Consider the following 243793-nt stretch of genomic DNA (forward strand, 5'->3'; position numbering starts at 1 on the left):
AGTGATTGAAGAATTCTGTACATTTCTCAGTTCTCATCAAGATTAGTGTACTCTATACCCTTTATTTCTCCTATCCCCCCACCCACTTCCTCTCTGCAACCACCAGTTTGTTCTCCGTATTTATTTATTTATTTATTTTAATTTTGTTTGTCTCTTCTTTTTTTGTCTTAGATTCCACATATGAGTGAAATTGTATCCTATTTGTCTTTCTCTGCCTGACTTATTTCACTTATTTCACTTTTATTAGTAAAAATAATACCAAGTTCATCTGTATTGCTACAAATGCAAGATTTCATTTTTTAAGACTAATATTCCATCACATACATATATAATAATATAATAAATATAATAATATAATAATACATAGTATATATTCCATTTCACACACAATATTCCATTTCACACACACATATATATGTGTATATATATCACCTCTTCTTCATCCACTCATCTATCAGTAAACACTCGGGTTGTTTGTGTATCTTTGCTATTGTAAATAATGCTGCAGTAAACATAGGGGTACATATTATCTTTTCAAATTAGTGTTTTCATTTTCTTTGGTAAAGGCCCAGTAGTAGAATTACTAGATCATTCCATAATAATGTTTTCATTTTTTGAGGAGCCTTTTTTCTACAATGGCTGCACCAGTTTGCATTCCCACAAACAGCATACAAGTGTTTATTTTTCTCCCCATCTTTGCTACCGCTTGTTATTCTGTGTATGTGTGTGTGTGTGTGTGTGTGTGTGTGTGTGTCTGTGTGTTTTACTTTAGCCATTCTGACAGGTGTAAAGTGATGTTTTAATTTACATTTGCCTGATGATTAGTGATAGCATCTTTTTTTTTAAAGATTTTTTATTTATTTATTTGACAGAGATCACAAGTAGGCAGAGAGGCAGGCAGAGAGAGAGGAGGAAACAGACTCCTTGCCAAGCAGAGAGCCCAATGCAGAACTTGATCCCACGACCCTGAGATCATGACCTGAGCTGAAGGCAGAGGCTTAACTCACTGAGCCACGCAGGCACCCAGTGAGCATCTTTTGATGGCCATCTGTGTGTCATCTTTGGAAAAATGTCTATTAAAGTCTTAATGCCCATTTTTAATTGGTTTATTTGGTTTTTTGGTGTTGGGTTATATAAGTTACTTATGTATTTTGGATATTAACTCCTTATCAGATACATTATTTGCCAACATCTCCCATTCAGTAGGCTGCATTTTTGTTTTGTTGATGGTTTTCTTTGTGGTACAATAACTTTTTATTTTGGTGTAGTCCCAGTAGTTTAATTTTGCTTTTGTTTCCCTTGCCAGAGGAGACCTATCTAGAAAAATGTTTCTGTGGCTGATGTCAAAGAGATTACTGCTTAATATTTTCTTCTAAGAATTTTATGTCTCACATTTAGGTCTTTAATCCACTTTGAGTTTATGTTTGTGTATGGTGTAAGAAAATGGTTCGGTTTAATTCTTTTCATGTAGCTGTCCGGTTTTCCCAACACCATTTGTTGAAGAAACTGTCTTTTTTCTCTTGAATATTCTTTTTTTCAAGATTTTATTTATATATTTGTCGGAGAGAGAGAGAGTGAGCATAAGCAGAGGGAGTGACAGAGGGAGAAGCAGCCTCCCTGCTAAGCAAGGAGCCCACTATGGGACTCGATCCCAGGACCCTGGGATCATGACCTGAGCAGAAGGCAGATGCTTAACTGACAGCCACCAGGCATCCCTATTGTATATTCTTACCTCCTTTGTTGTAGATTAATTGACCATAAAACATTGGTTTATTTCTGGATTCTCTGTTTTGTTCCATTAATCTATGTGTCTGTTTTTGTGCCAGTACCATACTATTTTGATTACTGTAGCTTTAAAGTAAACTGTGAAATCTGGGATTGTGATACCTCCAGCTTTGTTCTTCTTCTTCAAGACGGCTTTGGCTATTTGGGGTCTTTTGGCTATTTGTCTTTTGTTTTTTCATATACATTTTAGGATTATTTATTCTAGTTCTGTGAAAAATGTTGGTTTTGATAGGGATTACATCAAGTCTGTGGATTACTTTAAGTAGTATGGACATTTTAACAATATTAGTTCTTCCAATCCATGAATATGGAATATTGTTCCATTTGTTGTGTCATCTTCAATATCTTTCATCAGTGTTCTGAATTTATCTGTTAGGTCCATCTGGTCTTAATGTGTCATTCAAAGCCCTTTTTTCCTTATTGATTTTCTGTCTGGATGGTCTATCTCTTGATGTAAATGAAACGTTAAGGTCCCTACTATTACTGTATTACTATTAACTTCTTCCTTTATTATCTGTTGATAGTTGCTTTATGTGCTTGGGTTCTCACATGTTGCATGCATAAATATTTACAATTATTATAGCCTTTTGTTGGATTGTTCTTATTTTTTTGTAGTGTCCTTCTTTGGCTCATTACAGTCTTTGTTTTAAAGTCCATTTTGTCCAATATGAATTCCTACCCCAGCTTTCTTTTCACTTCCATCTGCATGGTAAATGTTTTCCTGTCCCTTCATTTTCATTCTGCATGTGTCTTTAAATCTGAAGTGAGCCTCTCTAGGCAGCACATAGATGGGCAGAGACCTTTGTTTTGGAAAGTGGGCAGAATATGGTTAAGAGGAAGCACTGCAGTGATATGAAAAAAAAAAACAAAAAACAAAAAAACAAGCAGATGGAAATAAGAGTTCCACAAGTAGACCGTTAACAGACTTACTTTAATATATTAAAATTCTTCACTGACAAATAACTCTCTTAAGTGATTATGAGTGAACCGGTTAGGCCAAGCTGTGCCTGATCTGGTGTGAGTGAACAGACCCACCCTTCTTTAAGACCCTTGACACAAATTGTTTATCAATCACCTGCTTTCCTTCCAAACACTTTTCAGCTTAGTATTCAAGGTATTAGCTACCAACTGGTCAACATCCCTCAGTTGGCCATTTTTCACTTCACCACTGATTTGGAATGTTACTCAAACTATCTAAAATCATAAATCTTAAAAAAAAGGGGGGGGGCACCTGAGTGGCTCAGTCCATTAAGTGTCCAACTCTTGATCTCTGTTCAGGTCTTGCTCTCAGGGTAATGAGTTCATGCCCCTCATCAAGCCCCATGCTGGGCATGGAGTGTATTTAAAAATATATATTACTCTATATATTACATTATTCCTTCTTAAAATCATGAAAGGTAGACTGGAAGAAAACTAAAGGGTCATTCAGAGAGGTGCTCTAACTGTAATAAAGCTGGAACTAGATCTCAGATCTCTTGAGTGAAGTCTAGTGTTTTCCTGTAGATTGATGAAATGGACCAGATGAATTCTTCCTTCCTAGTACAATGTAATTATATAAACTTTTAGTGATTTTTTTTTTAAAGCTAATTGTTATAAATATAATGCAGGGTAATGGTAAAAGAAAATCAAAAGTTAGAACAAGTGTAATGTAGAAGTATTTATCTCAGGCCTTTGCTCTATTACACCCATTATCTCTGTGTACTTTCCAAAGTTCCAACTTTTACTTCCCGGGAGAAACTGCTTTAAAGTTCATATACATACGTAGAAATGTATTTTACATAGACTGCATCTCTGTATGTCAGTCTTTGTCTCTCTGTCTTCGCATGGATAAAATTTATATAAATTCTCTCTCAAGTTGCTTTTTTTTAACCTAAAAATATATCTTGCAGACTTTCATTAGCCCATATACACCTATTTTATTTTTCTTTAGCTGAGTGGTATGTGATCATTTTCATATATCCTCCCTTTGATGGAAGTTAAGGGTATTTCCATTTGTTATTTTTACAGTGTCACCGTGAACATCCTTGCCTTGAGTATATCTCTGGATATTTGTGAGTAAGCCTGTCAGATAAACTATAGAAGGGGAATTGTTGAGCCAAAAGCTGTATAGTTATTGATAGTTATTCCCAAATAGCCCTTCTATAAATATTTTCCTAGAAATCATTGGTATAGAAAATGCCTATTTTCCCCAACATCTTCAATTGCTAGCATTATAAAATTTCTAACTATGACCATGTGGAAGGTGGAAATCTTAAAAATATTTTAATTTATGTATGTTCAGTTTGAGTGAGGTTAAGCATAGAATTTGTTTAACTATCCACTGTTTACAGTGTACTGCCTATTCATTTTCATGCTCAAACTTAATTATGTTTATTTTTTAAATTTTTAAAAATAATTAATTAATTAATTTGACAGAGACATAGCAAGAGAGGGAACACAAGCAAGGGGAGTGGGAGAGGGAGAAGCAGGCCCTCTGCTGAACAGGGAGCCCAATGTGGGGCTGGATCCCAGGACCCTGGGATCATGACCAGAGCCAAAGGCAGACAGATGCCCAACGACTGAGCCACCCAGGTGGCTCAATTATGTTTACTTTTGAAAAAGAAATTTTGGAAAGCCCTGAAGTGGATATAATTTTCTCCTTGTTCATCTTTTCTTCTAAAACATCAAAATTACCTTTGATGCATTTCTCCATTTTTAGGATTTTAATGTTTTCCTTCCACATTGATCAGCCCCTTATGCCCCTTCACCCAAAGGAGAAAAATAATAACCTTCTTTTTCCTTTTATCTTCCTTCAATTGGGATGGTTCCAGCATTGATCACATTAAAACAGTAGTTTCGGGGATGCCTGGGTAGCTCACTCGGTTAAGTGTCTGCCTTTGGCTCAGGTCCTGATCCCAGGGTCCTGGGATTGAGCCCCACATTAGGCTCCCTGCTCAGCGGGAAGCCTGCTTCTCATTCTCTTTGTCTCTCTCTGTCTCTCTGACAAATAAAATCTTAGAAGAAAATGAAGCAGTTGTTTCAACCTTTGTCAAGGATGCATTGTGTAACAATAGAGATCATATTTTGAAGTCAAAAAGAGATGGTGATTTTGACTAACATCCGGTAGCTATTAAACATTACCCAAATTAGGAAATACCTCCCAGCTTTGATTTTCTGAGAGGGGGTAGGGGCTTACATATTAAATAAAGGGCAAACATAGCTCATAAGAATATAAATATAAATATATATAATATAAATATATATAGAATATATATATATAGAATATAAATATAAACCTTCAAAAATAGTATCTATTGTCATTACTGCAAAGAACTTTGTAGGATGTAATATATTTTGTATAATTTACGTAGTTCAAAATAAGAAGCAATATATTCAGAGTGTTTTTCCAGGTATAAGTGTTTGGTTGCCGTTGGGGTGAGGAGGACTAATATTACTGCTCAAAGTCTTTGATTGTCTTGTTTCAGAGATGATTTTTGTTGTAAGGTTGCTTAGCATATTGTACTCCCTCATCTTGTTGCCACCTAGTCTGGTTTCTTAGTATTCATCTTCTGTCTCAGTGGTTTCCACTGTAGATGAAATCATGTGTTTAGGGATAGCAGAATGTCTTGTTCCCTGTTTTGAGGATACCTTTATATACTCTTAGGCCAAAATGAACAAACAAACAAACTTGGCTGATTTGTTTAGAATGAAGCCTATTGGAAATTTTACCTCCTATTTACCTGAGGGCTATTATTCCGGAACAAATCTCTTGTGAAGACTCTTTCATTAAACTTTTGAATAGGGAATTTATCCACATGGGTGAGATGGTTTATGTCACCCTCGTCCATATCTTTGAGTTTCCCTCATACTATTCCTACCATTGTGGAGTTAGAAATACATCAGAGAGGTAGATAATTCTAAAAAGTATGATGGCACACTCAAGGTCTTTTCATGATATCAGTGATTCTTAGTGGAGTTGTAGGGTTCTGGGAGGGAGGGCATTTCAGAATCCTAACTGAGAATCTTAGGCCATGAAATTTTAATATTTATCAAAGGAAGACTTAAAAAGACTTAAAAATATAAAAGGAATAAACTGCCATAAATGGAATAAAATGGTTCTGGGGGTTATTTCTTGGAATCTCTATTGCAGTAATCATCCGTGTGTGTGGCAACCTCCTAGAGGTTACTTACATCAAAGTGTATCCTGAAGTAGTTTATTTGGTACCTTGTCCACTTCTTACCAAAATGCATGGGTGAAAACTAACAGTAATACTTTCATCTGTACTGAATCTGGTAGAAATGACCCTTTTCCAGATTGTAACATACTGTCTAAAATGATAATGTATTGTCATACGTTGTATACTGTTACACAATATCGTTGTGCAATGTATATTATATGTTGCAACATACCAAGCCCTATGAGTAAAACTTATTTGCATGTCTGCATTCTTACGAACATTATGGAAATGAATAAGATCGTTTCTTAGTAACAAGTCTTCATAAACACTTAAATATGTGTATCTAACTTTTCTCATCAGCAATTTAAGAAGTTTTCCCTTAAACAAAGCAATCTGTCTTTTTATTTTTCATGAAATTGTTTCTCTATTTTAGCGCACATTCCTTTTTCATTTTAAAGTCTGTAATCTTCATTATATAACCTGCAGGCTATATGAATGACGTAATCCACTCTCCCCTCTTGGAAGGGGGGATGTTTTCCTGTGCCACCATGTAATTTGCTTTGCAACAATCATTGCTATTTGTAACCAGATATAGTGATCACAGGACACATGCAGCTAGATTTAGAATCTTGAAAACAGGGAAGGCAGTATGACTATTTCTAAATGTCATTGACTTCATAATTTTAACTCATAAAAATTTTTAAAGTTCAAATGCATCAATCCAAATCATTCATTTCTGAAATGTACTTTAGATAAATCCCTCAGTGTTCTGATGTTGCAAATGGCTGTCTTATTTTATTTCCCAAATCCCTGCAGTTTCCTAACCTCACTTCCAGAAAGATCATTTATCAGATGACTTATGTCTAGATCCTATTTTTAAAACTATAGAAGCCAAATGTCATGTATTCCAGGCGGTTTAGGGAGTTATAAGTAATGCATATGGTGTCATGTAATCCTTTCCAGGCTTTTGATTAAGAAATCGTCAATGTATATGTAAGTGGTGTCTTTTACCAGTTGCAGATGAATTTTACAAATGTTTCTTTGGCCTTTTTTTTTTCTTTTTCCTTTTGGCCTGTTTTTCCTTTAAGTGCTGAAAGAATCAACTGTGAATCAGATTAAAGAGGAAGCATTTATTTTTGTTTAAGCTTTCTTAGGTATAGGTTTTGAGTCATATGTACTGACAATGTATAGTCTCTATATTGCTTAAAATGTCATTAAATTTGTATCTCAAATAATTTTAAGTTATAAGATAAAAGCTAAAGGAAGTAAAGCAACATAGAACATATTTTATTCATCTTGGCATGTTATTTTTAAGTTTTCCTAAGAAGGGCTAAAGCAGGGTATTAGTACCAGTTTTAGCAGATTAATGTTCCTGTGATAAATGACAGTAATCAATTTTCTGACTGTCCCATTCTACCTCCCCTAGTAACTCAAGTCCACATTTGGAAAAGTCACATTGTGTAAATTTATGATGAGAAAACAGGGAAAGGATAGAAGCCTTTGCAGCTGTCTTAAATTCTTTTTTTAGAAACAAGTGGGATAGAAATAAATGTATCTCATCCTGAGTTGTTTTTGTGACTTAATCATACTGCTGAGAGTGAAGGAAATTGCTCAGTGGGTCAAGTCCTCTAGGTCCCAGGTTCCAAAAGAAAAAGAAGCCTACAAATTCCCCCGGTTTGGAAGCAATGATTTCTAATGCCTACCTCCTTCCTTGGTCCACACTATGTTCATCTGGAAAACATTTAGTCATTTCTGAAGAGATTCCAAAATGAGGCAGCCCCTGGTCTATTGTCTGCCTCTCATAAAAGGTCAAAAATATGACTAAGGCATAACATGTCTGAGCCATAGGAAAGGAAGAACGGACTCTGTGGAACCCTGGTCACTTTTATAAGAATAACTTATCTCTTAAAGATGTATTCTGTCATCAAGCCCAATGTTTACCCAATGCTTAGAACTTGTCAAAAGCTACAGAAAAATATTAAGATTTTTGACATGGATTTTGATTTTCTTAATGGTTTTGCTAAGTTTATTTGCTACAATTTGGCTTTAAATGGTCATATGTATTAAGTGGAGTTGAGTTAATGAAAGTAAATGTTAAGGTTTAAATAATAGTTCATTCCTAAATAAATATCTAAGCTAAAAATATTAAAGGATGTAGCATTTAAATCAGTAATTACTCAATAGAAAAATTTCTCCTTGCTGATTAGCTTTTAAGATTTAAAGTAACAAGATAGCAAGATCTTTCAACGAAACCATTCATTTAAATCTATTATTAAATAAACTGTCATAGCATTTTATGGTGAGAGATTCTTAGCCAAAATAGTTGGTTTATTTTCCTGGGTAGTATTTCAAACCCTTGTGAAAAATGAATAGTCTCTTTAAAACAGAGGCTAATTAAGTCACGATGTCATTTGTGGTGTTGAAAAAAATTTTTTTCGTATGTGAAAGCCACTATATTTCAGTCCAGATCTTAAAAAAAAAAAAAAAAGATTAGGAAATGCTACAGAACATAGTGGTCTCTTTCTGACATTTTGTGTTATGTAAAGAAGAAACAGCATGCTAATGACAAATTTGATCTTTACAGTCAAGATGAATGTATTACAGTGTAAATTGTTCATAATCTACACCTCTGGTCTTACAGCCATCTCAAACCCTATGCTCTAGGTCAAATGGGGTCATAAAGAACCTAAGTGTCTTACCTCAAACCAACATCCCAATTAAAAAGTAACTTAAAGCATATGCTTTATTATTACTCTAGATTTAGCATCATCTTTTTAAGAAGGATAACCTGTGGTGTCAGATTATTAATTTTCTTTCAGCAACAGATCAGAATCAAATTCTACGTGAATTATATAAGGGAGGAAACCAAATTGTAGTTTCACCAAATAGAACCTACAGAATTTGGTTGTTCATAATCATGGATTTCTTTGAAGCCTTAGACCAGTTAAATATTAAACAGCTCTGACCCAGACATCCTTAGAGATTATGCTAAAATGCTTCAGATTGAAATTTCAAAGGATAGGGACATTATTTGTATGTATCTCTAGCCCAGGACTTGACACAAAATGTTTATTGAGTATTAATACATATTAAATGAATACCTTAAAAGACAACCTCAGAATTCTACGAATTTAGTGAACTAGTTTATCACTCAAACCATTTAACTCACCCTATGAAGAGATGCTTTTAGAGTTGTTTTAATTTTGCCTTTTTCAGATGAGGAAAAAAGATCATTTGGAGAATATCTATAAAATTACTACTAAAGACAAACATTTTGTAGTTTGTCATCCTTCACATTAGATTCTGTGTGATACTGCTTTTAGAATTTAATATTAGAGCAAAGTTTGATTATCATAAAGACTTTAAGGCTATGAAAATTATATGGCCTATTGTCCCTTTTCCTAGGTTCCCTGGACACCTGGAGTTAAATTTAATATCTACTTGTATTTCCTATTGAGTGCTTTTGTAGTTGTTATATCCTTTTTGATATGTTTCCCTTTTTGTTTTGTAGTCTAAATCTTTTTAGAAATAAGTGTGATGTATGTTTGTAATGTCAGTGTTTTATCCTTTAAAAAAAAAAAAAAAGGAATTGTCTGAGAGAGAGAGCTCACAGGGCTCCATCACACAACCCAGAGATCAAGACCTGAGCAGAAACCAAGAGTGGGGCGCTCAACTGACCAAGCCACCCAGGGGCCCCTCAATATTTTATCCTTAGTCCTTATCTTCACTTGTTCATTGAACTTTGAACACTCTTTGAGACTCTTCTGGCTTGCCTTTCATGTTACTCTCTCAGTGAGTAAATATTTGAGTGCTTACTAAGTGTCAGGCATCGTTGGGGTCCTTCTCCTGACTCAGTCATTCTCCCACTGCTATTGCATAGTGCCCAGTTCCCTTGTGTCATTAGTTACATGGTTTTCTTACTTTGTATGCTTTCTTACTTTGTATGCTGTCCTTTGATTTAGGAACAGTCCCTTACCTGAAACTCTTGGGGCCAGATGTGCTTCAGAATTCAGAATTTGGGGATTTTAGAAAAAGTCATAGGATGCATCTGCCATAGATGTTATGTAACACCCTCCTCAGAGGGCAGCACCCTCTAATCAAACACACTAGTATTTCTGCAGTGAAGCTTATGAGTATTTATAGTAAGTGAGATAAAGACTACAAGGAGCTTCATTACAATTCTTGCTGGTTTTGTTGCCAAATGAGTTTTGTCCCAAATTTAGGGAAAAGCTGTTGGGTTTCAAACCATTTTAGATTTTGAAATTGCAAATAAGGGATGAGATGATCTCTTAAACTCTACTTTAAATATTTTAGGCAGGTTGTCTCTTAAATCTGTCTGATCCTACATTTCCAAATACCTTCTGGACATCTTCACTGAATGGGCCTATCAGCTACCTAAATTTTTATTGAAGTGAACTTTTTGCTTCTTTGCCAGCTGACCTTATTCTTGCCTCTTACTCTGTTCAGTTCATAACTTCGTCACTGAGTCCTGGAATCCATTATAATATATTCTGAACCTCTTGCCTCTTGTTCTTTGTCACCACCTATTACGATTTAGGTTTTCATTAGCTCTCTCCTTGGCCTCCTTGCTTCTCAAACCAGGCTGGATGGACTAATTTATTCATATGCTGCGTCAGGCATTGAGAGATACCAGTAAGGTGGGTTTTTAGCTACAGGTTTTTCACTATAAACACCTCTCCTTAGTGGGGAAGACTAGTTAAAGGACTGGTTAAGTAAGCAGTTGGCACAATGGGTATTTTGCAACCATTAAAAAGGAAGAGAGTTCTATATGTCAATTGCCAAGACATATTAAAGGAGAAATGCATGTTGCAGAATAGTATAGTTGAGGTCCTGTAGATATTTATATAGTCAAAGTTCTAGAAAGTTACCTACAAATCCATAGCAGTGTCTTTGGAGAGACACTGAAGCTCTACTTTTTGATTTTTGAAGTGTTTAACTATATATGCAGTAGTCGCCCCTTATCTGCTTCGTTTTCTAGTTTCAGTCACCATGGTCCAGAAGCAGATGATTCTCCTTTTCATATATCCTCAGGTCAATAGTAGCTCAAGGCTGTATCACAATGCCTACGTTATTCACCTCCTTTCATCTCACCACATAGGCATTTTATCATCTCAACTCATCACAAGAAGGGTGAGTACAGTACAGTAAGATATTTTGAGGGAGACCACATTCATGTAACTTTCATTACAGTGTATTGTTATAATTGTTCTAATTTATTATTAGTTATTGCTAAACTCTTACCAAGCCTACTTTATAAATTAAACTTCATCATAGGTAGGTGTGTATGTATGTATAGGAAAAAACAGTATACTTAGGGTTTGGTACTATCTGAGGCATCTCCACTGGAGGTCTTGGAACATAGTCCCCATGGATAAAAGTGGGGGGAGCTACTGTATATGTGTGTGTGTGTGTATACATATAAAATATGTATTTATACTATATAAACATATTAATATCATCAAATATAATTTATATATTTATATAAACAATATTTGGAAATTTAAAAGGTTATGAGCAAGTTAAGTGTGATAAGAGGTATAAAGAAAGGAATATAACATAAAGTAACTAATTCTGCTTGCCTGTTTGGGAAGCTTAGAGAATATTTTCCTTTCCGGACATTCCAGTCAGAGCAAAAGCAAGTTCAGTGGCACCCAGATCTTAGAGGGTCTAATGTGTTCCAGTAACAGCAGATCAGTACTGGATGGATAATAGTTTCAAGGGGGAAAGTAGGATTTGGTCTGAGGTGAGATGTGGTCAGACTGTGAAGGGTAACTACTAACTGGAAATGTGGACCTCATGTAGTCAGTGGGGAACCTGAGGAGGTTCATTTTTTTTAATACCTTTATTATTGTGGAGAAATTTTAGATTTACAGAAAAGTTGTGAGATGGTAGAGTTCTTTTGTATCTCCTCCCCCAGAGTGTGTGTCCCTTTATGGTCCCTTACATTATCATGGTACGTTTGTCAAAACTAAGAAACCAACCCTGGTATATTACTGTTAACGCTAGCCTTTACTCAGATTTAATCCATTTTTCCTTTGTCTTTTTCTGTTCCAGGACCCAATCCAGGCTTAGTCTTCTCTGCTCTGTGAGTTTCTCTTTTCTTGTTTTTCATGACATTGACAGTTTAGAGGAGTGTCAGTTTTTAGAATGTTCTTCAATTTGGGTCTGGTATTTTCTCATGATTAGCTGGTGGTCAGTGTTTTTGAAAAAATACCAGAGTGGTGAAGTACCTTTCTTATCATATTAGAGGGCAAATGATCTCTGCCTGTTGCCACTGCTGACGTTAACCTTGATCGCTTCTTTAAGGTAGCATTGGCCAGGTTTCCCCACTGTCACCTTCCCGGGAAGTTTTCCACTTCCCAAACTTATCTTTTTTGTTAAGTTTATAGTGTGATGGTTAAAACTGATGTTAAATGCAGCTGTATTGGCTAGGAAACCCAGGAGCGTAGAAACTGGAAGGCCATTTACAGTTAAGACTGTTGTAATAGTTCGAGAGATGACAACTGTCTGAACTTGCAGGGGCAGTGAAACGAAAAGGACTGGAGATACTCAAGCTTTTCTGGGCAATGGGATGGCTTATGGTAGCTTTAAAAGGAAAAGACCAAATCAGAACCACAATGAGGTACCACTTCACACCCAGTGAAATGGCATAATCCAAAAGTCATATTATAATAAGTGTTGGTGAGGATGTGGAGAAATTAGAATCCTTAAACACTGTTGCTAGGAATGTAAGATGGTACAGCCACTTAGAAAACGTTTGGCAGTGCCTCACTCAAAAACTTAAGCATATTTACCATTTGGTGTAGCAGTTCCACTTACAGGTATATATCCAAGAGAAATAAAAAATATGTACACACAAAAACTTACACATGAATGCTCATAATAGCATAATTCATTGTATCCAAATGGTGGAAACCACCCAAATTTCCAAATGATGAATGAATAAAAAATGATATATCCATACAGTGGAATATTTGGCCATAAAAATGTTGATGAAGCACTGATTTTTGCTATAAATAGAGGAACCTTGAAAACATGCTAAGCGAAAGAAGTCAGTCACAAAAGATCACACATAATTTTATTTCTCCAAAATGTCCAGAATAGGCAAATCTGTTGACAGAAGGTAAGCAGTTTCTTGTGGTTAGGGGGTGGTTGTGGCGGTAGAGGGATTAGGCCATGATAGGTAAAAAGTACAGGGTTTCTTTTCGGGGTGATGAATATGTTCTAAAATCGATTATAGAGATGGTATACAACTCTGAATATACCTAAAAGCCACTGAATTGTACAGTTGAAATACGTGAATCATATACGTGAATTTATCCTGATTAAATTATTACCAAATCAGGGAACACATGAGAGTTTGCACACATTCAAGCTATACTTGCTGAAAGTAAAGTGCTGGTGGGATATCCAGGAGCAGATGTTGAGCAGCTCAGAAGTGAGGCTGGGACTGGAGATATGGCACCATAAATAATTAGTAGAAATGACTCACTTGATGGAAAGCAAGATATCCTATTCATTTAGTCCAATTTATTAAACACAGTAGTTCAAGGGAAGGTTTTAAGCAGGACACCTTAAACATTTTCATAGCACAGAGTTGTCAGAGGTTAACACAAGTGAGGACGGACTGTTTCTCTGGCATTCAAGACAACAGTTATTGAGACTGGCTGCTATTCCTCCTAAACCTAAATTTCAGCTTTAATGGTCTTTACTTCCCATGTTTTACTTTAAGTGGCTATGGTAATGTTCCTTAAGTAATTTGGAGACTATTTTGGGATAAAAGTTGAAATTGAAGATACTATCAATTTCAAATTTTGTACACCCGACATGGGGCTTGAACTTACAGCCCCAAGAGCAAGAGTTGCATGCTTTAGCAACTGAGCCAGCCAGGTGTCCATAAAATAAATATCTTCGGTAAGATTTATAATCTGAATTTAGAATTAGTTCATTTCCTAACTGAAGAAATTAAATCAAGCCATAAAACTTGACTGGCCATATAAGTTACCAGTTATTCTGCTTTACTCTCTATTTTATAATTGCCACATCCCAACCTGGCCCATCCCCAGCGTTACTTAGTGGTATGAAGTACAAATAAACAGGAATTTCATGCTAAGAATGACAGTTGAAAGGAAGAAAAAAGATCAAATGATTTCATCAACTGTTCTAATGATTAGATATCCCTTATTTGGCATTAGTAGATGTGGTTTCAAAATCCTGAGAAAGAGGTACTGTGATAATTTTATATGTCAGCTTAGCTAAGGGAAACCCAGATAGCCAGTAAAACATTATTTCTTGGTGTGTCTGTGAGGGCATTTCCAGAAGAGATTAGTGTCTGAATCAGTAGGCCCTTACCAAATAGGTGGGTATCATACAATATGTTCATAGCCCAAATAGAACAAAAAGGTGGAGGAAGAGCAAATTTGCTCTACCAGATCTGGGATATCCACCTCCTCCAGTCCTCAGACATTGGAGCTCCTGGTTCTTGGGTCTTCAGACTCTGGGATTTACACCAGTGGCCTCCCACGCTTCAGGTTTTCAACCTTGGACTTCAAGTTACATGAGCTCCCCTGATTCTCAGACCTTCCGACTCCTTCGCTTCCATAACCACATAAGTCAATTCCTGTAACAATCTCATATATATAGTTCTGATATATATGGTTCTTTTGGTTCTGATTCTCTGGAGAATTCTATGTAGGTTCTCACAAATTATAAAAGATAAAGGATTCTGTTTGCTCTTTTAATAAATTAAAATCACTTTTTTTCAGTGTCAAGGAAGTAATTAACATAATGTAGTTTATGAGGTAGCAAGTAAATTCTTTACACATGTGGCCCAGTATTTCATTTGGTAGGTTTAAGTTCTGACCTTACACTATGAAAATTCCAAGTTTGTGTTTGAATACAGACTAAAAGAATAAGAATGAAATGATCAACAGTATGTCTGTTTCAGTTTTTATTAATAAAACACAAAACTAAAGGCAACTGCTTTGTTCTTACATCTGGTCTGACCGTACACTGGAGAAGTGATTCTTTATGAGGAATTAACTTGCAGTATACAGACAGGTTCCATCAAAAGTGGGATACTGCAATATCTAATAAGGTTAGGTAAATGAAATTAAAAGGAGAACAAATTAAATATTAAAAATCACAGAAATCTTCCCCTCAACTATCAGGGGCTTCCTGTAACAGTCTTCAATGTGTTTATCAAGATCAATCATATTGCACCACACCCAAAGGAAAAAACTGAGGGAACTCATGAGTAATTTTCACAGCTTCATTGTAAAGTCCAAGATCTGAAAAAAACAAACAAACAAAAAAAACCACAACATTTTGTCAAACATTTAATCTACAATGGAAAGATGTAGCATCATTTATTATGTAAAAGCTTTCTACCTCTTTCTCTTTTATAGAGATCAACTTATTTTCACAATCTGTCTTCTAAAATAGATAGGGATCATCACAGCTATTTACCTGTGGCTCTAAAAAATAAAAGACATGGGCAATAGGCAACTATTCATTTTAATATCCATTGTACAGGCAGTTCTTGGCTGGTTTTAGGTGTTATGCATTATTTGATGCTTTTGATACATATGATAAAAAGAACTATTAACATTATTTTTGTTTGCCATGTTTTAAGTTTCTCTTCCCACAAATACTAATCTTTAATTAGTTTCCTGCATATACAAGCATTACTTAAAAGGGGGCCAAAATGTTCTCTCATTTTCCTTTGGGATCAGAAAATTCTATAGTAACTGAAAGATGGCAGGACTGAGACTCAAGACCAAGACATCTCAAGTTAAGAAAACTGTTTTCCTCCTAATTACATGAAAGTATTTAATACAGAATGCTTTATTTACCAAAAGGATGGTTATCTTCTTTAAACTGGACATATGATGCACACATAATGGTTGCCTTGGCTGTTACTCTTCCAACTACTTCCACAATTCCAGAGATTTCTTCATCAAGCTAACACAAAGGACAAATTGTCAAATTGGTGTTGTCATATTTCTAGTTGGTAACTTGGAAAATTGTTACAGTTTACTAATCTTTCATTTCATGTAACAAAATCAGCTTAAAATTTACCAATGCAAAAACTGAACTGTAAGTTGTTAAAAATGTTTGAGTACTTAATGTCAGTCAGCATGTCAAGTTCTATTACCTTTAGCAGTACCTTCAGGTCCAAAGATCCAGTTAAATGTTTAAGTTGAAGACAAAATCACTTAAGGATAATGAGAATGTCTAGGATTTCTACAAGGAGTAATTTGTTTAAAAAGACCCATTGAAAGGAACTTTCTATTTTCTTATCTTGTGCAGTGTATTCTGTATATATTAACCAAACAACACATGGATTTATCTTCATTAAAAAAAATTTTTTGGAGTACAATAAATGTAAAATGTAAAAACAAGTGATAACTAAAAGTACACTTAAACAAAAACAGAAAATAGAATTTTAAAAATGTTAAGCTCTTGAAAGAAAAAAATGATTTAAAAGGTTTTTTTTTTTTAATGTGATTTTTTTGGTCTTTTATAGGAATAGGAAATGTCACCCAGTTAAGGGATGTATTAAAAAATCATGGAGCCCAAGGGGCGCCTGGGTGGCTTAGTCATTAAGCGGCTGTCTTCAGCTCAGGTCATGACCCCAGAGCCCTGGGATCAAGTCCCACATCAGGCTTCCTGCTCTGCGGGAAGCCTGCTTCTCCCTCTCCCACTTTCCCTGCTTGTATTCCCCCTCTCACTGTGTCTCTCTCTGTCAAATAAATAAATAAAGTCTTAAAAAAAAAAAATCAGCCCAAAAAATCATTGGTTAGAAATGTAAAGGGATATATAATGTAAGAAGAGGACAAAAATTTAATTTTTAGAGCAGGTAAGTTTTATGAGGTGGTCCTTTATATCCACTCCAAGAATCAGAAACATCAGCAAGATGAATTAACTACAAGAGTCTTAGAATTAATACTTGGGGGCGCCTGGGTGGCTCAGTGGGTTAGGCCACTGCCTTCGGCTCAGGTCATGATCTCAGGGTCCTGGGATCGAGCCCCGCATCGGACTCTCTGCTCAGCAGGGAGCCTGCTTCCTCCTCTCTCTCTGCCTGCCTCTCTGCCTGCTTGTGATCTCTCTCTGTCAAATAAATAAATAAAATATTAAAAAAAAAAAAAAAAGAATTAATACTTGAACATACGGGCTCCATCAACTCAATAGTTCCATTTTTTCCTTCTCCATCTGAAAGAATAAACATTTTTCCAGTGGGATGAATCTAAAAAAGAAGCACGGGATTAAAAAAAACAAAAACATAAACAAAACAAACTTTAAAATCTCATTAAAATAAAAATATAAGTTTGAAAATGAGATTGATCCAAACTTACTTAGTCAATGCACACAAAGCAATTTGTTTTTGAACAATTTGGTTCAGATTATAATCTTGTGTTAACCGCAGCTGGTCAAACAACACCTAGTTAAACTTGAATTTCAGATAAACAGTACTTTTTAGTACAAATATGTCCTGTATTTTTATTTAGTAATCTGGCAGCCCTGCCCTAACAACAAATTAAAGGGGGTTCATAATGTCTAAAAGTGAGATCTACTAGCACTCATGATTTAAATAGTAGGTATTCCACCAGAGAGTCTGTTTTAAAAATTAAGTTTGATGGGGACACACCTGTTTGGCTCAGTGCTGGAGCGTACCACTCCTGACCTCGGGATTGTGAGTTTGAGCCCTACCTTGGGGGTAAAGAGGTTTTTTTAAAAAAAAAAAATAATAATAAATAATAAGCATGATGAAGTTAACAGAACTGGTTGCCAGAAGATTTGGGCTCTACTACTGAGCTGTAAAGACTGCATTCAGGTCTGGATGAAAGTCAGCTTTGCTACTTGCTGTGGCCTTGAGCAGTTAACCATACACCACTCCTACCCAATTTGCCTACTCTGAAGTCAAGTAACACCTATTCAACGAAGAGGACGAGTGGCTGAAATGAACTACTAAGGCTTTATAATAGTTTTTTTGTTTTTTTCCCCCTCAGCTTTCCCGGTTCACTGACTCCGAAACTTTGGGGCTGCTTCTCATCAGTAGGGTGCAGACGCTGCACTCTATAACACGAGGATGAGAACACAGACTGCTATGGAATCTGGAAGGGACAACTGAAGAATGTTTATGACGAAGTGACTAAAGAGAAAGCGAAGTTTGAGAAAAGAAAATTGCATTAGAAAGAAACTAGAAAAACAGAATAGTTGCCAAGTCTGGCTAAGCTAAAAAATCAGGAGGTAAATGTGTGAGTCAGGTCTACAATTTTCTTTTTGTAAATACAAAAAGGGACGCTAGAATTTAGAACCTAGCGTATTCGAAAACGTCACGATTCCGCGCCATAAAAGTGGCGCCAAAATGGGCTGCAGTGGCTAAAAAGTGCGCAGAACGTCCGCTCGTGTAAAACGAAGCAACTGGGAGCGCAGTGTTGCTCTAAGGCCTGTTCCTCCTCCACCCCACCTTTCCACCCTGAGGCTGCGGCCCTGGCGGTCACGGGGTCCCTCCACCCGGCTACAAAGCAGGGGGCCCAGAGCAGCCACGGCGCGCACCTTTTCCAACCTTCCTACGAAGCAAACCGGCCGGTCGATGAACTGAGCTAGCATGCTGGCGTTGACGCGCGACCTGGGCAACTCCATGACATCCACCATGGTCGCGGTGCGAGACCTGCGGCCGGCAGGAAACAGACGACTGAAATTCTGCGCCCCACGGCGTCTATGGGGCAGAAGATGCCGGCACCAATCAGCGGAGCCCCGCTCTCTCACTCCACCAATCAAAAGCTCGGAAATCTCGATCGAAATCGCGCAGTCCCCAGAAATGGACGAAGCAGGGAGGGCTGTTTCCGGAAGTGGGGATCGGCTGCTTAGTGACGCATGGCGTCCCGGAAGTTGCCCACGTCCTCCGTGGAGCGGGCAGTGGAGGCGGGGCTTTGATGGGGCGGGGCAGTGGCTGCCTCCCGCGATCTCCGGGCCTCCCCGCCCGACTGGATCCCGGAAGCAGGGTATTGGGCTCCTGTGCGGTAGCAGCGAGGACTGCGGCGCGAGCCTCAGGTACCCCTTCTCGCGGGAGGCGCCGCAACCTTACTGTTTCCTTTTCTCCCCATCGACGGATGCGGAAGAAAGAGGCGGGACTCGGTTCTTGCCCTGTCGCGGCATTTCGGTGCTGCGCACCCGCTTTTCGAGTTTCCCCACCAACCGGCTTCCCGGTTCTGCGTGGGAAGCGCGGGATTTGTGTTGCAGTCGAGGTGTCGGGTGTTTTTGACACCCGCCGTCCTGGAGACGGGAAGTGGGGTCGCCAATGATCTTTCATTGCCCTTGTCAGGCTCCTGCCGCTCGGTGACAGAGGGTCGGTGATTTAACCGCTCAACCTGCGTCACTTACTGTTCTGTTTTCACACCTGTTAGAAGGGTTGATCTGATTATCTCTACGACCCTTTCTAGCCCTCACAACCTGGCCAAGCTAAGGAGGTGGGAGTTTTCTCACCTCCTCCGTGTTAGCGACGAATTGAAGCTTTTGGGAATGGGTAGGGGGAAGGATCACTGAGCTAGGTGAGGAGACGAATTTAAGTAGCTGTTAGATCCTGAGCAGGAGCGCTTTTCCCTGAGACATACTTTGCCTACCAAAAAACGAGGGGGTTCGATGACATGAATGTTTTGTAAGATCCCAGCAAAGTTTTGCCCATGTGATTCACGGACTCGTCTTAACTTCCCAGAACTTACCCTTATTGCTCCCCACGCCCCGGGATAAGGGAGGCATGGAAGATCACCTGTTTCAAGGAGATTTAGGCGGGGGGCGTGGATTCTTGAATCGGTCGCTGGCTCATGTGGTTGTGCATTTGGGGACTTCATCTGCTGGGATTGGTACTGACTTGCCAGAGATATTATGGAATGAGCGGTTAGAAAAATTCCTGCCAACTGCTGCGGAAATTGGAAAAACAACTTTTTATTTGGAAACTGCATCCGTGAATATGCCTAAAGCCCCCGAGTTGTCACCATTCAAATTCGGGTTTTAGCTCGAGTGTCCCAGTTTTATTTCATAGTTGCTTTAAGCAAAGATTCTTTTTGACACTTCAGGCTGCAATTTAAGATAGAAATCTGATGTTCCATAATTAAATGATAGCCTCCCTCAGTGTTTATTTAACTGAATATATTTGTCTTTTAATATCGCTGTCACAAAAACAAATTTAGAGGATTTCATTAGCAGATGTAGAGTGCATGTCGTTTGTTGTATACAAGAATGGTTGTACTGTTGCAAGTCAATAAAGTCTATATTTTTGCGCAAAGCGTTGGCGTTTTTTGCACTTCAGGGTTGCTTTGGAAGACAAGTTGATGTGCATTCTAAAGGGTAGGGTGCATGAATATCTTTAACATCGGCCTTTAAAGTATCAGGTATCAGATGCTAATGTCATTATTTTATTATACTTTAAAGACCACTTTTACATACCAGTTGCCATTAAAAAAAAAACATAAAGATGAACAAGATAGTTTAAAACAGAGTTTTGGATATTTTTTGTGTCATTTAAAATGTATTATGTAATACATTGTCAAGAGAGAAGAGTATACATAGCTAATATGTATTATTTCCAGAGAAATTAAATGAACTCACAAGGGCCTCACATTCAGTTTAAGAAATGGAATTTAGCCAGTTAGTAGTTTGCACTAACTCAGTTAATCTTCCTCTCTGGAGGAGCCACAAATAAACACTATCTTGACATTTTCGTTAAGCACCCTAAGCTTTTCTATATAGTCTAATCACACATGGAGGCATTCTTAAATGGTATGTTTAATTGTGCTGGTTTGGCCTTTTTATAAATGGAATCATACCATATATATCCTCTGACTTGGGTCTTTTGCTTTTGAGATTAATCCATGTTGGCATATGTGGGTGGAGTTCATTCTTTTCACTCTGCTGTTTTGCTGTGTTATTGACTGACATTTTGATTGTTTACTGTTCTTTTCTACTGCATACACGGATGCTGTGAATGTTCTTGTACCTGTTAGTTGGCGCAGTTGTGCAAAGGGATATCAGTAGAATTGCTAGAACATAGGTTGTGCCTCTTCTGCTTTACTAGTAAAACCAAATACGGTTGATCTTTGAACAACATAGGTTTAAACTTCATGGGTCCACTACTGTGCAGATTTTTTCAAAAAATATAGCACAGTACTGTAAATGTATTTTCTCATGACTTTCTTAATATTTTCTTTTTTTCTGGCTTATGTATTGTACAAATATAACATATAATATGTAAAACATACAAAATACATGTTTATCAGTTGTTGATGTCTTCTGGGATGGCTTGCTGTTAATAGTAGGTTAGTAGTAGTTAAGTTTTTTGGGAAGTGGAGAATTATATTTGGATTTTCAACCATGGTGGGTGGGCAGTGTGCACACCCCAAGCCCCACATTTTTCAAAGGTCAACAGTACTGTACTCAAAGTAGTTGTACTGACTTACTCCTTTATCAGAGGTATAGGAGAATTTCAGTTGATCCACATTTTTCGCAACTCTTATTAAAGTTTTTTTACCCCCTGATGGATGTAAAAAGGTTTCATGTTGTGGTCTTAATTTGCTTTCCCTGATTACTGAAAGATTGAACAACTTTTCAAATATTTACTGGCCAGTTGTGTTTGTCATGGGTTTTTTTTTTCCCCCTGTCTTTTTTTCCTTTTTTTCATTGGAAGGAGCTCTTTTAATATGGTTAAAATGTTTTTCCCTTTTGTGTAATATAGTTGAAAAGGTCAATTTAAAAATCTGCTATACGAATCTTTTCTTAAAACAAGCTCTTAAAGACATTATATGTTTAAAATAATAGTTTTGCCTTTCATATTTAAAAATACTCCATCATTTAGAATTGAATTTATATGCACGTTGTCAGGTAGGTATCCAATTTCTTTTGTTTTATTTTCACTGTACTTGTCCCAGAATCATTTACTGACTACATCACCATTTGCAACCAACCTTCGGCGTCACCTAGGTTTTCATATATGTGTGAGTCTGTTCCCGGGCTCCAGGTCTGTTCCATTGATCTGTCTGTTCCTGCACCAGGACCACTCTCTTCAGTACTGTGGCCTTATGATAATTTTTGACTTCTGGGGTACAAGTTTCTCTCTCTCTTGCTATGTTCTTCAGGAATAACTTTCTGATTCTTGTGACTGTGTATAAATTTAGGTTGGTAAGTTCCTTAGAAAACCTTGTTGAGATTTTATCACAATTGAATCGAATCTTTGGATTGATTTCAGCAGTAACATCTTAACAATTACTCTTACTCTTCTTGGCCTGTTTTGGTCTTAACATCCTTCCAAAAAGTTTCATGATTTTCTATACAAAAGTTTCGACTTTTAGATTAGATTTATTCCTAGCTACCTTGTTGTTGTTGCTAGTATAAACGGTATCTTTTTTTTTTTTTAGATTTTTTTTTTTTTAATTTATTTGACAGATCACAAATAGGCAGAGAGGCAGGCAGAGAGAGACAGGAGGAGGAGGCAGGCTCCCTGCTGAGCAGAGAGCCCAATGCAGGACTCGATCCCAGGACCCTGAGATCATGACCTGAGCCAAAGGCAGAGGCTTTAACCACTGAGCCACCCAGGCGCCCCTTAAGTTAAAGATTTTTAACTGATTCTTGCTTGTACACAGAGTGCATTTGACCTTTTTTTCTGGCCATCCTGCTAAACTTATTTCTAGTAATTTTCTATAGGATTCTTTTAGGTTTTCTAGTCATATGTGAATAATTACAGATTTGTTTCTTAGCCATTCTTACATATTATTATTAGTATTATTATTTTGACTTTTTGCCCAGTTTAGAGCTTCTAGTACCATTTGAATAAAAATAGTATATCAGTTAAGATGGCGTTTGACTGCATAAGTAAAAGTATCTTAAATACACAGTCTTAGTTTCACATGTTAAAAAAGTACAGAGGCATGCAGCTCAGCATGCAGCTGTGTGTAGTGTCTCTTAAGTCATCAGGGACCCAGGTTCTTTCTGTCCTTCTCTTCTCTGATTCTAAGTATCTGGCACCATCCTTAAGGTCACCTCATAGGCCAGGATAGGTGCTGAGCACCAGCCATTTAGTCTCCATTCCAGGCAGCAGAGAAGTGGGCAGGCAAAAGAGACTTACCTCCCTTTAAGGAGCCTTCCTGGAAGACCCTCACAACTTGTTCTACTTATTAGGTTAAAGACTTTACCTTGTGTTCCTACTTTGATAATAGTTTTGATTGAGTGGTTATGGATATTTGATCAAAGACATTTTTTTGGTCTTAATTGAGATGATTAAAATAAATATGTTTTCCAGTCTTAAAAGTTTTTTTTTTTTTAAAGATTTTATTTATTTACTTATTTGAGAGAGAGGCAGTGAGAGAGAGCATGAGCGAGGAGAAGGTCAGAGGGAGAAGCAGACTCCCCATGGAGCTGGGAGCCTGATGCGGGACTCGATCCGAGGACTCCGGAATCATGACCTGAGCCGAAAGCAGTTGTCCAACCATCTGAGCCATCCAGGCGTCCCATATATTTTCCAGTCTTGACCCACACTTGCATTCCTCGAGGAAACACAAGTTGGTTATGTTATCTTTTATTACATATTCCTGGATTTGGCTTGCTATTATTTTGTTTAGGATTTTTGCAGTCATGTTCATGAGTGAGATTTACTTGTAGTTTTTCTTTCTTATGTAGTCCTTGTCTGATTCTGGTATTATTAGAGATATAGTGGTCTCATGAAATGAGTTATAGAGTTTCCTTTATTCTCCAGGGTTTTCTGTTAAGCTGGAATTACCTGTTTATTGACCGAATTCATGTGTAAAACATTCTGGGTCTGTACCTATTGCTTTAGGCATCTCCCACAAGTTTTTTTTTTTTTTTTTTAAGATTTTATTTATTTATTTGACAGACAGAGATCACAAGTAGGCAGAGAGGCAGGCAGAGAGAGAGGAAGGGAAGCAGGCTCCCCACGGAGCAGAGAGCCCGACATGGGGCTCAATCCCAAGAACCTGGGACCATGACCGAGCCGAAGGCAGAGGCTTTAACCCACTGAGCCACCCAGGCGCCCCCCGATTTTTTTTTAAAGATGTTATTTATTTATCTGACAGAGATAGAGAGAGTACAAGCAGGGGAAGCAGCAGGGAGAGGAAGCAGGCTTCCCACTGAGCAGAGAGCCCAGATGTGGGGCTCGATCCCAGGACCCAAGGATCATAACCTAAGTCGGAGGCAGATGTTTAACCTAGTGAGCCACCCAGGCGACCCATCTTTTCCCCAATATTTAAAAAAACATTTATTTGTTTATTTTGAGAGAGAGAGCAGGGGGAGGGGCAGAGGGAGATGGAGAGAGAAACCCAAGCAGCCTCTGTGCTGAGCCCACGTGGAACCCCTGTTGGGCCTCGACTTCACAACCCGGAGATCATGACCTGAGCTGAAATCAAGAGTTGGACGCTTTAAGGGACCTGAGCCACCCAGACACCCCTCCTATCTTTATGCTGCTGTCTAGAGTTTTTGTTCTATCTTGATTTCTTGTAACTCCACAAATTTGGAATTATCATTGCTTTATGCAGTTACTATTTGCTCGGAATTATTCACATGTTTATCACTCTCATGTAATTTATTTTTACATTTCATCATTTTTTCTGGTATTATTTTTCCTCTTTTTGAGTTTTTTTTTAGAGAGAATCTTTGGTAACAAACCCCATTGTTTTGTGTTTTTCTGAATTCTTTGTTTATTTCATTCTTGATCTCAAAAGATAGCTTTACCCTCTGTGGAATAGAGTGCTAAATGGACAGTTATTTTCCTCCAAAACTACTTTGATATTATTTTACTCTTTTACTTTGATATTTTACTGTTTTCCTTAAAACTGTGATTATGTTGTAAGCTGTCATGTCTCTTCATCTGCTTGATCCTCAGTTTGTCTTTGGTGTCCTACAGTTTTCCTGTGTACTGTATCCTGATGTGGCTTTCTCTCATTTAGTTTGTTGGCTGATATGTTGTGCTTTATGAATCTGATAATTGTGTCTCTTGGCACTGGGACATTTTCAACCATCATTCCTTTGAACACTGCCTCTCCTATAATCTAGCTCCTTCTGGAACTCAAAAGTAAAAAGGATGTTCTCATGTGCTGTTGACCTCTGTTTTGTAATTCATTGGTTTTGATTCTCTGTGTTGAATTCTGGACAATTTCTTTCATATCTTCCAGTTAACTAATTCTTTATGCAGTAGTGACTCATTTGCTCTATCTAATTTCAATACTGTTTTTTATTTGTTTGTTTCTAGATCTCTTGTTTGGTTCTTTTTACAAATCTTAGTAGTTGTCATTGATATTCTTTTGTCAAAGTTTTAGGTTTACCTTTATTTTTTCAAATAATACAGAATATAAAGTAAATTTGTTTATAATCTAGTTTTGATACCCACAGTCTTTATGGGTCTCATTCTGTATGTTTGGTTTTTTTTTTTTTTATTCTGTTGACTTTTCTTTGCTGTGACTTGTTTCTTCATTTGTATTATAATTTTTGATTATGAATTCACGTATCTTGGAAGATTTTGGTGATTTCTTTGAGATTTAGTTTGAGGATGTGTTTCTTCACAGATTTGTGTTTCCTACTTCCCTAGGTGTTTGAGCCCCAGACTTTGTCCTTCTCCCTGTGGAGCATGCATGGATCATTAAAGCCCAGACTTGTAGTCATTAGGAATTAGCGATGGCCACAGGGAAAGCATTCGCTTTAGTACTTGCATATACGCCTATGGATTTGTTGATTCCTGTCCTTCCTGGCTTGTATAGGATTTCTTTATTCTTTCGTTGGCTTGGGCATACATTAAAAAAAAAAGGTGTATTTATATTTAAGACATTACCACAAATACTCTTCTTCATCCTTCCACACAATCAAAAGCAAATTTAAGCTGGGTTAAAGTGGGCATTCACTGGATAGAATTTCAAAAGATATAAAATGTGGCAAGGAGCATAGTAATGAATTCTGGGTCAGTTGTACTTCTTGGTCATTCCCCTTTGTGTAATTTATGGAAATTTGAGTCAGACTTTGACATATGGTTGACAGAGTTATTGCGTTTTTGTCTTATGTTTCTTTACGTGCATCTTGATGACAAATTGGGAAGGAAGTAAAACAGCCAGCTTTCTTGTTTCATCAGACATCTGAATCAAGTCTTCAGACAGATAGCAATACTGCTTGACTAGACTTAGTAAATTGTTAGCCACTTGCCAATGGTAGTGCTGGTTTTACGCAGGACTCAGCACCATGCTTTGTACCCGCTGGCATGGGAGAGCTGGTAGAGAAGGAGGCTGAGAGGCAGCAACGAGACTGGGTACTTCCTTGAATTTGGAGAAAGTGCCTTGTCTCATTTTGTTTGTCTAGGGCCCAGCAGTGTGCCTGGCCAGTATGTGGCCTTCACAGCATCATGGCGGAATGAATTAAAAAGTCGGCAATTGGGGCCCCTGGGTGGCTCAGTGGGTTAAAGCCTCTTCCTTTGGCTCAGGCCCTGATCCCAGGGTGCTGGGATCGAGCCCCGTATCGGGCTCTCTGCTCAGCTGGGAGCCTGCTTCCTCCTCTCTCTCTGCCTGCCTCTCTGCCTACTTGTGATCCCTGTCGGTCAAATAAATAAAATCTTAAAAAAAAAAAAAAAGTCAGCAATTGAACAAATGACTGATTTTTAGCAGGTTATTTATTTATTTAGTTTAGTTGTGTTTTTTTTTTTTTTTAATAGGCTCCAGGCCCATCATGGGGCTTGAACTCATGACCCTGAGATCAAGAGTCACATGCAGTACAAACTGAGCCAGCCAGGCACTCCATAGCAATTTGCTTTTTGTTTAGAGAGGAAGTAAAGACTTATGATGATACAATTAAGTTGTTCTGAAAGTCAAAAGACCCCTTCCTTTTTGTAAGGAGGTAGGGAGAGAATAGCCCTGTATGTACCAGGCGCTGAGTTCTCACCAGATGGTGAATCTGCTGGCACCTTGATCACAAACTTGCCAGCCTCTAGAATTATGAAATGTAAATCTGTTGTTTTTAAGTTTAAAAAAAAAAGAAAGAAAGTCAAATGATACATACTTTTATAGGCACATTTGGGAGTGATTCCTATTGGAAGTTGAATGTGTGGCTCCTATTATGTGTTAAATATATTTAAGTGAGCAGATAGAGCAATTTGAAGACCTGCACTGAATGTAGTAGTAGTAGTAGTAGTAGTAGTAGTAGTAGTAGTAGTAGTAGTAGTAGTAGTAGTTGTTGTAGTTGTCGTAGTAGTTGTTGTTGTTGTAGTAGTGGTTGTTGTTCATTCTAGCTTTCCCTGTGCTGTAGAGAGTGGTAAAGAGCTGTGACCTTATACCATTCTCTCTTACACAGCATTCTCCCACAGAGCATTATTTAAATATGCCCCAAGATTTTTGTTATGTGAAGAGATGCTTTTTGATAGAATTGTCTGGAGTCTTTTTCAGGATGTTTCTTCGTTTCAGAGGAGCAACATTGAATGCAGTGGGCAGAAATTAGTATTGTATTAGTAGGAACCTATTATTTAAAGCAAAACTTCTATGGTTTGGGGGCACCTGGCTGGCTTAGTTGGTAGATAGAGCATGTGACTCTGGATCTTGGGGTGTGAGTTCGAGCCCCACATTAGGGGTAGAGTTTACTTCAAAAAATCGTTTAAAAAAAACCCTGAAATGGTTGTTGGCAGCAGTTATGTAGAGTTATGTTTGTAGCTTTTCTCAGACATAAAAATATATCATTGGACTTTAGAAGAGTCAGGGTGACACTGAAACTTGACTCTGAATTATGTGCTTGGGCAATGAATGAGATCCAAATGATATAAATTATAAGTGAAATGTGTTTGCAGGCTCTCAAAAGGCAGTAGCTTTATTCTTCTAAATTTCTGTATCTCCCCACACTATTTAGCATCTTTTTTAGGGGAAAAAGAAAATCTATGGTTTTCATGTGTTACTGCATTTAAAAAAAAAAAAAGGGAATTAAGAAAAAACAAAACCTCTTGAAATTGAGATGTCTGCTGACTGGAATGTATCACGTATTAGGGGATTACACCCATCCATAGAGGACCAGGTTATGATGAAGAATTATCCAGCCCCAGGGGCGCCTGGGTGGCTCAGTGGGTTAAGCTTGTGCCTTTGGCTCAGGTCATGATCTCAGGGTCCTGGGATCAAGCCCTGCATCCGGCTCTCTGCTCAGCTGGGAGCCTGCTTCCCCCCCTCCCTCTGCCTGCCTCTCTGCTTACTTGTGATCTCTCTCTCTGTCAAATAAATAAATAAAATCTTTAAAAAAAAAAAAAAAGAATTATCCAGCCCCAAATGTTGAGTAAAAAGCTTGAGAAACCCTGGTTTAATATAAGGGAAGATTTTACCTTCCTTTTTTTTTTTTCTTCACTTTTTTTATCGATTCTAGTTAGTTAACATACAATGCAATACTGGTTTCAGGAGCAGAATTCAGTGGTTCATCTCTTAACATATAGTACCCTGTGCTCATCATCACATGTGCTCTCCTTGTTATAATGAGCATTAGCCAACCCACAGTGATGCCCATCACCCATCTCGCCCATTCTCCACCCACCTCCCTCCATCAACCTTCAGTTTCTTGTCTATTCTTAAGAGTCTCTTACTGTTTCCCTTATGTTCATATATTCATCTGTTTTGTTTCTTAAATTCCACATATGAGTGAAATCATATGGTATTTGTTTTTTTCCGACTAACTTATTTTGCTAGCATAATATACTCTAGCTCTACCCATGCCATTACAAATGGCAAGATTTTATTCTTTTTGATGGGTGAATAATATTCCTTTGTATATCTATACCACATTTTCTTTATCCGTTCATCAGGCAATGGACATTTGGGTTCTTTCCATAGTTTGCTATTGCTATGAACATCAAAGTGCATGTGTCCCTTTGAATCAGTATTTTTGTATTCTTTGGGTAAATACCTAGTAGTGCAGTTGCTGTATCATATGGTAATTCTCTTTTTAACTTTGGAGGAACCTTCTTACTGCTCTCCAGAGTGGCTATAGCACTTTTCACTCCCACCAACAATGCAAGAGGGTTCCCCTTTCTCCACATCCTCGCCAACATCTCTTGTTTCTTGTGTTGTTAATTTTAGCCATCCTGACAGGTATGAGATGGTATCTCATTGTGGTTTCGATATGTATTTCCGTGATGCTGAGTGATGTTGAGTATAGTTTCATGTGTCTTTTAGGTATCTGGATGTCGTTTTTAGAAAAGTGTCTATTCATGTTTTCTGCCTATTTCTTTTTTTTTTTTTTTAAAGATTTTATTTATTTATTTGACAGAGAGAGATCACAAGTAGACAGAGAGGCTTTCTGCCTATTTCTTAACTGGATTATTTGTTTTTAGGGTTTGAGTTTAATAAGTTCTTCGTAGATTTTTGGATACTTTATCAGATATGTCTTTTGCACATATCTTCTCCCATTCCATAGTCTGCCTTTTAGTTTTTTTGATTGTTTCCTTCCCTGTGCAGAAGCCTTTTATCTTGGTGAAGTCCCAATAGTTCATTTTTGCTTCTGTTTCCCCTGCCTCTGGCGACATGTCTAGTAAGAAGTTGCTGTCGCTGAGGTCAAAGAGGTTTCTGTCCATGCCCTTCTCTAGGATTTTGGTGGTTTCTGTCTCACATTTAAGTCTTTCATCCATTTTGAATTTATTTTTGTGTATGGTGTAAGAAAGTGGTCCAGTTTCTTTCTTTTGCATGTTGCTGTCCAGTTTTCCCAGTACCATTTTTTTTTTAAAGATTTTATTTGTTTATTTGACAGAGAGAGAGAGAGAGATCACAAGTAGGCAGAGAGGCAGGCAGAGGGAGTGGGGGAAGTAGGCTCCCCTCTGAGCAGAGAGCCCGATGCGGGGCCTGATCCCAAGACTCTGAGATCATGACCTGAGCCAAAGGCAGAGGCTTAACCCACTGAGCCGCCCAGGCACCACCATCCCAGTACCACTTTTTGAAGAGACTGTCTTTTTTCCCATGGAATATTCTTTCCTGCTTTGTTGAAAATTAGTTGACCATATAGTTGTGGGTCCATTTCTAGGTTTTCTATTCTGTTCCATTGATCTATATGTCTATTTTTTTACATACTTTTTTTTTTTAAAGTACTTTCTTATGCAGATTTCTTTCTTGCTTGCTTTTTTTTTTTTTTTTAAAGATTTTATTTATTTGACAGAGAGAGAGAGAGATCACAAGTAGGCAGAGAGGCAGGCAGAGAGATAGAGGGAAGCAGGCTCCCGGCTGAGCAGAGAGCCGGATGCGGGGCTCGATCCCAGGACCCTGAGATCATGACCCGAGCCGAAGGCAGAGGCTTTAACCCACTGAGCCACCCAGGCGCCCCTTACATACTTTTTTAACAGGTTTTATTTATTTCTGTATTTGATAGAGTGAGTGAGAGCGCACAAGAAGGGGGAGCGGCCTCCCCACTGAGCAGAGAGCCCGATGTGGGGCTCGATCCCAGGACCCTGGGATCATGACCTGAGCTAAAGGCAGATGTTTAATCAACCGAGCCACCCAGGCGCCCCATCTATGCACCTCTTTTTTGTGCCAGTACCATAATGTCTTGTCTTGATGGGGGCGCCTTGGTGGCTCAGTGGGCCTTCGGCTCAGGTCATGATCCCACGGTCCTGGGGTCAAGCCCCGCATCGGGCTCTCTTCTCAGCGGGGAGCCTTCTCCCCCGCCCCCCGCCCCCGTTTGCCTCTCTGCCTACTTCTGATCTCTGTCAAATAAATAAATAAAATCTTTAAAAAAAAATAATGTCTTGATGACTACAGCTTTGCAATACAGTTTAAAGTCCAGAGTCATGATACATCCAGCTTTGTTTTTCTTTTTCAGGGTTGCTTTGGCTATTCAGGATCTTTTATGGTTCCTTATAAATTTTAGGATTTGTTCTAACTCTGACAAAAATGCTGTTGTAGAGATTGCAATAAATATTAAAATGCTTTGGGTAGTATAGACATTTTAACATTTGTTCCTCTAATCCATGAGCGTGGAACATTTTTCCATTTCTATGTGTCCTCTTCAATTTCTTTCTTAAGTGTTCTATAGTTTTCAGCATACAGATCTTTTACCCATTTCATTAGGTTTATTCCTAGGTATCTTGTGGGTTTTGGTGCAATTGTAAATGGGATCAGTACCTTGATTTAATTTTCTGTTGCTTCATTATTGATGTATAGAAATGCAACAAATTTCTGTATGTTGATTTTATATCCTGGAACTTTGCTGAATTCATGTATTAGTTCCAGCAATTTTTTGGTGGAGTCATTGGGTTTTCTGCATAGAGCATCATGTCTGCAAATAGTGGAAATTTGACGTCTTCCTTGCCAATTTGGATTCCTTTTATTTCTTTTTATTGTCTGATTGCTGAGACTAAGACATCTAGTAATGTGTTAAATAGTAATTGTGAGAGTGGATATCCATGTCTTGTTCCCAACTCTAGAAGAAAAGCTCTCAGGTTTTTTTCCGTTGAGAATAATCTTAGCTGTGGGTCTTTTGTATATGGCCTTTATGAAGTAGAGGTATGTTCCCTCTATGCCTACTTCGTTGAGGGTTTTTATCAAGAAATGCTGTTTTGTCAGATGCTTTTTCTGCATCATGAGAGGATCATATGGTTCTTATCCTTTCTTTTATTAATGTGGTGTATCACATTGATTGATTTGTGAATATTGAACCACCCTTCCAGCCCAGGAATACTTCCTACTGAATAATTCTTTTAATATACTGTTGGATTCAATTTGTTAGTATCTTGTTGAGAATTTCTACGTCCATGTTCATCAGAGATATTGCCCTATAATTCTCCTTTTCAGTGGTGTCTTTGTCTGGTTTTGGTATCAAGGTAATGCTGGCCTTGTAGAAAGAGTTTGGAGTTTTCCATTTCTATTTTTTGGAACAATTTGAAAAGAATATGTATTAACTCTTCTTTAAATGTCTGGTAGAATTCCCCTAGGAACCCATCTGGCCTTAAACTTTTGTTTATTGGGAAATTTTTGATTACTAATTCAGTTTCTTTGCTAGTTATGAGTCTGTTTAAAATTTCTTATTTCTTCCTGTTTCAGCTTTGGTGGTTTATATGTCCCTAGGAATTTGTCCATTTCTTCCAAATTGCCCAGTTTATTGGCATGTAATTTTTCATAGTATTCTTTTATAATTGTTTGTATTTCTGTAGTGCTTGTTGTTATCTCTCCTCTTTCATTTGTGACTTTATTTGTTTGAGTCCTTTCTCTTTTTTTGTTAAGTCTGGTTGGGAGTTTATCAAGTTTATTGATTCTTTTGAAGAACCAGCTTTTAGTTTCATTGATCTGTTCTACTGGGGTTTTTGTTTGTTTCTTTTTTTTTTTTTTTAAGATTTTGTTTATTTATTTGACAGACAGAGATCACAAGTAGGCAGAGAGGCAGGCAGAGAGAGAGAGGGGAAGCAGGCTCCCTACCTAGCAGAAAGCCCGCTGCAGGGCTCGATCCAAGGACCCAGATCATGACCTGAGCCGAAGGCAGAGACTTAACCCACTGAGCCCACAAGTGCCCCTGTTTGTTTGTTTCTGTATCATTTATTTCTGCTCTAATCTTATTTCCCTTCTTCTGCTGGCTTTAGGTTTTATTTGTGGATACGTTTCTAGCTCTGTTAGGTGAAAGGCTAGGTTGTGTATTGAGACTTTTCTTGCATTTTGAGGGAGGCCTGTATTGCGGTATACTTCCATCTTAGGATTGTCTTTACTGCATCCCAAAGGTTTTAGACTGTCACGTTTTCATTTTCATTTGATTCCATGTACTTTTAAATTTCTTCTTTAATTTCTTGGTTAACCTGTTCATTCTTTGGTAGGATATTCTTTAACTCCCATGTATTTGTGGTCTTCGCAAATTATTTCTTCTGGCTGACCTCGTTTCATAGTGGCGTGGCCTGGAAATATGCATGTATGATCTCAGTCTTTCTGTACCTCTTGAGGGCTGATTTGTGACCAAGTGTGTGATCTGTTCTGAAGAGTGTTCCATGTACAGTCAAAAAGAATGTGTATTCTGCTGCTTTAGGATGAAATGTTCTGAATGTATCTGTCAAGTCCATCTGGTCCGGTGTATTATTCCAAGCCATGTTTCCTTGTTGATTTTCTGCTTAGATGATCTGTCATGGCTGGAAGTGGGGTGTTAAAGTCCCTACTATTATTGTTTTATTATCAATGAGTTTTCTTATGTTTGTTATTAATTGTTTCATATATTTGGGTGTTCCCAAGTTGGGGGCATAAATACCTATAATTGTTGCATCTTTTGGATGATACAATGCCCTCCTTCATCTCTTGTTGCAGTCTTTGGTCTGAAATCTAGTTAGTCTGGGGCCATCTGGGTGGTTCGGTTGATTAAGGATCTGAAACTTGATTTTGGCTCAGATTATGATCTCAGGGTTGTGAGACCCAGCCACACATCAGGCTCTGCTCTCAATGCAGAGTCTGCTTAAGATTCTCCCCCTCTTGTTTGTCCCTCCTACTCCCCATTATGTGTATGTGTGTATGTGTGTGTGTCTCTCTCTCAGAAAATAAATAAATAAGTAAATAAGTAAAATCTAGTTTGTCTGATATAAGTACGGCTACTCTGGCTTTCTTTTAATGTCCATTAACATGATAGATGGTTTTCCATCACTTCGCTTTCAATCTGGAGGTGTCTTTAGGTTCGAAAATGAGTCTTTCATAGACAGCATATAAATTTTTTAAAAAAATTCATTCTGATACCCTATGTCTTGTGATTGCAGCATTTAGTCCATTTACATTCAGAGTGATTATTGAAAGATATGAATTTAATGCTGTTGTATTACCTATAAGGTTTTTGGTTTTGTTTTTGTTTTTGTTTTTGTTTTTTTCCTGCTGGTGTTCTCTGTTCCTTGCTAGTCTTTGTTGCTTTTGGTCTTCTTTTCTCCACTCAAAGAGTCTCCTTTAATATTTCTTGCAGGGCTGGTTTAGTGGTCATGAATGCCTTTAGTTTTTGATTTGTCCTTCTGTCGTGAATGACAGCCTTGCTAGATAAAGTGTTCTTGGCTAGGTATTTTTCCCATTTAGCACGTTGAGTATATCCTGCCACTGTCTTTTGGTCCGTCAAATTTCTATGGACAGATATGCTGTGAACCTGATCTGTCTTTACCTTGTATCTTGTAATACTTTAAGGGTTCTTTTTCCTTGCTGCTTTCAGGATTCTTTGTCTATTATTTTTTTAATTTGACTGTAATATTTCTTGTTGATTGCCAGCTTTTGTTGAATTTAATGGGAGTTCTCTTTGCTTCTTAGATTTCAATGTCTGTTCCCTTCCCTAGATTAGAGAAGTTTTCAGGTAGTCAAACCTTCTGCTTCTTTTTCTTCATCTTCTGGGACTCCTATGATATGAATGCTATTATGCTTTAAGGAGTCACTGAGTTCCCTAAGTCTGCATTCATGATCCAATACTTTTCTTTCCATCTTCTTTTCAGCTTCATTATTTTCCATATTTTAATCTTCTGTATCAGTAATTCTTTCTTCTGCTTCATCCATCTCCATTGTCATGGTATCTGTTCATGTTTGCATCTGGGTTATAGCATTTTTAATTTTGGCCTGACTAGATTTTAGTTATTTTAATCTCCACAATAAGGGATTCTCTAGTGTCTTCTGTGCTTTTTTCATGCCCAGCTAGTGTCCTTATTATTGTTGTTTTAAATTCTAGTTCAGACATCTTACTTATATCTGTATTGATTAAACCCCTCTCTGTGACTTTTTTCCTGTTCTTTCTTTTGGGGTGAGTTCCTCCCATCTTATCATTTTGTCCAGGAAAAAAAAAAAAAAAGGAATCTAGATCCTAGGTATGTTTTGATCTGCTTGTTAAAAGAAGCTAGATCCAAAAAATATCTTTGAAATTTTTAAATAAATTTTAAAAAATTAAAAAGTAAAAAACACATTAAATAATAAAATTTAAAACTTTTAATTAAAAATAATAATAAATAATAAAAATAAAAAGGAAGGTAAATCCTATTTACCCTAGAGCTGATGCTTTGCTGCACTCTGAGCTGTAGACTAGGTACCTACAAGGGGTTTTTGCTTGTTACCTGAAGGAGGGGACCCTTGCTCTGATTCTCAGGTGGACTTGCAGGTAGAGATGCCCCTGCAAGGCACCAGGGCGGGTGGGACTTGGTGTAAGTAGCTTTGGTCTCCACTAGGTGGTGCTGTTTTGCTCCCTGAAGTTTTTCAGCACTGATGGGCGGGGGTGGAAATGGCTCTCTCCTCCAGGGATGGGGAGCTAGCACCTGCCCCCCTTCAGGAAACTCTCACAGAAGAGCTCACAGTCTCCTCTCCTGTGTTCCAGGCCTCTTTGACATCCCTGTTTTCACCTGCCTCTGAGGTGTCTGTCTGCCAGCTGTAATGGCACTCCTGTGTTTTATCTCAGGCACAGGCTGGGTTCCAAAACTCCAAAGTTTAGAGATCCCTGTGGGCAATATCCATGCTGATCCCCTGGGGGAGGGCCTGGCTGAGCTGCAACTGCCTGAAGGTTTGTCCCGGAAATCAGAGGTGCAACCACACAGTGGTTTGGAGTTTATGGCAAGGCACAGCAAGAACCCTACCGAGACTCGCTGCCTTCAGCCCGTGCCTGTTTCTGTGCTAGCCAATGGGGCAGCTCAGTGGTGTCCTCTGGGTCCCTTGGCCCAGAGAGGTCACAGCACCCCATCTCCCAAATGTACTCCAAGCAGGGAAACTGCCTCTCCACATGCAACCCAGGGCTTCCTCAGACCTCGCTGCCCACTCCTGGCTCTCTGCCCTCCTTCCTCACTGGAGCACTGCTAAGACCCAGGCATGACCCCGGTGATGTTGCCCCCCTCTGAAACCTCACACTCTGTGCTTCCCCGTTTATAAAAACTTGCGATGGTCCACTCCTCTCCTTTTCCCGGTCATTGTTTTAGGGAAGAGTTCTTCTTGTGCAATTCTTTGTGCGCCCATTTCCACTCTTTCTCAGTCCTCTCTCTGCAATCAGGGCTCCCTAGCAGCACCCACATCTCTTCTTGTCCTCCAAATCAGCTCTCTGCATTGCCTACTTTTCACGATGTGGTGTTTTTCTTTGTTGTTTTTCAGCTCTAAGTTGTGCATTTTTACTCTCTCAGTCCTCTAATTGATTGCTTGGGTGTCCAGAATGATTTGGTATTTATATAGCTGTGTTCCAGCTGTGTTCTAGGGTCTCCCTACTCCTCTGCAATCTTAACTCCTCTGAGATTTTGCCTTCCTAAATTAGTAGAATCAGGGGGGAACATTATTATTATGGTGTTCTTTTTTATTTTTATGAATAAGGGACAGGACTGGGAAAAGCAGCCAGTTCTTATCACTGCCAGGATACCAGTCTTGATTCTGAAAACAATAGGGTAGCTAGCTAATTAAGAGGAAAACAGACCAACAAAAATCCCCAAATCCAGCAACAACAATAACAGTAAAACTACGTGAAACCTCCCTGATAATTCTAACAGAGATTTTGGGGGTCATATTTATTTCCAAAGTAATGGAGGAGAGTAAAATTGCATGAGGTCCATTTTACTCTTGGTGAGATGTCTGTATGCAATGATGTAAAAATGATACGAGAAGAAGGAAGGTTCTGTTCTAAAACTTTCTTGGACCAGCTTGTGACTTTTCAAGACATTTTTGTCATATGCTTGGAAAGCAGCTCTGCTGGAGAAAATTCCAGAAAATTAGTAATTTCAGATTATGTAATGCTTCCAAGATAGCAGGATTTTATTATTATAGCAACAGCTAATGATTGCAAACAGCTCCTGGTGGTATGCCTCTTACACGCTAATGAGTAGCTGGCAGTTGAGATTATCAGATGAAGCCTTTGTGCTGCTCCCCATGGCAAGTAAAGCCAACTGTTAAAAGTCACCAAGTTGGGGTGACAAACTAGAAACACCCCCCAACCCAGACTAATAAAAAGCCTACAAAATGAAGAAAAGAATTCCAACTTGGCCCCGGCGTGAAATCTTCCCTGTGAAATTCTCTGGAGCGCCTTTACACTCTTCCAGAATCCTGTCTTGCCTGGTGCTTTATAATTATGAATTTGTAGCTCAAGATCTTCCACCTTTCTAAGTATTTTAGATACTCTGTTTAGGCTAAAAATCGTACCTGTTTAACAATTTGCTAAAAGCAGCTATATTCGTCATGTTAGGGAAGTGAGTTTTCTTAAATCATATCACTTCAATTTTTAATAGCTGATATATATGCGCATGATGTCACTTTCCAGTTAGGTGACAAGTGAAAAGGTTAAAAGTATTACATTAAAGGACGGAATGTCTTCAAAGTGAGGTTGCCATCACCACTTTGTACGCATCTGGCTATGTTGTAAAAACTGTGCTGGTGTGTTCTGAGGACATCTCTGAGCTGCTACAGACCAGGGGAAATGGAATGGAAATACCAGTTCAGGGAGAAAAAAGAGCAATGTAAAATTTCCTACTGTTAGAAAGAACTTGTTCATGTGTTTTAAAAATCGTTGATGGTGGATATTAAAATGCTCTGGTGTTTAGATTCCATTGGGGAGGTTTAAAATAATGTTATAACAGTTTTATTTCCACATTTGTATATTTATGATATGCTAGAAACTACATCCTTTATAATCTTCAGTGGATTAGTTCTAGATGTTACCTTAAAAAGTGCAAAGGGGTGCATAATGTCTCACATTCCTTTTAGGAGTTATGTGAGCAGTGCTGTAAGATTAGTGGCTTTGAAACTTTTGCCTGCAACCCAAACTAAGAGATACGTTTCATATCATGTCCTAACACCCAAAGCAAAAGTTTATAAACCATTATTTACCATACGTGATACTCTCTGATATCTTTTTGCTTCTTTTCCCTTTCTTCTTCTTTTTTTGTTTCTTATTTCATTCTATTTAAAAATGGGGTCATGACCCACTAAATTGAGTTTGCTTCTGCTAAAGGATTGGGACCTGCAGTTTGAAAAACAGCTATAGGGGCGCCTGGGTGGCTCAGTGGTTTAAGCCTCTGCCTTCGGCTCAGGTCATGATCTCGGGGTTCTGGGATCAAGTCCCGCATTGGGCTCTCTGCTCAGCAGGGAGCCTGCTTCCCTCTCTCTCTCTCTCTGCCTGCCTCTCTGCCTACTTGTGATCTCTCTCTGTCAAGTAAATAAATTCTTTAAAAAAAAAAAAGAAAGAAAAACAGCTGTAGATCCAAGATTCAGTTCTTTGTTTTTGTTTGTTTGTATGTTTGTTTCTGGAATGTTTTGGGGGAGAGGGGCCAGTCTGAACATAAAATCAGAGAGGTGGAAATAAAATTTGTGTTAATGCTTCCATTCAATTAATTTGCTTTCAGACTTCCTGGGAGCTTATCTGTGACATCAGTTTAAAGGTCCTTTCCTTGCTCCCCACTTGCTTATCCTCTCAGATACCCATACCTTTCCCCTATTACACCAGTATCACAAACCTTTAAAAATAAAAAAGCTAAATAGGATGGCAAAACAGAGGGAAAACCTTTGGGTAATCCTATTTGGTAGTCCAAAAGTAATGGATAAATTTTAAAAGGGGTTAAATTAATCTCTTTCATACAAATATAAAAAAGACTACTGAACTCATTAAGGAGGGAACTTGTAAGATATTATAACTTGTTCAAAAGAGAACTCAAAGTATCACCACACATTTCTAGTCAAAGAAGGGAATGCTGAATTTACAAATGGATGCAAAACTGGTCACTATCATACAGAGCAGTAATGAATGCATTCTACCTGATACATTTCTGTGGAGAGGAATTACTGGCATGACTATCATTTTCTACAAGTTACCTCCTATAGCGTGGTGATATAACCTAGTCAAAGATAAACAAAAGTTACCATAATCCAGATGGATAAGCTAGCCAGAAGATCTGCTAAATTCCAAAGCTTTTCACAATTTTTCTTTATGCTGATGAGATTTAAGCTATAATGCACATTCCTGGCCTAGGTTTAACATGCACCTGAAGGCCACATCCAGTTTGTGGAAGGTTTATTCAGTCTCTGGAGCATTTAAAAAATATTTTTAGTTTGTTGCTATCACCTAAAAACTAGATTTTTTTCCAAAATAATTCGATTTCCACTTTGTCTTGAAAAATCAGAGTTGGTGACACTAAGCCCACGTTCCTTCAGGAAACTATCACTGGAAGTGCCTTCTGGTTTTTTTGTTTTGTTTTGTTTTTTTAGACAGAAAATAGAAAAATGTGAATACTACAAGAGAACTGTACAGTGAATATAAACTGGTCATGTATCCTGGTAATGACAGCTATTAGGTTCACGTATAGTTTTCCATATTTTTGTTTTCTAAGTATAAACATGCTTATCCCCTCAACCCCTTCACACACAAAAATAGAAATTACTTTTATAATTAGAAGGCCTGCTAGTTTTTTTTTAAGAAACCAGTAAATTAGGAAAACTACAGAAAGAATAAAATAGTATAAAACAAATACAGTCAAAAGACATACTGTAAAGAATATATGGAAAAGATGTTATGGGCGCCTGGGTGGCTCAGTAGGTTTAGCGACTGCCTTCTGCTCAGCTCATGATCCCAGGATTCTGGGATCGAGTCCCGCATCAGGCTCCCTGCTCAGTGGGCAGTCTGCTTCTCCCTCTGCCTCTGCCGCTCCCCCAGCTTGTGCTCTCTCTGCTTTCTCTCTCTGTCATATAAAAAAATAAAATCTTTAAGAAAAAAAAGATGTTAAAGCAAATGATTAAAGAAGTATAAGTAGATCATATCAGCTAAAATGATCTATTAAAAAATGTTTGAGGAAAAATAAATCACTTTAGCTGGAAGATTCTCTAAGAGGACTGAGAGAGCAGGAGCAGCAGTAGGGGGCCCCAGGCTCCTAGTCCGGCTCACAGGCCTTAAAATGGGCCCTTCTGACGGAGGCAGCTTTAGACGTTCAGGCCGCCTTCCACCGAGCTTTCTAGATGCTTTGGAATCATCTTCGTGGGGGAGAGGTGAGCTAAAGGTAGCTTCAGCCTGGTCCCATGTGTGTTTGTTGTTGTTACTGTTCTTATTGTTGTTTTTAGCTTGGCCGTAACAGAGTGTGCAAATCTGAGTCCAGGTTTCCTTAGCTCAAAACCGTCAAAAGCTGCCTTTCACTGGTTCCTGAATCAAGCCCTTACAAGCCTTGTTTTGGTGAAGGGCTCCTCCTCGCGGCTCCCTGCATATCTGTCTCCCTCCCTCCCTCTCTGGAGGTGCCCGTGGGAGACTGGCCTGCACTCCTTGTCACTCCCTGTCTCACAGGAGGCTGGCTTCACGCATTCTTAGCTGATTGGCATTTGAATTTACCACCCCTGGGTTATGCTGAAGAGGTCAGTTGCTTCTGCAGTTTTGAAACGTGAAACAATATAGTCGAGTTAATATTTAAGTCCTGATAAGACCGCCAAGTATGTTTTTGAAAATACTGAAGAAAAGGGAGTGTACACATCACTTTGGTGGGAATTAAGATCTCTGAGATCTTAGAGATCGTGACCTCAAGCCCTGAACTTACACATTTTCCGTTTGAAATACCACTGGTGTTCCTGATTTTGGCTACCACTTATGTGCTAACAGCTCCCTTTCTCTGGGGCACTAGGTCTTATTTTTCTAACTGCGTTTTACATATTTATATTTGGGCAAGTCCTGTTTCCCTTACATTTAGCTTGTTTGAAATGGAATTCATTATATTTCCTCTCTCAAAATGAACTTCCCTTTCCTTCTTTTCTAATTCATAATATCACTTTCTTCAGTCCCTCAGGCTTAAACTCTCAGTCGCCTTGTGGTAATTCCTTCCCATCTGCATTTTTGTAGAGCAGAGAGTTACTAGCCTGCTCCATATTTCTGTGCATCGCTTCCTTTTATTCAAACGTCGCCCATCTAATCCAATCCCTTTATGCTGCAGCTCTCTAACTTCTTGACTCCGTGCTCTCAGTCAGCCTCTTCAGCATGTCGTGTTAAACTTAATCTTTCTGAAACACGACTTTCCTCAAGATCCTAGACCTACAGTAACACTAAACAGAGCCTGGTCTGCAACTGTGGCTATTCTAACATGTTCTTGACTCTTCAGCCCTTTCAATAATTTGTCTCCACCTTGCTCTTGACCTTGCTCTTGCAGTGTTAATTTCTGCTGCTTATGTGCATGCCTCTGTTGAAGTTAATCCCCCCCGCCTTTTTAAAGATTTTATTTATTTATTTATTTATTTATTTATTTATTTATTTATTTGACCAGAGAGAGGGAATACAAGCAGGGGGAGAGGGAAAGAGAGAAGCAGGCTTCCTGTGGAGCAGAGAGCCTGATGCAGGGCTGGATCCCAGGAACCTGGGATCATAATCTGAGCCGAAGGCAGACGCTTAACGACTGAGCCACCCAAGTTAATAATCCCTTTGCTGTCCTCCAAATGCACTATACTGTTTGTTCTTAGTGACCCTTCTTACAGCAGAGGCCCTCCTTCTCCTTGCTTTGTGTCTGTACGCTACCCAGCAGATGACGTTGAACTCAAGGCTACCTATTTGTGAAGTCCCAACAGGGCTCTTCTAATTCTCACTGACCCTTCTGGATTCCTTCGGGAGCAAATATGAAGGCGGGAAAAAAAAAAAAAAAAAAGCCATGCATGGTGTATGCATAGAGGTATCCCCTGCTTTTTGAAAGTTCACATTATACTGCTTTGCTCTTACGAAAGACTTAACCTTAGTACCTGTTGTCGCTGACTGAAACAAGTCTGAGGAGGATTTTCCACTTTTATGAAAAAAAGGTGGGAAGTAAAAAGAGGGTCAGTGTTGGTTTGCAGCAAGCTATTACAGAGGCAGTGTGCGACCCCGCCAAGCTCCTTTCCTTGGCATTTCAGCATCAAGCCGCTATAGCTCTCCACTCTGCCCTGGCTTTATTTGCATTTATTTTGTGTATCCCGTAGCAAGATGTGTCCTAAGGTACCTGAAAAGCTGAAGAGAAATTATCTTGGGAGTCTGGGCATGTTTAAAAATTTTTCCTTATAAATTAATGCTAACTACTTTTTCATTTTATGCCATTTTGGCTTACAAAATGCTTTTCTAGAAACTCTCTACATTTGGATAGCAGGGGAAACTTGTATGTTATTACTGTTAAGTGGCTGCTGTTGATCAAGCACAGATGGGAGTTGTGGTGTATTTGCATTTTACATTTTCTAGTGTATTGAAATTAAAAGAAGATAATCAAATTGAGAAAACCAGGTTGCCTTCATCCTTTTGTCATGGATAATATTATTTAATAGGTAAGCCTTAGAATAATAGGGAAAAATAAATATATTACTTGCCCTACTCTCTGGCCTTTCAGAGCAAAAAGAGCTGCGCTGCCTAGCGATCAAGCTAATAACCCTTTTATATGCAGTTTCTGTATACTATTAAAAGTGAAGACACTGTCCTTTTATTTTTCTGTTTTGTGTGACTACACAGAAAAGAGAAGCATTTTGTCTTTTATACAAAGACTATATCTGTAACACGCACACAGGGGTTTAAGAGATTGGAGGCAATTTTCTGAATCATCGTGAACTAAACATTTTTATGACATCTAGGTTATTGTGCTAATAGCGAATTTTTAAAATAGTTTTATTGAGTTCTTACAGCATACAAAAAATTTCACATATTGAAAGTGTATCGTTTGATGAGTTTTGAGATGCATTTATGCCCCTGAAACCATCCCCACAATCACTATAATGAACATATTCATCAGCCCTAAAGTTTCCTTGTGCTTCTTTGTAATCCCTCCTTCCTCCACCCGCCCCCTGCTTCCCCATTCCCCAGACAACCACTGATCTGCTTTCTGTCACTATACATTAGTTTGCATTTTCTGGAAGTTCTTATAAATGGAATCGTACAATATGAACTCTTTTTTTGTCTGGCTTCTTTCACTCAGCTTAATTCTGTTGAGATTCATGCATTTGCAGCATATTTTAGGACTTCATTCCATTTTACTGCTGAACAGTGTTATGGATATGCCACACTGTATCCATTTATCTGGTTTTGGACATTTGGGTTGTTTCCATTTTGGGGCTCTTACTCAAAAAGCTGGCTGACATTTGTGTACAAGTGTGACATACGCTCTCAGTTCTCTTAGGTAAATATCTGAGAGAAGGTCTGGGTCATATGGTAGATGTATGTTTATATTTTCAGGAAGCTGCCAAATTCTTACTCATAGTGGTTGTACTGTGTTACACACCTACTGCAGTATACAAGGCTTCCAGTTGTTCCACGTTTTTGCCAGCACTCAGCATAGCAGGCCTTCTAAATTTTAAATATTTTAATTGGTATATGGTGGTATCTTGCTGAGATTTTAATTTGCCTTTGCCTGTTGGTTAAAGATGTTGAATATTTTTGCATGTGATTGTTTGGCATCCACATATCTTCTTTGGTGAAGTGTCTGTCATAACTTTTGCCCCAGTTTTTATTGTCTTCTCATTAATGAGTTTTAAGAGTTCTTTATAGGGGCACCTGGGTGGCTCAGTGGGTTGAGCCTCTGCCTTCAGCTCAGGTCGTGATCTCAGGGTCCTGGGATCGAGCCCCGCATTGGGCTCTCTGCTCGGTGGGGAGCCTGCTTGCCCCCCTCTCTTTGCCTGCCTCTCTTCCTACTGGTGATCTCTCTATCAAATAAATAAATAAATAAATTTTTAAAAGAGTTCTTTATATTTTCTAGATATGTGTTCTTTTTTTTTTTTAAGATTTTATTTATTTTTGAGAGAGAGAGAGCACAAGCAGGGGTGAGGGGCAGAGGGAGAGAGAGAAGCAGACTGTGTGCTGAGCAGGGAACCCAATGCGAGGTTCCATCCCAGTACCTTGCCATCATGACCTGAGCTGAAGGTAAACGCTTACCCAGCTGAGCCACCCAGATGCCTTTTGGTATGCATTCTTTAACAGATATGTGACTTGCAAGTATTTTCTCCCAGCCTGTGGCTGGGCCAGGTGAATTCTTCATCCCCCATCCATACTGAGGTAGCTTGAGGATTCCCATGTTTGAGAATTAGGAGACATTCATTCTGTGTTGGGTCTCAGCTCAGCCAAGCAAGAACGTTGCTACTGGCTAATAATGAATTTTTAAGAGTAAATGTTGGCATTTTTCTTGTTTATAAGTATAAAATTTACTTATTGTAGACAATTTTTAAAATATTGAAAATTGTAAATAAGGAAATGAGACTGGAATATGCTTAAGAACTCCAAGCAGAAGGCCAGCTGTCAAGACCGTGTACGTGAGAAGCATGAGTGCTTGGGGCTTCCCATATACTACGCTTGGGGCAGCAGGACTATTAGCAGCTTCCTCCACTTTGGGGATGGGGCTCTTAAATCACTCTTATTGTTGCTAAGGATTGTCTCAGAACTATGGTGGGCTGAGGCTGCACTTGTATTTTCTGGATATAAGTTGGGTGCTGCATTGGCAATGCTTGGTCAGTATCTGGCCTAAGCACTTAATAAATGTTTATAAAATAGAAATACAAAGTAAATGAAGTTCTTGAACGTAGATGCTGTAGAATTAGTAAATATCTTCAGAACCTAGAGTTGAGCAAGACTTGGGAAAGAGGGGATTGATAAAGACAGAATTGGAGTGAATCAAATGTATGTGACTGATACTGTGCACGTGACTGAGAGTGATAGGACATTAAAGTCTAACACAAGTGTGCCACCTGCCAAGGACTCCTTGTCTTGGTGCTTTGTTGATGAAAAGCTTTCAGTTTGGTTGCAAAAGAACTTGGTTTAAAACTCTAGCTCGGCTGTTGAGTAGCCACATAAACTTGGACCAATACTTAATCTCCTTTACTTTGATTCTTTCACTTACACATTGTGAATCCTTAGACATACCTGGAGCGCTGGCTGTGAGGTTGTAGGAGATAGAGTACATAAAGCAATTTGGTATAATGACCGACACTCTAGGAGGCCAACACATGTTGGGGGGTTGTAGTCACTCACCTCTCCTTCCTTGTTTCTAGTCTCGGGCAGGACAGCTCAGTCTAGCTGCTGGGGATGTGACCTACCCACACAGCTCTCTGACTGTGGGCGTAGTTCATAGAGGGGAGAGCTTACAGTGTTATTGCCAGCCTCACCAGGGTACATTTCTACACCACTCTGTGTGTTTTTCAGTGATAGGAAAAAATCTCCTGAGAGAAAGAGAATTGCATTATGTATCCTAGTGTCCAGGACATAGTCTTTTCTTGCGTGGAGTGATTTCTGTAAATCTGTGTGAGTGCACTGACTTTCTTGGTGCCTTGTGGAATGACTCATTAGTGTCAGCAGCAGTATTGGCTATTCAAGGGAATCCCAAGACCTGTAAAGTTGGAAACTTGTTCTCACGGAGAAACATCTTGAATAAGTAGTTAGGGTGGAGGCCAGATTGGTGGAGTGATGGGTGCGAGGGTGACTGGTATTTTTGTAACAATTTTAGAGTTCTTTCAGATGGATATTTGTAGTGAGCTATTCTTTGCTGCCATTCTGAGTTCTTTCATTCTGTCTTGACTTCTTTTCTCTTACTCCTAATCTATTTCTTCCATGTCTGGAAATTGCTTGACTCATGGAACCCAAGTTGTCCCTCCTTTTCTAGTGTTTATAATGTTCTAAAGGACGGGACTGTAATATTATTCATTGCCAATCAGTCATACTAGCAACAAACTGATGGAGCCTGTGTATAGTTTAAATTTGATGTTTTAGGTCATGGAAAGCTTAAATCCTTCACTTAATTAAGTTATAAATTCTGTACAAAACACTTGAATTAAAAAGAGAAACCAAGAGTCAGACGTTTAACTGATTGAGCCATCCGGGTGCCTCTTGGGCTGGCTTTTATAACAACAGATTTCAATTTGGGGGGCTTGAGACTGACTTATCAGAGCCCTTTTTATAATTTCCATGTTCGTTCCATTTCTGTTTTGTGGCCAGACATGAAAAAGTATTGGAGGGGCGCCTGCATAGCTCAGTCGGTTAAATATCTACCTTTAACTCAGGTCGTGATCCCACGGTCCTGGAATCGAGCCCCGCACTGGGCTCCCTGCTCAGCAGAGAGCCTGCTTCTCCCTCTGCCTGCTGTTCACCCTGGAACTCTCTCTCTCTCTCTCTCTCTGTCAAATAGATAAATAAACCTTAAAAAAAAGTATTGGAAATTTGAATCCTTCTATTAGAAGGCTTTTCTTTACATGCTAGAACAGGAACCAGTTTTGAAAGGGCTTCTCTTTCTCTGTGTTTCACAAAGCTCCTGTGTAGCACCCTGATGGCACATGACACAGTGAACTGAGCAAGCCACATGGCTGCATCTGCCTCCAAGGAGGAAAGAACACTGCAGTCCTGTGTCCCCCTAAGCCAGAGAGCCAGTGAACAACCCTAATGATCTCGTGGTTCTCCTTTGTGGTCATCACATACAGTTCTCCTCATTGTAGGCAAAATAACTCACCCCTCCCCAAGCGCAGTCATCTAAACTGCTCCATTCAGCCACGGCATCACACTCAAAGTCCAGTGTCTCTCCATCAGGCCCAGGTGTGCCATCTCTTGGTGTGGAGGCTTCGTGAATTAAAATGACCCACGCCCCGGCCCCTCCCACGCTGGTGGAAGTGGGAAACGCACTGCCCGGACCTCTCTCACTCAGAAAGGGAAGGAATGGGAGATACACGATAGTCATGGAATGGTAGCAATTCTGAAATAGAACTGAGCGATCAGGCTTTTGGGCGGGCCCCCACCTTGGGTTGGAGGATGCTTATTAATTATGCCCAGATTCTGTTTCCTGGGAGAGGACCCCAGTCCTTGTTCTCCATGCCCATTGGCTCCAGCCTCTTGGAGTTTCCTCCTTTTCTAGTAACTTCCTTGGCCACTAGAGAATGGGCCCTCACTGGGGTCTGAGCAGTTTTCCCTGGCAACTTTCTGTCTCTAGGGCTGTTCTAAATATCCACTAGTCATAGTCCTCCTTTAACACATATACACATATACATATTTATTTCAGAACAGAGGGAGAGGGAAAGAGAGAGAGAATCTGTGAGATTCTCTAGTGAGAGCCCAGTGGAGGGCTCGATCCCATGACCCTGAGATCATGACCTGAGCCAGCTGCTTAACCGACCAAGCCACCCAGCTGCTCTGGTCTTGTTTTAAAGCCAGACCTACAATTTTGGCTAGACATGTCTCAGATTTGCTACATCCCTCACTGCATTCACCCTGCAGGTGCTTCTTCCCTCCTTCTTTATTTGAGGGTAGCTTTTCTCTGCTAGGCTTCAGCTGAAGACCTACCCTCTTCGTCCATTCCTGAACCATTTTATCCCAAGTAAAGGAATTGACTATGTGCCACATGGATCCATGCTGAGGTTTTAATATCAGGTGTAATGGTTGTATACTTGATTTGATGCTTAATCAATTCTTGTTCCTTCAGTGGCTTTCTTCCTCTTATTTTCATCTGCTTGAGGTTGAGAAGTTGGTTGCCTTTTCCAGTCTTTCAAGTCTTTAAATCTGAGCTCTGTTTTTATAAATTCCTGCCTGTAAGCCAACCAGTTCTCTTCTAATACCATTTCACTCTCCCACAGGCTTCTCTTCATCTTACTCAATTATTCTTCGCATCTCACTCTCTGTCTTTTCATCTTTTGCACTTGCTTTTGCATCTAATCTCATTTTTCACCAGGTCCTTATGGGCCGTGTCTCCTTGTCCTCTATGGAGGATGCCAAACTATTTCCAGACCTTTCTTCTGGACCCATCACTGTATCTTAAAGTGTTTTCTTTGAGGATTTCAGAGGCTGTTCCTTTTCCTTTACTGAACAATTTTCTTGATCACATGCCTTGTGTTATTCTTCTCCAGTTGTTATTCCTTTAAAAGTAAAATCGGCCAAGTATGTTTATCAACATATAAGCTCCATCACTGTCCATTCAGGTCCACGGCTCAGGGCAGGTCAACCTCTGCAAACCTCAGTACAGTTCTCCATTTCCAGAAGGCTTTGTTCAGATAAAATCTTTATTTACCCTCCCTACTTGGTTTTCTGGTGTGGGTGGAATATATGAAATTAAAATGCGGAGCACTTGCTGCCACCAAGACTTACATTGCTTTGCTTATAGGGACTGTGCTCAGAATGTGACGTATGCTCTCAGGTTCCCCCCAACTCCCTTCCCAGTTGTTTTCTAGGAGTTGTTGTCCTCCTTGAATGTACGAAGATGGGAGGAGAAAGAGAAATGTGGTGTGTGGGTGTGTGTTGGGGGACAAAAGCTTACCAACACCAAGATCTGCATTGATGGGGATTTGAAGTTGCAATGGATACAGTCAGCCCGCGAGTGTCTGAATCAGGTAACCGACTATGGAGTATGTTAGAAGTACCTTCCTTTCTTTTTTTCAGGTGGCCTCAGTTTCATGATGCTTAAACTGATGGTGGCATGACAAGAAACCTGGACAAGTTTTTGTTTTATTTTGTTTTTCCTTTCCTCAGTCCGGTGTCTGTGTTATAGCTAGCGAGATCTTTCCAGATTCTGGTGTTATCTGTTGATTTTAGTTTCATGTGTATAATTTCTTGTTTTATTTCCTGCCTGTTCAGAAATTGATAGAGGTTGTATGGTTCAAAAGGCACACATGCTTGTGAACTGGAAGTCTTTGCCCCTTAATTTCTGGGTTTGTCTTCTGACACCTGGAGGGGGCTTATGTTCTTAAGTCTGGTAATAGAATTCCTAAAAGTAATTATGGTGTTATCTCTGTGTTTGGCTTTTTACTAAAAAGGGTAAGACTTTTTTATATTTTCCTCTGAACTTGACATTATATAGTGTTTCTGTTTCAGATAGCTGCAATGTTTCCCTTCTTCAGAAAATCTCCAGAATCTAAAAAGCCTTCCACACCAGAGACAGAAGCAGATGGATTTGTCCTTTTAGGTGAGTCTTTTTAAGAAATAATAATAATTGGCTGAAGAATTTTTCCTTTAAAAGATTACTTGGAAATTATGTGATCGATTTTTTAAATTAGTTCCTTCTAATTCTAGAATTCACTTATGTATATGAAATCTATAAAAATAAAGGTCATCAATCACTTAGAATATTGTCATCAAGTCATACACTTCTTATATATTACTTTGGCTGTATCCTTCAAATTAAATGTGAAAATCATTCCTTTTTTTTCTACATGATAGTCTGGTCAACCTTTTTAATTGTGAAAAACCAGAAGTCTTGAAGGATCCTTGGTAGATTCAAGTTCTATTTTATAAATAGCACCAAACCTTGCTTCTTAAATTAGCATCTGAAATTAAATTAGACATCCAATAAATAATTTACTGGATAAAGTATACTTTTTAAATATGTTAAATTGTGTCTCCTATGTGTTTGTTAAGACTGGTTTATTTTCTGTTATAAAACTGATACCTGCACTTATTATGATTTTGGTGGCTTAAAAAAAAAAAAAAAAAAAAAAAAAGTTCTTTCAAACAAATACTATGCTCTTTCCAAAGGGAATTCTGAAAAAAGCATTTCCTTCATGTCACTGTGTCTTTCCCCCTGAGGAGGAGATTTGCAGTCTTTGTATAGTTCTTCCCAGAAATTCTCTCCCCAGAGGGTGGTGAGCCAAAACCCAATGTTCCCACGTAGCAGGCATCCTCTTCCACTCTGGACTTCCTCCTGCCAAATTCAGCTCCTTCCTCGAGAAGTTGTGCATGAATTCATAGGGTATTTGCTCCCTGGGATGTTTCTCAGGTGTCTCCCTTTCCAGATTCTAGTTTCCTAGCTCTTAACAGTCTTTATCTTGGCCCTGTCAGACCAGAGTCCCTTTGCTTTGGCTAATGCTCTATATGTCTTTGAGAAGTGGAGGATGGCTCCTTGGATTTAAGGGTCATCCTGAATTTTCAGTTTAGGCCCTCTCAGAGCCAGGGTTCCTGCTGTGCCTCTTTCCCCATACTTTTAGAAGTGTAGGTGGGTGGGTCTCTGCCTCTTCAGCCCTTCTCTTTAGGATCTGGTCTCTCACAGAAATGACACAAGGTTTTGCCCATCTGGCCCTCTTCCATTGCTAGGCCTTAATCTCTGGGAGACCAGATTAGAGTTTTTCTTGTGGCTAAATATTACCTTAGACTATCCCATCTTTACCACAGTCGAGTTCTGGCAGGCCAGAATACACAGGGAATACAAAGGGAATACACTTTCCCTTCTGGCACTTTCTCTGAATCTGCCTCATATTGTCCTGGGACGGGGCAATAGCCCTGGTGGTCAGAGTACTTTTCTCTCTGCCCAGATCTCCTCCACCTGAGGCAAAATAGTGAGGCATTGTTTGACCGGGGTCAGTGGTTTTTCCGGGGAACTTTCTGATAGATATAAACTGGGGTGCCATGCACACGCCTATTTATCTGGCCCTTCTTACCACGTCGGGAGTTTATGCCGTGGCTTCCTGGTCAGAACTGGCTCCGTCAGTCCCAACTTCTGTTCCTTGAAATCTGCCAGCATTGCTTCCCTCTTACCTCCTGAATTAGCTTCACTACTGAACCTCAAGGATGCCTCTGGTCTCTTCTTTAGGCCTTTCACAAGAAATGTATCTCTCAAAATTTGCTTCAACAAAGCCTGATGTTCCTAACTCAGTTCTTTGTTTTTCTGTAGTCTGAACACATATGTGGAGAACGTCGCTACTTTCTGTTGTTTCATGATTTGAAATCAACATTATTATTTTTGTAACCAAATAGCCATTTAAAGCCTGTGAGAGACGTGCACAGACATCTTGGCGAGCACATGAAGCTTCTAATGCTGGGCCTCGGCAACTCTTTCTGCCTCTTCTCCGCTCTCTGGCTCTCCGGCCAGCGCTGGGCAGCACTTTAGGGCTAAGTTTTAACCACAGGCAAAAACACTCCAGCTGCTGCTCCTTCTGAAGTCTCCAGTGTCTGGTGGCTTGAAACATGTAGATGCTTCACTTTAGCCAGCTAGACCCAATAGGGCACAGTTTCCAGGCGATTCTACCTCAGTGGGTGAAGCTTATTTGCTGTGGACCCTTCCTCTTCTAGAAAAGACTCTGGTTTAAGACGCTGTCTTTAGCTGAGCCTCAGAAGATACAGAAACTTGCAGATTTGCTAATTCACGAGGAAACTTCTAGCACTTCATGACTCTGATCTGCTCTCATGTTCCAGCTGTGCCATCTGATATACCTAAGCTCTAAGGGTACATTTTCCTGAAAGCCAACATGCTGTACTTTAAGGGCATTTTCCCAGGACCATCTCGGATGGAGTCGGGTAGGTTCTGTCCCTGCACGGTACTTCCCCCGCAGCAACCATGGTGACATTTCTGTCGTCGTTCTACCACAGTGATATAATTTGAAATGCAGCTGGTGGTACTCCCTCTTTCAGATGACCCAAGCCACACAAGTCCCATAGATGTCTGCTGAGACTTTCTCGTCCTTCTGCATCCATGAGTGTTGATGCTTGTCCCTGTTTAGCCCTATTTCCCTCCAGGTACAAAGCTTTACCCCTTCACCACTTTCCATGAAAAATCTTTGCATCTACCTACTGTTCTGTGAGCTTAGTTACTCTCCTGAAGTTGTGGTGGTATCAGCCAGCATCAGCTCTCTCTTCCTGTGTCTTCTTTCTCTTCTCATCGATCACACCACCTCCCTTCTTTCTCAGGAACACCTCAGAGGCACTGCGGGGAAGCGCAGATAAGAATCCTGACTCGAGCCAGACCTGTTGGCTCAGTACTCTGGCTCTCCAACTTGCCAGAGTCTCTGTTTTAAGGGAGGCAGAACTTCTCACTCCTCCTAAGGTCTCTGCCTGGGCCTAGGAAATACATACACATAGGACGCAATGACAGGAGGGAAGCATGCAGATTTTTCCATGTACATGGGAGCTCCCCCCCCCCCAGGAAAATGAAGACCAAAGAAGTGGCAAACCTATGTGCTTATTTATATACCAGGTTGAACAAAGAGGCCCTTATGGAAAAGTAAAGAATGTGGGGAGACTAAAGGAAGATAAGAGTTATTTTAACAGGGTCTGTTTGTACAGAGTTCTCTTGGCCTCAGTTCTCCACCTCTGCTGATAGGAGTATTTCTTTCCTCCTGGCATCTTCTCTAGGGGACTTTATCTCCTGCATTTAGGAATGAAAGGGAAGGCCAGAAAGCCCTTCTTACACCTGCTGTTTTTCAAGAGCCTTCGGCTCAGAACAATCCTTATGCCAGAGTGGCATATTTTGGAATAGTGTATATGCCACCCCTCACCGTTTGGGGCAAGTTACATAACCTCCGGGGGTGGGAGGGCATTTAGAAAATGAGCACAAAAATAATACCAACCCCATAGGGTTATAGAGAGGATTAAGTGGGTTACCATGTGTAAAGTGCTTAGAACAGCCCTGTCAATGAAATGGTAGTATTATGTCCAAGTACAGGTGAGAACTTAACTTCTCTGAGTTCCTCCAGCTAATGTGTAGCCAATGTGGAAGGAGTCCAGGCAATCTGATTTTGGAGCCTAATCCTCTTAACCACTAAGCTACCCATTTTTTTTTTTTAATGTCATAATATCATTTTAAATTTTAAGACATCAGTGACATTTTAAGCTCTTCAAAAAAATTTTTACATTGTGTTCCTTACTATTTCAAAGAGAAAGTGTTGTGTTTCTTTGGTTTCATTTTTAAATAAAAGTGTTGGTTGTTCATAAAGTTGGGCTATGATTTTGGCTACCTTAACCTTTCGGTATGTAATATGTAATGTATAATAGTCTAAATATTTTTAACTATGTCAGACAACAGTAATCTTAATGAGGTTGAGGTTGGAAGATAGTATACATTATTTAGTTAGTAAAAAAATGCACCAACAGTTAGGGACTTAATTGATTTGCCTTGTAAAAGTCAGGACAGATTATTAGGCATATAATAAGCTGTCTTTAAAAATGGTTTTTAAAGTGGTAACCTCTTTTTTTAAAGCTGACTTGTTCTGCTAAGTTGTTCTTTTTTATCATGTGATAACATACTGACAAATGTTAATACCCACTTTAGTCTCAGTGCATACTGTGTAAAATATTTGGGAAAATGCCAAATAGGTCAAATGGTAGATATGAAATGCTCTTATTAACATGCCCCATACTTGCACACATATATTTTGGTCATCATATATCCACATAACTTTCTTTGTCCTCATGTGCAATAGATACATTGCAGGAAAATAAATGTATATAATGGGTTTTGTTGTGTTTTGGAAGTGATACAACTAAATAAAGACTTAGAAACACAATTATATTTATGGTAACAACTTCTTCTTGATATGGATTCTACAGAATTTGTGAGATTATCATTGTATGTTTCTAAAATGGTCAGTAAATTATGTTGTGAAAGGTATGAATTATCTCTTTTTTCCCACTCTAGAGTACCTTTTACTCTAGGCAATCCTTCCTGCTTATTTTAACACAAAGAGGTTTTAGGTCCCAAAGATTAGATGGCATTGTTGAGTTGCTGAAGTCAACATCCCGCGACTTGAAACTCAGGGTTCAGGCACAGCCTAGGTACTTTGATGATAATAGGAATAGCTGGGATGTTGGTATACAATTAGCTCACTTTTGGACAGAAGGCTTTTTCCCTGTTAAGGTTTCCAAAGCTTTCAGCCTTTGTGAAATGTCGAGCGTGCTGAATAAGTATGGCGGGGGGCGGGGGAGCCTTGTAGAAAAACATCCTTTCCCTTCTAACCAGTTCCCATTCACATAAGAAGGTAATAGCTATTCCTTCATTCAGTAATGAAGTTGAAGTAATCCTCCAGGGTACTCGTTTTTACACAAAAACAAATTGCAGTTTTCATTTGCATCACTGGGTGGCGATTTTTCTTAGTTTTATACTAGTGTTTAAAACCCCAGTGAGCGTGGTACTATTTGTAATTACCAGGGTTTTCTTGTGTTATGACATGTTTAATTGTACTTTTAAGACATTATCTTTAAGTTGATTACAAATTTACTACTGTAGTGTGCAACCTCGTAGTTATTTTAAATTAAGGAAAAGGGTATCTGTTGCATAGATGTTGGCATATAATTCCTTCCAAAACTAAGATAAAGGCATGAATTAGCTTATTATGTTATGGCAAGAAGAAGGAAAAATAAAAGCAACAAGAAAACCCCACAGAATGTAAGATGAAAAGGATTAATTTAGATTACTCTTGTTATGTTCGCTGACATGGTTGACCAGATATTGAATAGGACTTTGGACCCGGCGGAATGAAATAGGGCAAGGACTGCCCTGAAGATGGAAGGGCTTAGGTTACGGTACAGGCAATGTTCATCGCAGCTTTCAGAATTTGCAGGTGCTTCTTAAAGTAGGGCACGGGGACCCATAGTTCCCAATAAGCTAATTCTTTCGTAAAACTGAATCAAGAATCAGAGTTTAGTAATTCAGTGGCTTGGATTTCACCATATTTGAAGTATTAATACTGAAATATGTAACTCAGTCTCACCTTCTGTTTTCCAGTTGAAATGATCAGATTTTGAAACGTAATGGCTTATTTTTTAAGATTCTTATCCTCAGAATCATTCAAACCGTCTGTACACACTCCAGTTAAAATACTCCATTTTTATATGGAAATTTTTGGTAATCTCTTTGTCTCTGTGCTCCTTTCTTTATTTAAAAGTGGAAATTTGGCTGTGTACAAGACAAATTTACATTCTAGGAGAGGAGGGACATTAAGTCACTGAGTCTCTCTAGGACCGAAGGCTTTAATTAAACAACAAAGATAAAAACTAAGCAGATTTTTAGTGTGTACTTTCTATTTTTACTCCCTTTTCTTAGAACAGAAGTATACCAAATCTTTTTAAAAAACAGAGTGTTGATGGATTAAAAAAGCAACTGACCCTATTCGTATCTCTTTACCCATGTATTGTGATATCCAGAAAAACTCAAATTGCAATTACTTTACTTGGCAATCTTTGTATTTTTACTCTGACCTTTCAATTCTAAAGCAAGTGTGCCAGGATTTTTCAACTAACTTCATCATGCACTTGTTTATTTTCCCACTATGAATAGAATTAACAGGACTTTCACATTCATTGGCTCCTAATTCTGGTTTACCCATTCATCTAGCGACACTTTGGAGTTGGAAGTGTTGAGGCAAGTCTGTGTCGTGTGGGGCGTACCCCCTGTCTTTTCTCCTTGACTGAGCAGTTTAGAAGGAACATCATGGGGCAAAGGAGAGGTGTGGACCATACTGAGAAGCAGAACTGAGCCTACTGTTTCATACACTTAATTGTGAGCAAGTCAGTCATTCATCCTGGGGCTCAGTGATGTCAGTCGGATGATCTGTCTCTTTGCCTCCCTGGTTCTAACCCTCCTGTGCATTAGAGAGCACTCTGAAAAGACACTGGTGCTGGGACCTCCAGAATCCATATATTCTGGTTAGAGAGGCCTGGGGTTTGACACAGACAGGAATTTTTTTTTCTTTTTTTTTTTTTTTTTTTCAGTGTTCTCCAGACAGTTCTAGTGTGCATGCAGAGCCCAGCACCACGGCTATTCTGTTTTCTGTGATTTAGTGCTCATACACCAGCAAACACTTTGGAAAGGACCTCATAAAAATATAGACTTACGGTTTCTCTTCTACTGTAGTTGAGCCATAAACAAATAAACAACAAGCAAACAAAACCACAACATTTCTAGGTTAAACACACATCCTTTCAAACACCAGGTAAAAAGCAGAAAGCTTTAAGTTTCTTAACATATTTGGAAACTTAAACTTTTTTTTTTTTTAATCAGTGGAGCGGTTGAGAAACTTTTTATTAACCTAATTATACAAATGTGAATTTCAAGTGGCCTATATAACCCTTTTCATCTTTAGCCATAGTACATCTGTGTGACAGATTAACACCTGTAAGCTCTTCAGAAGAGCTTTATCTTTGAATTAAAACCTTCGGGCAGCCATATTTTTCCTGTAGCTATTTGAGGTGGGGGGCGGGGGGGGGGGCGGTCAGTGACTGGTTTACTCTGCTGCTGTTTCCCAGAGGGCACTTACTTAGGCAATATCGGTAGGGAAGCAATTTAAGTACGAGACAACGTATTCCATAAACGAGTTTCCTGGAGTATTTTGTTGGAGGCTTTCATGATGCTGTATCTTCCACATTTGAGACTATTTAACTGAAACATTGTGATGAGTAGTTTTTATATTTGAGCTTAAAATTTTATATTTTCTTTCGTTCTATTGAGGAAATAAAAATGAGGATGACAAAATAAAATGTACACTATAATCTTGGTACTTTGTACTGGCAATTCAGGAAGAGTTGGAAGACCTAAGTGTTGGCTTTCTGGTAATCTGAATAATATGACTGTATTCTTTCATATTTTAGCAGTTGTCTTACTCAGCATCTATTTTTTCCCTTTGAATGCAACCAAAGCATGTTATGAAAGGAAGGATTCTTAGTAAGGGTAGCACATTAATCTTCATAAATGTGAATTTCTGAAAAACGTATCTTCTTCCTTTAGTCTGTCATCATAGAATTAGGGTGTCACCTCAGAATAGCATTATCTAATAAAGCCAACCACAAGAAAAACATCTAAAATTTGTGTGATGGAGTTTTTTCTTATTGTAGTGATCACTAATTGAACACTTCTGAGCACCCGCTCTGTCACAGGTGCTCTGCTCCTTGTTGAAAATGCTGCAGATTCCAGGGCCTGACCCCTGCTTAGTGAAACAGAATCTTTGGAGCTCTAGCCTGAGAATCAGCATTTTTTAAAAAGCAACACATAGGACTTTTCTGTGACAAAAGAGACAAGAATATACAATGGGGGAAAGAAAATCTCTTCAACAAATGGTGCTGGGGAAACTGGATGGCTACATGCAAAAGAACAAAAGAGGACCACTTTTGAACACCCTACAAAAAAATAAACTCAAAGTGTATTAAAGACCTGGGGCGCCTGGCTGGCTCAGTGGGTTAAAGCCTCTGCCTTCAGCTCAGGTCGTGATCTCAGATCTCAGGGTCCTGGGATCCAGCCCTGCATCCGGCTGTCTGCTCAATGGGGAGCCTTCTTCCCCCTTTCTCTCTCTCTGCCTGCCTCTCTGCCTACTTGTGATCTCTGTCCGTCAAATAAATAAATAAAATCTTTTTTTTAAAAAGGTAGTTTAAGACCTAAATAGAGACCTAAAACTATAAAACTCCTAGAAAAGAACATAGGAAGTAATTTCTCTGACATCAGCTGTAGTGACTTCTTTCTAGATATCTTCCTCAGTCAAGGGAAACAAAAGCAAAAATAAACTGTTAGGACCATGCCACAATAAAAAGATTTTGGACAGCAAAGGAAACCAAAACAAGACAACCTACTGAATGGCAGAAGATGTTTCCAAGTGGTATATCTGATAAGGGGTTACTATTCAAAATATGCAAAGAACTTATATAACCCAAAACCAAAAAATCAAATAATCCAATTAAAAAATGGGCAGAGGTCCTGAATAGACATTTTTTTCAAAGAAGACATACAGATGGCCAACAGACACATGAAATGATGCTCCTACTAATAAGGGAAATGCAAATCAAATCCACAATGAGGTATCACTTTACATCTGTCAGAATGGCTAAGATCAAAAAGACAAGAAATAACAAGTGTTGGCGAGAATGTGGAGGAAAAGGGAGCAATTGTGCACTGCTGGCGGGAAGGCAAACAGGGACAGCCACTGCGAAACGGTATGGAGATTCCTCAAAAAATTAAAAATAGAACATATGATCCAGTAATTCCACTACTGGGTGTTTATCTAAAGAATAGAAAAACACTAATTCAAAGGGATATATGCACCCCTATGTTTATTGCAGCATTATTTACAATAGCCAAATTATGGAAGCAGCCTATGTCCATTGATAAAGATGTGGGGTACACACACACATACACACTGGAATATTACTCAGCCATAAATATGAAATCTTGCAATTTACAACACATGGGTGGATCGAGAGGGTATAAAGCCAAGTGAAATAAGTCAGAGAAAGACAAATACCGTATGATCTCACTTGTGTGAAATTAAGAAACAAAGCAAACGAACAAAGCAAAAAGAAACAAACCAAAAATCAGACTCTTAACTCTATAGAGAACAAACTGATGGTTACCAGAGGGGAGGTGGGTCAGGGGATGGGTGAGGTAGTTGACAGGGATTAAGAGTACACTTACCTCAGGGCACCTGGGTGGCTCAGTGGGTTAAGCCTCTGCCTTCGGCTCAGGTCATGGTCTCAGGGTCCTGGGATTGAGCCCCGCATTGGGCTCTGCTTAGCAGAGTGCTGCTTCCCCCCTCTGTCTCTACCTGCCTCTCTGCCAACTTGTTTACTCTCTCTCTGTCAAATAAATAAAAGTCAAAAAAAAAAAAACAAGAGTACACTTACCTTGATGAGCACTGAGTGATATATGGAACTATTAACTTGCTATACTGCACACCTGAAACTAATACAACACTGTATATCAACTATACTGAATTCTAAAAAAAGAATTTCTGCTACACCGCGGTTATTAGTTAAATTATAAACATCCTACAATTGGTATTTTCATTAAAAAGTCATACTTTTATGATTATATGTACATACATATTTTATGTATACATATATACAGAGATATACATTAGTCATGTTTTTAATGAGAATTATATATACTAAAACCTCACATTATGGTATAAATGACTTAAAGGAGCCATCGTTCTGAAATTTTTCAATATTCTAAGTCAAATAGCTCAGTTCTAAACTTAGGGATGATTTATTTTTATTTCTGGCATCGATTATTTCCTGATGTACAAGGTGAAAGTATGCTTGGCAGCACCGAAGGAAAACGAACCCTTAAAATAGTTTGTTGATGGATTGGTTGAAAGAGTTTAGTAACTGTGATAACCAGCCATTGTCCCTGTTGGTCTCCCTCTGTCAGAGGTTCTTAGCCATGATGCCTGGGGAGCTGAGTGGAGTGGTCTATAAACCTCCTGAGATTATAGACAAAATTTTGTATTTGCATTTTTCTGAGGAGAAGGTTCCTTGCATTTCCTCAAATTCTCAAAGGTCTGTGACCCTAAAGAGGTTAAAGAATCACATTTCTAGATGTTGCTATGTATCCAGATGTTAACTAGCCCCTGGGCTGTGTGATCTTAGGGTATTTTTATTTTAACGTCAGAGGTAGCACAGTCATTGTCAGAGGTGTGTCACATCTCATTGGCCACTTGAACTAGCTTGGCTTCAGAAAACAGAATGACTTTTGAGCAGCTAAAAGAAAATTAAGGAATAATTACTATAACGTGAGATACATAGCCAAGGCGGTAACTATAAGGAGGTTAAGTGTCTCTAAGTGTCTAGACCTACAAAACTAAAAATTAAGATAAAAATAAAAATTAAATAACATCTCAAAACAATACTATTGAACATCCGGTGTTCGATAGAATGACTTGTACCGTTCGGGACAGCTCATTCACATGTTGGCGTTTCTCTGTCTTGTCAATGTGGTATGAGCATACGTGCATATTTTTCCAGTGGTGCATTCGGGACATGATACTGCAATTAGTTTTGCTGTTAGAAAAACTAAAAGCATGCAGATGATAATAGAGATGTACAGATCCCAAACCGTGACTGGAGAACTCTTTTACTTGTTATATTAAATATGTAATTAGCAATGATAGTTTACTCTTGGTTTGCTTATATATGGACCTGTCACTGTTCTTGCAGTAGTTCCTCTATCATTCTTCCGTAATGTTATTTAAACTTTTATTTTTATGTTTTACCACTTGGATTGTAACCTCCTTCTAGACATCTTGTCCGCGTGTGTCTTACCTAATAGCAGAGTCAGTTCCATAAAGCACATCCTCAATCTACATGTTGGCGACGGTTTTTGAAATGACTTCTGGATCATTTAGTACTTGGTTAGAAAACTTGGTAATGTCTCCTATTAAGGCGTTTTTCCAGTGGAAATGGATCTTTGTTGAACTTACGTCACCTATCACCTGGACTTAAATTATACTAATTTTAGTTAATTATAGTAACACAAAACAAGCAGGGATGCCTCTTCCAGATTCATTCCCTCTTCTTCCACACTTCTGAGTAAGTATTCATTTGATCTCCGTGACCATGTGTTTCAGGAGAGACTGGCTTTATTCCCGGCCCTGGGAGCTCAGTTCTAGTTTGTCTTAGCCAGTCAGGGCGGCCCAATCTACCTTGCTGGCACTTAGTTTCGGAATGGGCACCCCTGGCAATTCTGCCTGATTGGAGGTGAAGGAAGTTCGGCTGAGGGGCTCAGAGGCAGATAATGGAGAGAGAGCTGCCTCTTCCCCTGGCAGCTGTTTTCTCTGGATGAAATGCCTGATGAGGTTGCGTACAATGCGTACAACTTTGCGGAGGGGAGGTGGCTGAAGACAGAGATAACGTGTTGAAGATGGCAGAGTAAAATGAGAAAGCAGTTTGGTCCATGATGACACTGTTGAACTGATAGATTTACGAGCCTGGCATCTGTCAACCTCTGGACTCCTTCCAAGGTGAGATAGTAAATTCCCTCATTAAAATTTAAGCCATTTTTAGATAGGCTTCTGTTCCTTGTGGCTGAAAATGTCTGGACCGATGTTTGACAGGTTAGCTTGTAACGTCCAGACTTCGTGGGATATATATATATTTCTTCACTTGATATGTGTTATAGGAAAAGTTTATATTTATGTCCTTCCAAAACTTAATTTTAAACAAAACAATATATGGAAATAGTCTTGAGTTATGTTGCAAATGAAATGACTAGGTTGTCAGAGTCCCATGTAAACATTTTGAAAGATATAGCTCCTGGCATCAGAAAGGAAGCATCCTGGATGTTGCTGGCGTCTGGGAGGCTCTAACACTGCTACAAAGCAACCGATCGGTAAACAATCATATTAACTGTTTGGAGATCAGGAAACATGTTTAACATACAAGCATTATAGTTTACTACTTATATGCAGGCATTTTGCTGTATTTTAGTTCGATTTTAAGAAATTGGTAGTTTGATGTGCAACACGTTATAATTTTTCTCATCCAAACTGAAGGGAAATAGGATGGTCCCTGATACGTTTTCTTATAAGTCTGGTTTTCAGAATGGATTACTGATGTGAAGTAGGAGACTCCTTTGATAATCTGGACCAGCTATTTTTTAAAGTCAGCAATCCTGTTAATGATAACAGTCTTAAACTTAATATAGTTTTAAAGCAAGTCACCTATATGACTCACATATCTTTAGGTGTTATATATTTAGAAACGTGCCATTTCCAAAATTGCCCAAGGCAATAAATGAAATCGTAATTCTTTTTTTTAAACATGGAAATTTGGGAGGAAAATTGAAATGTGTATGTTTCTTTTTATCGTCCCAAATTTATAGTTCTAAAGCCACTATTTAAGTTTAAAACCAATTGCATATTTTGTTTTTACTTGATTGCATGTCAGTCATGTTCAGTGTGTCAAATTTTAAAGAAGAGTTTTTAAGGGCAATGATAAAAAGTTCATTAATCTTTTTTATTATAAAATCAAGCTACAGTTTTTTACATTCCGCCTTTAAAGGTGGGAATGCTGCAACATGTAATCACTAGGTGTTGAAGGAGATTTTAGGGATAATTCTAAACAGTCTCATATGTAAATATTTCTGATTTAGAGTAATGTATTTAAAATACTTTATATAAATTCTTTTGTTTGCTAAGGAGAGAAAGGAGGGCAAGTATAGTATAGAAGCTACTTCATATAGAATATCGCATTACCATATGAACCAATTATAGTAAAAGCATTCCCTTCCCTGTGAGATATAAATGCCTTTCTAGCCTGTGGGCATCATTTTATTGCCAAAGGTGGTTTAAATTTATCAGCACAAAAATTCAGTTATCATTTCTACCTGTTATGAAAATATGCTAATGAATCCAAATGTATTTTAATATTCCCAGTTCAGATATGCTTAAATGTTTTCCCTTCCCCAAAAGAATGCATTTTCTTTCAGCTCCTGTAGGTCTCCAAGGTTACAGGAACTTGAAGCGTGTAGAGCTCAGTGTGGTACAAACCTATATTTCTTGGGTTGAGTTCCGTGCGCACCTTCCTGGAACAGGGCAGAGGTGTTACACTGACAAAATTGAATAATAGTAGTCTTTCCATAGGAAAAAACAAGCTGATGGAATTGCATGTTTTTGTTCTGAAATTTTCCTTAAGTTCTAGAGAAAGCCACCATTAAATTTATAAGCAGGTATTAGGCAGACAACATGAATATGAATATGAATAAAGGAATAACTTGCAAATACACAATCATATTGACTTCTTTGGCTGCTTTGTTCTTTGAATGTTTGCAGTCCAAGTCACGGTTTTATATTTTATTTGATAACCTACAAAATAAAATAAATTGCACATTAACAGCAATTTAAACAGAATAACTAAACATAAAATTTTGTCTGAACTTAGAGTGGGTATGATAAAGTTTAAAATATCAATATCAATATTTCATAATGTTCTGGAAAGAGCATTTTGACTTTTTCAGACACTAGGTGACCTTCAGTGTGGGAAGAGATTACATCTCGAAGAAGATGGGAGCTCTGCTGCTTTATTTCTTTTCTCATCTTACACAGTTCAGATCACTTTACTGGGACACAGATTCTTCATCTGGTGAATGAGAAAGGAAATTAGATTTTTATCTCTGAAGTTTTTATTTGTTTTTAATAGCTTAACATTTCAGTAATACCTTTTTTTTTGTGCTATGTATTTAAAGAGACTGACAAATCCCTCAATTTATTCTAATCTGTGTTGGAATAAATTGGTGGTACTAAAGTATGTTCTGATACATTGAGCTCTTTTTCAAGAGGCCAAGAAATCAGTGCGCCGGCCATGAAACAAATTCAGTATGAAGCTTTTCTTTTTTTGTTAAAATTTTATCTAGCGTGTAGACTCAATTTATCCATGGTGAATCTTCTATTAAAATACTTATGAAAATAGGGGAAAATTTTATAATAATTACCAAAACCTAAGGTTGACAGGCAGCTAAATGGCAGAATCTGGGATGCAGTCAGACTAGGAAAGAACCAGCTGATCTGCACATGGTAGAGTATGTTGGGACCTACATTTTCAACATCTAGAACTTGGTGGCTGTCCCTGTCTATCTTTGGGGTTCAGTTCTGTGAGGGAAGCAGAATACTCTGTTCCCTATTCCTATACTGCCAGCATACACGTCACTGTCTTTCTTTGTTCTGGAAGACAGCTGGTCTGCAGGTAAAGGAGGGATAGAGGGCAAATAGGGAGGCAGAATTTCCGCCAGTCAAACAACGTAGGCAGCCATAGAGATAACATTGGTGTTGGTAGCAGTGTTATTGAAAATTGACATTTTTTCAGTGTCATCCTAACGTGATAGCGATAGGAACAAAAAGACAGCCCAAGAGAGAAGAGTTACATTCACTGGGTGACAGCGTAAGAGAAACATGCAAATGAATTGAGCCCTGTGTGTACCAGCCTGCCTCCGGCTGGTGGGAATTTATATTTACACAATCTTTCTGGAAAAATTGGTAGCCTGTATCAGAAGCTTTAAAGAAGTAGATCCTTCACTTTAGAAATTCTACTTTTAGTAATTTATCATGAGAACATAAACAGATGCAGCTTAAAGGATGGTATGTTTAGCATGAACCTTTAAATTTTTATTTATTCCAGTGTAGTTAGCATAGAGTATATATTAATTTTAGGCATACAATATAGTGATTTAATAATTCTGTGCATTGCTCAGTGCTCATTCTGTCAAGTGTACTCTTCATCCCTATCACCTATGTCACCCATCTCCCTCCCCCTCCAACTGCCGATAACTATCAGTTTGTCCTCTAGAGTTAAGAGTCAGTGTCTTGGTTTGCCTCTCTCTTTTCTTCCTTTGTTCATTTCTTTGGTTTCTAAAATTCCACATATGAGTGAAATCATATGGTATTTGTCTTTCTCTGGCTGACTTATTTTGTATAACATAATATCCTCCAGCTCCTTCCATGTCCTTGCCAATGGCAAGACTTCATTCTTTGTTTATGACTGAATAATATTTCATTGTATAACATGAACCTTTTTCTTATATATATTTTATGTGACTAAAAATTTCTGGAAGAATGTTAGTTTACCTGGACTTTATGAATCGAGATGATTTAATTTTTCTCCTTTTTATTACTTATATTTACCCGGTTTGATTATATTTACTGTAATGAACATGTAGTACTTACATAAACCCAAAGTCAAAGGAGCCTGAAAAAGATGTCTCTGAATCCCAGTTCTCTCACAGTATATGTGATAGTTCTCCCAAAAGCAGAAATTCACTTTATTTTGCTACTAAAATTGCATTGTGTTTCCTGTTTCCATGATGTAATTCAGTTCATTGAATGTTTATTGAGTAACTATAAATGCTGTTACCTTCTCTTAAAATATTTCTTTAAATATATATATATATTATTTTGGTAGATTTAAGACCAGGATATAATAATATAAGAGAAGCTTATCCTAAACTTCTCACTCATTTTGCAGTAACTTAATAATTTACAACATTTTAAGAGGAAAATATATCTTGGAAAAAGAAATTAATCAGTTTTTGTATTTGATTTTCTCTCTCATGTTTTCCTGGATGTTGACTTTTATTCCCTAAATACCATCCTTTTATTCCCTAAAATCCTTCAGGTATATCAGGAACTTCTAGAAGGCATCTTTTAAACATTAAGGTCAATTTTAAGGTGAAATTTCATTGCATTTAAAAAATTGCTAATATTAATTGTATTATTTTTAATGGATTGCATAAACTTTACCCTATCTATTTTATTATAGTCTACTCAGGAACTTTAGTAACATGAATGTGGAGTTTTGTGTTCCTCTTCTTCAGTTATGTTTCAATTTCAGTTATGATTGTTTCTCTAGAATTTTAAGTTTAAACTTTTTTTTTTTTTAATATTTTATTTATTTATTCGACACAGATATCACAAGTAGGCAGAGAGGCAGGCAGAGAGAGAAAGGGGGAAGCAGGCTCCCCGGTGAGCAGAGAGCCCGATGTGGGGCTCGATCCCAGGAACCTGGGATCATGACCTGAGCCGAAGGCAGAGGCTTAACCCACTGAGCCACCCAGGCGCCCCTAAGTTTAAACTTTTAAACACTACTCATACTGTGAAGATGTATAGTAATTTTTCATCTGCATTTGTTTTTTGTATTGATTTAGCTAATAAAGTTAAAGTCATGTGTTATTTTTACATGTCAGATATTTATTTATTTATTTATTTGAGAGAGTACAAGCAGGGGAAGGGCAGAGGGAGAGGGAGAAGCAGACTCCCGCTGAGTGGGGAACCTGATGCAGGGCTCAATCCCAGGACTCTGAGATGATGAGCTGAGCTCAAGGCAGAAGTTTGACTGACTGAGCCACCCAGGCGCCCCATGTGTCAGTTATTAAAAAAAAAAAGTCTCTCTCAGGAAGAAGATAAGATCTCTTTTTTTATTGCCCTTATTGCCAGTTGATCTAGAATGTCTGTTGATGATGTGTTGGCTAAAGGCTGAATTTTTTCTCAACTGAGTCATTAAGCACTTGTAGCAAATACATTAGAAATTTTTATTTTATTTATTTTAGAGAGAAAGAGGGAAGAGGGGGAGGGGCAGAGGGCAAGGGTCTCCAACTCCCTGCTGAGTATGGAGGCTGACAGGGGGCTGGATCCCTCAATCCTGAGATCATGACCTGAGTGGAAACCAAGAGTTGGAGCTTAACCGACTGAGGCACCCAGGGGTCCAGAAACTTTAATTTTAAAAGAAACCAAACCTTTAGTTTTTTCCCACACATACAGAAGAGCGCTCTTAAGTAGTTGGAAGTTCATCTCTGAGTGACATGTGAACCTTCTGAAGAAGGAATTGAGCATTTTCCAGGTAGAAGAAAGCACCATTGCTCCTGAGCAGGTAAACATACAGCAGTTTGTTTATTTGTCATCAACCTTTCCCCAACCACAGTCTATCTTGGACAGAATTTTCAAGCCCAGCCAACTTTAGGATTGATTTATAGCAAAGAGTGGTTATGTTCTGATAGTTAAGAAAGGATATGGAGAGAGAAGAATCTGTTAACTTTGTCCTTCTATCTTTTTCTAGACCTAATAAATTTATTTTTATTCTGATTCTGTCCATTTAATTTTTCTTACATGCTTCTCAACCATGCTCTTTCCTTGTTACTTTTAGGCATAGAACTTCCTAAATATTTAGCCTCAGCAGGAACACTCAGGCTTTTCATGTTCTTTTCATGTATTAGCAGCTATAACACATTGACTTTCTGGCAGTGGAATTCTACAGACAGACTCTGACCCCTTGCACCGAGTCCCTGAGTAAAGAAGCCTTGCTTCTGAGCATGTGCATCTTGACAAGGACACTCAACTCTTGTTCTTAATAGACCCAGCATCTTTTGTATCTATGTGTGTTGGGAATTATCAGTCAGGCATCATCTGTAGGTTCTTTGTTTTCCACATCTGTCTTCTCACATGATCATAAATGTTGATTATAAATTAAGCAGCATTAATCATGTTACATTTTATGGACTCATAGCTGGATTTAATAAGGCAAGGGAGTGGAAGAGAGATGAATTGTCAACCTTTCTTTATATGACGTTCTTTTAACCTATTGTATCTCCATGTATTCCTGATAAAACTGTTGTCTGTGTGATTTATTTTCTGCTCAAGCTCATATGAAACTCTTTTAGGGGCGCCTGGGTGGCTCAGTGGGTTAAACCTCTGCCTTCGGCTCGGGTCATGGTGCCAGAGTCCTGGGATCGAGCCCCGCAATGGGCTCTCTGCTCAGCAGGGAGCCTGCTTCCCTTCCTCTCTGCCTGCCTCTCTGCCTACTTGTGATCTCTGTCTGTCAAATAAATAAATAAAATCTTTAAAAAAAAAAGTCTTTTAGAGTTGAAATTGATAAGAGTAATTAGCTTAAAACCAAAGAACCAAATATCTGATTTGTGAATTATCACGATAAAAATAATTTGGAAAAATTACATGGTAAATTGTTATATGTGTCTTAGTATGAAAATTGTAATTTCCTAGAAAAATATACTTTTTAGAAGACCTGAAGTCAGCCATGGCATTGGTCATGAGTTCAGATTTGAGAATAGAATAATATGTGGTATGAATTTGATCATGAAGAAGCATATTTTTCCCCAGCTATTAACCCATGTCAACTGCCTGAAATTTATCGATTTGAAGGCTCTTCCTCATTTGTTGCCAGTAACTCTCCCTCCTACAGAACAAATGACTCACAAGCTCAAGCTAAATAAAGTAGTCTGTAAAGATTTTCTGCCTCTAGGACTGCTCAAAGTCAGCTTTGATTAGTGGGCACTGATCTTGCCAACTTGTTCACCCTTAATAACTCCAGGGGTAAGGCCTGTCAGACCCGACTCAGATGTAGACTCTCCTGTTTTTTTGTTTTGTTTTGTTTTGTGGACTGCCCTTTTCAGACATTCCATCTGCAGTCTGTTAAGAACAGCGTAAGACCGGTCACAGATTTATTGATTTTTCCTGGGCATTTGACTGTGGGAAGTGGAACCAGCAATGACCTAAACTTAGCATGCTCAGTAAACACCCTTTCCTTGCTCCAAGGTCTATAAGAACTTCAGTCTTATAGAAGCATGTGTTCCAGGCCGACTCTAGGAATGTTCTTGTGGTAGATCACGTAATTTTTGGCAAGGGTAAGTCAGCTTGTTTTGCACTTCTTTTTATTTTTAAAAATTCTTATTTTTTTCACTATTAAAATCTGGACGAGCACCTGCCTTTTCCAACCAATTCTTACCTGACCCTTTGCCGGACTGAAGGGAGAGATTAAAATCGTCTACAAAATTGCTGATTGTATAGATTTTTTTTTTTTTTTTTGATGGGTCCCTCACTCTCTACTACTTCCGCTGCCTAGTTTTTATCTGAAAGAACCGCTTACTATTTATTGCTGTAACATCAGCAGCATCATGTTTGCCAGACAAGGTGCAGTATTCAATTTGCTTATCTCTAAAAGGCCTATGAATCAGATAACTTATCTATTTCATCTTGAAGGGTTTCCTTAAAGTTGCCTGCTTAAAATAGATATCTTTTGCGTATCCTTCAGAGACTTTTAAAAATGGCTAATATAAAATCCAATTTGAGCAATTATTGTGGCCTCTCTGTGGCAGGTCTGCTTGAACTTTTCTTCCAAAGTAGCCCAGTGATGAAGGAGCATGAATGTGCACTCCCTAAAGGCTTGGAGGGGCACTTGACATCAAGGATTCCCACCCCCAGTCCCAGAGCTGGGGATACCTTAAACTCATGTGAATTTTGCACTTAGTGCTCAATATAGCTGTGATTGCTTTAACATAAAATGCCTTAAATTGTGTAACATCACACAGTAAAATAGATGCTAAAAGATTTGCTGTGTTTGTCCTTTGTCATTGTGTATCTTCTCACGTGCTGCATATACCTCCTGGGGGTATTTGTCCACCAGTTTGAGAAGTGAAAATCAGAGTTCATTGGTTGTTCCAATGACTCTGTGTAATGAGATCAGGAGTGTTTTGTAGGAAAGTTTTGGTATTCCTTCAGCCCACTTTGTAAGTGCTGTTAAATGGCCTTTTCTCTTGGGTGGTTGCTGTTGCTTGGAGTGTATTCCTTATAACTCTTGCCCTCTGCTCGTTTGACTGTCAGAGCATAGAGTTCTGCTTTTAATTAGAAATAGAGAATTTCTGTGCTGCAGGTTCTTTCCAGAAAATGTGTTATCTGGATCTTTTGGTTGTCAAGTTCTTATCAAAATCTCAGTAACAAGCAATATTAATAGTGGGCTGCTTGAAAGATAAATAATTCATCCATTACTCAAAATAAGCTATATCCTTTTTTGGATATGGGCTGTGTGAAGATCTGTTGAAAAAATGCCCATGTATCCATAAGCCCAATATTTCACCTACAAGTTCAGGAGACTCAGAATCCTTGTAAACCATTCATGAATTTCCAGTAAGTTGATCATTTATTCAATAAATATTTATTGAGTACCTACTCAAATACTTATTGAGTGCTCATGGGCTAGACACCAGGCTGGTGAAGGGATTTTTATTTATTGTGAATTGCTATAAGCTTCACCATATCTTTTTTTTTCTTTTTGATGAAATTAACGAAGTAAAAAATATAGATAGGTCAAATTTCTATGAGAAGGTTGCAATATATAACAATTCTTTTTTTTTTTTTTAAGATTTTATTTATTTATTTGACAGACCGAGATCACAAGTAGGCAGAGAGGCAGGCAGAGAAAGAGGAGGAAGCAGGCTCCCCGCCAGGACTCCGGGATCACGACCTGAGCTGAAGGCAGAGGCTTAACCCACTGAGCCACCCAGGCGCCCCCCCCCCTTTTTTTTAAGATTTTATTTATTTATTTGAGAGAGAGAGACAGTGATAGAGGAACACAAGGAGTGGGAATGGGAGAGGGAGAAGCAGGCTTCCCACCAAGCAGGGAGCCCGACCTAGGGCTCAATGCCAGGACCTTGGGAGCATGACCTGAGCCGAAGGCAGACGCTTAATGACTGAGCCACCCAGGCGCCCCATAACAATTCTTACTTTTAAAGTAACTATGGAGACTTATTTCTTTAGTGGTTTTTATAAATACCTGTGACTGCGTTTCTGCCTCCCTCTCTGCCATCAGTTTCAACCAGATTGGTAGAAATTTTAAACAAGAAGGATTTGTTAAGATGACTTTCATTGTTTCAGAACTCAACCTTTTCCTTAGAAGTCACTTCTTGAACCGGATCCACATGACTTCACATGGTGTTTGAGATTGAATCATTGCGGACTTTAACCTGTCTGCATATTTTTCCTTTTTGTGGTAGATCATATAACTGGAGATCCTGTTTGGGCAGTTTGGTCCAAGCTTTGCAACTATCAGGTAGCCAGGTTTTACCAGTAGGTGCTACAGCTTTAGCTTCTCAGGTTCTGTTGGTAGTGACCTCTTCCCCTCCCCCCTTCTCCGGCCCTCGTCATTATTAACCACCTCTGTTCCTGAGCAGCTGTTTAACGGTGAGGTGAAAGAGAATCTTGTCTTAAACTGAACACCTCTCAAAGTGATATGCATTCCCAAAAGTAGACCCTGAATTTTTCTGCAGCATGTAAGTGATGAGTTTTGTGGATGTTGGTTTCCTCCAACTCAGTGGGGCACTGACTTCACTGATCATGGAAATGCCAGACCTTTCTGAGGGCATAGTTTTATGCTTTTCCTTCTTTATTGGTATAATTTTTTTAAGGGATAGAATGAGTTTTTAGGTCTCTTAGATTCTTTTTCTGTTTATTTGAAAGTTAAATTATGTTTATGCTTCCACCAACCATTCATAAAGTTGGGCCTCAAGTGAAGATTTTAATTTCCCTAGAATTATATGAGAATTTATGAATTCATAATACAGATTTGTTTTATTTTTACATTAAAATGGGAAAATCTTGAACTGTTTAAAAATAGTGGCACCAGACTGGCCGAAACAGGAGCACTGGAAATTTTCACTTTGGAAACACTTGGAATCCCTAGGGGTGGTCTGTGGATGTGATGTTCCAATCTGGAAGGTCATCTTGGAAATAGATTTAGTTCTAAGTTTAGGATAGAAAGACTACTTCCTTCCTCCAGGCTTTTCACATTTCGCCCTAAAGCTGCGTTGAGGGAGGGCAGATATATTTTTTCTGTTCCACCACTTTTGTGAGGCTCTCCAATATTAGTGCTCATATAATGCCTTACAGATATAAGGCATTCAGTAAATATTGGAGTTGAGTGAGAGAGTGTGGATAAATTTGTACCATAAAACCTCTAAACTAGGCCCGGGGTAATAAATAGTACTATTTACGTAAGTGGAAATAAATCTTCTGCTTACTTCTAGTCAGATTATATCCAAAAAACTGTGGTTAAAGATAGGGAAAGTTCTGAAGTAAAATGAAAGTAAAAATGAAGAATTTTTTTCTCATGAAGGGTGGTGATATTTTAGCCACTTATTTATAAGGCTTTCAAGTATTTAGAGACGCTCACTGATGTGAGTAATTCCTTGAGGTGGGGGGGACTTCCAAACCCCAAAACTTATAGTAAGAAAAAAATCATATAATTCACACTTGGATCTCTGCGGAGATTTGGTTAATATTTCACTTGTGTGTCAGGCATTTACTTAGCATGTTCTGTTCCTTGTGGAGAAAACTGTGTGAGGTAGAATGGAGCCTCTTTTACCTTTTAAATACATAATAGAGCATTAAAGGAATGAACAGTATAGTTTTCTCTCTCACTATAGAGCTTAGGGCCCTGAAAATTCTCAGAAGGATGAAGTTACAGCCAATAACTTAAAACCTTGAGGGGAGACTAAGGTTGGGAGCCTGAAGTTGGTGCTGTGCTGGGACAGTTTTTGCATTTGCTGAACAAAAGCAGTGAAGCACACTAAAGAAAATCTACATGATATTTTAAACATCTTCAGGAAGTGCTACTGGAAGCTGCCCTCCTCCATCCCATTTACTATGCCTTGTTTGTTAGGGAATTTCCCAGAGTTCTGTCTCCCATGCTTATAAGTTTATGTTGCTTTGTTGAGGATAAAGGATTTAGTGAATTATTTTATCTTTAAAGTTTTATTTAAAATCAAGTAATTAACATATAGTGTATTATTCATTTCAGAGGTAGAGTTTAGTCATTCATCAGTTGCATATAACACCCAGTGCTCATTACATCATGGCCTCCCTTGATGCCCATCACCCAGCTACCCCATTCCACTATCCGCCTCCCCTCCAGCAACCCTCAGTTGGTTGTCTAGAGTTGGGAGTCTCTCTGGTTTGTCTCCCTCTCTGACTTAATCGTATTTTATTTTTCCCTCCCTTCCCCTATGGTCATCTGTTTTGTTTCTTAAATTTCACATGAGTGAAATCATAGATTTGTCTTTCTCTGGCTGACTTATGAGGATAAAGTAATTATAAAGTTGCATTTTTGGGGAGGCCCCTCCCCTCCTTCATTTAAATGTTATGTGTCCTTCTGCTTTTCTGATTCGGAGTGGACCTTAGTCTCCTGCCTTGCAGGTCCTCCCTGATCCTGGCCTTAGAGAAGTGTGATTAGGACCTGACTAGAACATGGTTAGGCACTCCCCTCCCTACCTGTGATCAGCTTTGCTTGGCCCGCCTATCCATGGGTTTGCAGCTACGGGTCTCACTGTGCTTCCTTCATGATAGATGCTCTCTTGCCTGTGTCTCGGATCCCTTACCTTCCGAGCATGTCAGGCCATGTTTACTTTCTGCCATTTCTCTTTCTCTTTTCTGAGATTTCACTGTGATCATTTTTGCTGTTTCTTTGCTCTGGGCTCTACTTCCCTTTTCTATCTCTGACCTCTCTTCCTTTACGAATTTTCACAAGAGGAGGTCGTGAGTTGTGAAGCTGAAATTTGTTTTGAAATTCAGGCAGAAAAGGTATATGGAAATACATTCACATGCAGTTGAATTTGAGGCAAGGGATCCCAAGGTAGAGGAGCGATCCCTGTATAGATGTCTCATCATCATGTTTTTCTATTCTTTACATTACTGTGACTGAGAGCTAGATTTTATGGGATAAATTTTTCATAGCTTGGCTTTAAAAAGACAGCATTTGATAATACCGGTGCAGAAATGACAGGCCATTTCACATTTTAAAACCCTGAATCTCCATTAACTCACTCTTTCAAGTTGGTAATATAATCGATATTCTTGTTCAGGGCCTGGTGGTCCTGTGCTTCCCAAACTGACTTCCAAGGAAAAATAGAAATAGTTTTAGTATAGTATTAATGTTACATATTTCATTAGGTCTTATTTTTTACATATGGTATTTTGTGAAGTAAGATCAAATTCTGGGCTGGGAGGCAGGAAAGCTGGGTTTCATTCACACTCAAGTGGCTCTTAAATAAAACTCAGTTATCTTTTTCCTCTAATACTCAAAACAACTACTTCCATTTAAATTCTTATTCCTTGCATTTTTTTCTTGGTGCCTTTTAAACTTTCCTTAAAATTTCCAAACAAACAGCCCTTGAGGATGAAGACGAAAGGCATGTATTTCTTAATGTTTTAGTCAAATATTTTAAAATAGTTTTTGAAGTGATTTTCTTTAAATTGAATCTTCTCTTTCCACTGACCTCTATTATAATCCCTGAAATGTGTTCCCGTGAGTAAAATTTGATCCCAGTTCAAGCTGCTCGACTGTCCTCCCTACCTGACCATGAATACCTCGTTTTCTTTCCTGTAAAACATGCTGACAGACAAGCCGAATAGTTTGTGTTGATGAACAGTTGCTGTATCCACCTGTACAATGTTCCTGTCCTAGCTGCAGGGGAAAAGCACTCAGTCTTTATTTCTGTTCCTTCTTTGGTCCCATTGAATATAAATTTATTATGTGTTCTTTGAAGCTGTAAGACCAGCCACAGCAGACTTTCAGGAGAATGCCATCAGCTGGCCTTCTGGTAGCGTTACTTTGAATTTACTGCCTGCTTTTAAAATTCTTCCTTGCCAAACTTTTAGTGAATAACTCTTCATGTAATTGGGCACAGCTGTAGTTTATTTTATTTGCCAAAAATAATCACTGTCGCCCACTAAAATGGCGATTAATGTCCACTTGGTGTTTGTGACTCTTTCGCTAAGGTGTTGAAAATGTGCCTGAAGTGAGACTTCTCCAGAAAGAGTCATGTCAGTTCCTTGAATTAGTGATTTACAAATCCCTGTTCTTGTGAAAGGTTGCTGTTTAAAGCAGTCTTCTATCACAATTTGGAATGAAGAATCAATTATCATTCCAATTCGTTTCACCTATAGAATTTTTAACTTTTTAATGTGAAGTACCAACTTATTAGGACTCTAATTTTTCCTTTATTAGGTAAAAAGAAACTGTGTGTTGTATGGATGTAACCATACACATGGCAAAAATATAGCCCATTAATTTTAAAAACATGTTTTCTAACATTCTATTGAATTCCAGAGGTCCTCACTCAGGTCTTAAACCGTCTGCAAATATTGGTGCTTACAGTGCAGATGATGCCAAAAATTTGTCTTAACCAATGCAGAGGCTGAAGGTGAGCCCCTGAGAGGTGTTTTTTTGTTTTGATTTGGTTTGTTTTACTTATTTCTTATTTGGCCAGTGAGATTTTTTCTTTTTAAGATTTTATTTATTTATTTGACAGAGGTCACAAGTGGTGGCGGGGGGGGTGGGGAAGCAGGCTCCCTGCTGAGCAGAGAGCCCCATGTGGGGCTCGATTCCAGGACCCTGAGGTCATGACCTGAGCCGAAAGCAGAGGCTTAACCCACTGAGCCATCCAGCCGCCCAAGATGTTTTAATATTATTACACAAACCTCCTTAGAATGGTAGCTCTCAAAGAGATACCTTCATGGGGTCCAGGAAGTCTTTCTTCTTGCAGGTGTTTATCTGTGTGACCCTGGGTTTTAATATACTCCAGCCAAACAGTGGTAACAGTGGATCACAACACCCTGAATGCAGAAGTAGATAGGAGAACCCAGCTACCCTCTCTTAATTCAAAAATTAAAAGAGATTTTTAAAAATGTAAGATAATGCCTCTCTTTTCACTACATTTATTGTGGTTTTTAATATAGCTATTTTTAAATGAAAACATGCTATTTATGTTAACATGCAAAACATAATTTTATTTTTTTTTTAAGATTTTATTTATTTGAAAGAGAGAAAGCCCAAGTGGTGGGGGGGATCAGAGGGAGAGGGAGAAGCAGACTCCCCGCTGAGCAGGGGGTGCCCAACATGGGGCTTGATCCCAGGACCCTCAGATCATGACCCAAGCCAAAGGCAGATGCTAACTGACTGAATCACCCAGGCACCCCCAAAACATTATTTTAGATGAATTAATAAATATATTTTAAGTTTCTCAGTTTTACTTTCTAATATGATAAAATATCAGTAGGTATCACTGACATAAATAAAAGCCCTTTGAGGTCCTCAGTATTTTTGAGAGTGTAAAGAGGTCTTGAGCTAGATCACAAAGTTTAAGAACTGCTACCTTAGAGAATTGCTACTGTGCCAGAATGTCAATTTAACTTACAGTTTTAACTTACAGACAAAATGGTCATCAGTGGAGGAAAAAAAAAAAAAACCAGTGCCATGTCTTATTTGGGTAGAAGTAAAATAGGCAGGGAAGATGGAACTGATCCTGAACAGTGTTCATTATCTGAACAGAAAGAGAGGCAGCCTCACCCAGCCTGAAGGTACAGCTCCAGAAGGGGAATGACACCATGAGAACCACATAACACGGGACTGCTGACATTCTCGCTGGCCTTATTATTCTAAATTGAAGGGAGCGCCTCTTCTCCCATCTTGTAAACCAGTCTTTGTTTTTTAAAACCTACGCAGTGGTGAGAAGAGATCTCTGCTTTGACCAGCTCCTACTGAATTGCATAGGATAAGAAATAAGTACGTGAACTTCCAAGATGATTGTAATTTGTAAAGGAAGCACTACAGTTTCATTTTTGTCATTATTAAGATTGTGCTTTGGAAACATAACTGGCTGATGAAAAATAGAATCTTTGCTGTTTTTAATCATAATAGCCACTTACATTATTAGAGTGCTTTGAAGTACTCCAATGGATAAAATGAATGAAAAGTAACTTGAAGTGTTCTAAGAAGGTACTCATTCAAGTCATGTTGTAAACCTAATATAGTGACTCTGTAGGATAAAGTGAATATAATTGGATCGGGTCACATGCTTTCTGCAGTGTTCATGTTCAGTGTGTCATCTCAAAATGCTTGATATATGTTTTATATAATCATCTGTCTCTAAGTACTGTACTTACCTAATCCATTACTTTGGTAATCATTTGAGTGTTTCCATTATAAAGCAATGAATCATAATTCAGGCTGAAGCTATTGCACATATTCAAAACAGAAAAGTGTCTGTGCTCTGTAATCTATTAGAAATCTTTGGTGCTGTTTGGCATGGAAAAAACCTAGAAACATCACCATTCCCTAGCATAAGCTGTGAAAGTTACCGAAGTTCTCATGGAGTCTGGGCGTTGAAGACAAAGTAGATGATGCTCCGTCCTATTTCTGTGTGGTGTGTGATTTGGGGGGAAAAAAACAGAAGAGATTAATGAAAATATGTAAAATCCATGTTGGAGCAGAACCAAAGTCAAGTGAAAAAAAATGATCAAAAATGTTTGCAAAATGAATTACTGACGTAGGGTCGCAGAAAGTCTAGAAGAGGTAGAAACAGTGAGGCCTATCATGTCTGCACAGCAATCTAGCTTTGCTGATTAGGGGCCCTATGATGGGAGGAGAGAAGGACAAGTTGAGGAAATGCTGGTGGGACATAGGAAGTACATGAGTTTTAGTGATTCTAGTAAGAAAAATTAAAACTAGTAATATAAGAATGTTAGCAGTATGTGTAAGATTTTTGGTCTTTTATTTATTATTTTTAAGGAAAGATTTTTTTTTAAAAGATTTTTTTAAATTTATTCATTTGAGAGAGAGAGAAAAAGAGCTCGAGAGCACAAGTAGTGGGGATTGGCAGGGAGGGGGAAAGCAGATGCCTTGCTGAGCGGGGAGCCTGACAAGGGGCTCCATCCCAGAACCCTGGGATCATGACCTGAGCCTAACTGAGCCACCCAGAAGCCCCAGATTTTTGGTCTTTTAAAGCACATTCCAAAGCTGCAGTTGAATTATGCCTAAAAACATTAGGTATTATTTTCTAGAGTCGGGGAAAATGAAGTAGGCAAAGTCCCACACTAGGGAGTGATGCAAAGGACCCTGATGATATGTGATCTCAACTCATTTCGTCTTCATTGCTGCTCTAAGAACTTGGTACTGTTCACCCCAGCTCACAGATGGAGAAGCTAATTGTGGGAGAAGTTGAATAACTCGTCCAAGACTGTACAGTTAATAAGTGCCAGAGCTAGGATTCTAAACTAGATTGTCTGAGTCTGTGCTCTTAACCAATATCTTCTCCATCCCGGGTGTTGTTTCTGTTATTTTTGGATGGACAATCTTAACTTAGATTTTAAAAATAATCCAGTATTGTGCAAACATTTACAGTGGTGCCTAAGATCCTAGCAGTGGCCCAGGGAGGTGACCGCAAATCTTCTGGAACTCCGGGCTTATGTGTTTGTTCCATTCCTAACGTTGAAGTCAAATCAAGTCAGTCCCGAGAAACAGTAACATGATCGTGTCAGGGCACTTATTCATTAGTATTGAGGGGTTGTTTTCTCATTAGAAGGTCATAACCATTGTGACTGCTCTAGCGTCCTTTGAATAGTAGGATGTAGGTAGTATATTTCTGCATGTTTTTGAGGAGTTAGGATTAAATAGGCAAAAAGCAGTTTCTGTGGCCCTTTGTGAGTGTTGGTCTGTGCGGCAAAAAGTGTGTCCAGCATGGTAGTTGACCTGCCCACAATATTCATATGGAATGCATTTGGTCATCAAATTATTGTTACCTAGAATACTTGAGAAAATACTCGTATGGGACTCAAATTAAGTTTGTAACTATGGCACTTTTTACTTTCTTTGAATGACTTCCCTGGAAATCAGAAGCCTTGTGTTCCGTTTCTAGCACCATCATCAATGTTACCTTTGAGAAACCATTTAAACAGGCTAAACGTATGTTCCATTTGGCAGTGGGAAGGCCATATGCTCTCATGCTGCTTCAGCGCAATTTTGCAAAAGTGAAATTGAGTTTTGAATAGGAATATGTAAAATGATTCTATCACTTATTAAGTAGAATGCATTGTATACTTCATAAATCTAATGTAATAAAAGAACAGATGATAGATAGTGTGGAACTTTAAAAAAAAAAAAAAGACCTCTTTAGTTTTATAGGATTGAGAATTCAGCTTAATTTTGCCTTAAAATGATTCTTAGTGTTAAACATCTAGTGCTTTTTAAAAATCAGCCAAGATCTCTTTGGACATTTAAATTCTTTTTCTGTTCAGAAATGTCATTAACTTGAAATATAAAGATGCTTCTCAGGAAACTGGTTTGCCTAGCCAGATCGTTTAATGTAGTTATTTTGCGATCTGAGCGGTAAACCCAAACATTGAGGCTGCTCTCCACAATGCCTTGTTGCCCAGACAGTGATGTCATGTTTGAAGCATGTTTGGTTTGCAAAGGTCCTGCTTTTGATCCTTCAGTTGCCACTTTTTTTATGCAGCTCCTCCTGAATTACAAAGGTACTGAAAGTGATTTGCTTCATTAAGGTCTGTTGCTGACACTGTTGTATTTCATTCCTCATTCTTCCCTTGCCTCCTTCATTAAGACCTTATTCAAATTTGGATCATGGTTCTACTGCGACATCCATGCCATTATCATCTAAATAGCAATTACATATTCAAAAACAACAGCTCCTCCTTAACTGTCTGTAACTTAACATTTTACATGGATTCAAGTGGGAATTAAGAGTAAAATGAATCTTTTCTTCGTGATTTACAACCCTCCCTTTCACCCTTGATTTACTAGTTAATGTTGAATAACTACTTGTAGACGGAGGAAGACAAAATTATTGATTGCTCAGCTTTAGTTCATAGAGGTATATATATTATAAATTGTTTCTGTACTGAGTAGTTACCTAAGTGACAGTGACCCTGATTTAATCACCCACGTATTTGTTAGACAGCATTTACCCTTTGGGATATAATGGGACCAGATTTAACACTCTATTAAGAAATTAATAATTATCTTTTACAACCTGCAGCCTTTATAACTTGAAACATTTAAAGGAAACCTCTTAAAATGACTCGATGTATTTGTCCTTTTGTAGAACTCGAAAGTAGATGCAAATTCTAACAATATAAGAATAGACTTTTCTGTATTTTGGCCATCTTGAAATTATATTTTATAATCAGTACGTAGTAAGCTAATTTGACTGAAATGTAATTGTGGAGGCAAAGTGTTTCAACAGATTCAGTGGGCATAAATATTAGGGCTTTATTTGCTGTTCAATGTGGTCAAAGGAAAGATAGTGCAAAATACGTATATGCAAAAACATATATGTATATTGTATAATACAAATATTGGCAATTATATTGTATAAATCTCTTTTAAGAATTTCTTAGCCAGCCCAAAGAGAGACAGAGGCAGACAGAGAGAGAGAGAGAGAGAGAGAGAGAGAGAATAGGGAGAAGAGAGGGAGAAGGAGGTAAAGGCAAGAGAAGGGAAGAGAAAGAGAGCCCTAACCTCAAACCCTAACCTCCTTTGCTACAAATGTCCAGTAACAGTGTTGCTTTTAATCAGTAAAACAAAAGGTCCAAAACACCCCAGATGTCCATCATCAGAATAGATACATAATCTGTGGTATATTCATACAATGCAATGTCATATAAAAATGAAACAACTCTAGGTACATTCAGGGATATGGATGAATCCCAGATATATGATGTTGAATGAGAAAGGCAGATTGCTCAAGAATATCGTATATACATCGTCATTGTGATCCCATTAATATATGGTTCTAAAATATCTAAAACTAAATTTAGGCATATAAACAAATATGGTAGCAGTATTAAAAAAGAGAATGAGGAATATGGAATTTGGAGAGAATTTACCTCTGAAGTGGGGTAAGGGAGAGTGAGATGGAGCGACTTCACGGTTAAGTAAATTCTATTTCTTGAGTCGTGGATTCATGGATTTTCACTATGTTGTCATTCAGAAGATATTTTCTTTTTACAGATTACATTTTGTGTTTGTTGTTAGTATAAAAAATATCGTTGATTTTTGTAGCAACCATCTTTTTTTTTTTTAAGATTTTATTTATTTGTTCATGAGAGACGGCGAGAGAGAGGCAGACAGAGGCAGAGGCAGAGGGAGAAGCAGGCTCCCCAAGGAGCAGGGAGCCCAATGCGGGACTTGATCCCAGGACCCTGGGATCACAACCCGAGCAGAAGACAGACGCTTAACCATCTGAGCCACCCAGGCGTCCCAAAGAACTATCTACAGAATTCTAGAAACTCACAGATGGAACAGTTATTTAGAATTTTTTTTTTTAATGTAGTCTCCACACCCAGCATGCAGCCCAGTGTGGGGCTCCAACTCACAACCCTGAGATTGGGACCTGAGCCGAGATCAAGAATGACATGTTTAACCCACTGAGCCACCAGGGAGCTCTTTGTAGCAACCATCTTGATAAAGTTTTTATTTCTAATAATTCATCTTTGGATTCTTCTGGATTATCTAGGTAGATAATCATGAACACTGAATAATGATATTTGTTTATATTTTTGCAGTCGTTATGGCCTTTAATTTTTATTCTCATTACATTATCTAGGGTCTTGTCTAGTATGTTGAAATGTGAAAGCAAGCATCATTTTCCATTTTCGATTGTGAAGAGAATACTCATAATGTTTGCAATGTTTAACTAGTAAATACAGAATATACTGTTTACCAGGTTACTCCTAATTTGTTATGTGTTTTTTTTTAGTATAAATTGGCAGTGAGTGTTATTAAATGCCTTTTTTAGATGTCTTCATGAAGTAATTTTTTGCCTTTAATCCTTAATATATAAATACCTGTGCTTTCTGAAGTAAAGTCAAAGTATATTTCAGTTTTGATAAAAATAAATTACTGGGGGCGCCTGGGTGGCTCAGTGGGTTAAGCCACTGCTTTCGGCTCGGGTCATGATCCCAGGTCCTGGGTTCGAGCCCCACATTGGGCTTTCTGCTCAGCAGGGAGCCTGCTTCCTCCTCTCTCTCTGCCTGCCTCTCTGCTTACTTGTGATTTCTCTCTGTCAAATAAATAAATAAAATCTTTAAAAAAAAAAATTACTGGATTCATTTAGCTTATATTTGGCTTGAGTAAAATTTATAATTTTCCTTTCTTGTGCTCTCTGAAAAGTTTGGTTCAGGGTTATATTAGACTCATTTTAATGAAGTGGGAAGTATTCCTTATTTTTAAAACAATTTGTTGGAAAAGTTGTGTAAGATTTTATTTTAATAGAATTCAGTTATAAAATTATCTGGGCCTGGTGTTTCTTTAGTAGGTAGCTTTTTATCTACTGAATGAATTTACTAATGTTTACTGACTGGTCTATAGAGTCAATATGTAAGTTATATTTTCATAAGAGATTGCTCATTTAAAAAAAATTCATGCTTTATTGCCAGAGAATTTTTTTAAATAACATCTTTCTTTTTTGATCTCTGGGATTTTTGTTGTTATGTTGTATTTCTCCCCCTAATATTATTTACTGATTCCTTTGCTATTAGTTTGTTTGCTTTCATTCTTTCTTTCTGTTTGTTTTTTTGTTTTGTTTTGTGTTTTGTTTAGTCTTTTCAAAGGTGGACTTTGGAATTTATTGTTCTTCTCTGTTGTATTTTTATATCCTATGTTGTTGTTTTTTGTTTCTCCCTCAATTTTTCCCCCTGTTTTCTTTGGGATTTATTTTGTTAGTCTTGTTCTGACTTCTCAGGCTGGTGGGCTTACTTTTGGTTCATCAAGTTTTAGCTTTTTAATATTCTAATATAGTCCTTAGAATGCTCTGTATTTCCCTTCAAATGCTAATTAGCAGCTTCCAATTTTAATTTGTATTCTTTCTGCTAGTTTTCAGTTTTATATATTTTTTCAATCTCTATACGTCATTGCTGAGTTATTTAAAAATGTTTTAAGATTTCTGGGGCTCCTGGGTGGCTCAGTCTGTTAAGCGTCTGCCTTCAGCTCAAGTCATGATCCCAGGGTCCTGGGATGGAGCCCCAATCTGGCTTCTCTGCCCTGTGGGGAGTATGCTTCTCTCTGTCCATCTGTCCCTCTCCCAGCTCATGCGCATGCACTTGCTCGTACGTGCACTCTCTCTCTTTCAAATAAATAAAATCTTCAAAAAAATATTTTAAGATTTCCAAGTTTATGAGATGTTTTGGTTATCTTTTTGGTGGAAATTTTTAATTTAATGCATTGTGGTCAGAGATTGTGGCCCAAATGATTATCTTTTAAATATGTTGAGATTTGAATCATAACCCAACACCTGACATTTATAGAATATTTGGGAGGGGAGGGATAATTTTTAAGTTTTATGAAGATAAATTCTATTTTGGTGGATTTTTTTATATTCCACTTACCTTTTTAGTATTTTAGAGTATGGACAGATTGGAAGAAAAATCTGCTGTTACAAAAGCTGTTTTTAACAACTCAAGCTTTGTATGTAATTCACGGGTATGGTCTATTTATTGTCTTCTGTAATTCTGTCTCAAGATAAGAATTATTACTACTTAAAAGTAGAGTAACTGTATTTTTTGGTCTCAGTTTTATAATCTGACTTGTAGGTCATAGATATCAAATATTTATTGTTTTTCTAAGAAAACTATTTTATTGTTATGAATGTTGTTTTAACATTTGATTTTTATTTTATGCACTTGATTATTACCTTCTTGATTTATTTAATTGGATTTTAGATGACTCCATTGCTGGTTTCCAACATGTAGTTTAATATAGATATATATTTTACCTAGAATTAGTGGTGTAAGCATGTTGTTTATAACAGAGGACAAAAGGTAAATAGGTCAAAAACTTGATCTAGGGGCGCCTGGGTGGCTCGGTGGGTTAAAGCCTCTGCCTTCGGCTCGGGTCATGATCTCAGGGTTCTGGGATCCAGCCCCGAATCGGGTTCTCCGCTCAGCAGGGAGCCTGCTTCCTCCTCTCTCTCTCTCTCTCTCTCTCTACCTGCCTCTCTGCCTACTTGTGATCTCTGTCTGTCAAATAAATAAAATCTTAAAAAAAAAAAAACTTGATCTAAAATCTTTCATATTGGGGTACGCCTGGGTGGCTCAGTGGGTTAAGCCTCTGCCTTTGGCTCAGGTCATGATCTCAGGGTCCTGGGATCAAGCCCGGCTTCAGGCTCTCTGCTTACAAGGGAGCCTCCTTCCCCCTCCCCCCCCACCCCCAACTGCCTCTCTGCTTTTTTGTGATCTCTCTCTCTGTCAAATAAATAAATAAAATCTTAAAATAAAATAAAATTTTCATATTGGGACAGAATAAGAGAAGACAGTAATATTTGAGTTAAATTGGACCCATTAAGATTTACTACTTTAGGAAGATGTTGATAGTTGGTTAGAAAGAAGATTTGCATTTACATTAAATTTGGGAAACACTTGGCTTAAAATGGCTAAAGATGTTTGCAAAAACTTTTTGTCCTTAAACCTATTACTATCTTGATAGTATCTACCTTGGTTTACAGTACAGGCATAAAGCTCCTTTTTTCAAGGAAGATTTTGTAAAACTGAACATTCTACTGAACGCACATTTATTAAGACTACTTAAAATAACTTTCAGAAAGTGATCATTAATTGTTGAAAATTTCAAAAAATCCTAAGGTACAAATTTTGAGATTTTTTTTTAAAGATTTTATTTATTTCTTTGACAGAGAGATAGAGAGAAGAAGTGCACAAGTAGGCAGAGCTGCAGCAGAGAGAGAGGGAGAAGCAGGCTCTCTGCAGAGCAGGGAGCACGAAGTGGGGCTCCATCCCAGGACCTTGGGATCATGACCTGAGCCGCAGGCAGCTGCTTAACCGATTGAGCCATGCAGGCACCCCAAATTTTGAGATCTTTATTGAAGAAGTCCTACATCATGAAATTAACTAATATATATTAATAGTAAGAATGCCTAACATTTCCCAGTGCTTTAAACATTTCCAAGCACAATGATATATCTTATTTCATTCAGTCTTTCAAACAGCTGTGTACTGTTGTGAGCTGGGCTTTAAAGTTTTCTGGAATCCTCAAAGCCTCAAGTTAAATTTCTATTTGGTGAATATTGCTAGAAATTCCATTCAGGAATTCTTCATTTTTGTTGCTGAAATTCTTTCCATCTCCATTTTTGATTCATTGGAAGTAATACATTAGCTGAAACTTTTGTTGTTATTAAAGAAAGAATAGTAACCCATTAAATTAAAATGGAGGGGCTTTTACCTGTTTATTTTAGCATTTGTACGTTCTTCTTTGCTGCTTACAGCTTTGTGGGTAGTTAACAGGAGCTATTTTAGTTTGACTGGTAGAGTTCCCATTACCAGATTTCATTATTAATGGAAATACAGTATTATCTATATCAAGATGGAAATATTGCATTTATTGTGTATCTTATTGGAAAAATAAGTTTTGTTTCACTAAGTAAAAATTTCTGTTTAAAAATTCTGTGGAGGGCTTGGGTGGCTAAGTTGGTTAAGTGCCTGACTCTTGGTTTCTGCTCAGGTCATGATCTTGGGGTCCTGGGATCTAATCCCATGTAGGGCTACGCTGTCAATGCCAGGTCTGCTTTTTCTCTCCCTCACCCTCTGCTCCTCTCACTACTCACATCCGCTCTCCTTCTCTTTCTCTCTCAATTAAATAAATAAAAGTTAAAAAGTAAAACTAGATTAAACATTAAAAATTCTGTGATTGACTCTTATTATTTAATTACATCTGTACCAATTTTTTTCCCCAAAACCATTATTTAAAATATGATACAAATGTATCTTGGAAATAAGATACATTAACAAAGGCTTGGAAAGTCAAATTTTATTTTTCTTTAATTTTCTCCAAAATACCGTTTCTTCCATTTCAGAGCCTCTTCTGTCTATTACTTTGGAAAAGAGGGATCCCGTGTTTTCCTTAAAGAATAGTATAGAAGGGAAGTCTTAATTGACTTCCACTTAGGTGAGTTTGCAAATTGATCTCTATTCTCCAGCTTCTCCAGGAAGTCCTAAATATTGTCAGTGTATAGGCCCTTCCCTGGTGAGCAGACATGGTTGTGCTCCTCCAGCGGAATGATGCCCTGTCCATGTGTCACACTCTTTGCTCTGAAACATGGGTGTTTGTTCCCGTAAATAGCACAATTTTATTTTTAAAATACACGAGTATAATGAAGTTATTATTTCTACAAAAACATTGTTAACTGCTTTGAAAGTAATCCATAGTTTAATTTCTAAGAAGAAAAAAAAAAGAGCTATCAATTTAGGTGTGGCTGAGATAACCTATAAAAAGAATCAAGGTTTCTGCATCAGACTGATTTGCAAGTATCTTTAAGTTCTCATCTGCTACAAAACAAATCAGAGTTGTATACAATGAATTGCATGTTGGGCTTACTAAGAAAGGCTCAGAACTCTAATCATGTGGCTTTTCTACAAATGTGAGCCTTCACCCCAAATCTTCCCTGCATAGGAATGTTAAAGCAAGTAACAGGTAGAAAGTTGGGGAAAAGTCAGATGTTGGGGTGTTGGGCACTTGAAAGGAGAGATTGTCTTCTGAACAACCTGTTGCTCAAAAACTTACAAATGATTTGTTTTTTACTGATAATGACAGTTTAATTACAGATCAGTTATGCCATATAGTTGAGTTCTCCAAAATGATGACATAGAAAAGAAGAGCACAGGGCAGTAAAGTAAAAAATTCAAAGAGGGAGGTATAGTAGCCATAGATAGGAATGCAGGTAGAACTAACAAGCTATATTTTATGTTACAGGCAAAGTCACAAATCCTATAACGTTAGAATAATATTACATTATATATCTTTTAGTGTTTTACCAAATGGACTCTCTAAATTATTTATAGAATCCCCCCCCCACTAATATGTACCCTCAGCATAGAAGCACAGGAAAATAAACTTAGCTGAAATGAGTGTGCTCCCTGTACTTTAAGTTTCTTCCCATCCCTATCCTTAGGATCTTCGAGAAAGTGACCTAAAAGTCGTAGTTTGCCATCAAATGTAATGTCCTTGCTGTAACCTTCGAATCAGAAGATTTTGAAATGTTTAAAGAGGATATAGGAAAAAATGAGTTTTGAATTTTAATTTGGAAAACAAGTGTAGGACAGAGCTAGCAGTTGTATAAAATAGACAGCATCAAACACTTAAAAAAATAGTAGGTACAGTGAGGGCACAGAGCAAAATCTCCACTGAAGCATTTACTAAACTTTGGTGAAAACTGTGACTTGAGAATATTCTGAATTACAAATGATACTGAAGAACATAGTTTGTTGTTGTTACGTGTTTTTTATTATCTCAGACAAATTGAAGGCTTTTGTCAATTACTAAGAGACTAATGTATGGTAAACTAATAGTCACAGTTTATTGTTTGTGTGTTTTCTTTTTTTTTTTTTTTAAAGATTTTATTTATTCATTTGACAGACAGAGATCACAAGTAGGCAGAGAGGCAGGCAGAGAGAGAGGAGGAAGCAGGCTCCCCGCTGAGCAGAAAGCCCGATTCGGGACCTGATCCCAGGACTCTGGGACCACGACCTGAGCTGAAGGCAGAGGCTTTAACCCACTGAGCCACCCAGGTGCCCCTGTTTGTGTGTTTTCAATGAAGTCATGGATGATACAGAAACCATACAGGTTGTGACAGAAATGGCTAGATCTAAGTACGAAGAGGAGGAGGGGATAAGAGCAATCCAGTGCCAAAAATCACTATGTCATAGTTACAGATGCCCTAGAAATAGTTGTATATTATACTGAGTAACAGCCTGAGTCAGGATTCAGTAATGCCAAAATATGGGAAGAGACAATGTCAGGAATAATTTTAGCTCTTCTAAGTAACTTCAGATTATATACTTTCCTAAACAGATACAATTTATTTTTTTTCAAATTAAAAGATAATGTTGAGGGGTGCCTGGGTGGCTCAGTTGGTTAAGCGACTGCCTTTGGCTCAGGTCATGGTCCTGGAGTCCGGGGATCAAGTCCCACACTGGGCTCTCTGCTCAGCAGGGAGTCTGCTTCTCCCACTGACCTTTCTCCACTCATGTTCTCTCTCATTCTCTTTCTTTCTCTCTCTCAAATAAATAAATAAAATCTTAAAAAAAAAAAAAGATAATGTTGAAGGTATGCATTTTTGATTTCCCACTTAACTGAATGTTTATGAAATAAAGAAATAGTTCCAATCACATTAGATAAGATGGCCTCTGCTTCCTTTAATCCATCTAGTTTTCCCACTCTAGGGCATTGACAATATGGAGTATTGTAGGACAACTTGTGTTATATTTTGAATAAATAAATATCTAATAACAAGGAAATCAGTTTGTAATAGTATGGGTCAGGAACTAGGGTAAGGATGAGAGAATAAGTTTGAAATTTGACCTTAAGAGTTTGTTTAAATCTCATCACTGCTATGTGTGCTTGAGTTTCTAACTGGCTATGTAAGTAATCATCACAGGAAAGTCTGTTTAGGAAAGTTGCCTGTTCACTAAACTTTATGTTTACTGGTTATTTTAAAACATTACACAACGCAGCTGAAAGTGCAATAGATTCTATTTATCATAATTGTGTAGTTTTTAGTCTTTAGGGAAATCCAGTTTTTAGAATTGACACAGTGATTGATTATTTTAGCACTGTGCTGAATAACCTATTCCAGCAGAATGTTTAACTTCATATTTCTCTATAATAAACAAATTCTAAAGTTTAGATCAGATGATAAAGAAAAACTGCTATCATTCACTAGGGAAGGAAAAAATTGCAGAATTTTTTTTTAAAGATTTTATTTATTTATTTGACAGACCGAGATCATGAGGAGGCAGAGAGGCAGGCAGAGAGGTGGGGGTGGGGGTGGGGGGAAAGCAGGCTCCCTGCTGAGCAGAGAGCCCAATGCAATGCGATGCGATGCGGGGCTCCATCCCAGGACTCTGGGATTATGACCTGTGCTGAAGGCAGAGGCTTTAACCCACTAAGCCACCCAGGTGCCCCAATATTGCAGAATTTAAGAGTGATTTTTTTTTTCAGACAATGTGTGTTCACTATAACTTGAATGTGTTATGTGTATCCCCAGTGGTATTTTGGAAATTACTGATGTGAATTTCTTGTAAGATACTTTATTTTACTCATACAACTATTGTAGTGTTTTAGTTTTTTTATATCGTACATGATATGGTATGTGTGGTGAAGGCACGGGTTGTCTATTGTTTACCATTTACGTGGCATGAATGCATTAGTAAGAAACAAGTAGAAATGCCTAACCTAAAGTTTAAAATGTATACCTTCAAAATCATACTTTAAAGTTATCTTGGAGAAAAAACTACATGCATCCAACAAGTTGAAATAGATGCCTAGTAAATTATGACTATTTGGAAGTATTTTACCCCTCATCATTTTTCTTCACATCCACAAATACCCCTTGGAGCCTCTTGTCTGATTATCTTCTATGGATTTGTGATGCTAGGATTTTCTTTCTTTTTTTGTTTTAAGAGTTCTGTTTTACCCCATTTCCTTGCATAGACATCATTCTTGACTCATGGGCGTTTATGAAATGTACAGAGTAACAGGCACCGAAAAGACTTGCCTGAGATAGGCAGAAACCTGTTCTTTCTTTCTCTTCACAGCAGCACCAGCATAAGCTTTATTTATAGATTAAGTTTAAAAGAAACCACTTTAAATTATGACTCAGTAAGTCTTATATATAGCAGGGGAAATCTATGGGTGTATTTTAAAGCCTCTAGGGTGATTTTGATCATAGTCAAATTTAGAAACCAGTGACTAAGATTAATTTCTTTAGTATTTGCTAGTATGTTTAATTCCAAGCAGAGAGAAAATGGAAATTTTTCTAAATATAAAAAGTACCTTTGGAGCTGACAGAACTTTTATTTTAAAAAAATGTGTGTGTGTGTGTTTTCAAGAACAGCTTTTCCTGCCTTTTTGTTAATAAGAGTCAGCAGTGGCTGAGGTAGCTATAAACACCTTTGGGATGGATTCAGAAGATCCCAAAGATACAGTGATGAAATAGGATTAGCAGGCTGTAGGGGAGGGTCACGAATGTGTGATTTTTGAAGTCTCTTCTGTTTGAAACCGATTTTCAGAGCCTTGAATTCGATCCAGTATATGGTATGCTACAAGTGGAAAGATTAAACCCGAGCGGTATAATTAGGGTAGGCCACGGCATCTGTGCTTGGATCGCAGCAACTGAATTTGAAACCAGCTGCAAACTGGTGACTAATCTCTCTGGCAAGCCCACATGAGAGTGTAGGACAATGAGGCCGCCTCAGCCTCATGAGCACATGTTTCTCCAACTTGCCTCCGAGCAGGTGATGGCGATGATGCAATCTGATTATACTTTTGAATGTATTCTAACCACAGTCAACAGTTGAGTCTCACAAGGGATTTCACAAAAGACTTCAAACCAACGAAATAATTTTTCACGTCGTTTCAACTGTAGAGGGCCATGGAAACCAGTATCTTTTTTTTTCACCTTAGTGACTAGTTCTTTGTGATACTTTATATAGTCTTAAATTTGAGAGGTTTTAATTAGTTTTTACATGTGAAACGAAGATGAGAAAAATGTGAAAAGAAGAAAGTACTTGAACTTGGAGCTCTTACTCCGAATTGTTCACAACTGCTTATACTGATCAATTACAATAATTAAACTGCTCAGAGTGTTGAATTCTGTGCACGCAGGAGATGGTGAGTTGGTGGGCCGGGGAGGGTTTCAGTGAAACACTAACCTTTCCGTATTCAGAGATGTGCTCCCTAGCTATGTGACCCGTCCCAGTGAGGTGATATTTAACAGTGTCTTGAACATTAAAGGTGTTTAATAAATACTCAGTTTGACTTGACGTGAGCCTTTATTTTTCGTCTTTGAAGAGAATAATAGTTTCTTGCAGTGTACTACAGAGGGACATGGTGATGATGAGTAAAGCCATCTGTTTGAGAATGTGTGGCATCTTTGGGGAAAAAAATGCAATTGGACCTAAAATATAGTCACAGGTATTATTTCAAATGAGTACTTCAGAGGTAGAATGCTTAGAAACTGCCTATTAGTATTAAATTTAAATATTGAAATATATAGCTTGCAGTAAACAATATGAACTCCCTAAGACCATTGAAATAGAATTTGCCAACTATACACCCCTGAGAAGAAGGGGAGGAAAGGAAGCGAAAAAACCCTCACCTGGTGATACTCATACTTCGTGTTCGTCAGAAGCATACTTTGGATGCTTGTCAGAAGTGTGTATGCCCGGGCTTCTTCCCCATCAATTCTGATTTTAAAGATGAGGTGTGGGGCGCCTGGGTGGCTCAGTGGGCTAGGGCCTCTGCCTTCAGCTCAGGTCATGATCTCAGAGTCCTGAGATCGAGACCCACATCGGGCTCTCTGCTCCGTGGGGAGCCTGTTTCCTCCTCTCTCTCCCTGCCTGCCTCTCTGCCTACTTGTGATCTCTATCAAATAAATAAATAAAAATCTTTAGAAAAAAAAAAAAGGATGAGGTGTAAGTCTTGGGCACCTATTTTACTCATCTCCCACCATATGTCTTCAACATGGTAATATTGATACAACCAAAATTTGAGAATTGTGACGCAGACTACTATGGTATGATAGTATAGACTTTTAAGTATACTACTGTAGTGTAAACTGCTAAGCTTCCTAATTTGCAAATAAAACTTTTCATTATCATCAGGACAAATAAACTTTTCTCATGGTAATTATAAAAAGATGGTTTTTTTTTGTTTGTTTGTTTTTTTAAGATTTTATTTATTTACTTGACAGAGAGAGATCACAAGTAGACGGAGAGGCAGGCAGAGAGAGAGAGAGAGGGAAGCAGGCTCCCCGCTGAGCAGAGAGCCCGATGCGGGACTCGATCCCAGGACCCTGAGATCATGACCTGAGCCGAAGGCAGCGGCTTAACCCACTGAGCCACCCAGGCGCCCCTAAAAAGATGTTTTGAAGAAACAAGATTATTGTGTTCAGTTGTGGTTTCGTAAAAAAAAAAAAACAATATATTTTTTTCATATATTTTTATTTAAACTTGTCACATAAATGACATTTTACTAAAGAACTAAAGCCTTCAGTGTAGTGAATTGAATGCAGGTATGTTGTGTCTGGTAATCTGAATTTGTAGGAAGCTGAAGTTTGGACTACCAGAGGAATGAGTGGTTAGTACGTGTTACCGTTTGACTTGTGTCTCCCATAGTAGCTGTTAACCGAACATATAGTGGTAATCATTCTGTAATATACACACATATCAAATCATCAGGTCATATACCTTAAACCAAAACAATGTTTTTGGTCAGTTATATCTTAGTAAAACTGGGGGAAAGAGCAAGAAAAAAAAATTCAGTTAAGGGAAAGGTGTGGAGGTACAGGTTTTTATAATGCCTTATTTTTTTTTATGGATTATTTTCCCCTCCTATCCTAGTAGCTGGCTAAATTTCCAATTGATGGTGGTGGTTTTCCTTAGAGATATAAGTGCTTATTTTTATTATTTTAATTTTAATTTTTTAAATTTTCTTTAATTAACATATAATTTATTATTAGCCCCAGGGGTACAAGTCTGTGAACCATCAGGTTTCCACACTTCATAGCACATACCCTCCCCAGTGTCCATAACCCCACCACCCTCTCCTTACCCCCCTCCCCCGCAGCAACCCTCAGTTTGTTTTGTGAGATCAAGAGTCTCACTTTTATTATTTCATTTTATTCCATTAGAGTTCACATGTTTATTTTTAAAAGTGAGAATATTGGAATGCTTTCTTTAGGTCTTTCTGTACTAATTAGGATTTGTGTGCTCCTAAGCCACAGTAATTGAATATTAACTATGTGAAAAACAAAAAAGGGAATTTATATACTAAAAAAAAAAGGAAAAAAAGAACTATTAACCTCTAGTACCTATGAATGTAACCTTATATGGAAATAAAGTCTTTGCAAATGTAATCAGATTCAGATGAGGTCATATTCATTGGCGTGAACCTTCATCTAATGACGGTGTCCTCATGAGAAGAGGGAAATTTGGACACAGTGATATATGCATGCGTGTGCACACACACTTGCAGCCCTCTGGTGATGCAGGTTTAGAGACTGGAGTGGGGAAGCTACAAGCATAGAACACCAGGAATTGCCAGCGACCTAGGCAATCCTAGAAGAAGCTAGGAAGAAGAAAAGAAGTATTCTCTCCTAGAGACTTCAGAGAGAACAGGGCCCTGCTGACCCCTGATTTCAAACTTCAAGGCTCCAGAATTGTGAGAGTATCAATTTTGATCAGTTTAATCTCCCAAGTTTGTGGTACTTTTTTGTGGCAGCCCTAGGAAACTAATAAGGCATGCAAATGTCTCTTATTTGGATTTTGACCAAAACTAGATTAGAAGGAAAATATGGAAGTTTCTTTTCTCACATATTCTCTGTGTGTCTGAAGGTTCATGTGCTTTGGACCTGGTATGGTAGGCAAGGTGGAAATCGGTTTGCCATGTCGGGGAGCCAGTGTAGTTCTGTTCCCCACCAAAAACCACCCTTTGCTTCTGCATGAACATGAGCCATTCAGGGGGCTCCTGCCATTACAACCCAGTTTTTCCTTAAAAGCAGCTCATGTATTTGAGTAAGTACTAAATGGTGATTACAGAGTTTTGTCCCATAAAGTACGGAAGAGACTTTGTCATCAGGAGGAACTAGTTACCTTTCCTAGACTTTGACTGGAATGAGAACTCCCATCTCAGGGAAGATCTCTGCAAGTCAATGAATCAACTTCTTGTGCTGCCTCTTCCTCCTCTGATCTTTTTGACTGCCCATGAGGATTTTGGCTACTTGTCCTCTCGGTGATTTGACTGAGCTCCCCATCCAGATGTATTCCCCTCCATTGACCCAGTTTTCAACCCTTAGGACCTCCATTCTATTGTAAACTCTCATGGTGAAAAGCACCAACCTGAAGCCAGTCACACTGGTCCAAGTTCAGAGATGTGTACATGTCTGGAGTTGGTGTTTTGAGCAATATTTTAGCCTTCACTGTAGGTATCCCTGTTGTCAGCTTTACATAGAGAGAGTGTATTTGTACCTAGGAAAATCCTGGTTCTGGTACTTCTCTAGTGGGGGATGACAAGTAAGTCATTTAATTACACTGAGTGCCATTTTCCTCATTTATAAAACTGGAATGATAAAGTCTATTTTAGAGGTTGATGCATCTGATTAAATGAGTGGCCATATCTCCCATATTGGAAACACTTGAGGAATGTTATCTTCGGTTGCTAGAAGAATTGTATCAGGATTCCATCTAATGCCTCTTCACTGTTCATTTGCATATCCATTCATGTAGTCTTTCATTCATTTGTTCATTCAACAGCATTTCTAGTGGGTCTACCCCATATGCCAGGTACTTTGCTAGGCATTAGGAATAAGCGATGAATATGATGATGTGGTCTGGGCCGTCCTGGAACTGACAGCCCAGCTGGAGAGACAGACTTTAATTATGTGATCACCTAAATAAGTGTAAAACTACAGCACTGATAATTGCTGTGAGAGCAGATGACCATTTGTGGAAGTTCGAGGAAGACTTCCCTAAGTAACATTTGAGCTGGAATGGAAATAGATATGAGTTAACTGCATGGAGAGAGGAGGGAAGGGGGGCATTCCAGGCAGAGGGAACAACAAATCATAATGACTCTTTAGTGGGAGGGCAAATAGCCCTTGGAGGAATTGGAAAATAGGCCTGTAAGCTGATGTGCAGGGAGCAAGGAGGGAGTGTGGAACTTGATGAGGTCAGGGAGTTGGGCAGACCTTCACACTTCACACTGGTGGGCCCTGCTAATGTCTTTGTCTTAAGAGCAATGGAAACCATTGACATCACTGAGCTGTGGGTGAGGGTGACCTGAACAAGTATGGTTTGAAAAGACACTCCTCCCTTTTTCTCCCTTAATTGAGAGGATTCAGCTCTTTCAGATGGATGCTGCTAATTCTCACACACTTAGGATTTGGCTTCTGGGATCAGGATTGTCAGTCTGCAGATACCACCCGGCCACCCTCATCTGTTTCTCGTGTACATCATTAATAAGGATGCCGTATTCCAAACTTCATACCACCTGCCATCTTCTACTCGCTCTAGATTGTGCCCCAGACTTCCCCGGGCCCCTCAACTTGACTCTCTCCCCTTCCCAGCTCCTATAGTCAGAGTGACTCTGCCATCTGTGGTGATGCCCCAGCTGACACCCCACTTCAGTCCCGTGTTCTCCAGAGACTTTGCCTACCAATGATTTTTAGCTTTTCTGCTCTAGCAGTTCTCTACTACGGCCTTGCTCAACATTATATAATCACTCAGAATGAGGCTTCCCCTGGAAACTTAAATCTTAAACCCAGAAATCCTATTCTCTGAAGTCAAGTAGTCCCTCTTGCATGCCACCATTTCTGCTTGTGTAATTGACAGTCATTATTTGCTCAGTCTCTCACCACTTCCTGCCTTCTTTTCTTATCTAGCCTGGAGCTTGCGGCCCTTCATTGCAGTGCTGCTTCGAGAGATCCGATCTCTCAGTTATTTTGATCCCTGCCAGTTTTCAACTCTGGATAAACCCAACCTTTCCCTTTATCTGCGCCAGCCCCCAGGCTACGAAGCATTCCCAGAGAAAATCACAATTGTGCTTATACAGGCTAGAATGTATTGTTGCTTTCTGCTTATCTGAACTGTGAGCGCTCTTCTTCTCTTTGTTCATCAGCTGTGTCTTCGCAGAGTGGATGTCAACCTTGACTGCCCATTGGAATCACCTGGGGGTGTTCTAAAACCCAGCAGTGGCTTGGTTCCACCCCTAAAGATTCTGATGTAATAGTCCTGGAGTATACTTCACAGGGTTAGACATCCCCTGGGGCTGAGCAGGGAACCAGACCTGGGGCTCCATCCGAGGACTTCGAAATCATGACCAGAGTCGAAATCAAGAGTCAGATGCTTAACCCGACTGAGCCCCCCAGACACCCCAATTCCTGTCCCTTTTAAGAAAATATTTATTGGTATTAGTGAACTGAGACGTCTGACTTTTGGTAAACATAAAAAAGTTGAGTCTGCTATGAAGTTTCAATTGAGTATTTTTTTCTGAAATTTAGTTATGGCCTTTAACTGCTGTAATCAGTAAATTCTGCGAGAAGAAAGAAGTAGGCAGAATAACAAAATGAAAAAATTATTATTTTTTTCAGATCTTCTTTGTTTTAGACTGTTTCCAACACTTCCATGAATATACATCTGGGCTTCCTTTTTGTCAGTTGCGAGTGTCCTAGTTATCTTTTTGCTCTGTAACAAACTACCCAGTTTTAGTGGCATCAAATGACAATTTGTGATTATCTCTCAGAGTTCTGTGGGTTGACTGGGCATAGTAGGGCTATTCTTGGTTGGGATCTCTCATATGGTTGTGATCAGGTGTTGGCCGGGGTCACTGTCATTACAAAGCTGGACTGGGCTTGATGTTCAGAGGGGCTTATTCACATAACTGTCAGTAGATGCTAGGTCAAGTTAAGGCTGTAAAAAAGATTCCCTATACAGGGAATACAGCCTCTCCATATCACTTGGGTTTCTCATTGAATGGTGGCTGCATTCTAAGAGTCAGTGGTCGGAGAAACAGGAAGTAGAAGCTATCAAGCCAGCTATGACCTGGAACCAGTACAGCAGCACTACCACCATGTTCTCTTGATCAAGGAGCTTCAGGGTGTTCCCATATTCAAGGCACATAGAAATAAATACCAGCTCTTGATGGGGAAATGTTGCTAAGGAACACATGTGATGGAAGATGTTTTGGCCAATTCGAAAATAAAATGTGTCCCGATCAGTGATTATAGGTAAGGTAGTGAAAAAGGTAATTCCAGAAGGTACCAATATTCTCATCACTTAAAAAAAACAAAAAACAAAAAAACTATTGGGCGCCTGGGTGGCTCAGTGGGTTAAAGCCTCTGCCTTCGGCTCAGGTCATGGTCCCAGGGTCCTGGGATGGAGGCCCGCATCGGGCTCTCTGCTCGGCAGGGAGCCTGCTTCCTTCTCTCTCTCTGACTGCCTCTCTGCCTACTTGTGATCTCTCTCTCTGTCGAATAAATAAATAAAATCTTAAAAAAAAAAAACTATTAAGCTTTTTTATTTTGGAATAATTTTAGGTGTACAGAAAAGTTGCCAAGATACCTCAGAGCATTTTAGAAATATTTTTCATCTACATCTTACAGAGCCATAGTAGATTTGTCAGAACCAAGAAATTGACATTAATACAAAACTATTAACTAAACCACAGACTTTATCGGGATTTTACCAGTTTCTCCCATAAGTGTCTTTTTTGTTGTTCTGGGATCGAATCCAGAATGCTACCTTGCATCTAACCACATTCTCTCTGGACATGTTAACCGGTTCCTCTCACACTGATTTTTTTTCTTTTCACAACCCATTAGAAAATGGCTTATGTACAAATATGCATCTTTATAAAGAGTAGAATTTTTTAAAATGTGGCCTAAGTCAATTGGAGAATCAGTGATCTCTAAAATATATGTTAGCTTTTTTTAGATGCTATAAAACATTTTCTAATGAGTTGCTATTAGTCTTCTAACATGGGAAAAACGGTAACATTTCTAATAGAAATATATAACATCACAGCCATTTTGGGTGTTTTTAAAATTTCTATGTTAACTTTAAACCCTAATCTTTGTTGTATTTGTGACAGAAAAAAATTAAAAATTACTTAAATCAGTGTGAATAAGACTTTACCATTGCACTTTAAATTTATAGACTTCAACATAACCACCATGTTTTGGTGACCCAACATTCAGTCTGATTTTCCACCTCATTGAAAACATTCTCCAGCTGCTACCGAGTGATTTCATAAATTGCATTCATGATCCTGGCTTGAAGTTCCTTTCAAGAATGTGGTCTGGATGAATACACAGCAGTTCTAACACAGTCCCATAAAATATAGTTCAGTGGGATAGGTCAAGTTTAAAGTTGCACAAGGATTTCATAAACACCCTGAGTAGATGTGCACTAAAACTTTGAATGTGTTATATGGAAAAACCTTATAAAGGATGGCAGTGTTCCAAACGTAGATTGAGTTGGTCATCTATGAAACAATTCCTACTACTGATGGCTCTTAATAGTACCACCTGCTAGTTCTTTCATAGTAAATTGTGTGAAATAACACATTCTGCAAACTGATGAACTACTTATTTATTTAATAAATCCATCAATGAAAGAAACCTCTGTCATAAGAAATGCAACTATTTATTAGACCCAAAAGGTCTTAAGCCAGAAATGTCAGGCATTTTTGTGGACAAAGACTGTTGCAATCTGGCATTGTTTTTTTTTTAAAACAGCAGCAAGTAACACACCATACCCAGTTGGTATATTTGTCCTTTATCTGGCAGGAAACTCCAGAATCTCTGGGTAGTCGGGCGAATGCCAAGTTAAACCTCAGAAAGATTTCAGTGGTCTTGGTGTATAGTTTCGAAGGTACTCCTAGGCTGTAAGTGTGCACTAAAGGCTGACATTTTTGGGTTTTTCACTGATAGATTTTTTTTTTCAGTTATATTTATTGGTTTAGAGAGAATATCTTTTACCCAGACATGACAACTGTTATCCTAGAGAACAAAGTAAACCAATATAAATTTCATATTCCTAAATTAGAATTGTGGTCCTCTCATTAGAATAGACATTGCTCGTGTTTTGAAGTTAATATGATTACATGAAATGGATGGTACACAGAAAACATAGCAATTTGTGGTAATTATGTCTACACAGGCTGGTATGTTGGCCAGACATTGTGCAGAATTAATCCCAGGACAGTGTTTACTACTGGCCAGTCATGTCAATTGAAGTTAGATATTCTGCTAAAATACCTTACTAATTTTCAGCTTGTCACTGAACCTTTTTTTAAATGTTTATGAAAACTTTTGGGTTGTTCATACTTACCTACTTTATGTGCTTAACATACTCTGTATTAGTAGTGTGGAACTATCTTGAAACCAGCTACCACACAACAAGACAGATTCCCCACTTTACTGATAAAATTATGTTTCTATCATACATGGTACAAATATCTCTCTTTAGAAAAGAAAATATGAGGGCAATTTCTGGCTGTTTTAGGTAATTCTGAACTTGTAATTTCCTTGCATCTTCAAAGGATTGTTATCAACTTTGTCTTTTCTTTTTCAATTATAGTTAAGAATTAGCAGTGTATGCTTTAATTGTACAGTTTTGTTCTTCCCCACCTTATAAAAAAAAGCTTTTGATCCACGTTATTATCATCAAAGTTATTATAAAGTTAACGTAGAACTATAGGCTTAATTAGAACATTCCTTTTGAGATACTGTCCTTAGGTCTGTAATCCTGGGGAGACTGTTGTTCGCTCATGGAGTCTTAGAGGTGAGTCTGCCACAGTATGAATTAAGAATGCTAGATGAGGGGCGCCTGGGTGGCTCAGTGGGTTAAAGCCTCTGCCTTTGGCTCGGGTCATGATCCCAGGGTCCTGGGATCGAGCCCCACATCAGGCTCTCTGCTCAGCAGGGAGCCTGCTTCCTCCTCTCTGTCTCTGCCTGCCTCTCTGCCTACTTGTGATCTCTACCTGTCAAATAAATAAATAAAAATCTAAAAAAAAAAAAGAAAGAAAGAATGCTAGGTGAAATTAAGCCATTAGACTTATCCTTGTGTGGATGTGAATCTCCTGTCAGTTGCCAGAAATTTTCTGGTTCCTGGACTGGTGATGCAGCTAACTTTTATTTGTTAAGATTTTTCATTTTAACTAAGGCCTTTAGATTTGAAACTTTAAGTTCACGAATGTAGGAAGCTTAAGCTTTTGAAATTATTTTCTCTGTTTGCTTTATTTCGGTGCTTTTTCTTTTCAGAGTTAAACCTCTCTTCTTCTTTGGCTTTCACTTAAGTAAAAGAGAGAGGTTTGTTATTCTTTATTATATGGACAAGTATGGAATCATTACCATACACTTGAAGTTTTGTTGTAAATACTTAAGATCATGAGGAATATGGTTAAAAGGAAACCTTCACCACACCGTACTGAGAGTTAATGCCTAGCCTAAAAAGCTTTTGTGATCTTTCATTTTCCATTCATCCCTTCAGAATGAAATAGTTACCAATCATTTCCATTGGTGTGCATCATCAACTTTAATAATACATCTCTTTGTTTTTGAAGCAAAATGATATGCCAGATAACTTTATTTTTCCACTCAAAAAGCAGTGTTTTAAATCTCAAATGCATTCATTAAAAATGCTTTGCAATCTCCCACGATGCTCAGGAAATGTCTAAGACCTAAGACTCTGATATTAAAAAGTGTTTTCATTCTATTTGAATTGCATTACATAGTACATATAAGATTATAAAGTGTTTTATTTATACTCCTAAAAGTATACTTAATGATCTGTTGTGAACAGGGTGGTGTTATTTTAGTGGTTTCAACCATGGAACACTTGGGTTCCATAAAAACCAATGGTGTAAAAAAATTTTCAGGAACACATCATATAAATTACTGTTTAATAGACAATGATTTGTCTGTGAAGAGTGATTATGCCTTAAATGAGTATTGTTGCAAGGTCAATCAAAGAGAAAAGTTGACATTAGGTGATTGATAGCGTAACACCCTCGAGGGCACAGGTATTATAGCTAGAGATAATCCATCATGGTATCAGACTTGAAGGAAAAATAGTGTAATTTAAAGATTTTTTTTAAGGTACAATGATGTGTGTGTGCACATACTGAAGGCTTCTGCAAACTTTTCATCTAAGCCCACTTTTAGTTTGTTATACACATTTCTTGGAGAACCACTGGGAAAGATCCCATATCTTCATCTTCAGAATTAATTCCTATAAAGGTGGTTTTGATTATCTTGATCCTAAAGTTTTAACTTCCCCAAAGGCTGCTTCATTCAATTTAGGAGGGCCTGGGAACGCTCATGATAAATTCCCTCCCATTCAGTTTGCCACAGTAGTTGTGTTCCTGAAATTTTGTGCCACTGTCAAGAATGGATCTCTCACTGTATGTCCATGATTGGAGAATTGCTTTCCAAAATAAAATCTTTGTATCTCCTGGTAAAAGAGAAGTGGTGGTATTTATTACAAAGAGCTTTGCCATTTGGTGAGAGAGAGGGTTATCTTTTGAATATTCTAGTCAAATATGCCAACTGGATTTTTGTGCTGTCCTTCCCGATGACTTCACTGCATTCTTTTGGGCTTTCCCGATTGCAGTTGGGGTTTTCCGTGCTATTAGTTCAGGCTGCACTTAAGTCACTGATATAAATGAGTCCTTTCTCTCCTCAGTTCCCACTGTGAATATTATACATTCTGACTTGAGAAGCGTGGTCTTCGGAGATGTCTGCTGGTCAGATCTTCTTCTGGAGAATGATCCCTTTGGATTTTGGTAGTTCAGTTTTAAGACCTCTACATGTCTTCTTCCTACGTCCCAGCTCTTGTGCTAAGCCACTGGTCTTTAGGTCACAGCTCCATTTTTCCACTTTCCAGTTTGATGAAGGTAGAGTTCTGCACCTCCTTACCTGCTGAGTTTCTACTTCTGTCTTTTTATCTGGAAGAGTTCTGTTTATTTAAATTGTATCTGTTCACTCTCAGATTTGGTTGGCTTTATTCATTTTATTCCAGTGTGTTCTTCAAATTATCTTATTGATGCAGGCCTTCTGTGATACGTGATAGCCCTTATTTACTTGTCTTTGTTTCACCAAACATACTTTTCTTCATCTAATCAAGTTCCTATAAACATTTCTTCCAAACATCTTGTTCTTTAAGAAAGAGTTCTCTCTCTTTGAAACCTGAAATTGTTTCTTAATGTCTTCATGTAGAGTGACAGGGCAAAATAAGTGACAGACTTGTTCCTCAGTGTGTTGAGCTGAAGGTCACTGTGTCTCTCTGAGCCACAGTTCAGAAGGCAGGTGTCATCCCTGCCAATGCCTCCAGCATGCCTGGAACCTGACTTCCAAGGGGCTGCCCAACGAGATGGTCACTTACCCTCTTCTGGCCTTAGGGAAAAAAACAAAAGCAACTGGAGTGGCCGAAGGTCATTGGAACTCTGGTCTCCCTGCAGACCCTGCTGCTTTTCCCAGCATGATAGCCACCTTGCTGTACAAGGGTGATCCTTTTCTTGGCTTGGTCTGCACCCCTGAAAAGCAGGTTCTGTAAAACCACATTTTTAGAATCCTGACATCTTTTGGAGAAGGAGGAGTTAAGCTTCCAAAAATGTGTAATTTTTATATGTTCATTTAGGGGAAAGCCTTATTGTCTAGTGAATCAGACATCTGGATCTGAATCTCAGCTCTGCGACTTGCCAGCTGGGACTTTGGTGAGTTAATTAACCTCTCTGGGCTTCAGTTTTCCTCAGCTCTGAAAAGAAGATGATGAGGGTCTCAGTAGGGCTGCCATGATGTTTATATCTGAGAATTATGTAAAATACGCAGCCAAGCCCTGGGCCCAGAATGGGTGCTCCCTCAACAGCAGTTTCACCTTCTCTCCAGCAGAAAGCTGAGGTTTCTGCCCACGCTCACCACCGGTTCTTAAATTTGCCTTTTGTTTTGTCCGTGGCTTAATCTCCAGAGCAAATAATCTTAGTCATGTTGGAGGATCAAAAGCCTGCAGAAAAACTACCACCATGGTATAAGTGAAAGACAAAACCAGTAGGAAATACTCAGTATTATTTGATTTATTTAACCTATTACAGTTTCCTTTTTTTTTTTGATGACGTACCAGTGGTTGTACTATTATTTTAATATAAATGAGATTTAATATAATTTAATTTAATATAAATGAGATTTATACAGTTTTAGTTACCCTTATATTTTCATTTAACAGAAGATGATTGTTTTTGCTTTGTTTATCTGCAAATTTTTGCTAAATTGATCTCCTTGAAGCTTGGCATGTTATCTTTTTATGTGTAGTAAGATGAGGAAGAGTGCAGAATGTGGGCAGGTTGCATCATTTTAGAGTAGCCAAATTTTATGATAAAATGCAGAAGCACCATAATATAAGGTTCGTATATTCAGTTCTTTGGGGGGGGGGGGGGGTTGTTTTTGTTTTTTTAGATCTTCAAGTTTATTCAGTTTTTTAATTTTTTTTAAAGATTTGGTGGCGCACGTGCTCTCAAAAAATAAAGAAAAAGAAAATATTCAGGATTAGTTCAAAAGAAATGAATAGCTCACTATTTTTAGAGAAAGAGAGAGCACATGCATGCATGCATTGCAGGTAGGGAGGGGCAGAGTAAGAGGGAGAGAACCTCAGATTTCTTGAAATCTGTTCCCTTGGTTTTGCTGCTCATCTCTTCTGCATGGTCTCAGTGAGCATCTATAGATTTGACTTATAAAACTCATCCTCATGTTTAAGTTAGGTTTTCTTTACTGAGTGGTGCTTCATGCTTGGTAGTCTAGCCTGAATACTTCTCATGGCTAATTGGACCAAATCATGTCCTGCACATTATTTGTGGTGAATTACAGTAGGAGATCCCAGTGAGAGACAGTCGACCCTTGTGGCCAGGGGCTTGCTTGGCCTCTGATGCTCATTAGACTGTAGTTCACATCTGGTGTATATAACATTAATTAGCTGTTGGTTTTTGGGCAGGTCACTTACTATATACCTCAGGCTCCCTATTTGTAATGGGATAATTCTGTAATGGAACAATCTGCAGTGGAATAATAATGCCTAATTTATCAGATTGTTGTAAAGGTTAAATGAGATGATATGTATCAGAGGCTTAGACCAGCACATGTATACACTAAGTCTTCAATAAACATTAGCCATGATTATGTAATGGAAGACACAATGTTATTAAAACATTCTTACTAATCACCTTAAACCAAGCAATCACATAATCCAGTTTTCATGTTATCAATTGAGACAATGTACTCTAAAACCAAGCTAATAGAAAAGTCATTTCTAATATATACAGAATGATAATTATTTTGAATTAATAAGAGGGCCTATAGACCATTAAACAATAGTTAGCTGTTGAAAGAATTCATTTTCTTGAAGATGTTCAACATATGACCAAGGCCTAGAGTAGGCGTTGTTAGGATGTAGTATACTTTATGAAATTTTTCCAGTATGGGATCTGACTCGCTGAACTTAAAAATGAAACAAACAAAACAGAAGCTTGTTCTCCCATGCCCATGGTGCCAAAAAATAAATCACTGCTGTATTCATCAAGTCATAAAATTTAAATCCTCTCTATTTGAGTTGGATAGCTCAAAGTAGTATTTGATGCTAACCACTAGTTCGAGCAGAATCTGGTGATTGTTAATGGACTATTGTTCAAGGTCAATTGATGCTAGATTGCTGCCTCAATATTAAAGTATTGCAAAAAAATATGGATATAAAAAAACTTTCATTAAGCAGTGGATATAAATGAACTTTATTCCTCTAACCAGATGTATTACAGTTTATGCTGTGTTTATGCTTAATGCTATGCATTAAGAAAATTTTCTTGCTTTAGCTTTACCAATAATTTGCTCTTTTTCTGAGCTCTCAGGGCTGTGGCTACCTAGCAACAACATGTGTAGGCATTTCTTTATGTGCTTCTCCTACTTTCGTATTTTTATAGGCCAGAACCCCCAGCCCGTATCCTCTCTGGAAGGCTGCTGATCCACAAAAGTGCCATCTTCTTTACCCGGGACAGTAAAGTGCGAGTGTTTTTTGTTGTTCTGTTGTTGTTTGGGTTTTTGTTTTTGTTTTTTCTTTTACATCTGCCATATTCAGTTGCCTTGATCTGGCTGTGTTTGGAATCAGCTGGTAGCTTGAAAGTGGAGCTGTTGGCTTCAGGGCCAATGTACCCAGGTGAGATAGAGTTCCCAGGTGAGACCAAGAATGGACAAGGGATATAAAAAGGAGGGGCTAGGGAATGAAATCCTGTTGTTTGGATTCCTGAAGGAGCGGGCAGAAGTTTTAGGAGAAAGGGTAAGAAACTCTTTTTACTTCTCAGCACCATTCAGGCATTATGTCTGAAGTTATAGGAGTTACAAACTTTTAAAACAAAGCATTTCAGATGTTGCGTGATTATTACCTAAGTATACCTGAAGTAGCTTAGGTTATGTTCTTTTAAATGAAGAAATTAGCTTAGTTTGCTCAAACATCAGGCTTTGCATTTGATCACAGGTGAGGCCGTGTGCGCACTTGGTCATGAACAGCATTGGCAGGTGCTAGAGGTTTAACCACACGCTCAGTCTCTGTCCCGCTGTCATCATTTTGCTGGGCCTCTGTGAAATTCACCCCACACTGTCAGTCAGTTGCTGAACTTCAGGGGAGATTTGGCCTTTCCCCACGTTGCTAACATCTGCCCTTTGTACGTCAGGCTCCACAAAATAAACCGGCTCTTAGTAGTAGGCACCCCTAGCTCCGGCCATGTTTCTTTGAGGTGCTTGGTTATTTACGCGCGTGCAGTATGGTTTGACCTCAGTATCTGTGCTGTCCAAAAACAATCAGAAATATTAGCAAACTTACATTCTTCAAGACCCATGTTTTCTCAAGGAGGCTGACAGTTGTTTCTAATGATACCACAGATTGAGCAAAAGCTTTAGAAACGCTGGATATTTCTGTCAGGTCAAAAGCAGGTAGTATTTCTTGAAATAAATGTGTAAAAAAGTGGAACCTGAGTATATACAACTCAAGGTATTTCATGATCTTCTGCAAAATTATAGGAGTTTCCTGTGGCCACTTTGGGATGACAATAAATTCGTAAACAGTAGAACTGACCTGGCTTGCCAGTTTGTTGGTTAGAGAGGCTTCTCAAGATGTTCAGCTTCTGTGTATTTGTCTGTACAAAGGGGAAGCACAGGAAGGTTAGTCAGGACTTGGCTGAAGAGAAATCTGCGTAAGCTTTGCAGTTCCTGTGTCGGGGGAAAAATAGGAAGGCAGCTTAAATAAGTTAAGACTGTTAAGCATCTAATTACTAGGTGGTGAGCCCCTTTGTTTCCCTGTAATAGGAGCATAATTGTTAAAAGTTTCTGAAACCCTGGAATTACCATTGCTTTCAAGGCGTGAGTCAAATTTGAAAATCGGAACAGTGGGCTAAAACTTTCTATTGAAAACTGGTCAGTCGCAAATTTTAATATGAAGGAAAAGCATTCCATCATTTGGTAGAAATGTATATATTTATGTGTGTGTATATCTGTATATATATATTTTTGCATCGACCTCAAAGAATTTTTTGTGAGAATCCGTGACTACCGTTTGTGTCACCTGTCCCCTAAAAGTATCACCTAAATCCTCTTGTAGACCGTTGTGCATATAACTTCACACCACTCTTAGAAGACTGATATTTTCTATCCACAGCTTAAAACACTTGAGTTGTTTCCAATTTTAAGTTGGTATTGCCTTTGCTATAGAAATCTGAAGTTCTAGAATTTTGAAACTTGGAGAACAAATTCAAGTAGGACATATCTTTCATAACCGTTCATAACACTATCTGCTCTCATAATCTGCCTTTGGCATTACCCTTTCCATTGTGAAGGATTTATAGCCCTTTTTATGGCTTATTACCTATAGCAGTCAATAGATTCCGTAATCATTTTCGTTTCTTTGGACTCTACCCAGTGCCCATTTATGTCTTGACATGTAGCTATGAGAATTAAAGACAGTTTGAGAGCGGAAATAAGTTGAAAGTCTTCCTCAACCAATGTCGAAATCAGGAATTCATTGTTTCTCTAAGTCCTTGTTAAACCCTGACTTTTAGGCATGATTTTTTTTTCCTGCACTCCATTCATTTGATGGAAACATTAATTAAGTTAATAGCATGGCAGCGTCTCCCACTGCCACTGTGAGTCCCTGAGCAGTAGTGCACATTACATTAACTTCTTCAGGTTATAAAGCCCCCATTTTGCACGGCGAAGCAGTAATTTCAGGGAATAGGGCTTAATGAAGTTTCTCCAGGTGTTTAACTTAATACGAGAACGCTGAATTCCTTCTAAGTGCAAGGAAAAAAAAGTTTTTTGAAACAAAATTTTTCATAGTGAATTAAAACAATTAGAATGATAGTTGAGGTTCTCCATGCTTATTAAGCCAAGATTAAACTGAATAAACTTGATGCCATTGGCTTGCTGAAAAACAATTGTGAACTTTTCCATTAACTACAATTAATATAAGGACGAGCAAAACCTGCATTTCTTCTTCCTCTAAAAATGAGACTATACAGTGTAAGGCTTTAAGTCAGCTTACTAAAAATTCAATACATTTGTAAAATGACAAAATAATTTTTCTGCTCCTAAATAAAATATTTTTGCTTTTTTTGATGTAGCAAAACTAACCAGTTCATGATTAGAGTTTTATTGAAGAAATCTTTCTTACCAACTGCCTCTTAAAACTTAGCATAGTGATAAAATTGTTGAAGAGTGACTGACTGAGTCCCCTCCATTGTGTAGCACGGGGCCTGGCACATAATAAGTAGTATGCAAACGTTTGTTGACATGCTAAAGGTTTACATGGTGATGGCCTCTTTCTGTGTAATATTTGCTTTTTTTTTTTTAAGATGGATTTTTTTTTGAGAAGGAGGGGGAGAGAGAGAGAGAGAGAGAGTGTGTGTGTGTGTGTGTGTGTGTGGTGCGCGCGCGTGCACACAAGCAGGAAAGGGAGAGGAAAGGAGAATCCTAAGCAGACTGCACGGAGCACAGAGACTGACACAGGGCTCGATCCAAGTACCCTGAGATCAGGACCTTAGCTGAAGCTAAGAGTTGGAAGCTAAGAGTAGACTGTGCCACCCAGGCACCCCTAACATTTACTTTTTATAATCAACAGTTTTGTTTGTTTTTTTTTTTACTACATTGTAATTATTATCTAGGTTCTACTTCTATTTAATTATCTTTCTAAAATTTTTTTTTTTAAAGATATTATTTATTTCAATCTCAAGTAGGTGGAGAGGCAGGCAGAGAGAGAGAGAGGAGGAAGCAGGCTCCGTACTGAGCAGAGAGCCCGATGCGGGGCTTGATCCCAGGACCCCGAGATCATGACCTGAGCCGAAGGCAGAGGTTTAACCCACTGAGCCATCCAGGTGCCCCCTAAAATCTTCTTATTAGATTTAATTTAAATGTAAACGTTTGTACGAGGAAAACCTACTAAAACATGCTCATGTTTGAACTCCCTCCTTTTTAAATGATTGAAATATAATTGGTGTACAATGTTATATTAGTCTCAGATGTACAACATAGTGATTTGGCAATTCTGTGCATTACTCAGTGCTCATCACAATAACTGTAGTCACTATCTGTCATGGTACAACATTATTACAATGTAATTGACTATATTCCCTGTGCTGTACTTTTCATCTCCATGGCTTGTTTATTTAATAACTGGAAATGCATGCCTCTTGATCCCCCTCACCTGTTTCACTCATTCCCCCTACTTCCCACCCATCTGGTAACCACCAGTTTGTTCTACTTAAGAGTCTGTTTTGTTCATTTGTTTTGATTTTTTGATTGCACATATAAGTGAAATTCTATGGCATTGGTCTTTGTCTGACTACTTTCACTTAGCGTAATACCGCCTGGGCCCAATTCTTGTTGTTACAAATGGCAAGATTTCGTTCTTCTTATGGCTGAGTGATATTCCACAGTGTGTATATGCCACATCTTCTTTATCCATTCATCTGTCGACAGACATTTGGCTTGCTTCCATATCTTGGCTATTGTGAATGCTTTCCCTCTTAGACATATGTTTAAAAAAATATTAAACCTATGTTTTTGTGTCTGGAAAGATAAAAAGGGAATGGTTACAGTGGTTGCTTTTGGGGCCCAGGAGTGGATATTGGTGGAGAAGGGGACTCCTCAGCAATTAATACGACAAATATTTGTAAAGCACCTATTAGATGCCAGACACTATGCAGAGTGTTGGCCATGTTGGGGGACCAAGACATCGTCCCTGTGGGGCGCCTGGGTGGCTCAGTGGGTTAAGCCGCTGCCTTCGGCTCAGGTCATGATCTCAGGGTCCTGGGATCGAGTCCCGCATCGGGCTCTCTGCTCAGCAGGGAGCCTGCTTCTCTCTCTCTCTCTCTCTGCCTGCCTCTCTGTCTACTTGTGATCTCTCTGTCAAATAAACAAATAAAATCTTTAAAAAAAAAAAAAAAAAAGAGACATCGTCCCTGTGTCCAGGAGTTTTAGAACCTAATAGGAGAACCAGGCATTTAACATACACATACACACACACACACACACACATATGTTTATTTACTTACTAACAGGAATGAGTGATATGAAAGAAAGAAAAGAAGCTATGAGGCAGAATTGCAAGAGGAAAGTAATTTAATGCGGGGGAGATGTTGTTTAGGGAGGCCTCAGAGTGATTTTTGAGTTGAACTGGAAGGGTAAATCAGAATTAGCTAGGCAAGAGATAAAGGAAAATGGTAGAGGAACCAGCATGTGCAAAAGCCCAGAGGCAGTGAGGATTTGGGCTTCCTGGAAGAACTGAGCGAAAGAAGACCCGTAACACTGAAGTGCAGGGAGGGAAGCAAAGAACTGGAGTGAAGACGGCAAGCAGACAGGTCCGAGCATACAGGGCCTGGGAGTTTGAGTTTTGTTGGCAAGGACAAGGGGAAATCATTGAAAGTTTTTTAAGCAGAGGAGCGATAGTATCTGGTTTGCTTGTTTTAAAGACCTCCCTGATTGTTGGAGGGGATAATGAATAGGAAGTGGTCTGAAACAATAATAATCCAGGCAAGCGAGGTTGGCGACTTTGGCTAAGATAGTGACCACGAAATGGGGAAGAGTTGACAGGTGTAGTATGTTTTTGGGGACCTGGTGATGGATTAAATATGGGGACAAAGAGGTACCCTAGAATGAATCTCCGTGTGTGCTGGCATGAGCCACAGGATGGAGGATACAGAAGTCTAGAGAAGGAGCAGGGTTGGGGGGAAGATTAAGAGTTCAGTTTTTGGACAAAGTGGCTTTTATGTAGTAGTGGAGGTTTATAGCCGACATTGGGCTTGTAGTGTGAATTTGGGACTATTAGGATGCACATGGTATTTACGTATTTGTGAATGGACGCAATTACATAGGGAGGGCATGTTGAGAAAGAGCTGGGGACTCTCAAACTGAGAGCTTGAGCAGTGTCAGAGAAGCTCACAAGAGCCTGAGAAAGAACCATGGAGTCAAGAGAAATATTGAGGAGAATGGGTGTTGGGAAACCTAAGATGAGAAGTGTTACAGTAAGAATTAGGCCCACCTTTTTGTATACGTTTGTATTACTTTTATAACTTATGTGCATGCACATATATATTTTTTTCCTAGAAGATATATTTTATTTATTGCTATTCAAAAAACAAACCACCATGTAACTAAAAATGAAGTTAACCGATGAGATGATCTTGGGCAGACTCTTTTAGACTACTTTTTCTTAACATACAATTACAAAAGATATGTTCGAGCACCTGTACAAAATGCATACAGAGTGGGAAATATACAGCATGCAAAATCCAAGCAGAAGGATTTTCAGAAAACGTGTATCCTATTTGCCACATATTCTCATTAAGTGTCTCTGCTGGCTGGATTCATAGAACTTTTAAGACCCATAAATGTGAAGGTTGAATTTAATTTCGTTTTGATTCTTGCCGTGTTTGTTCTCGTGTGCCAGAACTCGGCAGAGTAAGGATTGCCATGCCAAAGTGTTTTATTTAAAATAAAATAAAAATATAATAATAAAAATAAAATAAAAGTATAGCTGAACCAGTCAGACTGCAGGAATGTGTCTGGTATTCCCTGAGCCCTTTTGTAGTTGTAATAGCTGATGCTACTGAATTATCTTGCTAAATGATAGGCTGTTCGCTCCTGGAAGACTGGTCTAATGGGAAGAGCATGGGCTTGGATCCAGTCCCAGCCCTAATTCTTACTCCTGCAAATTTGCGCAGGCTACTTAATCTCTTCATCCTCCTATGTGAAATGCCTATTCATAATGAATACCTACCTCACGAAATTTTTTTGAGGATCTATTTAATAAAGTTAAGTATGTAAAATGCTTAAGAAAATATCTTTAACAAAGCGTGCCCTTAATAAGTGTATTGCTTTTTAAAAGATCTCATAAAAAATACAGTTTCTGGCATCTCCCAGCCCTTGCGTATAATGTCTGGCAGTAATTATTTTTGTCATTTAAGAAGGTTACATTTCTTTTTTGTCACAGAAGCTGAGATTTCACAACACATGATACTGTTTACAAGTTTATTTTTCATTAAGGCATCCCTGATGTCTGTGTTCTTTGCTCTGTCTCAAAGTGCCTTTTCCAAGTCACAGCTTCTTCATAGAATTAATACTGCTAATTCATGAAGTTAACACCTATAACCAAAATTTTCAGGTAGTGATTTTCAAGATTGTCAGTTGAAAAGCATATATATATATATATATATATATGTATGTATATGTATATATATGAATAATCACAGATGTGAAATTCTGTGTTCACTTATCTAGAAGAAGCTCGATTGATGAGAAAGTTACTATTTGACATTTACATTTTTCTGGCTTCTGATATTAATGCTTTACTTTGTCTAAAATGGGACTATGGTGAATATTGACTCCTCTTTCTATCCAAATAGACTTGCTGTAAACGAAGCCCATCAAAGTGCTGTATGTTCAAATATAATCATGTTAAAGTAATGATTCTCCGTATATTAGGGAAGACTTAGAAATATTTATTGTAAAACACCCAGGTTTTACAGTGTATGCACTAGGTCGTTTTTGCTTGGTCTGTGTGTATGTGCATTTTATATTCCTGAAAGTTGAAAGAGGTGCTATATATTTAAATATCATCTTACTTTAGTTTATTCACACCATTGTGCTTTTCTGTTTAAGTATCTATCTAGAATTGGTTGGGAAGCAACATAATGAGATTTGGTCCGGCAAGTCAAAATGAAATGTATACAAATTATTCACATTCTGACAAATAAGTTGCTCTAAAATCAAAGCAGGAGAGTAAATGTAGTGTGAAATGGTACGCAAAATCCAGCCAGAGCGTAATTAGCAAAGAATAGTAGAAATGCCATTTGTTAAAACCTGAATTGTAAGTCAGTTAATTTTCTCACAACAGGAAATAGCAAAGCAGTTGAGAAACATCATCTGTTAAAAACGGTATTAAGGCAGGTTAAAGAACCACAAATACAAAGTATATAAATTACAAAATTGAAAATAGAATGTTCAGTAGTATTTGATCTTGATGGCCTTAACAGATTTGTTGTTGTTTTACTGATTGGTTTATTTCAATAAATTTTTCAAGATCCTGTTAATACTTTCCCCCTATATATGTGTATGGGCATATAAAATCTCTTAGATTTGGGATTTTCCTCCTTTGGACAAAGTGACTCTACTAGAGAAAAGACATACTAATAATTAAAGCTGGGAAGGTAAGTCATTTTTTTCTATTCTGCACTGGTTTAAAAATTTTTTATTGGGGCAAACCATACATAACACAAAGATTTCCATTTTAACCATTTTAAGTATAGAATTTAGTGACATCCATTACATTGACAATGATGTGATATCACCACCGCTGTTTCCCAAACTTCATCACCCCAAACAGAAACTGTATTTTTTAAAATCTTCACTGAGACGTAATTCACCTGCCATATCATTAACTTAAAGTGTATAATTCAGTGACTTTTAATATAATCACAGAGGTGTCCAACCATCACTATAGTCAATTCTAGAACATTTTCTTCACCTCAAAAAGAAACTCTGTACCCTTTAGCAGTCAGACTCCATTTTTCCCCAATTTGCCTCTAAAGGTTTGCATGATCTGGACATTTCATATCCATGAAATGATAGAATATCTGATTGTTTGTAACTGGCTTCTTTTACTTTTACGTTTTTAAGGCTCGTCCACATTGGAACACGTATCATTATGCCATTCCTTTTTATCTCCGAATACTGTTCCATTCTATGGCTATACCATTTTTTGTTTATCTGCTCATTAGTTGATCAATATTTGGTTTCTACTTTTTGGCTATTATGGATAATGCTTCTATGAAATTTGCATACAGGTTTTCTGTAGACATGTTTTCATTTCTTTTGGGTATATGCCTGGGAGTGGAATTGCTGAATCATATGGCAATTCTATGTTTAACCATTTGAGGAGTTGCCAGAATGCTTTTGCAAAGGAACTGGCCCATTTTATAGTAACTGTGTGTGGGGTGGGGGAGGGTTCCCATTTCTCCACATCCTGGCCAATTCAAATTGTTGCTGTATATCTTTCCAATTTTTCTAGTCCTCCCAGTGTCTGTAAAGTGGTACCCACTGTAATTTTGATTTACATTTACTTGATGGCTAATTATATGGAGCATCTTTCCAGGTGCTTATTGGCCACTGATAGGTTGTCATTGGACATATGTCTATTCAGATCTTTTGCTCATTTTTAAGTTAGGTATTTGCTTTTATAATTGAGTTGTAGAAGTTCTTTATGTATTCTAGATACAAGCATCTTATCAAATATGTGACTTACAGGCATTTTTTCCTTATTTTATAAGTTGTCTTTTTTGAGACTTGACTGTTTCTTCTCTCGGGTTTCTAATTACATTGTGACTTTATTTGGGGAAGTTCTGAACTGTTTATGGGATGCGCATATCAGTGACAGAGTGAGAAAGGTTACTTCCATTTCTCTGTACCCATGAAGTCCATTTCTTCACCCTGCAGTCTGTGCTGTCATGTTGATTCAGGAGACATTTATTTTGGTACTTGGGAATGTGCTGGACTCTGGAACCAGCTTCTGAGAGTAAGAGAGGGAACTCCTTTCTCAGAGTCTGGACAGGTCAGAAAAAGTTATGTTGTCAGGAAAAGCATTGCATCTTTACAAACCAGGGAGAGTTTATTTTGTTAGATTTATGCTATAAACTTGCAAGAAGTTGAAGGAGACTTAAATATCATTATGTATATTTTACTTTATGCTGTGTAAAAACTAGTCTAATGTAGTGATTCCAACAAATGGTCTGTTTCCCTACACTGTCCACTGTCCCTCATCAGAGCTCTCTGTTCCATCTCCTGGGCTCTGGAAGCTTATCCTGTTGGGTCACTAGTTTTGTCATTGCCTCAGTGGTTTCTTCTCTCCATTTACCCACGTCTTATCTGATTTCCAAGGCCTATCTGAAGGTACCCATGATGGTGTCTTGCTGATCACTGATGATCTTTTCTTTCCCAAGTGAGTGTGGTGCTTTTAACCTTCCTTGTGTCTTCACCAATAGTCCCATCTTTGAATGCTTCATTGTCCTCCTAGCTTGCATATACTAGAGTTCAGACCATTTCCTTCTTTGGTATACTCCCCACAGGGCTGAATGGAAGAAATTTGAGAAAAACAAGAGTTTCTGGTCTAAAATCTTGGAAAAGTGATGGAGGGAAACAGTGTCTGGGAAAAATCAAATAGTGGTGGGCTAGCAGATGCTGAGTTGATACACTTAATGAAACAAGCTGTTACGTTGAGTTAATGGTGATGAAAATATACAAATTCATATCTAGTTTAGGCTATTTAGCATGTCCCTCTCTCCCACCCCCATGTTTTTCATGGGATCCGCACTTTGAGTAGGCAGACTTGGAACTCTCATATGCTTAAAAGTTTTCCATTTCACACATGTTGTCTAAATATGTGCCCGTAGTTTTTGCTTTAGCTACTGGCCTAATAAAAGCCTCTTGTGAATGCTTATCACCTTGTAAAGTAGTTACCAGAGCTACAGTAAAACTTGCCTGCAAGTGAAAAGGCTTTGACTTCCCTAGGGGGAGAATAAAAAACATATGAGACAAACAGCAGCAGCTGAAATTATCTGGTGTAGAAAGTGGCAGAATGCCAGCCAAATGCTCTGTCCCTAAAATGTTCTAAACCTTTATCTCAACTCACTAAAAAGGCCACCTTGTTTAAAGAACTTCAAACACAAACTTGGAAATGTCTCATTATTTTGGTACAGTTTACACAAACAATCCCCCTTTTTATTGCTATCTTCAGGTATTAAAGCCCTAAGAATTACAAGAATTTTTTTTAAATGTTTCTATTTATTTTTTAAAATGGTGTGTGTGTAAATTGTTTCTGAAAGTTGTTGCTGTGTTTGTTTTAGATACTTCAATATATCTAATCAGAAATGATGTTGATTGTTAAGTTGGCAAAGTGGCCTTCAAGGGTGTGGTAAGAAATGTTAACGAGAAACATTCATTAGCTATTAGGCCATGAGGACTTTTTTTTTTTTTTTAATAATAGAGATGGAATGGGTTGGTAAATCTTGCTGTTGTTTGGATGTTGCCATGGGAGAATAGACCATATTTTGACTCTGTCCTAGGGCAGCGGACAACTCTAGCTTTGTTTTGCTCAAAATTATTGGTATCTTTTTCAAAGTTACTTTTTTTTAGAAAGTTCGCTCAACTTTTTGCTTTATAATTCTTTAAGTTCTTAAACCCAGAGAGTCTTATTCACTGAAAACCCAATTATAGTTAAATGCTTTATTTCCTGAATAATAACTATTTTTCCTACCATTATTAATACCACTTCATTTGCTGAATACTGTCTTAGAAAACATTTCAGAGATGCTACTTTATTTTGATTCCTTCAGAAATCCCTAGAATAAGGCAGGGCAAATGCTTTTATATTGATTTAGGGATGAAGGAAGCTGAGGTTCAGACATACCAAGTGGCTTGTTAGAGGTCACTGGTAGCAAGGGATAATTTTCTATTTCTCTGCAGTGCCACTTGGAAAGCTTCAAATCTTAGGGGCACCTGGCTGGCTTAGTTGGTAGACCATGCTCTTGACCTTGGGGGTGTGAGTTTGAGCCTCATGTTGGGTGTAGAGATTACTAAAAAATAAAATCTTTAAAAAAATACACAAAGCTTCAAATTAGGTTATTGTGATACTTCATAATTATGAAATATATTTTTGGCAAGAAATAATAAAACTTTTCATCAAATCTGCCAGAAAGGCTGCCATATTAGTAACTCAAAACAGAGCTGGAAGTTTTGGATCCTTTCATCTCTCTGACTAAGCCCACTCAGTGAAGGTTTTGGGAAATGGAAGTCTTCACTGTTGTTTGCTGAATAACTCTATTTCTTTATATAACTGAAAATTCAGCCTTCACTATTTTCAATTGAACAGATAATTTTCCTTAAAAGGAAGAGGAAATTTGTTTATGTTCTTGGAAGAAAGTATAGTAATTAAATCTAAACCATTAAAATATTAGAGAACATAAGAAATGCTGTTTCTGAGCCAAAATATAAGAAAATAAGGTGTAATCACATAACAAAGTATATGTTTAATTGTATGCATTATGTTTCCTTCTATATATAAATTCAATATTTTTGTTGTATTATGTATTTATGTAATAAAGTTATATGATATAACTCCCTTAATCCAAGGTCTATTCCATGGATTAGAACATATTATAAATTAAATACCTATCCATAAATAATTATTTAGAGAAACTTTATGGAGCCAGCAATGACATTTTGAAATTGCTGCTACAAAACCAGATGACCAGTCCTGGAATTGGAATATAAATTAGTCAATCAGTCTTGTTAGAGCTGCCAGTTTTGGTTTTTTTGTTTTGTTTTGTTTTGTTTTGGATGGGAGCAGGTAACGTGAACTTTATCTTTGCCTTGGATTTTTCTATTTACAGCAAATTATTCAACATTGTGCTGTGGTGGTACTTGATAATACAATCCTAATGCTGATTCACCCATTTACCAAATTTTATGTAATAGCTGTTGCCTTTTTATACTTGTCTAAATGCTTTATATCATCTTCTCTCTTGAGGATAGTAGTACATTTTAATATACATAAATGTAAATTTTTATTATATTTTTTGGGGAAAATGTAATTTTCACAGTAATACTTTTGGGATTTAGCTCTGTCATTCTAGGTCAGGCACAGTCATCAATAAGTCTAGGAACCACCAAGATTCCCACATTCCTGATGCCTCTTTTGTCCCCTTTTATTACTGTGCTATGGACATCCCATCATACAAGATTTTCCTCTACTCTGGACTTCGCTTAGATCAATGTGATTGCATTGATTTCTATATTTGCTGTTTGGATGTTTTTTCCCCTTTATTCAGAAACTTCCCCTCCTAGTTCATTTAAAAGTTCCACCCTGTAGACTTTCTGTACTTGGTGTTGGTGTTTTACAATAGATTTGAAGAAAAATTGTATGAGGTCCAAGATAAATATTTATCACTTTTTTTGAAGTGAAAATGAATGCTGTAACAATCCCATAATAAATACCATGAAGTTTAATGTGCTAAATTAATTTAACAGTTTTGATAGTTCTTCCTTGAAGGACTCTTTTCTGGGTTTTTATAATCTCACTTAAGTGAGGATACAAGGTGGTTTAATTACTTTCCAGCAGTGCATGCTCTAACAGCCAACATTCCAAGTTTAAGCTATGTGTCTTCTTGGGGTTTGAACTGTTTCCACCTAATCCAAGGAAAAATATTTGAGGGACATTAGTTAATGCATTTTCCAGGAATGGGAGTGGGTAAGTATTTTTTTAATGGCTTATAGAATATTTAGCAAATTGAGCCTCTAATATTTAATTTTATAGCATTCTCGGTACTAGTGGCAAAGACTTCCTCCAGAAATAGTGAGAAATTATGTGAATTCCCCTCTTGGTATGTTTAAGAGGGTAAGTCATAAATCTTCCGTCTCATATTTTTCTAAAATGAAACTGGGCATTGATATTTGCTATGATCTAATATGCAGATATAATGAAAAGATTCATAAAGTAGTATGAAGACTTTTGAAAGTTCTCACAAAAGATCATATAAATTGAGACTGTGATGCAGAAAACATCTAAGATTTAATTATTCTTTTCTATGATAGTTTATCTAAGTTCTGTTAAAACCTTAATAACATTAAGTACTAATGAAAGGACCTTATGTGTCACATTTGCATTCATAAATATCCATGAAGGATCTCTTTCACCAGTGTTATTCAATCTTAGTCCAGGACAAGGTCAGACATTGATTATGTTTGACAGTCTTAACAAAAGTGAATAGGAAAGATAGATTTTCTTGTATTTAACTGCTAGAATGGTGAGGGGCAATGACCTCTAATATATAGTATAATATATGAAGAGGACTGTTAGCACAATAGAATGATAATGATCAAGTACAGCTATAACAATGACTATTTATTGAGCATCTGCTAGGTGCCAGGCCCTACAATAGCTCTTTATGTATGTTTCATATAATGTAATTTTAGCAAACATTTCAAATTCAGAATATTCTACCCGTTTGCCCAAACATGGGAACTGAAGTTGCAAGAAATTAAATGACTGGTCTAAAGCTTCCCAGCTAGAGGCCATTTTGCATACATTTGACCCCACTGGGCCAAGCTGTTTGTCAGTGTTTGGCTACCCTGTGATCAGAGACAGAGAAGGTATTGATAATGTATAAATTATTTATTTGGCTCGGAAATGTATGTGCTTTTAATTTTAAATTTGAATTACCTGTCTTTGGCAGTTTGGAATTTGTAACATGATAGAAGATAGTAAAACTCCACTCAAATTAGTATGAATATTTTGATTTAAGCTTCTCTGGTTACTCCCTATTTCATATTACACACAGATGCCTATTTTTCTTATAATTGACAGCCCTGGTGTGTGTCAAATGCTGCTCTCAGTATTTATGAAAATTTATGAAAATGAATTCATTTACTGCTCATAGCATCTCTATAGGGTAGGTATTATTTTTATCCCTGTTTTACAGATAAGATAACTGAAGCACAAAGAATTAACGTGACTTGCTCAAAATTACAGGTAGAAGGTGGCTGAGTGGGGCTCTGAACCCAGTTTGGTTCCAGAGTTTGTGCTCTTAACTGTCTATATTTTTCAGATTTTACAGGACATGGTGAAAGCAATAATTGTTTGAAACATTGCTGAACTTAAAAGTGTGTGAGGGTAAATGGAAATAATAAATAATGTCAGTAAGATATTTAGTAAGAAGTAATGACCCCCAATAAGACCTTGGAATTCTCTACATTAAAAATAGAAGATGAATTTGGAAGGCAGCTTTAATTGTGTTAAAAGCCAGTTGAGACTCCTAGTTTGTAGACTTGCTTGATGTTGTGCAAGCTCTTCTTTATGGATATAACTGAGCAGGATATTGTTTCCTAAATTGTACCGCAAGTTACATTACTTCCACTAATGAAGAAGTATTGAGTTCCGTGATGACTGTTTCACGCCCCACTTCTATGTATCATGGCTTTAGCCCATATGTTACAAATGAGAGAGATTTCTTATGGACATACGGGACAAATGAGGCTTTTAGAATTGTTATGTTAAAAAAGGGCTGATGTTTCCAGAGCTTTAGAGCGAGAGAGAGGCTGGATGCATCAATCAAAACAATGGATTGGTAAAACTGAAACTGAAGAAGTTTCTGAAAAAGAGTGAGAAGTTTTTGATTAAGATTTCAACTTGTATGCATTTCAGTTTTGGCAAAAACAAAGCTTAAGTGTTTCTAGCTGTGCAATGTGGGAATGTAAATGAGAGTTTGCTAGGAGACTTTCTAGAAGTACACTCAGCCTAAATTGAATATTTATGGAGGTGGGGCAGAGTGATAGACAGGTGGGGAGAAACACCCAGCTCCTCTGAGGGAGTAGATTAAGGACCTTTGGTTTAAACTGGATCTTCTGGGACGCCTGGGTGGCTCAGTGGGTTGAGCCGCTGCCTTCGGCTCAGGTCATGATCCCAGCGTCCTGGGATTGAGTCCCACGGCGGGCTCCTTGCTCAGCAGGGAGCCTGCTTCTCCCTCTGCCTGCCACTCTATCTGCTTGTGCTCACTCTCGCTATCTCTCTCTCTCTCTGACAAATAAATAAATAAAATCTTTAAAAAAAAATAAAATAAACTGGATCTTCTAACTACTCTGTTTACCTGTAATCAGAGGCAAGTTTAGCAGGAGCTAATTTACCAGGTTTAGGTTTTAGGGCCCTTTCCTTACACCAGCCCCTTCCAAGGGTTTGGGAGGGCCTCTGGCTGTATATGTTCCCATGGCCATATTTTGCAAAATTTGAAGAATTTTAAGATAAACCGCAGTTAGTTAAGACTGCTGTCTCTTTTCTACTCTGGCCCTCCTTCCATCACATTTCCTCACATGCTAGATTGCTTTGGAGGGTTCACAGGCATTTTTTGGATGTGGCTGGAGGGAAGTTGAGCTGTCAGTACACAACTTTAACTTTAGGAGAAAGATGCTTTGGAATGTTTCAGTCAGGCAACTGAGAAATCAGATTCCTAATTTTGACAAAGATGAAGAGTTACTTCTTTTTTCACCTTTACCTCTATTAAAGAACTGAGAAAACTCAGGTAACAGAACATAAAATTAAAACAATCAAGGTGAATGATGAAATAATAGAAATTATCCTCCAAAAAATATATTGTACAAAAGAAAATCAGATTATCCCCAAAGCAATAATTCACTGAGAAGAAGAAATAACTTTTGAATAGAAGTAGTAAAATGGATTGTTTGAAAGTCTAGTTAACAAAGAGGAATGGATCCTATGAATCCCTCGGGAAAAGAGTTATGTTTCTTGCAGATTTGACCACAGAACACTAACGTGGAAAAAGGTAACATAAAACTTTATCATAATGTATGTCTACAGGGAGCTTTATAGTGAATGAGTGTCTTTAATTCAAAGAATATTTAGGGATACTCATGACCTATAAACTTGGAAATGCCCTGAAATTTTGCACCTTATATATGAAAGAAACCTTATAGAAGTTTCTCCAGATTTGACAGTGGCCCTAAAAATTGACCAGAGTTGTGAAGATTAGAAGCTTTCTTAAACATATTTCTGAACGATTGCCTTTTATATCTTCATTAGAAGAAACTCCAAATTGTTCAGTTTTATGTGTGGAACATTATATTACAAAACTGTCACTTGGCACATTATATAACAAATTGTCAATGTGCATAGTCAGACATTTTAGGAAGAAAGTGTTATGGAAGTGTGCCAGATGATTAATAAGAGAATCGTATTTCTCTGGATTTGTGATGTTGTATTTTCAGTTACTTAAAATTAAACTTTTGATCCTGTTTCTTATTCTACATGCATTTTCACTATCTGATGGTGTATACATAAGTTAGTATTCTTCATCTTTAAGAGGGCTCCTGGGATGCCTGGGTGGCTAGGTCAGTTAAGCGCCTGCCTTCATCTCAGGTCGTGATTCCAGGGTCCTGGAATCTAGTCTCACATCAAGCTCTCTGCTCAGCAAGGAGCCTGCTTCTCCCTCTCCCTCTGCCTTGTCGCTTTCCCTGCTTGTGCTCACTCGCGAGCTCTCTCTCTCTGACAAATAAAATCTTAAAAAAATGGCTCCAAAAGTGTTCAGACTATACCCTACCTGTCTGAAGTTAATAGTTTGTAATGTGAAAAGATATTATGTGGCATACCTATTCTATAGTACCTAAGGTGAGGAGTAGAAGATCCCTCCCCCACTCCCATTTCAAAGCCCAAAAGAAAACTTCGAAGACAATTTTAACCTTTCCTGTGTGTTTTCTACGTTTATATCTGTTTTGTCCAATAAAGTAGACAGTAGCCACATATGGCTATGGAGTACTTGAAATGTGACTAAGGTACTGAATTTTTAACTTAATTTAAATTTCATTAAAGTTTAATTTAATGAATTTAAATTGAAATTTGAAATGAATACCCAATTCATTAATTAAACATACTGCTAAGTATGTTTTTAGGGTGACTTAGGTATGTTAATTTACTTCAGCCGTGAATTTTGTGAACTCCATAATATGACATTAGTCTGCACCTTCATGTGTGTGGTATGTATACACTTTTTTCCACAAAGGATCATACTCTGCATATACTCTTCTTCATCTTAACTTTTTAACTTAACTATATGTTTTTCATAATAACTTATAGATTTACCTCATTTATTAGCTGCATAATCTTTTCTGTCTGTATTATCTTTTTTTTTCCACATAATTTTTGAAATATGAGTGAGATCTCGTCACTTACTCATATATTTAAAACTCTCCCATGGCTTCCAATCTCTCTCAGAATAAAATCCCAAATTGTTAATATTCCTCTAAGGCCTGCCTTGTTCTGTCCCTTCACTGTTCTTCTGCTTAGTTCAGGATAGCACGTGCATCTATTCATCTGTAATGTGGAGATGAAACATGGGTACTTTATTCTTTTTTTAAAAACTCTGTCAGAAATGTTGTCAGTAAAGCAAAATGTCTTCATTTATCAAAGGTATAGTCTCATGTAGTGTCTCACTTATCTGACCACCAGCAGTTCCTCTTAAAGCAAAGAAATCTGATTTTTCCTCACAAATAGCACTCACTGAAGTAAAATAAACCTCATTAACCAGAGTAAAAAATATTGCAGACGCTCTGTAATCCAGAGCACATTTGAGGGAGGAAACGGTGTTATAGCAGATAGCTGTAGTTCACTATGTCTTAAGAATTTGGTGCTTCTTTATTGCTAGATTAAATTTCAGAATTTAGAGTCTAAATTTTCCCTTTCACATCTGGTGACACTTTTTTTAATCAGTGTGCAAAAGGAGAAAAATCTGTCTGCCTTCTCTCCATGCCTCTCACTGCAGTCCAGCCTATGCCAGGCTGAAGGAAAAGCCTTTTGCGTTGGCAGGGAAACTCCAAAATGGTTTCCAAGCCTATTAAAAGTGAAGGGAGAGTTTTTGCAGAAAATCTAAGAATTTTTTTTTTTAACTGGAGCGGTACAAAATAAGCAACTTTTTTTTTTTAAGATTTTATTTATTTATTTGACAGAGAGAGATCACAAGTAAACAGAGAGGCAGGCAGAGAGAGAGAGGGAAGCAGGCTCCCTGCTGAGCAGAGAACCTGACGCGGGACTCGATCCCAGGACCCTGAGATCATGACCTGAGCCGAAGGCAGCAGCTTAACCCACTGAGCCACCCAGGCGCCCCAAAATAAGCAACTTTTAAAATTAAACAATGAAAGTCAAAATGTGTTGGCTACGAGTCGTATGTAATGTTGGCGTTCCGGTGACGCCGGTGTACGGCGGACTCCTGTGATCTCTTAAAACTTAAAATTTAGGAGTGTAGAATTGTGGAGGATTTATGATTATTGACCACTAAAGGGGCTATGGCGCAAGGTATGGTGAAAGTTAGAAACACGTGGACTGGAGTACATTTATCACTGAATAAATGTGTGGACGAACAAGTGAATAAACAAGGAAACTGTGTTGCTGTCATCAAGTAGCGTGCATTCGTTAGAGCATTGTGCCCTGGGAGCCGGGGACTGAAGGAGTCCGGGATGAGTGGAGCAGGGAGAAAGGAATATGAGATGATTGCCGAGAAGCGGGGAGCTCTAAACCTGGCTGGAATGAAATAGGACCTAGGGGGTGAGGACAACTGTTGAGAAATGAAAAGAGAGCCATTTATGTGTGAGTCCAGGTGAGAGGCAACGCCACTTCGAAGTTATCAGAACTTTTTAGACAAAGGTTTTCATGACCTCAGGAATGAGGGTTATGTTGCGGACTGACCAAAAGTGAGCTTGTCAATGTGTTCAGAGAAGATGAGAATTAAGGTATAAGTGGGTCTGGTCTGAGTATCTTTAAGAATGTTTATGTAGAAAGGGACAGAAACTCCAGCTCCTCCTGGTTTAACTGAAAAGGGGCCTTTGTTGGCTCTTACCAGACAGCACATGCATTGGGCTGATTTCAGGAATGCCCTGATCTGGCTTCAGATGATGGTCCAGGATGGCCTCCCTTGCTATGGAGGGCTGATCTTCCTCTAGCAGCAGGACCGCATAGCTGTTACCCTGCTCTTTGGTGTATGTGCCAGTCGCTGTTGTCTCCCACACTGTGGGAGCATCTTGATAAACAGGTTTTTAATTTTAATGTTGAATTTTACATTTACATACGATGTTGAATTTTAACCTTTTGGTTAGTACTTTCTGTGTCCTGAGCAAGCCATATTTGCCAACTGAAGATCAAGAAAATATTTCTTTATTTATCTTTTAGGCCCTACTGTTTTACCAGTCACATTCTGCTTAGAGCCCCATGTAGGTTTCTGGTTGATTCTAATGTGTAGCCAGAGTTGGAAGTCACTCGCCTGGACAGTGCGGAGAGTCTTCCCAGGATCCCTGGGTACCACCACAATGTGGGGTAACTGCTCACCCCAGAAGTGACCAGTATGACCGAACCCCTGCATATTGACCTCTTATGTGGCAAACTAATGTGCACTAAAGTTTTTTGGTTTTTTTTTAAATAGGACTTTCCCCTTTTTGGAGAGAGGATTTACTACTTGAATTAACAGATAAATGATGTGAATGTATTTGTGGTTAGTTAGTTTAAAAAAAAACTATCTAGAGAGGGTATCTCTTCATAAGCAATGATCAATTAATTATATTTTATAGTCAAGATGTCTTTTTGGATTCTAAGACCTTGAGACTCCTCAACCTCAGGACTCTTAATCCTTTATTTTTTATGCTGTTGCACACTATGAGGTATCTAAGATGTGAGAAAATAAAATTATTCCAGATGGTGCTCCTTTTTCCTTTTTTACAGTGTTTCCATCTAATCCTCTCCCACAAAAGAAAAATTCCCCTTGGAATTGCTTCTGTTATTATTTGTATTCGTTTTTAAACCTTGACAACCATGTGGACATAGTACAGGTGGTTTTGTAGGAGAGTGATCTATAAAGTTCCTGGTGCTGGGCAGCAGAAGGGGAAATCCTGCAAATGCCAAAGCAAAGCTGCTTCCAAGTCATTAAACATGTTTTGGAGCCGGACGTAAATGAAGTAACTTTTTTTGAAGATGCGTTGATTTTCGGATATCTGATCACTATAATCTGGGATAGACAGGCAGAGGAACACTGAGGATGTGTCCGGGTCTGGCCAGAGGCCTGGCTCCCCCTCTTGCTAGCTGTGTGGCCTTGGCAAGTCCTTTAGCCTCTCTGTAATGAATGTGATAGTGATTCCCACCCTGCAGGGGCCTTGTGGGGATTGAGTGGAACAGGATGGTAAAAGCTCCAGGCTATCAACGCCTAATCCACGGTGTGTGCTCCTTGACTCTTAGTTATGCTGTTGCTTCTGCTGCCACCGCCTTTGCAGAGGCCACAGTGGGGTCTTTGTTGTGTTCATTCCTGTCTCCTTTTTGTCCGTCCAGAGTGAAGGCTCCGGGGTTGGGAGACGCTTGTAAAAAATCAACATGCAAAAACTCAGGGAAGGAGCTGGAGTGTGATTTATTTAAAATAATTTTTTAAGTGTTTGATTACTTAGGTTTTTTTGTTTTGTTACCTTATTTTGAAAACCAGAGACTTCTTTAATTCCTTTCCCTCATGTCATAGCCCATCCCAATGTTTTTGAACCCTTCTACTTTTCGACTGTACAATGGTCTCTCTGTTTATGCAGAATTTTTATAGTGAATACTTCAAAGACAAAAGTGGAAGAAAAGTTTTGATGGATATCTTTTTTAATTTTTAAGATTTTATTTATTTGAGAGAGAGCCGGTAGGGGGCTGGGGGTTGGAGAACATGAGCTGGGGAGGGAGCAGCAGAGAGAGAGGGAGAAGCAGACTCCCCTGAGCAGGAAGCCTGATGTGGGGCTCAATCCCACGACTCTCAGATCATGGCCTAAGCCTATGGCAGATGCTTAACCAACTGAGCCACCCAGGTGTCCCAGGCTCGCTCGCTTTCTCTCTTTTTTTTTTTAACCTTGAAATACTGTTATAAAGTAATAAAACTTTCAAGCTATAGAGCATAATACATCATGTAGTCACGTGCCTACCCTAAGCTTCAGCAACAGAGCAGTATGGATGGATACCATGGAAGCTACCTGTGGACACCTCTGATCCCCCGGGCCATTTTCTTATACCACATACAATGTGTAATTCCAAACTATATGTGGTTTTGTTTTGCTTATCTTATAAGTTTATCTAAGTGCTGCCATTTTCTTTGCATTCTGCTGCAAATTGCTTTCTTTACACAATGTCGTATTTGTCAGATTCATCAAGTTGGTGGTAACTCATTCATTTGAACTGTTGGCTGATATTTCTTTGCATGAAGATACCATAATTATGTATTATTTATGAGTGCTAGTAGACACTTGCACTCTCTCTTTCTCATAGACTATGCTGCCATCAGTGTTTCTTTTTTTTTTAATATTTTATTTATTTATTTATTTGACAGAGATGGGGAGAAAGAGAGCAGAAGCAGGGGGAGCAGGAGAGGGAGAAGCAGGCTCCCTGCCAGGCAAGGAGCCTGATGTGGAACTCGATCCCAGGACTGTGGGATCATGACCTGAGCCGAAGGTAGATGTTTAACTGACTGAGCCACCCAGGCGTCCCAACCATCAACATTTCTATTAGCAATAATCGCGCCTTGGATAAACCTCATTGGCTACAATACTGACACTGCGCAAAGCTCCAACCATCAACGTTTCTATACATGTTTTAGTTCACAGATCTTTATAGCTTCAGTTTTATTTGTTTTTATACTCAAAATCAATTCTTTTTAGTTTGGTCACATTTTGTGGCCCTCATTGTTTGCATCATCATCATAAGATTGCACTACATCTTTTATGTCCTTTCTAGCTCAAAATTACACTTTTTATATAGGTTCTTTAAACTGCATAGTTTGAATTATTGGATTTTAATTAATATAATTTCATAGTCCCATTGGTATGTCTCTTCAGTTTATTCAGGATATGGATTTTACTTAAGCAAGGGAAAGTTCCATTTTGAACATTTTTGAGGACAAAAATAAATGCGAGAAATTATCATTAACCATGATGAACAAGATACTAAATTTTTTCCACCCAGTTTTCTTTCCTGGAATATAGAGTAATTACAAATACTAATAATTTAGGATAAACATGACTTTATCCATATGTTTAAAAAACCTTGTGTACATGTAGATCAGTCCCTGTACTTGTTTCCACAAGAGTTCAGTCACATTGAGTATTTTGTGTCCTCTTTAACCTTTAATGAAATTTCATACAGTCGAAGCATTCTACTCTTCCCTTTGCCTTTCTTTCTCTTTTGCTTCTGACCTAAATGAAAACCTAATGTAAGATTATGAATAGGCAATTAATGAAGAAAATTAATTTCTTCGATTAATGAAGAAAGAAGTACCAGAGCATCTGGAGCAAGGAGAGATTAAACCTGACTTAAGGGTCTGGAAAGGATTTTTGGAGGAAGGGGAATTTAAACAGCGTCTTCAAGAATGGAGACCTCAAGCATCTGTGACAAGCAGGAGGCATGGGGAGCCTCCAGAGAGCCCATTGCTAACTGAATCCCAGTACCAGAGAGCCTACTCAGAGTAGTACTACACAGAACAGAAGTGCTTGGTACTGTCCAAATTTCTGTTCCACAGATTTGTGAGGTATAATAAAGATCGTCCTTGATTTAAGTCATAAGTTTATCACCAATAGTTAACAGGAATGGCAGCAAACACCAGGGGGGGGAATACTTTTTTTTTTGGTTGGTTTTGCTGATTGCTAGACCAGTATCTAGTCCTCCAAAACCTGTCCCCCAAATACATTACTGTAGAGCTTGTTGCAAGAAGACTGAGTTCAGAGAGAATTCCAGGCAGAGGAAATGACATGAACAAAGGTGGTGGGACAGGATATATGGAAGGTAGATTGATTCAGATGTGACCGAGAGCAGGATATCTCCTGGTGAGTAGTGACTGACGAGACCAGAAAAGAAGATTACGGACATGGTATGAAGGGCCTTGAGTGTGAGCTTGAAGAGACTAGACGACCTAGAGCTACTGAAGGCTTTTTGGAAAGAGAAGTTGTGCTAGTGGGACTTGTCTTTGGGAAACTTCTCAGATATTTGTGGGATGGACTCAAGTGTGGAGAAATTAAGGAATTAGGTTGGAAGCTATGGTAAGATGTCATGTAAGTCTGATTTGTGGTGTCTGGATCCAGAATGAAGACTAGAAAATAGGCGACAATGGGGCTCAGTTGGTTAAGCTGTTAAGTATTCGGCTCTTGGTTGCTGCTCAGGTCATGATCTCAGGATCATAAAATCAAGTCCTTAATAGGGCTCCATGCTCCGCGCAGCATCTGCTTGGGTTTCTCTCTTCCTCTCCCTCTGCCCCTTCCACCCAGCCTCCCCTCCCCACCCCACCCCACCCCAGTTTGTTCTCTCTCTCTTTCTCTCTCAAATAAATCTTAAAGGACTATAGGTGGTAAACATTTTTGACTGGGCTATCACTAACCCACTCAGTGAATTCTGGGAATTAAAAAGACGCCCTGTCTTTAAGACCTCTTACTTCCATTTGTTAGAAAATTGTTGTAATATATGTATTTAATGAGAGAAAGACACTTGACTGCCATCTACTGGAAAACGAGCCATACACAACTATAATGTGAATACTCCTCCCTGCAGATGTGGCACTCTTGTGCAGTATACAACCTGTACTACCATGTCTGTGACCATAATCATGTGAGTATGAGTGATAGGATTTGGTAAGTGATTGCATTTGTTATAAGAGGGAAAAGGAAGAAACTTCAACTCTGGGTGGTAGGGAAGTTGGTAATTAATAGAACTGGAACTTATTCTTAGGGAATAGGTTCACAAAATAGAATTATTCTAAACATGGAAAACTTAAGAAGTTCCTCATTTTGTTCATTGATCCTAGTATTTTGCATTTACACAGTTAGAATTTTTTCATTTCTTCTGGAGTCTCAGGTTTCCACTCTTTCTGACATCTGAGAATGGTGACCAATCTCTTCTCTCTTGGATTCCATAACCCCCCCCCCCACTCTCCCCCATATCTTTTCCTTCTTTCCTGATCATTGCTTCTCCATCTCCTTTGCAGGCCCTTTTTTTTTTTCCCAGGTTTTCATTCATATGCCTTTGCATACAGCGGGTGCACAATAAATGTTGGTTGCATTGAATGACATTGCCTTTGGAAGATCAGTTTCAGGTTTACCAGGAGACTGACTCATGGGTGCTAGGGACTAAGGGTGTGTGAGAATTCAGAAAATAGAAACCTATTCTCAATATAGTCCCTTGTTTTAGAATCTATTTTCTACACAATGGGTCACTCTTTATTGGGGGAATTCCTGTACTGTTGATCTGTTCATCATTGTTTAGCAGTGGCAACACCAAGAGAACAAATTATTTATATTGGCTGTGTCATACGGGCGTGCCTAATTCAGAAAATACTTTCAAACCAAATAACGAAGCTTCCCCGTCTTCTACTTTGGGAATAATGAAAAGTTCCTTTTTTTTTTAATTTTTTTTTTTAAATCTTGACTTTTTTACAAGTAGATTAGTGATGCGTTAAGATCCCATTTAAGTATTTTCATTTGAGGTTACTTGCTAACATTCTTTTTTTCTTTTTTTAAAGATTTTATTTATTTATCTGACAGAGAGATCACAAGTAGATGGAGAGGCAGGCAGAGAGAGAGAGAGAGGGAAGCAGGCACCCCGCTGAGCATTATGACCCGAGCCGAAGGCAGCGGCTTAATCCACTGAGCCACCCAGGTGCCCCACTTGCTAACATTCTTAACCACTACCACCTCCTCCTGACCCCCCCAAGCCCATCCACCTCAGTTACTTTTGCTTTCATTTTTCATGGGACTTGTATATCAAAGCAAACCCAAGAACTTTGCTCTTCTGACGCAATTCTGCAGACATTTATTGTGTTGCTGCTTTGTGCAGAGTGCCATGGAAGATACAAAGGTTTCAGATTGCTTCTGCCCTTTAGGAGAGAAGCTTAATAGGAGAAGTAGACACATATGTAACTGCTCCAGGGCAGGCGATGACAAGGGTCATAATATAGTGCAGACAGAGCCAGGACTCCCTGTGTAAACATCTCTTCAAGACTGAGTGAGGCACCATATTTCTTTTCTAAATTGTACATGTTGAACCAGTAACTTACCTGAGTTGGATTAGACTGTGTTTTCTTGAAAGATTCTTAAGTCAAAAACCTACTATGAAGTTTAAGATTTAGCAGAATTTAACTAAAAAGACATTGAATAACACTGATTTGATTCTTTTAAATTTGATTTGTTTTTTTTTTAAATGCTTTTAAGTTGGTACTATCCGAAGAAATTAGAGAAAACTAGAGTGATATTAAGTAAACAAGGATGTAAACCAGGAGTTTTATGTTTATGTGAGCCTGGTATTTAGGAAATAAATATCCTGAATTTCTCTAGCCAAATTTTATTTTAAGATGTGTTTTGAGTACAGGAAAAAGAATATTATAAAGAGTACAGTAGGAAAAATAAATATAACCCTCATAAATACAATGAGGTAGAACGTAAATACTGAATGGATCATTGCTGTTTAATTAAGGTGCCTTTTATTTAAGTGAAACCAATGACATTTTTACAGTTACTAGAGAACCGAAAACATTTATTTGAATTTTTAAAATTTAAATATATTCAAGATGTGAAATTAAAGCGTTACTTTTGTTTTTTTAAAAAAAGAATCCTTTCTTCTACTATAACTCAATCCCAAAGAAATGAAGGAGCAAAACTGAACCAGATATACACATTGTACAAAAACAAATGCCCCTGAAAACTCATTTTAACTTTAGTTTACAGCTAATGACAAAATTGAGAGTGTGTAATTTGTGTAATGAGTGAATTCAGGTTTGCTGACTTCACATGATGACTTGCAACTTAAATTTATGCTGAAGATGAGATGCAGCTTCATGAAGGCATATTACCTACTGCATTTAACTTAAAAATCTAAAATCGGAAATGAACAGTGTCAACCAATTTTGTAGGTGACAGGAAATTGGGAAGTATCTCAAAGAGCAAAATAAGAAGTATCACAAAGATACCAAAAAGGTTTAAAAGTATCACAGGAAATAGTAAAATAATACATCTAATAGCAAGTAATCTGAAAGAGATATTCAATGGGAGAAAATGCTTAGTAATGCTGAAAGGGTGCCAAGGTGATATCAGACAGCAAAGTAGGTATGAGGTTGCAATGGGATATGGCAGGCACAAAGAGCCACTGCCATTTGGGGAGTCATCTTGCAAACTCATTACAGTATAAAGAAAGGAAACTGAAATCCCTTACAAATTGACAGTATCAAGAACACATTTGTCTTATACCAACCCAAGAACTTCCAAACCAGTAACCACTGATATTTTGAGTAATTTGGAATACAGAAATTACAGTGTGTAGAATAGAGAAGGATTGACCTAATAAAAAAAAAATTAAAAATAAAATGCCTTGGAGTGACAGAGTGGCTCAGTTGGTTAAGGATCTGACTCTCGATTTCAGCTCAGGTCATGATTTCAGGGTCGTGGGATCGAGCCCCACTTCAGGCTCCACACTGGGTGTGGAGTCTGCTTTAGATTCTCTTTCTCCTTCTGCCTCCCACCGCACGTGTGTGCACTCTCACTCTGTCTCTGTAAAATAAATAAATCTTTCTTAAAAATTGTCTTTATCTTTAAGTAATAAAACAATATGAAGTTATACAATGGATATAAATGACTTATTGAAAGACGGAATTGTTTAGCTTGAACTGAGACCGTGGAAGCTGGGATAGTGTGAACGCTTTCAGAGGCAATTCTCAGCATCTAGGCCAGTTGCACAGATTACAAAAGAGCATCTCAGGGCCATGATGGGAGCTGGATTACTTGAAGCAGGTTTGGAGTTCATGAAGAACTTCGTTAAGTAACAGTGCCAGAATTGATTAGAAACAAGCATGTTCTAACAATGAGGTAGTATTTCTACTGTTGTCTGTACTGGTCGGATTACTCTGCCTCATTGTTTACCATCTGTGATTCACTGTTTATACTCTAGGACCATTTAGATGTCTTTGCCAGAATACCCTGCCCTTTCTCTTAGCACCCTTTTTGATCTTGGCTTCTAGAATTTCTTTGACTGGTTTAACCTCTTATCTCTGCAGCTGGCTTTCTGTTTCCTTTGAAAGCACTTCCTTCCCTATATGTACTCCCTAGTCTGTCTCAGCACTAAGCATATTTGTCTTCACCTGTCACTGCCTACTACTGGCGACCCATCTTTGCTCTAATTCTTACCATCATTTTTTTTTTTTAGGACACATCAGATCAGATGTATTGCTTCTTATCCTTAAATTATTGAAGCTCTGTTCCTAGTCTTCCCATCCCAAATCCAACAAATCCACAGCTTTTCACTTAGGCTGGGGAGGACAGCATCTCACTGATCAAAAGGCTTAATTCCTTCTAACCCTGTCTTCTGTGTCTCACCACTTTATTCTTTCTGTCCCTTTTCTTCTGGTAGCTAAATTCTTACTCTGGTCTTGAAATCTTTCTCTCAAAATATTCTTTTTGTTTCTTGCAACACTAGTCCAGTGCTTAATAATAAGTAATAATAATATTTAATAAGATGATACCATTGTCTCAGGAACTTACAAAAACTCCTAATTTAGGTTAAATTTCTGCTTTGATATTTCCTTTCTTAAGCTTCTATGAAGAAGGAAATGAGTTATATTAAGCAAATTTAATAATATGTGTAGTTTAATATTAAAGCCCTAAAAGTTATCTTTTAAAATCGAAAGTTGCTGGGGCACTAGGTAGTTCTGTCGGTTAAGCGTCGGACTCTTGATTTCAGCTCAGGTCATGATCTTAGGATCATGAGACTGAGCCCACGTCAAGCTCCACACTTAGCATGGAGTCTGTTTGTCCCTTTCCCTCTGCTCCTCCCCCCTGCTCAAGTGCGTTCTCTCTCTCTCTCCAAAAGTAAATAAATAAAATCTTTTTTTAAAAAAAGTAACAATTCATTGACCTAAGCAATTTTTTTAATCTCTTCTTGCATTATCGGCCCTTGATTGAGTTCCACCTCTGTCAGGGCTCTAATTAGGCCTCTGCTGAGGATTATGTAGGCTTTGGCCTCAAGAAGTTCACATTCTTATATTAGGCAATAATTGTGGTTGAGCGACTGAGAACTCATTCCGATGTTCAGTAAGTATTTACTGAGCTTCTGACTCTATGCCAGGCACTGTGCCAGGGAGTAGGGATACACTAGAGTAAGCACTAGTAGGGTAAGGTAAGGTCCCTTGTAAGATCATGGGCCACCTGACTTTCAATCAGGTGGGGAGACAGATCATTAAACAGTTAAAAAGAGGAAAGTTGAGAGGTGCTGTGTACTCAGGGGCACTTAATCTAATAGATGAGCAAGCAGGAACTGTAGGACGATGGAGGATGGGGGTGACTTTGGGGCTGCATATACTGCAGAGCCCAGCGTTCCTGTAGAACTGAAAGAAGGTTGATGTGAATTTACTTTTGATTCAGCTGGGGAATCGTGAGCGGAGAGAAGAGGGCTGGTAGTTGGAGGGAGAGCTGGGATTCTTACAGGCTCATTTAATAAGCACACATAACTATTTGAAGTTTTAGAAATCATATGTCCTACCCAAGATTTTAGAAATAATTATTGTCTCCCTATTTAATATCTTTGGGGTGTTTTTCTGAAAACTTATTGAATTTGTAGGCAAGAAAGTATGGTGTGTGTGTGTATATGTATACACACACACATATAAGTTATATAGTGGTAGAACAGTTCTCTTCAGTCACAGATTGTTTTAATAATGCAATAATAGTTTTGATTATGTTACAATCAGAAGATGGCAGTTAAAACACAAATTGAGTAATTTTCTCATTTCAATAAAACTGTGGGGATGCCTAGGTGGCTCAGTCGGTTTAAGCATCTGCCTTCAGCTCAGGTCATGATCCCAGGGTCCTGGAATTGAATCCCATCTGAGGCTTCTTGCTCAGCAGGGAGCCCACTTCTCCCTCTGCCTGCCGCTCCCCCTGCTTATTCTCTGGCACGCGTGCTCTCTCTCTCACTCTCTCTGACAAATAAATAAAATCTTTACCAAAAAACACTGTGATTGTGCCATGGCCCAATAAGCAGCAAAATTTACTTGTCCATTATTTTTTTCCTCCTAGGCTATATATGTAGTTAACCCAATTTTAAAAATATTTTTTTACTACAAGTTACTGCTTATCGCAGGCAAACCCAGTGACCTACTATTTGTTACTTATATCTGCAGGCCAACAACTTATATTAGGAAGTAAAACTTTACTGTTCAGCATTAAAGTTCATCTGATTAATAAACTGATATTGCCTCAGGTTTCAAACTTTGTCGTGAATAAAGTAGGTCCTCATGCAGTTGGGAAATAGTGCACCAGCTGCAAGTCCAGAAAATACTTGCTGTTACTCACATAATAAAAGAAGCCCCAAAGCCTTATAATTTATAGATTCATAACCATTTCTTGTTGAATTTATTCTTCTAAATTGTGCAGGTGCTACTTTGTTCTAAAACATACAGCCCTCTTTAGACTATCTTGAAGAACTCGGAGGTGCTTAATTTTTTTTCCCCTCTTACATTGTGAGCTGGTTAGTGTTAAGGATAAACTCAGCACTCATTTAAAGCTCAAAGGTGTGATTGTTTTAAAACTTACCTAATACTCCTTTTTTATCATTGAAATATGTATGTCATTTCCTGCAGATGTATAATTGTTCATTTATTAAAACATGCTGTGATCTTGCTATGTTCTGCACAAGTCTAGATGTTGGTGAACTGATGAATACAACAAAAGTCCCTGCCCTCATGGAAACTTACAGTCTGAGGCAAATTATATTTCGGTAGATTCTATAAGCATTCCTGCCTGTTCTGGATTCACAGAACTTCTGGCCTAATGAAATCTAGGCAACGATTTCAAGTTCTGGCTTTTCAAGTCCTTTCACCTTAAAATGATGGCAGGACTGTATTGCTTCAGAGATAACTGTTACTGTTTATTGTGAATAGTGAACATTCCAAGAAATTAAGCTGACAACCCAAAGTAGGATTAAACAGTTTGCATTGTTAAGCATGTTTATTTTAGGTTTCAACTCTAGGGTATTAGTAGCTAAAATTATTTCATTAATAAAGCAGCATTTTCCCAGAATTTCCTAAGAGGATAAACCATTTTCCAGGAGATCATCAGTGGCTAATATTAATTCTGCAGTAAGGTACTCAGCTTCAGATCACAATAGCAATTACCACCCCCCACCCCGCCCCTGCCACGATAACCATTTCACTTTGGTGCCAAGTACTGTTTTAAGAGCTTTACATAAATTTACTAGTCTAATCCTCAAAGTAATGCTTTGAGGTAGATACTATTATTATACTTCTGTATTACATACGGAGAAGCTCAAACTAAGTAACTTGCCCAAGGTTACAGAGCTAGCGAGAAGCAAGGCCGGGATGAGATCCCCTGTGTGCTCTGGAATAGCTTCTCCTACTGAAGTAGATGCTTCTCATTACCCTTCTCACTTTTTTGTGTTCTAGTAATTTGCTTTCCCTCAGATATGTAAATATTGATTTGTTTAGCATGCATTTTGTACTCTGAAGGTGACCGTATGGGCTTTTTTATTAGGGTTTTTCCCCCATGTTCATAACTATCCTATCTCACAAAGGTTGGTTGGTCTGTTTGTTTGTTTTAATTCTAAGCCTAGGAGGTAGGGTAACCTGGAAGTTCATTTGTTTTGGTTCCTTATGGAGTTTGCTGACTCATTTGTTTATTAATTAATATATATGGGTTTTTTATACTTAGTACCCTGGCAGATTGATCACATTTAAAGTGAGAAGTCAGTCAAATTCATTGCATGTGAAACTTTATTTTTCTATACCTCTGGAGAACAATGAAAACAGAGAGGCAGTCTTTGTTGTCCCCTGAAGAGATGGAACACGGTTTTGCCAACCTCCTGTTCAGACAGGGATTTTCTTTTTTGTCCTTGACGTATTTTGGGTTACTTTTCTCCCTTTGGGCTTCCTGCTGGAGCAAGTTATTTTTGCCGTTCTGACTCCACACCCTGTTCTCGAACCTGTCAGGGCTGTTTGGTCCTGGGACCACCCTCCTCTCCTGTTGTGCGTTCCTTCTGCTCCTCCAAGGTCTGCGGAGGAGATGGGGCTTCTGGGATGGGGCCTGTGCTCTCCTCCCAGTCTGGAAGGACTTGCTGCCTTCCGTTTGTGTGCTTCATTTTCTTTGCTGATCTGTTAACTAATTACGCTCCTTGAGGATAAGTTTTTGTTTGTTCTCTTATTTCTTACACTGCGAAATCCTCAGCCCCACCCAAGTGCCAGATAAATATTAGGGCTTTGATATTTGTTGAATGAATGTATATCTATATTATAGCACTTACTTTATTGTATTTAATAGTTTGGGCATGTTTTTCTCCTTCCCCTTTTATTCGTTTTTTGTATTTTCCCCAGTGTTTATAACATATTTAGTAGTTAGTGTTTCCTGAATTAATGAATGTGCGTCTGAATCCTACTTATACATTCTGTGGCACACCAGGTAGAGAGGACTAAAAGGCAGGGCAATAATGGATAGTACTAAAAGGCCCACCGCAGCAGAAATTTTAGAACTCTGAATCAAGAAAGTTAGAGCAGAAGCTTCAAATCCAGATGTCACCTTTCATTCATCTGTCCAGAAGTTTAGCTTTTGCATGCCTGTATTGTACACATTTGGGCACAGCAGTCAGAATGAGCCCCAGATACATCCTGTCTGTAAGGGAAACATGACAAAGGAAGTAGTTCTAGAACTAGGGACAGAAAATTCCATAAATCTTCTTCTGTCAATTAGGGAGAATAATTACACAAAAATCTCAAAAAAAAAAAAAAGTAAGCACCCACCATTGTCTGCTTTTTCAGATGTAGAGAACTTTAAGTATCCTATTTTAAGTTTTAAATTGAGTCACAGAAATTAGGACCTCAGGAATAATAGGCTTACTACAAGGGCACCTGGGTGGCTTAGTCGGTTAAGGTCTGCCTTTGGCTCACGTTGTCATCCCCTGGGGTCCTGAGATCAAGTCCTGCATGGGGCTCCCAGCTCAGTTCAGGGAGCCTGCTTCTCCCTCTCCTTCTGCCTGCCACTCCCCCGCTCATGCTCTTTCTCTCTGTGTCTCTCTGACAAATAAATCTTTAAAAAAAAAAAAAAAGTTTATTACATACTGTGGGAAGCTGGAAGACTAGGATTCCCTATGAATCATACGATGCTTTCACCAATCAAATGCTTGTAGAGTGCTCCATCTGCGCCCACCTAGTGGGCTTGGTGGCCTGCTGACCTTGGCCAGTGAAATTTATCTTGGAGTGTTCCTTTTCGTTTCCTTAAAGAATGGAGAGAGGTGGAGAGGGGTAGAGGGAAGCACATTTATGTAGAGGAAGCAGCATGTCCTAAGACAGAGTTCTGACAGCACGGTGTGTTCTAGCAGTGGTACAGCACATTTATGATGGACAGAACATAGGGTCCAGGAGAAGCAGAGGAAAGAAATGGCCACTGGCCTTGGGGAAGCAGACCTAACTGGATGAAGGTGGGTATTGAGAGTTGTTGGGGGCTTAAAACCCATCAGCACCATAATCCTACTCTTCCCTGGTCTCCTGCCCACTGCCTTTGCAACCAGCATTCCTCTTACAGTGCAGACTGACCCTGGTACAGATTTATGATTTCTACCTCTAGCTCAGCACTCAGAATGACTTTCTTCTCTTTTTAAAATTTTTCTCCAACCTGTTTTTTATGAGCTGCATTTTTTATTATCTGTAGTAAGTATTCGAAACTGGAACAACTTTTCTCAGGAGCCTCAGCTCTCATGACCCCCTCATTTTAAAGTAATGACTCATTGCCCTTGTCCTTTTTCTGAGGAAATAGATAGTATCTGGCATATGCTTCCTCAGCGTGCCTCCCCTCCACATCCAGACTTCTCTTCACCTTTGGCCATCCTTAAGTAGTCTTTCTTTCTGCCTCAGAGGAAAGTGTGTGTTCACTGTTCTCAGCTCCGACTCCTCCTCCAGTGCTCTTGAGCTTGCTGCATGCTCTGGGACCTTCCTCTGTTGATCATTTGCTCTTTTATTTCTTATTTTAGGCTCTTTCCTTTCAGCTCATAAACATTTTCAAGTCTCTCCTACCCTTGAAACTCCATTCTTTGAATTTTCTCCACGGCCCCCCCCCACCCCATGCCAAGATGTCCTGTGTTTCTCCTTATTTAAACAAGGAAGGTGGTCTGAATATTAGAAAGATTATCTGGCTGAGCGATAGAGGAGGAAGTCAGGGAAGGCAGAAAGTTGAGGAGAGGTTCAGTTAGGATGGTGTCAAATTAGAACGGTGACCATGGGGAGGAGCAGACAAGTTTGCGAGGTATGGAGGAGGTAGAATTGACCCAACTTTGAATGGATATGAGACTCGAGGGAGAGGGAGAAATCCCTGATGACTCCCCTGAATTGAGAGAGTGAATACAGAAAGAGGAGCAAGTTCACTGGGGGAAAACAATGTATTCCTTTTTGGACGTGTCCAGGTGAACTGCTCTTGGGGCATCCAATTGGTGAAATTGAGTAGGCAGTTGGAAATATGGGAAGTTTGGTCTGTAGCTCAAGAAAAATGCTTGTTCTTTAGAAACAACTTTGGTTGTCAAACGCATATTGGTATATCTTGAGTTATAGTGTTGGATGAGATCCCTTATAGGTGCAGTAAAAAGAGTAAAGCCTTGGGGAATAACAGTGGGTAGAATAAGAGGAAGCAATGAAGGAGACGGAGAACAAGAGAAATAGCTAGAGGCATACGTGTGTGTGGGGTGTGTAATTTTTGTTTTGTTTTGTTTTTTAGCTCTTTGAAGACAAGGATAATTGCATCTCCCGCTTTTATGCAAAATGTGCCAAAATTGTGTCAACTCCATCAATATCTAATACATGCCATTATTGATAAAGTCTATTGAAAATGGAGTCAGCACTTTCATGAGAGCTTCCCTTTGCCTTACGTCACATATTGCTGGGGTTTCTGGAAGGAACGAATTTGTCAATCTGATAGTTTGGAAAGGTAACATTCAACAGGAGACACTCGGAAAAGTTGGGTGACTAGTGTGCTTAGGGGATGACAGTCGCTGCAGCAGCACGGAATGTTATTTTCAATAGCAACTCGTTTGTTGATGTAGGTGATACCGATGGCTGTCTTGTGTTAGGGAGACATCATTGGTAACTTCACGCCAATGGTTTTGCCACCCAAGTAGAGGTTCTCAAATCTGAACATTTTCTTGTTTCTATCTCCTTGATGTTCCATCACATTTACATTCCGTTGCAACACTCTGGTCATGAGTCAGAATGAAAAGCTGTTGGAAAGTAGATTATATCCTTATGTTTCTGCAAAAAATCTTGGGGTTGGGGGTAGAAATTGACAGCAACCCAAGAATTCATCCGAAGCCACTAACAACTTAGACTGGCCTCGTTTTAGCTGGGGCCCACTCAGGGTCTCCATGGAGGTGGGGGAGGTGGTGGGCAGTGTCACAGGATCAGTACAAGAGGGACCCCTGGAGGTGTGCAAAGAAAGTCTTAAAGCTTCTATTTATGAATTATTTCTGTCTCCCCCTTAAGAAACAGCTATTTTTGTGTTTTCTAATGTTCCCTAGAGATCAGTACATTGGTCCATGTCTGTAAGTAACTAAATTATATTGATATAAATCTAGAGGAGGCATGTTCAAATGTCTTTAAATTGTGTTTGTTTGATTGGGAATACACTCTGGGAGACCTCAAGTATAAGTCCTAGACACTGTTTGAGCGTCGTGAGTCAATTGGGAACATTTGGAAGTTTCTTACCAAAATTCTGTCAATAATTTTAGCTTCTATCCAAGTCCAAAGTGTTTCGCTTGCAAATGCAGATGTATGACTTGACCTTAATTCCACAGCATGGATTTTAAAGGAGAGCATTTAAGGAGAGCATTCAAACGCAAGTTCAAACGCATCCATTGCCCTCTCTGGGAGCACGCCAGTCTCTCACGAACTACCTAGTGCCTCTGCACACACGGTGTGCTCTTTACAGCCCTCCTTTAGTCACAGACAGTTTAAGCTGTTAAATAGTATCTTGGTTTAAAAGGTAGGCTGATGGCGTTTCTATCTTCTGGTACATCTGCTAAGTTAATAAATACAGTCTCTGCGAGTATCCTGCAGGGACCTGTTTTTACACGCATACAGGGACGTTTATGCAGAAATCAAAGGCCATGAATCAGAAGAACACAACTCTTGTTTCCAGTGTACTGGAGGCTTAAAAAAATTGGCTTTGAAAAATTGAAAGTAGTGTGGTTTGTTTTTATTGTGGAACCGATCAGGAAGAACAATTTACAGTCATTGCCATTCTTCACAGCTGAATGGAGTAGAGGAGCCTGCCTCGTGAAATGGAGCAGCTGCGCCCGTTTTCTCTGGGCTCACAAAAACATTTGCTTTTTCATCGAGAACTTTGGGTGGTGTGGTACAGTTTGTTTTCATGATGGAAGTGGTCAGTTGTGCCTTACTAGACAGCTGTAGTGTAATTAAGAAAAACTGTGTGAAAGTGGATTAAATATAACAGAAGAAGCCTTTTTTTTTTTTAAGGGGGGTGGTCACCTTAAATTTATTCATTTTTCTTTAATGCTTAAAAAGCAGAAATACCACTGTAATTCTGGTCTATAAGATTTTACTATTTCACCGTATCATTAGGAAATAGAAGATTAGACTCCTGCAGAAAAATTGTTTGCTTTTGGGAAAAATGCAAACTAAAAAGTAGTAGTTTTAAGATGAGTTAGCTTGTGAGAACTGCTTTCAAAACAATGTTTAAAAGAAGGAACTGCACACTTATATTTATGTTGACTTTAATGCATTCTAAAAGTTAGTGATTTCTTTTGTAGAGAAAAGGGGTTTTTTTTGAGGCAGCTTTGTAGATTCACTTTGGCTCCAAGTTGAATGTTAGGAGAATTATCTGTTTTTGATGACCAGAAACTATGAGAGATGAAAATCACATTTTTCTTGGTAAATTTTTAAATGAATTAGTCAAATAATAATGAAGTAATCTGGTGAAGTGTTGATTTGTTATAGTTAAATGTGGAACATTAGGCTGTCAATGGGCTTTGAAAAGCATACATTTATTTTATGCAGCAGACTTTGAAATAAGAATAGAAATGCCTTAATTTGCATCATAGTCTACAGTGGGAAAGTAACTGTTACAAGGTCAGAGGAAGCTGAATTTAAAAAAAAAAATATTGCGCTCACAAATAACCAAGATGCATACTAGGAGTTCATTGTTTTTATACTGATTGCCTAACCTGTTGAAAAACCAGATACTGACCCTAGGCAAAATAAAAGATTCAGGTTTGCTCTAAGAGTTTATCCTATACTGAAGATTTTGTAGGAAAGACTCTTGGATTTTATTTCAGTTAGGGAATCTGGAAAGCTGTAGGAAGGGAGGGAGGGGGCAGAGAGTTCCAGCCCAAAAGCTCTAGCTGTTTCCAGTCTGGAAGCCCTTATCCTGGGAGTTTTCATAGGAGGAGGACTCTACAACGGGTATTTTTTTTTTTAAAGATTTTATTTATTTATTTGACAGAGAGAGATCACAAGTAGACGGAGAGGCAGGCAGAGAGAGAGAGAGAGGGAAGCAGGCTTCTTGCTGAGCAGAGAGCCCGATGTGGGACTCGATCCCAGGACCCTGAGATCATGACCCGAGCCGAAGGCAGCGGCTTAACCCACTGAGCCACCCAGGTGCCCCTCTACAATGGGTATTTTTGAGAAGAATCCCAACCATCACTTCCCCACTCTCTGGTGGCCCGTTCTCTCCCGATTCCTTGTGTCTTCCCTCATCAGAAGCCCTAAGAAGACTCTGAGAATCAAGCCCGACTTTATTTCTAAATTGCAAACCACGGCTGCAATTTGATAGTTGGTTTTTTGGTTTGCAAACTGAGCCTTCACACGTACTACACTCTTCTTCAGACTCCAGTATCTGCAGAGTCCGGGCAAAGTTGACTTCAGGAAGGTGAAAAAAGGAGAGTGTAGGGTGGACTGGAAAGGTAGACTAGCAGTTAAGAAACTATCTGAGGCTAGGTTTTCAAGTAAGCATGGCAACAAAGAACAGTGAAGATAGCAGTGTGATGCAATGAAGAAATTACTGGGAATTCTAGTCACTGGAATTAGAATCAAAAGGTTTGGATTCAAGTCCCAGCTAGCTTAGCTTTGGGGGAAGTCATTCTCTTGGGTTCTGTTTCTTCTTGCATCCGGTGGAACTGCGTTACCTCTTCTACACACCAAACAAGTTGTGAGTCTTCAGAAAGAAAAGGGGAGAGAGAGACAGTTGTGGGCCAGTACAATCCAGTAGTGTAGTTATGGGACCAGTTGAGCCATCTGTATCTTTTCTGGAGGGGTGAAAGTGGGGAAGAATTCTTGGCAGCAAGGAAAGAGAATGTAGCAAACATTAAATCTGGCTAACATCGATTCTCTCTCTGAGTGTTCTCAGAACTCTTTGAGAATCCCGTTATTGATCTGTTTGCTCCCCAACCCACCACTTCCCCCATAACACCAATTCCAAACCCTTTCACCCTCCCTAAGTCCCAGTCCAGCCCCTCCTTCCTTAGTCTTGGAACATAGACCCCTCCCCTCCTTTGCCGGGGTAACCCTTCCTCACCTACCATCTGGAAGTGTTTCTCTTTATCCATTCCCTTCTCACTTTCTGTCTCATCCTCACAAAAGGTAAACTGTGTTCTTGACACCTTCTCATCCTACCTCATCTCAAACTTTGCTTCACCAGTTATCTCCTATCTTCCTCTTGTTCTTTTCATCTCTCCCTTCCTGGTTCTTCTCCATAGTCAAGTGGCTCTGAGTTCAGTGTCCTATGTGGTTGGTTGGTTGGTTTTCATTTTCACTGATGAAATTTTTAAGAGTGATTTGAGTACTTCCTTTCATCCTTCATCCATGCTTTCTTTAGATCCATTTCAATCTGATTACTGTATATTTCATAATGAGACTCATGTCTCAGAAGGCACCAGTGATCTCATGGTCAAATCCAGTAACCATTACTCTGTTTGCTTCCATTGGTTTCCATGCAGAGTTCCACATGGACTTCTGTGGCCTCCCCTCTCCTAATTACAGACCTCTCCCTCTCTGGCTTCTGTGTGTCAGTACATTCCTTGTTCTCCTCACTGACTGCTCTTCTCTTTTCCTTGGCCTCTAAGAGTAGATGTTCCCTAGAATGCTGTACAGAGCTCACACAATATAGAAACATTCATTCAAATTGGGTAGAGGACCTAAATATAAAATCTAAATCTATAAAACTGATAACAACATAGGGGAAAATCTTTGTGACCTTGGACAAAGATTTTTTTAAGAGCCAACACAAAAAGCGTGATCCATAAAAGAAAAGAGTTGATGAATTGGATCTCATCAAAATAAACATTCTGCTTTAGAGAGGTATTTTTAAGAAGATGAAAAACTCAGATTGGGAGAAAATATTTACAAAACGTTTTTCTGATAAAAAGACTTGTATCCAGAACATAAAGAACTTTGAAAACTGCATAATAAGAAACAAAGAGCCTCATTTAAAAAAAAAAAAAAAAAAAAAAAAAAGGTGGGGTGGGCAGATATGTGAACAGATACTTGATCAAAGAAGATATATGGATGGCAAATAAGCACATGAGAAGATGATCAGCATCATTAGTTATTGGGGAAATGTAAATTTAAAAACCACGATGAGATACCACTATACCGACTGGAATGACTAAAATCACAATTATTGACCATACCAAATGTTGGGAGGATGTGGAGAAATTGGAACTTGCAAGTAGTATTACTGGTAGGAATGTGAAATGGTGCAGCCATTCCATTCCTAGGTTTTTACTGAAGAGAAATGAAATAATACACTGTAGGACTCCCTTTATATAAAAGACTAGAAAACCTGGTGATGGAAAGCAGAGTAGTTGCTTGGGGATGCGAATGTGGTGTAGAAGGAATGGATTGCAAAGGAGCATGAGGAAATTTGGGGGAGTGATGGATATATTCATTATGTTGATTGTGATGGTGCTTTCACAAATGTATACATATGTCAAAACTGATCAAATTTGACACTTGAATATGTGCAGTCTGTTATACATTAATTATACCACAATAAAACTATAAAAAATTCATAGAACTACACACTGAAAAGGGTGAATTTTACAACATGTAAATTATCCCTCAATAACCCTGACTTTAAAAAAAAACAACATATGAGAAAATGAAATATGGGGATTGAGGTTGCAAAAATAATTAAAAGCCAATCTGAAAAGATTACAGACCATATGATTCCATTTATGTAATAGTCTCCAATGACAAAGTTATAGAGATGGAGAACAGATTGGTGGTTGGTTGCCAGGGTTTAGGGATGGTAACCATGGGGGAAAACAAGGTGAAGATGACATGGGAATTTTCAATACTATTTGTGTAACTGTAAATATACAACTAATAAATCTATAATTATATCAAAATAAAAAGTTTCCTTTTTTAAGAAAGCCATTTAGGTATTTTTGTGTTCTCTGATGGGAAGCCATCAGTGTTTTTGTATGTTAACTCTATAGTAATGTTTATCCCACAGACTCTAGAAACTGACTTTATTGAGATGATTACAACTTAATGTTGCATTGTTGTAGATAGAAAACACATCAAGAATCATTTTCCAATTGCTGGTTCCCCATCTGAACATCGAATACCTTAACTTTTTTCTCGGAGATTCTTACTTAAATTTTTCTGACTAGATAATACATATAAATGGTTAAAAATACATAACAAAGGAAGCAATGAAAAGTCGTCTCCCAAAGCTTTCTTCTACTTCACAGTTCACACTTCCTCAAAAGTAAACAATTATTAATTTCTTGTGTATTCCTCCAGAGTTTCTTCATATGTATATAAGCAAATGCAAATATATTTCTTATGCTCCTCCCCGCTTTTTTAAAAATTTATTTATTTGTCAGAGAAAGCGTATAAGCAGGGGGAGCAGCAGGCAGAGGGAGAAGCAGACTACCCACTCAGCAAGGATCCCAGTGCGGGACTTGATCCCAGGACCCAGGAATCATGACCCGAGCTGAAGGCAGATACTTAACCAACTGAGCCACCCAAGCATCCCTCTCCTCCCTGTTATTATCCAAAAGATAGTTTACTATATTGAATATTTTACATATTTCGCTTAACAGTGTGTCTTAAATTTTGAAGGTGATATGCAAAGAGCTGCTAAATTCTTTGACAGTTGCATAATATTCCATTATGTATTTAAATGCATATATTCTATACATACATTTAGAGACAGTTACATAATACACACACACACACACACACACACACACACACCTGTGTTCATGCACACATACACACACATACATAATATTTATATACTAGGTTATTTCCAGACTTCCACTTTTGTAAACAGTACTGCAGGGAATATCCTTATACGTATGTCATTTTTTACTTGAACAAATATATGTGAATATGTGAAATTGCCATACTGACTTTTTTACTCTAGAAAAAATTTTATGCAGTTGAGCCTAATATATGTGGAATAAGTTTCCAGATGTGTAATTGTTGGAGACAAAATGTTTAGTGTCCTTTGGATTTTCTGCTTCACTACCAGATGTATATGATAACTTGGATGCCTAAAAATGGAGTAGAGACCCACTGCATTAGTGTTCTTTTCCATAGAGCTGCACACACAGGGGTATTTCCCAAAGCCCGGTGACTTCATTCAGCGGCAGGTCTCACTCTCCCCCTGACCCAGTTCTGTCAGGCTTCCTTGCCTGTTTCTGAAAGCCTTTGGTTTCTCCTTATTCACAGACCTAGACTAGAACTCTAAGCCCTTTGTCTTTCCCCAGGGGTATTGCCCAAAATCCCTTCTTATCTGCTATCAGTGTGTTATCCCGCATTGGTTCTCCCAATTAATGCAGCCTTAATATTACATTAGGTCTTATGTGTTAAATCAGATTCTCTGAAAAAGGCTGACTGTTTGTACCCCAGACAAGTAGATGGAATGTACCCTTCTCCATAATGAGCCAACTGATTAGAGTCTTTGCTTCTCCAACACTGGTTGTGTGTATGGGTTTGTAGGCGAGAGAGAGAAAAAAAAGAAAATAGGGCAAAATTTAACAGTTGGTTAATAAAGGTGAAGGGTAAAAGGGAAACATTACTGAGGCCCCAGGGCCTTGAGAGTTGGGCAGAATGCCAGCCTGTGGGCAAAGGATCAGATTTTCTATTGATTTAACATGTTTTAAAATAAAAAGTTGAAAGAAAGCATAGTCTCTCATAAAATTATTTACCTTGAATTAGTTGGTCTTCATCACCCATTACATTCTTAGTTTTTGTTTTGCTGTTTCTAGATCTGAAGACATCTTAAGAACTCTGCCCCCAGATTAAGAAAAAATGATAGCAATTTATAATTATTGAGGGTTTCCTCTGATGTTGGGCATTTTATGTGGATGATCTCATTTAGGCCTCTTATCAACCTCTTATTGTCTTTATCATTTCTCAGATGAGGCCACTCACACACAGTGAGGTTAAATAACTTGCCCCAAATCACACAACAAACATGTGGTAGAAATGTACTTGCTGCCCGACCTGCTGTCACTATGGTTGACCTGGTCTTTATTTTGGCCTGAAGTATTTGAGGAGAGAGAGAGATTATCATCTGGCTAAAGCTCGTAGAGCAATCTCCTGGTCCAGATAATGGGATCATCTGAAGGCTTCATGAAGAATGCACGTGGTTATACCTGGAGTGGAAAATTGACAAGCTTCTTGACATGTTAAATTTGCAAAACTCTAGGAAAAAGGACCTGTTCTGTGTGCATACAGCAGCCCTTTTTACCCCTTTTTATGAGTTTGCTTCTTTCATGCATACTCCCCAGCCTGCTAAGAGGTGTCATTGGCTCTTTTTTGGTTTATGTCCTGTACATTTTTTTTCTCTGTTGACTCCTTTCCATCAGAATTTAAACAGGCTCCCCCTTTACTCCACACACCCTCTGGCCACCACCATGTCTTCTCCAAACCAAGCTTTCCTAATAAATGATACCACTGGGGTCTTTTTCTGTTTTCTACCAGCTCCTCTAATCCTCCACAATCCCTGGCTTATACCCCCAACTGTCGATTTCCTTCTAGTGATTTTTCTGTGCTATCCTCTAATTCAAAAAAACTGAGACTATATTTCATGCACAGTTTTGTGGCATGATTTTCTTCCTGCTTTAATATTGTGGACATTTTTTCATGTGATGAATTTTTAAACCCTTCTTATTGATGAATGGCATACAGAACATATAGAATGTATACAGAATAGCATACAGAAACAAATTTTAATTTCAAAGATTTTTCATATGTCATTACCATCTAGATCAAGAAATACAAATTACAGAATCCTAGAATATCTCCCCAACCCACCACCACTTTCTGTCATTTTACCCAACTCTCCAAAGGTATCCTGACTTCTTGAAGCATAGATTGTTTTATGTATATGAAATGCATGTAAATGCAGTCCTACATTGTATACATTTTGTGTCTTGCTCATTTCATTAAATGATTGTGAAATTCACCCACATTATATGCAGGTGTACTTGATTATTTGTTTTATAATATTCTATTGTGTGAACACATGAATATGTTTTCAAACATAACGTTAATGGGTATATATTATTCCATTGTATAGATATGCCATAATTTATTAATTCTATTTTTGCCAGGTTTTTGCTATGATAAATAACCCTATAATGAACATCTCTATGTATAAATACTTAAACTAATGTCTGACCGCCCCCTTAGAATATATTCTAGAAGTGCATTTACTAAGAGGATATAAGCTCTTTTACAGTTCTTAATACATATTGTCAGATTGCTTTCTGAAAAGATTACACCAGTTTACTTTTCTGTTAACAAATCACCTGGCACATAGGTATTCAGTAAAATGTCATTGATGTGAGCTCAATGTACTAAAAGTTCTTTTAGGGCGCCTGGGTGGCTCAGTGGGTTAAGCCGCTGCCTTCGGCTCAGGTCATGATCTCAGGGTCCTGGGATCGAGTCCCACATCGGGGTTCTCTGCTCAGCGGAGATCCTGCTTCCCTCTCTCTCTCTCTGCCTGCCTCTCCATCTGCTTGTGATCTCTCTCTGTCAAAAAAAAAAAAAAAAAAAAAAAAAAATCTTTAAAAAAAAAAAAATAAAAGTTCTTTTATATCTTAGGATCCATTTCTGAGTTTTATGTGTCAAAGATCTTTTCAGTTCATTATTGTTTCAATTAATTTAGCACAAATATTCTCCCTAATTCTTTTTTTTAATTGCCTGATTGTTCTTATGTTTTAAATTTTACTGGTATAGCTTTAAAATATATTGCCAACTTCAGGAGGAAAAAAATGAGGATTTCATTGGAATTGCCTTACTGGTATTTCTGTAAATTTATGTGGCAAGAATTGATATATGTATATACCCTACCCAAGGATGATGCCCCAGCAAATATTTTCATTAAATGCTCCTTTGTAAAGTTTTATAAGTCTATTCACCTAGGACCTGGTTTTCAAAAAATTTTATTTCCACATATTTTATATTTTACGGCTATTATGAATTGGATAATTTCATTATATTTTATAATTAGTTATTTGAAAGCTATGGAGTTTTATATATTTATTTTGTATTTATCCTCATGGCTGAGCTCTTATTAATGCTAACAGCTTTTGTTTGGATTTGGTACCATTCATGCTTTGGGGTTTGTGACCATTTAATTTCTAAATTCAGATAGGGAGAAATTGGTATGAGGATAAATAGAAAAAAGTAACCTCAAAAACTATTTTTAAATAGAGTTGTAGAATTCTGATGATTTGCAAAACCCCATTTTTTTCATTCATTGAAAAAAAATCCAAACCAAATCCAAACCATTTTCTCTAGCCTTATATTTTGAATGAAGAAGTCACACTTTAGTTAAACATAAAATTAATGAGATTTTTAAATGTGAAAACATCTATTATTACGTTAGGTAAATTACTCCTGTAATGAAAACCACATCATTTACTGTTCATGTTATGCTAAATTTACTTTTTTCCATTCTCTTACTTAAAAAAAAAAAAGATTTATTTATTTATTAGAGAGAGAAAGTACAAGTAGAGGGAGGAGCAGAGGGAGAGGGAGAGAATCTCAAGCAGACTCGCTGCTGAGCACGGAGCCCAGCACAGGGCTGTATCTCACAACCCCGAGATCGTGAACTGAGCTGAAATCAAGAGTCAGATGCTTAACCGACTGAGCCACTAGGCACCCTTTCTCATTTTTTAAACTTCTATTTTCTTTTCTTATCTTATCCATGTTCTCTATTTTGCTTCTCTATTTCTTTTTAGGAATATAGTAATTTGGGAAGAAATTTTTTAATACTGTCAGAAAAAAAAATCTTCAAAGTAAGGGAAAAACTAGAAATCTTTCAGTTCCTCTAATTTTTCTCCCTGTATTCACCTATACTTTTCTGTTCTGGATATTTCTCATGATTTTCTGTCTCCTTATACACTATTTATTTGTCTGAATGCTTTACACGTATGTACATGTGAGATATATGTGTTTGTGTCACCTGTTTTTTGTATCACCTCAGAGGTAAGAAAATATGTCTAGGTCATATATACACATGTTATTGCATATATAATAAATTTTTCTTAGTTTAAACAGTTCTAAGTTTTTTTAACTTGTAAATTTGTTTTATTACTTTTTTTACTCATTTTAAGTTGTGAGGTTTTTTTGGTGAGTTTGGTTTTTGTTTGTTTTGTGTTGTTTTCCTTTTTTGTTTGTTTTTTGTTTTGTTTTGCTTAATTTTAATAGTTTTAAGATTAATAGCTTAATCTTAATAAAGTACACAGAAACTTGAACCACAAATGTAATCAGAAAATAATACTTTAATCCAAGTTAATCCACATTGTTGACCTTCTCTTCCTGCATCAGCAACAATAGCAGAATGTCTGGTACATAATCTCTTGTGTGGACACCCACATGCACAGGCCAAGTCTGATCTAGAAATGAGATCCTCTTTTGAGATGGTAGTTTTGCTGGTTTTTAAGAAAATACCATCAAGGATCTCATTTAATCCTCATAAGAGACAGGGTGGTTGTATGGTCTTATCTCATTTGTAAAGTGAAACTAGGTCAGACCAACTATAGATAGGTGTAGCATGCTCTAAGTGGTCGGTTAAGCCATGGTGGGGCTTACTAAAATACGTATTTCCTGTGTCAAAGTAAAAAGAATTTATGATCTCTATATGGCAGTAGAGTAAGTTGGAGTATGAGAACTTAAGAATCCTGTCTTCTATAGAACAGAAATTTTATTTTTCAAAAGGCAGATGCTGTAGGGTGTGTTTCTGCGGATCTTTACTAAGCTTTGAGGCTGGGAGGAGAGAAGGAATGTGCCACAAGGACGCCATGTTCCCCATCTCCCTTATAAAACGGGCTCATGGGCAGGAACAGAGGATAGCAGTCAAGATTAGCTCAAAGGAAGGGGCGCCTGGGTGGCTCAGTGGGTTAAGCCTCTGCCTTCAGCCCAGGTCATGATCTCAGGGTCCTGGGATCGAGTCCTCACCCGGCTCTCTGCCCAGCAGGAAGCATGCTTCCCCGTCTTTCTCTGCCTGCCTGTCTGCCTACTTGTGATCTCTGTCTGTCAAATAGATAAATAAAATCTTTAAAAAAAAAAATTAGCTCAAAGGTTGCTTCCGTGGCTTTGCTACCAGGAGGTTTAAAAAATTATCTCTTAAAAACTTTAGAGGTAAAGTGATGTGCTTTCATTAGAGAGATGTAAAACTGGTTCCAAGTCCTTAAGAGAAAATGGAAATGAAACATAAGAGCCAAAAATAATTACACCAACCACATAGTTAAAAACCAACAACAAAACTGCTTCAACAGGCACCTTGTTCCATGTGGCATTTGTTTTGCACAATGTCATAAGAGTACACGGTCAGTATACTTCCGGTTAAGCAAAGTGAAACCAGAAATAGACTCTGTGCTCCATCTACTCTAATTCAATACACACAAAAAGGCGAAATAAATTTAAAATGATAAACGGATCCAGGTTGCCTATGATGCTGTACCATTCTGAAGGTGGATATTGTTCAGGGAGAAAATTCAGAGTAAACGGTTTCCTTTTATAATTACGTTAAGAAGAACATGGGTCTTAAATCCATACAGAGTTTCATTTGAATACAGGCTCTATCGCTTAGGCATTTTTTGATGCTGGAAACTTTACCTCTCTTTCTCGTGATTTTCTTTACCTGCTAAATAAGTAAAAGTATTCCTTCAGAAAGTTTTTGGAAAGACATTATCCCCTTTCATGAAGTTGTCACAATTTCCATGGAAAGTAGGAAAAAAATGCTTAAAATCTTTTCAGGAAGAGTGCCATACAAGAAAACAAACAAGACCAGCCTGGTTACATGTTATTGAATCATCTGATTATATTTTTCAGTTAGTTTCTGCCTCCCCCCGCCCCCGCCTTAGAAAGAGGTTGCTCAATGACTGAACTGTTTTTGTTGCGTATGAAACATCCCTGGGTGGTTGTGCATACCGCTTGGCTCTGCCGTCATTTATAAGGGAAAATGGTAAAAAGGTGCAGAGAGTAAAGGATTACTTCTGTTTCGGCTGGTGGGTTGACGGAGCCACCGAGATCCCTATCTCCACCTTGACCTAGATCTCTGTCTCTTGCCTATCTTTATATCCTATCTATGTATTCTAACCATCCTAATTATTCACCTCATTTATTTTCTGTTTCTTTTGAAATAATTTTGAACTTGCAGAAAAGCTGCAGAACAGCTTTTTTTTTTTTTTAAAGATTTATTTATTTGACAGAGAGAGATCACAAGTAGGCAGAGAGGCAGGCAGAGAGAGAGAGGAAGGGAAGCAGGCTCCCTGCTGAGCAGAGAGCCCAATGCGGGGCTCGATCCCAGGACCCTGGGATCATGACCTGAGCTGAAGGCAGAGGCTTTAACCCACTGAGCCACCCAGGCACCCCTGCAGAACAGCTTTTTGTCTTATCATTTGAGAGTAAATTAGCAACGTGATGTGTCATCACTTCTAAATACCTTCGCATGTAGTTGCTAAGAGCAGGGGTATCTCCTACATTAGTCATCAAAATCAAGAAATTAGCCATCAGAGTCATAGATCCCTATTTATATTTTGTTCAAATTATGCACTTTGTAGCGGAAGGATCCTGTTCAGAATCGCATATTATCCTGTCTGTTTAGTTTCCTTTAGTCTGAAATAGTTCCTCCGTCTGTCCTTGACTTTTCAATATCTAGATATTTTTGAAGACTACAGACAAGTTATTTTTTGACAGATATCTCTCAGTTTGAGTTTGTCTGCTATATGTCCCTGAAATTAGATTTAGGTGGTGTATCTTTATTAGGAATATCACAGAAGCTACATGTTCTTCTCATTGCATCTGATATGGGAGTGCATAATTCCTATTTGTTACATTACTGGAGATTATTAACTGTGATCACTTACTTAAAGCCATGTCTACCAGATTTCTCTACTGTAAAATTACTCATTCTCTCTTTATGATCAGTATGTGGTGGATGGTGGTTTTGGACTATGTAACATTTTGTTTCTTATCAATCTTCCACCAACTAGTTCTAGCATCTATCTATGCTTCTTGGCTGAATTAATTATTACTCTGATAGTTGCCAAATTCCTTGGTTCCGTCTGCATTCATCAGTTGACATTCCACTGCAAGGAAAGGCTCCCTTCTTTTCTTTTTTATTTATTCACTTTTATTTATGTTAGCATGGGTGCATGGATATTAAAAATTATTTTATCATTTATGGATATTTTTAATGGATTGCAATCTGTTATTACCATTATTCATTTTGATATTTAAAATGTCCCAGACTTGCCCAGAGGGAGCTCCTTAATTTCCTTTTTTTTTTTTTTTCCCAAAGATTTTACTTACCTATTTGACAGAGAGAGTAATAGAGGGCCCAAGCAAGGGGAGAGGCAGGAAGAGGGAGAAGCAGGCTCCCCACGGAGCAAGGAGCCTGATGTGAGGCTTGATGTAGGGCTCAATTCCAGGACCCTGGGATCATGACCTGAGAAGAAGGCAGATGCGTAACCGATTGAGCCACCCAGGCACCCCTAGGGGGCCCCTTCAAACCATCCTCCTCACTCTTGGAGCACTCTCTGGCACAATGAGATGAACCAGGCCCATCTTCACCCTGCTTGTATTCCAGTAGCCTAAACCAGACCATTGCTCCCACCACCTCCCCCATATCTTCCCCTCCTTAGTTGGGTCGTGAAGTCCTGCCACTGCCTACTTGTTGGGACTCAACTCCTCAGGAGGGGAGAGAAGGATGAAGAAAGGCATGGATGGATGGATAGGTTGATGGATAGCTAGGCTGGCTGACTGACTTAAAAAAAAAAAAAAGTGTTCTGCCCATAGGTATTGGGAAATAAAAATACTAGCTCCTCAGTCTGATAGGGAAACAGATATTTGGATAATCAGAAATGACAGATATGTCCCAACTAATTTATGTATTTTAACCTAGGAATGTGTCTTAGTTCCTTCGAACTGCTATAACAAAATACCAGATTGGGTAGTTTGTAAACAACAGAAGTTTACTGGTCAGGATACTGAAGGCTAGAGTGTCCAAGATCAAGGCACCAGCCAGCACCGTCACTTTCTGGTGAGGGCCCTCTCCCTGGTTCAGAGCAGGTGTCTGCTCACCCTGTGCTCACATGGTGAAAGGGGCTAGGGACCTCTGTGGGGTCTCTTGTATAAGGCACTTATATGTATACTTATATGTGTAAGATCTCTTGTATAAGGTACTTGTATAAGCCACTAACCCCATTCCTGAGGGCTCTACCATTGTGACCCAAGCACCTCCCAAAGTCCCCACCTCCTAGTATCATCATCTTTGGGGGTTAGGATTTCAAAATATGAATTTTCAGGGGACACATTCAGACCATAGAACGTTTCTGCTGTCTACTGATGTTTGAATATGGGTCCATTTACTGTTTTGAGAACTCAGCCTAAACCAACCCAAGTTCTCCAGCTCTTTATCCTACTCGATATACGGCCTCCCTGTCTGACGAACTTCTAAGTCCACTATTTGCTATATCCTGGAATCAGGCTTAAGAAATCCTATTCTTTATGGTTTCCTTTCTGATGTCTTTTGCCCTGTCATGCATAAGTAGACGCATGGCCTACAGACCAGTTGGCACTGTAGAGAGAAGCATTCCGTAATTTCCTCCTCAGGAAGCCTTGGTGGGGAGCTACTTCGTGCTCTTCCTCTTCAATTGGGATTGCCCCGTGCTCTGGTTTCCAGGACCCTTGCCTCTCATGAGGGCTGATGTCTGGTGAAGAGAGAGAATCTGATAGTCTCAGGAGGGAGGTTTGCTTTTAAAAAGTCTGGAGGCGGATAGGGTAGGTGAGTGGGAGAAGAGAAGGAATTTGATTGAGACAAATTGATTGGAATGAAGCAACTACTCTGGGATGGCTTTGCATAACAGAGCTGGTTGGTTAATATGTTCCAGTTTCTGTCCTAGTCCTTTAAGCCTTAAAGAAAAAAGGGAAGCTCTTTGAAATTGGACCTTTTTTTTAATGTGTTGCAATTAGGCGCATGTCCAGATGAATCCTAATTTCGCTAAACCCGCCCCTAAAAGACTACTGAATTTATTTGAAATCACTGAGTCATGAAGATATAAATATATAGTGAGTACTTAATAAACGAACTCTGATTTCAAGAATATCAGATTTATGAAACTGAGCAATACTATGGAATTAGGTAGTAATAAATTAGAAATGTAAGTTTAAAGCACATAAACCATATGCAGTTTTCGTAACTTTAAAATGGCAGATGGTTTTACTGTTGAACTGGTCTTGAAACAAGTGATTTCTTCTTTACAAACTGAAAGACCTGTAGGTTTTTTTTAACATTACAACCGTTTTGAGAGACATTTTGTGCCACAAAAATGTTAGTGTGTATTCTAATGTGACACTATGTTTTTGTTTTAATTTTGGGGAGGACTTTTTTTTCCTTAAAGTATTTTAAAATTTGCTAAATACACATCAGTGGGAAAACTTAAAAAGCATTAAGTACACTAAGATAAATAAAAATATTTTATCAGAATTCTTTTGGCATCCCAGCTACCACTTCTATTTCATGCCATTATCTCAAACTCACTGTAACTACACAGAACCCAATAAAACCTCTTCTCTGGTTTCAAAGTCACTATTGACTCTTTGTCCTTCTTGTTCTACCCTTAACAAACTGCTGGGAAGTGTTTCCAAGTATTTTACAGCTGGTCTACCTCATCCTTCCTTATTGCTGAAGTCCTGTCCAAACTTTACATTAGAGCTGTGCGTATTGATCTCTGCTTAAGCCTTTTGTTCTACCTTTCGCCCAGTTCTCACTGCTATGAATAAACTTTCTTTTTACCAGTCCTGGTGCATCCTCTTCAGCTTCCTTTATTTGTTCCATAGTTTCATCAGAAATGTATTTGTCTCAGGCTATCTGCCACTGGCCTTTTGTCAGTGCCATGTTGGCACTGATGCATCGGTCAGAAAACAGCCATTATGGGGCACCTGGGTGGCTCGGTGGATTAAACCTCTGCCTTCAGCTCAGGTCATGGTCTCAGGGTACTGGGATCGAGCCCCACATCGGGCTCTCTGCTCAACAGGGAACCTGCTTCCCCCCCACACCCGCCTGCCTCTCTGCTACTTGTGATCTCTCTGTCAAATAAATAAATAAAATCTTAAAAAAAAAAAGAAAAGAAAAAGAAAACAGCCATTATGTAAGGGTCTGCCATGTGCATACTTGGTACCAGCCACTGTACTAGATGCCGCGAATATTGTGGCCAATAAAATAAACACATCACTGCCTTGGTGGAACAGTCTAGTGGGAACAACAGCTAATTAAACAAGAGAGTATGTACAATTAAATGACTGCAACTGTGGGAAGTGCTTTAGAGAAGAAGAAGAACACGTGGGAGCAGGGAAGGGGCAGGGTTTGGGAGGCTGAAGCTGAGATGTGAAGACTGGATACATATTAACTGGTTGAGGTCTGGATTGAGGAACATCTCAGGCACAGAATGGTTCTTGCTCTTCTCATCGTCACTTTTTGTGCTGTAATGAAGCAAATTCTCCTACTGTTCAGCCAAGTCCATGGCTCACCATCATAGTGCTTCTTCCTTCTTTTTTTTTTTTTTTAATTTATTTATTTGACAGAGATCACAAGCAGGCAGAGAGGCAGGCAGAGAGAGAGGAGGAAGCAGGCTCCCCGCTGAGCAGAGAGCCCGACGTGGGGCTCGATCCCAGGACCCCGAGATCATGACCCGAGCCGAAGGCAGCGGCTTAACCCGCTGAGCCACCCAGGCGCCCCTGGTGCTTCTTCCTTCTTAATGGGTTTTTGCCTTTTGGCCATGCTGGTTTTGTGCTGTCAACCTATTTTGGAGCTCTGGAGGTCCTTGTTCCCAGTTCTTAGACTAGGATTTAGCCTTGGAGCCAGTGGCAGGCTCTTAAAGTCTGATTTGTCCTCTGCCTTCTACCCTGTTACTCTTTTTTCCTTCCATTAACTCCATCAATCCCAAAGTGGGATTTCTGTCGAAAAGCACAGGCCAGCAGTGGGCATGTTAGAGGGGATTTGCTGATATTGAATCTCTTCCCCTAAACACCTGGATTCCATTGTCTGCAACCCCCCTTCTCATCCTAGTGACATCATGGTTTAAGGTGATTGAAAAATGCCTCTTCCCTAAAGGAAGTTGAGGTATTTTGCTTCGGATCATTAAAGGATATGCATATTAACTGTGAAGTTGCGTACTCTATCATTGTTTCATGTGTTTAGCCAGTGCTTTATAGCTTACATTTCTTGATTCAAGTTATTCCAGAATTTCCATTTTTATAACCAGCATTTGAGATTTATTAGTATATTGATATTTACTATCACTACCACCGTGTTTCCTGGTGATGTAAGGACATACAAGCTTGCAGATACATGTCAACAGAAATGATCTTATTGTACTTGTACAGAGTAGCCAAAGTGTGCTCCCCTAACATTGGTTCTTAATTTTTTTTTTAAAGCAATGCATTGTAACTGGGCAGCTGGTCAGACTATTTCTTATAGCCCGGCTCCTTATGGAACCATAACCAGTTCTGGGGCAGAGGGACAGAAAACACACAATTTCCTTCACATGATTTTTCCTTTTTCCTTTAAATATGTGTATTTATTAAAAGAACAAGAAGATGACATAAATACTAATGTATATGAAAACACTTATAATGAAACTAAAATAAACTGTAAAATACAGTATTAGCCAATAGTAGACCTACTTTAGCTTCCACCATTTTATTGTTCTAAATAAAGGATGACCATCTTATTTTAAAAATAGTTTATATTTGGGAGCCTGGGTGGCTCAGTCAGTTGAGCATCCGACTCTTCTTTTCAGCTCAGGTCATGATCTCATGGTCATGAGATGGAGCCCCACATTAGTCTCCTTGCTCAGAGGGGAGTCTGTTTGACCTTCTGTCCCTCTCTCTCTCCATCCCTTCCCCCAGCTTGTGCTCTCTCTTTCTCTGTCACTCTCTAAAATAAATTAATCTTTTAAAAATGTTTTATGGGGGGAGGGGGGTATGGAGAGGGTGGTTGGGTTATAGACATTGGGGAGGGTATGTGCTATGGTGAGTGCTATGAAGTGTGTAAGCCTGATGATTCACAGACCTGTACCCCTGGGGCAAATAATACATTATATATTAATTTAAAAAATTTAATGTTTTATAACTAATTGTGGTAAAGGACGCATAAACCCTGCTTTTCAAAACTCAGAATCTAAGTACCAATTGAACATCTTTCCATTCCCCCCTCCCTCCTGCCCTGGCAGCCTCCATTCTACTTTCTGTCTCTATGAATTTGATTATTCTAGGCACCTCATTTAAATGGAATCAGAAAGTATTTGTCTTTCTAGGACTGACTTAACTCACTTAGCATAATGTCTCCAAGGTTCACTCATGTTGTAGCGTGCATCAGAATTCCCTTCCTTTTAAGGCTCAGTAATGTTCCAGTGTTTGCATGTGTCACATTTTGCTGATCAGTTCATCTGTTGATGGACACTTGGGTTGCTTCCACCTTTTGGCTCTGGTGTGTGAATGCTGTTGTTCTGAACATGGACATACAGATATTTCTTCAAGACCCTGCTTTCAGTTCTTTGAGGAACTTACCTTATTGAGCCCCAACCTTAACACAGAGATAGGGACTCTTAACTATTTAAACAATGTGGGAGGAAAGGAAAGAGGGAGGAAAAGGAGGCAGTCATTCCAGAAATTAGGCAGATGGTAATCTGCCAGCCATGTGAGGTTATCTAAGTCGTCTTCGGTGTTTTTCAAAGTGTTGTTCATGAATCAGCTGCATTAGAATCTCATGGAATCCTTGTTAAAAGTTTTGAGGTGCTTCACCAGAGTTCACAAGACTGAAAGTCTTGTCAGACTCGGGAATTTGCACTCCTGGTGATTCTCACACACACTGAAATGTGAGATGTACTGCCCCAGTGGCAGGGAAAGGTCTCAGAATTTTCCTCTGTTTCTGCATTTGAAGGCTCTGCTCCCCACCACTTTCAGCCCCTGCCTTCCTTTGGCGCACGATCATCCCAGGCTATCCCATGACACACTTTCTTGCCCTCTCTGTCTATATATTGTAGCCCAGCTAAAAGTTTTATAAATGTAACAAAGGATGGCCAGGCCTGAGTTTGCAACCTTAAACTTTGATCTGGGTCCTTTTTTATTCAAGGTATTTTCTTCCTCAGTATACTAAGTGGCAATTCACTGTTGCTGTCTGTCTGCTTCAGTCTGGGGCCAGTGAACAGGTTAGGGCTTCCTCCCTCGGCCTTGTGATGTCTAGGTTTACCTGAATTCTTAAAGAGACCACTTGTCTTTTTCTTAAGTGAACATTTTAAATATGACACAGTGTATTGCAGCCCTCGGGACGGTACTTTTACACATTTATGCCGTATGACCAAACGACAAGTGTGACATCTTCAGTAAAACCAACCAGGTTCTTCAGCATTTTGAAATCAAACTCTTTGTCTTCAAGTTATCAGATCGCACCCCCTATCATATCTGCTGTGTGTGGCTTTGCTTCTGATTGTGATCTGTGATTTGCAGGGGATTCATTTTTTTTTAAATATCAACTTTTCTTCAAATAATGTTGATGTGTTTTCAGAAATACTCTCTTCAAACGTCTGGGTGGCGCAAGAGCATGTTTAATATTTGACCGCCATTAAATAATACTAATGACATACTTAAAAAAAATTGAAAGGAGCTGTGGGTGGAGTGGAGGCAAAGCTGTGGTAAAGAAGTTTGGTTTTGTCATCGCTGGCCACCTTTTCATAGAGTGCTCCCTACAAATTTCTATTCCTTAAGTGATTGGGTACTCTCATAATTTTTAGGTTTTGGCTCATTTCTACAGCCAGTTTTTGTGACTGACTTTTGCTCAGTTGAAATCCCTTCTAGGAAGATGTAAATGATGCAAGGGTGGGGATAGGATTGCGCCAGTTTACGTGGTGCCCAGCATTATATGTGGTACATAGTAGGTGTTTAACATAAATTTCTTGAATGAATGAAACTTAACTTGAAGCTTATAATATATTTCATATACTGTGCTCATTTCTGCTAGAGATTTTCTTTTCAGTTTTCTACTACACTAACCCCCCCCCCTTTTTTTTTAATCAGTCTAAACTCTGGTTCAAGTGCTTGAGAAGCTTATGTACCTAATATCTCTGATTGGACCAACCGATGCTATGTTTGAAATACCCTTTTGATTTCAGAGGATCACTTGTTTTTCTATGTTGAAAACTGACTGAGGAGAACTCTTGACACCAACCAGTAACTTCACAAGTTTATTCTGTTGGTTGGAAAGTAGACGACACTCCCAATGGTGAGTGATGTGATGTCCATATCTCTCCCACCGAGGCTGCGTTATTAGTGATAGGTCGATGCCATCATTTTACCCACAACAGGCAGCACGTTTGAGTCTGTGTCTCAGGATACCAGATAACCCGGAGCGTGAGCCTACTCTTTTCTCTTTACAAAGTTTGGCTTCAAGCCATACACACTGAAAATCCTTTTTGTGTCAGTGCTGTTTGTTTTCACAGAGCCTATAGAAGCTGTTGTCCGTGGAGGCTCAGAGCGGCCCTTTACAGAGCTTTCTTTCCCCAGCATTTTGGGATCCAGAGTCAGGAATGGTGAGCCGAATGTACTCTCACAGTATATAAGTTTACTCTGATTTAGGACAGATAGTAACAAAAATCCTTTGAAGAAGATTTGTACAGCGTGATGCAATAGTGTACAAAATTAATCTTGGGGGGGTCTTTTGTGTTTCTCGTCTTCCAGTCCAAAAGTAAGAATGCCTAGGTTTAAAGTGTTGAAGCTCATAATGTTAAAGCTGAATGGATGTTTTTGGTTGCTTTAAGATCTTCCAGAAAAATTATTACCCCGAGGTACAAAGTAACAAGACTCAGACCTAAAGACATCAGTGGACTTCGACAACAAGTTAATTAAGAGCAGGCCAGTAGGACTGATCAGTGGGTCTGACCTCATTTGGATTTGCTGATATTCCTACTTTCCTGAGTAAATGTGTTTTCACTGTTCATGTGCCCCTACGCTTTTTCTTTTCTTTTCTTTTTTTTTTTTTTTAAACATAATAATGTATTATTTGTTTCAGGGGTACAGGTCGGTGAATCATCAGTCTTACACAATTCACAGCACTCACCATAGCACACACCTCCTCAATGTCCATCACCCAGCCACCCTATCCCTCCCCCGGCAACCCTCAGTTTGTTTCCTGAGATTAAGAGTCTCTTACAGTTTGTCTCCCTCCACAGCCCCTAAGCTTTTAAAGGAGTAAGCAGGATTTTAGCTGTGCAATTTTAACAGCAGTCAGAAAATTAAAATCTAACATGATGCCTACCTAAAAGTTGTATATCAATATGTATTAAAGTTAAGATCCACACTAATATAAAAAGTAGATTTTTTTTCATATTTTAACATTCATTTATAATTCCTTTTTATAAGCCCTTGGTAAGTGTGTATATAGAACTTCCTTCTCCACCCCCCTCACCATACCCACCGCAGTCAAATCAACAGATGTCTATCAAGTAAGTTCACCTCATTGTCAGAACGATGCCATTGTGTTAGTTGTAGTCCATCCTTAGTGAATCTGGGCGTAATAATTTTGGGGGTATTAATTTAAGATAGTCTTGGTGTCATTTTAATTTGTTTTTCTTTCATCCCGAGTCAGCTTGAACCTTTTCCCATTTTTGTTTGCTAACTTCATTCCTCCCTCCATGGCTTAGCTGTTCCTCTTGGCTCATTTTCTCATGGGGTTATAACAATTGTCTTCAGAATCCTGACCTGACAGCAGTGGGCTCCTGGGCAGGACATGTCTTCAGCAATTAGTACTTTTGCTTTTTGTCTCTTCTTCCTTTCTTCATTACAGTGGAAAACGGGGAGTAAAATGGATAGTATGGGAAACTGTGGAAGGGAAAACTAATCAGAACTGGAAGAGACCCCAATGTAAAGTGTATTAAGCTGAGTTGGATAACTCAAGTTTTGATAAGTAATGAGAAGCAGCGTGAGATTATGTAATGATTTGGCATTGTCGGCGGACTTGGACTCCAACAGCAGGCCTGCCGTTCTTACGTGGATAAAATAAAGCCTTCCTCACAACACTGCCAAGAGCACTAAATGAGATGACACACGAGGGCTTCTCCTGTCCTCTCTCCTTTGGGAGGGTACAGGCAACAACAGCCCGGTGACAAGGGCAGGAGGGCGGATGAAACCAGCACTGAGGATGAAACCTTTATCTTGCCCCAACTCCATCCCCTTCTTCCCCGCCGTTAGCATTTAACATGTTTTCTCATTCAGTCTTCATAGCAGCCTCATTATGTCTCATTATTCCCATTTTTCTGATGAAGAAATTGAGGCTCTGAGAAGTTAAGTACCTTGCCCAAGGTCATGGATTTGGTAAAGGATTTGAGCCGAGTTCTGTCAGATTCCAGAGCCATTCCCTTGCCACAGTGCCAGGCTGCCTTGTATAATGAGTGTGTGACTAAAGAATGAAAAGGAGTTAATGGACTGGCCATTCCACTGTTCTTTCCACTACTTCACTTGGTGAATGACTAATAAGCAAACACTCCCAGAGGGTATTTGCATTTTAAAAGAGGAGCTCATTAACCCTAATGAATCTCTAATTTGTGGAATATGTGGGGGAGATATTTCTGATCACTGGTCTTCAAGGTGCTGGCTCCCCTGTTCTCCTCCATGGATTATCACCTGTTCTGGAATCAGAATTATGTGTAGAATGTAGTCACATACTGCTAGTCTGCCCCAAATGCAATTGAGTGAATTGACAGGGAGTTGTGAAAAGATAGCTAAAAGAAAATAAGTGTAGATTAGCACCGTGGAAAATGAATGTTTGAAAGCTGAATAACAAATGGGACAATTTTGAGGGTCTTCTGAAGAATCAAGTAAGAATGATATATTTTATAATAAACATTATAAATATAATAAATATTTATAAATAAATAAATAAATAAATAAATAAATAAAATAAACATATAAGAAACATTCTATCAGCATTTCTGTTCATTTCCAGAGGTGTTCATAAACTTCTGGAAGATGTTTAATGAATATCAGGTGAATAAAATGCTCCATAGTCAAATATATTGTGAAAAGGGGTTTTAAAGTTTTTCCTTCCTCCCTTCCTTTCTTTCCTAAGAGAGGACAGGGAGGGGCAGAAGGAGAGAGAGAGAGAGAGACAGAATCCCAAGCAAGGCTCCACACCCACCATGGAACCCAATGCAGGGCTTGATCTTACCACCCTGAGATCATGGCCTGAGCTAAAATCAAGAGTCTTATGCTTAAGCAACTGACCCACCCAAGCAGGCACCCCTAAAGTTTCTTTACTGAAGAATTTCTCAGAGCCTTTCACATGTTTAAGTGAGTTGGAAATCAACTGGAAGGAAACACATTCTGCAGACTTTTCTCATACTTTTGACCATAGACATCTTTTTTCCACATGAACCCCTCAAAACTAGTGTTTTGTAGACTGCATTCTGAGATATTCAGTTCTATGTAATTCTTCTCTAGTTAAAGGAAATAAAACTGTTTTCTGTATTCACAGCTTTTCATATTTAGGTGGGCTCCACACCTGTCCATATCAGCCCATTCCCAGTCCAGTTAGGCCCTAGGGCCTTCCAATAGTAACACTCCTCTTCTCCAGATAAGATCTAATCAATTAGGGGGAAAAAAAAACAACCAAATAGAGACCAGATTCTCATTTTTACTGCCTATTAAGCTGGTGCTGAAGAATGTGGCTTCCATCAAGGACCAAATGTATTTCTGAATCCCAGAATTAGATTGAGCTTCATCTAGTTACAGAAAATGCTGGGCTGGGGCAGGTTTTCAGAGTGGGAGGAGGTCCCTATGGAGGGTCAGAGCAGACAGAGCCACGTGCTGTCTGTGGTCCTCCCATTCTCAAGAGAAGGGGAAGAAGTAGGGGTGAAACCACATGTGCAAGGCCCCCTAAATTACAAAGCCATGGATTAGGGAAGAGAGAGAGGCCTGGGGTTAGTGTTAGTAGAACTTCTCCACACTGAAGGAGGCCTAAGGAGTGAGGGCATTCCCTCACCCCCTCTCCTGCCAAAAATTCTCCTCTGGGTAACCCAAATAGGCATTGGGGTTCCTTTCCCATCGCTAAGGATTTCTCTCCTTTTCTCTATCTCTTACACTGAGTGCTCATCTTCACCACCATTCCTCTCTGCCCTTGACCCAATTCACCCAGTAGATTAGGATCATAATGATACCCTAATGACCATCCTTGCTTATATCCTCAAATACTCAAATATAATTCAGCCTTTTATCCTAGAAAAGGCAGAATACATATAGTCTCTAGAACAGGGATCAGAAGGGGCACCTGACTGGCTTAGTCAGTAGAGCATGCAACTCTTGATCTCAGAGTCATGAGTTTGAGCCCCACACTGGGCATAGTGATTATTTAGTAAAAAAAATAAAAATAAAAATAAATAAACAGGAATCTGGAAACTACAGCCTGAAACGTGTTTTTATAAATAAATGTTACTGGAACACAAGTTCACATTCATTTTTTTTTTTTATTGTTTGTGACTGTTCTCAGCCACAAAGGTAGAATTGAGAATTTTGTGACAGAAACTGAAGGGCCCATGAAGTCTAAAATATTAGCTATCTAGCACTATATTGGAAAAACTTACCAATCCCTAATCTAAAATATAGAGGACTTTTACTTCAGCTCTTTAGGTTCCAAAAGAGCTTCCTTAGTCTGTATATGTAGCCTTTATCATTTACTCTAAATAAAAACTTCATTTTTAAACCAAGAAAATTGCATGGTTATAATGTAATGGGGTTGTTGCCTTTTGTGAAATTGTTTCTAGCCTTACAAACTTCTGGAAAAGTATCAAGGGGACTTCCTTCCCATCTTTTCTTTGAAAGAATGGGAAGGAAGGACAGAGGCTTGCTCTGGTCAGAAGTATTTGGCATCATCAGTGGAAAGGGAAGAGAACAGATAATCTGTGGGGCTTATGGAAGAAAAGAGGAGTCCAGAGAAGTTGTAGGTGCCGGGAGGGTTGGACCAACACAAGATCCCACGTTCAGAGCTCCCTTTTGGATCCTTGGCCCCTTCTCTTCACCATTCTCTAACTCAGACTTGATTCCACCACCTTAGCCCACATCCACTGAAACCTTCCACCAGACCAGAGAGTCCATAGAGATGTCAGAAGACTAGGTTGTGCTCCCACTGTGACTGCCTTCTACCTGGGAGACTTGGGGCAAGTCACTGAGTGCCTCTGCCCCTGGGGGTTCTATTCTCCTTTTTAAACAGCTGATTCGCAAATGAGAATTCTTAATCTGTCCAGTATACAAATCAGAGTTAATGATCATTTTGAGAACTAAAGTACCTTATTTCACATTTGTCACATGTGCTGTATTGTTGAAGTATCTAACTTTTGTGTGGATTATAAAAAACTGGAGGAAGTAACTGATGTTTCTCATGATAAAATAATTCTTTGGTGGGAAGAAAAAAAACCTTCAAAAATTATATTTGATTGTGACCTGTTCTTTTCTGTTTGTGATTTGTGCAGTTTTCATTTTGTGCCTTTGTTTATAGAGAATAATCTCGCAGATGGCATTTTTCCTTGTAATCAGTTATTGTCCTATCTGAGTCATCACCAGACATGGCATTTCAGTAAATAGTGACTCTACAATCGCTTCCAGGCAGATGTGTTGTGTGATGTCAGGAACACCAGCTGATAACCTTTCTGGTTATTCAAGCAATAGGGAGAAATGGAGAAAGCTTCATACAGACACACAGCTTGAAGTCAGAAAATGGCAAAGTAAGCGCTGACTTGGTGTTGAACGATTTTAGCCAAGTACAGTGTTTGTGAGGCTATGGGACAGAGCAGTAATCACTTGAGAAGATAAAACTCTTGAGTAAATGACCATGTATTATGATGTGAGCATTGGGCATGTGAGTCATTAAAGGCACTCTGACCTCAGGGTATAGAGACTTGCATTACCTCGGCTCCTTTGGCTGCTCTGGCCTCAGGCCATTCGCCAAACCAACCAAACTCTCTGGGCATCTGTTTTGCCAGCTGTAAGCTGGGGGTGATCATCTTGTCCCTCACTTTCAGAGAGAAGAGAGAGTTCTGAAAAGCGGGCTCTCCCAGATATGCCAATAAGTGGTCAGTTTAAACGAGCACTTCCAAAATCAGTCAAAATAGTTTGACATGCTAGGTTACAGGAGTAGTTTCGTGTTTAAGTTTTTCACTTGAACAGTTATCAACTTCATTATTCTATAGACCTAACCTAAGAGTTCCTGATGCTGTTGCCTTGGTTTGATTTTTTTTTTCCTTATAAATAATCATTAACTGCTTTTAAAATGTAAGAATTCATGTCACAATCATGGATCCCAAGAATAAATACACCTTAGTGGTACTTAATATAGTTGCCTTTTAAGTTTAACAAATATGTTTTAGAAGGACATCAACTGTATGCTCAAATGCAGCTTTTATTACATACCATTTAATATTTTAATCTCAGTGTTGTTTTTTTTAAAGATTTTATTTATTTATTTGACAGAGAGAGATCACAAGTAGGCAGAGAGGCAGGCAGAGAGAGAGGAGGAAGCAGGCTTCCCGCTGAGCAGAGAGCCCGATGTGGGGCTCGATCCCAGGACCCTGGGATCATGACCTGAGCCGAAGGCAGAGGCTTCAACCCACTGAGCCACCCAGGCGCCCCTTTAATCTCAGTTTTATGGAATAGAAAGTATAAAGAGAAGTTCGCTTATTTATTCAGCTAGTATTTGAACACCTATTATGTGGTAGGTCTTGCCCAGTGATAAGAATGTTGTACATAGCTGTGAACAGAGCTTATAAGCCAGAAATGCACTGATTGATGTGCTTGCCTTCAAAATGGCCCCAGGTTCCTTTTCACCCAACAGTGGTCTTCGGAGTCAGCTTTCCTTTGAGGAGGGTGGAGGGAGGCAAGAAGGGTTTCAGTGCCTTAACCAAAAGGAGTTCTTGTTCAGTGCCAGTTCAGAGTGGAGCCATCCTTCTCAAGCTCCCTTTCCTTCCCCAACACCCTGCCGTCGTAGGAACTCTGCCGTCATGGTGGTGGGAATGAGGCTTGTCTCCCGAGACATCTGGCTTCAGCCTCTGAAGTTCTCAGCCCTCATCACCCTTGGCCCATTTCCTAACAGTCCTCTCTTCTCACAAGGAAAACACCAATCAATGCTCCTTCGCATCATTGTGTTCCCAATAAACTGACATTGACGTGAACCATGGGAAAAAAAAAAAGATTTTTTTTTTTTTAAAGATTTATATATTTATTTTAGAGAGAGAGCAGGGGAGGGTCAGAGGAAGAGGGGGAGAGAGAATCTTAAGCAGGAGCCACACCCGGCCAGGAGCCTGCCACAGGGCTCAATCTTATAACCCTGAGATCATGCCCCAAGCCAAAAAAGCAGGAGTCAAACCCTTAACCAACTGAGCCACCAAGGCACCCCTTAATTCTAAATGATTTTAGAATTTAACAGGTTTATTTAATTCCTTAAAATTTCAATGAGACTCTTCCTTGATTATCGCCAATGGTATGATAAACTTCTGTGTTTCATAAAAAAAAAAAAAAAAAGTTAAGCTCAGCCAGGACTTGCATATTTTGTTATCTCCAATCAGGACTTATGGCCTTCCTTATTAACAAATTCCTACCCTTTGGTGTTGGCCAAGTCATCATCCATGAATTTTGTAATCTTCCCTGTTGTGGACATTCCTGAGCTGGCTTAATTTTACGGGAAGTGTAGTTTACAAATTACTAAATCAACCTCTGATTCATTGTTTCTTTACCAACCATGTGTTAATCACAGATCATTAGTGATAGTTAATAAATTAAAATGGGCCATTAATTAATTAAATTATGCTTAAACTTACCTATGTTTGTGCCCATCCTATGTCCTTGGAACCAGCCTGGTTACCAACTTCATTTAGTGATATAACCTACCTAGGCATTAGTCTTAGGAGTCAAAGTATTAACCAAAGGCTAATTTATGAATTTGTTCATTGTTCTCCCCTTCTGTAAAGATTGTTTGATGTTTGGTTAACTATTACATGCAAATATACATATCTACTCTGAGGCAAATCTACAGACCTACAAGTAAACACTTATAATGAGTAAGCCTTGTTAAAAAAAAAACTAATTTGGAGGAGAGTTATTCATATTATAAAGACTTTTAAATTGAAAATAATTTTCCTTGTCTTCCTTAAATCCTAAACTTTCCTAGTTAACTTGAAATATGACTCAATTTACAAAATAAGAATTTTTTCAGGGTAAACCTCCATTAAAGCATCTGGGTTGAAGTTGTGTGTGTGTGTGTGTGTGTGTGTGTATGTACATATGATTCCTGGAACCTGTATAAAATGATCATTCTTAGAAATTAACTTACTTTGTAACAAAGAAAATAGTAGTTGCTTCCATAATGTGAAACATACAGGAACAAACGATATTTTAAATAAACAGAAGACAATTTGGCCTCAAGGGTATGGTAAAGGTTTTGTTGTGTTTTTGGTTTTTTTTTGCTTCACAGGAGATACAGCAGGTGAGCAAAGAAAGGCAGCAGAAGGTAAAACTTCAGAGGCCGAAGGCAGCCAACCTTTGGAGGTAAGTGAAACTCAGAAGTCTTTTTGGGGTGAAGCTAATAAGTCAGTATGATTATATATTCATCTTAGAATAAATAGTAACTTCCACTCTTGCTTATGTAGACAGATGCCTAGGACAAAGAAAGCAGGTGATCTGCTGAAAGTCAGGCGGCAGTAGAGGGAGTGGTTTCGTCAGGGCTAAGCTTTTCCTAATGCTGGAAATGGAAACTTCCAGTTGAAAAAAGAGGAAAAGAGCACTTAAGTTAAAACATTTGAACTGTTTTTGAGTGGCTATTTTCTAATACGTTGGAGTAAATAGATAATATATGAAGCTATAGAGAAGGATTTGAAAATAACCTAGTCAGAACTGTATTCCTGTTTCCAGCATCAAAGTGTACTCCTTGACATTATTCGGTAGAAGGTCTCGAACATTTGTTCTTTTCCGCGTAAGAAATGATTTCTTCCTTGTGGGTGCTTCAAAATGTAATTCACATACTTCCACATACTATATAGAAACATACTAGCATCATTTAATCACTAAAACAATCATTTTTAAGATTTGGGGGGAACGTTAATTATTAGGGTACAAGAGATACCCATGAATTTTGGAACTTTCTCCATGGTGACACACCCCTACTTGTATTCGTCTTGTAGCACAGGGAGGGTACCGCTGCATACAACTAGAGAGAGGTCAGGGACCTGTCCTATTTTGTTCATCACTGGAGCCCTAAAGCCTAGCACAGAATAGGCCATTGAAAAGTTTGTTAAATGAATGGATGAATACAGTCACGATCAGTTGAGATGAATCTTATCCAGTCTCATGGTTTTAAGTTCTGTGAAGAGGCTAAGGACTCCCCAAGTACATCTCCATGAGCCCTCTCCCCTGACCTCTAGACTGTACCCAACTGCCCACATGCCATTTCACAGACAAGCTTCCAGGCAGTTCAGCCTTTACACAACCGAAGAAGACTGCTTGATTCCCAGCCCCAACGCCCTGAAGGTTCTCTCTGCTTAGGTTTTCACCATCTCTCTGTAACAGCACCACACCTTCTATACAGTTGTTTAGAATAGAGTTGTATATAGTTGTTTAGCCTCAGGTGTCCCGACTCCTCTCTTCCTCACATTCCACATAGAGCCCGTCCCTAAGCCCTTTCACCGATTCCTCTACATCTGGAATCTGACCCCCTCTCAGCACCGGCACTGGTAGAACTCTAGACCGAGTCACCACCCTCAGCCCCATCCTTCTCCCTTAAATCCATTCTCCACATAGGAGACAGAAATATGAATCAGATCACATCACTCCCTGGCTGAAAACCTGCCTGTTGCCCACAGTAACTAGAATAAATGCTCTCCCATCTCTTTTCTCCCCACACCCCAAGCCCCAACTCCACCTCCCGTTCTGTCCCTTGGTCATGTTAAGCTCCTTCCCACCTCAGCCTTTGCATTTGTTCTCCCTTTGTTACTGGAGGGTCATTCAGGTCTTCTTTCAAATGTCACTTTTCATGACTGCCTCAGCTAAAGTGTCTCTTTCCCCTGGTCACTGTCACATAAACCTGTTTTATTTCTTCCATCAACTTTATTCTCAGATTACTCATTTGTTTACTATCTGCCTCCCTGACTAGAACAAAAACAGGCTCTCTGGGCCTAGAAAAGTGTCTGGTATGTGGGAGGTGCTCAATAAATACGTGTTAGTGATAATCAGGATTTCCTGTAATGTCACCATCTGTCTGCCAAGTTAAAGGCCTCAGCATGTCATTTGGACTCCTTCTCCTCAATCTTTTTATTAAGTCTATCAAGTCTTATTGATTCTACCTCACAAATATCTTCCACGTCTGGTTCTCATTCTCCAGTGAGGTCTTCATCTGCTCACTAGACTGCTCTTAGATGAGCAGTTTCTTTCCCAGATCCTTTTCTGAAAACCAGCAGCAGGTTTTGTGATGTCAGGCCCCCCAAATGCCTTGAAACCTGCAGCATAAACCTTAAAACCAAAATGCTGTTCAAACGGCACCTGCTTTGTGAACTCTTTTCCCTGTGCTCCCAGCCAGAGATAGCCCCAGTGTCCTTGTACTACTTGTGTTGTCTTTATGACTTCACTAAAGTGTGAGTTCCTGGAAGGTGGAGCCTACAGCTTCATGAACTAGCTTCAGTCACTAATATCCTGTCAGACTCATGTGGTGTGACAGAGATGCCCTGTCAGTAATTCTGGGATGGATAAATGAACAGATAAGCAGTCTTCTGCAAATGCTGTCTTGGGAGTCTCTTCATTTAATCCTATTTTTATTTTATTTTATTTTTTATTAACATATAATGTATTATTAGCCCCAGGGGTACAGGCCTGTGAATCATCAGGCTTACACACTTCACAGCACTCACCATAGCACATACCCTCCCCAATGTCCATAACCCAACCACCCTCTCCCTACCCTCCTACCCCCAGCAACCCCCAGTTTGTTTTGTGAGATTAAGAGTCTCTTATGGTTTCTCTCCCTCCCAATCCCATCTTGTTTCTTTTTTTTTTTCATTCCTTACCCGCCAAGCTCCCCACATTGCCTCTCAAATTCTTCATATCAGGTAGATCATATGATAGTTGTCTTTCTCCGATTGACTTATTTCGCTCAGCATAATACCATCTAGTTTCATCCACGTCATTGCAAAAGGCATGATTTCATTTCTTTTGATGGTTGCATAGTATTCCATTGTATATATATACCGCATCTTCTTTATCCATTCATCTGTTGATGGACATCTAGGTTCTTTCCACAGTTTGGCTATTGTGGACATTGCTGCTATAAACATTCGGGTGCACGTGCCCCTTCAGATCACTACATTTGTATCTTTAGGGTAAATACCCAGTAGTGTGCTAATCCTATTTTTCCCCGTCCACTATAAACACATAGTTCTCACCCCTTTACCACTATGAAAAGAAAAACTTTCTTATTTCTTAGGGGGTACCCATAAAAATTTATTAATTTACATTATTTTTGATACTCCTACTACATTATCAAGGAAAAGTGTAATGATTTCAGTTAGTTTAGAAAAAAAAAAAAGGTGTGTCTGGGTGGCTTAGTCAGTTAAACATCAGCCTTCTGCTCAGGTCATGATCCCAGGGTCCTGGGATTGAACCCTGCACCAGGCTCCCTGCTCACTGGAGCCTGCTTCTCCCACTCCTGCTGCTGCTGCTGCTCTCTCTCTGTCAAATAAATCAGTAAATTTTTTTTTTTAAAAGATAGATGTCTGATTAAGAAAGTGTAAATACTGTACCGAGCAGGAAAGATTCCCACTATTTTTTTAGTGTCTATACTAGAAATGTTGAAATATTATTTATAATGAGAATATGCTTGGTAAATTTGCTATAGAAGCAGAAATTCACAATCTATTCATGGAAAATTAGAAAGTGCCACAAATCACTGTAATATAAAATGGAATAAATAAGTTCCTTAAACTCCGTAACTACAAAGATAAGTGAGATTTCAGCAAAGGAAGAGGTGTCATTAGGGAGGGAGAGTGTAGAGAGGCCTCAGGCAATAGGTGAGCTTCGGACCATGAAAGAATTTGTCTCACCATTTACACAATTAATTCCTGTATGATAAATCCCTGTGAAATTCCATAATGAAATCCTTCAATAAGAACATTTAAAAAAAAAAAAACTTAGGTGGGGGAGAACATTTTAGAAATACAGGGGCAAATCATGGTATGAACTGACTTTCCACACAGGAATCTGAATGATAGATGATAAAGGGTTAAGAAACGAATGTGGCTCGGTCTATGCCACACTGCAGTTTTGATGGCAGTTAAAATATTTTAAGTAGCCTGTGATATTTTTCCTTACACTTCATAGCCCAAGTATACTTAAAACATGTGTTCCCTCTCCAAATAGAGCTCTCTCCCGACATCATGGAAATTCTAGCATCTAGACAGAATATAATGTGCAAAAAAGAGAACTGGTTTGGACATCAAATAAGTTCATTTTTACAGAGGGTGGATTATGAGATCTCTTTCCAGAGATCTCTTTACACAGATGACTATGAAAGGCAGCATATTTATTTGTATTAAATTATCAGCGGGACTTTTTACTTTGTGAACTGAAAGTAATATGGCATTCATTTCAGAAAAACATAATTTCTCAGTGTACTTGTCTTCTTTAGTCCCCCTCCCTGAATATTTTAGGGTTACCCTCAGTGATGACTTTGAATGGTTACTACTGTTTCTACCTTGGTGTTTCCTCTGTATGATCCCTAAGCATCCTCACCTCAAATAGGATAACTTAAGGAAATACTGAACCATCTAATCATCAAATGTGGTTACTCTCACATTGTGCTTCAGTCAGTTTAAAGAGCCACTGGTAGTTTTTAAAAGAATTCATCATGTTTTCGGTGCGTAGAGCATGAGCCCCTCTAAGCCTATGTTTGGGCTTACTGAAATGAAAGTCATTAGACTCTAGTACTTGGGGAAAGCGTTATAATTTGGAACTAATTCCAATTGGAGGATTATCCATCTCCTTCTGTTCCTTCTTTTTTTCTTGTTGCCTTTCTGGGTGAATTTTGGTCATGAGTCATAATGATGTTGCCACTACTTACTGCCTTCTGCCAGTCTAGGAGCCTGTTACTCACAGCTCAGGGGAATAAGCCCACAGATTCATGGGGGCCCCATTTTGAGTTTTTGCCATTATAACTCCTCTTTTCAGGGAAATAAACATTACAAGTAAGCAGGTAATTAGCCATTATTTTCAAATCATCAGTCATGGCAAGTGTTTTGTATTGTGAAAACTGGAACCATATTAGAGGCTAATTTACTGGTGGGCCTATTCTTTTTTGGTTTTGTAGGTATATTTCAAGAGCTATGAATATGTAAATTTCAGGTTCTTTAATTATATCCAATTTTGGTGGCTATTAGATTTTAGGAGATACTTTTAGATTAAGTGTGTATTGAATTTAAATTTATTTGTACTACAAAAATTATTTTTAAATTTGCATTTAGTTTCAGTTTCCAAGACTGAGGAATATGTTTATTTAGTTCACTTACTGGCCTAAAGATAACAAAACACAAAACAAGCCAATAAAAATCTCCCCACAAAACCACAATTCTATTTATATATTTGTCTTGAGTGACAACTAATTCACATATGCATATGGAGACACATATAAAATAATAACTAACAGATGGTATAGCTGCAAAGTAGGATTTATAAAGATTATTATCAGCTGGTGGTATTGAGATACTACTGTGGTTATGCTGACAGAAGACACAAAAATTATTTATAATAATAAACTGTGACACTAATATCCCCCCAACTTCTGTTAACCAAAGTAGCTTATTGCATATTTAATATAAATTTCTTAATGACGACCTAAACAAACGTACCGCCAATTTGTGCTAGGAAATTCAATAGACAGCAATTGCCAGACAGTAATTGAGGTAGCAACAACAAAATGCTTGCTAAAAATTGTTAAGTGCAGAATACTAGAATCCCTGGAATGTGAAGTAAATATTTGGGGGATTTTATTCAGCTCATTTCAGGCATATTTCTCAATGTAGTATACTGGGGTTTTTTTTTAACTTATGTATTTGAAAATAGATGAGTTACCTGTGGAATTCACATTTCAGTAATTTAGGAAACAAAAGATTTTGTTTGTTTCTTTGGAAAGGCATGGAATGCACATATTCATGAAACATGTCCACTTTTCTTCTAATGTGTTTTTGCACTTCCCTTAAGTCTTTTAACAGAGTGGAGGAGCCTTCAGACTCTGTAGGGATTAATTTCCTTGTGTTTATTTCAGATAGTCATTAAATTGGATGAAAATATCCTTGAGCTTTGTGAATTCCATACAATAAAGACTTTGATTACCATTTCTTAAAAGGGGAATAAGATGATCTCAATAAAGACTGGGTTCTGTGTAGAAAAGAATCGGGGTTCTGTGGTGCAGGAAAAGGGAACTAGAGGGAGTGATTTTCAAGAAGAGTTTTAAGAATAGCGAACATTCCTCTACCGGGTGTCAGGATTTCGGCTTTAAGAACTTTCTAGAATAACATAACATCTAAGTTTGTTAATTTAAAGTATTGGTGTTATAAAGACGATTATGAAACTTGTTTATTCTCACAAGATAGTCATAGTCCAAATACAGCTATAATGGGTATTGATATTGAAGGCCATTTAAATTGATACAACCATTTTTGGAAAGCATTTTGGCAGTAAATATCAAGAGCCATAAAGACGTTAATATATTTTGACAGTAATTCCACTTCTAGGATTCTATTCTAAGAAAATAATCTTTTCAGTCCCCAAGAAGTTCTACATGCAAAGAAAAAAAAAAAAAAAAAAAAACATGGCAGTTCATTCAAGGGACTATTTTTCCATTTTCCTAAATGCAATTTATGATTAGTTTTCAATCAAATATAAAAACTCTTGGTTTCATAATTTCAGTTAAAAATATGAGGTCCAAACTGTATATGCCATATTGTTGCTATGTAAAAACTGTGCAGAAAAAGATGATGGGTTCCATAAAAGGATTAAGGGTAGTTACCTTTGGGATGAGAGCTGTGTGGGTTAACTCATTCTTTCCAGTGTTCTTATTTTCCGATTTGTCTGTAATGAGTGTATCTTATATTTTAAATGTTAGTGAGGTCAGTGATGAGGAAATGATGTATTCACTCAAGGGCAGATTTTGCTTAATAGAAGAACTATTTCCTATGGCAGTAAAAACAATGGAGCGGATTATTGAGGGTGACCCTTAGGAGATATGTTGGGATGTTTCTGCCTTGGCTCATTTAGGTTTAAGATCCCTTAATGAGTTGATCACAGAGCACCACATCTGATCACGATTTGTCAAAACATCTGTCCTCTCACCCAGAGGCCTTTCCAGCAGGGAGAAGAGTGAGGTGACTTGGAGGTTATTCTTCACATCTCATTGGAAATCACACGACCCAAACTTTTCTCATTGATCAACCTGTCAATGTCATTGGATCAGCTATAAAGTCATATTTCCCCCCAAAAATATGTTGTGGGCTTTCAGTTTAAATGTGTATTTGTCTAAAAGCCTTGCTTTTTTTCTTTATACTATGATGTTGAGACACTTAGTTGAACTTAATTAATTTCTCCCTTTATAATAATTAGTTGATGAGAATATAATTTTATCAAATGAGTATAAGGATCTTTGTTGTTTGTTTCCCCTAATATAAAACCATTTCAAATTTCTGATTTACTGGGAAATGAAGCACAGTTGGATTATGTCATTTAAATGGTAGATTTAATTCTTTAATGTATTTATCCTTCTTATACAAGATACCTTTTGAGAAGATTTTATAGAATGCATTTCTCTCATCTTTACTTTCATTTGAATTATTGCACAGTGTAGTAGGAAGTACATTTTGGGGGACTCCCCTGCTCGCCGAATGTCTCATCTGGGACCAGTTGCCAAGGTTCTCTTCAAGTTCAGTTCTCAGTCAGTGAGATAGGCGTAGGTGGGTTAGATGCGGTATCTGAGATTTTTTTTTTCCTTGCCAAGAAGTCCTGGCTCTTGACCTCTTTGGAAAGTGAATTGGGATTGTGCCACTAAATGCCAACCTTTATATCACTACCGTGATGGTGATGAGGAGGCAGTGATGGACGGTAAGGTGAGGATCTGCTGTGTATTGAAGATTTTAGGCATTGATTAGTCAAGCTTTTATGCTTGTTAAAAAGGAGTGGTCCAGCAGCCCTTGCTGGTAAATTGTCAGACTGCAGAAACTACTTCCAAAGTCCTTGCTCTTGCTTATAAGGTCTGTCTTGGGCCACTGGTAAAGAACAATTAAAACACTTTAACTATTTCTGCAGATCTGTAAACATTTGACTTTTATATTTGACAATCAGACTAGCCTAGGTCATTGACTACCCAAAACACTGGCAAGATGAATTAATTTGAGGCTTGCTTATCAGAGTTTGTAAAGACCTTCTCTGTAACTTCAGATTTGTATGTTTTTGTTACCACTCCATCTTTGTCCTAATTTCATTTCCACTGGAAAAACTTATAATTGAAAGGTCATAATTCCGGTGTTTACCGGTTTCCACTGGGGTTTACTAGCACACTGAAACATAATGTTCATTCATCCTAGTCAGTAAGGCCAAACTATGTGAGGTGTAGGAGAGCTGCCCCTGTTTCCATCCAAAATGCACATATGGTGTGGGGAAGCCAGTAATGTGAGTTTTACGCAATGTTTCTGCTCATGTACACAGTCTGTTGCTCAGCACCAATTATTCCTTGCCAGAAACCTGCTAACCTGCTGCTTTTGTAGCTCCGCTTGATGAAGCTAGGTAGCTTAAAGTGACCACAATGATATTTATTTAACTTCAGCAATCTTAGTTTGTTAAAGTTATACAACTTTAACCACCTGCCTCATCTGCTGATTTATTGCAGTTGATTGCAATTAGAATCCGAGAACTGGAACCTTGTTACCTCATTGCTGGAGCTGCATTAGAGCCAATATGTGTTTATTATATATGTGTAGGCGGAGGAGCCCAAATGTGGAAATACTAGCCTTTTGCTTAGCAAATCTAGTTTTCAATCTCCAAATTAGAGAATATTATTTTTAAAAATAAATTGGATCTTCTGTTTATATTTTGGTAGTCATTTTGTTGTCATTTTTCCAGTTTTCCCACTTTTATAGTTTTAAAAACCACAAAATCAGCAGGGTGAAAGGTCCATGTTGGGAGAACAACTGTTCTCTATTTCCCATAGCCATCTTTTTTCTAATCCCCTGTTTTTTAATTAGTAACAAATGGTCCTTATTTTTTTCCTCCTTCGGTTCATGTTACAGTCGTAACTTCTTGTGACTATGTACAGAGTTTAAATTAAAGCACAGCCATAGTTATGTTGTCTTCACACAACTAGTCTTTTTGTGTTTTTTTGAGAGACGTTTCATCTGACTCTTTTGCAATGGAAAAGTAGCATGCAGATAGGTATTTGGTCTCATTGGCAGTTTCTGAATATTCCACTTCGTACCTTACCGAGGATTCTTGGTGTGAATCTGCTTATGAGGATATGAATACAGAAAAAACAACTACCCTGTAGTGAAACTCAGCTAAATTTATGGTGATTTTTGCATCGCATTCCCAGACCTGGCAGGCACTGTTCCTTACATGTGTCTTTTTCTTTTTAATGAACCTCTGTGTTCTTCTACCCTGTTCAGTAATTAACATTAATTTCCACCCATTCAAGGACTGTTTAATGTCCACTTTGGGGATGTCATAGCCTTAGGAATATGCCTTTCACAGATTGCCTTTTAAATTAGTTAAGAAATCATTATGGGTGTGAATTCATAAATCTTCTCTACCACCCATTATATAATAGAGAGTATATGTACTAGAACCTCCTAATGTAAAAGCCAAAAGCCATAATTTTTTGTAAAGTAATAGCAACCTGTATTTTCTCTGCCTTTTTATGCCACTTGGAGAAGGAGAAAAGACTGGCATATACTCTACCTGAGAGCACAGTGATAGTAGACTGAAGTATCGTTTACATAGTAATAAAAAGTCCATAAAAACTTTCTCAGAACTTCTGAACCGAGAAGAGTGTGTGAACTGTTGCATAATCCTACTTCTTTTATTTTTATTTTTATTATGTTAGTCACCATAAAAATACATCACTAGTTTTTGATGCAGTGTTCCAAGATTTGTTGTTTGTGTACAACACCCAGTGCTCCCTGCAATATGTGCCCTCCTTAATACCCACCACAAGGCTTACCCATCCCCCCATCCTCCTCCCTTCTAAAACCCTCAGTTTGTTTCTGAGTCCACAGTCTCTCATGGGTCATCTCCCCCTCCGATTTCCCCCAATTCACTTTTCCTTTCCTTCTCCTAAAGTCCTCCATGTTGCATAATCCTACTTCTAAAGCTGGTTTTGGTTGGAGACTAATTGCCAGAACATGCTATTTGTTCACCGAGGTGTTTGGGGATTCGTTACTAGATCCAGCCGGTCCACCAGAGTGTGTTTCTATCTCCTTGGCTTAGTCCTGCACAGATTGCCTGCCCTGAATGGTTTTTCAGCTTGACTGAGTAACTCTGTGAGAAATTGTTGTGTGGAATACACTCTGACATTTATTCGGAGGGAATTACTAAGACATTGTCTACTACATGACACGGTCTCCCCCAGGTCAAATCCCACTCAGGTCTTCTGGTTTCTTATTGCCTTTGTATGAATTGAAAATAGTTCGTTTCTCCTGAGGTGTTAGTATTCCTTTATCTCAGGGCCATTGTGAATTCTGTACCTCATCATTTTTTCTGTTTTCCTTTGGCAGGAGGAGGCTCAGATCTAGATGTACAGCTCAGTTTTAGTAATTATTGAGCATCCTGTAGAATATGTATTTGCATATTTCATTTTCCTCTTTTCTTTGCTCCTATATTTTTCCTGTACATGATTTTTAAAGTTATTGTGACTCTTGTTAGCTGCTTCAGATTCAGTGTGGAGACGAAAGGGTTACAATTTGTACACATGTAAGTATATTTATGTAGTACTTATATAAAGTCTCTATTTCATGTGTGCTTTTTATTTTACTAGGTTATACGAGATACATACAAAGTAGGTTATAAGATATATGTGTGTATGTATACACACACATATGCAATTTTGATTTTCTTTCATTCCTCCTTTTTTTAAAAAAATATGTGATAAAATTATACATGTTTTTTTTCTGTGAGAATCTGTGGGCATGGGGCACCTTACTTAACGCCTCTCCCATGTCTCAGGCTCATACCCTGATCTCCAGTCAGTGTGATTTCTTCAGGGTTGTTGTTGACTGGAGGACAGGGGTAAAAGGAGCCTCCTTTCCAGATCATCAACTTTGTCCAGCTGCTTTCAGGCAGAGTGTTCCTTAAGCTCCTGTAACTTGCGTGGCTCGCTCCATCAACCACTCTTTAGCCTCTTTCTACACACACTTTTTTTTTTTTATGCTCTGGACATACTTTTTAGATGGTTTACTAATTGGATTTTTAGATATAAGTATGGAAGATGTAGGAAAAATGACTGCCTGATTTGGAGACACGGTCTTGAGAGTCATGATTTCTCACAGTGGTGAATCCACCGACCCCTGCAGGAGCACGGAGTGTGGCCAGAGCATGAATGCCATCACCAGACAGACTCGGAGCTCGGGTCCTGGCTTCCCCATGTATCAGCATGGTGCCTTTGATCATACTTAGCGTCTTAGATCCTCAGGTCCCCTTGCCGTAAAATGTGAATGGAAGTACTTAGCTTGCAGGGTGACTGTAAGACTTAAAGAGTCAATATGTAATTTTTATTTGAATGTCTATATACACAATGTCTGACATATACTGGACACTCAATAAATGTTTCTTTTTCAGTTGGAAGAAAATCATGGTTAATGCCTTGAAAATCATACTAAAGTAGGGTTGAAGGGATTAAGTCAGGAATTGTGCTCAGATGAAAGTTTTAAACACCTGAAAGTCAACAGCTTAAATTAGGGCTTTCTTTGTCCATTGTGTTGAAAAAATGTCTTGGAAGGTGGTGGAAGCATCGTTTCAGGAACGCACCTTTGTCAAGACTGATGTCCTATGAATCTTGATCTTTTCCTCATAGTTTGCAAGGTGGGCACTGTAGCTCCAACTATCATATCCAGTTTCCAGGAAGTTGAAAAAAGGAAGGAAAGTGAAGGGGGAATGAAAGTACCCGTGGCCAGAAACATTTCAAAACCTCTCTAGCAGAGATTTATTGGCCCTAATGTATCACATGGCTACCCCTAGCAGCAATGGAGCCTGGGAACTGTTTTTCACTTGGTACTTTGCTCCACCCAGAAAAATCAGCATTCATTAATGAGGAGGAAAGGAAAGATGAATATTGGATGGACTGCAAAAGTCTCTGACACAGATATGATCCTATTTTGCCTTTAGAAGCTTCCTTTTGCTAACGGCAGTGTGCATAAGTGTGGGAAGTAGAGAGAAATACCCATTGGTAATAACTAGACTCTCTTTGGAGGCAGGAGGTCTTTGAGTAGTCAAAGGGGATGGGAAATAGAGAAGGATATTTCCTTTATTCTTATCTTTTGAATCTATGACAAGTTGGGCATGGTGCTAATAGGAGTTTTACATATATTATCTCACCAATTTTTACAGATGAGGTAGGCTATACTATCTATTTTATTGAGGAAGCAACCAAGTCTTAAGAATATCCATTTCCCAAGGTCACACAAGCCGGAAGTCAAACTCACACCTGACGAACCACAAAATCTTTGCATTGCATCATATGACATTCCTATAGAACTCTCAGCTATTGTTCTTAGCTTTTATTTATTTTTCTATAATGCCTTGTACTAGTGGGGTTCGTAATAACTATATTTTGACCTCCTTATTTGTGTACAGAATTAAATGGAGCATCACATAAAGGATTGCTGCTGTTGGTTGCTGAAGGTTGTATAGAGGAGGCTGGGAGAGGCGCCGGTGGTGCTTCCCCCTCCCATCACCACCACTCAGAGGTGGGGCCAGCTGCTTCTGTATTTCTACAGCTAGTCAGCAGCACCTAGGGACATTCTTTAGGACAAAGGGAATGTGGCAAAGCAGCAGTGACCAATCTCAGGAAGCCAGAATCCACAATTGAAAGCTGATAGAATGATGTGGCATGGAGACTGGTATCTTCTCAAGTCAGAAGCCAGGGAATTATCCTTGACTTCTTCCTCTTTCGCCACTCTCAACCCAGCTGGTCACCCTGTCACTTTGCTTCCACCTCACTTACCTGCCCTTTCTGCTCCCTCTCCACTGCAAGTGCAGTCCAAGCCTAATTACTGCTCACGTTGACTGTTGTGAAGAGTTTCTGAAATGGCCTTCTCGTCCTCAGTCTTACCATCATTCAGTCCATTTGCCCACAGATAGGACCATGGAGCTGCCTTACCTGATGATATTAGGGGCTCTTCAGCTGCTTCCAAGATAAAAATCCAGTAACTTTGAGGGGCATGGCTGGCCCTTCATGATCTGGCCTTGCCCTGTATAAACATCCAGGTCATTCTTTGTCACCATTCGGAGTTTATATGTGCAATTCTTTCCTTTTTCTGGAGAGTTTCTTTATCTTTTACCCCTCGTGTTCACATGAAAAACCCCTATTCATCTTCAGACCTCTGCTCAGGTATCTTTCATTTTTGATGCCATCTTTGTCTCCCTTCGGCAAGGTCCTCTCTTCTGCTTTCTCAATCCCTTTACATGCCCAAGTCCTAGCTCCTTGTATCATGACCAAAACCATCATGAACTAGGGAATCCTGGTTGATTTAGCACTGTGTTCCTACTGCCTACCACTGCGCCTGGCATAGGTCAGCCACTCAATAAAAGCTTAATGCTGATTGTGTGCAGGAGTGAACATTTAGTTTGGACCCAAGACAGAATAACTTGTTATCCAGTTTGTTATTCTAGCCCTGAAACACCATAACTTTGGGCACGTTCCTTATTCTTCTAATGCTGGGTTAATGGGAGTATATCTGTAAAATCACTCCATCTCCCTGCATTGAACTGTTCTTACCAAGTTCTTCCATGGTTTCTGTTGGTTTTTCAGGTTATCTTTATTTATTATTATTTTTTAAAGACTTTATTTTTAAGTAATCTCTACACCCAATACGGGCCTCATACTCACAACCCCGAGATCAAGAGTTGCATGCTGTTCTGACTGAGCCAGCCAGGCACCCCATCAAGTTATCTTTAATCAATCCCATTAGGCCAAGTCAGTGATGATTCTGATTTCCAAATCCTAAAGAAGCTTAGCTCTATCACGTATTAGGCCTTTCCTCAAAACTCAGTTGTGTATTCAGTGCTTTTCCTCTATATTGACTGTTGTAGGCACCCATTCGTGACGGAAGACATATTTTGAATTATATTTTTTAATGCTTCACGACATTTTTCCTCTTATTTTTTAGTGATTCCTAGGTGTATCTTTTATTTAAAATTTTTAATTTGAGTATAGTTGACAAAAACAACATTGCATTCGTTTCAGAGTGATTGGACAAGTCTGTACATTACACTGTGGTCACCATGAGTTACCCTCCACCTGTCACCACACAACACGATTACAGCACCACTGTCTGTATTCCCTGTGTTATTCCTCTTATTCCCATGTGACTCCGAAGTATCTCTGTATGTGTTTTGTCCCTTTTAGCTATTTAGTGTAAGACTTTCTTGCACAAAAATTAAGTTGGCAAAATAAGTACCTGATAAGCATCTACAGTTTTTCTTCAAACCCTATTATTGCTACTTCTTAAATTCTTCATTCCCAATTTTTTATACGCCAAACGTTTACATTCAATAGTTGCTTAGACTGCACTGTATCCGACAAGGTATAGGTAATTACTGGAAGAATAGAAGATTCTTGAAAGCTGTGGTTTTCACTGTCTTACTTAATGCTGAAATCCCAGAGCCTAAAAATAACGTTTATATAAAATGCGTGTCAAATAGCTATTGAAGGAAGGAAATAAGGAAGCAATATAGCAGCATTTTAGTTACCCAGGGGCTGGGCAGCTGTTGCTACAGTGAACTGGCAAGTCCAACTCCATGTACATCATACATTCGTACGTTGTACCTACAAACCCCCTGCAAAATCACACTTGTGCAAAAGGGCCACTGAAGCAGATCAAAGAGATGTGTACCATTTTCAGTTGGATAAATCTCCATGGGTGGACATGTTTTGTTTTGTTTTTTTAAACCTCTACTTCATGCCTACCGACACTGAGAACCAAAACCAGTATTCTGTGCTTTCAGCCTACTTGTAGTTTTGCTCTTTCTGAAAGAAAAATGGATCCAGATTCTAGCATAAGTTATTTAGTCACCAAAAGATCTGAGTAACTTTCACATTGTTACCTTTATCACAGCCGAAGTAAAACCTGATTAGCCAGCTTAATAAATTATAATTCCCTAGCTTCTTATCAAAGAGCATTTTTGAACTCTCAGACCATTTCATTTATTTCAATAACTATTTCTTGAACACCTGTTTTGGCCAAGGCTCTATTAACCATTGTTCTTCACATCTGAAAATCTCTGGGTTATTACTCTGCTGAATATTTGTGGTTTTAAAAAACTGTGTTACATTCTATAAGCTCATGCAAGATCATGCCAGACAGTTCACCATAACTGAAGCCCAGGATTGGAAGCTATAACTGTCTTTCAGAGATAATCGTCACTCAAGCAAATTTTAGGGCATCACAAAGTTAACCATCAATTAACCAAATGAATCAGTTAACCACTGCTTTCCTTAACCAAGTTAAGTGTCAAGGAGTTTTACTGATGCAGAAAGGTGGTGCCACAGGAGAGTATAAGATCTGAAAATGATATATTAGGAGAAGTAAAAGGTTAAATTGTATATAAATTAAGGATAAAAGCACACTATGAGAAAGTTTACTTTTTCTGATACATTCTTCTCATAAATGATTTAGGGACTATTCTGTTTGTATCTCAAGATCTTTTTAGGTGTTGATTATAACATTTATAATTCTATTAACATTTTGGTTTTGGTTGCTGATATATTGCCTGGAATTATCAGTCAAATCAAAACCCAAACTTGAAATTAAAATCTTCTGACAACTCATGAGAGAGAAGAAAGAAATGAACTGGCATTTTTTTTTTAATTATGCCTTTTAAATTTCAAATATTCAGATTTGAGGATTAAATACTGGCATCTCTCTGTCACTTATTTTTCTACTAATGATCATCCCTGCTTCACCTCTTTAAAATGGTTTGTTGGGTTTCGGTTTAGCATGCAAGCCCTTAAGCTGTCTTTTGTCATTTCATAAGGGCCAAGAGCTTGTTAGCCTGGAATTTAGTGTATTTTGGTAGTCATTTGTTTTTAGTTATTCTTTTCTTGATTTTTTGGAACTCTTTTCATGAGGAAACTCCATGATTCTTACCAATTAGTCATAAACCAATTCAGCTTTAGGAATTACATAATTTACTACTTCGGAACACTATATTATTCAAAGATGGGAATATTTCACTGAATGTTGGGCAATGTGGCTGATAATTAGATCCTCAGAGAAAAAAATAAAACTCCTGAAATTTGTGACAGGATCAGAAATGGGGCCAGGGAAAACAAGTAGTTTAATATATAAATACTTGTTATTAGTGAAAATTAAGCATGGCCTTCTTAGGATTCAGTCCCTGTTTTTAGTGCTATAGTTTGTGTTTTCAGTGTGTTCATTAACACAAAGAACAAGTAACTTCACTAGTGGCTTGAGATTTGACTCACAAGAAAACATTAGGTAGTAATTAAGAATAAGGCTTTTTTTTTCTTTTTTTTTTTTTTTTTTGGTTGAGAAATCTTAACTATTCTGCCAAATGTGGTCACTACTTGCGATGTGTGGCTTTGAGCACTTAAAATGTGACTGTTCTGAATTCAGATGTGCTAAAGTGTTAAAAAAAAAAAAAGTTCTGGGTCCCAATGATTTGGTATGAAAGAAAGATTGGAACTATCTCAATAATAATTTATGTTGAACACATGTTATGATAATATTCTGGAGATACTGGGTTAAAGAGATTAAAATTAATTTCACCCTTTTACCTTTCCTACTATGGCTGAAAATCACATACATGGTTCACCTTAAGTTTTACTGGACAGTGCTAGTCTAATGGGTTAAAAAGATCCTTAATATTGTATAGTAGATATTAGTTAGTAGCAGCATATTTGATTCAGATCTTAACCTCTTGAAGAATCCATTTTGGGGGCAGTTTGGGAAGCCCACTTATTCTTCTGCTCCACGCAATGGCTGTGGGTTGAAGTGGCTATTCTTCGGACTTCCCAACCCTGTTCAGTTGACTGATAGCAATCGATAGTTAGACAAGGAATAAGTGCCTCTTTGTTGTCGTGGCTGCCTAAACGAACGGACTGCACCTAGTGTTTCTCTCTTTTTCACCTCTGTTCCCTTGATGGCTGTGACGTAGTTGTTAATAATAGTTGATATTTAATGCAGTTTTTCAAAGACCCAATTCATATATTACCATATGCCATAAATTATGGTATGGTGCAAATTATCATGGCTTATCTTATTTACAACCCTTGACTAATATTCTGTCACTTATGTTATTACATCTTATTACTGATAATATCCGTAACCAAAAATGAATTTTTCTTATTGTGCTTTCATAAGAAACCAGCCGAAGCAGAATGTGCGTGTAGGAGTTGCTGGGAAACAAGCATTTCTTAATAATCAGCCTCTCTTTTCCAGGGAGGTTTAACTGTTTCCTTTGTGGGGGGGGAATCATTTAAGACTCGTGTGTACTTTATTTTAAATTCTTTAATTTATGAACTGTTTGACACCACCCTAAAAGGTTTTGGGGCACTGAGATTAGTCGAATGAGGTCACATTATGTTAGGCAGAGAGGCAGTTGAATAGGCATTGACAATAAAAAAAACCTGTAAAGGTCATTCTGTACAGATAAGTGTAATACTTGAATTAGTCATTTACTTTCTCTAAAAAAGTAATAAGTTAATCTTGTTCCAAAAAAAACCTCCAAGACTGGTAGTTTTCTTTTTAATGCTTTTCATCTTGGGCAATCTTTTGTATATCATGCAAAGGACCATACAATTAGCATGAAATGAGAGAGTGCTTTTTAAATTTGATGAATAAGGGCTCTTTTTTCTCCAGCTGATATGCATGCAAGGTGGAGGTCTGTATCTCGCTAGCAGACAGACTATTTGGTATCTATCCTATGAGTAGCTCCCAGTTTATATCTGTGCCTTAATGAGGAAAAAGGTCTGGAAGTAATAAAAGTGAGCTTAAAGTACGTTAAAAATAGCACAATGCTTTAGTGTAAATCCTGCAAGATTCTCAGATTTGGACAGTTTGGCTTTCCACCTTGCCCTGGATTGCAAAGATGGCCCTGCCATCCCTTTTTTTTTTTTTTTTTTTTTGGCAGTCAATTGAGGACATATTAGTAAGACTTCCGTGAGCACGAAAAACTTTTTTTGGGTGGTGGTGGGGGTTGTCTTTTCTGTCATTTATCACGAAAGCATTCTTTGTTAAATTTTTTTTTCCAAGTGTTACCTCCTTAGAAAAGTTTTTATGCTTCTATATTCTTGTGAGCTGTTTGCTCTTTAGAAATACTTGTCTTTAAAGTCACAGTACTTATAATATGTAATGAACATTTTTCTTCCTTTAAAAAGTGTTAATATACTGTTTCATTAGTTAGGAGTGGATGCTCCCGTCCTTGCTGTTTTAAATGGCATAGTTTTTAAGAGATTCCCAGCATTGCTGAGAAAGTTTTTATAACTGGTCATTTTTGTTCACATGTTTGGTTACCTTGTTGTGCTTCCTAATTCCCTCATATGTAGCTACAGTACTTCCTATTACATAAGAGAAGCCACGAATAAGGGAAATCGGTCATGAATCAAGCAACTTTTCCCTCTTAAGGTACTACTGTAATTAGGACTGCCAGCTGTAGCAAATAAAATACTGGATGCCCAGTTAAATTTGAATTTCAAATAAACAACAGTATTTTTTAGTATAAGTGTATCCCATGCAATATTTGGGTCATCCTTAGACTAAATAAGTCATCTCTGTTTGACCCAGCAACCATAACTGTAACTCAGCTCCCCTATTAACTCCAAGAACTCCAGAGCTGGGTTCATTCTATGCTTGGTGGTTCTGCACAATGCTGATTGCTGATCATCCTGCCACAGCCCAGTACTTAAGGACCTCACAGTATAGGTATAGTCCTTGGAAGCTCAAAGTGCTTCAAATATGTTTTCTCTTTTATCCAAATATTCAGGGGGAGATAGGGCACACTGTGTTGTCATCTTGCCTACTTTTCATTCTAAAAAAGAGAAGTTTCCCTCTTGCAAAGTGATAATAAAGTCTCCTTCTTATTGGCCTCTATTTTTGGTTCGCTTAGCAAAATCTCCAGCAGTATAATTACAGTTTAAAAAACTTTAAAAGAAGTGAATTCAGAGAGAACATACATTTCCTGTGTGCTTTATAAAGGTGGAGGGCAGGTGAAAACTGACTCTTCCAACGTGAACACTGCCATCCAGGTGAAAGATTTTACTCTCCCTTCTCTTCCCACTTTGCCTGCCACATAACAGATGCTGAGAAGAGCCACTCAACATGCACGCCCTCGTCCCTTGTCATCTGCATTATTACTAAGGTTTCCTAGGTGATATTTCTTCCTCCAGCCTCACTCCCTTCCAGACTGACAGCCAGCAGTGATATTTCCAAAACATAAATCTTACCGTAGCACTGGCACACTTTCCCTGACTAGTTATCAGAGAAAAGTGCATGCTGATTAGCATGGCATTCAGTGCCCTTCCTGATCTGGGCTCTACTTAATTCCCTTTCTTTTGCTTCTTCCTTAGCACTTGATGCTACAGAAATTGCAAATATTTGGAATGCCTCAAACATGCCAGGCTTCTCCATATCTCCAGCTTTTGTGCATTTTTCCCTCTGACCGGAATGCGTATCTCCCCTTTAATCTCCCTAGTAAAATCCTGTTCATCTTTGAAAATCCTGTATAGGCATTATTTGCCCCAGGAGGCTTTCCCTGATCACCCCTCACTATCCTTAGAGTGAATTCTGCTCTTCTCCTTCAACTTCCATATACACTCGTGGTATCACGTACACCACAGTGTAGGGCCATGCTTTATGTATGTTGCTCAGTTTTCTGAGGATAAGCCGCCATCAGCATCATTTCCAAATCTCTGGTTTCTAGGACAGAGCCTAGAAAATAACAAGCACTTGGAGAATGTTTGAGTGCCTGAAATGACCACTCACTCACCTGCTAGACAAACTTCAGGTAAATGCAGTCCCCCTGAACTGGTCTGTGTGTTGGCTGCTCCCTGCCACAGTCTTGTCCATTTTTTCAGGGCAGTTGGTCGATAGAGAAGTGACTCAACTATCTACCGAAGGACTAATCTACCAGTGCTGTTTATTAGTTAACTGGAATTTTTTCATAGGGTAAAGTACTCCCATATAGAGGAGGGGTTGTGGGGAGCCTTTATACAATAAAGAATTATAAGTTTGCCTTCAGATTTTCTGTCTCCTTTTGTTTCTTGTGCCTTCTACCTCTAAGGCTGCCCATCAGTGTCTTTGGGGTGGTGATGGAGCCAGGGGAGAGAGGGTGGTGGTGAGGGAGGTGCTGGACAAGGAAGGAGTGATTATTTACTGGAGTAGCCTGACATCGCTCCTTTCCTTGACTAGTCTCCCTCCAGGAAAACTTATCTGTCTTTATGTTCTATTCCCTCAGAATCTACCCAATCGTGGACTTTGATGTATTAATTCACAAGGAGATACTCCATTATATTGGTAGCTTAAAGTATAACTTTTCTCAGGCAACAGTTGCATTTTAACAGATGCTTCTAATCCCTGTTTCCAAAGAATGAATAATACGGCATAATATACTTTATAGCAAATATATACTTTATAATACCAAGGGGGGAAAGTGTGTTTGAAAAAAAACTGGGGATCTTTAAGTCTCCCCTCAAACAGAATTAGCCAAGGGCTGCCTGTAATGTGTATACACATGAGTGAGTCAGGAATTGCATTCGATTGTCAGTAATGGACAGTCATAAACTGGTGGTTTACACAAATCAGGGTTTGTTTTGTTTCTTCGTCTAAAAATGTCCTGAGTTCTGTAATCAAGGCTAGTATAATGGCTCCGTGAGACCATCCCTGGCTTAAGAATTCTGTCTTTCTGCTCTACCACCTTTAATGTGTGACTTCCATACACCAGGTTGCCTCTTGATTACAAGGTAGCTGCTGCATCTCCAAGCATAGAAGGAGGGACTGAGGCAAAACCAAGCCCCACTTAAATAGCTTTTCCAAAAGCCCAATTCAGCAGCTTTCACTTGACTACTTTTACCAGTAAGGATGGTTGGGAAATCTTGGTAGCTAGGTACCTTGCCTTGATACATACCTATAATTAAGAAAGGGATGGGGCGGGGTGCCTGGGTGGCTCAGTCATTAAGTGTCCGCTTTCCGCCATCATCCCAGCGTCTTGGGATTGAACCCCACATCCGGCTCTCTGCTTGGCGGGAGGCATACTTCTCTCTCTCCCACTCCCAATGCTTGTGTTTCCTCTCTTGCTGTGTACTGTCTCTGTCAAATAAATAAATAAATAAATCTTTAAAAAAAAGAAAGGAAAGAAAGAAAGAAAAGAAAGGGATGGAGGGCCTGGGTGGCTCTGTCAGTCAGTAAGGGTCTGCCTTTGGTTCAGGTCATGATCTCAGGGTCCTGGGATTGAGCCTAGCATTAGACTCCCTGCTCCCTTTCCCTCTGCAACTCCCCCTGCCTTTGCTCTCTCATTTGGAAGGGAAGAGGGGGAAGGAGAAAAGGGAAGGGCAGGGCCCACTGATACAGTAGTAGTAGCGGAATTAGGGCAAATAATCTGTTATCTTTTATCTTTATGGGATCATTCAAGTAAAAAATATTCAGAACTAAGTTTGCTTATTTTAGTTAATTATAATAGAATTTCCTTTAAGATGCAATTATTTTTTATTCTTAATTTTTTTTTACTTAAAAATTGTTCTTACAATTTTTTTTTAAGTAGGTTCCATGTCCATTGTCGGGCTTGAACTTAACCTCCCTGCGATCAAGAGTCACATGTTCTACCTACTGAGCCTGCCAGGAGCCCAGGTCACTTAGCTAATATGTGGCTCAAACTGGAATTCGGATGTATTAGACTCAGTCCAAACACTTAGCTGCCGAGTCAGTGAATCACAGTTGGGAGCTACAGCTCTGCCTCAGGCTTCTGTGGCTCCTCGTTCAGAGCTATCTGCAGCTAGGTCAATCCCCAGGGACCCCATCGCAGCCGACCTCTGTGTGTACACTCACATGCCTACACGTGCCAGGGTTGAGGGACTGCCACTAAAGCTTTTGATCCAGAAAAGAAAGGAGATAGCCCCTGACCTGTCTCACCCTCTATCCTGCCTGCCTTCTTGCCCATGAAGCCTTCCTGAAACCCAGCTTCCCAGTGACACTTGTCTTCAGCACCTGCATAACCAGTGGTACAAACCCTCATTCTTCAGGAATCACCACCAGGTTAAAAGGAATTGTGACTTGAAATCAGTTGACCCAGATCATCTAGGCCTTTAAAGTCCAAATCTCGAAATTTGACCTCTATTTTGTATGGGATTAGGTGGTCACTGACTAATAATAGTAAGTAGATTTAAAAAAAAGTCAGTGGTTTTTCTCCACAATACAAAGATGGAACATCATTATAAAGGGTAAAATTTCTAATTATCTAATAACCATATAGTCATGTCACTTTCAAAGGAAACATCGTAAGTGCACTGAGTATCTACCAAACATCTTGCTCTATCTGTAGCAATTCTTAGCACTAGCACTAATGAGGACTTGGCTTTGGATATAGCAGCTAGCAATTTTTCATAACAATAATTTTGGTGATAAGGGTAGACTATTTAGGAAATAATTTTTGCTGATGAAATTTTTCGATTGTCACATAATGAACAGCAGCCATCATTTTACATACCTGCCTTTAACAGGTAGTCTAATACTATCAGTAAAAAAGTGGCTACAGCAACATGGATGGGACTGGAAGAGATTATGCTGAGTGAAATAAGTCAAGCAGAGAGAGTCAATTATCATATGGTTTCACTTATTTGTGGAGCATAACAAATAGCATGGAGGACAAGGGGAGATGGAGAGGAGAAGGGAGTTGAGGGAAATTGGAAGGGGAGGTGAACCATGAGAGACTATGGACTCTGAAAAACGATCTGAGAATTTTGAAGGGGTGGGGGGTGGGAGGTTGGGGGCACCAGGTGGTGGGTATTGTAGAGGGCACGGATTGCATGGAGCACTGGGTGTGGTGCAAAAATAATGAATACTGTTATGCTGAAAAAAAAAAATTATAAAAAAAAAAAGTGGCTACAGGATTAGGGAATAGGTGATTTCTATTTGACTTCAAATCTTAAATTTATTCATTCAAGTAATTTTTAAACATCTGCATTGATCATAGTTTTGCATTATCCCTGGCGACGTAGGAGGGGCATACAAATATACTCAGTGAGTGCCACATCATTTAAATCTCTGGGGAAAAAAAAAAAGCTCATTTTACTTTTTATAAATGTAAATGAACAGAAAAGGACAAATGCTGAAGTCTGAACTAGAAATATACTACGGTGCTTTCAGTCTCACATAATGGGGCTGGCTGAAGTAGCACATTCCATTTTTATTTTAAAGAAGGATACATTTAATAACCTGTTATCATTTTGAAAATCAATTCTGTATACTTTTCAGTGACAAAAAATATTTGTGACATAAAGGGATATGTTAATTTGGTTGACACTAATCCTGATAAAACGTAAGAAAAAGAGGCAGTCTCCTGGATGTCCTTGGTCAGGCAGGATTTAAGGGCTCAAGTCCTGGACGACTCATCCTTTTACTCACATTTAATTATTCACTAAGTCCTGTCAGAGAGTCTCTTGTTTGTCCTCTCCTTTACCTCTCCCATGCGAGGACCAGAGAGCAGACCCTTATCATCCCTCATCTGATTTATTACAGAGACTCCTGAGATCTTTCTTCCTCTTGACTTTTGCCTTTCTGGCCTATTCTTGACATGGTGTCAGAATTTTGTACTTAAGGGAAAAAAAAGGAAAAAGAAAGAAAAAGGTTGTATTCTTGCCTCTCCCCACCACCCACCCATCTCCACACACACACACCCGCCACTGTCAAAGATCTAGCGTCACCTGTTACTTAAGAGAAATGGACAAAGCTCAGCCCGGCATTTGCCTGTGGGCCCTGCGGCTGTTGCTGGGCCCCTCTGGGACTGTGTTCTATCTCACACTCGAAGCTAGACTCTTAATTCCAGTTCCCAGACATGCCTTCTGCTTGCACGGCTCTCTTTGCTTGCTGGGCATTGGGTGGGATGCCCTTTCTGCAGCAGCTGCTTTGGACCTCAGCCCTGACCTTCAAGCCCTGTCCAGGATATAACTTGTTTTCCCTGCTTCCCCTATCGGAAGTCAGGTCTCTTGTTTTAGGCACTCCCACACTATATTGATCTTTACCTCTATAAGGCATTTTTAAGTATTTAGTTATATGGGCTAGTGTCCTTTTCTCCTCTTTTATCCTACCTCTCTGTCTCTTTCTCTCTCACCCTTCCTTCCTTTCTTTCTAACTCACATATCTTTTTTTTTTTTCTTTTGCTCTGGGTGCCTGGTAATTTTGGACCAATTTTGAAATAGAAAAATAAGTCATACCGAGTCTTCCTTTTAGCATGTTTTCTCTTTTCCTTGTCCCTATCTATTTTGGTGTTTTCTTTATTCCTCTGTCGGATATTGCCTCAAAACCTTTGTAGGAAGAGATATACTAGGGCCCGAGTAAATATAAATAAATCCACAGACCATATGTCTGGGAAAGCAGGAACTGTGTCTTGCTCATCTTTGTGTCCTCCAGCACTGTGTCTTCACCAGATAAGTGAGATGAATCGGAGGATATTTATATCTCTACATCTTTATATGTATCTGCATAGAGAATTTCTCATCAATTTTCTGAGGTGGCTACAAGAGGATTTTAATTGTAGAAAGTAAACCAGTTCTTAAAATGTATAGTATATGGTTAAAACTCAGCCCTCCTCTCTCATTTCCTAGCTCTCTCATTTCTTAAAGAAAATATGAAGGTTACGGAAATACTAATGATAAGCATTTATAAGGAAGTTTATTTGTATTAAGTTTATATTTGTATTAAGTTAGATATTCCAGGCTAGTGTAAATTGGGTGCTCCTGATGAGTGATCGGGTGTAAATTCACAACGGTTAGAAGTAAGGTAACATTACTTTGACTGTTTTAGTCCCTCATCGCATGTCTTTATGTCCAGCATGTCCTCTGAAGCTCCTACAGCCAGACCATCTCTTGCAAAAATTTCTCTTACATATTTTTGAAAGTTCCATTCATTGGAGATGCATTCTGTGATTCTATATGCCCTTTTATTATCTGTCCCATTTGGTCATAAAATCAAACCAAGGAACAGAAAGTTCTACTTGTTCATTCCATTTTTTTAAATTGAAGCACGGTTGACACATTACATTAGTTTCAGGGGGACAGTGTAGTGATTACTAAGTTATTATTAAGATTCAGTTTGTATGTTTCACCATGCTCACCACCAGCGCAGCCACCGTCTGTCACTTGATAGCACTACTGCCTACAGTTCACTACTTTTCCTATGCCGTACCTTGTGACTTACAGGCTTCTAGTTGTGGAATGAGTATTTCTCCCTCCCTCTGGCAACCGTCACTTTGTTCTCTGTGTTTTTGGACCTGTTTCTGCTTTTTCTTTTGTTTTTCAGATTCCACATATAAGTACAATTAAGCAGTATTTGTCTTTCTCTGAGTTCTTTCTCGTAGCATAATACCCTCTAGGTCTGTCTGTTGGCGTATATGGCAAGGGCTCATTCTGTTTTATGGCTGAGTAATATTCCATTGTACATAGATACCACATCTTTATCCATTCATCGATCATTGGATGCTTGGACTGCTTCCCTATCTTGACTGTTGTAAATAATGTTGAAATAAACATAGAGGTGCATATATCGTTTCAAATGAGTGTTTTTGTTTTCATTGTGTAAATACCCAGTACTGGACTTACTGGATTATATGGTATTTCCATTTTTAATTTTTTGAGGAACCCCCATGCTGTTTTCCATAATGGCTGCACTGATTTACTTTCCCATCAACAGTTCATCTTTCTCCACATCCTTGCCAACACTTCTTCTTTTTTCTTTTTTTTTTATATTTATTTATTTTAGAGAGAGGGAGAACGGACACAAGTGAGGAAAGGGTCAGAGGGAGAGAAGCATACTCCCTACTGAGCATGGAGTCCAGTGTGGGACTCGATCTCAAAACCCTGAAATCATGGCCTGAGCTGAAATCAAGAGTTGGGTGCTTAACTGACTGAACCACCCAGGCACCCTATTTCTTATCTTTTTTTATTATAACTATTCTGCTAGGTATAAGGTCATAATCTCATTGTGGTTTTGGTTTGCATTTCCCTGATGATTAGTAATATTGTATCTTTTCATGTGTCTCTGGTTCATCTGTGTGTCTTCTTTGGAAAAATGTCTATTCAAGTCCTCCACCCAATTTATTTTTTTATTTTTATTTTTATTTTTTAAAGATTTTATTCATTTATTTGACAGAGATCACAAGTAGGCAGAGAGGCAGAGAGAGAGGAAGGGAAGCAGGCTCCCTGCTGAGCAGAGAGCCCGATGCGGGACTCGATCCCAGGACCCTGGGATCATGACCTGAGCCTAAGGCAGCGGCTTAACCCACTGAGCTACCCAGGCGCCCAATTTTTTTTTTTTTAAAGTAATCTCTAAGCCTAATGTGTGGCTTGAACTCATGACCCTAAGATCAAGAGTACTGTGCTCTACTAATTGACCCAGCCAGGTGCTCCCCTTCCCATTTTTTAAATCAGAGTATTTTTTTGGTATTGAGTTGTAGAAGTTCTTTATATATTTTGGTTATTAATCCCTTATTGGATAGATCTTTTGCAAATATCTTCTCCCCTTCAGTAGGTTATCTCTTTGTTTTATTGATGGTTTCCTTCACTGTGCAAAAGCTTTTTGATACTCTCCCAATAGTTTATTTTTGCTTTTGGTTCCCTTGCCTAAGGTTACATAGCTAGAAAAATATTACTATAGTCGATGTCAAAGAAATTACTGCCTATGTTTTCTTCAAGGAGTTTTATGGTTTCAGGTGTTACTTGTAGGTCTTTAATACACTCTGGGTTTATTTTTGCATATGGTATAAAAAAGTGGTCCAGTTTCCCCAGCATCATTTACTGAAGAGACTATCTTTTCCCCATTGTATATTCTTGCCTTCTTTGTCCTAGATTAATTGGTCATCTAAGTGTGGGTTTATTTCTGGGTTCTCTATTCTGTTCTATTGACCTATGTGTCTGTTTTTATGCCAGTATCATACTGCTTTGATTACTACAGCCTTGTAGTATTACTTGAAATCTAAGATGGAGATGCCTCCAGCCTGGTTCTTCTTTTTCAAGATTGCTTTGACTATTTGAGGTTGTCGGTGGTTCCATACAAATTTTAGGATTCTTTGTCCTGGTTATGAAAAATGCTGTTGGTGTTTTGATAGGGATTGCATTGACTCTGGATTTTGCTTTGGACATTTTAACAATATTAGTTCTTCTATAATTTAACAGTATTAATTCTTCCACTGCATGGGCATGGGATTTTTTTTCCATTTGTTGGTGTCATCTTCAGTTTCTTTAATCAGTGTTTCATAGTTTTCAGAGTATAGGTCTTTCACCTCCTTGGTTAAGTTACTCCTAGGTAGTTTATTGTTTTGGTGCAACTATAAATGGAATTGTTTTAATTTTTCTTTCTGCTACTTCGTTATTAGCATAGAAAATGCAGCTGATTTCTGTGTATTAATTTTGTATCCTGCAACTTTACTAAACTCATTCATTATTTCTAACAGTTTTTGGGTGGAGTTTTAGGGTTTTCTATGTATAGGTATCATCTCATCTGGAAGTAGTGGTAAGTTTAACCTCACCTTACTGATATGGATGCCTTTTGTTAGCTCCATTCTTGATGCTTTCTGTGTTCTTCTTAGTAAAAGAAGTCAAAGTAGTCTCTAAATCACAGGTCCGTTTTCACCATTCTGAAACTTGATTACTTAGTTCTGCATTGGTTTTAGCCTCATTTTTACTGATTATCTGAACCAGACTCCCCATAGAACCTCCCTGGTGACCTGGGCCTATATTCAGTGCCAGGGTCCAGGAGCTCCAGTTCCTTTTGTGGCTTTTTGACAATTACCTAACTTTCCTATATTTCCTCATTGACACTGTTGAGATAATCGCCTTTTCATACCTCATAGAAGTATTGTGAGATTAATTAATGTTTGTAAAGTGTTTTCAGGATCATGATGAAAGGTATTAATTTGTAAGCATGTGGTATTATTATAATTATTAGTAGTAATAGGGACGGTTGTTTAATGCAAATTTTCATCTAAGTGCAGTGTCATATTTTCAAAGGACAACCTCTTTCTTTGTGGACAGATGTGGATACAATTAACCCTTTACCCTTTATTTTGAAGATACAATTAGTCAATTGTGTGTGCAATTAGACGTGTATGCAGTTTTTGCCAGAAAAACTAATTACAGCCTTGGTAAAAGTCCTTTTGAAAAATGCTGGCCCTTTGAATCTTGACGGTCCCTATCTGTGTAATAAGCACTTTGTGCTGCGCATATTTTGAGGCCACGGAGGTTCCTTGAATATTGAAGAATTGCTTTTGCGTTTACTGGAGAAAGACTTTATTTTGTGAAGCCATAGCATTGTATTTTGCCATCAAGCCTAAAAACCCTTTCGTGTAGTTCTGGTTTCAAAGGTTTTACTGATTTTTCTTAATCTTGACATTCAGCTGAAAGATTTTCCACAGACTGCATTTTGTGAAACAGGTTTTTCTTTTGTAACTTTTTTTCTCTCTTGAAAACTCCATTTCCCTTCTGTCTCTAATCCCAACCTATCATCTCATATTCCCCCTTACTCACTAAATAGCCAGTAAGGAATAGATTAGTACTGATCCTCTCTCTCCAGATAGGGCTTTGTGACACCATTTTACAAGGGACTTTTAATCACTATAATGTAAGTTCTATTTATAAAGAATAGTAGAAAGAATACTGAAGAGACCAGGAAGATACTGTTCTATCTGTGGCTATCCTATTATTAAGTGAAAGGGAGATATTCATGGCTTTTAATGAGAAGTTTAAAACAGCTTCTTTTAAAATGTCTACTTTTTAACACTTCTCGTCACTGATAATTCTTGAACTTGAATTTGTACCATCCTACCACCATGGGGATTCAGAGATGAGCAAAGCCCACTTGTTACCTTCTAGGAACTTAATATAAAGTGTGGATGATAAGAAAGGTGGTCAGGCCTGCAGACTGCAGTTAGTGTTGTACAAACAAAGCACAGGGGTAGGGTGTTCAGTGGAGGTGGGGATCACCCTTATCTGGGCATCAGAAGCTTCTTTGAAGCTGCATTGGAGATAGGACTGAAGGACTGGTCAATTTGTTGGTAGACAAAAGGGAAAGTTGGATAGACAAGAGGGAACGTTTTTGTGTGAGCAGAAGCACCAAGCTGCTAAAACAGAGGCAGGTTCAGGGAAGAGTGATTGGTTTTGCTCGAGTTGCAGGGACCTTGTGAAGGAAGTGGTAGGAGTTCAGACTGGAGAGGTAGCTTGGGGCCACACTGGGCAGGGAGGACCTTAAAGGGAGAAAGAAACATCTATATTTAGTTCAGCTGTCCAACTGAAGCAACTCTACGGTTTTGTTAGAGTGATATGGCCAGTGCTGGGCTTTAAAATGAAGCAGGCCCCGCATGCCAGATGAAGTGCAGTGGGCCAGACTAAAGGACACGAGATGCACTCAGGGATGTTGCCAGAATTAAGACCAGAGTCATCTTTGCGCTGTTAGCATTGGGAGGGAAAAAGGAAGTTGTTAGATACATGAGGCATACAGCAGAGTTAGTATTTCTTGATATTGGCAACTGTCCCAACGTAGAGGTGAAGGACAGGAAGAAGCTGGGTCAAGATGCCTGGGAAGAAAGGGGAAGTTCCTTTCACGGAAATCAAGATGTCAGGAGGGGGCCAGATTTAAGAGCACTAACTCTTGGGAATTGCCACACTGTGGCATGTTGATACAAACAGACAAAGATAGCAGGATAGAAGAAGATTAATTCTAGATATCCCATGTAATATTTCCAATAAGAATAGTAGACAAGAATTATATTTTATCGCAACAACAGCAGAATCAGCTTGCATTGCTGGGGCACCTTCATACCATGTCAAATGAGACTATAAACAGAAAGCTTGAAGAAATTAAACAAATATATATCTTGGAGCCTATTAACCTTTATACTATGAAAAACTAATTGGAGAGCTTATATTTGGCAACATGTCCTAAACACAACTCTGTGTATCTGCTTTAAAAATATTTTTAGTCACTGAAAAGTAGCTAGAATACTAGTGGCTACTTTTTCAAGTTTCTATTTAAAACATTTGAAATAAAGAAGCCAGGGCAAAATAGTATTCTCATATCTAATCTCAGCAAAGTCTGTTCCCCATCTCATTCTGTCAAATACTGGTTCCTAAGGAGGTTCTATGGGTAATTTATCATGCCATCAGCCTCAAGAATGTGGAGATCTAGCCAGGTATCCCTAAAACCCCTAGATAACCTCATATAATTCTGTCATCCATAAATTTCCTAACTTCTTTCCATCCTTTTTACATTTTCAGGCTTCCCCATGACATTGAACAATAAATCTCATGATTCAGGGAGATATTACCAATTATTGAGGGGGAAAAAGTCTTCCCAGCCTTCATTGGTAAAACGAAAAGTCTGTAATCCATATGGAGGATGCTCTATGCACATAATTTCAGTTGCCTTTTTCCTCAAGTAAAGGGACATTGTAGAAAGATTCTGAGCTTTGGAATAATAACTAGCTACCTTCTGTATAAAATGCAAATAAAGAGACATTATCCTTCTGGTCGCTCAGGCTAAATCTCTGGAGCTCTGCCGACTCCTGCTCTCTCTTGTACCTATACCAATCTACCAGCAAATTCGATTGGCTCTACCTTCAGATACATCCAAAATCCATCACTTCTTGCCCCCTTCACTGCGACCTTGGTTCAAGCAAACATTATCTCCTATCTGAATTATTGTAGTAGCTTCTTAACTCCCTCCTTCCATCCTTGTTAAGCTCAGCGGTCTGTTCTCAGCTACATAAAGGAAATAGTCATTCTTTTCAAACTTAAGGCACATGGCTTTCAACTACAAGCCAAAAAGGCTTTGACCATACCTCTGGTCTCTGCATGGCTTCTTTTCCTACCATTTCCTTCCAGCCTCACTGCCTCCGGTTGTTCAAACTCCTGCCTCAGCCTTGTCCTGGCCTGGATTACCCCTCCCACATCTCCTGCAAGTGTTCATTCAGTTATCTTCTAATCGAATTGTAACTGCCTGTGCTCCATACCTCCTTTCAGCTTTACTTTTCTCCATAGTACCTATCACCACCTACTATGATACAATATATTTCACCTAATTTTATTATATGTCCTTCTCAGCGCTTGTAACAATGCCCAGCATAGTGAAGGTATTCAGAAAATGTTTGTTGTGAATGAAAACAGTCACACTTTTAGGCACTGATTATTAAATGCAATTATATATCAGAACAACGCGTATTTGCTCAATAAATGTTTCCTTCACTATTTTCCTTTCATTTCTCAAGGCAAAGCACATAGAGTTGCACACAGCATCCTGAAATCAAAGTTTTTATGCAGAAAATGTATCATTATTTAACCTGTGGGGCTGTAGAACCCCATACTGCACTAGTGCCTTCAGAAAGCACATTCTTCCATTTTTCTGTTCACTCATTCAGACTTAAGCTTACCTGCAATTTACTTGCCTGTTTGAGACTGTATTACTTAGAAGGGTTAGATAAATAGGACATTTGAGACTGTATTACTTAGAAGGGTTAGATAAATAGGACATTTACAAAAACAGTAGATCAGTCTTAGTTACGGTTTCCAGATACTTACTTATAAATTCATATAGATCAGAAAAATTTTTTCTAGTCCAAATTTTTATCTCCGTTCCATGAATTATTTTCTAATAGCTTTTGGGGAAGAAAGTTTGTCAAAAGCTCCCCCTCCCCCTCCCCCCCACCATGGAATCGTCTCGTAAGCACTTTTTAGTGATTATTATTTTGACTAATGTTTACTGGGAAAATACTTTGTTGAGTAAAAAGGTTTTTTTGTGCATAATACACACATACACATCAAAGAGGTGAATTATTCAAATAATTTGTTCTTATTTATGTCTTATCTACCTAATCTACTAGAGATTATTAGAAGTATATCAGGCACTCATCATCCTTTGTAATTCTGTATCTATCTGTATTTCTCTTTTTGTTTTCTTTTGTATATGTTGGCCCTATTTTTTGATGTAACAGTATTTGTGACTTTTAAATTTCATTATGGGTTCTGTCTTTTCTCAACAAAATAGCTTCTCCATACTTTTAAAAATATTTTGCTGTTACTTTTTATATGACATTATATTATAATCCTGCCTTTTTGTTTGCCTTTTTATTTTTAATCTTCGTGATTTCTGGTCATTCATTAATCCACTGATATAACACATTTTTGAACTTCTAGCAATATAGGCATGAACAAGACAACCACGATCCTTTCTTATGAGTTTATATTCTAGATAGATCAATCTAGATATGAAATGTGTATCAGTAGATATGTCAATAGATCTATCTATATATCTACCTGTCTATATTAGTTGACTGTATAGCTGTATACATCAGTCGTTAGCTCTATCTATATACAGATCAGTAGATACAAGGATTATTACTCAGCCATAAAATAGAAGGAAATCCTGCCACGTGCGGCAACATGGATAAAACTTGAGGGCATTAATATTAAATGAAGTAAGTCAGAAAATGATAAATAAGGTATGATCTTATATGTGGAATCTAAAAAAACTGAACTCATAGAAACAAAGAATAGACTGGTGGTTGCCAGGGGTGGGGAAAATGGGGAGATTTTGGCAGAACAGAGCAATGGGGGGAGAAATGAATACTAAGTTTCTTTTCATAGATGTTGTACCATATTGGATGCTGATATAAGTGATCTAGTAGAGAAGTGAGAAGTCCTAATGAGAAAGAAAGGGTAGTTTGGAGAATAGAGTTCTTGAGAAGTGATGCAGTACACAAATGAATGGTTTGGCCTTCAAGACAGTTCCTCCAGGTTAATGGTGATTGTAGGAGAGTATATAGTACAGTAGGTTGTTAGATTTTTGGTGGGAAGTTGAAGATGGTCTCTAGAGATTTTGAGCCATAAATTTAAAATGAAGCTAGTCAGCATGATTCTGTGCTTTCCTCCAGTCCACATCTAGCTGCCGAAGTGCATGCCAATTTGCAGTTGTTATAAAACTGGGTTTAACTGGGGTTGAGATTTTACTAAATGAAAACCAGGTATGAACAAACATGACAATGGACTTGAAGGTGTATGCAGTGAGCTAGTTAAGTGATCAAACACACAATCCAAGCTGGATGGAGAAGGAAGAGACATGAGAATGTTCTGGACGTTGAAAAAATGGATTTGCCATTTTTGTGGAGTCACTTGAATTACCAGAGTGCAACTTATAGAGTATGAGAGGTAGAGTGTTAGAGGATGGCGGTCATTATCTGTCATACAGGAAACAGAATTCTGGACTTAGGATTTTTATTATTAATCTCAAGGTTCAAGATGACTATGGAAGTACATAGCAGTTGTGGCTCGAACAGGAGGATTGGAGGTGGGGGGTACATGGAGCTGAAAGGCTGGAGTGTTGGGTGGGTTATTTGTTCATGGTTTACAACCCTGTCTGCACATATTCTGAGGAGCTTTCAAAGAATATTAATGCTAACTCTACCCCAGACCCATTAAATCGAGATCTTTGTGTGTGATTTCTTGGGGAATTTCTATTTTGAAGAGCTTCCCATGTGATTATAATGTGCATCCTAGGTTGGCATTACTGAGAATGATCTTAAGAGACATGGTGGAGAAAAGTATGGTGAGTTGGAGTATTGGAAGGCAGGAGGGATGATTCAGAGGATCCATCTGTCCTTGAAAGCCACTTAGCTCAAGTCATTGCATACGATGTATGCCCTCAATCAATAGTAGCGTTTATTGTTGTTACCCTCATGATTATTGACAGTGGCTACATCAGGAGCATTATCCTGGGAAAAGCATCCAGTTCTTTTATTAATTTCTCAAAGGGTCCTTACAACAGCTAAAAACCACTAATTTTAGATATCATCAAGGAGGGTTCCTAATGGGGTATGGAAAGAAAAAACAAAAACAAGAACAAAAAAAAACAAACCCTAGCAATTGGCAGCATTCTTCACGGACCTTCCAGAGTAATACTTAAAACCAGGAGGAGCTCTAGCCTGTCACTGCCTGAGGTGGCAGTCTTCTGGCATCAGTGGCCTGCTGCTCAGGACTTGGGGGCAACTCTCTGCCCTGAGGAGCCCAAGGGTCACCTAACAGACTCATTTTCTCTTGTCAAATCTGAAGGCTAGGCAACTGCTGAGAACTTTTTAAAAGCCTTTTAGTTGTGTCTCAGCATTCCTGTGGCAGGGCTGAGAATGGGGAACAGAGGCAGACATTAAACATGTAACACTCTAACACTTTATGTTTTTAAATTACCTTGTCTCTTTTACATTCTTGCCTCCTCCCCCACAAAAGGAAGTGGATTAATCAGAATAAACAGTACTATTTAAAGCTAATGGATACTTGGAGACACTAAAGTGACTCTCAAGATGTGGTCTCACTAAAGAATGCACGAAATTCTACCAGGTACAAACTGCAAATGTGACCTAATCTTATTTCGGTGTTATTTCATACAAAAGCTTGTTTTCACATAGATTCACTGAATCACTGAGAAAGCTGGCAGGCGAACATCTTAGAAAAGATAATGTCAAAGAAAGAATTGGGAAATATTCCCATCTGGAACATTCCAGCTTCATTCTATTCTAGTTTGAAGAAGAATGAGATACATATCTCTTTGTATCCAACCAAATTTTAGTTGGCTATAAAGAGACCTAGGCTCCTATGCTTTATTCCCAGTCCTATCTGTCCTCCATAATAGTTCCCGTCAGCTTGTATTATAAATGAATAAAAGAGCTAATTTAAAATCCTATCATCTGATACAGGAAGGCATACACTTTTCTCCACTGCCCTATGTAAAAATAATGATGACAAGTCTGGATAATGATACTTTACAGTAAAGAATGTAATTTCTGTACAGTGTCTCTGTTAGGTAAGCAAGGACAGCCAACTAAACAAAAGTTTGTTTTATAAACCAGTCGTCTTTTAAATACCTTCAGCTGTGTTTCTGTCTGTCCTTATTTCACACTTGAAATTCCCAATTATTACCTTCCTACTTGCATGATACTGAGTGACTTAGCTGTACACACTCCAGTTCTGCCTCTGTAAAATGAGGGTAACACACTTTCTCTCCTTCCCCCCCAGCTCTCTGCCTTCTTCTCAGGAATGTTATTTAAAGCAAAAGAGTTTATGGATGTGGAAACACTTTGTAAACTAGAAATTGCTGCATGTAATGTTTTTTGTTGCCATTTTCATTTTGTTGTTGCCATTGGAAATAGCGCAATCTAAAAGGTGGACCTTAACTCATTTCAGTAAGCATCACCGAGACTTAGTTTAAACTTGGTTTAAAACTTGATTTGGGGGCGCCTGGGTGGCTCAGTGGGTTAAAGCCTCTGCCTTCGGCTCAGGTCATGATCCCAGGGTCCTGGGATCGAGCCCCACATCAGGCTCTCTGCTCAGCAGGGAGCCTGCTTCCCTTCCTCTCTCTGCCTGCCTCTCTGCCTACCTGTGATCTCTGTCTGTCAAATAAATAAAATAAAATCTTAAAAAAAAAAAATCAGTGACAAGGAAGTGCCTGGGTGGCTCAGTCGATTAAGTGCCTGTCTTCAGCTCAGGTCGTGATCCCAGAATCCTGGGATTAAGCCCAGCATTTCACTCCCTGCTCAGCAGGGAGCCTGCTTCTGCCCCTCCCCCCTGCTCATCTCTCCTGCTCTCTCTCTCTCTGTCTTAAATAAATAAAATCTTTAAAAAAAAAAAAAAAAAAAAAAACTTGATTTGGCATTACCAGAACTTAAAGAACTTAAGACATTTAAAGCTTTTTACTGTGATGAAAAATTTATTCAGGTTTTTAAAAATTGTATTATATTTTCTGATAACTTGTGGGCATTTCCTTGGTGGTGTTGAGTAGGCTATAACAAGGTAAAGGAAGTTGCCTTTTTATTTTTTTTGGACTGCTGTTGTGTGACTGTTTCACTGAGAAAAAAGTTCACTATCCAAAGAGAGTTATTATCCAAGGGGGGACAAAAGAGTACATCTCTTACTCAATACATATCCTTCAGAAATCTTGGTTGCTGGAGGTCCATTTTCTTTTAGTCCCTCCTGAGAAAATTCTTTTTTCCACCAAATATTTCAACAAATATTTCCTAAGCACCTGTTGTATGCCAGGCATGCTTCTCAGGAATGGAAAGAGAGTATAATTATGAACAAGATAGACATGGTCCATGACTTCCCAGAGCTTTCATACTGTGGGGAATAGTTAAAAAACCTTAGGGCCCCTGGGTGGCTCAGTCAGTTAGGCATATGCTTTTGGCTCAGGTCATGACCCTAGGGTCCTGGGATCGAGCCCCAACATCAGGCTCTCTGCTGATCAGGGAGCCTCCTTATCCCTTTCCTTTTGCCTGCTGCTCCCCCTGTTTGCACTCTCTCTGTCAAATAAATAAATCTTTAAAAAAGAAAGCAGAAAACAAATACTCCATCCTATGACAGTGAAGAGAAACACCATGGGCCATAACCTGCCAGGTAGAGACTCTCCCATTTCTTATATATGATTCTGTTTAAGATGGTCCATGACATGCAGACAGCCCTTCAAACAGCAGTCTGGATGCACATATTTAAAAAATTTTTATGTGAATCTACTTTGCAGAAACTGAAGTCTTCTTGCCACTTTAAGAAAAACACAGAATGCCATTTTAAGCCCCCTGTTTTTAAAGTTGAGCACTTGACTACAAAGTTTGTGAAAGGCCAATTGCTTTGGCATGCAGATGTCTCTCTCAGGGCCCACACTTGTCTGTTCTCAAGATTCACTGCCAAGATGAACTTCTTTCTTGGCCCAATCAGTTGCTCCTTGGGTGGTTCTAGGACTAAAATGATTATTAAAGACTGGCAAATTCTCCTGTTAGGAATGGTAAACCTAATTTTAAAGTGAAAGATCTTTAGAACTTAGCATACTTTTCTTCTGATTGCTTCTAGATCTTTATGTAAACCCCTATTTCTTTTAATCAGCCACTGCAGAGACTGGCAGTGGAGACTATGATTCTTGTTTTAATACATTGAAAGTAAATGAAAGAAGATCAAGTGCACTGCCTATACTTGTGGTATTTAATATCATCTAACATTTTATTGAGCCATACATTTGAATTCAAACCTATCATGAATATGCAAGTAGGAGGCTGGAGCTAACCTTACGAGCCTAGAGAAAGGAAGACTTAGTAAAAAGCGTTGCTGTCTTTTCTGTAATGGGATTCCTCACCACCTTATGGTTCATAGATAAAATCCTTTTCATCTAGAAAAAAAAGTTCTGGCTCTGGAGCCAGACTGACCTAGGTTACAATTCTACTTCCACGATTTCCTGAATTGACATTGCTTGTCCCAGGCACAGTAATGTCCATTCTATAACCCCCCAAAACCCTTCTTTCCCTCCGAACTCAAAAACTCAGGGAGTCTCCCCCAGCACATATACATGCACAATTTTGTAAGTCTAAAATTGAGGTTTACTTACAATAATAAACTGAGTGAGGGGCACCTGGGTGGCTCAGTCAGTTAAGCATCTGCCTTTGGCTCAGGTCATGATCCCAGGGTCCTGGCATCGAACCCCACGTTGGGCTCCCTGCTCAGTGGGAAGCCTGTTTCTTCCTCTCCCACTGTTCCCTCTCTTGATGTCTCTCTCTGTGTCAAATAAATAAATAAATTCTTTTAAAAATATAATAGGGTCTTTAGATCTTATAAACTAGAGAAAAAAGAATAAACTGAGTGAGATGCTAATTCTTGGTTTATGTCAAAGTGGTCCTTTCTGGCTCACCCGTGGGAAGGAATAAACACTTCCTAACTGCATAGCCTTCATCCGCCTGACAGTAAAAAGGCACGGCTAACATAGCTTTGGCGACACTCTGGTTGCCTTTCCTCGTTCCCCTTAACAAGAGGCTGGCACAGCTTTCCCACGTATCCATCGTGCAGATATGATTACTGCAGAATCTTCCTCTGAATCTCAAAGTGGAAACTGGATGATAAGAGCACACAAATTACAGACAGTCCAGGTTTCTGCCTTCAGCAAGCTCCATGCCCAGTCTTACCATTTCTCAAGGTGCTGCTCAAGGTTTGAATTTCATTTGCCATTTAGGACAGGTTGTTTTAAATTGGCTTGCCTAACTGTGCTTCTTTTAGTAACTCTTACAGTGTTTGTTAAGACTTCTTAGAGGAGCCTAGGTGCATAATCCAACAGCGACTGCTGGTGTTAGTTCCTTCCCGACATCACTGTGGCCATGGCTGCCATTAATGGACATTCAGGTCAGAGGGACAGTCCTTCTTTTCGTGTGTCTTCACCTCACATGTGATTATCTGGATTCTGGATTTTTTTCCATTTTACTTAGATGGTAAGAATATAAGCCTGAATCATAAATGGGTAATTTTTTTTCTTAGCTATCTACCATTCATAGGTTTCATCCCTACTCCCCCTGTGTCATGTACAATTGTAGTGATGCAAATAATAGGATAAACCCAAACACATACCCATCATATGTTAAGGACCCTTTAATTTACTATTTACAGCCCATATGTTTTTAAAATGATTTTCACTTTGTATTAAGGGCTTAATTTGTCAATGTGTTATCTCCTATAATGTATATTATAAAACACTGAAAAAGGGAAATACCCATCAAAGATGAATTTGGGGGCTTCTCTAGATGGGGACCTTCACAGTGCTGCCATTAAACCACACCGTGTGGACAATTACTTTTATTAAGCCTGATTTCTGCTGGTTTGCCTTGTTCTTATGGTGGAATAATCCTGAAATATTTCACATGAATTATTGGAGAACAGACTATATTGGCCATTGACATCTATAACTGTACACATGTGGCTACTGAGCATTTGATGATGTGGGTAGTCTGAATTGAAATGTGCTCTAAGTATAAAATACACACTGGATCTCAAAGATTTAAAATGAAAAAAGAACCTAAAATATCTCATTAATAATTTTATATTAATTATTGAACTGACATTTTATATATATTGGGTTAGATAAAATATATTGTTAAAAATTCCAGCTGTTTGGGGCACCTGAGTGGCTCAGTGGGTTAAGCCTCTGCCTTTGGCTCAGGTCATGATCTCAGGGTCCTGGGATCGAGTCCCATGTCGGGCTCTCTGCTCAGCAGGGAGCCTGCTTCCCCTTCTCTCTCTGCCTGCCTCTCTGCCTACTTGTGATCTCCCTCTCTCTGTCAAATAAATAAAAAAAATTTTTTTTTTAAATTCCAGCTGTTTCCTCTTTTTTTTTTTTTAAGATTTTATTTATTTATTTGAGGGATAGACTGAGCAAGAGAGAGAGCACCCGAGCAGAGGCAGAGAGGGAAAGGGAGAAGCAGATTCCCCTGCTGAGCAGGGAGCCCAACATGGGGCTCAATCCCAGGACTCTGGGATCACGACTTGAGATGAAGGCAGATGCTTAACTGACCAAGCCACCCAGGCGCCCCTCCTCTTCCTTTTTAACCATTGCTATTGGAAAATTTTAAACTACATATGTGGCTATTAATAATTTCTATTTAACAGGACTGATCTATAGGGTTAAAGATCTTCTAACACAGCCCCTTCATTTTAGAGATAAGAAAACCAAATAGAATTCAGAAGACTTAAGTGACTTGCTTTCTACCACATAGTATAAAAGGAGAGCAATAAAGTTTGAGACCAGAAATTCCTCTCAAATATTAAGACCAGTGCCTTTCTCAGTAACGCCAGTTTTTTTGTGACTGATACTTTCATTATAAGAGGAAATGTCTACCCTTTGGAATTCTTCATTCAGTCCTTTAGGTAGAGCAAAAATTCTTTGTATAGTGAAAGTAAAAATTTCTTTTAGTTTGTTTTATGAGTTTGAAATTTTACTCACTAGCTTGTTCTTAAAATGGTGGTAGTTTTCCCTATGAAAACTCTTACAAAGAGACACTTATGGCATTGGAAATATTTTAAAAATAGATCCAGTAAACACCATACTAAGGTTTTCAATCTTGTTGCACTCTTATAATACAATATGTCATAAATTTCAAATCTTTATTGGGTATTCCTAAGTCATACTGTCATGATAGCATATAACCTGGAAATGATGCTAGGCAAAGTAAGGCCTCCTGGCTATATATTTCCTTGGTAAATTGCTAGGCAACTAGTCATTTTCTCTTTCTAAGCTTTAACACTATCAGTGTTGGTATTGTGAGAACAGCCTTTATTTGAGCTAAAAAATTGCCCATGTGTAGAAAAGTCATTCAGAGTTCAGTTTTTAAGAGCAGGATAGTGTTCTGTGGTATACAAACTGTGACCTTAGTCCAGCTATTTAATATCTCTGTGTCTCATTTTCCTTATCTATAAATTAGGGATAATACCACTTATCTGTAAGGTTGTTGTACACATTTGAATGACCTATATGTAAAGCAAGTATAGATGGTTTACTATTCCACAATGTCTCATAGTATCAATTTTGTCTTAGTACAAAGAAAAAATAAAAGAGCAAATATTTGCTCTTACCTTTAAAATATTTTTACCCTCTTTCCACCCTCTCTTTCCCAGAAATCCTCTACTATGGAAGTAAAAGTTCTTGGTCAAGTCTGGTTGTAAGAACATCTTGTTTTCCATATAAAAATTCTTAGTCATTATCTGAGAGCTATCTCAATCCTTAACAATACTTGTAACTGGACATACTCATTATAATAAACATAATATCCATTAAAATATCACATTTATGAAATATAAAAAGATGAGATTGTTAAATAGCTTACCTAATACCAGTATTAATTTTCCAATTGCATCAAAAGGAATAAAATACCCAGGAATAAATTTAACCAAGGAAGCATCATGTTCCCTGATTTCAAACTATACTACAAAGCTACAGTAGTCAAAATAGTTTGTTACTGACTTAAAAACAGACACATAGCTCAGTGGATCACAACAGATAGCCCAGAAATAAACCCATGCATATGTGGTCAGTTAGTTTATGACAAAAGAACCAAGATATACACTGGGGAAGGACAGTCTCTTCAATAAATGGCACGGGGAAAATGGGACAACCAGACGCAAAAGAATGAAGTTTAACCACCATCTTATACTAAAAGCAAAAAATCAACTCAAAATGGATAAAAACTTGAATGTAAGACCTGAAACCATAAAACTTCTTTTTTTTTTTAATTATGTAAGTCACCATACAGTACATCATCAGTTTTTTGTGTTTTTTTTAAGATTTTATTTATTTATTTGACACAGAGAGAGAAATCACAAGTAGGCAGAGCAGCAGGCAGAGAGAGAGGGGGAAGCAGGCTCCCTGCTAAGGTGCGAGCCCAATGTGGGGCTTGATCCCAGGACCCTGAGACCATGACCTGAGCTGAGGGCAGAGGCTTAACCCACTGAGCCACCCAGGTGCCCCCATCATTAGTTTTTGATGTAGCGTTCCAAGATTCACTGTTTGTGTATAACACCCAGTGCTCCAAGCAATACATGCCCTCCTTAATTCCCATCACCAAGCTCACCCATCCCTTTCACCCTAGTCCCCACTCCGATTCCCTCCCCCTTCATTTTTCCCTTTTTCTCCTAATGACCTCCATGCTATTCCTTATGTTCCACAAATAAGTGAAACTACATAATTGACTTTCTCTGCTTGATTTATTTCACTAAGCATAATCTCCTCCAGTCCCATCCATGCTGATGCAAAAGTCGGGTATTTATCCTTTGATGACTGAGTAATATTATATTGTATATATGGACCACATCTTTTGAGGTACCACCTTACACCAGTTAGAATGGCAAGAATTGACAAGGCAAGAAACAACAAATGTTGAAACCATAAATCTTCTAAAAGAAAACACAGGCAGTAAGCTCCTTGACATTGGTTTTAGCGATGGCTTTTTTGGGTATGACACCAAAAGCATAAGAAACAAAAGCAAAGAACATATGATGGGACTATATTACACAAGCTTCTGCACAGCAAAGAAAACAACAAAATGAAAAAGCAACTTAGGCATGGGAGAAAATATTTGCAAACCATATATCTGATCAGGGCTTAATAACCAAAATGTATACAGAACTCCCACAACTCAATAGTGAGCTCTCCCAAAAAAATCCCATTAAAATTTAGGCAGGAAAAAAATTTTAATTAAAAAATAGCCAGAAGATCTGAATAGACGTTTTTCCAAAAAGACCTAGAGATTGCCAGTAGATACATGAAAATATGTTCAACATCACTAATCATCAAGAAAGTGCACATTAAAGCCACAATGAGCTATCTTTTCACACCAGTCAGAATGGCTATTATGAAAAAAAGAAATAGCAAGTGTTGGCAAGGATGTGGAGAAAAGTGATCTCTTGTGCACTGTTGGTAGGAATGTAAAGTGGTGCAACCACTATGGAAAACAATATGGAGGCTTCTCAAAAAAATAAAAATAGAACTACCCTATGATTCAGCAATTCTACTTCCAGGTACTTAACTGAAGGAAAAGGAAACACTAACTAGAAAAGGTAAATGCATCCCCGTGTTCATTGATGATTATTTGTAGTAACCAAGACACACATGCAACCTAAGTGTCCATCAATGGATGAATGCATAAAGTGTGTGTGTGTGTAATTCAGCCTTAAAAAAGAATGAAATTTTGCCATTTGTAAATGTATTTGAAGGACATTATGCTAAGTGAAATAGGTCAGAGAAAGACAGATATCATGTGATCTCACTTATAATGTAGATCCTAAAAAAGAAAAAAATGAGACTTTCAGTTGGCTTTTCTAAATCATGATGGAATTTTTATTATCTTTGGTTATGCTTTGGCAACTGTACCAGATACCATACCATTGAATTGTATTTTAAAACTTGAAGTCTATTCAGAGTTTTATTATTGAAGTAAAAAGTTTTCAGTAATAATTGTTCCCAGATTTCAAATATTTTAAATTGAGTTAAAATAAGTATGGCAGTTGAGTCACATAAGTTTACTTTAAAGGGTTTTCACTTTAAGAAAATATTTGATCATATTTGCAGTCAGAATTCATTTCTTGTTCCCCTTCTTGCCCACCACCCATCCCATTTCTTCTCATTGCCTGCTGTTCCTTCCTTATAACACTTCCCAGTTGTTTTCCTAGGGTCTTGTCAAATTTTCTCTGTGTACTATAATCCTGACCAAAGCAGCCCTGTGACTGTTTATTCTGCACTCTGTCTACTGCCAAGCATTGTGCCAGACACACCATAGAGAATATATTTTTTGAATAGATGAATACAGTTGACCTTCTGATTTCTAATTCATTTCTTTCCTCTGTATTATACGGTCTTAGCCATTTTTACAATTAGGATTCACATTTTTTAACTCCAACAATGAAGGTCACTACTTATCCCATATGGCTGAACTTCTTAAAGCCATTTGGTTTCTTTATATGTACTTTCAAAATTCTTTAAATATTTTTAGTAGACAGTCATCTTTTGATGTATTTGAGCCAATATGAATTAAGCCCATGAGGGATTTTTAAAAATTTATTACTAAATGAGGAAAAGAATTCTTGAAAGTTTGAGATACCACTGGAACCTCATCTGAGCCAGTTATCTGGCATATCGTTTTTTAAATGATAATTTTTAACACTTTTTAAAGATTTTATTTATTTGACAGAGAAGGAGTATGTGGGGCTTGATCCCAGCACTCTGGAATCATGATGCAAGCCGAAGGCAGCTGCTTAACCACCTGAGCCACCCAGGCACCCCTTAACATTTGTTAACATTAATTGACTAAATTCTTGAAGCCTCTTTCAACTAGTCCTTTATTTTTCCACAGTAACTTTAACTAAATTTAACAGACTCTACTATGCTACTAAATGTATCAAAATATACCTTATGGTCATTCTGCATTTTATTTGCCATCTCAATATAAAGGGACATTCAATTAATGTTTTCAAAAAGGGACAACATTTTAGCAATTTTTAATGCATTCCAGTGCCTTTGGTAATGGAGTTGAAGTTACACAACTATGTGGTTTTGCTGCAGGAAGTCTCCAGTTCCTAACATCACCAGTTGGTCTGATGTCTAAAATGTTCACAGTTTGGTTAAAATGCTCAGTACCAAATGTGTGACTTCCACCAAGGAAGGTAGAGTCAAATGACACATCAGGTGGTCTCAAAATGACAATAGAGGATATGCTGAATCAAGCATACTGTTACTGCCATGCTTGTTAGAAGTTATTTCTCTGAGCACTGTTAAGAGAAAGGGAGGAATTTATAAAATCTTGACTGGAATAGTGCCTGGATCCATAGCACTTGGGTTTGGAAGCCAGGAAATCATTATAAAAATTGTAATTGGCTCTTTTTTTTATTTAGTCATCAAACTTAACAGAAAAGACAACTGGAAAGTCAGGTCTACTTTTAGAATTATTGGGTCAATTATCAGTTATTTCTGAAGGAAAGATTTTTTTCTTTTTTTTTTTCTTAAAGATTTTATTTATTTGACAGAGAGAGATCACAAGTGGGCAGAGAGGCAAGCAGAGAGAGAGAGAGGGAGAAGGAAGCAGGCTCCCTGTGGGGCAGAGAGCCCAATGCGGGACCTGATCCCAGGACCCTGAGATCATGACCTGAGCTGAAGGCAGAGACCTAACCCACTGAGCCACCCAGGTGCCCCTGAAGGAAAGATTTTTTTAAAGATATATATACTGTAGAAATTCTGTCATATTTTACTGCCAGCTTTATTAAAACTGCTTTCTCAGTTTGCAAAGATAATGATTTCTCTTGTTATTTGAAAAGCTCTATATGTGAAATTCCATTTTTATTATTTTCTATTATTTATTTTATTATTTTATTTCTATTATTTATTATTAGCCAACGTATATGTGAAATTCTTATAGTACTATTAGTCTACCTGTTATTTAAGTTATGATTAGATGTTATAACACTTGAATTTCTTAGGATGATACTGAATATGGTAGACACTTAACATTCTCCAATTTCATGATAGCTGGCAAGGAAAAAGAACTAACATTGACTGAGTACTTACTGTGTTTCACGATCTATATTAAGGAATCCTTACCAGTGTTATTTCATTCATTCATCACAACATCTTACTGAATAGATTCACTTATTCCTATTTTACAGATGAGAAAATGGGGGCACATGAGGATTAAGTCCCCAAGGTACAGAATGGTAACTTTTCCAAGACAGCACAGTTGGGGAGCCCTTAACCTATATTTCCATATTGTCATTTCTACATGCTCAACATGGTTCACTGCAAAAGCATTTGTGGGGATAAACATAGAAAAGTTCGTCCCAAACAAAATTAAGGAGCATGGCCAAGAGGAAGAAAACAAGCCAAGGACTGTGTTCCCAATGGATTATTGGAGGTCTTGTAAAGGAAGAGTAGAGTTAATATGATTTCATTACTCAAGCCCACAACATTTATTCATTCAGCAGTATTTATTGACTATCATGTGCCAGGTACCCTGCTGCTACACATACAATTACTTGGACGGGGACTTTGCCTCGTGGAGCTTACATTTTAGTAGGAGTGACAGACCAAAAAAACTAATCTAAAATAAAAATAGGCAAAGAGATTATGATGTCAGGCCACGGTAAGTATAGTGAAGGGTATAACCCATAGAGTTAGAGAACAAGTCCTGGGCGGGGAGAGGAGCAACTAAAACAGGGTGGAGAGAGCAGGCTTCTGCATGGAAATGATATTTAAGATGAGACTTAAAGAATTATTAGCAAGATGTGCTGAGGGCGAAGCAAGGAGAGAACCGAGGAGCAAAGACAGATTATTTCACATTCAGATTGGAAAACATTAAAAAGCCTGACAAACCCCAATTTTGGTGGTACTGTGCAGAAAGAGTCCTCACACCCTGTCTAAGTCTAAACAACTCTTCTAGGGAGCAATTTGATAATATCTAGTAAATTTGAAAACAATTTTGTACATATACTCTGGGGCAGTTATTCTTAAAAGAAGTTTTAAAAACAATGTACTCCTTCTTACACATTTTTAAGATTTTAAGTCATAAAAACTTTCTATCATGACTTAAATTGTTGCAAAGGATGGAATTTCCCACATACTGCAAATATTGACATTTAAACATAAAATGATTACATCATTCTTTCAAATATATCCAGTGAAATTGAGATCCCATAACAATTTGGTACATGACATCACCCATTTAAAAAATACATGAACAAGCTCTTTAATAATCAGAAATTTCACATCATTCCTTTTTCTACCTGAACTCAGATTTCCATCCACTTCCCCCAAAGAATTTTATCCTTTATCTTGAAAGTCTTTTATTGATCACTCTACCTTATTTCCTGGCAGCAAAAACTACTGGTATAAATTATTTTTAAAAATATATTTACTTTGTGGGGCTGCTGGGTGGCTCAGTTAAGTGTCTGCCTTTGGCTCAGGTCATGATACGAGGGTCCTGGGATCGAGCCCCACATCAGTCTCCCTGCTTGGCGGGAAGTCTGCTTCTCCCTCTCCCATTCCCCCCGCTTATGTTCTCTCTTGCTGTGTCTCTCTGTCAAATAAATAAATAAAATCTTTAAATATTATATAGATATAGATGTAGATAGATATCTTTACTATGACCCTAAGGCCAAATGTCTTCTGAATTATTAGTATATAATCAAAACTATACATAATAAATTTATGTAATAGACTTTAAAAGTTTATTTTTTAGAAGGGCATCTCTTGGTGATGTGGAACAGCTTGTTTTCTTTTAATTACTTCATGCAACTGAAGATGACTGTTACTAGAATGAACCTAACAGTAAAATGAAGAGAAGATAGGGCTGGTTGGGGGCTTACAAAGGTGCATTAGTATTTTTTAAGGGCATTATATCGAGTAGAATCTGTAATATTCCTTGCAAACTCATCTAAATATTGATAGGTTAAATGAACTTTAAAATGAATATAGATGTATGATATTTAAAAATATGTGGGCAAAAGAATGAAAATATTTGAGTCTGATTAAGTGATTGAGAAAACAAAAAACACTACGACCGATGCATATTCCTTTTACTTGAAGACGTATCTTCAATCTGTTGGAAGTAATGCTGAACTTTTCAACACTCATCTACTTTTTGTATCAACAGATTTGCCTATTCTGAATATTTTATATAAATAATATGTGTTCTTTTGTGGTTTCTTTCACTCAGCATATTCTTTTCAAGGGTCATCTGTGTTGAGGCACATATCAATACTTCATTCCTTTTTACTCCTATAATTGTTGGATAATAGTCCATTATGTGAACATACCACTTTTGTTTAGCTGTTCACCAGTTGATGGACATTTGGGTTGTTTCTACCTTTTTGGCTATTGTGAATAATGCTGCTATAAACATTCATGTACAATTTTTTTTAATACCTGTTTTGTTTTGTTTTTTTAAGATTTTATTTATTTATTTGACAGAGAAATCACAAGCAGGCAGAGAGGCAGGCAGAGAGAGAGGAGGAAGCAGGCTCCCTGCTGAGCGGAAAGCCCAATGCGGGGCTTGAACCCAGGACTTGGGATCATGACCCGAGCTGAAGGCAGCGGCTCAACCCACTGAGCCACCCAGGCGCCCCTTTAATACCTGTTTTTAATTTTTCTTAGTATATACTGATGAGTGATATTACTGGGTATCATAATAACTCTGTTGAATTGTTTGAGAAACTGGCCATTTTCCACATCATCTTGGTGGTGCCACATCTTACATTCTCACTAGCAGTATGTAATGGATCTAGTTTCCCCACATCCAAGCTAGCAATTGTTATTATCTGATTTTTTATTATACCCATCCTCCTGGGTACAAAGAATCTCACTGTGTGGTATCTTATGGTTTTGATTTGCATTTTCTTCATGACTAATGATGTCAAGCACCTTTTCATATGCCTACTGACCATTCATATATCTACTTTGGAGAAATATCTATTAACATCTTTTGCCTGTTCTGTAAATGGGTTGTCCTTTTATTGTTGAATTGTGTTTTTTTTTTTTCCCATATATTCTAGATGCAAGTCCCTGATTAGATATTTGATTTGCACATATTGTCTCCCATTCTGCTGATGGCCTTTTCATGTTTGGCATAGCATCTATTGAAGCATAGAAGTTTGTAATTCTGATATGGTCTAATCTATCTACTTTTTTTTCTTTTATTACTTGTGCTTTGGCGTCATAGCTAAGAAACTATTGCCAAATGTGAGGCAATGAAGAGTTAACTCTACATTTTCTTACTTAAGAAATAAACAGTTTAGCTTATTTCAGACTTCAGTTCATTTTAAATTCATTTTGTATATAGTCTCATATAAATTTCCTTTTGTATGTGACCGTCCAGTTGTCCTAGCACCATTTGTTGAAAAGACTGTTCTTTCCTCCATCGAATGGTCTTGGCACTTTGTCAAAAATCAGTTGACCATAGACACACTGAAACAACAGCCTCACCTGTACAACTAACTCTGGAAATGACCTGAAGATTGATGGAACAGACTTCGCACAGCCAGTTATAGAGAAGAGACTGCATCAGATACATGGCTGGGAGAAACTGATATTAATACAATAATAGTAGGGGACTTTAACTCCCCATTTATGTCAATGAATACATTATCCAGAGAGAAAATCAAGGAACAGTGGCTTTGAATGACACACTAAATCAGATGGATCTAACAGATGTATACGGAACATTCCCTCCAAACACAGCAGAATACATGTTCTTTTCAAGTGCACATGGTACATTATTTAGGATAGATCACATGTCAGCCCACAAAACAAGTCTCAAAAAATTTAAAAGGACTGAAATCTTATCAAGCATCTCTTCTACCCCCAACTGTTGAAACTAGACATCAAACACATGCAGGCTAAACAACATGCTACTAAACAACCAGTGGATCAATGAAGAGATCGAAGAGAAAATTAAAAAAAAAAAAAAGGTGGGGCGCCTGGGTGGCTCAGTGGGTTGAAGCCTCTGCCTTCGGCTCAGGTCATGACCTCGGGGTCCTGGGATCGAGCCCCGCATCGGGCTCTCTGCTCTGCGGGGAGCCTGCTTCCTCCTCTCTCTCTGCCTGCCTCTCTGCCTACTTGTGATCTCTGTCAAATAAATACATAAAAATTAAAAAAAAAAATGGAGACAAATGAAAATGAAAGCACAAAGATCCAAAATCTTTGGGACACAGCAAAAGCAGGTCTAAGAGGAAAGTTTATTGCAATACAGGTGCATCTCAAGAGATAAGATTAGATTGTTCACTTGAGATTTTTCTTACAACTAAAGGAACTAGAAAAAGAAGAACAAACAAAACCCAAAGCTAGTAATAATAAGGGAATAATAAAGATTATCATGGAGATGTGTAAAATAGAGACTTAAATAATAGGAAAGATCAGTGAAACCAAGAGATGGTTCTTTGAATAGATCCACAAAATTGACAAACCTTTAGCCAGTCTCTTGGGGCGCCTGGGTGGCTCAGTGGGTTAAAGCCTCTGCCTTTGGCTTGGGTCATGATCTCGGGGTCCTGGGATCGAGCCCCATATCAGGCTCTCTGCTCAGCAGGGAGCCTGCTTCCCCCCCACCCCGCCTGCCTCTCTGCCTACTTGTGACCTCTGTCTGTAAATAAACAAATAAAATCTTAAAAAAAAAAAAAAAAAAAAAAAAAAAAACCTTTAGCCAGTCTCATCAAGAAAAAAGAGAGAGGACTCAAATCAGAAATGGAGGGAAAATAACAACTGACACAACAGAAATACAAAAGATTATAAGAGAATGTTATAAAAAATTATATGCCAACATATTTGACAACCTAGGAGAAATGGAGAAATTCTGAGGAACATACAATCTTCCAAAACTGAATCAGGAAGAAACAGAAAATCTGAACAAACTGATTACTTACTAGTAATGAAATTGAATCAGTAATCAAAAAAACTCCCAACAAAAATCCAAGACCAAATCGCTTCACAAGGGGATTTCTATCAAATATTAAAAGAAGAGTTAATACCTATTCTTCTCAAACTATTCCAAAAACTAGAAGAGGAAGGAAAGCTTCCAAATTCATTTCTGTGAGGCCAGCATTACCCCTAATACCAAACCAGACAAAGACACTATAAAAAAAGAAAATTGCAGGCCAATATCTTTGATGAACATAAATGTGAAAATCCTCAACAAAATATTAACAAACGAAATTCAACAATATATTAAAAGGATCATTCACCACAATCAAATGGAATTTATTCCAGGGATGCAAGGGTGGTTTGTATTTGCAAATCAATCATTATATCACATGACCAAGGGGAAGGATAAAAACCATATGATCATTTCAATAGATGCAGAAAAAGGATTTGATAAAATACAACATCCACCAATGATTAAAAACTCTCAACAAAATGAGTTTATAGTAAACATACCTCAACATAAGAAAGATTATTGATGACAGACCCACAGCTAACATCATACTCAGTGGTGAAAATTGAGAGCGAGGATCAGGAACAAAGCAAGAATTTCCACTCTTACCACTTTTATTCAACATAGCACTGGAAGTCCTAGCCACGATAGTCAGCCAAGAAAAAGGGAAAAAAATGACATCTGAATTGGTAAGGAAGAAGTGAAATATTCACTACTTGCAGATGACATGATACCATATATAGAAAACCCTAAAGACTCCTCCAAAACACTACTGGAACTGAGAAGTGAATTCAGTAAAGTTGCAAGATACAAAATTAATAATCAAAAATCAGTTGCATTGCTATACACTAATAATGATGTAGCAAAAAGAGAAATTAGGAAAACAATCCTATGTACAACTGCACCAAAAAGAATAAAATACCTAGAAATTTAAATGTATTGATGTAGGAACATTAGGAGGCAAGAATATATAATGGGAAATATACAGTCTCTTCAGTAAATGGTGCTGGGAAAACTAGACAGCTACATGCAAAGGAATGAAACTGGACTACTTTCTTAAACCATACACAAGTATTGTGATGAGCACTGGGTATTATATACAACTGATGAATCATTGAACACTACATCAAAGACTCATGATGTACTATATGTTGGCTAACTGAACATAATAATAAAATAACTCAAAATGGATTGAAGACTTAAATGTGAGACCTGAAACCATAAAACTCCTAATAGAAAGCATAGGTGATAATCTCTTAGACATCTGCCTCAACAACATATTTATGGATAGGTCTTCTCAGGCAATGGAAACAAAAGCAAAAATAAACTATAGGAACTACACCAAAATAAAAACTTTTGCACAGCAAAGGAAACCATCAACAAAACAAAAAAGCAACCTAGTGAATGGGAGAAGATATTTGCAAATGATATATCTGAAAAAGGGCTAAAACCAAAATATATGAAGAACTTCTATAACTCAACACCAAAAAGAAAGGAAAGAAAAACAAGTACTCTCATTAAAAAGTGGGCAGAGGAAGGGTGTCTGGGTAGCTCAGTTGGCTAAGCATCACACTCTTGATTTAGGCTCAGGTTGTGATCTCAGGGTCCTGTTCTTATGGTGCTGAGATTGAGTGCTGCAATGGCTCTGTGCTGGAGCCTACTCAAGATTCTCTCTCCCTCTCTCCCTCCCCTTCTCCGTCCCCCATACCCCACGTGTATTCTTGCACTTGCTCTCTCTCTCTTTCTCACAAAAGAAAACAAAGTGGGCAATAGAGGACCTGAATAGACATTTTTCCACAGAAGACATACAGATAGCTCACAAACACATGAAAAGATGTACAACATCACTAATCATCAGGGAAATGCAAATCAAAACCACAGTTAGCTATCACCTGACCCCTGTCAGAATGGTAGAATCAAAAAGACTAGAAATAACAAGTGTTGGCCAGGATGTGGAGAAAAAAGAACTCTTGTGCACTGTTGGTGGGAATGTCAATTAGTGCAGCCATTATGGAAAACAGTATGGAGTTTCCTCAAAAAAATTAATAATGGGGTTATCATACACCAGTATTTGCACTATTGGGTATTTTACACAAATAAAGTAAAAACACTAATTTGAAAAGATATATGCATCTCTGTGTTTACCACAGCATTATTTACAATAGCCATCATATTGAAGCAACCTAATTGTCCATCAGTAGATGAATGCATAAAGATGTTGGCTGTGTATGTGAGAGAAAGAGAAAAATCTTGCCATTTTCAACAATGTGGATGAACCTAGAGGGTATTATCCTAAGTGAAATCATAAAACAAAAACAAATACCATATGATTTCCCTTATATGTGGAATCTAAACAAAACAAAAATACTTCCGGTTATGGACATTGGGGGAGGTATGTGCTATGGTGAGTGCTGTGAAGTGTGTAAACCTAGTGATTCACAGACCTGTACCCCTGGGGCTAATAATACATTATATGTTAATTAAAAAAATTAAAAAATACTTCCTTTTGTCTTGAACTGATTTTCACATTTAAAATGTCTTTTTTACATTGCTAAGAATTCTTTTTTTGTTGTTGGTTTAGTTTTTACTTTAATTCTAGTTAGTTACCATATAGTGTTAGAGTAGTTTCAGGTGTACAATCTAGTGATTCAACAATTCCATACATCACCCTGTGCTCTTCATGACAATGCGCTCCTTAATCCCCATCACCCTATTGCACCCATCCCCCCACTCCACCCTCCTCCTCTGATAACCATCAGTTTGTTTTCTGTAGTTAAAAGTCTCTTGGTTTCTCTCTGTCCCTCTCTCCCTCTCTTTCCCTTTGGTCAAAAACAGACTCTTATGTACAGAAAACACATTGGTGGTTGCCTGAGGGGGGGGGGGTTGGGCAAGTAGAGATTAAGAGGTGCAAATTTCCAGTAATAAACAAGTCATAGAGATGAAAAGTACAACACAGGGAATATAGTCAATAATATTATAATAGTAAAGATGTGACAAATGATGACTATACTTGTGGTGAGCGTGGAATAATTTCAAGAATTGGTGAATCAATACATTGTATACCTGAAATTAATATAACATTGTGTGTCAATTATACTTAAATAAAAAAATAAAAGTTAGGCACCTATAAAAGTAGTTCATCATAGATACATATGTTATTTCTGGACTTTTAATTCTATTCCATTGATATATGTCTGTCCTTATGCCATTACCACATATCTTAGTTACTGTTGCTTTGTAAGTTTTGAAATCAGAAAATGTAAGCCCTCCAACGTTGTTCTTTAATTTTAAAGATTATTTGGCAGTTCTGGGTATTTGGGAATTCCATATAAATTTTAGGACCAGCTTATCAATTTCTACAAAGAAATCAGCTGGGACTCTGATAGGAATTGCATTGATTCTATATATGAATTTTTAGAATACTGCCATCTTAATAATGTCATATTCTGATTCATGAACATGGAGTGTTTTTCCATTTAGATTTTTTTAAAATGTCAACAGTGTTTTGTAGTTTTCAGAGTGTAAGATTTAAATTTATTTCTAAATATTTTACTGTTTGATGCTACTGTAAATGAACTGTTAACTTCATTTTTAGATTATGTATTGCACATGTATAGAAATACAAATATATTGATCTTGTATCCTTCAATCTTGCTGAACTTATGAGTTCTAATAGTATTTTAATGGATTTTTTTAGATTTTTTTCTACATGCAGGTTCATGTCATTTACATATAGAAATAGCATCCAGATTAAAAGAAATAAAACTACCTATTTATTTTAAAAATTTATTATTGATTCATTGCCTAATTGCTCTGGCTAGAACATCTAATATGTTCAACAGAAGTGGCAAAAGTGGACATCCTTGTCTAGTTCCCAATCTTAGGGGGAAAGCATATGGTCTTTCATTGTGAAATATGTTTGCTTGGATTTTCTGAAAATGTCCTTCAGTCAGGTTGAGAAAGTTCCCTTCCATTCCTAGTTGGGTGAGTGTTTTTACCATGAAAGTATATTCGATTTTTTTAAAAAAAATTTTCTGGCCTGAGATGATCATATAGTTTTGTTATTCAATTGATGTGGTATTACGTTGATCAATTTTCCCTAAACTCATGTAAACCATACTAGTGGCCAGTAAGTTCGTGCTACAAAAAAAGCATAATATTATACATATATTGTCTGTATAGGTCTCTTTTCAAAAATAAATAAAATCTTAAAAAAAAAAAAAGCAATAGCAATCATTTCTGAACAAACAGTATAAAATGAGTAAATTTTTATGCAAGTGGAAGTATTTTTGTTTTCCTCTCAGTGATTACCTGCTCAGAATTTTAAATTGTTTTCAAACTTGTGATTTGCTTTACTTTTTGTAGTTGGTGATCCAGATATTTTTTATAGCTTTTCAAGCAATCAGCCTGAAATTTATATTTTGAACTGTATCACTTTAATCAATTTTTGTTTAGGTTTTAGTTCAAAGCAATTAAACAAATAGGAAGTAAAAAACACACAAGGCCTTTTAAAAATTAACTGTAGGCTTTGAGCATGAAAGCACCACTTTCATTTGTGCTCCTCTGGCCATAAATAGTGATGATGTACTTCCCCTTTTTTTCTACATTTAAGGGTACACCCAGAAATTTGCAACTATATTGAGTCCCGGAAATGTCCTCATTCTCTTTTCTTGTCTGTGATATAATCTCTTACCATAGTTGGTTCAAGAAGCATGTTAAGTTGACCCAGATCACGTGTTTGAGCCTTTTAAAGGCAAAATATCTTCTCTGTTTCCTGAGAACAGATTGCAGCCCCGGTCCAGGCACTTAGCAAGCTTAGCAAGTGCCAGAGGCTAGGGGATATGTGGGCAGTTGAATCCAGTCCATTCTTGTCACAGGACAGTGAGCCCCAGAGGGCTTGTCTCAGGAAGTGTCATCATCATGTTGTCACTTTACTTTCTTAAATTTAACTAGAATCTATTTGGTTAAGGTAAAAATGTTACTTTACAATTATTCAGGCATCACAACACTGCTTTTTAGGAGTTAAAAATGTGTAAATGGCCTGTAATTTCAGGGTGTCTATAATCCACATAGAATTAGCATATCCAGGTAGATATAAAAATGGCAATGTGCAATGTTTTCCCTTGTCTTTGGTTTTTGTTTAAAAAAAAAAAGTTACCTTCCACATTACATGCGCTTTTCTTTTTTTCTCAAAACAAAGAACGTGGGATTAGTAGAAGACTTCTATAACCCTTTCCGAAGGAGAAAATCCTTTTGAAAAAATTTGAAGTCTTTAGAAACAGTGCATTTACAAGGTATGAAGCGAAGTTTCCGCAGATTGTCAGGTTTTCGGGGCAGCATAGAATAGTGAATCAGAGTACAATCCCAGAGTTAGACTCAATTCTTTGGGTTTCAGTGTTCCTCATGTGTTAAATGGAGGTGAAAGTGGTATGTACATCATAAACAAAAAATTAAATGAGAGAACACGGGTAAAGAGCTTCGAGCAGTAACTGCCAAGTAAATGCCCATCTACCAGTTAACCGATGTCTGTGGCAATAGACATAAGTACACTGTTACAACCTTAAGACTGACTCAAAATATAGTTGATAAAATTAGAATTAGTAATACTAACATAATTTACTAATTAGTATATATTAAAGCTCATCATCTTTATCCTTACTTCCATTCTCATGGGTAGACCATAAATTAGTTTCTTTAATGAATTCCCATCATCAACTCACCTACAAAGTAGGCATGGGAGAGAAAATAGAAGCTCTCGGACTCTGAGTGTAGCTTCCATACATTTAAGAACACTTTAGGAAATTATAGGCATTGGTTTTTAAACCACTTTGGCAGTTAAAGCAATAGCAATCAGGGGCACCTGGGTGGCTCAGTGGGTTCAAACCTCTGCCTTCAGCTCAGGTCATGATCTCAGGGCCCTGGGATCAACCCCCACATCGCATCGGGCTCTCTGCTCAGCAGGGAGACTGCTCCCTCCCCTCTCTCTCTCTGCCTGCCTCTCTGCCTACTTGTGATCTGTCAAGTAAATAAATAAAATCTTAAAAAAAAAAAAAAAAGAAGCAATAGCAATCATTTCTAGAAGGCCAAAAGAAGATCTGTACTGGGTTCTGAAAATCAACTGCCTGGAAATACCAGATTTTCGAAAACTAGTGCTCAGACCACCATGTAAAGGGCTGGGTCCCAGAGAGTTAACTGCTGCTGCTGCTTCTTTCCATGAGGCCTTTCTGTTCCCTAGTTCAACCATCATGCACACCACACTGACCTATAGTGAAGTCACCGGTTGGCCAAAAGGGAACTGGGTGAGGCTCTTCCTTCTCCTATCCCATCTTCCATTTCTATCAGCAGGTTAATTATGTTTACACTCTGACTTCTGATAACCAGTCATTCCCACCTCCAGTGAATTCCTTTTTTTGTTCTATACATGCATCTCTCTCAATTTCTTTCTTTTTACCAGATTTTACCATTTACTCTACTTTGTCACCTTGCTATTTATGGGATTAAAATAAAAAAATCTTGAATACAACTCTCCAGACTTCCTAGATATATTTCTAATGAAAGTTCCTGACAGTGCACTTAGGCCAACAGTCATGAAAAGTACTCCAGAGTACCTTCTAGATTCTCTGCCGAAGTTCAGGTCCTACGACTATATTTGGTTTCTTTTTTTTAGCACTGACAATCAAAATAATTTTAAAATGTTTAATCTGCCTTGTTGTTATTCTGATTTTAACATTAATAATTTCCTTACATGTATTTACTGCAAATACATAGTCTTTTATCTCTACTGTAGACTCACTGGCCTGAGAAAATACATTCTAAGTTCTTAATAATTATAACAGTGGTTTTCTAGGCCATAACTTGATAGAAGGTTGGCACCTACATATATATATACACACACACATATATATAATTTATATATATATTTATATAATATATATATTTATATAGACATATATATATATAAAATCTTTTTTAATCCAAAGTGTTTGTTTTTTATCATAATGAAGAGCAGTGTAAGTTAGGTCTTCTTCCATGAAGAAGTCCTTTTATGGAGTATCACCTGAGGTATATGTTTCCTCTCAAGATATATAATTATCAGTTGATATTTTGTTTCTAAAGTTATATATATTAATTTAAATGCTATTTCTATAAGAATTTTTACTATGCAGAAGATTTGGGGTGTAAGTCTACTTGGAATTATGGTACTTCATAGCTGGATCACCTGACCCAACTATTTCATATTTTCAGGGGAATTGAAACACAGAAAGCTCAAATGATTGGTGTAAGGTCACATGGTTTAGATGGAAACCATAGTCACTAGGACTTGGATCTGGTGCTCTAAGTCTTGCAGATTAATTTTCAACTTAAAGTACAAGTAACAGTATATATTCTGATAATTAACTTCTTTCTCCCTAAAAACTTAAGAATCCTGAAAAAGGATGTTCCTAAGAATTGAATATCTATACTAAGCAATTATTCTATTGTTCTTTCCAAGCAGTGTATATTTTCCTTTTTTTACTTTGCTGAGGCATTTGAAAATTTTTCATATTTTAACTTTAAATTTAAAAATTAAGATAGTGAATTTTAAATTTTCCTGTAAATTTGGACATGATTGTGGCTTCTCAGTTTTAATTGATCTTAGCATTATTCATTCTATATTTTGTTGGGTAGCCTTCCCCCAAAAGCAGGTAATGACATCTTATACCCTTAAAATAACACACAAAAAGAATTACAGCATAGAGTTCCAGAGTGGGTGGAAGGTCTTAGAGATTATGGTGCTGCTTCAAACAGGATTGAAATACCATCAATTACACTCAAATTTTAATCCATAAAATCCATAAAGTATTTAATCCATAAAAAATCCAAAAAATCCATAATACTGGCAAGGCTTACCTTAATTATGATTTTTAAAGCTAAGCAAAGTGTGTATTATAAAAAGGTACATACAAACTTAATATACCTTAAAAAAATTACAATTCAAAATAAGCAGGAAACATATTTTATGTTTCCCCTCACTTCCAGTTCTTGCTAATTTTTCTCTATGTATGTAAATACTCTGTATTCCTATATTCACTGACTCCTTTTAGAATTATTTCTGATTTCCTACTTGTTGATTGTACTCTAGTTTAAAAATACTAAATTCGGGACGCCTGGGTGGCTCAGCTGGTTAAGCAGCTGCCTTCGGCTCATGTCATGATCCCAGCGTCCTGGGATCGAGTCCCACATCGGGCTCCTTGCTCAGCGGGGAGCCTGCTTCTCCCTCTGCCTCTGCCTGCCATTCTGTCTGCCTGTGCTCGCTCTCTCTCCCTCTCTCTCTCTGACAAATAAATAAATAAAATCTTAAAAAAATAAAATAAAATAAAACAAAAATAAAATAAAAAATAAAAATACTAAATTGTACTTTTAGTTTTGAAAATACTAAAAATAGTCAAAAGGTAGAAACAACTCAAATGTCTATTAACAGCTGAATGGATAAACAAAATATGGTATATATTTAGCTTCAGAAAGGAATGAAATTCTGATACATGATACCACATCCATGGTCTCCAAAAACATGATGCGAAGTGAAATAAGCCATTTACCTCATAGAAATAGAACCACACAATGTTTATCCTGTCACTAGATAGGCAAACTGATAGAAAGTGTAATAGATAGAGGTTACCAGGGGTGGGGGAAGGGAGGAATGGAGAGTTGTTCAATTGGTACAGAGTCTCTGCTTGGGATGATGGAAAAGTTCTAGAGATAGGCAGTGGTAGTATCTGCATAACACTGTGAATGTACTTCATGCACTGAATTATACACTTAAAAATGGTTAAGATGATAAATTTTACAGTGTATATATTTTACCACAATAAAATATTATCCAGTTAGCCATAAAATAATAGCACTCTCCTTTGGGCTCTGAGTATATACCTTCAAGGGATATGCCTCTTACCATTCTGAGTAGCCCCTTCATTCTCACATTTGGGTAGAGAATACACAGCTGTATTTACTTTTCCATCCACATCTATTTTTTTTTTTAAAGATTTTTTTTTAAGATTTTTTTTTTTTAGATTTTATTTATTTATTTGACAGAGAGATCACAAGCAGGCAGAGAGGCAGGCAGAGAGAGGAAGGGAAGCAGGTTCCCTGCTGAGCAGAGAGCCCGATGCGGGGCTCGATCCCAGGACCCTGGAATCATGACCTGAGCTGAAAGCAGAGGCTTTAACCCACTGAGCCACCCAGGCGCCCCTATCTATCCACATCTATTTTGAAATACAACCTTTTTTTGCATGAGAGCCAAGGTCAAGTGACACAGCTCTCTACTCACCATTTTAGTTTGCCAAACATCGCTTTTCTAGCGGAGTGCTGGGTTAGGTGCAGCAAGGGTGGGTAATCTTAGTGGCATTCAATTAGTCTACCTTAGTAATTTCTGTACTCCATTTGGTATGATGCATTTCCCTTCATTTCCATCTCTATATGATAATATACGGTTGTGTATTCACTACTATAGTATTTCCAAGTGTGTGGCCTATCCCACACATCATATTCAAATTACAAAGAAAATAAGGCTTTTCCTATCCAATATTTTCCCATTTCTTAACATTTTTTTGTGTGTCCTGAGATTAGAAAAATCTTTATATACAAGGTGAGCATGAAATCCTACTGATAATTGTCTTTGAATTCTGGCTATGGACATGGCAATTCTATGTACATACTAAAAAGTATATATTTATATCTTGACATAATAATGTAAACTGACAAAATACAATCTTTTTAGTGCAAATTAAGAGCAGCAGAACAGATTAGCTTTCTGTCTTCAATCTTAACATGACATAATTGCATTTTTATTATTTATAATATCTAAATGTTTGTTGTTAAAAATACATATTATACTTAGGTTATGAATTTGTTAAATGTTCATTCCATCAAAGCACATGCCCAAAAAAACCCCAGCATGTAGCTATTACTTAATATCTTTAGACTTACTTTCTTTTTGTGTTTCCTACTACTATAGTATGCTGTTTGTTCCCATTCAGTCAATATCATATATGTTAGGTCTATTTATCTAATTATATAAAAAGGATAATCAAATATTTCTATTTTCTTACCATCTCTAACAATAGAGAGAATTCCATTTCCTTTCTTATTGTCTATGCAGATGGTTGAAGTGCTTTATTGTTATACAAAATGAAAATTCTTTGAGTGAAATTAATATTTCAATTAATATTGAGATGTATGAGATCATTTTTCATTATTTTCCTTTGAAATTATCTGGAAGAAACATGACCATATTGCATTTCATTCTAAAGGAATTGAATAGATATTTAAAATAATTAAAGCTGTATCAATGGGAAGTTAAGTAGAATCCAGTGTGACTAATAAGGGATATCAAATTCTTCAGATCTGTGGTCTACATCATAAGCTTAAAGAATTCATGTACAGAAGCCTAAGCTATTGTGTAGTGGCGGCTGTGATCAGGTGCTGTAGTTTTTAAGCTGTTACATATTGCATCCAGTTTACTATATTTAATTAAGTAACAAGATGCTTAGTTGTACGGATCCTTTGAACTCTATTTCTATACTGGCACAATCTATACTTTTGGACCTTCATTCTCTACTCCAGATGACACTTGTCCATAGAGAAATTGCTAAGTCCACAAAACTAAATTATTTACCATGACGACGGTCTTTACATTGAAGGAGGGAGCACTGGGTTGTGAATCAGGTGACCCAGAGTACACATCTCTGCCAATTAGTAGTGACGTGACCTTAAACTGTCATTAAACTTTGAGCCTCAGAAGATGAGAATTGAAACAGTGTCTTCCCTATCAAATTTAACAGGTTGTGAGGCTCAAATGAAACAAAGTATGTGAAACTACTTCAAAAACTGTAGAAAGCACTAAACAAATATCATTTTCCCAAGATTCTGATTAAAACTTTTCTTATCCCACAGATTTAACAATTATGAAACTGATAAAATCATACCAGTAAGTTGTTTCATAGAGTATTATAGCATATTTAAGTTTTAAAAACCATTAGTTTGTTTCATTTTTAATTCCAAGATCATTTAACATCTGCATGACTCTGTTTTTGTTTGTTTGGTATGGTTAATATGCCTCTCATTTTGGTATAAATGGAGATGTGTGGGCAGTAGAAATGGTGGGGTCATAATGTCCTAATAAAGGGCACTCCTTTTCCTCATCTGCATCCTGCTAAAAGAGCCAGCAGGCAGAAAAACAAATGTCCCCCTTTTGACTAATACAGCCTAGGCTGAAGGAGGCACCTTCATGTAGTAGTGGAAATGGACTTCTGCACTCCCAGTAACCGATGTGCAGATCTGTGGGGAAAGTTGAAGTCAGCACAATGGACACTCTTAACTCAGATAACTTGCCTCCTCTGGTCCAAGTAGAGCAAAGAAAGAATTTCTCTAGGCCTCAGGACCTTAGATGTTTTAGTGTCCCTCATCTAGAAACATGGACCTATGGCCGTCGTCCACCAAGTGGGTAGCTCAGTCTACTTCCTTGGGGGAGGATTGGGGGTTATGGCAGATAGCCAAGGTGCCTAGAGAGAAATCCCTCTTTATGGAAACCAGAAAAGAAAGACATTTTCTCTTTAACAGAGGTGAATGGAAATTAAATAAGTGGAATGTACCCAGCCATCCCCTCTCCTACTCAGATCTCATCTCTGAGGCTTTCCCTCCCCTTGGTGCTTAGCTAGTCCTGCCACCCTCTTCCTGGTCCTGTTCCCCACACCCCTGCCCTCAGGCATAGGCTCCACGGCAGCCCCTTCAGACTATACCAGAAAAACTGGTTCCTGGAAGAGAAGAGCTGTGTAAGGCAGGTTGATGCTCTAGATTGAATGTCTCCCCCCAAAATTCATATGTTGAAACCTAATCCCCAAAGTGAGGGTATTAGGAGGTGGGGCTTTGGGGAGGTGATTAGGTCATGAGGGTAGAGCCCTCATGAATGAGATTCGTGCCCTTGGAAGAGAGGTCCCAGAGAAAGCCCTGGACTCCTCTGCCATGTGATGTTTTAGGAGAAAGAGGGCAGTCTGTGAACCAGGAAGCAGGCCCTCACCAGACACCGAATCTGCCAACACCTTGATCTTGGACTTTCTAGCCTTCAGAACTGTGAGAAATAGATTTTGTTGTTTGTAAGCCACCCAATCTATAATATTTTGCTATAGCAGCCATAGTGGACTAAGACAGTTGATTGGGCGCAATTTGTAGTTAATAAATTTAGCTTCTTCCTCTCTCTCTCTCAGTGAAAGGTGGGTCTACGATAAAAATAGTTGCCACAGTCTCACCTACATTGTAGCAGAAACTTACTGAACTTCTGTTGGGAGACACATTTGTGAAGTTGTTCATTTGGCAAGTCAAGAACAAGGCATCTCATTCATAAGGAAAGTAAACTAGTTTTAAGTTCTATCTGAATTTAATACCTTCCATCGTTCATCATTGGGAGATAATACAGTGAGCAAAATCTTTTTAGACAAAAAAAAAAAAAAAAAAAAAAACAGATGTGGAAATGCAGCTTAACATAATTCCTGGCTTATTCTGAATAAATCTGAATATGAAGAATTCAGTTTCATGAAGAAACTGAAATTATTTAGTCATTCAGTAAACATGTATCAATCACCTATTATGAGTGGCATTGCTCCGATTGCCAGGGGGAATGGAGATGAAAGCTATCGTCACTGGCTTTGAGCAGACCATGGTTTTAGGAGAGTGACAGAGAATTCTAGTCCAGTATGATTTGTGCAGTGAGAGAGATATGCACAAGCTGTTGTAGGAATACAAGGGCAAGCACTGGGCCCAGGTTTGAGGAGTTACTTGGGAAGATCTTTCTGAAAGAGTCCTGGTGTGCATCCTGAAGGGCTAGTTGAAAAGACAAGATGAAGGGAGAAGAAGAAGAGAGAAAGACCAATGTCCTCATTAAGGCAGAAGTAATCCAATGAGCTAAAGCTCAGAGCTTAAGGGAGAGCTTGGCATGATGGCGTAAATGATGATAGTAAATAGCTTGGTGTGGATGAAGATGTTAGGGAATGGTAATATAAGAAATCAGACAGGTAAGCAAGGCCAGATCATACCTTATGTGCTACGATATGGAGTTTGTTCTTCTGTCCAAAGGCGTTGAGAAGCATTAAGCAAGGAAGAGCATGTGTGTTCGATAGGACCAGTGAGAGGGAGAAGTTAATGTAGTAAGTGTAGTAAGTATAATGTAGTGTAGTAAGGCCATATGCAGCATTCATGACACAGGCTATGGTGGCTTGCATTAAGAGAAGAGACGGTGGGATTGATGAGAAATGATGGGACTTGGGGAGACATTAGGGACCTCAAAATCAGTAGGACTCGGTCATTTACTGGATGGGGGAAGCATCCAGGGAGAGAGAAGTCAAAGATAATTTAGGCATCTGTGTTTGGCAGTTATTATACAAAAGATATTAGAAGAGCATTGGGGTGGGATAGAGCTGGGCAAAACTCGTCAGGTTCAGAACATGTTGAGCTCAGTATTCCAAAAGAAGAGGTATAATAGGATTTGAACATGTGGGTCAGGAGCCCTAAGTGTAAGTCTAGGTTCGAGATGGGTGTGGACATGTGCGTGTGTACACACATGCGTGCATCCACATACTTACCTACTTTCAGGGAGTGGAGGGATGGGACAGTAGGAACCATGGATATGGATAAGCCCCTCCAAGGAATTGTGTTGAGACGAGGAAGAATAAAGGAACAGAAATGAGACCCTGGAGACTATCATTTCAAAAACAGACAGAGGCAACACTAAGTGGCACAGAAGCCAGAAACTAAAAACTCAGGGTGACCAGTCTTAAGTGCTACAAAGAAGTCATATAAGGTTAGCACTTCAGAACATCTTCTCAGTTAAGCACAGTGTGATTATAAGTAACCTTGGACAAAAGCAGTGTCAGCACAGGGGCAGAGAGAGAAGGCAGATTGCAGTGGGTGAGGAGTGAAACAGACAGCGAGTGTCAACGATCGTCTCAGCCTGGCTGTGAAATAAAGGAGAGAAATAATGTGGGCGTTCAGTGGGTAAGATGCCAGTGGGTGCGAAAGACCTCAGCCGAATTCTCTGTAAATGGTGAATTGACTTTATAAAAGATCAGCAATTGGGAGCCACGTCCTAACAGACGAAGCCATGTCCTTGAAGTGTAGGGACGACGGGATGGGTGTGGAGCGCTGGAGAGGGGTTCGATTTGGGTGGGAAGAGGGCAACTTGCCTGTGGTGGCAGGAGGGAAGCATGGAGTGGTAGAGAGGCAGAGAAGTTTTTTGGGCGCGGTAAGTAGAAGAAATCCTCGCCTGATGATTCCTGTTTTCTCTGCAGAGTGGTATGTTAGCCCACCGGCTGGCAGCAAGGGGCCGGGTGGTGATGTAGGGCGAGAGGAGAGGAGAGCAGGGGTGAAATGTGTGCTGGCAAGAATGAGGGGGAAGGCCTATAGGAAAACATGAGATTCCTGGATAGCTTAAGGTCAGAGATGATGAACTTCTATAAACTAACTTTTTAAAAATATTTTTAAAAAATCACTGGAATAGCCTTTTTTATTTCCCAGACCAGTATTAAACAGGATCCCGTGCTGAACATGCTGTTTCTTGCTGGTTCCTTTCCTAAAATGCTTCTCTTTCCTCTTTCCACTGCTTCCCCACCCCCCCACCCCAGTTGGCTATACAGAATATTTTCCGGCTTCAGTGAAGCCACTTTTCCAAGAATGCATGGAACAGGTTACAGAAGCCAGTGCCAGCCTGCTCACTTCCCACTCTTCACTTGCATAGGTTCAGCTGGAGTTCTGAAAAGAGGAAGTCAGGAGGAGTTGGGTTTTGTTTGTTTGGGGTTTTTTTTTTTTTGTTTTTTAAAGAAAGATGGAAGAAGCAGGAAGCATAAGCTGGTGGAAATACTGGGGGTGAAGGGCTAGGGAAGAAAAGGGAACAAACACTGAAAAAAAAAAATCATGAGCCAAGTTGTAAATTGAAATGATGTCAGAAATCAGAAAGGAAAGGGAGCAAAGAAAATATCTACTTTCTAACCTGGCCTCTTAGTTTGCTACCCCAGAATATGGCATCTGCAAACTGAGAGGCCAGGCCATATGGGAAACAGGCTGGCAGTGAATTCAACCTTATTTCGTGCCTAATAGATCTGTATCAGTGGTCAGGTGTTCTGGGCTTTTGTTTGTTTCTTTGGCCTAACCCCTCGATGTAAAAAATCAAGTCTGGGGTGCCTAGAATAACTCAGAAGTAAGGGGACCCCATTCAAGTGCCACAAGTGAGCGCTTGTGTTATGCAGGTGTTAGGTTGTGGGTACAGAGGACTTGCAGAGCAGCAGCAAACAAAAGCAGCAAATTTCTTCCTAGGGAAAGGGGACTACTTTTTAGGATATGTATAGGTATAAGAGACCAGTCCCCTGGCTTTTATCAGCTAGCCAGACATTTATTAACAACTAGCCTCTTAGAAAAAATAAATAAGGAGCCTGAGTACTGCCCTTAACTGTGCTGTTGCTTCTCTCACCTTCTAACCTCTTGTCCCCTGACGCTTCTGACTCAGATTTGCCCCCCAAACCACCCCCATCAAGACGCTGATGTAATGCAAGCAGATACCAGCTGAAGCCAGAATAGAATGGATAGTTACCTGGGGAGATAAAGTGACAGTGTTGCCTGTTTGGGCTATTGTTCAAAGGAACATGTCTTTTATTTATAGATGTTAGAATTTAAAGGCATAGACAGCCAGAGCTTGACTTTACCTCTTCTTACTGTAACTCGTTTCCTAGAAATAAGCTTTAGCCTATAGCTGCCTTCTTTGCATGTAAATTGAATGTGTTAGATGTGTGTTTTATACCTGGTTTCATATTCTTCTAATAGGTTCTGTGACTGTTTTGGTTAAGGTTGGTTTCTAAATTTTAATGCTTCAATATTTTGCTTTTATTGGACACTATTTTATCTCTGCTTATCTGAGACACGGGTTGCCTTAAAAAGCAGGAGGTTTAAAAAGGCTAAATAGGGCGCCTGGGTGGCTCAGTGGGTTAAGCCGCTGCCTTCGGCTCAGGTCATGATCTCAGGGTCCTGGGATCGAGTCCCGCATCGGGCTCTCTGCTCAGCAAGAAGCCTGCTTCCCTCTCTCTCTCTGCCTGCCTCTCTACTTGTGATCTCTCTCTGTCAAATAAATAAATAAAATCTTTAAAAAAAAAAAAAAAAAGAGGCTAAATAGAGGTGATGTTCATATTAATAAAATATTCATATTTTAGTTGGGTAGGGCTAAGGAGATGAAGGCCCCAAATTGTTCGCGGGTTTGCGAAATTGGCACCCCTTAATAGATTTCATGGTGGTTTGGGGGGCTTCTGTGCCAGGAAAAATGTAGTCTGTTCTCAAACCTGCATTTCCTTGCTTTCAAATACCCAGGAGTGCGGTTCACAGGATGCCACTAACCTTCTGTTGCTCCAGGGAAGTGACTTCATTTTTCTAAGCCTTCTCTGAAAAGTGTTATGTGCCTTGTATTCTTGGACTGTGTTTTCTTCCGAAGCTCTGAGAAGATTTTGCAGATTGAACCTCATGAATCTTTGCAGCCTCTCTGCAAGAGAGGAATAGTGTCTATAAGCCTTTTTGAATTATTTGAAACAAAGATCATAGAATGTGAGGAATACAAGATAAACTTAGCCAGCCCATTTTTTAAAAAGGTTAGCTAAACCTTTTAGTTAACTAAACTGAACAAGAAATAATTTTTATGCAGATGTAAAAATAGGTGATTAACTGTACACTTTGCTGGAAATTTATCTTCTCCCCCAGATTTAAAAAAAAAAAAATCCGGACATGGCATACTGCTATTTAAACCATGTAAAGACAAACATTACTTTGAAAAAGAAGTATTAAAGCTAGATTATACGAAGGAACTTACATTCAAGAACATTGTCATAGCAGCCCTTCTGTCAACAGGATTAATCACAAAAATAACGAATATGCTTTATGAACGTAATATTTGAAGTAATTTTTTAAAATTTGGCTATTAACCGTAAGGTTAATTGATTCTTTTCTTTGTGCTCCACTGTGGCTAACATACTCATTCTTCTCTTTAAAGACCCATTTTATTATGCAAATGAAAAAAATTGAAAGACTGTGTGTGTGAGAGAGAGGGCTGCTCTTTGCCGGGGAACTCGTGCACCTGTTTGGGCCCTCAGCCCCCACCTCTGCTTCCACAGGCTGCCAAGCTCGGCTGCGTGATCAGAGTCGCGGGTGTGGGGTCCTTGAATTTTGACTCACATGTTCTTTGTGACTTACTCTTGTTTTGCCTTAGAACCCCCCCCTTCCAGCTCTCTCTCAGCATGCCGGCGGCAGCTGCATCATGGCACTCACCCTGCTGCCAAGAGGGCAGGCAGCCTCCTTGGAGACGGGGATGTTGCACTCGGGCCAACTGTTAAGAGATAGATGTTGGAGTAATACGCCCCGCACAGCTGAAATTCAGAGCCTTCTAGGAGGCGTTTGGTGGAACACTTTTTCCATGGTATTTTTAAGTTAATTTCTGGGAACTTTTTATTTTGGACAGTTCAAAGCAAAGGTAGAAAGAATACTGTAGCACATGCCTGTGTACCTTCTACCTCTCCATTTCAACCATGGTCAACTTAGAGACCGTCTTGTTTGACTGACCCCAGTGTTTCCCTGTGGTTTATCCAGACTACTGGTAGATTCATTTCTGGGGATAAATAATTCATAAATTACAGTTGCTTTTCTGTCCTTCAGTCTAAGATCTCTCACCTTAGTGATTTTTTTCGGTCCTTTCTTGCTAATGGTAAAAGGTAGTAGAGTCTTTTTTCCTTCAAAAGTAAGCCAAGATACGCTATGTTGGCACCGATCCTATTTTGTAATACCGTCCCCTAAGTTTTCAGGGCTTTGTTCGTTCAGTTGCCCAGTCTGTCCAAAGCTGTGGTGTGTGGGGTCTTCAAATGTGGAGCACTAAAGGTCACCAGGTGGGATTCTCGGTGTTACTACAGACTAACCATGTAACCTGCGACAACTTCCTTCACCTTTGTATGCTTCCATGCCCTCTTGTTTTTAAGGTGGGACTAATACTGGCACACACCCCACAAAACTGTGGTAGGACTTAAATGAGTGAGACCATTTAAATAGCTCAGAGACTGACACAAAGGAAGGGCCCAGTATATGCCATTGCTCCCGTCCTCCTTTTCCTTCTCATGATTTTTTTCTATCCCTCATCACTCATAGAAAAGTGAAATAATACAGCAGTTTTATCAGGAGAACTTGAACAAGGAACCAGATGTCTCTCTACTCCTTTATTGTCCAAGACGCAGTCGGCCAGAGAGTTAAACCTTAGAAGTTGGGGGTTTCAAAAGCAAAGCAGTATGGGTAACACACCTCCTTGTTAGTGGGGAACAAAAACAAGAATGCTTTTGTTTAAGAAAGGCAATGATTTGGCAATTGATACTAGAGAACATTCTGTACACAAGAAAGAGAAGAAAGTTCCAGCAGAGGATGCTACTAACGGATAGATCTGGGGAACATTTGTGCCTGAGATCAAGAGAGAAGGCAAGATATAAAAAAGGATTGACCCATCAGTGAATATCAGAAACAAAAGAGGGGCACCTGAGTTGCTCAGTCGGTTGGGCGTCTGACTCTCAATTTCGGCTCGGATCATGATCTCAGGGTCATGAGATCGAGCCCCACATGGAACCCTGCATCAAGCTGTATACTCAGCACAGAGTCTGCTTGGGGTTCTCTCCCCGCCCTCCTCTCCGCTTGTACACTTTCTCACTCTCTCTCAAACAAATAAATAGAATCTTAAAAAAAGAGAGAGAGATGGGTGAATCCGAAACTTTATCTAAAGCCAAGTGGCATTGGCCATTCCTAAAGTTGTAATTTAGTCACTCACTTTAACATGCGCGAAGCATTAGTCTACTTACTTACGAATATCATTTCCTTAACCTTCATAGCAAGCCTGTGAAATAGGTACTATTATTGATCTCATTATGCAGCTAAGGAAACTGAGATATGGGGGAGTTAAATAACTTGCCCAAGACAATAAGCAGGAGACCTCGGGTTTGCACCTAAGCAGTGTGGCTCCAGAATCTGTCCTGTAAACACTCTCGTGCTGCTCCAAGGTAAACAAAGCCTCAGCGCGTAGGTCATCTTGAGGAAAGCAGCGATAGCTAGGTGATAGCCTCCAAAGAGGCTGGAACGGTGGCATCATTGCTCACTGATACCTGTGCTCTCATCTGACCCAGGGATCCTTAGTAGTTAAGTCTCACTCAGGTTTCAGGAGGCAAGTTCTGTCCACTACACATATGGATGTTTCTAATAAGCTTTGTCATAGCAGGGTGCGGTTACATTGTTCTAGCTGCAGTCCTAAGAAAGTTCTCTGGTGTTTTATTTTCACATGAAGTTAAGATAACTCTTGCTAGGGATGTGTTTGGTTAATTCAAAGTCATTTACTAAACAACTATTTCTTGAAGGCCTCTGTTCTAGGTGCTGGGGATGCCTTGTGAAGAGCGCAGTTCCTCTCCTACAAAATCTCCATGGAGTTTTCCTTTCTAGAGCTTCTCGTTAGCATAACAACAGCTGTTTCTCTCAACTCATGCAGCAAAAGAAAAATCTAGAGAAACCTCTCTTGACCCCACAGCACTTTGCAGCCACTGGCCCATATGTCTTTTTCCCATCTGTAGCACCATGTCTAGAAACGTTGTCTGTTCTCATATTTGTCTTCACTTGCCTTCCTCCCATCATTTTTTTTTAATTTATTTATTTTAGAGAGAGTACATGTGCAAGCAGGGTGAGGGGCAGAGGCAGAGAAGCAGACTCCCCACTCAAGTGTGGAGCCCGACACGGGACTCGATCCCATGACTCTGAGATCATGAGCTGAGCCCAACAGAGTCGGTTGCCAAACTGAATAAGCCACCCAGGTGCCCCCCCACCTCCCATCATCTTTTAAACACAGCACCAAGCAGACTTTCTCCTCGAGATGTCCCCCAGCTCCAGATTCCTACAAGATCCCCCTACCTACTAACAGCTCCTTGGATGTCTATAAGGCACTTGGAACATCCAAAACATCTCATCTTCCTGCCACATGCACTTCCCACTGACACGCTTTTCCCATCCCTGTAAATGGAGAGTGGAGACTCCATCCTTAATTGCCAAGCCAATGACTTTGGCTTCATCCTCGACTCTGCTCTTGCTCTCGCACCCCACATCCCTACCATCAGCAAATCCTACTGGCTTTCTCCTTGGTCGATCCGTAATCCAACCATTCTCTCTCACCCATAGTATCACCACCTAACCCACAGTCATTTCTCATTCCCAGCTGGTCTTCCGGCCTCCTTCCCTGGGCACAGTACCCTCCACGTCTATAGTCAACACAGCAACCAAAGAAATTCTTTTGACATCAGTCAGAATTTATCTCCCCTACAACAATATGTTCTTCAAAAATTTCTTAAAGCTTACATCAACATGGATGAATCTCATACATAAAATGTTAAGTGAAAGAAGCCAGAAAAGAGTTCATACTGTATTATGACTTCACTTAAAATACAAAATAACAGCACAGACTATTAGAAATCAGGATGGTGACTGAGGGACAAGGAGCTGCTTGAGAATGAAAGCACCTGGTGGGCCTCTGGGAGAGCTGGTCCCTTCTATTTCTTGATCTGAGTGCTGGTTGCTCACAGCTGTTTGGTTGGTTAAAATTTAGCAGGCTGTGCTCTTATGATGTACCCTTTTCTGTATGCATTTTCCATTTCAATAACAAGTTTTACAAAATTGCTGTTCCTTACACAGAAAACCATTTTCCTCTAGACTTAGACGGAATTTATCAGCACTTAAAATTATGAGCCCCATGCAGGCAAAAAATCGTGTCTGCTTTCATCCATTCAACAACAGAGTTATTGAGCACTGGGCACTGATCTGGGCACTGGGGATACAGCTTTGAACATGGGAAGTGAAACTCCTTAAGCTTCCAAGGGGTGGTATCACAATAACTTATATACCATAGAACAAGGTCCTGAGGGCTATGGAGAGGAAAAGGCAGGCTCGGGAGACAGAGTTCAGGAGTGCGGGAGGTGAGGGCCAGGACACAGTTTAAATAAGGTGGTCAAGAAGGGCTTCCTTGAGAAGGGTGTGAGAGAAGGAGCACCTGGGCAGGGACTGGAGAGAAAAGGCCCAAGCCAAAGCGGGCTCAGTGTGCACAAACAATAGCAGGAGGCTGTGGAACTAGAGAGGAGAGAGCCAGGATGGACTAGCTGGGGATACTGCCAGAGAAGGACCCTGGGGCCGGATCAGGAAGGTCCCTATGGGCCTCTGTAAAAGAGTCCACAGTTTTATTCTGCATGAGACCGGGTTGAGGGGTGGGGGAGTCAAGTTTTGCCTAACCTGGTTTGAGATAGGTTTCAGCTGTTTGGAGCAGCAGGTCATTGGTCCTCATTTTTGTAAATACACTTCAATTTTATATCCGTTCTCCTGTGGTGGCTACTTAGGTCATTTCCAGTTTAGGGCTTACATAGAGTGCTATGAACACACCGCCCCCCCGCGCCCCAGTGCATGTCTTTTGGTAAAGTACTACATGTAAGGTATACCAGTCTTAAAGAAATTGAATAAGATAGATCGGTTCTTATTTGAATATCTTGGGCAATGTAACATGCTAGTTCCAGCGAAAGCAGGCCATCAGTCAGTACTTAGGTTCACATTGGAGGTCAATGTTCGAGTATGTTTTAGGGCATACAAGATGGAGGATATACATGCACACGTACAAACTATGCAAGGTAAGTCATGCCAGGTGGAGAACACAAAGAAATGTCAAATAGATTTCTTGCCCTCAAGTACCCTGGAGTCTAGTTGGGGATAAGACATACGCCTATGAAACAGCAAGGATACAAACAGGAAATGCCAAATAACATCCTAGACATTCTGCCACATATTCTCTCTGAAGCGGACAAGGTCACTTTGGACTGTTTTGATACAAGATTTTGCAGGGCAGCTGGGCATGCTGTAGAGCCTGAAAGCATCCATCAGATTTGTGAGCCAGACTCTCAGATGTTATCTGGGCTAGGGAAATAGCAAGAATGCCAATCTGTATTCAAGGGGGGCCATGCTTGGTCAGTGTGAGTAAGAGTAGGGTTTAAGATTCATTTCAAAGCCTACTAGACAGCATTCTAATCTGGGAATATCTCTATGTTCCACATTTCTTAATCATTTTGCTATATTAACGCCACGTTTACCATGACTAAACCTCAAAGTCCATGAGTTATTAAATGACTTAAATATATATGTATTTTTAGACTGGCAAAGAAAACTCATCCAGTGTGACAGTAGCAGGCCCCGAGATGGAAAATAAGGCAGGCCAGACTTTGGAAAACAACTCATTAATGGCCGAACTGCTGAACGATGTACCCTTCACCTTGGCCCCCCACGTGCTGGCTGTGCAGGGCACCATCAGTGACCTTCCAGACCACTTACTCTCCTATGACGTCAGCGAAAACTTATCACGGTTCTGGTACGATTTCAGTCTTGAAAATTCAGTGCTCTGTGATTTGTAATATTTATGTCTATTTGCATCATAACAGCTTTAAACAAAAGTTTGCCTGTTTTCTTTTACCTGTTTGATATTCTTTGCCATTTCATTGCTTAAAGGTCCTCAGAAAAGCAAGGATCATAAAGCAAACATTATATTCATTATGCTGTTTTTTAGAATAAAGTATATTTGTATAAAAGTTGGGACTTAAGCTCTGCTTCCTTTCCACCAGATAATAAATTTAAAAATTAGGCTATCAAGGTTTTATGAAAGGAGCAGATTCCTTCCAAAAGGAATCTCTCTCAAAACAGAACACCTCAAGTTTATCTTGGGAGAACTGTGACAAAGAGCTGTGGCACTTTTCTTAGTTACCACAACTCCAAAGTCTGTGCTTAGAATGCATGTGATTTCTCTTCTCTGATTTGGAGGAAGCTTGAATTAATGTTATTCGCTTTCTTCTTCTACAATGTTTATGAATGGATTCAGGAAAAAAAGAAATGTTGCCAGTTAGCTTAATTTCTTCAGTTCCTATTTAGACACCGAGAGGGAAATGTAAAACTTTCCCTGAAAAGCAGCGGTCGTGTGTTGATCCACGAATGCTGTCCCTCCTCTGGATGCTGCTTGTTTGGAGTGATACATGTGATACATTTCAGTTGCCCCAAACCCACCGCAGCCCTTTCCCCCTTGAATGGTTCCCATGTGCCTGCCTTTGTTTTCTGCCTCGCTGCTACTCTGGAGCGCGTGCCCTCACCGGCTTTCCAAAGAACTTCCCCTCTTTCTGCTTCAGTTGGCATTTGCTTCCCTTCCCACATATGTTCCCAGTTTATGAAGAGATCCACGTTTCCTTTCAACCTCTCTGCCTCCTAAAGAAAAACATCTCATGATGATACATATTATTGCTGATAACACCCTTATTTAGAAATTTGTTGGCCACAATACAGATGGAAATGTTTTGCTGCTAGAAAAGCTGAAATCGACTCATTTCCAATTAGAGTATAGGCAAAACACCTAACTATGACTTTTAGTTCTTGGCTATCCATTATTTACTCCAACTAAAGCAGTAAAGAACTGCCATTGGTCAGTAAATGGTAAAGGGAAGAAGCAAATTGTGATAGAGTATTTTCCATGCCATGGAAAATTTAAATCACATTTGTTTTGATCAGGAGCAATACAGTTTATTGATTCTGTGCCAAACTGTAAGTATATTTTTCACAAAGATAGAGTGCCATAGCGAAACTAAACACTGTGCATAAAAGGTACGTGAATCATTCGAGTTTTAATGTGTTGTGAATGTTTAATAAATGTAGCATTGTCTTGATAAAAATGCCATATTATTTAGAAGCACTGTCTTGATAAAAATGCCATATTACAAAAATGTGCTTCATTTACAAATAATGATACCACATGAAGTGAATGATTACATTAAATCTTTACACAGTTTTCATAAAACATCAGTCTAGGAAATGTGACCTATTACGAACACAAATGTGAACATTTTTTAGCAGTTTTTGTGAAAACATCCTTCTTAATACCCATGTTAATGTACCTTGAAGCTAAATGTTAGGTCATCAATTTGTCTAATATATTTGTTAAACTGTCTAAAATACATTTCATTTATATTTTATGTCTACCATGTTATAAATATGCTTATATTTTCATTTGTCTAAAATAATGTTATATTTAAATAAATGTGAGTTAAAATAAACCAATATTTTGATTATTTTCAGATCCAGAAAAAAATAGTGTTCTTTACCTTCAGATTTGAATGCAAGTTATTAATTCTTTGTGAGGCAAATATTTAAGTGTATAGTTGGTGCAAGACCACAAAAATATGAAATTTCCACTTATATGTGAACTTTAGGGAATAACATTGAAAATGGTTAAGATCACTAGTCCTGGTTCAATAGGACTGGAGGGATTTGGAAGAAATCACATGAATATCTAGCTCTAGAAAGATCCCCATCATCCCAAAATTTAGTAAGGGCTACTGTTCATGAGCCTTTTTTTTTTTTTTTAGATTTTATTTATTTATTTGACAAACAGAGATCACAAGTAGGCAGAGAGGCAGGCAGAGAGAGAGGAGGAAGCAGGCTTCCCACTAAGCAGAGAGCCCTATGTGGGGCTCAATCCCAGAACCCTGGGATCATGACCTGAGCTGAAGGTAGAGGCTTTAACCCACTGAGCCACCCAGGTGCCCCTGTTCATGAACCTTTAGCAAAAATATTTTAGTTTTCTTAATCCTGTACATAAATCAATATTACTATTTTAAAACTGGAAGGAACATTAGAAATCAGCCAGCCAGCTTCATTTACCGAAGATAAACTTGAAGCCTAGAGAGGTTCAATAACCTAACTCACCTGGTTTAGTGATAAATTGAATAGTGTTCATAATTATAAAAATATAACAAAGCTGTATGCTCGGATGGAAAGAGTTCGGGCATTTGAGGCAGCCAGACTTTGTAATGGCGTACTCACTCACAAGCTGTGGGACTTTACTCAGTTCTCTAACTTCCTTGGTGTTTTTAGTTCCCACGCTTGTTAAATAGTAACAGTATGCACCTTGCAGAGCTGTGTTGAGTTTTAGATGGTGTTTGTCAGATGCTTGGCAGTGTAAAGCTTGACATACCATAGATGTTCTGAGAAAGGGAGCTGCTGTAATTCTCATTACTTACCACATATTCACACTAGACTAACAAAATGCAAAATGCATATTAACTGAACATATTAAAGAGCCATATAAAAAATAGCAACCTACGTTTATTATTGGTCTCTCCTGCCCCATTATTTTTTTCCATAGTAAATACCTAACTATAAAAAAAAAAAAAAATCTCTAAAATATGTTGGTTGACTCTCTGCAATTCCTTAGTTAAGAATTTCCTACAGAGAAATACAAATCAAAACCACAGTAAGATACCACCTCACACCAGTGAAAATGGCTAAAATTAACAAGTCAGGAAATGACAGATGCTGGCGAGGATGCAGAGAAATGGGAACCTTTCTACACTATTGGTGGAAATGCAAGCTGGTGCAGCCACTCTGGAAAACAGTATGGAGTTTCCTCAAAAAGTTGAAAATAGAGCTACCCTATGACCCAGCAATCGCACTACTGGGTATTTACCCTAAAGATAAAATGTAGTGATCCAGAGGGGCATGTGCACCCAAATGTTTATAGCAGCAATGTCCACAATAGCCAAATGATGGAAAGAACCTAGATGTCCATCAACAGATGAATGGATAAAGAGGATGTGGTAAATATATATATATATATACATACATACATACATACATACAATGGAATACCATGCAGCCATCAAAAAAACCTCACACGAAATCTTGCCATTTGCGACATGAATGGAACTCGAGGGTATTACGCTAAGTGAATCAGAGGAAGACAATTATCATATGATCTCTCTGATATGAGGAATTTGAGAGGCAGGGCTGAGGGTCGTGGGGGGATAGGGAGGAAAAAAATGAAACAAGATGGGATCGAGAGAGAGACAAACCATAAGAGACTTTTTTTTTAAGATTTTATTTATTTATTTGACAGACAGAGAACACAAGTAGGCAGAGAGGCAGGCAGAGAGAGAGAGAGAGAGAGAGAGAGAAGCAGGCTCTGCACTTAGCAGAGAGCCCGATGCGGGGCTCGATCCCAGGACCCTGGGATCATGACCTGAGCCTACGGCAGAGGCTTTAACCCACGAGCCACCCGGGCGCCCCCCATAAGAGACTCTTAATCTCAGGAAAGAAACTGAGGGTTGCTGGTGGGGGTAGGGATAGGGTGACTGGATTATGGACACTGGGGAGGGTATGTGTTATGGTGAGTGCTGTGAACTGCATAAGAATGATGATTCACAGACCTGTATCCCTGGGGCAAATAATACATTATATGTTAATTTTTAAAAATTTCCTACAGAACACTTTCTTTTCTCTTACTATCAAGCATCATGACCATTTTCCTTAATACAGGTTATCATTGGAAAAAGTACAATAGAGATTGTACAAGTGCTTTTACTGAATCTTATTTTTAGCCCTGAAATATATTCAGGAAGTTGCATGTATTTTTTTTCCAGCTTTCTTTAAGGGCGTTTGCATCTTTTCCTAAAAGCAGAATTAGATAATTCTGACCAAATTATTATGGTCAATTAAATTTGATTGACTGAACTTTAAAAATTGTACTACTAAGTATTAACAAAACCACATTTCTTGTTAACAGTTCTAGAAAATCATAATTGTTTTGTTAAGTAAACATTCAGTGACACCAACACTTTTCTCGCCTTTTCAAAGTTAAAATGATAAATTGGAAACAGTATTAAAGAAATCTTTTCTAATATTCCCAGAATCCTGATGTGTTATAATTCTAAAGGACAGATATGGAGTAGCAAAGAAATAATCTCATTCATGTTCTAAGACAGTGGTACATCAGACCTTACTCCCTTCCCTATCATGATAACAAATGATCACTAAATGAACAGTGCCCTCAGTTACCTAGCAAAGAATGTTACTTGCAGAGATAATACATTGTCTTATTAATATGCCAGTAGTAACATTCACATGAAAAATAAGTATATTGGATAGGTGGCTGAAGGATGTTACATCTTTTAAAGCCACTGAGAAATAAGGGTTTGTGGACATTATCTTTTGAGCATTTGTGTCCTATTACTAAGGGAATGACCTAAATATTATTGAAAAATCTGAAACACTCAAAATAAGTCAGACTCCACTGATATTACATTGGCCTGAAAGATGAAGTATTCCTATGTGTCAGGAAAATGACTCTTTATGCCGTATGTTATGGTTTGGTGCATCAGTGTGGGTGAAAAAGGGAAAGGTGTGTTGATGTATAGGAGCTCTGTTACAGTCAATGCAGCAGAATATTAAACATCATCAAATAAACTTTTTTTTTTGTTTTGTTTTGTTTTTTTTTTTTAATCAAATAAACTTTTTATGTTAGGGGTAGCTTTAGAACTATAGGAAAGTTACAAAAACAGTGCAACGTTCTGATACACCGCCCACTTAGTGTCGCCTATTGTGAACATCTTACATTACTACAGTGCATTTGCTACAACTAATGAACCAACTTCAGTACCTTTCTGTTAACTCAAGTCCACACTCTGAGTTCATGGTTTTCCCATCATGTCCTTTCTTCCCTTCTAGCATTCCATCCAGTAGAACATATTACATTTAGTCATCCTGCTCCTTAGGCTACTTTTGGCTCTGACAGTTTGTTTTTGATGACCATGACATTTTTGTGGAGTACTAGTCAGGTATTTTGTAGAATGCCCTTCAATTGGGGCTTATCTAATGTTTTCACATCGTTAGACTATGGGTTTTCAGAGGTAAATTACAAAGATGAAGTGCCCTTGGATGAGATCATATCATACCAAGGCTATATGCTATCAATATGATACTCCTCCTGATGTTAACCTTTATCACTGGGCCAAAGTAGTATTTGCCAGATTTCTCCACCATTAGGTTAATCTTTCCCCCACTTTTAT

General features: G+C 38.5%; 2 protein-coding genes, 2 long non-coding RNA genes and 1 pseudogene across 5 annotated transcripts; 2 read left to right on the forward strand and 3 right to left on the reverse strand.

The window, feature by feature from the left end:
- Positions 1-14900: 14900 nt before the first annotated feature.
- On the reverse strand, positions 14901-18661 carry RPA3 (replication protein A3). Its single transcript, XM_047694839.1, has 4 exons — positions 18525-18661; positions 17137-17211; positions 15818-15926; positions 14901-15253 (listed from the first exon to the last, which is right to left on the reverse strand). The coding sequence occupies exons 1-4, from the start codon at positions 18621-18623 to the stop codon at positions 15171-15173; spliced, it is 366 nt and encodes a 121-aa protein (XP_047550795.1). The 5' UTR covers positions 18624-18661; the 3' UTR covers positions 14901-15170.
- On the forward strand, positions 18577-239635 carry UMAD1 (UBAP1-MVB12-associated (UMA) domain containing 1). 2 transcript variants are annotated; one of them, XM_047694838.1, is made up of 4 exons: positions 18577-19021; positions 48646-48738; positions 166087-166160; positions 238067-239635. In XM_047694838.1, exons 1-4 carry the CDS (start codon positions 18577-18579, stop codon positions 238322-238324), a joined length of 870 nt encoding a protein of 289 aa, XP_047550794.1. In that variant the 3' UTR covers positions 238325-239635. The 2 variants fall into 2 exon arrangements, with proteins under 2 accessions (XP_047550794.1, XP_047550793.1); XM_047694837.1 differs by lacking the exon at positions 238067-239635 and adding an exon at positions 211063-212279.
- LOC125080763 (uncharacterized) lies at positions 60116-75868 on the forward strand. The gene is made up of 4 exons (XR_007121467.1): positions 60116-60262; positions 65549-65657; positions 73680-73773; positions 74901-75868. It is a non-coding gene; the product is annotated as an uncharacterized LOC125080763 (long non-coding RNA).
- On the reverse strand, positions 124459-124633 carry LOC125081494 (uncharacterized; annotated as a pseudogene).
- On the reverse strand, positions 177379-187111 carry LOC125080764 (uncharacterized). Its single transcript, XR_007121468.1, has 2 exons — positions 186993-187111; positions 177379-179098 (listed from the first exon to the last, which is right to left on the reverse strand). It is a non-coding gene; the product is annotated as an uncharacterized LOC125080764 (long non-coding RNA).
- Positions 239636-243793: the final 4158 nt, after the last annotated feature.

The sequence above is a fragment of the Lutra lutra genome, chromosome 11 (assembly GCF_902655055.1).
Source record: "Lutra lutra chromosome 11, mLutLut1.2, whole genome shotgun sequence".
In the NCBI taxonomy this organism is placed as follows: domain Eukaryota; kingdom Metazoa; phylum Chordata; class Mammalia; order Carnivora; family Mustelidae; genus Lutra; species Lutra lutra.

Excerpts from the sequence above, each read along its gene's own strand:
- UMAD1 (XM_047694837.1), top strand. The coding sequence starts at position 18,577 with ATGCTGGCGTTGACGCGCGACCTGGGCAACTCCATGACATCCACCATG. Across the intron at positions 48,739-166,086 it reads AGATGGATTTGTCCTTTTAG|GAGATACAGCAGGTGAGCAA; the intron begins GTGAGTCTTTTT and ends TTTGCTTCACAG. Across the intron at positions 166,161-211,062 it reads AAGGCAGCCAACCTTTGGAG|ATGAGAAAATGGGGGCACAT; the intron begins GTAAGTGAAACT and ends CCTATTTTACAG.
- RPA3 (XM_047694839.1), bottom strand. The coding sequence starts at position 18,623 with ATGGTGGATGTCATGGAGTTGCCCAGGTCGCGCGTCAACGCCAGCATG. Across the intron at positions 17,212-18,524 it reads TCGTAGGAAGGTTGGAAAAG|ATTCATCCCACTGGAAAAAT; the intron begins GTGCGCGCCGTG and ends CTTCTTTTTTAG. Across the intron at positions 15,927-17,136 it reads CTATTGAGTTGATGGAGCCC|CTTGATGAAGAAATCTCTGG; the intron begins GTATGTTCAAGT and ends CCTTTGTGTTAG.